Source organism: Pleurodeles waltl, chromosome 2_1 (genome assembly GCF_031143425.1).
Source record: "Pleurodeles waltl isolate 20211129_DDA chromosome 2_1, aPleWal1.hap1.20221129, whole genome shotgun sequence".
Lineage (NCBI taxonomy): Eukaryota > Metazoa > Chordata > Amphibia > Caudata > Salamandridae > Pleurodeles > Pleurodeles waltl.
Genome location: NC_090438.1, coordinates 234,547,201 through 234,835,558, shown reverse-complemented (window position 1 = coordinate 234,835,558; position 288,358 = coordinate 234,547,201).

The following is a 288,358-nucleotide window of genomic DNA, read 5'->3' as shown; positions in this document are numbered from 1 at the left end:
AAGGGTTTCCGGTGCTAAAATCACCAGCTTCCCAGCTTTCAGGAACAGGCAGACTTGAATCAGAAAACCCAATTTTTCAACACAATTTTGGCATTTTACTGGGACATACCCCATTTTTACGATTGTTTTGTGCTTTCAGCCTCCTTCCAGTCAGTGACAGAAATGGGCATGAAACCAATGCTGGATCCCAGAAACCGCAACATTTCTGAAACGTAGATACAATTCTGAATTCAGCAAGGGGTAATTTGTGTAGATCCTACAAGGGTTTCCTACAGAAAATAACAACTGAAAAAAGAAAAAAATTAAATTGAGGTGAAAAAATTTGCAATTTTTCTCTACGTTTTACTCTGTAACTTTTTCCTGCAATGTCAGATTTTTGAAAGCAATATACCATTACGTCTGCTGGACTCTTCTGGTTGCGGAGATATATAGGGCTTGTAGGTTCATCAAGAATTCTAGGTACCCAGAGCCAATAAATGACCTGCACCCTGCAGTGGGTTTTCATTCTATACATGGTATACAGCAATTAATTTGTTGAAATATAAAGAGTAAAAAATAGCTATCAAGAAAACCTTTGTATTTCCAAAATGGGCACAAGATAAGGTGTGGAGGAGCAGTGGTTATTTGCACATTTCTGAATTCCGGGGTGCCCATACTAGCATGTGAATTACAGGGCATTTCTCAAATAGACGTCTTTTTTACACATTCTCTTATATTTGGAAGGAAAAAAATGTAGAGAAAGACAAGGGGCAATAACACTTGTTTTGCGATTCTATGTTCCCCCAAGTCACCCAATAAAAATGATACCTCACTTGTGTGGGTAGGCCTAGCGCCCGCGACAGGAAATGCCCCAAAACGCAACATGGACACATCACATTTTTTTAAAGAAAACAGAGGTGTTTTTTGCAAAGTGCCTACCTGTAGATTTTGGCCTCTAGCTCAGCCGGCACCTAGGGAAACCTACCAAACCTGTGCATTTCAGAAAACTAGAGACCTAGGGGAATCCAAGATGGGGTGATTTGTGGGGCTCTGACCAGGTTCTGTTACCCAGAATCCTTTGCAAACCTCAAAATTTGGCTACAAAAACACATTTTCCTCACATTTCGATGACAGAAAGTTCTGGAATCAGAGAGGAGCCACAAATTTCCTTCCACCCTCGTTCCCCCAAGACTCCCGATAAAAATTATACCTCACTTGTGTGGGTAGGCCTAGCGCCCGCAACAGGAAATGCAGCAAAACACAACGTGGACACATCACATTTTTTTAAAGAAAACAGAGGTGTTTTTTGCAAAGTGCGTACCTGTAGATTTTGCCCTCTAGCTCAGCCGCCCCAGGGGGGGGCAGAAATGGCCTGAAATAAATTTGCCCCCACCCCTCCCTGGGGAGCGACCCTTGCCTACGGGGTCGCTCACCTTGCGTGACGGCGCAAAAGAAAAGATCCCTGGTGCCTAGTGGTTTCTGCCCCCCCTGGGGGCAGATTGACCCAAACCAGGCAGAAATGGCCTAAATACAATTTGCCCCTCCAGGGGAGCGACCCTTGCCTAAGGGGTCGCTCCCCATCTCTAAAAAAAACAAACTAACAAAAAAAAAAAATAATAATAATTTGCCCTGGTGCCTAGAGGTATCTGCCCCCGGGGGGCAGAAATGGGCTAAAATAAATTCCCCCCCAGGGAGCGACCCTTGCCTACAAGGTCGTTCCCCATGCGTGACAGCGCAAAAAAAAAGATCCCTGGTGCCTAGTGGTTTCTGCCCCTCTTGGGGGCAGATTGACCTAAAATCGGCCGATCTGCCCCCAAAGTGGGCAGAAATGGCCTACATACAATTTGCCCCTCCAGGGGAGCGACCCTTGCCTAAGGGGACGCTCCCCATCTGTAAAACAAGAACAACAAAAAAATCCCCAGTGCCTAGTGGTTTCTGCCCCCCTTGGAGGCAGATCGGCCTAATTAAAATAGGCTGATCTGCCCCCATGGGGGGCAGAAATGGCCTAAAATAAATTTGCCCCCCAGGGGAACGACCCTTGTCTAAGGGGTCGCTCCCCTTACGTGTAAAACAAACAACAACAAAAAAACTCCCTGGTGTCTAGTGGTTTCTGACCCCCTGGGGGCAGATTGGCCTCATAAAAATAGGCCGGGGGCAGAAATGGCCTAAATATAATTTGCCCCCTTTGGGAGCGACCCTTCCCTAAGGGGTTGCTCCCCACACCTAAAACAAAAAACAAAACAAAAAACATTTTTTTTTATCCCTGGTGCCTAGAGGTTTCTGCCCCCGTGGGGGGGGGGCAGAAAAGGCCTTAAAAAAAAATGCCCTCCCGGGAGCGACCGTTGCCCAAGGGGTCGCACCCTTATGACAATTTCCACAAAAAAAAGACATCCCTGGTGTCTAGTGGGCGTTTCAAAAGCCGGATTGCAAGCAATCCGGCTTTTGAAACGCTTGGAGGGACTTCAAAGGGAAAGAAATACATTTCCTTCCCTTTGAAGCCTCTACGGGCCTCCCCCACGTGATCGAAAGAGAAATGCAAAGCATTTCTCTTTCGATCGCGCTGGAAGTTGAGCTTCCAGCGCAATGGGGGAGGCTCTGTGACAAACAGCGCGCGCTCGCGCGCTGATGTCACAAGGGGAGGCGGGGGGGCGGGGTGGAAGGGGAAGGGCTTCCCCTTCCATCCCTGCCTTTGGGGGGTTGGCGGGAAGCACACAGAGGGAGCGAGAGCGCTCCCTCTGGGCTGTGTGTCGAGGACGTAATGGTTACGTCCTCGGCACAGCAGCACTGTGCCAAAGGAAGTAACCACTACGTCCTCGGCACAGAACCGGTTAAATGTAGAAAATATGTTCCTTGCGCTAACGTGTTGCCAGGGAACGCGACCTGCCTTTAATGTTTGAAGTGTCCAACCCAACTGCATAATGGACATTAGTTGACTCTGTCCATGGTGTAAAGAAGATATATCACTTTGTATTACGTCTATTGCAGAAGAAACAATGTTGTTTAAGGTATATATCTAGTCAGAGAGGGTATTAATCCCATTATCTACAACAGCTAATGCCTTCTGTAAGTTTTCCTGATCTATTTGCCTTAAACGGGCAACAGCTTCTTTTTGAGAAAGCTTCCAAATGTCATTATATACTGCATTTAAGAAACGCTTTCTGCATTGTTGTCTGGGGCCAAACAGAAAGTCCGGTAAGTCAGTGTTATTAGACAAGAGACTTAGGTGTTCTCTAACAGTATCTAGTGAGAAACTCTTCAACCATTGCTGGCATAGTTTCCCTACACTGTATGTTGTTACTATACCCGTTTGTTCGGATGACACATAGCGAGGGTCCAGCCTACCCCTGTGGAATTTATAAAACGTGACAGTGAAGCATTAAACGTGCCATTCTGGACCCATTCTTTGAGCTGATCTTCAGTTGCATTTATACACTTTTGCCATTAGTAAACATTTGCAGGGCCAGGAATACTGGGCGTAGTCAAATCCTTAATTTTTGCTCAGCCTAAACAAATAGCTTGTTGCACAGTTTAATTTCAAAATATCATTTGAACAGGTATCACACATGCTCTAAATAAAGCTTCCTTCCCCCTTATTTGCCAATTTCTTGTTCTCAACACACTTTTTAAGTCAATCGACTTCAGCCAATATTCATAGCCTTCTATAGTCAACCGGGAATAAATTAATTTCATATCTGTCAATAATATGGGTAGATTTCCATTGATGGCAATTTTAAATAATATGACTCAGCATTTTTAACATTGTGCCAAGAAAAATATGCAAACTTTTCTGAATATGTTTTAGAACTACCTTGTGGTGGAGTTGGACAATGTTCCCATTGTGTGTAATTAAAAGGTCCTTGGGGTACTTGCTCTGTGAATGAAATGGTGCCCATAATAATTATAGCAAAACATATCACCATAGTTCTCTTTGGATTGATAAACATCCTCACTTTCGAATACAGTAAAATAGTGCAATTCAGTCATCATAGAATCAACTGTTTTCACACCCCAGTCATCAGAAACAACTTCAGGTATTATTACATCCTTCATTGAAAGTTTAAACACATATGGTATTTGAATGACCTCTGTTGGGCTGTATATATCAAATGTAACTTTATCCCAAACAATCCCATCAGGAATTGGTATAGCGGAAATGTTCCCGAAAGACAAGTTCTCTGCAGACCTTGTGAGAAGAAAAATTGGCTTTTATGACCTCATCCACCAGTTCAACTGTTGATCTTTCAGGAAGAAAATGCTGATGTATTAATAAAAAGAATGTTATGACAAAGCCTATCCAAGGGAGGAAAGCTAATGCAGTCAAGGAAAGCCACAGATAGTTCCATGGGAATATAAAATAATTTGTTTTAAGCCAGTTTATCAGCTTACGTGTTTTTGGCAGTTCAGATGTAGAAGGGGCAAATGAGTCTGAGAAAGTGTCGTTGACGTTGGCAAAGTATCTAGAAGCAGTTCATGCAAAAGCTGGAGCCATATTTATAGGAATGAGGACTGGTAAGGGTCTCCCTCAGTGGTTCATAGTAAATGACACCATCCGTCTGTGTTGAAGTTGTGTCAAATCGATCAGTACTTTCAATATTCAATATTGTTTGTTGTAACAGATGTTAGTGGAACTAATGCAAGATCATTTTCACCCCTTCTCAAGCTCTGAGAGATGTCAGCATTGCTGCTCAAAACTTATAGAGGGACATCTTGACCAGTAGTGAGAGGGATTCTGGAACTACTCGCTGCTCCTCTTGCTCTGCTGTGCAGGATTGGCCACATGGTGTAACTTGACATTGTCGATAGACACAAAGCGATTTTCTTTAGCACCAGCCAACGGTGGTAGAATGACAGTTCTGGTACCGTGTATTCCTATGAATGGAACCGGTGCACGATAAGAAGGACTGAACTCTTTTATCAAAGCAACTTTTTCACCTACTAGATCCTCAACTTGAGGAATCCAGCCTGTGGGTGTTATTTGTACATCCTTAATTACTGTGGAAAAGCATTGTCATTACGGAACTGTTGTAATTCCTGCAAGATAGAGACACGTTCATTTATGTCAAAAGGTGTTTCTGCTGCCTCCAAGCCAGGACCATCAAGATCTGGAACATACATTTGAGTTCAAAACAGGCCCTTGTATGACATACAACCCCCCAGGAACCTTCTAGGAAGATTGTTAAGTGCTCTCTGGACTGCATACAGGTGATTAAGCCAACTATGATCCATACCTAAGACTCTGGCGATTAAGGACTGCTTTAAATTACAGTTTCCTCCCTCCCCAACACTATTTCCTTCAGGATGAAATGGAGACGAGTAATGGAGTTGGACCCCTAACGAAGCCATGGCATCTCTGAATGCCCTTGAGGGGAAAGCAGGGCCCTGGTCCGAGTGAAAAGCCGCAACTGCATATGCACTGATAAAGACTCGCAAATCTTGAATAGCAGTCCGAGCGTCAGCCAAACGTTGTGGCCACACCCATAGAACTCTGGACCAAGACTCAACAGCGACTAAGATGTACTTGTATGCACTGTCGAGTGTTAGGGGACCCCAATGGTCCAAGTACACGCATTGTAATGGCTTGTTGGAAATTAGGAGGGGTGTCAGTGGTGGGCATTTGACGGTGGAACCCTTAATTTGTTGGCAGATGTCACAACAAAGGACATACTGTTTGGCCTGTTTCTATAGACCTGCCCACCAATAATGTGCTTGCAATAATGCTATTGTAGCTGCCACACCAGCATTGGCAGATGCTACCCCCTCATGCGTTGCTTTAATCAACTCTGATCTTATATCTTTGTTGGGAATTACTTGAACCCCCACGCCTCGTATTTTTACTTTGGCATCTAGGCATCCTACCATTCGGCAGGAATATTTAGCAGGAAATGTTTTTGGGTAGGGCGTGCCTTCAGCCGTGGCTTTCCCGCCAGCCCATATGTCATTGTCTGGTTTCATTCCAGAATGGGTTACTGCCGCAACAGCAGCCGTAGCTACTGCAGATATAGCTGCTTCCTCAGCCAGTGTATTTCCAGCAAAGTGTATTCCAACACGCTGGTTTTCAAGTGTATGTACAACATGGATGGTTGATAGCGTTTCCTTTACGTGTGCTACTTTCCCCCTCAGAAGTCTGTTTTTGATGGTGTTGCCTCTAGAATCTCTGAACCCATTCTGGCGCCAGTAATGCAGGTATTCATTGAAGGGCTGGACACAATAATTAGAATCACAGATAATCAATGTTAACTTTACAAGAACCTTGTGTTCCAGTGCCATCACCAGAGCCTTTAGCTCTGCTAATTGTGCTGTGCAATCCCCTAGGGTTTACATGAATGTATGTTGGGGACAAAGGGCCAGATGTAGGTACAAAAAAATTAGCGACTCACAATTTGCGAGCATGTGCGACTACTAATTTCCGTGTCGCTAAGAGGAATGCAGGTACAATTTGTGGGGACAAATTGCGACTCGCACCCGGAGTCGCACCGCAGATAGCGAGTCCGCTGTCTGCGAGGTCGTTTTTTTCAACCGTGCAAAAAACAGACTCGAGTGGGTGTCGCAAATTGGGATTTTCATGAAAATTGATTGCAGGTGCTGCAGAACACTCCAGAAACCACTCCAGAACACTCTGGAAACACTTCCTGGCCCATGATGATGACATCACAGCCAGGAAGTTTACAAATACACCTGGGAGGAGGGAGGACCACACCCTTTTTAACTGCTGCACAGCTAACAGAGCAACAGCAACCATGGCTGACACTCCCAGAAAGAGGAAACTGAAATTTGCTGAAAAGGAGCTGGAGGTGCTCACAGAGGAATGCTGTCAGCACCATAATGAGCTATTTGGGAAGGCAGCCCTCAATGTGCCAGACTCCGCCCAAAAAATAATTTGGCAGGAAATTCAGGAGAAGGTGAACTCCCTGGGGGTCAGCCACAGGAGTGTTGTTGAGATAAAGAAGAGGTGGTATGACCTCCGCTCCCCGACCAAGAGAGGGTGGCAGAAAGGCTCCGGGAGATGAGAGGCACAGGAGGGGGACCATCGTCCATACCACCACCCACACCCCTGGAGGAAAGGGTGGAGGAGACCCTGGAGCGGGAGGCTGTAACAGGTTTCGGAGATCTGGACACCTCTGAACATCAACCGGTGAGTACCATGTGATATGCCTGTACCCCATCAATGCCATACCCCCACCCACCATGTACACAGGGGCATCCACAAACCAAGATAGCTCCATTTCAGGGTAGCATATACCAGCATGATGCATTATGGGCAATGTAGTCAAGTAGGCAGTTAATAGGCAAATGTTTATTAGGAAGTGTGCAACAGATAGTAGACACGGACAGTCTTTTCCCCATGTCCCACAGGTCTCCCACAAGACCCCACCACCAGCCACAGCAGCCAGGTGCCAACGGTCATCCAGCCCCATGAAGAAACTACAGGAGCAGCCACCACTCCCACCTGCACCGCCAACACCATCCCCTCTATGACCACACCCGCTGCAACAGTGGTTTCGGAGGCTGCACCAGCAACAGCCAGGAGTGCCACAGCACATCTCACAGGGCATCCACCGCTGCGCAGGCGACGCAGGATGAGGAGAGCAGGGCTGCAGGCAGAGTCAGGGCGTCCGTCCACCACACTGACAGAGTCACAGCTGCTACATGGTCAGCGCCTGCAGAATCAAATGTTAGGGCGGATTAGTGGGGTTCTGCACCGCTTCGTAAGGAGCAATGAAAACAGCATGCAGCAGCTTCATGCACAACTGGACGTAATAGGCAACAACACTGGTGACCTAGCCCTGTCCATGCGTGAACTGGTGGCTGGACTGCTGACACAGAGCGAGGGCGTGCGGCGCAGGGACCGCCAGCTGCTCCAAAGGCTGGACAGGATGGCCTTCTCAATTTGCAGACTATCAGTGTACACTACTGGGCTGTCAAGAAGAACAGTCGGCCTCCAGGTGGAAATGGGCCACTTTGCAGGTGATGTGGCAAGGGGCCTGGGCCAGATCACCCATGTGATCGACCTCATGGAGGCACGGCAGGTGTCCAGGGGTACAGGGGACACCCCACAAGACAGTGAGGAGGGCTCCACTGTGAGCAGTGTCTCTGCTGGTGACACCAGGGTGCTCCGGAGTGGGAGTACGAGGCAGAGCACTGCTGAGCAACCTGGGGCCAGCCAGGCTGGCAGAGGCCGCCGTAGGCAATAAACTAAACACTGTCCCTGATGTTGGGGCACATGATGGCAATGTGCCCCATGCCAGGTTGGCTTTTTGAAGTCCCTGAACAGTTTTTCATGTCAATAGTTCGGTTTCTGCACATATTAAATAATTTTTTTGTTCCACTTAACAAATGGAGTGTTTGTTCAATTGGTGAGTATGGTAGAAGTTGGCACGTACCTTCCAAAGTATTGTGTTGCGATGTGTTCCCGTCTCAGTCTGCCTTGATTGGCGATGCTCCTATCCCCATGATGGCGATGTGGTTGCTCTTGATCTTCACCCTCAGAATCAGGGTCTGCAGGGGTGAGAGGTAGCCCACGTCGGGTGGCAATGTTGTGCAGGATAGCGCATGCGACAACTATTTTGAATGCCGTTATGGGGGTATACTGGAGGGCACCTCCACTTCGGTGAAGGCACCTGAACCGTGCTTTCAGCAATCCAAAGGTTCGTTCAATCAGATTCCTGGTCCTCTTATGTGCACTGTTGTATCGCCTCTCACATTCATTGCTGGGTGTTAAGTACGGAGTCATTATCCATGGCCGTAGTGCATATGCACTGTCACCTGTTGGGCACAAAAAGTACACTGTTAGAAAGTCCTGGTTGGTGTGCACATTGATCTGTGTGTATGTCTACAAGGTGTATGCAGCTCTACCTAGGAGGTATCCATCTCCAAACTCCCCACATTCCAGGTGTTGGTGTATCCCACTGTGCCTAAAAATGTAGGAGTCATGAGTACTGCCTGGAAATTTCGCAACAATGTCAGTGATGACATAATGGGCGTCACATACAACCTGAATATTGAGTGAGTGGGTACACGTTCTGTTGCGGAACAGATATTCCAGGTTTGCAGGAGGGCATATTTGAATATGTGTCCCATCTACACACCCTATGACATGGGGAAAGTTGGCAATCCGGTAAAAGTCCAGCTTGGTACTGTTAATTTCTGCCTCATTCCTGGGTAGGTATATGTATTGGGACATGTGTGTGAGTAAGGCATCTAGGAATGCCCTGAGGAACCTTGATAGTGCACTTTGGGATACCCCACCTGCCACAGCAATGACCCCCTGATAGCTCCCCGAGGCCAAGAGGTGCAGTGAGCATAGCACTTGCACATGCGTAGGGATGGTGCAGCCGCGCAGAGTCTGGCCTTCTAGCTGTGGTTTGAGTAATTCAATTAAATCTAGTATAGCTGCGCTGCTAAGTCTGCATTTATCATAGATTTCTTCCTCAGTTTGCTGGAAAAGAGTCTGCCTTGTTCTGTAAATCTTCTCCCCTCTATGGCTCCTCCTCCTCCTCTGCTGGGCTGTGTGGGCTCTCCTCCTCACTGCTATCAGGTATATCTCCGCCATCTTTAGTAACCCAGATGCCTTCTGGGTCTCCTTTTATACTTTGGTAATGGTTACCACCTGCTACCAAATTTGCGAGTTGCAATTGCATAGGGTTTGCGACTCACAAATTGCGACTTCCTATTTGCGGGTCGCAAAATGGGGTCGCACATTTTGGGAGTCGGTAACGGCTCGCATCACTTTTTACGAGTCGGAAATGGGATTTTTACATCCCATTTCCGATTTTGCGGAGTCGCAAATAGCGATTCGGGCCATTTGCGACTCGCAAACGTTTGCTACATCTGGCCCAAAATGTATTATCCTCCATGTAGCCACTTATGACTGCTCAAGGAGCGTAGTATTGATGTTTTGTGTCAATCGCAGGTTGTGCTGAGCCATCGGTGCACATGACTCTTTGATATTGATCAAAAGGGAATGTATTTGCTGTAACTGGGAATTCTAGTTTATATTGAAAAAAATCTTGAGTTTGTAATTTAGGGTCGAAAATGTAGTCAACATCAGTGGCTGTCAAAGACGTTGCCCATTGAGTCCAACATGGATGTAATGCTTTAGCGTTTGGAATGCTTGCTTTGGTTATAGCCTCAAGGGCTGGGATTGGAGAGACGACAATAATGCATTTGCCTTGGGCTAGTGGTCTTTCTTTAATGAAGGCCATCTGAACAGAAGTGAGAGCAAAGCATTGTTCTGCTGCTGGATGAAAATGTAATTTGTATGCAATCGGGATGTCTCACCCTTATTGAAAGTTACGTAGGTGAACCAATGGCACCAGCAATTACTCTGATCAGCAGATGTTTTTTATTGTCCTTTGTGTGTAAAGCATGCCCGTTTGCTAAGCTCTGAGAATGGGTGTGTGTTCGACTGTCAAAAAATTTATTGAAAAGTCAGGACGTATTGAGTCATATAAAGGGTTTATGCGTGATGAATAATCTGGAATGTAAGTTCTGCCAAAATTTAGAAAACCCAATAGGGATTGGAGTTTTTTAATTGTATTTGGAGGTTGTAACTGTGCACATTTTTCCAAGAATTGTGGCGCCAGGCTCTTTCCTTCGCTTGAGTTCATATCCCAGAAACAGGAACCCTAAGGAAGGATATTTCTATTTTTTTAAATTGAATTTGTAGCCGAACTTGGCAAATCCAACAACAATGCGGGCTACCTGTCTTAAATGTTGCAGTAATTCATCATCCGTGAGATAGATATCATCTACCTAGGACAATGCTTCAGGGTCAATGTCATGCAATATTGAAGTCACATGAGCCACAAAAAGTCCTGAGCTGTTTTTGTACCCCTGAGGTAAACAACAGAATTTTTCTGCGAGCCTAGTGCGCTGAAACTTGTTAAGTTTCTACCCTCGGGTGCTATATTTTGACAGAAGAAACCATTAGAAATGTTCAGTGTTGTTTTATATTTTTTGTGCACTAAGGGCCAGATGTAGCAAAGGTTTTTACCCATTCTGTGTCTATGGGAAAAAGTGTTCGTACATATGGCCCTAAGTTCTTCATAAGTGCTGTGCTATGTGAGTTTTGTATAGCGTATGTGTGTATATGACTGTTTAAATATCTGTAGTCTAGGACTATTCTGTATGAATGGTCCGGTTTAGCTACTGATGAAATATGTTTGTGCTCACATCAGCTGCTGGAAATGTGACCCAAGAATAAAAAAGTCTGTTCTATAGGCTGGGTGAGCCTCAAAAACAAATGTGACCGGACCCCACTGGGCTGTTAGGCCATGTGCCTGTAAATGTGCCGTAAGAGGTGGTTGCATATTGACTGCAACTGCTAGCTGTTGTGGATTTGCCATAATGAATGGTAAGTTTCATTCAGTGGTACTCACACCCAATGGGGATTATCCTTTTAGAATTCAAGCTTGAACAACCAACAGCGTTAGTTAGGTACTCCCTAATTAGCTGCAGAGGAAATCCTCAATAGCACAGAAGTCTCCTCTTATAGGACTGATGTGTCTTTATATGTAGTGAGACAGAAATACTCAGGAGGATCCGAAAAATTAGAGCCTGACCAAACGTTGGCGACACCATGTCACATAGGCTCTCATTATTCTAATGAGACTACTGAATTTGATTGGCAGAATCACCTGTGGTGTGGGGGACTGAGTCTAACCTACTACAGGAGACACCTGTCAGCCTAATCCAGGTTTTGCTCCGGCTAACTAGCAATGCCTCATCTCTACCCAAGAGCAGGGATGATTGGGCAACCGAGAGCATGACACAATTAACTCCTCAGGTAAATCGTGGCCACTCAATTGCATCCTTTTCTCTCAGTTACATGAATCTCACATGTGCAAGGACAGTCAGAGGCAGTATATGTTTCAATAAGGTTTTAATGACGCAACTGAATCTTAAGTAATAAAGCATGTACTGCAATAACCAGGATGATGAAGCATGACAGGATTGAAAGTGTGATGAGGAGAGTACAGCATAAAAATACAGCTACCATGTTTTCACTAGAATCATTACATTAATTCCTACCTAGGCTATGCTAAAGCACAGCATGTTAAGCTCTAATTCTGCGCTTCAGGTTCCCCTTGGAAGACATCATCCCTCATACCTGAGCAAGAGGCCCGAAGTCTGCATTAGCAGCTGTAGCAAAGCGTTCAGCATTCAGCATACAGACGTGGTCTGGTCACCTGGCTGGAATCTTCCTCTAATGTGTATAGGACAATGAAGTGTTTTTATAAGAAAACAGCTGATGTTCTGAGAAAATGTCCCTATGAAGGATGTGTATGTTTCTATGAATACCAGCGACAAAGCTTTACCACATTTATCGTCAACCTATCTTACAGCAGCCTTGAAAAAAGCACAGAGTGAAAGAAATGTCCTGTTTAAGAATGCAGTGCTGGCCTAGGCAAAGAACAGCTATATACAGAGAAATAAAACAAGACCGTAAATGTGGCTATTGTTAAATTAATAAACTAAGCTGAATAAAATATGTCTAGGTTAAAGTGCACAGCTGCAGGCCTGGTTTTGCTAAAATAACATGTATGGAGCTATAACTAAAATGGCTACACAATATTAGCGCTCCTCTATTTACTTAAGTTTCAGTGTCAAGACTACTTTCCTATGGTCTTTCCTGGCTTGCTTTATTTTGCCTTGCATGAAGATGGTCTTATTGCTCTTCTGTCCGACTGCAGAGGTTTTTGCTCAATTGGTACTGGCTGGACACCGGGAATGAGTAGGGTTTCCTTCTTTTAGCCCTTATTTGCTGATAACGCAGACCAATGCTGGTTAGAACTTTGTGGAACGTAGTTGTTATAGTGCCCAACTGATTCACTATACGACGTATCCCCTTTACTGCAGTCAGAAAGGCATAAGTAGATTTCCAGCGTGAGTACTTGGTGAGACAGGCCAGAGCCAATTTGGTTCTTTTTGTTAGTGGGCCTAAGTTATCAAGTATGGGATTGCCACTTGCTATATGTGTCTGATGTGTCAGCGCGCTGAGGCTGATCACTATTGCGTTTTGATCATTTTCAGTTCCATGTAAAACCTGGTGGCTCAGGCACCTCTTCAGAAAAGCTGAGTTTACAAATATGTAATACAATGAGGAAATATTTCTAAAGGAGTATAGGTGTGCGAAATGTCAGTTCCTTTAGATTGGTCACTCTTAGGCCAAAATCTTTGAGACAAGTTTCCAGGGATACTCTTGCAGGGTCGCCGAGGTATCACTCAGTCTGTCCCTGTTCTTGAACATTAAAGTCTTCTGCTACCACACACTCATGATTTGGATACTCATAAAGGAAAGCTCTTATCAGAGCCGTAGCTTGCTTATCTTTGGCATTTTTTAGTTTCCATCTAGGATTGATATGCAAGTTTATAATTGAAATCAGGGTGGACTTCCTGCTGAGTACGGGATTGTCTATACTCAAAGCATGCATCTACCAGGATGATCTGTCCTACACCTCTACCCTCACTTGTATGTCTTGTTTCACATAAGTTGCGAGGCCACCTACAGGTCTGCCAAACACATTTTTCTTTTCTGCCGAGGTGTATGTTATTCCGAACCCTGGAACGGATAGTGGGTCCATCTACTAGGTTCACTAAAAACAGCAGACTTTAAATACTCCAGTGTGGCAATATTCACAATAAGGAAGGACAAGCCCGCCATATTCCAACCTACTGTATTAATGGTGGGTATTGTCGATTTTTCCTTTGTCCCATTATGGCTAAAGATTCAGCTGCCCCGTGGTATGCAGGGCTGGGGGGAGCCAAGCCCAATTTGAGGGACCTTGATCTTGACCAATGTGTGCTGTAAGGACCTCTGAACTTTGTGGACCACCTATGTCCCTTGCCAGTTGTATTGTAATTCTTTTGTCCATTGTCAAAGAGCTAATTAGAGGTGTTCCTTATTCAAGCTGTTCCTCTCAAGATGCTTTTTAGTTCTCTGTCTGGCTGCAGAAAATGCAGAGATCTTTCTTTTCCAGGTCGTCTGATTATTATGCCCTGTTCTTTGAATTGCTGAGTGTTTTCAAGGATCCTTTCGACAATGCACTGATCAGACCACTTTGTTATTGTAGATTCTCTCTGGCTGAATCAAAAGTAACAGTTCAAATTCACTTATGAATGATGCCCTGAAGTAAGATTAGAGGGAGATGGGATGTTGTGCCAGAGGGGCAAGATATTCAACCTGTTAAGGGTGTCCCAAGGCCCCTGCATGGTGTATTGCTGTGTAAATGTTAAAGCTGACATTTCAATCGCTCTGTGGCACTCCCTGTTGCCTCTTTTGTCTAGAAGCCATTTAAGTGAGAGCTTTGTTCTTGCGTCTTGCTCATATGGTGGACCCAGTTGCTCATGCTCAGGCATTCCATATTCTCCATACCAGCTGGCAGCCATTTACATGGGAGAAATAATGATTATGCCCTCGGCCCAGGCATTGCTCATTTTGTGAAGTCAAGTGAGTCCTGAAAGGAGTTGCCCACTGCAAGACTATTTGTTGTGTTGGGCCCAGGCATTGAGCTTTCTGTGAAATCACGACTGTCCGGTGAGGAGTTATCTACTGTAAGACTGTTTGGTCTGCCTGGACTGCCTCCTTTTGTCATGTGGTTGGTCAAACAGTGGTGAAGTTGTTATCGCTTTTATGCCTATGTGGTAAGATTTGTAGCGCGCCGGAGCTCCTCATTGTCTGAGCTGCACTAGTTCCCTGGAAATTTGACTGGTGCACCCTGGGCTTTATCAGAAATGGAAATCTCCTCCACACCTGCCATCTGTGGCCCTGACAAATTTTCAACTTCCAAAAAGCATTCAGATTCTGCTGTAATCTCTTTAGTTGTAGAGTGCACAAGCTATGCGTAAGTAGTTTTTTGAACATTTTGCACCGTACTCGGTGTTAACTGGGTGCCATGACTGGTTTCCCTCATGCCGTCTCCAGATGAGTGTGGTATGAGAGGTTTGGGGCTTTCTGAAGCAACCCGTCCTTCTGCAGTTTCATCCACATGATTAAATTGTGAAGTGTAACTGGGCAAGTTGCGTGGCAGGGGTTTTTATTGGAACATCAGGTAAGTTTCTAGTCACAAGGAATTGTCCCCTGTTCAAAGTTCCTCTGCTTTTCAATTGCAGGAGTTGCTGAGTGGAGCTTTGCTTTTGTCCTTTATGGCTCATTTTGTTCTTTCTTCTAGCACTTTTGTGTGTTTTCTTTAGTTTTTTTCTTCTGGCATCATGATAACTGTATTTGGTGATTGTTTTGGACATCTTGACTGCCTGCCATGGAGTTAGGGTCTTCGGAAACGTGCTTTATTAAGCAAACTTGTACAGAGGTCTCTTCCAGAGTGGTCATCATGCTTGATTGTTCTTCAATTTGAGGCAGAATATTGATTTCCATTCCCATTCTCTTTTCTCTAGGCTCTTTTGCTATTGCATTTTTCCCATTTTCAGTTCGCATTGTGACCATTATTGCCCGTGACTTTCTTTCAGTCACTGTACTGCCACTTTTCACGCTCCTTTAATGGGTGGTTTTACAATAGTTTATCAATGTGGCTACTGCTTCTGGCAGAGTAGTTTGTTTGTCTATTATTGCATAGTTTGTGCTATTAACTGCTGTGCTCCCATCATTCCATTTATTAAGCTAATTATTTAGCTTCATACTCAGCAAGTCGATTTTCCTGTCAATTGTAAGCACACTTTGAGCCAGCATGTGCATTAGTTCCACTTTAATCTAAAGCTTTTGTGTTTGGCAGGTGAGGGCTGTGACTGCTGCTGTTTATGATGAAGTCGGGGCTTTCCCCACTTGCTGCCACCGTGCTTGGTGAATGATCTTCTGTGTGTACTGGGCTTCGTGCTGGCCCTGTTCCGGCTTCACTGTGTTAGACTTTATTTCCATAGTCTCATGGGGACGCAGTAGTTGAGTGCCAAATAATCCATCCTAGTTTTTTCTAAGAGAGAAGAGCAAGTCTGACTAGACCCCTCAAATCCTTGTTCAAAAGGTGCATCTAATTGAAAGGGGAGGGGCTGATGTATCATTGCTTCTACTAGTATTTCTTGTTTCCTTAGTGCTGAGACCTGGGTGTCTGTTGACAGGCCACCCTAGTCTTTTCAGAGGGACTTGAGGTTCTATTTGACCTGGGCCCTTTTGTGGAGGCAATAGGTCTAGGCCAGCACTCGTTTTCTCAGCGTTCATTGTTGAGATCTCTATCATCTCTAGATCATCATTCTCCCCACCAGGCCAGTTTGCTGAACAAGGCCTTTTAGGGTAAATGCTTCCACTTTTTTCTAGCACTATCGCCGCAAGCTCTACCATCTCTGCGACAGTTGCTGTGCCCAGGCTAGGGTTTGTGGTGCTGTTTGATGGACTTATTCAAGAGTGAGCTCAGGTGGCCACAGTACCGGTTGGTTTGGTAATATAACTTCAGGGTCTGTTGATATGTCCTACCCTACCGGGGCTTCCCTGTCTTCGCCCTCAACAGCCTTTGCTCTCATGACGTAATTATGCATTAGATTCTTAATTGCCAACTGCTTCAGTGCTTGGGGCTCCTTGCCCTTTTGGCCTACCTTGGCAACCTTGCAGGGTGTTTCCCCCTGTGACAGGTCAGTCTCAAGTCTATTATCAGTCCCCATTCCCTCCGTGCCTTGCATGGCCCTCGTCTTATGTGACACCTGACCCTCTCCTTCTGCTTCTCTCGTTGTTAGTGATGGTGTGCTTCTGGCATCCTCAGTCCATGGGGGTGTTCCGCATTACTGCCTTTAGCATTCTCCTAGTTTTTATACATTCCCTGTGTTCCACAAAGCCTCTACGGGCTGGTTTCCAGTTTATCCCAATTGCTAATGATTCCCTATATACTTTTGTAGCTTCATAGATAGTTTCAATGGCCTTGACAAATGTGGATGTGAATATTTTTTAGAGATCCAAACTAGGTAGGTGGTAGTAACATACCAGACATGGCTGATACAGACACATGCACGGGTCAATGGTCATCGCCAGATGTAGATGTTGGCCTACATTAGATGTGCCCATGCCTTTGATTGTCCAATATTATACAGGGTAGTTTACATGATGCCATTCACACAGTAAGCTCTCCAACATACCAACTGAGTGACATGATGTCACAACTGCCATTTCCAAATCTATGGTTGCATTTCACAGTGGGTGAACATTGTGTACATATGTGCCAGCATTGTGGCCAATTTATGCACACAATACATGGATCATGACGGTTTTTGGGAAGTCCTCTGCAGTCCAGCAACACAACTTCCTGCACTGTATAACGTCTCTGGGAAGGGGAAATGGTACACAATACATGGGGCCTCCTGCACTTTCTGGTTCCTTCAGACTAGACTTAAACTTTACAAGTTGATTTGTGAGTACACATTCACACTTGCATCAAGGGCTATAGGGGTTCTTCTTTGCTTTCAGGATCGTATTTGAGTGTGCGGGAGTACTTTCCAGCCAATGATGCTGCCACAGCCACATGATGAGTAATGAATGTGTGTAGCATTACACATCACATATGTGAGATGGGGTGATTTCCATATTATTTTACATTTGTACAGTTACATGTCACCTGCCCGTGGGCTATGGTTTGTCAGCTTATATCTAGTCCCTGGTGTGCGAGCCATGACACAGCTTATGGCCCATGTGTGTTGCATGCAAACACCCCCAGTGGGAATGGTGCACCTCCCTTGCACACAGAGCTTTTGGGCAGCTTTCCTGCCTGCCGTATATGGCGGTGTGCCTTTACATCATGCAATGTCTGCAAAACTGGCTTGAGATGCATTCACATATATGTCAGGGTGATGTACATTGCATATGTAAACTGAAGCATGGTGTATGTATGTGTAATGGTCCTCATGCTGCCTAACTGTGTAGACAGACAGTGATCTGTATATTGTGTCCTCATATCTATTTGTTCTTGTGTCTGTTTGCTAACCTACAATTAGGCTATTTCCTTATTGTTCATCCTGGAATCGTTGGGTGATAATTGTAGGAAAGTACCATCTTGCCTGGCATGTTACCCCCATTTTTACTTATATGTCAGTTTGTTTTTGCCTGTGTCACTGGGATCCTGCTAGCCAAAACCCCAGTAATCATAATTGTGGCCTGTGCGTGGTCACTGTGTGGTGCCTAACTGTATCACTGAGGCTCTGCTAACCAGATCCTCAGTGTTTTTGCTCTCTCTGCTTTTAAAATTGTCACTGCAGGCGAGTGACTATTTTCTCCAATTTTTATTGACACACTGGAACACCCTTATAATTCCATAGTATATGGTACCTAGGTACCCAGGGTATTGGGGTTCCAGGAGATCCCTATGGGCTGCAGCATTTCTTTTGCCACCCATAGGGAGCTCAGACAATTCTTACACAGGACTGCCACTGCAGCCTGAGTGAAATAACGTCCACGTTATTTCACAGCCATTTTACACTGCACTTAAGTAACTTATAAGTCACCTATATGTCTAACCCTCACTTGGTGAAAGTTAGGTGCAGATTTACTAAGTGTGAGGGCACCCTGGCACTAGCCAAGGTGCCCCCACATTGTTCAGGGCAATTTCCCTGGACTTTGTGAGTGCGGGGACACCATTACAAGCGTAAACTACATATTGGTTAATACCTATGTGTAGCTTCACAATGGTAACTCCGAACATGGCCATGTAACATGTCTAAGATTATGGAATTGTCCCCCCAAGCCAAATCTGATATTGGGGTGCCAATCCTATGCATCCCCATGGCTCCAGCATGGACCCCGGGTACTGCCAAACTAGCTCTCTGGGGTTTTCTCTGCAGCTACCGCTGCTGCCAACCCTCAGACAGGTTTCTGCCCTCCTGGAGTCTGGGCAGCCCAGTCCCAGGAAGGCAGAACAAGGGATTTCCTCTGAGAGAGGGTGTTACACCCTCTCCCTTTGGAAATAGGTGTTAAGGGCTGGGGAGGAGTAGCCTCCCCCACCCTCTGGAAATGCATTGAAGGGCACAGATGGTGCCCTCCTTGCATAAGCCAGTCTACACCGGTTCAGGGAGCCCCTATCCCCTGCTCTGGCACGAAACTGGACAAAGGACAGGGGGGTGACCCCCTTTTGTTGTGTTGAGACGACCGCCGTGCTCAGATTTCTTGAACGCCTGTTCAAGTGCTTCTGCAGGTGCTGCCTGCTTCTGCGTGGGCTCTCTGTATTGCTGAGCATTCCCTCTGTCTCCTCCTCCAAGGGGCGACCTCCTGGTCCTTCCTGGACCCTGGCAGCACCACAACTCTTGCAGCTAGCAAGGCTTATTTGCGGTCTTTCTGCGTGGAAACAACTCTGCATCCTCCAGCATGTCATGCAACATCTTCTGTGCAAAGGAGAAGTTCCTGGAATCTTCCGTTGTTGCAGAATGTTCAGCTTCTTCCACCTGGAGGCAGCAATTTTGCACCTTCATTGGGGTTTGGTGGGCTCCTGCCCCCCCTGGACACTTGCGTGACTCTTGGACTTGGTCCCCTTCCTTTGCAGATCCTAAGGTCCAGGAATCCGTCTTCATTACTTTGCAGTCATTTGTTGTCTTTGCAGAATCCCCTATCTCGTCTTTACTGTCTTTCTGGGGTAGTAGGGTAACTTTACTCCTACTTTTCAGGGTCTTGGGGTGGGGTATCTTGGACACCCTTAGTGTTTTCTTACACTCCCAGCGACCCTCTACACACTACACTATGTCTGGGGTCCATTCGTGGTTCGCATTCCACTTTTGGAGTATATGGTTTGTGTTGCCCCTAGGCCTATTGTCTTCTATTGCATTCTATTGTGTTCTACAGTGTTTGCACTACTTTTCTAAATGTTTTACTTACCTGATTTTGGTTTGTTTGTATATTTTGTGTATTTTACTTACCTCCTAAGGGAGTATTTCCTCTGAGATACTTTTGGCATATTGTCACTAAAATAAAGTACCTTTATTTTTAGTTACTTTGAGTATTGTGTTTCTTATGATATAGTGCTATATGATATAAGTGGTATAGTAGGAGTTTTGCATGTCTCCTAGATTAGCCTAAGCTGCTCTGCTATAGCTACCTCTATCAGCCTAAGCTACTAGAACACTACTAATTTACTAATAAGGGATAACTGGACCTGGCTCAAGGTGTAAGTACCACAAGGTACCCACTATAAGCCAGGCCAGCCTCCTACAATAATGGACAGCCAGAATATGAAGGTATCATGCACACTGCCAGGGCATTTTAACACCACATTTAGAATCAACTCACAATGGTCAACTATGGCCTGTACATTGATGGTATGCTTCCTGTTGCATTATAAGTGGGCAGTTGCACCAGGAGGAATGAGCTGCATATACATGCAGTCCATGGTACCCAGCAAAGTAGAAAGCCAGTGATTGATTTCCTGCTAAAGTTACTGGGTGCACGGGAAGAGCATATGGCAGGGTTTGAGCCTGATAATGGCATCCAAGACAGAGGGGAAGAATGCTGAGAATGATGGCTGTGAAACTCCTGCCACTCGGGCTGCAGTGATCTGGAAGGACCCTGAAGCCAGCATGCGAAGCATGGACACGAGCTTGGTCTGTGTTGGGATATTGGTGACCCTGTCCACCGTTGCCTGCAGTCTAGGCACAATGATGTATAGCAGCTGTAATATGGACTCCCTCCAGAGACAGTAATAGATGATTACCTCTTACTCCCTGAGTCCAATCAGTGGTATATGCTGCTGATATATGCGCTCCCTTCTACTGCCCTGCCTCTATGATGTGGGTGGTGGTGATTGTGGTGGTGATGGCAGAGGTGGTAGTGATATTGGTCATTGTGGTGGTCTTCTTGGTGCTCGAAGACGAAGTAGGAGTAAGTCCTAGAGCTTGCCATGCTGATTGTGGTCTGTTGTCTTTATGTATCTTTGACAATGCATAATTTTTTAGCCTGGTTTGATCATGCATTATGTTTTTGATGCATTGCAGACTTTGAATGACTTTTGCAAAATGATGTGTCATTTTCTGAAAAGCTTGTAAATAAGGCTGTGTCAGTCCTGCTGGATTTTTTAAGGGGGGATACCTACCTTCCATATCATTGTTGGTAACTGAGGCAGCCAGATCTGGTGCTGTGTGAAGAAAAGTGATGCTAGAGGCCTCTAACTTCACTTTGTAGACATGGAGTAGTTCTTGCCCTGCCGCTGCATCACAAAAAAGATCCAGCAGTGGAGCAAGAGCCTTGTAAATGAGGCCCTTAGTCCTAAAATAGAAATCTTCGTGGCCAAAGGTCATCCAATGATGAAGTTCCCTTCTCTGACACCCCCTGAAGCCTTGCCCTGATGAACTTTACCTGCTCATACATTTTTTTCTCAGAATTTTTTTGAAGTCTGAAGGTAAGCGCTGACTGGACCTAATCCACTTCTTATATCTGAACTGTGCTCCATCACAGATGCCCATTGTTGGAAAATGGGTTATTGGTAGGGCAGGTAGGTACCTACACCTAGCAACAAGCCACAAACCTCCACATAGGTACAGTTAGGTCTCAGTAAATTAATCCCAGCTCTACCCTTGGTAGCTTGGCATCGAGCGTCAAGGCTTAACTTAGGAGACAAAGTGTAAAGCATTCAAATATCACAAAACAGTAATTAAATAAAACACAGGAAACAGTTTAAAAATCCAAAACCAATTTATAAAAATAGCTTATATTATTATCTTTAAAATGACACAAAAACGATTAAAATCGGTTCAGGGGAACCAGAGATATGAATTTTTAAAGTATTATTATTTTCTAGCGCATAGAAACAAAAAGCGCCAATCGGGTCATCTGGTTGCACCAGGACCGGGACAAAGTCAAACTTTCAGGCCGACCGCGATGGAGCCCTGCTCGGCTACAGGTCGCGGGAGGCCTCGGTTAAAAAGTTACCTTCTGACTTAGTCTTTATTTTGAAGTTTTTCTTCACCGGGACGAACCTGCCAGTTGGATCCGACCTCCTGGAGCCCTTGTCCGGATACGCGAAGTCGGTTTCCTCGGTGGTGATTTCTACCTTCGGACTTAGTCGTTTTTTCGAGATGAAAATCCTTCGACCGGGGTAAACCTGGATCTTGATCCGACGTCCGTGGAGCCCTTCTCGGATACGATGGCTGGAAGGTCCCGGTCAACTTTTTACGTTCGGACTTAGTCTCTTTTTCGGATGTTTTTCTTGACCGGGACGAACCACGAAGTCAGGCCGGGTCGCGGTTGAGGCAAGCCGGCTAGAATTTCCGCGTCGAGTCGGTCACTTTATGGAGCTTTTTTCTAAAATTTCTCCAATCTTTTCCAAACTTCTGGGGCTTCACCCAGATGTTCTTTTAAGGTTCTTTTGGGGTCCACAGCTCACCCCAAGGGTCCAGAAGTTCTGTGATGGTCCTTGGGAAGTGCGGACTTCAACTCCCAGAGTGCACCTGGCGCAAACTCCTTTTTGGCCACTGGGCAGTGGTCAGCTGGTCACTTTTTCAGGAGTTGGTGCAGGGGACTCTGGTTAGCAATTTTTCACCTGTAGCAAACAGGGAGTCCCTCCTTGAACCAGTGGAAGCCAGGCAAAGTCCTTCTTGTGGTGAAGCCCAAGTGTGCAGCTGGTGCAGTCTTTCTGAGTGCAGGGTCCAGGTGCAGGCCAGGGGTCCAGCAGGGCAGTCCTTCTTCTCCTTGTAGTTCTTTCTTCTTGAAATTTGGTGGGGATCTGAGGCGTGGGTGCAGGTCTGCCAGTTTTATCCTTGCTCCTGGGTGAAAAGCAGGGGGGCCCTGGTCCTCCAATCAGGGACAGGGTCGTCCCCCTGTGATGACCACTTCCTGGGAAGTGTGGCAAAAATCCATCCCAGAAGGCAATAGTCTCTAAAAATCCAAAATGGATGAATCTGATTTTTGGAGGAGAGATCTGGCTGAACCCACCCACTGGTGTGGCTAAAAATCATAAACACACCCCTCTCCTGCCCTCTCCTAATCTAATCAAGGGGGCACCTAGCTGTCTGGGGTTGCAGGATGTGGGGGTGTTGCTGGGTGCTCCAGATGTCCCTCTCTGCCTTTGAAGACCAGTTTGGCAGCCCTCCCCCTTCCTGCTTCCCCATCTGCTGAGGGGAGATTCTCTCCCCCAAGCACATTCCTTTGTGTAAAGCCAGGCCACTTCACACCTCATTAAAGTGGCCTGGCAGAAGCTGCTGCAGGCTGGCCAATCAGAGCACAGCAGCAAAAACAATGCAGAGCTGAAATTGGCAACTTTTTAGGTAAAGTCTAAACTTTTTACCTGCACTAGTTATATTAAATCCAACAACTGGAAGTTGTGGGATTTATTATAACAATCAATTTGATACCAAATTTTTGGTATGTAACATTTAAGGAGACTTTAAAATTTAAAATAAAGTCTGCCCATTCTAGCCTATGAAGGCCATTTACTTCCATGAGGGAAAAACGAATTTGGCTGTTTTTACCTCACCAGGGCTTATAAATCTATTTTTATAAAGTCCCTGCTTATAGTTACATGGCACCCAGCCCTAGGGGCACATAGGGCACACCTTAGGGGTGACTTATATGTAAAAATAAGGTAGTTTAAAACTTTGGAAGTACCTTTAATTCCAAAGTCGAATTTGCATATAACTTTAATTTAAAAGCAGCCAGCAAGGCAGGCTTGCTTTTAAAATGACACTGGGCACCTCAGCAATGCACCTAGGTGTGCACCACCTATGCTGTGGTCCCTAAACCTACATGCCCTACCATATACTAGGGACTTATAGGTAGGTTAACTTAGCCAATTATAATTAGCCTAATTTGCATATCCATTTTACACAGAGCACTGGCCCTGGGACTGGTAAGCAGTACCCAGGGCACAGCCAAGAGTCAGTAACCACCAGTACCTATCCAGAAAGAGTGGGGGTGATCAGGCAAAAAAAAAGGACTTTCCTACACTGCCCCCCCCCAGATGAAAGGTGATGGGTACTAACCTACACCCTGGTAGTCCTCATCAGCTAAGTGGAAAAACCTGGAAAGGCCATCTGCATTGGCATGAGCAGTCCCAGGTCTGTGCTCCACTGTGAAGTCCATCCCCTGTAGGGAAATGGACCACCTTAACAGTTTTGGGTTCTCCCCCCTCATCTGCATCAACCATCTGAGAGGTCTGTGGTCAGTTTGTACACGGAAGTGAGTGCCAAACAAGTAAGGCCTCAACTTCTTCAGGGACCAAACCACAGCAAAGGCCTCCCTCTCAATGGCACTCCATTTTTTCTCTCTGGGGAGTAGTCGCCTGCTGATGAAGGCAACTGGGTGATCATGGCCCTCTTCATTAACTTGTGCTAACACTGCCCCAATCCCTTCCTCTGAAGCATCTGTTTGCACTACAAATTCCTTGCTATAGTCAGGGGCCAGTAACACTGGTGCTGAACACATAGCCTGTTTTAGGGTGTCAAAAGCTTTCTGACACTCTGGGGTCCAAATAACCTTCTTGGGTTGTTTCTTGGAGGTAAGCTCAGTCAGAGGGGCCACTATGGTCCCAAAATTCTGAACAAACCTCCTGTAATACCCAGTCAGGCCAAGAAAGGCCCTGACCTGAGTCTGGGTTTTTGGAGCCTCCCAATCCAGGATAGTCTGGATCTTGGGCTGGAGAGGTTGTACATGGCCTCCACCAACAAGGTGGCCCAGGTACACAACAGAACTTTGCCCTATCTGGCACTTGCTTGCCTTGATAGTCAGGCCTGCTTGAAGCAGGGCCTGAAGCACTTCCTTCAGGTGGACCAGGTGGTCCCTCCAGGTGGAACTAAATACAGCTATATCATCCAGATAAGCTGCACTAAAAGATTCCAACCCAGATAGGACTCTATTCACCAACCGTTGGAAGGTGGCAGGAGCATTTTTCATCCCAAAGGGCATCACCTTGAACTGAAAGTGGCCCTCTGGTGTGGAAAATGCTGACCTCTCCTTAGCTCTTGGACTTAAGGCAATCTGCCAATATCCTGAGGTCAGATCAAATGTGCTCAGGAATTTGGCAGCCCCCAACCTGTCAATGAGCTCATCAGCTCTAGGTATGGGGTGAGCATCAGTCCTAGTGACTGCATTTAGACCTCTGTAGTCCACACAGAATCTTAATTCTTTCTTCCCCCCTTGGGGATTAGCTTTGGGTACCAGTACCACTGGACTGGACCAAGGACTATCAGAGGGCTCAATTACCTTCAGGTCCAACATCTTAGCCACTTCAGCTTTGATGTTGGCCTTGACCTGGTCAGACAGCCTGTACAGCTTGTTCTTGACAGGCAAGCTGTCACCAGTGTCAACATCATGGACACACCAATTGGTGAGTCCAGGGGTCAGGGAGAACAGACTAGCAAACTGTCCCAAGACTTGCTTACAGTCTTGTTGTTGCTGATCTGTCAGTTTGGGAGAGAGTACCACTCCCTCCACTGACCCATCTTTTTCCTTTGAGGATAGGAGGTCTGGCAGAGGTTCACCCTCCTCCTCCTTCCCTTCATCAGTGACCATCAGCATGGTCATGTCTGCCCTGTCCTGGTGGGGTTTCATCCTATTAACATGCAGGACCCTGTGAGGATTCCTGGGGGTGCCAAGGTCCACCAAATAGGTGACCTCACCTTTTTTCTCTAGGATTGGATAGGGCCCAGTCCATTTGGCCTGTAGTGCCCTAGGAGCCATGGGCTCCAAAACCCACACCAGCTGTCCTGGGTGATACTCAGGCATGGTAGCCTTTTGATCATGCCAGAGCTTCATGAGCTCCTGACTGGCCTCCAGGTTCCTGCTTGCTTTCTTCATATACTCAGCCATGCGAGACCGCAGGCCTAGTACATAATCCAGCACATTCTCCTTGGCTTCCTTGAGAGGCTTTTCCCAAGACTCTCTCACCAAGCACAATGGGCCTCTTACAGGGTGCCCAAACAGTAACTCAAAGGGGCTGAATCCAACCCCCTTCTGTGGCACCTCCCTGTAGGCAAACAGCAGGCATGGGAGGAGGACATCCCACCTCCTCCTGAGTTTGTCAGACAAACCCATGATCATGCCCTTCAGGGTCTTATTGAATCTTTCCACTAGACCATTGGTCTGTGGATGGTAGGGTGTGCTGAACTTATAAGTAACACCACACTCCTCCCACATGGCTTTCAGATAGGCTGACATAAAGTTTGTGCCCCTATCTGAGACCACCTCCTTTGGGAATCCCACTCTGGTGAACACACCAAGTAGGGCCCTAGCCACTGTGGGTGCAGTGATTGTCCGGAGGGGTATTGCCTCAGGGTACCTGGTGGCATGGTCCACTACCACCACAATGTACCTGTTACCTGAAGCAGTTGGTGGGTCTAGGGGACCAACAATGTCAATCCCCACCCTCTCAAAGGGAGTCCCAACCACTGGCAGTGGAATTAAGGGAGCCTTTGGCTTGCCCCCTGTCTTGCCACTGGCTTGACAGGTGACACAGGAGCTGCAAAACTCCCTGACTTTTTCTGACATTTCTGGCCAAAAAAAATGGTTGACCAGCCTGTTCCAGGTCTTGGTCTGTCCCAAATGACCAGCTAAGGGGATATCATGGCTTAAGGTAAGGAGGAATTCTCTATACTTTTGGGGGACCACTACTCTCCTAGTAGCCCCTTCTTTAAGGGTCCTAGCCTCAGTGTAGAGAACTCCATCCTCCCAGTAAACCTTGTGGGTACCACTGGTATCCCCTTGTTCTTGCCTGGCAGCAGTCTGCCTCAGGCCCTCAAGAGTGGGACACTCTCTTTGTCCCTGGCACAAATCTTCTCTGGTGGGCCCACCTGCCCCTTGCAGTTCTGCCAAGTCAGGCAGAGTTTGCAGGGAAGGTGTCCCTCCCTCAGAGTTCAGATCCTCCCCCTCAGGGTTGGATTCTTCCTGACCCTCTGTACTTGTTGGGGCTGGTAAGCCAGACCCAGTGCCCTTTCTCTTCTTCTTGGAGGCTTGGCCCATTGTTCCAGGGTCCAAGTGTCCAGCATTTCCCTGTTGTGCTGCCTGTGACCTGGTCACAGCACACACCCATTCAGGGAGGTCCAGCATCTGTGCATGGACCCTTCTCTCCACTTCTGACCATTCAGATGCTTCAAGATCATTTCCCAGCAGACACTCTACTGGGAGGGCAGGAGCTACAGCTACTTTTTTAGGGCCAGTCACACCTCCCCATTCCAGACTCACCATAGCCATGGGATGGAGTTTGGTTCTGCTATCTGCATAAGTCACCTGGTGGAAGACACCAGGTAAGACCTGCTCTGGAGAAACCAGCTTTTCTGTGACCATTGTCACACTGGCTCCTGTATCTCTCAGAGCTTCCACTTCAGTCCCATTGACTTTAGGCCTCTGCCTATACCTCTGCATGATGGGAGGTAAGGTGGCCATAGTTGCAATGTCCACCCAACCCACGGATACTAAGGTGACTTCAGTGTACCCTGATTCCACCCCTGGGCCAACTTCCACCCCCAACCCTACACTAGCAATCCCTTGGGATTGCCCACCAGTGGGGGGCTTCTTGGTGCAGATAGCATCTCCTCTTTTATGTCCTGGCTGATAACAGTCAAAACACTTGCCGGCCTTAGCAAGCTCCTGAAACCTTCCTGCTTTAGCAGGATCAAAATTCTTTCCCTGATACCCTTTCCCTTTAGAAGTGAATTGGCTCGGGGCTCCCCCTCCCTGAGAAGTTTTTGGGGACTCTTGTGAGGACTCTTTGGGTTTTTTGTCATCTTTCCCTTGGTTCTTCCCCTGAGAAGAACCATGTCCTCCCTTTTTCTGATCACCCCCTGGGGGTCTCTGGTTAACTCTAGTTCTTAACCAGTCATCTGCTGCCTCCCCCAGCTCTCTGGGGTTGGTCAACCTAGAGTCTACTAGATACTGGCGGAGCCTCTCTTGGACACAATTAGTTAGAAGGTGCTCCCTCATAATCAAATTGTACAGCCCCTCAAAGGTACTTACCCTGTTGCCCTGTATCCAGCCCTCCAGTGCTTTCACTGAAATGTCCACAAAGTCCACCCAGGACTGGGTGCTTGTCTTTTGGGTGTCCCTAAACTTAAGCCTATACTGCTCTGGGGTTAGACCAAACTTCTTAGTCAAGCAACTCTTCATACTGGGGTATGAGTCTGCATCCTCCCCACTCATGGTTAGGAGCCTATCCCTCCCAGAGTTGGGAACTAACTCCCAAAGGAGTGAACCCCAGTACTGAGGCTTGACTTTCCTCATCTGGAGGGCCCTCTCAAAGGCCCCCAGCCACTTATCGATGTCATCCCCCTCTACATAGGCAGGAACCACCCCTTTGGGTAATCTGGGGGCAAAACCCCCACCCAGGGACACCTCAGTTTCTTTCTCGCTGCTTCCATCTTTTTTTTCTTTGCTTGCCCACTTCTTTTTTTCTAGGGCAAGCTTATCTGCCTCCAAAGCTATGTAGGCTAGCTGGGCTTCCAGCTCTCTCTCCCTGATGGATGGGTTCTCTCCTCCTGAAAGGACCCTCTTCCTACCACTAGCTTTGGGTCTGCCCCTAGTGACTGTGTCCAGTGAGGACCGTTCCTCCTCTTCCTCACTTGGGGTCTGATGCCTTTCCTCCCCTGAGTGGTTAGAGTTAGCATCATCTTCTTTTGGTTCCTCCTCTGGAGCTTCCTCTGTCTCTACCTCTTGGGCCTCAGCCCATGCTGTCAGGGATTTAATCAGGATTTCCTTCCTGAGATTAGTGGTTGCAGGCAACCCCCTCTCAATACACAACCCCCTAAGCTGGACTACTGTCAGTGTGGGTAGGCTAGCCAGATCAAGCTCCATGGTTCCCTAGTTTTGTGTCAACAAAAGCTTTTTGCAAAAATTGGAAACAAGAATTTAGAAAAATTACAAAAATTCAATAATTGAAATTAATCCAAATTAATTTAAAAAAAATTAAAATTAAAAATTAAAAACAATTTTTGCACTAGGACAATTTAAAGGATTTTTAATTTGTTTTATCTAAAACTGTAACGTGATATTGAACACAAGTACAGGATCCCGTCGCTGCTTCCAATTATGTTGGAAAATGGGTTATTGGTAGGGCAGGTAGGTACCTACACCTAGCAACAAGCCACAAACCTCCACATAGGTACAGTTAGGTCTCAGTAAATTAATCCCAGCTCTACCCTTGGTAGCTTGGCATCGAGCGTCAAGGCTTAACTTAGGAGACAAAGTGTAAAGCATTCAAATATCACAAAACAGTAATTAAATAAAACACAGGAAACAGTTTAAAAATCCAAAACCAATTTATAAAAATAGCTTATATTATTATCTTTAAAATGACACAAAAACGATTAAAATCGGTTCAGGGGAACCAGAGATATGAATTTTTAAAGTATTATTATTTTCTAGCGCATAGAAACAAAAAGCGCCAATCGGGTCATCTGGTTGCACCAGGACCGGGACAAAGTCAAACTTTCAGGCCGACCGCAATGGAGCCCTGCTCGGCTACAGGTCGCGGGAGGCCTCGGTTAAAAAGTTACCTTCTGACTTAGTCTTTATTTTGAAGTTTTTCTTCACCGGGACGAACCTGCCAGTTGGATCCGACCTCCTGGAGCCCTTGTCCGGATACGCGAAGTCGGTTTCCTCGGTGGTGATTTCTACCTTCGGACTTAGTCGTTTTTTCGAGATGAAAATCCTTCGACCGGGGTAAACCTGGATCTTGATCCGACGTCCGTGGAGCCCTTCTCGGATACGATGGCTGGAAGGTCCCGGTCAACTTTTTACGTTCGGACTTAGTCTCTTTTTCGGATGTTTTTCTTGACCGGGACGAACCACGAAGTCAGGCCGGGTCGCGGTTGAGGCAAGCCGGCTAGAATTTCCGCGTCGAGTCGGTCACTTTATGGAGCTTTTTTCTAAAATTTCTCCAATCTTTTCCAAACTTCTGGGGCTTCACCCAGATGTTCTTTTAAGGTTCTTTTGGGGTCCACAGCTCACCCCAAGGGTCCAGAAGTTCTGTGATGGTCCTTGGGAAGTGCGGACTTCAACTCCCAGAGTGCACCTGGCGCAAACTCCTTTTTGGCCACTGGGCAGTGGTCAGCTGGTCACTTTTTCAGGAGTTGGTGCAGGGGACTCTGGTTAGCAATTTTTCACCTGTAGCAAACAGGGAGTCCCTCCTTGAACCAGTGGAAGCCAGGCAAAGTCCTTCTTGTGGTGAAGCCCAAGTGTGCAGCTGGTGCAGTCTTTCTGAGTGCAGGGTCCAGGTGCAGGCCAGGGGTCCAGCAGGGCAGTCCTTCTTCTCCTTGTAGTTCTTTCTTCTTGAAATTTGGTGGGGATCTGAGGCGTGGGTGCAGGTCTGCCAGTTTTATCCTTGCTCCTGGGTGAAAAGCAGGGGGGCCCTGGTCCTCCAATCAGGGACAGGGTCGTCCCCCTGTGATGACCACTTCCTGGGAAGTGTGGCAAAAATCCATCCCAGAAGGCAATAGTCTCTAAAAATCCAAAATGGATGAATCTGATTTTTGGAGGAGAGATCTGGCTGAACCCACCCACTGGTGTGGCTAAAAATCATAAACACACCCCTCTCCTGCCCTCTCCTAATCTAATCAAGGGGGCACCTAGCTGTCTGGGGTTGCAGGATGTGGGGGTGTTGCTGGGTGCTCCAGATGTCCCTCTCTGCCTTTGAAGACCAGTTTGGCAGCCCTCCCCCTTCCTGCTTCCCCATCTGCTGAGGGGAGATTCTCTCCCCCAAGCACATTCCTTTGTGTAAAGCCAGGCCACTTCACACCTCATTAAAGTGGCCTGGCAGAAGCTGCTGCAGGCTGGCCAATCAGAGCACAGCAGCAAAAACAATGCAGAGCTGAAATTGGCAACTTTTTAGGTAAAGTCTAAACTTTTTACCTGCACTAGTTATATTAAATCCAACAACTGGAAGTTGTGGGATTTATTATAACAATCAATTTGATACCAAATTTTTGGTATGTAACATTTAAGGAGACTTTAAAATTTAAAATAAAGTCTGCCCATTCTAGCCTATGAAGGCCATTTACTTCCATGAGGGAAAAACGAATTTGGCTGTTTTTACCTCACCAGGGCTTATAAATCTATTTTTATAAAGTCCCTGCTTATAGTTACATGGCACCCAGCCCTAGGGGCACATAGGGCACACCTTAGGGGTGACTTATATGTAAAAATAAGGTAGTTTAAAACTTTGGAAGTACCTTTAATTCCAAAGTCGAATTTGCATATAACTTTAATTTAAAAGCAGCCAGCAAGGCAGGCTTGCTTTTAAAATGACACTGGGCACCTCAGCAATGCACCTAGGTGTGCACCACCTATGCTGTGGTCCCTAAACCTACATGCCCTACCATATACTAGGGACTTATAGGTAGGTTAACTTAGCCAATTATAATTAGCCTAATTTGCAAATCCATTTTACACAGAGCACTGGCCCTGGGACTGGTAAGCAGTACCCAGGGCACAGCCAAGAGTCAGTAACCACCAGTACCTATCCAGAAAGAGTGGGGGTGATCAGGCAAAAAAAAAGGACTTTCCTACACCCATATTGTTTTCACTTTGACCCAGTCTCATGTGATCAAATGTCCACTATTGGTGCTTTGATCTTTTAGTTACTAGTTGGGACTGAACATTTTTAAAATTCATAACTCCGGTACCACCAATAGGATTTTTGATGTTTGGTGTGAAATAAGTAATTAAAATGTACTCTTTTTTCCTGAAATGGTTTGGGATTTTTCTTGTGTTGTGTTTTCTCTTTATTACTGTTTGTGTGCTGCATGAATGCTTTACACATTCTCTCTCGGTTAGGCCTGACTATGTTTTTTACCAAGCTACCCAGGGATAAGAACAGGTTAAGTGACTTTTTGTGGCTCATCCTGCAATAGATTGTGGCTGCTGCTTCACCTGGGCTCACACCCTAGTCAACCAACAACCCGATTTCTCACAAGGACTGTTGGACTTTTTTCCTTCTGCGGGGTCATCTTCTATCTTTTTGCCTCCTGCCTCCTATTTATTCTGACCTGTTTCTGTTGGCTTTAGAACTCTGAGCACTTTACCACTGCTAACCAGTGCTAAAGTGCATATGCTCTCTTTATAAATTGTATTGTTGATTGGATTTCCATGATTGGTATATTTGATTTACTGGCGAGCCCCTAGTGCAGTGCACTAGAGGTGACCAGGGCCTGTAAATCAAATGCTACTAGTGGTCCTGCAGCACTGGTTGTGCCACCCACATTAGTAGCCCTGCAATCATGTCTTAGACCTGCCACTGCAGTGTCTGTGTGTGCAGTTTTAAACTGCCAATTCAACTTGACAAGTGTACCCACTTGCCAGGCCTAAACCTTCCCTTTTCCTATATGTAAGACACCCCTAAGGTAGGCCCTAGATAGCCCCAAGTGCAGGGTGCAGTGTATTTTTAAGGTATGACATATACTAATGTGTTTTATATGTCCTGACAGTGAAATTCAGCCAAATTCGGTTTTCACTGTTGCCTAGCTCTCTCATAGGTTAACATGGGGGATACCTTTAAAAATTATTCAAATTTAGATTTCCTTTGGGAGCAGCTAGACATGTGGAGTTTGGGGTCTCTGAGCTCACATTTTAAAAATACATCTTTTAGTAAAGTTAATTTTAAGATTGTGTGTTTGAAAATGCCACTTTCAGAAAGGAGGCATTGGCTTGCTTAAACCATCCTCGACGTACCCCGCAACAGCCACATCTCCGCACACCTGAGACACCTGCATTGGCTCCCAGTCAGCAAAAGGATCACCTTCCGTCTTCTCACCCACGCACACAAAGCCCTCCACAACAAGGGACCGGAATACCTCAACAGACGCCTCAGCTTCTACGTCCCCACCCGCCCCCTCCGCTCCGCTGGCCTCGCACTTGCTGCCGTCCCTCGCACCCGCCGCTCCACGGCGGGTGGGAGATCTTTCTCCTTCCTGGCGGCCAAGACCTGGAACTCCCTCCCCACCAGCCTCAGGACCACCCAGGACCACTCCGCTTTCCGGAGACTCCTAAAGACTTGGCTGTTCGAGCAGCGAAAACCCCCCCTTTCCCCCCTAGCGCCTTGAGACCCGCACGGGTGAGTAGCGCGCTTTATAAATGTTAATGATTTGATTTGATTTGATTCTGTGACTCTGCCTGTTTGTGGATTCTCAGTCTGGGTCAGTTTGACAGTTGGGCTGTTTGCACCTCTCTCTAGACTGTGACACAAAGGGAGCTGGGGTGTAACCTGCATATCCTGATGAGCCAACTGTGCTAGGAGGGAGAGGAGGAGTGGTCACTTACCCCTGAAAGGGCTGTGCCTGCTCTCAAAGGGTTTTTTCTGTCCTCACACAATGCAGTATCCAACCCCCTGGTGTGTGTCTGGGGCCTGGCCTGGGCAAGGCAGGATTTGACAAACAAGAGAGACTTTCCTTTCAAGTAAGCCTACTTCAAAAGCCAAAATGGGTATAAGAAGGGCACCCAAAACCACAGACTTTAGATCACTTTAGAACATCAAGCTGAACTTCTGCCTGGAGAAGAGCTAGGGAGAAGTGCTGCCCTGCCTGTGACTGTGCTTTGTGGAGCTGTCCTGCAGTTGCCTCTTCTGCCTGGTGAAAGGGGACAAAGACTGGACTTTGTTGTGCATTCCTACTTGTGAAGAAATCTCCAAGGTCTTGTCCTGAGTTTGCCTCCTGTTGTTGAAGTCTCAGGGCCATCAAAGACTTCCCCTGCCAGCACCTGGACTCTCTGCTGAGACTCCTGCCCTGCCAAGTGGTGCCCTATTCAGTTCCTAGGGCTTTGACAGGTGAAGCTGGCAGATCAAGATTGAAAATGCACGCACTGACCGCCGTGCGGGGATATTTCTTACGCAACATCCGAGACGCAGCTGAAGAAACGATGCACCGCTGGCTCCGTGGCTGAAATCGATGCAGTGTTTGCAGCGCGGCTGGAAGATTGACGCTTGCAGCTGGAGAAACGACACTCCGCATTGCTAACAGAGGCTGGTAACGTCGCAACCCACACATCGCAGTTTTGCTATCACCGCACAGCAGGATTTTTGAGGCGAACCTTGCTGGGCGCTGCCCGGATCTGAGTGCTGCTCGGATCGATGCATCGCTCTCCTGCGGAGAGGAAACCGATGCACGCCAACCTGACTGGGGAAGGAGAAACAACGCACGATCTTGCTTGCGGGTGAGAAATCGATGCACAGCTTACCTTTTTCGATGCACACTTGCCGATGCGTGTTATTTTGATGCTACCCAGGTACTTTTCAATGCTAACAGTGTTTTACCTATTCAGAAAAGGATTTAAGACTATTTTTCTTTTAAAATTAATAACTTGACTTGTGTATGTTGGATTTTTGTCATTTTGGTCTTGTTTTGATTAGATAAATATTTCCTATTTTTCTAAACCTGTGTTGTGTAATTTCTTAGTGTTTTCATTAAGTTATTGTGTGTGAAGTTAAGCCTGCCTGCTCATGCCAAGCTACCAAGGGGGTGAGCGGGGGATAGCTGAGGATGATTCTCCTTTACCCAGACTAGAGTGAGGGTACTTGTTTGGACGGGGGTATCCTGACTGCCAACCAAAGACCCCATTTCTCACAAGGACTATGATAAAGCATGCCTTTGGGAATTACGGTGAGTGAGAGTCCTTTAGCACCATAGGGTGACCCCCTGGGCCAGGTATCGAGAGATAAGCAAGCATAGTAGGGAATCTCTCCTTTTGTTTTTGAATGGTTACACATCTGGGAACGTGAGGAACCCCTTTATCACTACTGACTACTTCCTTTTTTAAACAATACTTGTGTTTGTGTCATTGTTTATATTATGATGTTTAAACATGTATTGGTTTGCTTTTTTCTGTTCTCATGTGTTGCTGTGTTGTGTTATGTTCATTTATTTTTTAATATTTTTTGTGTTGCTTTTTAGTTGCATTTGTGGGATGTGTTGTCACTGTTTTATTAGGTTTTGCTGCACTGTTGGGTTGCTGCTGTCACTATAGTCTGTTGTCTTTGTTTTGTTGCTGTTACATAACTCTGTTGTGTTTCTGTGATGTCGATGTTGTTGATATATTGTTTTGATTGTAAAGGGCTGTTGATCCGTTGATGTGTTGATCTTGTTCTGTATGTACATGTGTGTATCATTGTATGTGTGTGAAGCTACTAGCTCCTAAACTCAAGAATATTATCTATGTACTTTGAGACACAGATTAAAAATAGGTCAGATCATGTTACATAGAATGAAGAAATGAGATAGCCAGAAAATCTCAATCTTTTTATTTTGGATAAGATGTCTTGAGTTTTCTTGAATTTTGCAATGAGCAGCATGAATCCATTACAATTGCTACATTTCCTCCAGCAGCAATAGGAATTAAGAGTACATTACTGATCAGCTGGGTCACACAAATTGTGGTAGCGAGCTGCAGCCACATGACAACATATATTGCTAGACAATGTATGCCTGTGTGACTACATGACTATGTCAGGAACAGTGACAAAGTCATGTAGTCTTGTAGGCTCAGGCATGCCTCTCTGGAACAGAGATAGTGATTGCTAGGCCCTTTGCCTCCCCTTACAATACATGATGGTTTTGGCGCATCCAAAAAAAAGTACTGCCACCTTCCCCATAGAAAAAAATGTTATACTAGATTGAGAATCGTGGATGTCTTGACCCTTGACAAAAATAAAAGAACCCTTGTAAATAAAATCATTTAATGAATTACAACATGAAATTAACTACAAAAAGAAAAGGATAAAAAATAAAATAAATTCAGTAGCATGCAGGTGAAAACAAGGGTGATAACTGGGTAGTAACGGTGCAGCAAAGAAAGCACGACGTACTGCATGGGAAATAAAAAAAAGTACCAACGTAGGGCTAGACACTGAGGCCCATATTTATACTTTTTGACGCAAAACTGCGCCAATGCAGTTTTGCGTCAAAAAAATTAGCGCCGGCTAACGCCATTCTGAAGCGACATGCGGGCGCCGTATTTATTGAATGACGTTAGCCGGCGTTAGCCGCCGGCGCCGTCTGGTGTGCGTTAAAAAAAACGACGTACACCAGGCATCGCCGGCGTAGGGGGATATGGAGCTTGGGCGTCAAGAAATGGGGCAAGTCAGGTTGAGGCAATTTTTTCGCCTCAACCCGATTTGCGCCATTTTTTTTCACTCCCAACCCCCATAGAAATGACTCCTGTCTTAGCAAAGACAGGAGTCATGCCCCCTTGCCCAATGGCCATGCCCAGGGGACTTCTGTCCCCTGGGCATGGTCATTGGGCATAGTGGCATGTAGGGGGGCACAAATCAGGCCCCCCATGCCACAATTTTTTTTTTTTAAAAACACTTACCTGAACTTACCTTAATGTCCCTGGGATGGGTCCCTCCAGCCTTGGGAGTCCTCCTGGGGTGGGCATGGGTGACAGGGGGTGTCCCTGGGGGCATGGGGGGGCACCTCTGGGCTCCTTCAGAGCCCACAGGTCCCTTAACGCCTGCCTTTTGCAGGCGCTAAAAAACGGCGCAAAAGCGGCCGTACGTCATTTTTTTAGACCCGCCCACTCCCGGGCGTGATTTTTGCCCGGGAGTATAAATCCCACGCACATGCCTCGGAGTCGATTTTTTAGACGGGAACGCCTACCTTGCATATAATTAACGCAAAGTAGGTGTCCACGCTAAAAAATGACGCTAACTCCATGGACTTTGGCGCTAGACGCGTCTAACGCCAAAGTATAAATATGGAGTTAGTTTTGCGTCGAAATTGCGTAAAAAAAAACTACACAATTCCGGCGCAAACGGAGTATTTATATGCCCCTGAATGTAGGGTAGGAAGGGAGGGCAGCCAGTGCAGGTACACCAGGATGGAAGTGATTTGGTTATGCCTCTTTGGTTCATTAATGCTTTAAAGTGGTAGGTGGAAGAATTCAAGACCTTCCTCAGATGTGTCAGAGTGGATTCAGGAACACATAGATGTATTTTGGTAACATGGTGAGTCTGGAAAGAAAGGCATAGAAGCACAAATAAGGTCAGCTTCTAATATACATGGATTGCTGTGTTTCTTTCAAGCTCATTCTAACAGGAATGAGAAGTAACATTTTTATTATTTTGTATGTGCAGCAGCTGAAGGCATACCTATGAAGAACGCGATATAATGTGTATTGTCCTGTAGAAAGAAGAAAGGAAAGTATAAATAGGCTTTTGCATAAACCATTGATACAAAATATATTGTAGTTTTAGTGAAACACCTGCAAGTTATGAGCTGACACCCTTTTCACTCCATTAAACACCTTGCCAATAAAAGGTGTGTAAAGTATTGGTGCAATTGGTTCAGAATAGATAGAGACTGGCTGCTAGACGGGGCAGTGAAATGTGGAGGTTTGACTTCGAACCTGAAGTCTCCATAAGGTATGAGGGGAGGCATTGACTACCTTGGCATATTAGTGAATAACAAATTACTAAAACACACTCAACCATGGCAATAGAAGAACAATTTACATGAAACTAGTAGTGCCAGGATGGGTGATGAAATATGTTCGAGACATTCAAATTGTGTATAATTATTGATAAGCTGTTAATTATATTATTCATTATTCCAATGGACATGATTTATAAAAAAATAATATATAATACACAATCATGTTGTCACTTGTGAATGCCAGATTCTCTAACAGGTTTGTTTTACTTTGAACACTCAATTCGCGCTTAAGTCAACGAGGGTGGAGTGAGAGATACACACAGCAGATTCCTTTTCCTGAAAAAGTGACATTAATCTTTTTATTTTTAGGTGATCTACTGGCAGTGATTCCAGTGAATTGGGTGAAACATGACGAAGGACTTGCTGGTAAGTTCAGTCTCAGGTTTGCTTGATTGCATAACTGTGAAGCTCCAGAAATGATTGTTGGGTACTAAACAAAGGTGCATTTGCCCAGAAATATAGAGGAAAAAGTACCGAAGAAAGATTCCACTTAAACTCATATTTTCTCATCTTAAAAATTAATTTGACATAGTTTGTGGACACATCATTTGAAAAATCTAAAACTACCCCAGACAGACATATTAGAGATATATGCAAATTTAGCAGCACAATGGAAATGAAGCTAAACTGAAAAGTGCTAAAAATCCAAACTCAAAGAGAAAGCAAACAAGACAGATTTCTCAGCCCAGTCAATTCTGCACATATATTAGCGATATATGAGCAACTGTGATCTCTGCAACTAAAGTTATCAGTCTGTAATGAAAATATATACATTCGGTCTATGTGTATGATGCTATTTTGCTCCCCAGAGCTCCTGTCATACTCAAACAGCTTTTCACAATAGGAGAGTATCCTGTGAAATTCAACATTCTGAAGATACATGATAGAATGCTTGAATTGGAGTTTGGCAGAGAGTACTCCATCACAAACATTATAGATTTATGTTCACCTTATTGCAATACATAAAATGCTACTGCACTTCTGGCGTGGACATCACACCATCACTTTCTCCAGTGTAGCTAAATTTGACGTGGGAATTATAAATGTGACGACCATCACCTCTGAGACTACACTTTTTGCAATATGACTATATTTGTTATGGGGTTAGTAAACTGAACTTCCCAGAGTTCAATGCTTCCACCAGTGTGGCTGTGTTTGGAGTGGCACTAGTAAATATGACCCCTCCTCAGTGTCCAACACATTCCCCAATGTGTAAGTGAGTTTAGGTCTCAAGGTTGATGTGTTTTAACAGCGGAGGGGTATATGTGTGGGCCCAAATGTGCAACTATGTATACAGATACTCTACTTCCATCAATTATACTTTTTATTTCATAGGCCCACACAAGTTGAGAGGCTGTTCTTTTGAAAGTTTGCAAATTAATGTTGTTACATTTCAACAACAAACTCAAATATGTACTAGTGATTGCTTCCACGTGAACAGAGGCAAACTGTAATATCTTAAACTGTGCTAAATACCTTTTGAGAGAACTAGAACTGATTCAGTGCTTTGGGGTTCCAAGACTCCATATATTTCCCATATATCAAAGTACCTGCAAAGAATCTCTACTGCACCCATCATAACTATCGGATGAGGTAGAAATGAGGAAGAATTGTGTGCCACTGCTCTGTCTTCAACATCTGATTCACCATCAACTACAAGACACATCTTACACCTAGATGATTTGGTGTATGCAAAGGACCAAGCCAGACGCTATTGCCTTAAAGTTTTTTGGAAAGGTCTATCCCATGAAATGCCAGCAACTGACATTGCTGAGGTCATCAGTTCATGACTCTCACACAAAGAGAGACATTCTGACAGCAGTTTCATCAGCTTTAAGAAAGTGCTACTTGCATATTTCACTACATCAATAGGATACACTTTAAGGTTGAAAAACCTACTACTTTGCAACCAAACATCACATAAGATTACAAACCTCTGCCTACCAGCACCAAAGACAATGTGGTTAATCTTGTAGTACCATTGACGAACTCTGTGCTTTTACAAAGGAAATGTTTTATGATGAAGGCTATTATAACACAGCAATAAAAAAATAAAATTATTTGATTAGACAGGGAATACCCAGTAGACAAATTCCACTTCATCTACCATCAGAAGGCTACGGCAAGAATACCCGACCCTAGTAGCCTAGTTTGATATTACGCCCAAAAAAAGGACGTAAGAATCCCAGTCCGAGAATAGAACAGTAAATAGTGACATTATTATACATATGATCTGTCCTTTCATTGCTATCTCTCCTGTTGTCATTATGAACAACACCAGCCATATAATGATATTTACATTATATTACAGAAAATTAGAAAAATACCTCAGTGCAGAAACATGTTTACGTTAAATAGCACTTTTAAGGTTGTGTTGACACATTCAAACATTCGAAGGGGAAGTTTGGGCACAGTTCAATACCTTCTCCAGAGGTAGTTGGATGCAAGGGAGTGTTCCTCATATGTAGAAATTCAACTTATTTTCACCTGCATCAAGGAGGAAGATAGTATGGCAGCTGTTACATATCTTTGTTATGTCCAGATTTTATGCTGAGCAATTAGTAGAAAAGAAAATTTCACTTTACAGAAGTTGTTGAGCATGTTCCCCTATGCTATATCCCAGTATATTTCTTTTAATATACAGATCTGTAAGCACAACAGCTAGCAGGGCCATATGTAGAATTTAATTTGATTCAGCAGAACCTACCATCGAGCAGGAAGAAAAAACAATGATGACCCTTGAAATTGATTAAATTACATTATTAAGTGTCAGAGGAGTGGATATGCAAGCAATTTTATCTCAGGTTCCATTTTGTAACACTTAATAATGAGCTTGCCGAATGTCTGAAGGCCTGATGACTCATGCTTAGCTTGCAATGACCCAAGGTCTTGAAAAATAAAGGAAGTCCTGGAATTATGAGTGTACTGCTGATTTGATTTGAATGCAGAACATTTAAAAAAACAATATCCAAATATAGCAAGAAGTCAGTTGTTCATTAATGATTGATTAAATATTTGAACAGTCCCAACTCCAGGTGATGCTCGATTGGCTTTTATTTATACAAAATGTAGCAGAGACATAAAAACCCATGTGAATCATTGTACTTTGGGTAAGCCTCCCATAGAGCTTGTCCTCACGGAACTGTGTAACATAGAAGTCCTACTTTAAACTTGACTGCATTCTTGTACTTATTTTATTTATTTTTTAATAGGCTTCTTCGTTAGTATTTTTTTAGAAATAAATTTAAGGGCCATATTTATGAAATATTCATGCAATATATCAAGCTACCTTGCTGCATTGTGTTGTGTGAAGGGGAGAGGGTAGGAATGTGCTGTATTTAACATTGTGCAGTGCATTCCTGCTCTCTGCCTGTGCTGGTGCAGAAAATGCTGCTGAGCTTAAATGCATTGTAGAAAGGATTGTTTTTGTTGAGGAAGGGACACCTCCCAGCACAAAATGATTATTCTAAGGCTTTTCCTCTTTCTATGTGTGCCACAGATTTCAGTACATGTAGAAAGAGGAAAAACATTATGAAATAAGCTTATTTCTCCACGTTATGCTTTCCCTGGAGAGACCTAGTGGTTTGAAGTCTTCTACTAATGATAAATCTGGGAATGCACCAAAATCCACATGTGGATGCATGGGAACACTCATGCTCCACTCATGCACTAGGGAAGAGTAAGGCAAAGCAGCAACTTGTTTTACCTGGCTGTTGGAAAGTGAATTATTGGTGAGGGCAAGTAAGTACCCATACTTAGCATTAGGCCTCTAACCCACACTAGGTCAGTAGGTCTCAATAAGTTAACCTCAGCTCAACCATTGGTAGCTTAGCAACGAGCAACAAGGCTCAACTTAGGAGCCAAGGGGGCAGATTTATGCCATATTTAACCTCAAAGTAAGCCCACAATCGATTTTTTTTATGTTTGAAAATCAAAACCCTGCACCCATGCTAGATGGAAAGTATGTTGATGCAGTGTATGACTTTCTTTGTGATTTCAGCCTAAAATGTCTTCCAGGCTGTGATATTGGGATTAAACGTCTGTGGTACTCCGATCCCTCTAAAGTTGTAGACTCAGGAAATACACGCATATGTGTTGAATATAGTAATGACCCTCAGTTTTTTGAAGGTCTAATTCTATATTTTCTAATTCACTATTTGTTTTGAATAAGGAAAGAAATAAACCTGAAAAACAAGCTGTCTCTCATAATGAAACAATAGAGGATTTGGCAGATGCCCTGGCTAAAGCATGTTGAAATGTTCAGCTGTGCAAATATTTGGAAAACTACAATGTGGAACTATGTCCGAGATAGAGGTAAGCCAAATAATGGTCACAATTTGAAGCTTGTACAAAGCATTGGACAGAAGTAATCTCATACAATATTTATTTGTAAAAACCTGATAAGGCTTTGGAAATGTGTTTCTGTGAAGGTAACTAATGAGAGGTGAACATGTTTAATTATTGTTGAAAAACAACAGCATGGAGACTGCCAAAAGACATCCAGGGAGGGAAACAGTTCTGACAGGTGATAGTGTTGGATTTTATTTCACATGTGTCTGGAACACTTGGTTCAAAAATAATCTGTGAGACTTGGTAGATCTCAGGTGGCTTGCAAAAGTAGACAGCATTGACATTATTTGTGATGGGTGAGATAGAACTCCATAATGTGACTCGACCTGACGGTCCAGAGTGTGAACACATCTGATGGCTAGCATTTGAGTGAAACACCTGTAGTTCGATATCTCTACCAGCAGGATACCTTGTGTGATCTGACCCTGTGGAGAAGTTACTATATCTGGATCAGCCCCCAAGGTTATGACCTGACTGTTCATCCTCACAGCCTTGATAGTCAATTCCACACAAAGAGAACTTCAGTGAGCTGTGCAGTGGTATCTAGGTTCTGAGGTCCAGATGAAAAAGCAATACTTGTCACATAGATTAATCAGTACCACTGAGACCTCCGTGTATCTCCATGAACTCTCCTGATAGCTATCCCTATCATCACAGTAACTCATCACCCTAATTCTTCAGCTAAATGATAATGCTACTCCTAAAACTGTACCCTAACCTAGAATCTTTTTTACCTATAGTCCTATGACTACCCTCATTTTATAGCAATTTTTCCAACTGATTCAACATCCTTAGCTCAATATTTCTTTATTGTAACCCCAAACACAAACCTTTACTCAAACCATGTCTTCTACCTGAAACTCTCATACTATTTCTCAAAAAAGCAGGTAATCTCAATCTTCCCCTCTTAATCAAACCATAATTGTATACTCCCTGAAATCAGTTTTGACTATTGGTCCTAGACCACTGCATTTTCTGTACCTTTGGATATGTTCAAAGTTGATGTGATAGTTAGGGAAGTCAGTGGATTAAATAGTAGTGAAATACATGCTGAAAGGAAAGGTCATCTTTAGCGTGATTCCCTCCACATTGTTACTGTATCTGTTGGACTTAGAACTCAGTGAACTCTACACATTTTAAACAGCAGTGTCTGCGCTTCCCTTTAAACATAGTTAAATTGGCTGCCCTCTGAATAACATAATTAACTTGCCAACAAGCTCCTAGTATATGGTATAGAAATGCGTCCAGTTCCTCAAAGATAAATGCAACCTGTGGAATGCAGCACCTATTGTGTCTTCCACAAAGTAAGCCTATAAATCATGGCTTCAGGAATACCATGTGTAGCCTGACTACAGTAGTCCAAAATCCTGGTGTCAATCCTGTCAAAATAACTCTTTTTGATGGGTAGAAAATCTGGCTTTCCGATATTAATAAATCATCCCTAAGTACTTCTTGTCAAAAACTATTTTCATTGGCAAGGCTGTAACTGGATCCTAGAAAATGTCAAAGTACAGACTAGAAACTTTAACATGTCATTTGAGACAGGAAACAAATAAAATGGTCATTTACAGTCCGATTTCCATATTAATTTAAAATTCAATTCATTGGTGAAGTCAGATTTGTATTGAAAAGTAACTTTTAGAAAGGTATACCTCTCCCACCAAAGCCTTAGCTAAGCTAATTAGCTTTAGCTTGGTGCAGCTGGACTACCTATGCCTGCCTAATAATGAGTTATGAAAACTGCTCCCATACAAGAGACATTTGACTGGGTTGGGATGGTGTTTTTCTTTCCCTGGAAGGAAGGACAGCTGGGGTGGGCCTAGGAACTTCATTAACCTGTAAAAGACCAAGGTGAGGCTACTCTTTCACAGACAGATGATAAGTATACCTTAAACATGGGAAGCCATTGTTTCTCAGGCCAGCACAAGCCATGCTGGCTCAAAGCCCAGTAGGAAGGAAGCTGCCCACAAATTTGGAATGGAGATACAGGAAGGTTCTGTTTATTTTCCAGCCGGTACATCTGAGTGTACACAAGGGATCTGCACAAGGGAGGAAGGGTTCCCCATATTGAATTTTAGGAGCAACGTGCGTCGTGCCATTGTATGTAGTATGGCAAACAAAATACTGGAAATATGGGTAGGTTTACCCTTGGAAACTGTTACCCCATTGGTTAGGGGAGAGTAAGGAGCTACCCCACCCACTCGCCAGGCCCAACTATTAATTTGGCACCTCAAGGAACCCTTCTAAGAACATTTTCTGGGAGTGCAGAAGATCTGAAGAGGACCAGTCCATGTTTACTGTAACCTGTATCATGAGAGGCACTCTGTAGGCCTAGATATGCTCTGCTTTATATCGTTTATACTGAGTGGAAAGAAATTGACTCCAATGGACAGTGGGCTGAACTCCTGTGTTGCCATGGCACACACTAAGCTGATAAAATACTTTTCCTTGATTTCCATTTGCCAAGGCACAAGTGGACCTGGAAAGGATATTGTTCAAGGCCTGTGCTAGATCAAGCCCTAAAGTCTGATGGACCTTGCTTAAAGCCTGGAAGACACTTCAATGTTTTTAACTTAAAAAAATTGATTTCTAGCCTTCGGAGAACCAGGACCAACCACTAGACCCAACCTTACTTTGCTTGGCTCAAGAAACAGGTCTCTCGCACTTGAATATTCTCTGCAACAACAAATCCAGTTTACCCCCCCCCCCATGAGAAGGTATCCAGCCTCCTGAGCCTTCATCGGGCACAGCCTGCTGCTATGCTCCATTGGAAGAAAAGAGTAAGTATCCATAAGAGAACATTGACCAGTTGAAGGTGCTCAAAGTTCCCTGGTGAAAGCTAATACTCTAGGCTGAAATTCAGATGTTCCCACTGAGAAACCAACAGATTTTGTGGAACACCATTCAGTGACTTTGGTGCTTTAGGAGGACTTTGTAGGCTACAGCCTACAGCTTTGTCTCACTCCAGTATTTTGTCTTGTATTTTGCAAACTAAACCTAGAGGTAAAATCATTGTCTGGGCTCTCCCACTTGGCTTCTCCAAGCTCGGGATCCATCATAGTCTACTTCAAAGTGAGCAGAGGTCCATGTCTACCACAACCGTATACTTTAGCTGGTGCCTAGTGCTGTTTTGGTGCTACTTTCCCTTAATAATGTATTTATTATTAAGATTTATTTATAGATACTCAGTTATTAAAAGCCATTGTATTCAAAATCACTAAAGTAATTAATTCACATAAAATACTAGTCCTATAAAACCACTAGATTTTAAATGTTTACATAAAAACGAAAGATAGTTAATGTAGCGAGGCATATAGCATAAATATTAGGCAGAATGATTATCCAATGGCTGGCTTCAATTGGCTGTCATCCTCACATGCAACATTCTATGGGAGATCAGCTGAGGGAGCATTCCAATTGTATGCCCCACAAGTAAAAAAAAATATGAAACAAGTAGTTAGTCTGTAGTCAGTGACAAGCAGGGACTCGCTGACAGCTCTTCTGCATGTGAAGATCCTTCTTGTTATAAAAATGGGTTTTATCCAATATCTGTGTTACGTCTGCAGGGCAAGGCAGGTGATTCTTATATGTTCAATTGTCTCCCATTCATAACTATATAACCTGCATTGCTTTCTTTTCATATCTCCTGTTCCACTCATTGGATGATGTTGTTTTAGTGTCATTTTATTTACATAATTTTACTCCATTTTCTAGTGCAAGGTTTATTGTTTGCTGTTTTTACTTTATTACTATTTATGTACTCCTTAACTATTTTACACATTGCCCCAGGATAGGCCTGCCTTCTGTATGCCATACATACCAGGGGTTTGAGCTCAGGTTAAGTTTGGGGGGTTCACCTTGACAAGTTAGTGTTATTTTTCTTGGAGGGGGTAATTGCTCAACCCAAATAATAATGATCTTTCTTACACTTGTGGTCAGTCATATTTTAATGAGGTGTGCTTAAAAAATTGGTTATGTGTAAGGACATAACTTGCAAAATGTGGTGTAGTATTATATGAAATTATAACAAAATAATGCCAGATGATGTGGAATTCAGTGAGGATCACAAACCTACACTAGCCCTGTTTAGCATGAAAGTCACCCTAAAAAGTGACCAGAAAATAGTGCTAAATGCAACAGAATAGGAACAGAAGCAGCCAGCTGCAGTTCGCTCTCAGTGCCTGTGCTCTTGTTGAGAAAATGTTTACAGGGTATCCAAACGGGCATAATCACATAATTTTCAGACAGTTGCGTCACAAGAGTAATACAAAATTACATGCATAATTTGATGCAGCATAATTACACATAATTACAGCAAAACTATGCCAGATTACATTGAATTACACAAAGAATATAACTCTGCATTTAAAGCATTTCCTTTAGCACAAAAAAATACCCTTGCATCCAAAATTAGTCTGAGGTTGCACTTTAGGCTAAGAAATAGCCCATAAAGCAAATGAATGTGCTCTTGGGTGGGCATTTATGCCCCAAATTATTTTTAATTATGTGAACATGCAAAAACGTGTAATTGTTGATAATTTTGCATGACAAGAGTAATGCTAACTTAATTTGATTCCTCCACCATAATTAAAATTGTGTCCAGGCCTAGTTTTTTGTTGGGGAGGATGAGAGCCCTCAGCAGATAAATGTAAGCCAGGGTAAAATGTCCTTTTCACTGGCATAATGTAGTGTTGTGTTTGGAATTGTGCATTATGCTTGTTAAATGAAATGCCCAAAATTACATCAGTGTGCCCGGTAATGTAATTATGCCATGCTTGTGGCAACATTTTAGCACAGGAGACCAGGAGCATGGGAAAAATACAAACCACCACATAGCACGGGGCTATTGTTTTCAGCACTTATGTTTTTTTTTTGTTTCTTTTGTTTAGTGTGAAATGCATCCTCACATCCAAAATGGGCATAGCATTATTTTAAGAGAACATACAGTACAAAATCCCAGTTTTGCATTCTGGGCATTTATGCACAATTTTGTGAATTTGTTTCAGAATTTCACTAAACAATAAAGATGCAACTCTCCCCAAGCTCCAATAACCTTATTGACTGTCAATCCTGTAGTAAGCTGGGTCACACACGTTATCTAGGCCATTCTGCGAGTCCAAGGTATTACCTTTGCTCTGTGAGCAGTATTTCAAACCTCTAAAAGGGTGGGCACTGACAGGGACAGCTGCAGGCAGGATATTGCTTCTTAGTTTACTAGAGCATTAGTAAGTTACTGTCTTCATATCTTTATCAAAAATCCATATTCATCATTGAATTGGAGTTTTGTTAAATATAAAAAAGAGCAATTAAATTAACATTGTAGCTGGTACTAAGCAAAAGGTAAACAAACAGTATGTTGATTGTACTTAACAATTGCTTCTTAAGGAAGAAGCCACATGCCTGTACAATGAAACTAGCTTTTAAGGGCTAGTTCCTATAGGACCATTCTAATGATACTTTCTTTCATGTTCCTTGTTAAACACTGTGAACCCTACCTTGTGGGTAGCAAGGCTTACCTCGGGGTCACTTACTTAATGTTACATTTTGGGTACCCTGCTGTTAGAAAGAGTCGTCCGGTCTGCCTGCTGGTTTATCAGCTTTACCAGTCAGGCAACACAGAGTCCTGAAGCCATGTTTTCCTTGCCAGCCTACTGGATGGTAAAATATGTGCTGGAAGTTAACATTCACACCCTTGGTGTATTTTCTGCACCCAGTTCTAGGGCCTTATAGTAAAGTTAAATGTGCCAGTTAGGTTTAGTTCATTCTATTATGTTTTAGGTATCAGGGCACGCACACTGGAGTCTAAGCACAGAGGTTAAATAATACAGGACCATCAGTCCACAAAAATAGGTGTGACCATATGAAAGAGGCATTTTCTAACACTTGATAAACTTTCTGTATAGTCTCCTCTGACTGTGACTATCAGTTTCCTTATTGTTTATTATATTGGTAATTTTTGCAGGGAATATTGCTATCATTACTTCACTACAATAAGACTGCAGTGATGAGAACACTATAAATGTGAGAAAAATAATAGAAATATAATAACAATAATATGAATAACTAAAACATGGACAAGTGTATCCCTTTTTACAGAATTATAGACAATATAAGCCATTTAAAAATGGGATTCAAATTGAATTTACATTGCTATCTGTTGTGACAAATGGTTGTTTCAAATGTCTGAGTTGGGGGTGGTTTCGTTATCGGGGCCATCTTCTCTTACTACCGTCCAAACAGAGCAGCAGCACCAAAAGAAAGGAAGATATTTCCTGCCTGTTTGACAGAAGTCATAGTATTGCCACTCTGCTATACAAGAACATTTTAGCAGAATTTCCACAAATATATGCTATAATCAGGGCAAGGACACCCATTGCATTATGGGATTTCCTGCTTCATTTTCAGTTGGCAACTCAATAAGTATTCAGCTTCTTTTGCCACATTGTATGCAAATTGTGGGGCATATTTTTGAGACACTTGGGCCAGCATTGTACCATAGATTGTGACTTAATGGTGGCACAAGCTGTAAGTCTTATTTATAATATGACACATTTGCAAAAATGCATCATATTTTAAGGGTTAAGTGAGATGTAAGATGCGCTGAAAGCAGCTGCATCATACAACATTTAATATACGTAATTTTGGCGTTTCATCACAAAATCTGACACAACTGTAACACAGTGGAATTTAAGGATTTACAAATACATCACACATCTTTTGGAAGCACAACACATGACCAGAAAGTGCCAGAAAATGGCTTCATATCAGCAAACCAGGAGAAGAAAATGATGCACTTGCTGTGGTATAAAAAGATCAACCCCACAAAACAATTTGGGAAGCTCAACTATACCATGGAGGTTATCATACTGCAACTTGGAGTAGCTAGGAGAACACCACCACCACCATGTAGGCAGCAAAGGAAGAGAGAACATGTATACCGGCAGCACATATCTTTCTTTGAACTCAGGGAGGAGAAGGTCATACAATTTTATAGACTCAAGATGAGGACCATTGTAGAACTGCTGGAGAAGATTAGGCCAAGTCTCCAGCTACCAACAACAAGGCCCACCAACATCCCACCACATGTAAATCTTGTGTCTGTGCTCCAGACGTTGGCATCAGGTTCCTTTAAAGTTACCACAATCAGACTGACAGGACTCTCACAGGGAGAATGTTATGCCTTCCTCTCCTCTGTTTGGGACCCATCATTAAACTAACACTCCACTACCTTTTCTTTCCCCAAAACCCACAGAAACAACTGGCTCCAAACAAGGATTATATACCATAGCTAGATTTCCACATGTTCTTGGTGCAATAAATTGCACACTTGTGCAATTGGTGTCTCCTGCTGCAACATCCCACTTGAACAGAAACCGGATGTACACATAATCCATCAATGTCCAGGCTATTGTGGACCATCAGGGAATGTTCAACAGTGTGCTGGCTAACTAGCCTGGGGTGCACATGATGCCTTCTTCTTCCGTCTCAGCATCGTCAATGAGCGGTTTAAAAATGGGACATATGGGAATGGCCTACTCATTGGTAAGAATACCAAAAATATGCTTAATAGAAAGTAAGACGTTGTTATGTATAACATAAGAGCCATCTTTGTGTTTGTGAAATAATTTTGTGTCATATGTAGATAATGGGAACAGCAAATTACAACATGTAGACAGTGATGTTCTATTGTTTCATTCCCTCACTAACCCTGCAATGGAATTAGGGAAAAGCAACTGTGAAAAGTATTGGGTCACCTCACACTGTGTGAGTGGACAGAAACACATTTCTGCACTGGTTAACTAACCAATGCAATTGTCATGCAGTTCACAAGTGAATTCAATATGAGTAGAAAGGGTACATGTTAGCTAAGTATGAGATGTGTGTATGTTCAGTGGTGTACCTAGCTTTGGTAATTTGTAAAAGATCTAGTAACATAGTGGGTGTTGAACAAATTGTGTGTTCATATGCAAATGTATCACACCTGGCAGTAAATAAGCATGTTCACTAAAATAGCAGGAGCACTATTAGAATAAGTAGTTTTAAGTTCCATTTGTGTCATGCACTGAAAGTGTTTCTACAATTCATGTGGAAATGGCAAATCTAGGTAAATATGTAAAATTAAAAGTTTAAAAGTACAAAGCACACACATATCTCAGCTATTCTTACATTCTAGGTGCAGCAAATTGCCTACATTTCCTGCATCTTATTCCATTAATGTTACACTGGCACATTCAATTAATATGTTGTCAAACAAGTCATACATCAAAAAATAATTTAGCTTTCTGAATAATCTACAGAGCAAAATTACACAATACATGCCAAATCTGAAAATGCAGTGTATTGGTCTGAAGTAGAAAGTTACCTTTATCTACATCAGTTTGTTCAATATAGAAATGGCCTACTTAGCCACACCTATGTGTCAATGTAAGCATACAAAAATCATTAGCTGTTGTTTGACAAACAAAACATAGAACTATTCATGTCACTTGTTGGAAAATCAGTACATGTACTGAGCAAATAGCCATGCTAAATTGGGTGAATACATCAAATGTTGTGCTAGTGTTATGTAGGCAAGGACATTATAGGTGACAAAAGGACAAATGTATGTGTGAGTGTCAATCATGTTGGTACTCTCACAACCTACATAGAGCTGACTATATGCCAGAGACTCTAATCACAAGTTTGCAACTTTGCACATGTAGTGAGTGCAATGGCATGAACATTCCAAAGTATGTATCATAGAAATCTAATCTACTCCCTGAAAAGACAGTGCGCATGTGAAAGTGTTTTATGCCCTAGGACATGGACAAAATGTGTAATGACGCATAGAACTTGAGGATACATGTGTAAAACTACGATCAACAGTGTCTAACACATATGAGTAAAAAGTGTAAGAAATGTGTATGAGCTTGCCTGCATACAAAACACACATGGACAGTTATGTCTAAGTATCAATGTACAAATTAATTTACTGTGTATGTTTGTACTTTACAGGTGACCAAGGATATGGATTGCAGCCATTGGTCATGACACAATTCATCAATCCAATATCAGGCGGAAGACTGTCATACTCCCCCCCACAGTCTGTAAAATAATTCTGGTATGTGCAATATTGCACAATATTTGTGTAAAAACAAATGTCCGGGGGGGTCTATGATCCTTTTCCAGTTCAGGAAAAACTGGAAGAGGATGAATACAAAGATGGAGATGCCCTACACACAAATGCAGGTCAGCAGAGACATTCCCAAATTGTGGCATTTTTCTCTTACTCATTTTCACTTAATGGTAATACTGATGGAAATGTGTAAACTTATCAAACAATAAATCTTTTTTGGAACACACTCATTGTGGTATGTGTCTGTGCATGTCAATCTAAAAATCAATTCTCTCATATTGTCTCAACTAGGTGTGGCCCTCAAAATGTATTAATCATGTTGTCTGAGTTGCTTATCAACATGAGGCCATATCTCCAAATACTACGAAATCAAAGCAGCAAGCCAGTGTGATGTGGTGTACTGCATGAAGGGACAGGGCAGAACTACCATATTCCTACGTAATAATGGTCCATTCCTGGCCTCACACACTTAAGCAGTGCAGTGCATCACAGCAAGCCGTCTTGCTGTGTTCTGCAACAGCAAAATGAGTGTCATATGGTACTCATTGAATGATAGAATGTACATCTCCCAAACAGTAAGGGGCATATTTATACTCTGTCTGCTCCAACCCACATTCAGCGCAAACCGTGCCCCATATTTAAAACTTTGACGCCCGTGGACGTCAAAATCCTGCAGTGTGCGTCATTTTTTGGATGCAGCAACACACCTTGCGTTAATTATATGCAAGATAGGCGTTACCGTCCCAAAAATGACTTAATTGGCCGTGCGTCGTATTTATGTTTTTGGGCAAAAATGCTGCACGCCCGGGAGGCGGAGCCGGAAAATGACGCACAGCCCGATTTGCGTCAAAATGTAACGCCTGGGTCATGGCAGGCGTTAAAATGGGGCAAACACACCTGTACACACAGAAGCAACAGCAGAGCAGCAGAGCAGCAAAAGGGAGACATGGAGGTGCTTCTCATCCAGAGTGCACGCAGATGCAGAGCCCAGCAACAACAACAGCAGCTACCACAACACCAGCAGGGACCCCAAAGGCAGCGCAGAAGGCAGGAGAGGATATTCCGCACCAGAACAACCCTTCATGGCCTCAGGGAACATGACATCATCCAGAGGTACAGGTTGAACTGGCAGGCCATTCAGCAGCTGCTGCGCAACATTGAGCCACAGTTGGCACCCACGTTGTTGACACCTCGCACCATTCCAACAGAAACCAAGTTGCTTGCTGTACTTCACATGCTGGCAAGTGCCTCTTTTCAAACAACTGGTGTCCTGGTTGCCGGAATATCACAGCCATCATTCTCTGCCTTTTTGCCCAAAGTACTGGATGCCATCATTGGACTCACAGCCGCCACATCTGCTTCCCTAACACACTGCAGAAGCAGCAGGAAACAAAACAGGGGTTTTACCTCATTAGTGGCTTCCCACATGCAATTGACTTCACACATGCACTTCTTATGCCACCTGCTGCAACTGAACACCTCTACCGCAACAGGAAGCACACACATTCCATCAATGTGCAGGCCATTGTCGATCACCAAGGATTGATCACCAACATGGTGGCAAAATATCCTGGGAGTGTCCATGACTGTTGGACTTTTTGCTTATGCAGGGTCATCCCCAATCTTTTTGCCTCCTTCCTCCTATTTCTTCTGATCTGTTGCTGTTGGTTTTCTGAGCACTTTACCACTGCTAACCAGTGCTAAAATGCATATGCTCTCTATGTAAATTGTATTGTTGATTGGTTTATCCATGATTGGCATATTTGATTTATTAGTAAGTCCCTAGTAAAGTGCACTAGAGGTGCCAGGGCCTGTAAATCAAATGCTAGTGGGCCTGCAGCACTGGCTGTGCCACCCACATAAGTAGCTCTGTAATCATGTCTCAGACCTGCCACTGCAGTGTCTGTGTGTGCAGTTTTAACTGTAAATTCGACTTGGCAAGTGTACCCACTTGCCAGGCCTAAACCTTCCCTTTTCATACATGTCAGACACCCCTAAGGTAGGCCCTAGGTAGCCCAAGGGCAGGGTGTAGTTTATGGTTAAGGTAGGACATATAGTAATGTGTTTTATATGTCATGAAAGTGAAATATTGTTAAATTGGTTTTTCACTGTTGCAAGGCCTGTCCCTCTCATAGGTTAACATGGGGGTTACCTTTAAATCTGATTAAAGTGTAGATTCCCTTTGGGAGCGGATGGACAAGTGGAGTTTGGGGTCTCTGAGATCACAATGTAAAAAGACATCTTTTGGTAAAGTTGATTTTAAGATTGTGTGTTTGAAAATGCAACTTTTAGAAAGTGAGCATTTTCTTGCTTACACCATTTATGTGACTCTGCCTGTTTGTGTATTCCCTGTCTGGGTCAGTTTGACAGTTGGGCTGGTTGCACCTCACACTAGACAGTGACACAAAGGGAGCTGGGGTGTAGTCTGCATTTCCTGATGAGCCATCTGTGCTAGTTGGGAGGGGAGGAGTGGACACTTACACCTGAAAGGGCTGTGTCTGTCCTCACACAATGCCGTCTCCGACCCCCTGGTGAGTGTCTGGGGCCTGGCCTGGGAAAGGCAGGATTTCACATTCCAAAGAGACTTTACTTTGAAGTAGGCGTACTTCAAAGGAGAAATTGGGTATAAGAAGGGCACCCAAAACCACAGGCTTTAGAAATACTTCTGGAACCAAGAGGAACCTCTGCCTGGAGAAGAGCTGAATAGCTGAGGAAGAAGTGCTGCCCTGCCTGTGACTGTGCTTTGTGGAGCTTTCCTGCAGTGCTGCTTCTGCCAGAGTAAGAGGGCAAAGACTGGATTTTGTGTGCCTTCCATCTTGTGAAGAAATCTCCAAGGGCTTGATTTAGAGCTTGCCTTCTGTTGTTTGAAGTCTCAGGGACAGCAAAGACTTCTCTCTGCCAGCACCTGGAGTCTCTGGAGAGACTCCTGCTCTGACAAGTGGTGCCCTATCCAGTTCCTTGAAAGGAAAGCTGGTGGAAATCCAAGGAAATCGACTTCAGACGACTTCGGACCGACGCCGCTGCTGAATCCGGTGACGCCACCTGCACCCAACACCGTGACCTTCGCTGGAACGCGACGCTCTTCGCAGGCCCGACGTTCATCGCAGCATATGGCACACAACTAAGACACCATCACTCAATAAGAGGAAAACAAGCCTCATACATGAGGCAGTTGATGTGCTATTGCATTGGTAACAGGAATGTATGACCAGACCCTTGACGGCAGTAAAACCAACTGCATCCAATCTTTGCAAGGACTATCTGTGAATAGAGTTTCATATAAGCAGAACATAGACAGCACAAGTGCCACACATATGACAAGCATTGCGCACATGACATTCCATGTACATGTCAGCCCATTTCCTAACTCCTGACACACCCATGCTCCTGATCACAACCCACCTGTCTGAAGAGGTCCCTGGAATAGTAATATGTGTATCCCGATATTCCCTCCTCTACACACACAGACAAACAATAGTAATCCAGTGTGCTACACCCTTTCCTATGGTATACCATTGTCATAGTACATCTGACTGCATGGACGTCAGGTCAATTAATAAACTGGCTTGTAGTTACTAAGCCCTGTTAGCACCTCTAGATTGCTTCCCATGTGAAAGGTACTGTTGGCCATTTGAATGCAAATCTCACATACAGGACTTGTGAGAAACAGATGCAGCACACACCTGTGATTACCTCCATGCACAACACCCATCTGAACATGCACTGACCCTGCTGATGCCTGGAACAGCATAGAAGTTACTATTTTGTCAAATACACCGTTATGCATTGCTAATAATTAGGCCGTGTAACACAGCCCTTGGGTTCATGTGTCACCTTCAAAAACACAGGACATACACAGTTTTCCATGTCAACTGTCTTGTTATTCCTAAGACCAGTCTCAGTCAGACCACTGATTATGTAACTTGTGAAATTGCTGGATCCTGATTGACCCTGCATCCTTTCAGCCTGACTGGCACCTGTCTGTGCATTACCCTAAAGATTCCTTGTGGCTACATATGTACCACACTTGCTGTACCAAACCTCTCATTCCTCAGAGGGTATTTTGTCATGTGCTTCATCAATGCATACCCAAATACATTGTATAGCATCATCTGCCTTTTAATTGTACCATATTTGTTAAATTGTCTTTGAATACCAAAATCATGGCCCATCCCTTGTCTGGGGCTCATGTATGCATGAAGGACAAAGAGTGACAGTGTACCAGGGACATATGAAGGGATTGGGTACAGTGCCTCCAGCAGAACCAGCTACCTCTGAAAATGTCCATGAAAAGTCCACACATGTTAAGACCCTGACAGTTCACACACTGAATCACATTGCTTACAACATATTGATGGGCCGTGCATTGTGAAAAGCTGCGAGAATAATCAGCACAGAGGCTATGATGTTCCCAGATGCATTGGGAATTTTAGAGGCCAACCTGGGTACACATGTTGTCATGACACCTGCCGGAACATGACACCTGAGACATAATCTCACTCAGCACACCAAGGTTGCCCTGTTGACAGTCTCATAACACGTCTTCAGTGACAGGGTGGGACCATCTCCATGTAGGTTCACACGTCCTCATTGATTTTACTCACATTGATCTCCGAAGAATACTCAGTAGATACAGGAATAGCTGCCACTGACTCATGATGAGACCTGGATGTAACTGTGACAACATACACCCCTAAAAATATACAGGATCAACATTGGACCACACACATGAACAAGACACCTCTGTGCAATTGATCACTGGAAAAATGTGGACACGTGCTGCCTCGTCGGCTGGTCCACCACAGCCACTGGAGAGTTGTGGCTCAGTTATATGACCTCAACTGTGGCGTCATATTACATTTGTGGTTCACCTTTGGCTGTCTGAACCAATTACATGGTATCCACTTCATCTATGCATGTGCCTGACTCACTGTGGGATTCGTCAACAAGTGCCTAGGAAGCAGTTACCAAAAATCTAGGACATGGGATGGACAACTTGTGGACCATTGACATGAACAAGCGTCTGCCATCTATCTGGTGCATGCTTTGTCATTTGTGGTGTCTACGTTACCCAAAATCTTGGAAGTGCACACAACGGATGTTGCTACATGTATGACTAACGCATGTCCTCTCTCATTTCCACAATGACTTGCATCTAAGGTTTGGACACATTGACTTCACATTCATACAAGCATATGTGCAATAATGCATCTTGTGATGCACGCACACTGGGTCGACTAATACATTAGTAGCCACTGCACACACATTGAGCCATAGGCATTGAGGTATTGTGCTAATGTGCGTCACCTTGCTATCCTCTCCTGATGCCAAACATTCCCAAATTGTGCAATACATATATGTAGGTCACACATGTGGCCATCTAGTGCGTCAGCCAAGCGTCAAAATCCTGTTAAGGAAGTAGCGGGTCATGGTCCATTGCAGTATGATGTCTCACATGAAAACATACACCATCACCACCAAAGTGGGTGCAATCAGCCTATCTCAGTTGTGTCCCAAATGTAACATAGCATTAAAATGGAAAAAATCCCCAAAACCAGTTCATGCCCTGAAATGTTGACATTGTTATCGTTCTGCGTCAGAATTATTACTATTATTTGGATGCGGCCTAATTTTCACTCCTGTGTGTCGAAAAATATGACGCACAATCTGTATGCGTGAAAAAATATGATGCATAACGATAAAAACGGCGGCCATTTTATGCAGGAAGTGATGTAATAGGATATCCTGTTTACAGAATATGTACAGTGGGTGTACTTTCACTTTCACTTTGCAGTCTGTGAATCTTCTAGACTGTGTGGCTGTGTTCAGAGCGTTGTCCAGTGATTTTGTACTTTTGTGTCCTGTATGCTATCTTACTTGTTACTTTGTGAAATAAATATTGTTGTTGTATACTGTCTGAGTGTGTTTTCTTTACAATTGTCCTGTATTGTATTGTATTTGTTGTTTGTGGGAGTCTGTTGTGGGTAGTGCTAGTCTGGGGATAGTTGGGCTCTATTAGTTGTTAAGTTTACTTATTTTCTGTACCTCTACTTCCCCCCTTTTCTCCTTTCTTCTTCTTTATCCCCTATTCCCCTTTTCTGTGCTGAGATGTTGGGTAGGCCACGTCTTGGCAGGATGGGCGAGGAGGAGCTTGGGGGGTTTATATGGCTGGTGTGTCATTTCCTCCCACTCATGATCGAGGCAGGGGGCAGGGTGATACAGGGGTATCACACTGAGGCGCGACGAATCTGGTGGGAAAGGTGCTGCATCACTTGCAGTGTGTGTATGGGAGCCAGAGGAATGACCACCAGCTGAAGCACTGCTGGGCTGACATCATCACCAGGGAGCAAGATCTGATGGACCACCTGGGAATAGTGATTGGTGGCACTGTTGGTGAGCACAAATCATGTAAATCAGCACAATTAAAAGCTCTGTAGTGACGTCAGATGATTTGTACAATATCTGTCGGCTAAGTTGCTGACTGTGTGGAATGCTGCGGAAACATACAGGGTCATTGATGGACTATGTGAAGGACCACAATTGCTAGCTGTCATGAAGCATGTGTTCTGCAAATTTAGCGAATACTTTTGCTTAATGTAATTTGGTGCCGCCTTTGTGTCAGACAGCATCACAAAATAGGAGCCAATCATGTCTATGTAGGTCACATTTGCCAGTGAAGTATAGATTTACTAAAATATTGGCAACCTTTGTTGACGTAATAGCTAGACTGGCTTTAGAAACACTACTTGATGCACAAAATGAGTGCTGGCTTCACGTCAATTGATGATAGCAATGTGGCCCAGACATATGTCTCATGTGTGTCTAGTGAGTGTGTAAGGAAAGCGTTTTTGGTAGTTCTATGAGTGTTAGGGATTATTGTGGTCCTTCATCTTTTTGGATACATGTCAGATCTGGAGTAGAAAGCATCCGGAAAAGGTGTAAGGTGCCCTCAGCTAACATCTTACACTGGTATTTGGAGTTTGTTGTGCCACATTCCAATTAGGGATGGCAGTCCAAAGGTATGCACATGGGTTCATATCTCTATGTTTGGTGCAAATCACCATTGCTGGGCCACATCAAATGAAGAATCTGTAACAACATGAGGGCTTACAAAAGTCCCTGCCCCTCTGTACATTGTACCTATGTGTCATTAATGTGTCATGGACACATAGGCTGTTTGACTGGTAATGCAGTCCTCAAGTAACCAGGCTTTGGATGTCTCTCTTGGATGCACATGATGAGACAATTACACACCATTATCATTCCTGCTCACTAATGAAGGAGCATGTTTGCCACCACATGATAGTTAGGGCCACTGCATGTGTGCAGATATGTGTGTAATTGTCACAGGAGACCCATGCTATGTACATGTTAGCCGTGCTATATCAGATGCAGTATCATCATGTCTGAATGGCTTTCATTACTTATGTCATCTTACACATTGTTTTTGTCTTTGGAATTGTTGGTGAGTGCACAGATTTTGAGCACATTTCTTCCATCCATGCCTTACAGGTGGACCGGCACCCTACACTGTGGGAGAGGTGGCTTCATTTGAGGACCCCGACCACTCCAGTAAGTGTTGATTTGTCTGTTATGTGTTGTGTTTGCTGGTGATGTGTGGTGGACTCCTGTGTGGTGATCACATAGCAAGGTGTGATGCGCTGGCCACTCATTTTTCTTGCTGCATGAGTGGGATTTCAGTTTTTCACCATTTTTTAGTTGGCCAATGCTTATCCTATTGTATTATCTAGGGATTGTAGGTCATTCCTGTAGGCCCTGCAATGAGAACTGGGGTGGGTCATATGGATAACACTTGTATCAACAAGAGTCGCACTGGAACTCATCTCAGATTTAGTCTGCCTGTCAGACCCACATTCTCTCGGAGTGGGACTGCAAATCGCTTTCCAAGAGACTTCTGCTTCCCTATTGACCAAAGTACTTATTAAAATTCAGGTTCAACTTCCTAGCAGCATGTAGTTCCACATGTAGTGCTACAAGTATGTGGCACTTGAGTGAAAAGGCCTGGGTGTCCATGAAGTTTGGAATTGTTCATTGTTTCTCAACCCCCCCACCCTCAAACACAGGCATGGGTTTGTGAATAGGGTACCTAGGACTGATGCTACCAGTATGTTACACAGACATGTGAATAAGTGAATGTTTGGTCGGAACCTAGTATACACACTCAGGTATGGCACATGAGTACTATACTAGCAAGTCAAATTACAACTTGCAGATTATGTTGCTTTAGATTTCCATCCTGTACACTGACATCTGTAGCCCTGGCATTGGCGGGGGATGTGCAGCATGATTGTTAGCTGACAACTGGCAGAACTCAGATGCCAAAATCATGCCAGTTGTTACCCATCTTGTAGGGTTTGGATGTGCTATGTGTGATATGACCTTTGTAGGCCGCCCTGCCATGTACTTCCTCGAGGGCATTCAATGATCTGTATGATGATATGAGCTGTTACAAGTACAGTAGATGTACGGTCTGACTTACTTCTTGTGCCATTTCACACAATGCAGTTCCTAATGTAAATTGTTTGCCTTTGTCTTCAAAGCTGCGAACATGACACCCATCCAGGTCTGTGAGTTCCAGAGGCGGGCTATGAGGTACCAGCATATCCTGCTGGTAGAGTCGGGGTTCAGACGGATGGCCCGAAGATACCGGAATGAACGGGCCTCTGGAGCATGGAGGGCTTTCCCACAGGGTGGCCCTACATTGCCCACCACAGCTGCCACCAGCACAACCACCACTTCCACCCAGGTGGCACCACCCACAGCTGGGACTGCTGTCCCAATGTCTGCAGTTGCTCCAGGCCCCAGCAGTGGAACACCTTCAGGGCAGCCACAGGCATTGACTCTACATGCCCACACACATCCTCCACCGGTACCCAGACTGCCCCAGCTGCTACAGTTGACCCTGCAGCATTTCAGGCAATGGAAAGAAAAATGGACCGTGTGCTATGGAAAATCAGTCACCTGCAGCGGGATGTTCGACATATGAACAGGTGTGCGCAGTCCATAAAGCGGACCCTCCGGAGGGCCAACCTCTAGTCTTTTAATATGGACATGATTCCCTCCCCTCCCTCCTCTTTCCTTGTTCTTATTCTTAGTGGGCTTAGGAGGCTTAGTGTTAGGTTAGTATAGGCTGTTAGTTTATTTAGTTTTAGTGGGTGGGGGGTCCTGATACTTTCTATTTTTACTTTTTGAGTGTGTGGGTGGGTGGTGGGCTATGTTGGGGTTCTTGTGTGTTTACAATTTTTTTTTTTTTTTTTTAAACACAAAAAAATCTATATTTGTTTAGGATAGTATAGTATGTGTTTAGGTTAGTATCTGTTGTCCTCCATGTGTCCCGTCTCATAAGGGGGTGGGGGGGAGGGGTTTTGATGTTTAGAACATTTTGTTACATGAGATAAGTAAGTTTAGGTTACGTTAGTTAGGGACAGTTGTGGGTAATGAGTAGTTGGGGTAGATTAGGGTAGGTAAGTCTTTTCCCAGAGTTTCCTCTTCTGTGATTTCCGTTTAATAAATATATAGTGAACCCTTTACAGTATGTGTTAAATGCTTTATGATCAGGGCCTTGGCATTAGTGTACATTAATTTTTTTCTATTACATTTGTGTCCTATGCTACGAACAAATCCCAACTGAGCTGTAAGATTGGCAGCTACCCCAGAGCTACCTTGCAAAGATTCCACCATTCATTGCAACCACTAATCACAGTTAATATGGATCCCAAAGTGTTTTTGTCAATAAGTATTTTTTCAAAGTCACAAACAGTGCTTCCAGATTTGGTATTGGGGTTACTGTTTTAGGTGTGACTGCAGTGTGATGTTGAAGGACACCCTTATAAGGTGAGATGTTGTAAGCACTCTTGTAGTATGGTCTTCGTGACTCACAGACATCATTTGTGACACTGTTCAGCATAATTACTTATTTGGATTTAAACTCAGACACCTTAATTCATGCAGTTTTTTGAGTGTTTGCTTAGATTTGTGGGCACTGTTATATGTGTTAGTATTGCATGGTGACAACATTTTGCTGCCACTATTTGATGACTTAGATATCCCTTGAGGAAGCATTATTCTGTCCAACACAGCATGATGGTGTATGGTTTCTCACTTCATCAGATATTATCCTCAGGAAGGGAAGAGTATGATGCAATCCTGGCCAGTGTGCTAATTTATCTGACTTCATAATTTTGGGACAGTTGTATTGTCAAGCTATGTAATTTGACAGGAGTCACATTTCAGTTATCTACTGCACAGTTGATGTGTCACATTACACAGAGACAACGTTGTTTTGTAAGTGCTATTTATTGAAAAGTGCTGTAGTGCTATATGTACATTGTCCATGATTGTGAGTCCATTATAGTGACATCTTCCATTGTGATCCTACACAAGTGGTAAAGGAAAATGCTTTTGGCATGCTGGGGTGATGTGTCAGAAAGTGCAGAGGGACAGGATTTGCCAATGATTAAGTGAGAGACAATCGCTGGGCAGGATGACAACAGTGGTTTGCAGAACAGTCATTGAGTACAGTTGTTGTAAGACTGGCGTGTTACAAAGCGCTGGACCTTGGTAATAGTTGGCCATGTGCCAGGGATTAGTGCTTCCAGTTACTTTTCCGTGTGAAGGTGATCTGTTCCATGTCTTCTTCTTCTGATGTGTGTGTTGCCTACTCTGTCCTTGGTGGTAGTGGTTGTGAAGGGGCAACACAGTGTTAGAAGACATGGAGTCAGACATCCCGGTCACTGCTACCTGTGAAGGTCTTAAGGGCAGTACTGCTGCAAGGAGGATCTGCTGATTCTTAAGAATAGCAGCCACATCACAATGGGAGGCAGCCAGGTCGGCCCTGAGGGGGTCATGATTGCATTCGTGCATGCAGTGGAAGGTTTGGGGTGCGAGGTGTTGTGGCAACTCCCTTACTGCAGTGGTGAATTCCTTGACAGTTTCTTGTAGTCCTTGAAGGATGAATGTTAGGGCTTGCACAGCTGCTGCCTGATCTGCAGATGACATCATGCACGAACGCACCCCCTCTAGGCTTGCTGCCATAGTTTGCATCCCCACCCACACCTCCTTGGCCAGCTCCTGCTGTACTCCAACTACAGGTCTCTCAAAGCTGGTGCCTGTGTCGTCTGAGTCCTCAGCTGTATTGCAGCTGGCAGGTCTTACAATTGGGGTTGTGGGTGGATCCTCTGCAATGGCTGCTTGTTCTGTGCTCCTCCTTGGGACTGAAGGTGGGGTCTGGAGGGTTCCATGGACATCTTGGATGGTCTGCTGGGGAATGTTTGTCAACTCATCATCCATGTCATCAGGGTATTCCGGGACAGGCATATCCGCAGGAGATCCATCGTCCTCTGAAATGAAATGGGGTACAATTACTGTGTGTGTGTTGTGGCATTAGTGATGTGACATGCCTGCCTTGTGATGATTTCACATTTTGATCTTGTTTCCTGTTCATTGCTCCAGTCTTTCAGATGCGCACTCTCCCAGGCCTATGGCCCACCTGCATGTTACATGTATTGTATTAAGTTATTGGACTTGTCAGCATCATCTCCTCTAGTGTTGTTTTAGGCCAAATAACGAATTGCCACCTTCTTGTCATACTCAACCCTCCGTCTACATCCATTCTCATGGTGAGACCTTTCACTGGCTGTGGGTGCTCTGATGGCACTGGCACCACACTTAACAATATGGACCTGCCCCAGCCTCTGATCTTTCACATCCACTTATATGTAGTTGACATGTAGCGTATCCTATGCATAGCATTGTTATGGCACGATATGGATGTTGGCATTGGTAATGTGTACAGCTGATGTTAGGGAATGTGTGTTACATTAGATTGCCCTGATAGTCGTAGCAGTGTCCTATTTCCTCCTCTGACTGTGCAGGTGTATGTCAGTGACCAGTTACATGTGTACTCCCCCTCAATGCTGTTGTCTGAGCAGTATGACATTTGGGATGTTGCATTGTGACCCAGGCACAAGTTGGACCCTGACATATGCAGCATGGGTGTGACCTTATTGCTGTGTAGCTCCTAATGTGGATGACATTGGCTCATGTTTGCGACAACTATGGGCATTCACATTTGACAGGACTGGAGCCTTTGTCTTGTTTCAGGGGATTATTGAAGTTGTCATCCTCAACCCTCTAATTTAGGTGTGTATGATCCATGGGGATGTTACTGTCGTTGGCTACTTGAGCTGCACACAGAGCGCAGGCGGTAGTGGCTACTGTTGTCACTGTTACATTTCAGTTGTTGGTATGACTAGAGGTTGTTAATTGGGCCCTAGTTATTGTAGGGGGTATAGTGGCTGATGTGTGCCAGGATGTCAGTTTGACATTGTGCCCTTCCCTCCTGGCGTGGCTTTACCTTTGCTCCATCATTGGCATGGCAGCATGCCCCCATGGGACTGTTGTTGGTGTAGTGTTATGGTGTGTCCCAGATTCTCTCTGTGCAGGCCATGCCCCCATGCCATACCCCTTTACCCATGCCACTCCATGTATATGATGACTTCCATGCATTTTGTGGTCCGTATCCCCCCCGCTTACAGTTGACATTAGTGCATTATAATTCCCCATGTGACTTACCCTGCATATGTGTTGTCTCCTGGTAGTCTGCGCTGTCCTGTCCTTGAATCCCCGTGATGATCTCCTCAGGGATGACGGCTGCGACCATCTCCTCCATCTCCTCCATGTGGTCCAGGGCCTCCTGGTGTGCTGGACTCCCACCTCCAGTCTGCAGTGCTGCCTTCCTGTTGCTGGCCATCTTTTCCTTGGTCCTGCGCTTGCAGTCATGCTAGCGTTTCTTGCACTCGTTGACTGTTCTGCGTACTTCTGCCACGCTGATTATCTTGTCAACAATTTGTTGCCATATTGCCTCTCTCCTACTGATTGGCAACTTTGAGGTGAGAAACAGTTGGTGCTGGTGTTCTGTCACCTCTTTAACCAGAATGTCCTGCTCCTCTGCACTGAAGCAACACTTTCTTTTCTTCTTAAAAGTGTCCTGGTTCTTGTGTGGGTCCTTCTGACTGGTTCCTGGTCTGTTGTCCTCTTCCTGGGGTCTGTACAGGCATCTTGGCTCTCCTCTGCTGAAATGACTGTGTACGCGGGGAATTTTGCATCAAAAAATGCTGCATATCCGGATTGCGGTGTCATAAATCGACCCACAGTAATTTCCGCCGCGTTAATGTCGTTTTGCTTTACGACTTGACACTGTGGTGTGTGTCAAAAAAAATTACTTACACCTGTGGTTTGCGCCGTCGGGCGTGAAAGTATAAATTTTACACCTGCACGGCACACCTAAATGGCGTTAGCTGGCGGTAATATTTTTGACGCAAAACTGCGCGGCGCACTTTTGCGTCAAAAAGTATAAATATGGGCCTAATTATTTTAGGCAAACTCCTCATTGTAGTGTTTCACAGATTGACTAACATGCAGAATGTCAGAACTGTGCAAGAACAAATCTTGCAGATGCCATCCCCAATCATGAGTTACAGTTGTCATAGACAAAGGCTTAGGCCCTCATTACGACCCTGGCAGTCAGCATTCATTTTGGGAAAGGTACTGCCAACAGGCTGGCGGTACCTTTTCCCAAATTATGACATTGGCGGTTTGGCTTAAGCCAAACCGCCAATGTACCACTCCGTCTGCCAGGGTGGTAATGGCTGCTGGGCTGGAGACTTCGGTCTCCAGCCAGGCGGCGTCACAATCCCACCCTCGGGATTATGACTTTTACTACCGCCATGGTTTTCATGGCAAGCGTACCGCCACGAAAACCATGGCGGTAGGCTCTATCAGTGGCAGGGAACTCCTTCCCTGGCACTGATAGGGGTCTCCCCCACCTTGCTCCCCCTCCCAGAGTCCTCCCCACCCTCCCCCTCCCTCTCCTGCCCCCGCACATTTACACACCCACCCGTGCACACATACACACTCATACACACGCATACCCACATCCACACACGCATACCCACACACGGTAACAAACACCAACATACATTATTGCATACACACATTCACAACACGCAACATACACGTACACTTACATTCAGTCATTCGCGCACTCATTCAACGCGACTCACACCTGCATGCACGCATACAAAAACAGACACACACACACCCACACACACAGCACTCCCAAACACACACACACAACACCCCTCACCCCATCTCCTATTGGAGAACCTAACTTACCTGCTTGCTGGGGGTCCTCCAGTAGGAAACGGGAAACATTGCCAGGCTATATTATAGCTCATGATACGGTCAGCGGTGTTTTGCTGGCGTGGCGCTGCTGCTGACAGTGAGGCCACCCTACTGCCGTCCGCCTCCACGACTGTTGATGGTATTCCGCCAGTCTTCTGGCAGATTTCTGTCTACGGTCATAATGTAGGTTGGCAGCTGGTAGCCACGGCGGTAGGCGGTAGGCGGTCAACACCACCAATGTTGTAATAAGGGCCTTAGTCTCATGTGTAGATGTTAAAATGTCATGTGTAAAGAAGGCATTCATGCATGTGTGGGGATCCACAAAACACTACAGATGTGACACCTTCCATGGGCAGATTGATGTCAATACCACATCTGGCCACAGCTGACAAAATACACATTTACCATTCTTTGCATAGCAATGTATGCATAGCACTTGGGGCAGGCACTCTTTCCGTGTGGCTACCTGGTGCCTGGGATCCTTTCCCACCACGAGTTGCTGGGTACACTACAGGGCCCATGGACTGGGTGGCTGAGGTGCTTGCCTCGGTTTTACACACCCTGGCCAGATATGAAGGACGGGGGTGAGGGGTAGGGAAGAAGTCAATGGTGGAGAGGAAAAGCTTCTTAGGGACATTGGGGTGGGAAGAGGGAGACGGTCTGGGGTGGAGGAAGAGGGAGTGGTTGTAGGAGGAGTCTGTCTTCTGTGTTTGGGTGCAGGTGCATGGGCTGGATGCTGTTGTGAGGTGGATGGCTGTGGGGTGTCTGAGTGCTTGCATTTGTGTACTTTGGGAGGAGGGGCACAGACACAGTGGGAGAGGACACAGGGGACGTGTGCATGGCTACTGGGGTGGTGACTTCCAGTGAAGTGTGTGTTCTGATAGTTCTGCTGGTGATGGAGGTAGTGGATGAGGATGTAGTGCATGTAGGTGTGAATGTAGACGCAACCGTGCAGGAGGTGGAGGATGAGGAGGAGGGGGTCACAGTGGAGGCAGTGGATGTTGGTATGTTTGCTTCTGGATGGTGTTTGTGTGAGTGCCTGTGGGATGGTGTGTGGTGCCTGTATTTGCCTGTGCCACTCTTGTGTGTTGTCTTGTCTGTATGCTCGTCTGCCTGTGTGCTTGGGATAGGCTGGGGTTGAAGGGAATGGGATTATGTAGAGGAGGTTGTAGTGGGGAGGGTTGAAACAGGGACAATGGCTGCCATCCAAGAGGAGGCCATTGTCTGGATTGATCTCTGTTGGGCCGACAAGCCAGTGTGAATGCCCTCTAGAAATGCATTGGACTTTTGCATTTGGAATGCCAGCCCTAGGATGGCATTCATAATGGTTGACTGCCCAAAAGAGATGGATCTCAGTAGGACAATAGCCTCCTCACTCAGGGCAACAGGGCTAACTGGGACAGGGCCTGAGGTGCCTGGGACGAAGGAGATGCCCACCCTCCTGGGTGAGCGAGCACTGGCAACTTGCTGAGGGGCTCCAGGGAGGGCGGTCCCGGTACGGGGGTGGTAGCTGTACCTGTAGAAGGGTTGGGAACACAGGTGTCCGCCACCACAAGGGAGCTTCCATCAGAGGAGGTATCCGTAGCCAAACTGTCCCCTCCAGTCTCTGCCGTGGTGCCCTCTGTCCCACTGGTGCCCTCACCGTTGGTGGACTCTGTCTCCTGGGTCCTGTGGGATGCAGCTCCCTCCGTCGCCAGGGTCTCTGTTGCTCCGACAGATGATGCTAATGCACATAAGGACAGGATGACAGTACAAAAAGGGGAGGAAGAGACAAAGGATACACTGAGTCAATGGCTGCACCAACAACACCATTGATGTACACAACACCATCACGCACAGGGAACAGCCCTACGCACTATGAAATGCACTACCAGTAACATTGCTAGTCACCAGGGCATGGGGAGGGACACATACTGCCCACTGCAGCATACCTGGGACCCACACACCCCTGCCCAGCAGTTGATGCCTACTAGCAGGTTGGGGGAATGTCACATCAGAACCCTGCCTAACATGGGACCTACAATGCAATGTCAGCCCTGGCCTATGGGCACCCACAGGCACACTTCCCCCACCCAGATACCACCCCACCAGGCGGAAGTAGAAATGATGGACACTGTACTCACCCCCTTGTTGCTGCTGTGATGCCCCCAAATGCCCATCTAGCTCCGCATAGGCCACTGCCAGTATGCAGGCCATCTGGGGGTCAGGGTTCAACAGGCACCCATTCCTCAGTGGGAGGCCATCCCCACCGGGGCCTCCGCTGTCTTCCATCCCCAGAGTCTCAGGTCCTCCCAACGTTTCCGACAGTGGGTGCTCCTCCTGCCATAGACCCCCAGGATCCACACGTTCTTGGCGATGACACACCATATACCCTTCTTTTGATGGGAGCTGACCTGCAGATGCAATACACACAGGAAAACAGAATTAGACTAACAGTCCTGCCTGTTACACTTATGGCCCACCATACCCATTCGTATCACCGTTTCCACACACATGGCCCAGAACACAAGCTGTACGCTGCACAGGGGACATCCACCCACCCCCTCTACACGAGGCCTTCACACACACACCACTCCATGCATTCATGCCCCATGCATTGTTCTCACAGTGTACTCACCTGTTGGCCTGGAGGCCCATACAGCAGTCTGTACGGAGGTAGGACACCATCCACCAGTCGCTCCATCTCTGCAGAGGTGAAGGCAGGGGCCCTTTCCCCAGTCACATGGGCCATTGTAGGTTACAGACACAGGTCACAGCAGCACGTGCAGTGTAGGTCCTCTCCCGTTGAAGGTCAGGTATCAAGTGAGTAAACAAATGGCGGTGACGTCCGCAGCAGTGCATACCGTCACCACCGGCGTACATCACCATTGGCCACTGTACCCAATAGGGCCCAATAATAACCAATGAGGAGTTGCACAGCGGTTACCGACAGCCTCCTGCAATGGTGCACAACATCAGCGGAATTACCTCACTTCCACCTGTTCCTCCATACAGGACAGGCGGATGCCATTTCAGGGGGGTAGATCATGGATCATAACTGCATCACAGATCACAATTGTACATTCAAGACATATGCCACTAATACATTAAAATATCACATAATGCATTGAACCGTGATGGCTACAATGTACAGATTATGACCGGCTCCTCACTCTTTTGCCCCATAGATTGCTACTGCTGCAGATGAATAGGAGATGGAAACATCCCCCTATGTACAGACCCCTGGTGGACTTGGCAACAATGGAGGACAGGCACATTATCCTCACCTACAGACTGGACAGGGCCACAATAACAGAGCTGTGTGCCCAACTGGAGCCTGATCTGATATCTGTTATCCGTCATCCCACTGGGATCCCCCTCTTGTGCAAGTGCTATCAGTGCTCCATTTCTTGGCAACTGGTTCTTTCCAAGTGACAGTGGGCTTGGCAGCAGGAATGTCACAGCCAATGTTATCAGTAGTGCTGACCAGAGTGGTGTCTGCCCTGATTAAACACATTTGCAGCTACATTGTTTTCCCCCAGGTGGAGGATTTGGCCCCACTGAAGCATGACTTCTATGCAATGAGACATATCCCCAACATAATTGGGGAGATTGATGGAATACATATTGCATTTATCCTCCCCGGCAAAATTAACAAATCTTTAGAAATCAAAAAAGTTTTCACTCGATGAATGTACAGATGGTGTGCTTGGTGGCCAGTACATCTCCCATGTCAATGCTAAGTATCCCTGGTCGGTGCATGATGCTTTTATCCTGAGGAATAGCAGCATCCCAAATGTGAAGGCTCAACTACAGAGGTACAGGATGTGACTAATAGGTAAGCCCTGGTTCCCACCCAGTGGATGTTGACATTGACTGTCCGGAAGTCCCTGATGGGCCAGGTTGGTCATCCAGATCCAGGTGAGCAGAGTCGCTGTCATCACTGTGGGCCTCTTCTGTGGGGGTACTGGATGTTGCTGGCACCTCTTCTACAGTGACATAGACTGGGATACCTGTGAGGATGTACATGCAGTGTTATTATTTCTGTGTGTGACATATTGTGCATGGGTGGGTTGCCCTCTATGGTTGTTATTGCCCTGATAGCTTTTTCATGTGTGAGTTGTTATGTGATGTGGTGGGCTAGCTGATTCTCTCCAGTGTGCATGCTTTAGTGATAGGTATCCATGCAGGGCTCTGAGGGGTGTCCATGCATTGGTGGTGCATGCTGTGCTTGGCATTGGGATGGGTGGGTTGTGATGGTGGGGTGTGTGGGAAGTGGTGGAGTGATGGGAGAGAGGGTAAGTGTGGGGGTATGTGATGGCATGCAGGAAGAGGGTAGTAGTAGTATAGAGTTGACTTACAGAGTCCAGTCCTCCTGCTACTCCTGCCAGGCCCTCAGGATGCATGATTGCCAAGACTTGTTCCTCCCATGTTGTTAGGAGGTGGGGGTCAACCGCCAGTTCTTTGTACTGCGAGCTGGTATCTTGCTTCAATTGAATGCACCTTCCCCATAGGTCGTTCCACCTCTTCCTGATGTCATTCCTTGTTCTGGGGTGCTGTCCCACGGCGTTGACCCTGTCCACGATCCTCCACCATAGCTCCATCTTCCTAGCAATGGATATCTGCTGCACCTGTGATCCAAATAGCTGTGGCTCTACCCGGATGATTTCCTCCATTATGACCCTCAGCTCCTCCTCAGAGAATCTGGGGAGTCGTTGTGGTGCCATGGGTGTAGTGTGAGTAGTGTGGGTGAGGGTGTGTAGTGTGATGCGTTGGGATATGTGATGTAAGGTACGTGGCTGGTGTGTAGGTGATGGTGATGATGGTGATGTGGCTCTGGTTGTGTGAGTGCTCTTGCTGTCTCTCTCTGTTGGCAATGGTTTGTAGTGGTAAAGGGTTGTGGGTAGTGTGGGTGTGGGTGTGTGTGTTGTATAGTGGTATGGGTGTCAAGTGTGTGTAGTTTGAATTGACCAATGTGGTGTTGTTTTGTATGTGTGTGTGTATTTTGAGCACAGCGGTATGTACCGCCAATGGTTTCCTGCCATTGAATGTCCACCATGGTGATTCATGGGTCATAATGTTGTGGGGATTGTTCTGTTGGTGTAACGCTGTGGGTTTTGATACCACCAGTTTATCACTGACCTTTGGTGTGGCGCAGTTGTGTCTTTGGCTGAATAGTGACGGATTGGTGTGTGTGTCACAATATAGTGAATGGATATCCGCCGTGGCGGTGGTATGTTGGCGGCAGTCAGCATGGCGGTAAGTGGGATTTACCGCCAATGTCATAATGAGGGCCAGAGTTTGAAATGCCGAACAGTATGTACATGGGTAAATTGTTGTGTGCGGTACTGTGTGTTGTATGTGGGGTTGAAAGATAGTGTAGAACTAAACAGTGGTGTAGATTAACACATTTCGTCATGCTGTGCTGCACTGGGTGAGAGGAAAAGAGCAGGAGTGTGATGCATTTAAAATAATTTGGCACATCCCTGCTTTTTCCCTTGTGCGTGTGTCTTTATGCTGCCTAGCGCCAATGCAGACACACTTGCACAACGGTGCAAGGATGCTTGTTTTTATGCAGGATTGTTTTTGTGAATGAGGGGCCACCTTCCAGCAAATAACAAATCCTGAGAGGCATACTCCTCAATCAATGTGAATGCAGCAGACATTGATGGAGGAAGTAATGAGGATACATTTTTTTATCATTCCTTGTTACACCTCCCCTTGGAAGGTGTATCTCACTGGCCTATTGCCAGGCTTATCAAGTCTGTAACTCTAAAACCATGGGAGTAGCATGGGAGCACCCATGTAATGGCCATAGAATGCCTCATAGTTAGAGCAAAGCAATGCAGTGCATTGCTTTACTTGAGATTTAATAAGTCACTCAGGGCTACGCAAGGTGGCCTTGTGCGGCTTCATAAATATCTCATTTTAGTGTGGTTTTGCATGTAACATGTTGTGCAGTTCAAGTACCATGCAACTGGGGTCATACACATACTCCTGAGTGCAGACGTAGCTGGTTCACTACACTGCATGGAGGACCTTGTCTACCTTTGTGCGTAACACATGGCTACCTAGTCAACACATGAGGATTATTGGAATTATACCAGATGGAGTTTGACAGTCAAGCAAAGCTCAGTGGGGTATACACTGGAGCATAGGGGAAACAGTCTGTGTCTGTGCTTCCCTAACTGTGTGTTGCATCAGTGATGCATCACAATGAAGGGGTCTCACCACATGGCAGTGAGAGAGAGACGGGGCTGAATAGGGAATAAAAAAGAGTGGGGCATAGTCCCAGGATCAATCTTTCCATACACATCTGACTGTGGGGGACAGCCAGATGTGTATCATGGTAATGCATGGGAAAATGGTTGTGTGAACATTCCTCTATTGATTCCTGCCTTGCTGTGCTGCCATGCTGCCTGCTGGTCCCCTGGGTGGGTGATAAGAACTGCAAATGCATCACTTCAACCCAGACTGATTCCAAGGCCAATCTGCGTGGAATCCTGTCATGTACTCCCAGGAACATGTAAGACTTCCAACCACCCTTCTTCAGTACCTGGCATCTGTCACTCTTACCTGCCGAGTGGTGCCATCCCAGTCTTGGACCAACGGAAGAGGTCCTAAGATGTTTGATCCAGCAGAAGCTATGCCTCTACCACAGATCCAGTGAATCAGTCCTGTTACATGGTTGAGACCCTGCACATCACCCCTATTGCACAAGTCTGACCCAATGCATTGTACCAGCTGTGCGGGTCAGAACCCACGCATTGCAACAATAGCGTGGACCTGACTGTACTCCACTAGTGCTTCTGCGCAGTGCATCCATCACACAGTGTCCAATTGTGTAACAATGCATCAGAAAAATCAATGCAAATGTCTCAAATGGTCTGGACACACCCAGGAAATGATGTAATGGGTATGGCAAGCTACATACTAGGAAGAGTAAAAGTTAGTTTCACTTTTTCTTATATTCTATTAGATTGTGCTGGTTGTTGGTGGTGCTTTGAGAGTGTCTGGAGAATTTGTGTGAGTTTTGGACTAGTCGGTATGTCCCTGTTTTGTGTCAATGTGTACCTTTTGTGTGTGTTTATAGTAGATTCTATAAGTATTTGTCTTTATTGTATTGTATTGTATTGTAATAGTATTTATATAGCGCTTACTACCCCTGACGAGGCGTCAAAGCGCTTTTTGGTGAGTAGCACGCTACTCTGGAACCCAACAATAATTAGTGATGGATTAGTATCGGGAAATAAAGACTACAGTTTTAGTATTATTATGAGTTAATTTGAGCCGCGGATATGAGAGTTTGTTAGTTAGATTGACTGGAGTAATGGAGGGGTGGAGGAGGAAAGAAATCCAGAAGTGCTAATTGGGAGTATATCCTTCATTTACTCAACCCAAAGGCTTGGGATGAGTAAAGGGGGATGGAGAAGGGAAGAGTCTGTGGAAGGGTTAGGGAGAGCATAGTAGCAGGGTGAGATAAATGAGGGAGAATTTTGTAGGGTTGTGTAGGAGGTAATGGTAGTAGAGTGAGGTTTGGTGAGTTAGATGTGGAAGCGGAGGGAAGAGCTTAGGCAGAGTTATTTAGGAGATGAAAGTAGTAGAAAGGATTTGGGATGAGTCAGAGTGTGAATGGAGGATAGGTTGATAGAGACATGACATATGCTGATGGGTAGATAAGTGTGATAAGATGAGAGCAGGAATTCATAGATATCTAGTATAACAACCCACCCAGGAGCCATGCAATAACCCACGAACATGCCAAGCACAGAAACAACATATATACATACCTACATACATATATATATATACATGCACACATACACACACACATACAAACACACATGAATACACACACATATGCACATACAATACATAATTAGAACCATGGGTAAATATACTTAGTCAAACAGGTTTAAAGCGTGTGGGTGTATTTTATTGTTATAACATAGTAGTGATACATATTTTCTAAACAACTATACATAACTAAAAATATACACATAATCAGAAAAAAAATATTTATCACCATAGGCATATGCAGTCCATAGTTGTTTGAATATGGTGGTTAAGAAGGAAAGAGCCAACTCTTGAGTAGTTTTCTGAAGACAAGAAAGTTGTCTGTGGCTCTTATAATTGGGGGTAATTAATTCCATAGTTTGGCTGCTTGAACGGAGAAGGATCTACCACCTATAGTCTTTTTTTTGTATGGTGGTGTTCTAAGGTGGGGTGGCAATCTTGAGCAGAGGTTTCTTTGTTTGATGTATTTGGTTATTTTGTTTCTGATAAAAAGCAGTCATGTTCCATGTATAGCTTAGTGGGTGATACAAAGCAGCTTGAAAGTGCATCTTCTGGCAACGGGTAACCGGTTCTCTCAAGGCAGGGGAGATGTGGGCTTGCGGCTTTACATGTAATAGTAGCTTGGCTGCGGAATACTGGATACGTTGTAGGTTTTTCATAATAGATAGAGATGATCCATGGTAGAGGCCGTTGGCATAAACCAGTTTGGGTAGTACAAGCGAGATAGTAGCTTGAACCTTGTGTGGAAATTCGAGGTGGGGGAAGATGCGTCGTAAAGTCTTCAAGGTGATGAAGCTTGTTCATGCTAATTTGTCCACTTGGGCATTCATAATTAACTTGGAATCCATGGTGATTCGTAGGTTTTTAACTTCCTTGAATAATTGAGGAGGTGGTCCGAGATCGTCAGGCCAGACGCACAGAGGGTCATAATTGTTCCAGTCACCACATATGAGTATTTCTGTTTTGGAGGTATTTAGTTTGAGATGGCTCAAGGTCATCCACTGATCAACGGCTCTGAGGCAACTGAAGATTTCTGAGTTTTCAATGTTTTTGGGGCATTCTAATTTAAGTAGTATTTGTGTGTCATCTGCATAGTTGTAGCATGTGAGATGGAAATCATTTATCAGTTCTGGTAAAGATATCATGTAGATGTTGAAAAGCAAAGGTGAGATGATTGATTCTTGGGGGACCCCTGCTTTTGTGAGGTAGGGTTTGGACGAGAAGGGGGGCGAGTGGATGATATTATTTTTTGAAGATAGGAAGTAATCCAATCGAGAGCAATCCCTTCCATGCCGTACAAGTCCAGTCCTGATTGTGAGGGCCCTGGCACCAAGTGTGAGTACAAGTCCAATCCTGATTGTGAGGGGGATGAGAAGGGGGGCGAGTGGATGATATTAGATCTTTTTTGAAGATACGAAGTAATCCAGTCGAGAGCAATCCCTTGCATGCCGTACAAGTCCAGTCCTGATTGTGAGGGCCCTGGCACCGAGTGTGAGTACAAGTCCAATCCTGATTGTGAGGGCCCTGGCACTGAGTGTGAGTACAAGTCCATCCCTGAGTGTGAGGGCCCTGGCACCGAGTGTGGGTACAAGCCCACCCTCAACCACCAGTGTGCTCACAGACCACCCTTGACCACCAAAGGTGAAAGGTAAACACCCCTGTACACCCCAGTTTGTTCTGAGACCACACTAAACCACCAATGGTGAGAGGTAACCACCCCGTACACCCTAGTGTGGACACACAGACCACCCTAAACCACCAGTGTGTACACAAACTACCCTAGACCACCAGTGTGTGTACACAAACCACCCTAGACCACTACAAGTGAGAGCTTACCACCCCAGTATGTACCGAGACCACCCTAGACCATCACAGGAGAGAGGCAGCCACCCCTGTGCACCCCAGTGTGTACCGAGACCACCCTAGACCACTACAGGAGAGAGGCAGCCACCCCTGTACACCCCAGTGTGTACCAAGACCACCCTAGACCACTACGGGAGAGAGGCAGCCACCCCTGTAATCCCATTGTGTACGGAGACCACCCTCTGTGCAGTGCGGGGGGTTCAGCCATGGAGGCCACAAGTGCGTCATCAGGGCACACCTGGGTGGCAGGTAACACCCGAGGAGTGAGTGACCCTTGGCGGTGGGGGGGAGGGTTTAGACAGTAATAGAAGGGGACAAAGGTGTGGCCAGAAGGGGTTGGGTGGGTTATAACAAAGGGGGGCTGGGGGGCAGGATGGGTTATAACAGAGGGGGGCTGGGGGCAGGATGGGTTATAACAGAGGGAGGTCTGGGAGGCTTTTGATTAGCGCAGGAACTCCAAGGTTGGGGGTCGAGACATGTTCTTCAAAGGGGGTCCGGAGGGGGGGGTCGGTCCTGTGGTGTAAGTGAGGGGGGCAGGTAGAAGGGGCGAGGACACTATGGAGCTGAAGATATATTGGGGGGCTGCCCCGTGTTCTCAGGGGACACTCACCGTAGCCGGGCACCAGCAGTGCCAGGAGCAGCAGGGCCGTCCTGGGGTCCATGGTGAGGGGTCCCCTCAGCCTGTCGTCTCCGGGGTTCTCTTCTGAGCCCGTCCGACGGCCTGGCTTCTTTGAGAGGGTCTCTTCTGTCTGCCTTGGGGGTCTCCTTGGGAGTCTCTCTCCCTCTCCTCTCGCAGGGAGTCTCCTCGGGCCCTGGTGGTGTCTCTCCCGTCTCAGGTCTCTCTCGTGTACCCTCAGAGGGCCCTCTCCCAGGGTGTCTCTCTCTCCTTTCCCAGGCCCTGGAGGTGTCTCTCCCACCTAAGGTCTCTCTCGTGTACCCTCCGAGGGCCCTCTCCCAAGGTGTCTCTCTCAGGCCCTGGAGGTGTCTCTCCCGCCTCAGGTCTCCCTCGTGTACCCTCCGAGGGCCCTGTCCCAGGGTGTCTCTCTCTCTCTCTCTCTCTCTCTACTCCCTCAGGCCCTGAAGGGGTCTCTCCTGTCACAGGGCATCTCTCTCTTCTCCCAGGCCCTGGAGCTGTCTCTCCTGTATCAGGGGTGCTCTTCCCTCCCCTCAGGTCTCCCTCTTTCTCAGGGTCTCTTCCCTCCTCTCCCAGGGTGTCTCTTCCCTGCACGGTGCCCACCTCAGGTATACAAGATGGCAGAAGCTAGTCTGCCCACCAGCTTTTACAAGAAGCAGGATCACTTCACGTTAGCAAAATCGTCTTCTCGACTCATGAACCAGCTCCTTACCAAGAACACGGAAGCACGAATTGAGAATTTTGGTTTAAGTGTAGATGGCATTCCAGACCTGACGTCTAGCGATCCAAAGCAAAGAACACACGAGGAGCCAGGGATGTCTAGATTATGCACAACAATGAGAGCAGACAGTCAGCTGGCTACACATCATGAGTCACACTTCCCTCTAGTTCCAAGGAAGGCAGGTTCGGAAAACTGCAGTCAGAGTAACCATGATGTGCTTTTGGATGCCATCAACACACTTCTCTTCTGGGATGTCAGGCAGAGTCCCTTGACTCTGGCGAAGCTGTCTGTGAAGACCGAGGATAAACACCTACAGGGCAACGATAGGGGACAACATCTCTGCCCCAACCAGACCTGGAGAAACCTTTTAGCACTATGAACACTAGATGAGCACTGATCAGAGGTGTGGGGCTGCACCAGAAGGGTGAGTGGAGACAAGTAACAGCACATTTATTCCTATTTACTGTTAATTCCACTCTCGCTGCAACAAACGTTTACTGCTCCATAGAACAGTGCATAACCTGGGGTCTTATTAAGGAACTCTGATTTAATCAACCTTGGAAAAATGAGTGCTTTAATCAACCCCAGCAGGGCTCCAACTTATAATAGCAAGACAGCCACAGATGTGTAGTGCAATAATTGATCTCAGTAAGGTGTACTGCCAGCAAGCAGAGACAAATTACACAGCTACTGAAGGGGAGGGGACGCTTAATGGCGCATGCACTGCCCCCAAAGGGGGGAGGTCTCTTAGTGAGAGGTGAAACATGTAGAGAAGACCACAGTAAAACTGCTATCTGACTAAAAAGCAGATACACGGCCAGGCACCCTCACACGGAAACGTGTACTTTCACATTCATCACAACATCCTGCCCCTCACCTTGGAAAGTGCATAAACGGTGCAGTGACTGCAGTTTTAGAAGCACTTTGGTTGGCCCTCCTTGGCACAGGGCAGACTCACCAGCTCATTGGGGTGCACCAGGAGCAGGTAGATGTGGGGGTGCTTGTCAAAGACCTGGAATGAGCACCCAACTCTTTCCATCTTGCACAAGGCCTCCACACACAGCTCACTGATCCATTCATCCAGTTTATATTGTCTGGTGTTAATCAATTTAGGGGGTTTACTTATTAAGAGGAGGCATTTATTTAAGGGATGTTTGTTTGGGGCTAGTGGGTTTAGGATGGTTTGGGTCATGTCGAAAAAAGGTAGGTGTCCAAAAATGTAATGAGGGAGAGGTTGTGGACCTCATATAGTGACTAATGCATTACCTGACCAAAATGGTGGCCTCTGGGGTTAGGTTCAGCCAGGGCTACCCCCAAGTAACAGGAAGGAAAGCTGGGAGAGGGTGCATTGGCACATGCACCAGGTATTCATAGGTGATTGCTGGGCTGATGTTGTAGCCCATGAGGCAGATCTGGTGGACATCCTTGGATAAGAGATCAGAGACCCCATAGGTATGTATGCATATAGTTACTATATAATTTATGCAAAATTTTAATTTAAAGAGGCAGTTTTTTTAGTGGTGGTCTGATTTTGCAACATGCCATTTGCTTAAACTACAATGCAAGTGTTAACATGCAATTATTTAAGCAAAGTAAGGCCATTTTGTGTGTCTTGAAGTGTATACGATGTAATGCAACTCAGGACCAATTGCTGCATTGCTATACCCTGCCCCATGGGGATTGTTCTACGGGTTGTGGGTTGTTGTTTACATTGAACAAGCATGGATATAGGAGCATTCTCTTATTTAACATACAGGATCGACCAGGAAATTATCCAACAATTGGTGCATACACAGGTGACTGGTGAGGCAGAACTATATGTATAATCTCCATGTATGTTAAACTTTTTTGTGTGCTGCACTGTGCAGCACAAGCAGACAGATGAAAATGCCTCCAGAAAATGTTTTTGGACAGGATGGTGGCCCTTCAAGGACACTAAAATACAAACCTGCTCACAAGGCATGCACTATTGCACGATGTTGCAAGGTAGCATGCATTGCCTCTAGTCAGCACTTTGTTCACCAGTGCCATGAAAAGTCCGATGTGGTCCTTACAGTGTTACATACGTATATTTGTGTTTTCGCATTACTACACTATGGTCTACATAGGGCAATAGTTTCACCCTTGTGCCATGGTTCCAGTGGGCCTGAGATGATGATACCCTGCAGTACAGAAAACATCACATGCCTGAGGCATGCTTCAGGCATATGATGTTAGATACCTCTGACCTTCAACATCCAGCCAGTACTGCCATGCAAGGTGACTGGCGGTATCCCCAAATTCATACAATTTATAAAAGAGTGTTGAACATTTGAAATCCCTGGGTTGTGATAGTGTTTATTGTCTTATTTAGACCGTATGTGGCTGCACTATTTACAATGCAATGTTCAACTCTGTCTTGTAGGTGGACATGTCCCCTTAACCAAAAGAGAATTTGACAACTTCTAGGATCCCAACGCAACCAGCAAGTGTAATGAGTGTATGATTGTAACTCTGTAAGGTCTGTGTGTGATCTATGATAGGGACAACATTGTGATGTGCATGTGGATGTATCAGTCACTTGCAACCAAATTACAGTCAGTGTGCCAACACAACTGAACTTGTCAAGAGAAAATGTTGAATTGTCAAGTACGCATGTCAATGTGCATGTAGGGCAGTGTATGCAGGCCCACTGTACCCATGCATCTTTTGCAGCTGTGGTCATGCTTGTATGTCTACAATTTGGATAAATTTTGCACATGACCAATCATCTGGTGCCAAATCTGCAGTTGTTCAACCAACCAACCAATCAAAATTTGTCCTACAACAAATGGCACAAACATTGCAAACAATGTTTTAACAAATGTAGAATCAAAGTGGCCTGAGCTTTGCTAAGTTTTTCTGGTCACTGTTGTGTTGCTTATATACAACTGGTGCTGATGAGGTGGAAAAAAGATGCAGACAGCATTACCAAGTGTAAATATGAAAGTATCATAAAATCTGATTATTAGAAAATGTGTGTCAAAATTACACATATATTACTTCATCTTGTAGCATACTATGCTCATACTTGCTGCATACATTTAACTTCTGCTACAGACTACAGGTATGGGTAAACATTCCTGCCAATCAATACTTGAAATGTTTGGTGACACATAACTGTCCCTGTAGCTGTGTGTCAATTCAAAAGCCAAATTGTTAAATCATGTTGGACAGTGTCACCATAGTAGCCATAACAATCAAACAAGTTTTCCTATGAATGATGCTGTGGATGTTGTTGTGTTGGGGCACTATTTTTCCAAATCATGGATTTTACCCAAGACAGAGAATAAATGACATTGCAACATGTTTCTGTAAGGGTGTTAGTATATTTTAATACAAATTAATAAATCATAATTTGCTTAAACTGAGGTATGGCTGTTCTAATCCAGCGTCAGGGGTACCTGAGCCTTCTGTGGTGTACCCCATGTCCTACCCATGTCCTACCTATGTGAAATGGACTGACAGAACAATTACACTGATTCTCTCAAGGCTCTGGGGATGTAGGCCAGGTACTCTATTTAGCCATGGTGCTGTACAAATCATTACTACAATGCCTGACTGATGCAGATTGTGAGTGTAGATGTCCACATGGCAGGGTTCTGGTCAAGTGGTTAAACTGGATGTCAGGAGTCATATTTCAGTGCAATGTGCATATTTTGGAGCACATTGTGAAAATGTCATTGCTGTGAATCCTATGGAGCACCAGTAGGCATCATTGCATGAATAAAGTGTCACTGGCATGTTATGGCCACCTGAACCAATGCACTAGTCTGCAACTTGATTAGCACTCATAAGCCAAACTCATGCCCTGTATACCCCCAATGTTCCATTTCTGTGAAGCACTCATACAATGCAAGGAATGAAGTCATGTTGCTCTCATGCAGGAATGCACTGTATTACCAGCAAACAGAGCATTTCACTGGTAGAGTAAGTTAGACTGGCTAGCACCAATGTAGGCACCCTTGCATCATGCTGTAAGGGTCCCTGTATTATACCCAACAACGTTCTTGTACTGATGAGTACTCCAGCATGCACACACACACTCCTGAGATGCATTTTCTTATTTAAATTGTGAGCTGACAAATGCAGCACTGGGAGAATGAGTGTACAGAAAATTGTTTATGTAAAGATCATTATAGTTTTGCTATGCCAGAAGTTATCTGGCAGATTTCAATGTATTTGTCTGAGGGTAAATTGATTTGTCAGAGAGTAAATTGATGAAGTGTACTAAAGTTATGTCTTGCAGGAGGGAGCAAGCCATCGTCCATCCACGTATTGGCTATCTGACACTGAGGGTCTCATTATAAGTTTGTCTTTCTTCGGTTAGTGGTAATCCGACCGCTGCATAAGACTCACACAGCGAAGCCCACCAAAATCCAGCCAAGATTCCGAAACTGCCAGGACCCTTAAAGGCGGGAAAGAGGTGGTCCAACCACCAAAATGGCCAGTCCGCCAAAAAATATCCAATCCAATTACGACCCACAAATCACAAGAGCGTTTTTTCCATGGCATAAAACCAATGGCAGTTCAAACTGCGGTGGTCGGCGGTCACATTAGTAATACATCACACCATATTGGATAGTTTGAAAACCCCACACCTGGCACACATTCACATACCCAACACATCTACATACTGCACTATAAAACACACTGCTAGAAAGATGCCGCACAAAAATATTACTAACCATAGAATAGGTACCCCTACACACTTAACATAGCACTCATCCCACAACTGCATCCCACAACACTCAACACATACATTAGTACCCCACACATTTGATACCACCAGCCAAAATTTCACGTCACAGCACCCACACCGCATCAACAATTGTTTTTTCATGTCAATTTTTTTCTTCCTCACTGTCCCATCCACCACTACCATGTCGCCACAAAACCATCCCCATTTCACAGATCTATGAATTGAGGGTCATGGGGATTAAATAATCAGAGTAGAGCCACATCTATTTGAAGCACAAATGCAGCAAACAGCTATTGCCAAGAAAATGGAGCTGTGGCAAAGAATAGTCAACAGGGTAAATTCTGCAGGCAGCTATCCATGCACAAGGGAGGACATCAGGAAGAGGAGGAACAACCTAAGGGGGAAGGTATGATCCATGGCCGCCAGGCACCAGCTGGTGGTCCTCAAGACTGGCTGCGGACCCACCCCACTCTGTTCCCCCAATGTTCACATCATGGGAGGAGAAGGTCTGGACATACTGCATCCTGAGGGCTGGATAGGAATACCTGGGTGAGTTGAGCATGGTAAGTCACTACACCAATAATGTCATTAAGAAGTTTTGTACTGCATAAATGAGGGATTCTCGCGCTCCAATCAAGAATCCCTCAATAGACACACCAACAGAAATGCCTTCTGGTTTACCGCCGACCTCTACGAATCTAAGCAAATCTGCTGAAGACTCCAAAGAAAGTGGCACCAATATCAGACTCTCGACAACCACACAGCCTTCAAAAAAGGCATCCGCAGACACCACTAATTCATCCAAGCCACCAAAAGAACCGCCATCAAAGATCGAATCAACAACAGCGCACACATACACAAGGAGCTCTTCAATGTCGCGAAGGAGCTCTCCAACTCCAGCTCCTACTCCAATGACATCCCGCCATCCCAAGACCTCTGCGACTCCTAGCCTCCTACTTCCACCGCAAGATTGCAGACATCCATGACAGCTTCAGCACCCAGACCCCCCGGCAACCACCAACACCACAGATTCACCTCTGACCAACCTCCTGCTCTCCTAGACCCCCATCACGACAACAACACCATCGAAATCATGAACACCATCCACTCCGGCTCTCCATCTGACTCCTGCCCTCACCACATCCTCAACAAAGCAAGCTCAGTCATCACACCCCAACTACCGAAGATCATCAACAGCTCCTTTATGTCCTCCACCTTCCCGGAGAGCTGGAAACACGCTGAGATCAACACCCTCCTCAAAAAACCTGAGGCAGACCCAAAGGACCTCAAGAACTTCCAGCCTATCTCCCTGCTCTCCTTCCTGGCAAACGTCATAGAGAAGGCCGTCAACAGACAACTAACCTGCTCCCTAGAGGAGAACCGCACCCTGGACCCTTCCCAATCCGGATTCCGCAGCAACCACAGCACCAAAACTGCCCTCATCGCCGCCACAGATGACATCAAAACCATACTGGACAGTGGCAAAAATGTGGCCCTCATCCTCCTGGACCTCTCGGCTGCGTTTGATACGGTCTGCCACCACACTCTACGCTCACGTCTCAGCAATGCTGGAATCCACGACAGAGTCCTGGACTGGGTCATCTCCTTTCTCACCGGCAGAACCCAAAAAGTCTGCCTCCCCCAATACCACTCGGAAGCCACCAAAATCATCTGCGGCATTCCCCAGGGTTCATCCCTCAGCCCAACCCTCTTCAACGTCTACAAGGTCCCGCTCGCTAACATGGCCCGATCCCACAACCTCTACATCATCTCATATGCCGACGACACTCAGGTGATTCTCTCCTTCATCAAGGACTCCGCCAAGACCTACCTCCACGAAGGAATGAAGGCCATCACTGAATGGATGAAGATTAGCTGCCTCAAACTTAATTCCAACAAGACGGAAGTCCTCATCTTCGTCTCCACCCCCTCTGCATGGGATGACTCCTGGTGGCCTGCCATTCTCGGAACCGCTCCGACTCCCACCGACCACGCATGCAACCTAAGATTCATTTTGGACCCCTCACTATCCATGACCCAGCAATTCAATGCCATATCCTCCTCCTGCTTCAACACCCTTTTATGCTCCGAAGGTTCTACAAATGGACACCCACCAAAACCAGAAAAACAGTCACCCAAGCCTTCGTTAGCAGCAGCTGGACTACGGCAGTGCCCTCTATGCAGGAACCAAGGGCAAACTCCAGGAGAGGCTGCAACGCATCCAGATGCCTCCGCACACCTCATTCTGGACATCCCCCGCCACTGCCACATCACAGACCACCCCAAAAACCTGCAGTGGCTCCCAGTCAACAAGAGAATCACCTTCAAACTCCTCACCCACGATCACAAAGCACTGCACAACACTGGACCAGAATACCTCAACAGACTACTCTCCCTCTACACCCCAACCTGGAATCTCTGCTCCATCCACCTCACCCTTGCAACCGTCCCACGCATCCGCAGAACTTCAACCGGCGGTAAATCATTCTCGCACCTCGCCGCCAAAACGTGGAACACCCTTCCCACACACCTGCGCCAGACCGAAGACCTCCTTACCTTTAGGAAACTTCTCAAGACCTGGCTGTTTGAGCAGTAGCGCAATCACGAAAATGAGCAGGCAGGGACAAATCTACTCATTATTTTAAGCAACCAAATATTCACTATTGGTTACAAGGGTGAATTACTTTCCCAAATTTATTAGATTTATTCACAAACTACAGTATACAAATCATCATATTACTTATTCAATCACTATGGCACTAATATATATACATCAAATTTACATCTCACACATTGGTTACATCTACTCATAAAAAATAACACATAACATAAATACCCAAAAGGAGGGTTATGCCCATCAACAGTAGCAGCACCTCCCCCCCCCCACATTCTCCCCTCCTCAGCACTTTGAGACCCTCAGGGGTGAGTTTTGCGCTTTACAAATCCCTGATTGATTGATTACTGATCACTTTTAGACATATTAACAGGCAACACACTCACCACTCCTGTGTCCAAATGTCCACGTCTGCTGGCATACCACAGGTCAACTAAACTCACCTGGGGGTAGTACAGTGACTAACAGCACTGCAACACTCAGCAGGCACTGTGTCACCTGTAAGAAAACCATAACATTGTACTACACGTTAAATAGCCTTGCATGTGACACTAGCAATCAATTCAACCCACCTGACTTCTTCAATATTGTACACTCTACAGCAGTGGCCTCCAAACATTTTAATGCCGCCCCCCCCCCCCCAATTGAAAAATAAAAATCATTGGGCCCCCCTCAGAATTTTTTACAATTATTTTATAAAGATTGTAATGTTTGAATATGTCTAGACTTATTTAAACATTGCAGTTAAGTACTGATACCTTTTTAAAAATGCAATAACATGCTTCTGCTCAAAACAAAGGCCTGTTATCTGTATATTGCTTCTTTTGGCCAGAGACTGGCACCCCCCCCTTGGGATCACTTTCGGCCCCCCTAGGGGGGCCCGCCCCCCGTTTGAAGACCTTTGCTCTACAGCAATGAAATGAATGCTATGGCCATCTGCCAGTACGATTATAAGCATTACATAACTACAGCTGCGTCCCCTACCAAACTGGCATTTAAATCACTATCCATTCAATTTAAGGTACTCACCTGTGATGGCACCAATATAGGAAGCCAGATGTACTTGCAGTACACCCATATAGAGCCCCAGGTATAATGGTTACACCTATACTGTTGGCCAGCTCTGTTGCCATGGTACATTGTGCAGCTGTTAGTTTACTCAATGATGGTATACACCTAAATGGATCTGACTTTACATTGTCAAGTCATTAATCAGATAAGATATGAGTCAATGAATAACCTCCAAGACACTCTAACATCTTGTAGCAAGGTGTATGCAATTGGATATCTGTATGCCCCATATAGATCCAACCCAGATTTGGAAGCAGGTATCATTGTCATATCTGGGGATCATGGAAACGCTTTGTGTGCATGTCACATAGCATGTCTAGCATGTCTGGCATGTCTAGCAATCAAACTTTGATTTCACTTGTTGCATTACTTTCAGCAACTGTGTGTTTCACTTCTCTTGTAGGTAACGTTGCCATTGTCACCATTGAAAGGACACCTGAGACTGCAGCTATCCCTCTGGATGAAGGCCTCAGTGTGGAATACACCCCTGGATATGTGGTCAACAACTGTGAGCCTCCCCCTGCCCTTATTGACTCCTACCAGCCCTGTTGCCACATCACAACCAACCATTTGCCCCCAAAACTGTGTTCCAACGACAATGCCGACCATCTTGTGCCCCCCAGTACTGGTACCTGAATCTCCTGTCATGAACCCAGAAAAGTGGGACTGGGCATACTGTGCCAGGGGCATAGGCTCATGGGGATAGTGTGCCTGGGAGGGTTGGTGTGGGCCAGAACATGAAGGCTCCTAGGGATAGAACTGGCCAGAATACCATCTCATAAGTCTTGGGAGCTTACCAACAATCCAAAGGCGTGATGGGCCAGGTACTTATCATGATAGGGGAGATTAAGCAGCTGCAGAGGGACAACCACCAGGAAGTCATGCAGCAGTGGCAGGCCCAAAATGCCCACTTGGATCCATGACAGGGGTGCTGAGAGACATGAATGATGTAATATTTCCCGGAGTTGATTCTGATGACTGGGACGTGCAAACAGTTGATTCTATGATGACTAAATTGCAGTGTTTTATTGTATTTGAAAATGAGAATGTTTATCAATCCAAAGAAAATGGTGGTGACATGTTTTGCTATAAATATTCCACCATGCCATTCACAGGGCAAGTACCTCCAAACTATTTTTAATTACAGACAATGGGAACATTGACCAACTCCTCCACAAGGAAGTTCTAAAACATATTCTGAAAAATATACATATTTTTCTGGGCACAATGTTAAAAATGCTGAGTCATATTACTTCAAATTGGCATACATGGAAAATGTACATATATTGTTGACGAATACAAAATTCATTTATTTCAGATTCCTTTGCTTCCCTGTTGTCTATAGAAGGCTATGAATATTGGTTGAAGTCGATTGACTTAAAAAGTGGGTGGGAAACAAAACATTGGCAAATAAGGAGAAATTAAGCTTTGTTTGGAGCATGCAAGATACTTGTTCAAATGATGTTTTTAAATGAAACTCTACAACAGACAAGTTGTTTAGGCTGAGCAAAAATTAAGGATTTGATGCACCCAGTATTGCTGCCCCTGCAAAATTTTACAAATAGCAAAAGTATATAAATGCAACTGAAGATCAGCTTGATGAATGGGTTCAAAACGGCATGTTTAATGCTTCACTTTCACATCCTGGTGGGTGGTTATTGTGGCCAACAGATGCCAATGGGTGTCATAAACATTTTGTAAACTCCACAGGGAGTTTTAGAACAAGTAGGCCTGACCCTCGCTATGTGTCATCTGAACACGCAGGTATAGTAACAACATATAGTGCAGGGAAACTATGCCAGCAATGGCTGAAGAGTTCCTCACTAGATGCTGTTAGAGAACACCTCAGTCTCCTGTCTAATAATACTGACTTGTTAGGTCCTGTTAGGTCCCAGAAAACAACACAGAAAACACTTCTTATATGCAGTCTATAATAAAATCTGGAAGCTTTCTCAACAAGAAAGGCAAGTTAAGGCAAACAGATTAGGAAAACTTACAGAAGTAATTAGCTGTTGTAGATAATGGGATTAATACCCTGTCCGACTGAATATACACCTTAACCACTTCTATGCCTTGGACGAGATGATCTCGTCCAAGACTACAGTTCCCCTGTGCCTTGGACGAGATCATCTCGTCCAAGGCACAAGGGAACTTGGGGGAGCGCTAGCGCGCCCCCCCGTGCACCCCCCTACCCCCAAGCCGGGGATGGAAGGGGAACACCTTCCCCTTCCACTCCCGCCCCCCCCCCCCTGTGACGTCAGCGCGCGAGCGCGCGCTGATTTGTCACAGGGGCCTCCCCCATCACGCTGGAAGCTCTGCTTCCAGCGCGATTGAAAGAGAAATGCAAAAGCATTTCTCTTTCAATCACTGGGGGAGGCCCGGAGGGGCTTCAAAGGGAAGGAAAAGTATTTCCTTCCCTTTGAAGTCTCTCCGAGGGTTTCAAAAGCCGGATTGCTTGCAATCCGGCTTTTGAAACCCCACTAGACACCAGGGATTTTTTTTTTTTTTACTGAAATTTACATAAGGGAGCGACCCCTTGGGCAAAAGTCGCTTCCGTGTGGGGCATTTTTTCGGGAAGGCCTTTCTGCCCCCCCTGGGGGCAGATCGGCCTATTATTAGGCCGATCTGCCCCCAGGGGGGGCAGAAACCTCTAGGCACCAGGGACCATTATTTTTTTTTATTTTTTTTTTATGTTTCATTTTATTTTTTTAGGTGGGGAGCGACCCCTTAGGCAAGGGTCGCTCCCCTTGGGGGAAAATTATATTTAGGCCATTTCTGGCCCCCTTGGGGGCAGATTGGCCTATTTTGATGAGGCCAATCTGCCCCCAAGGGGGGCAGAAACCACTAGACACCAGGGAGTTTTTTCTTTGCGTGAATTTCACGCAAGGAGAGCGACCCCTTAAGCAAGGGTCGCTCCCTGGGGGGGCAAATTTATTTTAGGCCATTTCTGCCCCCCTTGGGGGCAGAGTGGCCGATTTTACTTTATTTTAGGGCATTTCTGCACCCCCCCCCCCGGGCCGGCTGAGCTACAGGCCAAACTCCACAGGTAGGCACCTTGCAAAAAACACCTCTGTTTTCTGTACAAAAAAATATGTTGTGTCCACGTTGTGTTTTGGGCCCTTTCCTTTCATGGGCGCTAGTCCTACCCACACAAGTGAGGTATCATTTTTATCGGGAGACTTGGGGGAACGCTGGGTGGAAGGAAATTTGTGGCTCCTCTCAGATTCCAGAACTTTCTGCCACAGAAATGTGAGGAACATGTGTTTTTTTAGCCAAATTTTGAGGTTTGTAAAGGATTCTGGGTAACAGAACCTGGTCCGAGCCCCGCAAGTCACCCCATCTTGGATTCCCCTAGGTCTCTAGTTTTTAGAAATGCACAGGTTTGGTAGGTTTCCCTAGGTGCCTGCTGAGCTAGAGGCCAAAATCTACAGGTAGGCACTTTGCAAAAAACACCTCTGTTTTCTTCCAAAAATTTGGAAGTGTCCATGTTGCGCTTTGGGGCATTTCCTGTCGCGGGCGCTAGACCTACCCACACAAGTGAGGTATCATTTTTATCGGGAGACTTGGGGGAACGCTGGGTGGAAGGAAATTTGTGGCTCCTCTCAGATTCCAGAACTTTCGGCCACAGAAATGTGAGGAACATGTGTTTTTTAAGCCAAATTTTGAGGTTTGCAAAGGATTCTGGGTAACAGAACCTGGTCCAAGCCCCGCAAGTCACCCCATCTTGGATTCCCCTAGGTCTCTAGTTTGCAGAAATGCACAGGTTTGGTAGGTTTCCCTAGGTGCCGGCTGAGCTAGAGGCCAAAATCTACAGGTAGGCACTTCGCAAAACACACCTCTGTTTTCTTCCAAAAATTTGGATGTGTCCACGTTGCGCTTTGGGGCGTTTCCTGTAGCGGGCGCTAGGCCTACCCACACAAGTGAGGTATCATTTTTATCGGGAGACTTGGGGGAACGCTGGGTGGAAAGAAATTTGTGGCTCCTCTCAGATTCCAGAACTTTCTGCCACAGAAATGTGAGGAACATGTGTTTTTTTAGCCAAATTTTGAGGTTCGCAAAGGATTCTGGGTAACAGAACCTGGTCCGAGCCCCGCAAGTCACCCAATCTTGAATTCCCCTACGTCTCTAGTTTTCAGAAATGCACAGGTTTGGTAGGTTTCCCTAGGTGCCGGCTGAGCTAGAGGCCAAAATCTACAGGTAGGCACTTCGCAAAAAACACCTCTGTTTTCTTCCAAAAATGTGGATGTGTCCACGTTGCGCTTTGGGGCGTTTCCTGTCGCGGGCGCTAGGCCTACCCACACAAGTGAGGTATAATTTTTATCGGGAGACTTGGGGGAACGCTGGGTGGAAGGAAATTTGTGGCTCCTCCCAGATTCCAGAACTTTCTGCCACAGAAATGTGAGGAACATGTGTTTTTTTTGCCAAATTTTGAGGTTGGCAAAGGATTCTGGGTAACAGAACCTGGTCTGAGCCCCGCAAGTCACCCCATCTTGGATTCCCCTAGGTCTCTAGTTTTCTGAAATGCAAAGGTTTAGTAGGTTTCCCTAGGTGCCGGCTGAGCTAGAGGGCAAAATCTACAGGTAGGCACTTCGCAAAAAACACCTCTGTTTTCTTCCAAAAATTTGGATGTGTCCACGTTGCGCTTTGGGGCGTTTCCTGTCGCGGGCGCTAGGCCTACCCACACAAGTGAGGTATCATTTTTATCGGGAGACTTGGGGGAACGCTGGGTGGAAGGAAATTTGTGGCTCCTCTCAGATTCCAGAACTTTCTGCCAAAGTAATGTGAGGAACATGTGTTTTTTTAGCCAAATTTTGAGGTTTGCAAAGGATTCTGGGTAACAGAACCTGGTCCGAGCCCCGCAAGTCACCCCTCCTTGGATTCCCCTAGGTCTCTAGATTTCAGAAATGCACAGGTTTGGTAGGTTTCCCTAGGTGCCGGCTGAGCTAAAGGCCAAAATCTACAGGTAGGCACTTTGCAAAAACCACCTCTGTTTTCCTTCAAAAATTTGGATGTGTCCACATTGCGCTTTGGGGCGTTTCCTGTCGCGGGCGCTAGGCCTACCCACACAAGTGAGGTATCATTTTTATCGAGAGACTTGGGGGAACATAGATTAGCAAAACAAGTGTTATTGCCCCTTGTCTTTCTCTACATTTTTTCCTTCCAAATATAGGAGAGTGTGTAAAAAAGACATCTATTTGAGAAATGCCCTGTAATTCACATGCTAGTATGGTCACCCCGGAATTCAGAGATGTGCAAATAACCACTGCTCCTCAACACCTTATCTTGTGCCCTTTTTGGAAATACAAAGGTTTTCTTGATAGCAATTTTTTACTCTTTATATTTCAGCAAATGCATTGCTGTATACCCGGTATAGAATGAAAATGCACTGGAGGGTGCAGCTCATTTATTGGCTCTGGGTTCCTTGGGTTCTTGATGAACCTACAAGCCCTATATATCCCCGCAACCAGAGGAGTCCAGCAGACGTAACGGTATATTGCTTTCGATAATCTGACATTGCAGGGAAAAGTTACAGAGTAAAATGTAGAGAAACATTTATGTTTTTTGCACCTCAATTTCAATATTTTTCTTTTTCAGTTGTTATTTTCTGTAGGAAACCCTCGTAGGATCTACACAAATGACCCCTTGCTGAATTCAGAATGTTGTCTACTTTTCAGAAATGTTTAGTTTTCTGGGATCCAGCATTGGTTTCATGCCCATTTCTGTCACTGACTGGAAGGAGGCTGAAAGCACAAAAAATTGCAAAAATGGGGTATGTCCCAGTAAAATGCCAAAATTGTGTTGAAAAATTGGGTTCTCTGATTCAAGTCTGTCTGTTCCTGAAAGCTGGGAAGCTTCTGAGTTTATCACCGCAAACCGTTTGTTGATGCCATTTTCAGGGGAAAAACCACAAGCCTTCTTCTGCAGCCACTTTTTCCAATTTCTTTGAAAAAAATGAATTTTTCCCTGTATTTTGGCCAATTTCTTGGCCTCCTTCAGGGGAACCCACAAAGTCTGGGTACCTCTAGAATCCCTAGGAAGTTGTAAAAACAGGACGCAAATTTGGCTTGGCTAGCTTATGTGGACAAAAAGTTATGAGGGCCTAAGCGCGAACTGACCCAAATAGGCAAAAAAAGTCCTGGCACAGGAGGGGGAAAAGCCCTGGCAGCGAAGGGGTTAAACAACATTGTTTCCTCTGCAATAGACATAGTACAGAGCAATATGTCCTCTTTACTCCATGGACAGAGTCAACTAAGATCCATTATGCAGTTAGGTTGGACACTACAAACACTGAAAGCAGGTCGCATTCCCTGCCAACACGTCAGGACGAGGGACATATTTTCCACATTTAATGTAACACGACAACAACAACTGATGGCTAAAAAAGAAGTAATTTATTTCATGTTAAATATTGAGAAATTAGGAAAGTTGCCATTTACTGTGGCTGAAATACCATCTGATGAGTTGTTAATACATGGGGTCATCAATCTGCCTATTTCAACACTCTGATTCACGTCCTGCTTAAAACACACTTTTGTGTGCAGATATGAAAGGCTAGGAGATACACAGTTACATCCATAAGGTGTGGGAGCCATCCTTCTTGTACAAATGTCTCAGTGGCATGAAAGAGGTCTTTCTTAGTGGTAGTGAATGTGAGACTTCCGTCAGCCATTTGATGTTTTTTAAACAGCTGTCCTTGCACGGGGCGTGTAACGCTTCGGCAGCAAACTTGGCTTTTTATCTGAAGGGAGTCCCAGTCCCCTTGATTAGACGTGCATTCCAGGTGCTCTCGAATGGCAGCTATGTGCTCCTTAATAGTGAGAGCTGTTGTGGGATGTGAGCCAGAATAGTTCATGTCGTTTCGGTCTCCAAAATTGTTACATGCTGCGGGAGTGTCCTTTTTTCTCCTACACTACAGAGGGAAGTACTTGAAATTTGGCCCTGTATCGCTACTTCAAATGTGAATTTTGACAAGTTGAGCAGACTCAAAGCTTTATTGTTTCAAAAACGTGTGGTGCATACATCTGCATGCAAGACCTATGCGCCTCAGGTAACAAGGTCATCCGCAGGGATACAGTCCCTTTTAAGTACTAATTTTCCGAGACACTTTGGTGAACTTGTGGGATGGATGTTTAATGCGTCCAGTACTATTGAAATTGAAAATTTCTTTAAGGCTCTTGGTTCCGGTTTCATTCACACCTTCTCATCTATATTTGGCTTAATACCATCAGCTATCCACTCAATATTCTCCAGTGTTTTCGGGGGATTTCTGATAACTTTGGCTGTAATAGGTTGTTTCTTGCTATTGCTACTTTTTATGCACAATGGCTGTCTTGTTACAACAAGGAGGACTGAAAGCACTTCCACCAGCGCAGCTGTGTTGTGAACGCATGATGCAGTACTTTGGAGCACCACTTCTGGAGCACAGCTCCTGGAGCAATTGGAGTGCGACTGGTATCTGTCATTCAGACTGGTTTTGCATTGTGTGCAGCCCGTGTTTCGGTGCCACTTGTGCCCTTTCGAATGTGCACTGAAAGTTTGTCTTTCTACGCAGCGCTTGCTTTCATTGGATGCTGATCTGTTGATGTTCTCGCTGAGGGCTCATTACCAGACATGCGTTTGCTATGGGAAGCTGTGAATGAGTTGCCCTTTGTGGATCAAGCAGCTCTAGACTCACTCTTGGGCACACCACTGAATGCTGCTGCCTCTGCTGGTGCTAAGGCTTTGGAACACGAATGTTCCTTGGTTTTCCTTGGTGATGAACTTCCCACTTTACCACCTGTCGAAGTGGAAAGATTTCTATTCTTCAATTATCCTGGATTCAATTGGCAATTTTAAAAATGACTCTGAAAGAGTATAAGCTGTGACAATGTGGTAAATGCAAAGGGCAAAAGATCTCCAAGGAACACATTGATGTCAATTCCCCAACATTGGTACACAGGTGTGCACATACTATTATGCATAGAGACAAATTACTCTCTTATGTTGTCTCCTCTGTACAGAAACATATGATAATGCACATGTTACTGTGTCATCTGTATACCACTATTCAGCTTTTCATACCATGCTGGCTGTTCCATTCTACCAGCAGGTCTATACTCTCAATATCATGATGGTAACGTGTCCAGGTCCCTGCTCTCAGTACATGCCAATGTCCCCTGATGTCTATGTGCAACATAGAGTCTGACAATTTGAAGTCATTCCTACTTCTCCAAAGATTTCTGATGACGGACAACATCATGTGAGGCTGTGATGTCCATCTGGCATTTCACATTCCATACATGCAAAACATATTCTGACTTGTTACAAGGTGAACCCTCTTGGTAAGTAAGGGATGTAAATAGGCCTCTGTAATGTGTCATCTAAATGGACATCCTACTTGTTCCTAACTATGGAGGTATTGCTAGACTCCTATTTAATCGCATTCATTGGTGTATTGGTGAATGTTAGCACCATGTTCATGTTCTGTAGGTTGGAACTAGCTACACAGCTATTTGTTTAGCCATAGTGTTGAACATGATAAACAGGCTAAGACATCTTATTCACAGTTAACATCTTAACTGGTTCTTGTCAACATCAGGTGTCCCTTGAAAGGTTCGGTCATGAATGCACATTGTCATGAGCTATAAACATACTTTCTGTTGCTCCTTTAAATATGTTTTGACTCAACGTTGGATGGAAACCTATTGTTTGCACAGACACCAATGTGGTGCAAGTGTGGGGGTTCACATACACATGTGAGTAGAATGGTACGTGTATTCTGGCATTTGGCTTGCATCATGGTGGGTGTAGCTGTCAGATGTAGTTTGTGTCACTGAGTTTTTCCCAAACAGATGGAAGGCTAGTCATGTCTGATGTGTGGATTGTGAAGTTGCCACTCAGGTATTAGCCTATTGATGGAATAATAGCCTGATACGTTTAACTTTATGTCACCTTCATGCACATGACAGGTGTCCATTGACTTGAACGAATAGATATACTACCTGTGGTTGTGTCTGGGTAAATGCTCTTAGTTTATTAGACCCTTATATGAGCGCTATACTTTGTTTTCAGGAGGACAATGACTTAGATGACTTGGTCCACAAAGTATGTATCATCCTTTCCTACATCGCTATTGGTACATGTGTAGGTGACATACGTTCTGACTCTTTCATCATCTAACATTTGGTTACGTCAATTGGACTAGTTGCATGTTTGGAAATTTCCATTGTGAAGATTGTGAACTCAGTGACATGTAGTGGGTATGGCTTGTATGCAACATGCTGTCTTGTGTTTGCTATACAATACAATGAGTTACCTTGCATGGTACATGACATCAGGGCAAATTGTTAGTATGTTAGTATGTGTCTTGTGTTTGCTATACAATACAATGAGTTACCTTGCATGGTACATGACATCAGGGAAAATTGTTAGTATGTGTTCAGTTTGTGTATGTTTTATGTTGAAATCAATGTCACTCCTATTTCCCATAGCGCTCTGCCACTCTCTTGGTGGTATGACTGCCACCGCCAACCTGGCGTTCCTCAGACCCCTAAACTCATAATGAGGCCCTGAGTAGGTAAAGTCAGCAATGCATGCTGCATTGTGTAAATCTAATGAGTCATGCAATGCAGAAGCACACTACCTGGACGTGCTTACCTTATCCACTTTCACGTATTTTTGTGATCAAGTTTCATCTCACTTGTATTATGCAATGCCAACACCAAAGTGTCCATATCTACCCTATATGTCCAATTTTTTTATCAACACAACATCATGAGTGAATCTGTTTTTTGTGATATGGTTGTAATAATATTTTAACTACATTTCCATATTGTACATCTCCACTGGACTGCTGTTTAGTCATCTTGGCTGGGTTGGGGTTGTTGCCATCCTTCCTAGTAGATGGTGCATTTTTAAAGTTATTGTTGTTCTGCTTAGTCATTTTTAATCTTCCGGCCATGCAATGCACTCCTGTGTGATGCAATGCTGATTTGCAGCACTTAAAAGTGTTTTTCCACACTCAAATAAGCTTTGTGTCACATCGGCGGCAGTTGCGGTACAACGTGCTGCCTCATTAACATGGCACGTCCATATCACAAGAAAATGCTGCAACACAGCACACGTTTTTTTTTGATGCAACGCTGCTTTAAAGCAGCGCGTTGAGCCAAAAGTCATATATATGCCCATATGTGTTTTGAAACGACATGTAACCATAATCAAATTACTTTCTTGAACCACGGACTATATAATGTTACCCACATTGAAGATGTTTTGTAAATTGCAATGACATCTTACAGATGTTTCTAATTTTGATACATAATTTAGAATAATGTAATTCTCCTGTTTTAATGCAGATGGCAAAGGGCATGGATTTTATTTTCTGATCATTTTATGTTGTACGTCACAGAAGCAAGCTCGAGATTTTCAAGGTGAAAAGGAAATCATTCACAAGCTGTTACCTGCCAATTAGAAGTCTGTCGGAGAAAACTGCTTGTGCAATTTCGTTTCTAAAAAACGAGTAGAGTAGTACTTTACCAGCAGAGTTGAGAGAAATGCTTTTTACCGAAGCAGAAAGTGATCCAGTTGTGCTCACACAATGTATTGTTAAGCAATAAATACATATGCTTTGCTTTGCATTTTGAGGTTCTCTGACAATATACAGTTTTATTCTCAAAATAATAAACACCGTGCTGGTTTCTATTACCTTTAAAACGAGAAAGGTTAATTCTTGGAAATCCATATTGCCTATGACAATGGGACATGAGTTAATATTTGAAACTAAAAAGCTGCAGAAACCCTAGAAACACACACAAATGCGTTTCACAATTACAATCGTGCAAGTATATTTCAGAACTATTCACATCAATGAAAGGGAGCCTTTTGGTTTCCTTTTGGGCAAGAGTAATAATTTTTTATTGTGAAAATCAATATATATATTAAAAAAAATATATAATTTATACGTATATAATTTATGCTTTTAAGCTAATATACTTATAAATAATTGTGTATGTCACTTTTATTGGTTATTAAAGCTTTTTAAATATAGTGTTTTCTTTATGGGCAATTTATTATCCGATAATATTAAATAAAACTTTGGAAATATTGTAATTACCTTTTATGTATGCAAATTAATCAAAGAATAATTCAAAATTAAGGAAATAGTGTTTTAACATTTTTTTGTTCTACATTTTCAGATTCAAAATAGGTAGTTAAAATATTTTTAAAATTAAATAATATATATATTTTTCTTATGTTTTTTTAACATTAATTTATTTTCATTTATACGTTTACTATATAAACTAACTTAATTCAATTGAACTTAATTTCCCATGGGGCTTTATTAAAGTCCATATCTCCATAGTTTTTTATGGGATTTTTTTTTTAGTACCAGTGCTTGGCTGTGTGGGTGCTGGGCTTACTACTACTCTCACAGTAGTAACTTAAACTCATAAATCCATATGGGGTATCCAGGGGTAGAGACATGTAAGGTACACATTTTGAGTAACTTTACTGTTGGATTTTAAAAACAGCCAAAAAGTAGTATATTTACTCAAAAGTGGAAATTACTTAAATGTTACCTTTTTGAATCACCCCTATGTAATTAGAATTTGAAATAACATAAATAAATACTTTTCAGGCTACTACAGAAGCTTTTAAATGAACACAAAACTCATTTAATAAATGACAGAAGAACTTTGGGTTGCTTCTTTTACTACACCAGAACTGTTGTCATCTACCGAGCTGCAGAACTCACAAAGCATTTTTCCAGCTATCCTGGCCACACAGGACTCATGCTTCTATCTATTGCCATAGAATGTTGTTGAATGAAATGCCACTGACCTATCCACTATTAAAAGAAATGTTTCTGACGTAAAAAAGAAAACGGACACATTTAAAACTAGTGAGCACCTGTGAACCACTTTGAATTTGCTGAATTTCTTTAAACATATCAGCCAGACCTGGCTTTTTTTTATAAAAACCTAGGCCGATCAGGCCCTGAGGTGGCAGTCGCAACTGCAGTGGGTTATGCTATCTTTAGATTAGACAGCGGTTATTTATTGTGATTCTGTCAGGTATGTTCACCTCAGCCCCTTCCTCAGATTTTGAACATTTTCTGTTCAACTTTGAGCTAACTAAAACTCATTTCTCTTAACATCTCCTTTTCTGTCTTTCACAAGGACCTAGAACGGCGTTCACCAGAGGCCATAGGTTCTCTTTTAGAAGCCTCTCTGTCGACATCAGATTTCACACTAACAGGTGATTTTAATTTTAATCTGTAGAATCTGTCTGACCCTGACACGGAAATTTTTGTCTTCTAGGAAAAGGTTTTGAACAGTTTGTGGCTTGTCCCACCCACTCAGCAGGTCACGCTCTGGATGGCATATTTCTGCCATGTTACATCCAGTCTTACGTCGTGTGACTTGGTCAGATTATAGCATATTATCATGGGAAATCAAGATAATGGGTAGTAATCCTCAAGACAAGGTTTTGGGAAAATCAGCCATATCACATGTGTTACACTTGGTCCAAGCATCAGATCTGCAGGTTATCCCTAGCGAGACACAGCAAGATGAAATTGATGACATCACCTCTTAAAGGTGACCAACTACTCTACTTGGCTAAGTAATGCAGTCAATAAACTGGCACCTGCCAAAATTAAGATTTTCAGGAGATGTAATCCATCAGCCCCCTGGTTTGGAGACTCCATTTGAGAAGTCAAACAAGAGTGCCACAGGCAGGAATGCATTTGGAGAAGAATTTATGATTCCTCTGTAAAAGGTAAATATAAAGCGTTAATCATGCAATACAAAAACTATTTATATCAGAAAAATCTGCCTATTCTATCAAAACAATGTAATCCCTCACTGTTCAAATAAAGCCTTGTTTCAAACTGTGGCCAAACCTTCCTCTCCAGCAACTAGAAACTTGATGGATTTTAATCAGACTTTTTGTGTTACTTTAGCACTGTTGTTTCAGAATAAAGTTGAAGTGATTTTTAATAAATTCTCTCTGAACACAGTGAATAACTTACCCAGCAAGGATGTTTGTGCTGGGACCAAGGATGGAACCTCTTTTACTGAATTTGAGTTATTGTCTGAGGAAAAGGTTAAACAAGCCACCTTAACTACTAAATCAGGATCCCCGTTGACCCGTGTCCTAATATGATCATTCAACTAGTGCCTGATTTAGTAGGCTCCCAGTTAACAAAGATTTTCGAAAAGGCTGGTTTCCTAATCAGTAGAAATCTGCATCAATTCTTCAGTTATTGAAGAAACCCTACATGAAACAGTTAGATGTAAATAATTACCAATCTATCTCAAGAATGGCTTTTCCGGCCAAGCTCATTGAAAAGTTTATGAACATGCAGTTGGCTGCCTTTCTTAACAATAATCATACGTTGGACGATACACAATTGGGTGTCGCAAAAGCCACAGTACATAACCTGCTCTAACAGTGGCCACAAAGGTAATCAATACACCAGTGGCTAAGGGTGGAAATGTTGGACTTATCCTTCTTGATCTATGCAGCATTTGATATGGTCAATCATACTTGGCAGTCTGCTGAGTCTTCACTTGGAAATCCTAGGAATGTCCATCAAGGCCAGGGTGGCCCAAGCTAAAAAGTGTGAGGAATGATACTATTAGCATTCCAGATTTGGAGGTGATGGATTGACGCTATGCAAGAAGATCTATAGATGGCACAATAGAACCCCCAAATGCTATTCTGACCATGGGTGACCATGGTGGAAAGATCACACAGTGCTGTCTTATTTCATGGAATGTTGCATGGTCTGTCACTAAGGCCCTCATTACAACCTGGGTGATAAATGCTGCCTACCGCCGTGCTGACGGCTGCCAACATAATGTGACAGCGGCTGTATACTGCTACCGGTATTATGACCCACACAGAGAAATCCGCCACTATACAGACAACCACACAACTCCGCCAGACCAAAGGTCAGTGATAAACTGGCGGTACCAAAACCCACACCGTTACGCCAACAGGAATATGCCCACAGTATCAGGTCCCACGAATCACTGCGGCGGTCTTTCAACCGCGGTAAACCATTGGCGGTACACACCACCCCCTCATAATACATACCCACCAACAAAACTCCACCACATTGGACAATTCAAACTACACACACCTGACTCACCATACACCCACCACACCCACACACCCACAACACAATAAAACACACACCCACATTACTCACAACCCTTTCAATGATAAAAAAGATAGCAAACAGATAATGGCCAAGTTGCAGGTGATTCAGTGGCTGCAGGAGGAAGAGTACCTGGGGATCATGGAGGACCTTGAACACATCCACACCATCCTGGTCACCATTGAAGGGCTGCTGGATGACATGGTCAACACCATGAGGGAGGCAGTGGCACAACAACGGGCCCCTGACACTAGCCACAGTGATGAACAACCCTACACCTCTGCCGGCGCAAGTAGACAGGAGGCCCGCCACTGGAACAACAGGCCACCAGCCCCACACCCCCTGCAGAAGGCGAACCACCCCACAAACGGTCCCTGAGATCCAGGCAGAAGCCAGAGAACAATGCCAAGACCCCCGCCAGGAAATAAGACTCTCCTGATTGTCATGCTTGTGTCCCACTTTGTCACCCTGTCCACCTTGAACTGTCATTGCTCTCCTTCCTATGGCCCCTTGAACAATGCACCTGTGATACCAAGAGTCTGGACTCTAACTGGGCATACCTCCACCATCACCCCAGCCCATTGCACACCCCCTTCTACTTATTAGCACTTAAATAAACACCCTTGGGAGAAATACAAATCTGGAGTCTATCAATTGATTGAAATATGTATTAATACACAAATCTGAAAACATTTCAATTCATAGGTACAGTTATATATACATTGGTATGACCTGTAGTGGGCAGCAGTAAACACACCAGGAGTCAGAGTGGGGCACAGAGATCTGAAAATAGAGATGCCAAAGGGAACAGTAAGTGGCCATAGACATAGGGAAATCATGCTGCCATGTCCAATGTCCAACAGAAAACGGAAATGATAAGTGAAGTTACAGTGTCTTACCTGTGTGTCACTGGAAGTACTGCTGTATGATAGTACTTCTGTTGCCCACATCATCATCATCTGCCTCCTCTTCCTCACTGTCCACAGGCGCCACCACTGTCACAAGACCATCTCCAGGCTCATCCTCCTGCAGAAAAAGCACCTGGAGTCTCAAGGCCAGGTTGTGCAACATGCAACATACAACGATGATCTGGCACATCTTCTTGGGTGAGTAGTACAGGGATCCACCTGTCAGATGGAGGCATCAGAACCTGGCCTTCAGGAGGCCGAAGGTTCTCTCAACTATCCTTCTTGTTCGCCCATGTGCCTCATTGTAACGTTCCTCTGCCCTTGTCCTGGCATTCCTCACTGGGGTCAGTAGCCATGAGAGGTTGGGCTAACCAGAGTCACCTGCAAATATCGAGGGATACCTGTTAGACCCACACCAACCCTTAGGGCCAACCGCATACCCAGACACCAACATATACTGGGTGGGGACCTTGGGCTCACCTATTAGCCACACCCAGTGCCTCTGGAGTTGTACCATCTCATGTGGGACGCTGCTATTCCTCAAGATAAAGGCATCATGCACAGACCCAGGATGCTTGGCATTCACATGGGAAATGTACTGGTCCCCCAAACACACCATCTGCACATTCAGAGAGTGATAGCTTTCTCTATTCCTGAACACTTGTTCATCTCTCCGGGGGTAGACAAATGCTACATGTGTACCATCAATAGCACCAATGATGCTAAAGATATGTCCCAGGGCATAAAAGTCAGCTTTCACTGTGGCCAAATCCTCCACCTGGGGGAGGCATCCCTGATGCCATGGCCACTGTTGTTTGGAAGGAACCACTTCCCAGGAAATGGAGCACTGAAAGGACCTGCACTAGAGGGAGGATACCTGTGGGCTGGCGGATAGCTGACATCAGGTCTGGACCCAATTGGGCACACAGTTCTTGGATTGTGGCATGATCAAGTCTGTAGGTTAGTATAATGTGTCTGTCCTCCATTGTCGCAAGGTCCACAAGGGGTCGTACACTGGAGGATGTCTCCATCTCATATTCATCCTCAGCGGTTGAAGCCTATGGAGGAAAACGGTGAGCAGAGGGTCATATTCACACATCTATTGCAATAACAATGCATTTCTTCATTTACAGAACCAGTATGTGAATCCTACAGTCAGTTGCTGTGACAGTGTCTGCTGTGACGCAGTTAGGTGCCATGGCCTGTGCCACCTGAAATGACGGCTGCCTGACCTGTGGGGAGGGACAAGTGGAAATGACGTAATTCCGCTGGCGTTGTGCGCCATTGCGGTAGGCGGTTGACAACTGCAGTGCAGCTTCGCATTGGTAATCATTGGGCCCTATGGGTTCCAGGAGCCAATGGCGATGTACGCCTGCGCTGACGGTATGCACCACCTACCTGACCTTCAACAGGAGAGGACCTACACTGCAAGTGCTGCTGTGACCTGTGTCTGGAAGCGACAATGGCTCATGTGTTTGGGGAAAGGGTCCCTGCCTTCAGGAGGAGTTGGAGAGACTGGTGGATGGGTTCCTACCCCAGTACACTTTACTCTACGGTCCTCCAGACAAACAGGTGAGTACACTGTGAGCATGATGCGTGGGCCATGAATGTATGGAGTGCTGTGTGTGTAAGCCACATTTAGGGGGGCTGAGGCGTCCTGGCCAGAGTGCTGCATGTATGGTGGTGAAGGTATGTGCATCAGGGGATGGGAGGCATATGGTGGGCCATGAGTTTGATGGTCTGGACGGGTAACTAATTCCCTTTACTGCTGTCTTTTTCCTTCATGTTAGCGCCCCTCAGAAAAAGGGCATTTGGCGTGCCATCGCCAAGGAGGTGCAGACCCTGGGTGTCTTTGACAGGCGGAGCACACACTGCCGCAAATGGTGGGAGGACATGCGCCACTGGGCAAGGAAGACAGCAGAGGCCTAGGGGTGGGGTGCCCGTTGTACCCTGACCCTCCTGATGTTCTGCATACTGGCGGTGGCCTATCCAGAGTTGGATGGTGTAGGAGGCTGCCTGGCTTATAGTGGGTACCAGATGGTACTTACACCTTGTGCCAGGTCCAGTTATCCCTTATTAGTAGATTGTAAGTGTTCTAGCAGCTTAGGCTGATAGAGGTAGCTATAGCAGAACAGCTTAGGCTGAACTAGGAGACATGCAAAGCTCCTACTATGCCACTTATATCATATAGCACTATATCATAAGAATCACAATACTCAGAGTTACTAAAAGTAAAGGTACTTTATTTTAGTGACAATGTGCAAAAATATCTCAGAGGATATAGGAGGTATGTAAACTACACAAAGTATACACACAAACCAAAATCTGGTAAGTAAACAGTTAGAAAAATAGTGCAAACACTGTAGAATACAACAGGATGCAATAGGTCTAGGGGCAACACAAACCATATACTACAAAAGTGGAATGCGAACAACTTAGGGACTCCAGACCTAGTGGAGTGTGTAGAGGGTCACTGGGAGTGTAAGAAAACACTAAGGGGCATATTTATACTCCGTTTGCGCCAAATTTGCGTTGTTTTATTCTACGCAAATTCGGCGCAAAACTAACGCCATATTTATACTTTGGCGTTAGACGCGTCTAGCGCCAAAGTATGAGTAAAGAGCGTCATTTTTTTGCGTGAACGCCTTCCTTGCGTTAATGAGATGCAAGGTAGGCGTTCCCGTCCAAAAACAGACGCACATAGCGGTGCGTGGTATTTATGCTCCAGGGAAAAAATCACTCACGAGCGGCAGGCGGCGCAAAGCACGAATAGGCGTTAAAATGGGGCAAACACACCTGTACTTAATCAGAACACACAGAACAAACAACAGAGCAGCAGAGCAGCAGAGCAGCAACAGGGAGACATGGAGGTGCTTTTTCTTCAACGTGCACGTAGACGCAGAGCCCTGCAGCAACAACAGCAGCCACAACAACAACAGCAGGGACCCCAAAGACAGCGCAGAAGGCAGGAGAGGATATTCCGCCCAAGAACAACCCTGCATGGCCTCAGGGAACGAGACATCATCCTGAGGTACCGGTTGAACTGGCAGGCCATTCAGCAGCTGCTGACAAATATTGAACAGCAATTGGCCCCCACTTTAGTGACTCCACGCACTATCCCAACCGAAACAAAGCTGCTTGCCGTACTTCACCTGCTGGCAAGTGGCTCGTTTCAGACAACTGGTGCCCTGGTTGGTGGAATCTCACAACCATCTTTCTCCGCATTCCTGCCTAAAGTACTGGATGCCATCATTGGACTGACACCCCGCCACATCTGCTTCCCTAACACAGTGCAGAAGCAGCAGGAAACAAAACAGGGGTTCTATGCCATCAGTGGCTTTCCGCACGTCCTTGGTGCAATCGACTGCACACACGTACGCCTTGTGCCACCTGCTGCGAGTGAACACCTCTACCGCAACAGGAAGCACACACATTCCATCAACGTGCAGGCCATAGTCGATCACCAAGGACTGATCAGCAACATTGTGGCTAAATATCCTGGGAGTGTACATGACGCATTCATCTTCCGTCACTGCACCATCAACCAACACTTCCAGGATGGACGGTATGGCAATGGACTACTTGTTGGTAAGGACAAAAATCTACTTATATACTCACTGCACAGAAACCCTCTAGGATAAACAACACATACACCACAATAGCAACACCTTGACAGGAACACACTGAGGTACTCACATCACTAGCCATGTGTCACAAGTCACCATTGAACCTCTCACACATTTGAATTTACTCCACAGCTTAGTGTGAAGACATTCATGACTGTGGTTGCCTAAATGTCACCTTGCAAATTGGAAGTCACACAATAACCTGTACACTAATACAATGCATAACTTTTAAGGGATGGGATGGCCTGGGTATGTTCATATGAACGTTTCTAATACCCTTTCATGTTTCAACTCTGCATGGAACTATCATCACACCCCCAGTGAGGACACACGGACACCTGTGTCACAAGTCACAATGCAAGGGAGGGCACACTGTACTTGAGAAACCAATACATCCTGCTGACAAACAGTTAAACAACAAACACTTGCTCAGCCAAGGAAAAAAAACAATGCCAAAGTTTCCACCAACAACCATAGGTTGTCACATTAGTACACAAAATAGTCACAGACAACACAACACAACTACTGCCATCAAAGATACGTACAACAGTGCCTCCTACATCTAATTGATACCATTCTGTGTTTCTCTTTCAGCTGATCAGGGGTATGGCATCCAGCCTTGGCTAATGACACCATATGGGAATCCAAATACTGCTGCTGAGCGGGCATACAATGACGCCCACAAGAGGACACGCAGCATTGTGGAGAGGACCTTTGGGATCCTAAAGTCAAGGTTCCGCTGCCTTGACATCACTGGCGGAAGCCTACTATACTCCCCAGAGATGGTCTGCAAGATCATACTCACTTGTGCCATATTACACAATATTTGTGTAAAAAGGAACATTCCCCTCCTTGAACCGGACCCAGACATGCCTGAGGATGATGATGAGGAGGATGCTGGCCTGCAACAGGAGGGGGAACAACCTAACACCGCAGCAGGAGTGCGTAGGCGCCAACAGCTTGTGAACAATTTTTTTACTTAAGTTATTATAATCACTTGTATTCCACACTTGTAAATAAACACAGATAACAAACACCACATCATGCTTTGGCCTATTCATTTCTGACCACCTTTAGTTTGAAATAGCTGAAGATGAATGTCGTCTCATTGATCAAGAATGCCATTAAAATTCATCACACCAAAAATAAACATCACAACTGTATGCACAGAGGGTAGGATGTGACATGTTACATTACCATACACAGAGCCCAACAAGAGTACAAATGTGACAATTACACATGCCGGATCCAAACAACTGAAACAGTCTCTCATCCAGCCCAAAATTGGAGATCATTTGAAAGTCACATTACACGTGTTCAGAGACAGGGTGGGACCATCCATGTGTACGTGAACATGTCATCAATGGCTTCTCTCAAGTGTATGATGTGAGCAATACACAATTGCAACAACATCAGCTGCCACTAACTCAGGAGGAGACCTTGAAGTTACAGTGACAACATACACACAGACAGGTCATACTGGATCCACATTCCCACACACATGTACACATATGTCATACAACCAACCTAATATTTGAAAGTAGACCATCACAGTTGTGTCCCAGTTTGAACCTAGCAAGAAGATTGTAACATGACACTAAACCAGTTTATGCAGAAAGGGACACAGACACGCAAAAAAATATTCGCGTTATCACATCGTGAACGCTGAGAGTCTTGCAAACTTAGTCATATGAAAATGGTATGCAACTTAGCTCCAAATCATCATTACTGCAAACGTCAAATGGGCTAATGAGATGAATGAATGGTCAACAGTCATTCATACCATATGGCCTTACATTAGCCCGCTGCTGCAGGTTTGCCATGATATGATAAATATACTCCATGGATACAGTAGCTATTCTGGATGGTCAAATCCTAGGGTGCTGGGGGCCTAAGTCCACCTCTACCACCCCCAAAACATACAAGAATCATGTACTTGTGAACTAAACACATGCATAAGGCACATGTGTGGCCTCCATGTCACAAGTCCTACACAAATATGAAACACAAAATCATAATGGGACATGGTCAGCCCCATAAAAACTGAAAGTGACTCTCCCACTCCCTGTTAGGACTACAGATAAAAGCATCCCCATCATAAAGGTGGGCACATTTTGGAGACAGAATACATAATGGTATCAAAAACATCATTTCAAAATAGCCATCAGCAATTACACCAAATATGTTGTCAAATATGGTCAATACATTAGTTAACGTGTCCCAAACATAACAGTGTGAAGGCCGTCTATACATAAAAGTACGGACATTTGTCATATACAAACACAAATGTGTCTCACATCGCACCGTTTGACCATGACAAATCACCTTTCCAAAGCTAAACACATGAAGACATTTGGATAAATTTGCTCCATATTCTACGCATACAGCATGGCCGTCATAATTTGTTCACGTACATGAGTGCACACAATGCAGAGTCAGATACAAATGTATCCAAAAGTGTCTTGATATTTCGCCTTCAAAATATTATTTACATCCACAATATTTTTGACTCTGCATCATGTGCACTACTGTACGTGTAAAAAAAAACACGGCCATGATGTATGCGTGGTGAATTTGACGCTACATGGACAATATGTTGGTCATTTCATGTACAGTATTAATTATTAATATTCATATCATATTTTTTCACTCCGCATCATGTGCACCACTCTACGTGTAAAAAAAACGACGCCCATGATGTATGCGTGGTGAAATTGACGCTACATGGACAATATGTTGGTCATTTTATGTACAGTATTAATTATTAATATTCATATCATATTTTTTCACTCCGCATCATGTGCACCACTGTACGTGTAAAAAAAACGACGCCCATGATGTATGCGTGGTGAAATTGACGCTACATGGACAATATGTTGGTCATTTTATGTACAGTATTAATTATTAATATTCATATCATATTTTTTCACTCCGCATCATGTGCACCACTGTACGTGTAAAAAAAACGACGCCCATGATGTATGCGTGGTGAAATTGACGCTACATGGACAATATGTTGGTCATTTCATGTACAGTATTAATTATTAATATTCATATCATATTTTTTCACTCCGCATCATGTGCACCACTGTACGTGTAAAAAAAACTACGCCCATGATGTATGCGTGGTGAAATTGACGCTACATGCACAATATATTGGTCATTTCATGTACAGTATTAATTATTAATATTCATATCATATTTTTTCACTCCGCATCATGTGCACTGTAATGCGTCATAAAAAATTGACGCACAACTGTGTATGCGTGAAAATATGACGCATAACGGGAAAATAAAAACGGCGGCCATTTTATGCAGGAAGTGATGTAATAGGATATCCTGTTTACAAAATCTGTACTGGGAGGTAACTTTCACTTTCACTTTGCAGTCTCAGATTTCTCTAGACTGTGTGGTTGTGTGAAAGGTGTTGTCCTGTGTTTTACTGCTCTAGTGTCCTGTGTGCCTTGTATTTTGTCTTAGTGTCAATCTATTATTGTTGTATCATATTGTCTCAGTCTGTTTAGTGTTATTTTGTCTATACCTGTGATAGTTTGTATTGTCTGTGGGAGTCTGTTGTGGGTAGCATAGTTTGGGGGGTTAGTTGGGCTATTTTTCTACTTCTCCTTTTTCTTTCACACCTCTACCTTTCCCCATTTCCCCCTTTATATTTTATATTTTGTTGGTACATTCTTATCCCTCTCAATATGTCAGACAGGCCTCGCCTGTCCAGGATGGGGGAAGACAAATTGGGGGGGTTCATATGGCTCGTAAGCCATTTCCTCCCACTAATGCTGGAAGCTGGGGGCCGTGTGATACAGGGGTATCACACGGAGGCCAGGAAAATCCGGTGGGAGAAGGTCCGCCATCACCTGGTCCGGGTCTATGGGAGTCTCAGGAATGTACACCAACTCAAGCACCGCTGGGCAGATCTGATCACCAGGGAACAGGACCTGCTGGACCACCTGGGACTCCAGATTGGTGGCCATGTTGGTGAGTAAAAAACAATTACATGGGAATGACAGAAACCGATGTGTGAACATGTGATGATTGTTAGCGAATCTGCAAAATAAGTAGCTTAGTATGTGTAATGCCAGGGAAACCTAGGCCCATGGTTATACACATTAATCCCCATTCTTGCAACACATGTACACGCAATGACAGCTTTATAAATTCAACATCTATTTGTATTATGCTAAGTCGCCCCCTCTCTGCGTCCCAAAATGTTTCAAATGCTGCGCTACAAAGGTATACATATGTGTTCTAATGTGTATTTGTTGCAGAATGTGTATGAAGACCTATGCTACCAGTCCGATGGATCATTTTTGCAACACATACCAGATGCCTGTAGCTGCATGTAATGTAGTGTTGCATTTGTGTCAGAAAAGCAACCCGTGAACGGCTCTATTTGTACTCCACTGGTCATAATGGCCAGTGAGTACGTCATGTAGAAACAACATACCTACATATGCAGACGCCATAGCTAGACAGAAAATCGGAAACACATGATGATGCTATACATGTGTGTTGCCGTCACGTCACATGAAGTTAGTCATGTTGTTCACACATATGTCACATGTGTGTCTGTTTGCTGTCTGTTGACCCTGTCCAAATAGCCTGTTTAATTGTGAGTGGTCATGCAGTCCTCATGGAACCAGTTTTGGAATGTCTCTCGGGGATGCACATGCTGAGATGTATGGATAACATTATTGTTGGGGCATACTAACGGAGGATTAACTTGGACGACACATGACTGTCCTGACCACTGCATGAGGGTAGTAGGGTGTGACACTGGAGCAGGAGACTCATCCAATGTTAATGTTGAATACAAAGTGATCCATGCAGGATGAGCATGTGTGAAAGTCTATCATTACCATGTCATTTTCACACAGTGTCATTGTAACAGAAATCTTTTGTCCGTTCACCCAGTCTGAGTATAATCTTTGTTTCATGCTTTACAGGTGGACCAGCCCCGTACACCGTGGGAGAGGTGGCCCATTTTGACGACCCCGATACCTACAGTGAGTGTCGCCTGAGTGCTATTTACATTGTTTGGTAATGACGCATGATGGATTACTGTGTGTTCAAGAGAATTCATGATTTGATGTGCTGGCCGTTCATTGGCTTTGTTCTTTTAGTGTGATATCAAATTTGAATAATGTTTCTGCAAAGCAATACGTAGTCATCTCTCAGATTGAGGGGCTGTAGCCCATTCAATTATGGCGGCAATTGGGACTGGTATGACTCATTTGGAATAGACTGGTCAATGTTAGACTTGGTCAGGGACTTGCCATGAACTGAGTCTGCATATCAGACTGACAGTCTCCCAGATAGCTTAGGCACATGGCATTGATGACAAGTGCTTCTTCCTAGTTAAGGATGGACTGTGTACACTGTAGGTTGGATCTTCCATGGGCATGTACTTCCACAAGGTGAACTCGAAGTGTGTGTGACTTGAGTGCAATGCCCTAGGTGTTCAGTTGAATCATGTGAATGGGTGTACTACCTCCCCTGTGTGTGTTGTTAAACATGCCTCACTAATAGTATGTTATGTTGGGCTAAGTCATAACATTTTGACATGTGTGGACCTGGGATGTGACAAGGTTGGGCTGACTACAACGTGTTGCTAGCCCTTCATAGGTGTTGTGTGTGAAGGCACATAATTGTTGAACTTTCTGTACACTCCTGGGTGTGCATTGAACATGGGATTGTTGGTTGTTCTTCCCACACCACCCACAAAGACTGGGATGTTACTGTGAAACAGGGTACCTAGGACTGTACAAACCAGTATGTTACACGTACTTAACACCTTTTGTGACTTGAGTTAGTACCTTGGGCCAGAGTGAGAAAAATGTCTACACGTTGCAAATGGCATAAATATCTGTGTGGGATTTGCAAACGTCTGTTTCCTAATCCAAAATGTCTTTGGTGGTCATGTACATATGAGTAAAATGCTTTTCAAAATTGATATAATGAAGTGTTTTACCAGACCTACTTGCAAATCACAGTGGTAGGCAATCCCATTTGCAACCGAGTACGTGGTTGCAAAGTGAGTAGCTGTTATCATCCACTTGAAGTGGATGGTAACCACCTTGCTGACCGGAAGGTGTCCTCATTGTAAAGCTTCAGCCTTTGTGAGTGGACTAAAAAAATCCTGCGCAAAAAAGCCAGTGGTCTAAGGGACCAATAATTACCGTGAAAATTTCCAAGTACAATTGTTGTGATTTAAAAATAATTGCAGCTCATTTTTCTTTCCGGTAAACGGCCTACACTTGGGGAGAAATAACTTGCTTAATTTAAAAACAGTCACGTCTATGGAGTTCTGCTGGTCCCAGCAGGCCACCATCCCCGTGAGTGCCCATGTTGCTAAGGTGGGGCAACTTGGAACCCACATCATTGATGTTCATGAGGTGGGTTTTAGGGACCCCATAGCGACTCGCAGACGGTGTCAGAGACAACGTTCTGCTTTGCAATTTGCTAGTTGATTTTCCTAAATTCCTACATCTGACACCTAGTGTGGACACATGATTCTGGGCCAGGGGTTCAATCTTAGCACACAACTAATTAAAAATGCTATTGAGTGAGGAGTGTGAGTGTAATCACATAGAATGACATATGTACTGAAGTCAGTATGCGGAAGAGCTGGTGCCATAATGTCAAATGCCTTAGGTATGATTTGGATGAGTAGTTTAGGGTGATGTCATCCATCATGTAGAGACATGGATATGCTAGGTGTGATATGACCTTAGGGATGCATGATTCACATGTACTTCCTCTGAGCATTTCCGTGAACTATATTGTAACAATTGCTGCATACAATATATTTCTAGTAATGGACAAATGAGCCATTGTGGGATTCAACCCACTGTAAATTCAATGCTCAATATTTCCCTTTTCTCTTCACAGCTTCAAACCTGAGTGCCGCAGAGCGCAACCATTTTGAGCGCAGGGCAATGAGGTACAGGCACATCCTGCAGGTGCAGTGTGGGTATCGGAGGATGGCCCGCAGATACAATTCCGATCAGGCCTCCGGGGCGTGGTATGCCACACCACAGGCTCCACCAACGGTGCCACCTACAACCACCAGGTCTGCCCAAGGGGACCCAGCGACGGACCAGCCATCTTCCTCAAGACCTGGACCCAGCCGTGTGTTGGGAGCAGGGCTGTCCCGTGGCCACTCCACTCCAGCGACAATCTCCACCTCCACCGGCACGCAGACCAGCAGTGACCCTCCAATTGACCCTGCAGCCTTCCAGGCATTGTCTAGGAAACTGGACAGGTTAATTCGAAAGGTGGACAACCTGACGGAGGACATGGCGGAGGTTACAAAGAAGGTGCGCTCAATCCGGCGCACACTTCAGAGGGCAAATCTTTAGTTATTTTGCCCTCCTGAACTTTTACCCCTCCCCTCTCCCCTCTTTCCTCTTTTCATACTGTTAGTTGGGTTTGGGGGGTTAGTTATAGGATAAGTATAGGTAATTAGCTTAGTTAGTGTTAGGTAAGAGGGTGGGGGGTCCTTATACTTTCTATCTAATATTTTTGTGTGGGTGGGTGGGTGGGGGGCAATGTTGGGATTCCTGTTTAATAAAAGAAAAAAAAGAAAAAATATATAAAAAATAAAAAATACAAAAAAATATATGTTTGTTTAGGATAGTATAGTATGTGTGTAGGTTAGTAAGTGTTGTCCTGCATGTGTCTTGTCTCTTAATGGTGGGTGGGGGGTTGATGTTTAGATAGTTTCGTTACATGTGTAGAGTAAGTTTAGCTTAGGTTAGTTAGGGACAGTTGTGGGTTAGTAGTAGTCAGGTTAGATTAGTGTAGGTTTACCTTTCCCTTAGTTGCCTCTTTTATTACTACTTTTAAATAAAAAATTTGTTAACCCTTTACCTGATGCGTTAGGTGCTACCTTTTCATGGCCTTGACATCAGTGTAGCAGAAATGTTAAGTATGACATTTGTGTTCCATGCTCCCTATCCCCAGGCTTATGAGGTTTAACATGCCAGCTACCCGTGTGCTAACTTGGTAAGTATCCACCATGTTGGAGAGCCACCATTGGTAGTGTGCATTGATCATCAAGGTTTGGGGTTGGTATGTATCCTACTTCACAAAGAGTGCTTCCAGACTTGTTATTGTAGGTAAATAGATAGGTCGGACAGCATTGTGAAGTTCAGGGAGAGCTTTATAGATGATGATTTGTTCACACTCTTGTCTTGTTGCTATCATTGCTGACCTACATCATGTGTGTACTGATTCAGCATGACTTTCCTTCATGGAAGTATACGCCGTAAGGGTGATTGATGCAGTGTAATTTGTTTATCATTCCTTTCATTCTACAGCATAATTTCAAATTTTAGTATTGCATGGTGCCTACATTTCTCAGCCACCATTAGTTGTGTAGAATAGCTATAGATGGTGCATCATTCTGTCCAACACAGCATGATTGTGTGTGCTTAGTCCCTTCATCAGTTATTTTCCTCAGTATAGTAAAGCTATGATGCAATCCTGGCCACTGCACATATGATTCAGTATACATGAAATCAGGACAGTAGTATAGAGAATCTACATGGTTTCCACACAGCCACTTTGGAGTTATCTACTGCACAGTTGACTTTTGAAATGACACAGAGACACAATAGGTGTGCAAGTGATATTTATTTATGAGTGGTGTTGTGCAAAATGTCCATTCACCATGTTTGCTGACTCCTTTCTGGTGCATTATTACATGGTGATCCTACAGAAGGGGTGTGGATGATGCTCCTGACATGCTGGGGTGATGTCACAGACAGTGCAGAGGAACATGAAATGCCAAATGGTAGGAGAGAAACATTCACTGGCAAGGTGGACAAGTCATATAGTGGATTGCCGAACAGTCATTGAGGTTAGTTGTAGTGAGACTGGCATGTGTCAAAACGTAGGACCTTGGTCAGAGTAGGGCATGGTGCAGGGACTAGGGCTTCCGGGTACTCTTGCGTGTGAATGTTATCTGTTCCATGTCTTCTTCTTCTGATGTGTGTGTTGCCTGGAGTGTCCTTGTTGTTGTTGGTTGTGAAGGGGCAACACACATCTCAGTGTTAGAAGACATGGAGGCAGACATCCCGGGGCTGATCCCTGTTGAGTAAGGAAGGGCAGTACTGCAGCAAGGAGGGCCTGCTGGTTTTTCAGAATGGCAGCCACATCCCGATGGTAGGCAGCCAGGTCGGCCCTGAGGGGTTCTATGTTGCATTCGTGCACACGTTGAGTGGCTTGCAGTTTGAGTTGTTGTGTCAACTGGATGACAGCTGTGCCAATTTCCTTCAGTGTTTTTGAAATGTCCTCCAAGAGAAATTTTCTGGCTTGCATTGCAGCTGCCTGATCAGCAGTTGACAACATGCACGAACGCACCCCCTCAAGGCTGGCTGCCATATTTTGCATCCCCACCCGCACCTCCTTGGCCAGCTCCCGCTGGACCCCAACAACAGTTCTTTCGAAGCTGGTGCCAGTGTCGTCAGAGTCCTCAGCTGTGTTGGAGCTGGCAGGTCTTACAATTGGGGTGGTGGGTGGTTCTACTGTGGTGGCTGCTTCTTCTGTGCTCCTCCTTGTGACTGAAGGTGGGGTTTGGAGGCTTTCAAGGACCATGTCAATGGTCTCTTGTGGGAGGTTGATGGTCTTGTCATCCATGTCATCAGGGAACTCATGGACAGGCAGATCAGCAGGAGATCCGTGTTCCTCTGCAATGAAACAGGGTACAATTAGTGTGTCTGTGTTGTGACAATTTTGCAGTAAGATGCAAGCCTTTGGATGCCTTAACATTGTACTCTGTGTTTGTCTAGGTATCTGCTGTCCGTCATAGGGCATTGTTGTAGGCCTATGGCCCACCTGTGTGTCACATGTTTGATATGGATCTTTCAGACATATCTGCCAGGTCGCCTCTAGGTGTTGCTTTGTAATTATTTAGGAATAGGCGTTTTTTTCTCCTACTCCTCACTCAGTGTTTCACTATTGTTATGGAGGGACATTTTGTAGGGTGGGCTCTCATTATCCAACATGTGATTCTTGGCTTTCTAGGCAGCAGGATAGCTAATGGTGTGGGGGACTAAATATGACCCACTTGAAAATAACTCTGTCACCCAGATATTCAATGTAGCTAAGACTAACTAGCAGTGCCTCTGGTCTCCCACATCAAAGGAATGTTTAGACATCCGAGCGCATGACATCTTTGGAACTTCTCAGGGAAGTGGTGGTCACTCAGGTCCTACACATTTGTATCTTTTCCGGTATGTTCCCATACACAAATGACAAAGACAGTATTAGTTTGATATGAAGTTTCATTGTACAACTGACTTGTAGGAATTTAGGTGTGAGCCCCAATTACACAAACAATACACACTGTTAGAATTGAAATAGTCCGCAGGAGAGTAATACATTAGTACACAGCTTTCATGGTGCCTAACTGTTTCTACTCTCCCCCTGCATGTTCTATGTATAGCACAGCTTGTTAAGTTTGGAGGTTGCCTGTCAGAATCACAGGGGAGACATCATCCCTCATATCAGAGGAATGGGCTAGGATCTGGTTGTGCATCAGCAGCAAGGCAGGCAGCATCTAGTTGTTATTTTCTGTTTGGAAACTCCCCCATGCGTGTCTTGGGACAAGGGAGTGAATGTAAAAGACATATGTCATGGTGATGACAACGTTTCCCTACGCAGGAATGCCAAACCTTGACCCCTACCACATCTATCAGCAACGTACCAGACGGTATCCTTGACTGGGGCACAGAGTGAATATGTTCTGGCAAACTCCAGTGCAGAAGTAGGCAAAACAGTGTGATTTGACTAATTGACAACACCTTAGGACTGACTATTTGCTACATTGACTGATAGGAAGGGCAATGAGAATCATTTAGTGCAAATTGCTCTGAGGCAGTTAGATGTGAGCAAATGAGTATAAGTACATTCAGGGTAAGATGCACAAAGGCCTCCAGCCTGAGGCTAATGCGCAAAGTATACGTTTCACTTGCCACACTACACTTTGACTGACTGTGGGTGTTGTGACTGCCCTGGCAGCACACTTGCCTCTCAGGCCCTGCCCCATACACTTTTTATTCACATTGCATGATCTGTACATGTAACGTGGCATTACCTATGCATGTCAATGTTAGGATGTGGTATGGATGTAAACATTCTTGATGTTTTGAGATGATGTTGGGTGATGTGTTTTGAATTGGATTGGCCTGTTTATCGTATGAAGGTCGTATTTGTTTGTCCGACTTTGCAGGTGTGTTTCAGTGACCAGTTGCCTGTGTCCCCTCCTCAATGTTGTTGTCTGAGCAGTATGACATTAGTGATGTAGCCTTGTTAGCCAGGCACATGAGGGACCCTGACGTATGCAGCATGTGTGTATCGTTAGTGCTGTGTGGCTCCTATTGCTGTTTACTTTGGCTTATGTATGTGTCAGTTATGGACATTCGGCATTTGAGTGTACTGGTACCTTTGTCTTATTTCTAGGAGTAATTGCAGATGTCACCCTCACCCCCTAATTTAGGTATGTATGTTCCAGGGTGGGGTTTCTGCCATTTGGTACTATAGCTGCACAGAGATGAGAGGTGTTATTGTCAACTGTGTTTGCAGTTAAGTTACATTTGTTGTATTTGCTACTGCATTACAGATAGGGACCTAGTTGATGTAGAATAGATTTTGCAATACAAGTGCCTGGATGTGGATTTGAGGTAGTGTCCTTCCCACCTGTCACTGCTTTCCCTTGGCTCTCTTGTTGTAATTACAGGATGTCCCCGTGGGACTGTTGTTGTTGCTGTATTTTGTCGTGCCCCAGCTTCGGTCAGTACTGGGCATGCCCCCCTGCCGTGCCCCTTTCCCCATGCCACTTCATATATGTGCTGACTTACATGCATTGTGTAGTAGGTATCCCCCCCCTGCTTACAGTCCCCATTATTGTATCATGATTCCCCATGCGACTTACCCTGCATGTGCGTAGTGTCGTGGTAGTCTGCGCTGTCCAGTCCTTGAATCCCTGTGACGATCTCCTCCGGGATGACGGCTGCAACCATCTCCTCCATGTGGTCCAGGGCCTCCTGTTGTGCTGGACTCCCCCCTCCAGTCTGCATTGCTGCCTTCCTGTTCCTGGCCATTTTCTCTTTGGTCCTACGTTTGCAGTCATGCCAGCGTTTCTTACACTCGGTGACTGTCCGGCGTTCTTCAGCCACACTGTTAATCTTGTCCACAATTTGTTTCCAGATGGCCTCTCTCCTACTGAGTGGCAATTTGGAGGTGATGAAAAGTTGGTGCTGGTGTTCCGTCACCTCTTTCACCAGGATTTCCTGCTCCTCTGCACTGAAGCGACACTTTCTTTTTTTTTTTTAAATGTCCTGGTTCCTGTATGCTTCCTCCTGGCTGGTTCCTGGTTTGCTCTCATCCTCCTGGGGTCTGTTGGGGCATCTAGGATCCATTTTGGGTCTCCTCTCCTGAAAGGGCAGTTTTCGCACAAAAATGTGACGCAATTGCGTGAAAAAAAACGGCGTTTTCACGATTGCGCTGTCGTAAATCGACCCACAGTGATGTGCGTCGCATTTACGTTGGTTTCCTTTACGACAGACCGACGCTGTCTGCGTCACGAAATAATGACTCCCACCTGTTGGTCGCGCTGCCGTACGTCAAAGTATAAATTTGACGCCCGCATGGCGCATCCAAATGGCGTTAGACGGCGCAAATTTTTTTGACGCAAAATTGCGTTCGCGCAATTTTGCGTCAAAAAGTATAAAAATGGCCCCAAGGGGCATATTTATACTCCGTTTGCACCAAATTTGCGTCATTTTATTCGACGCAAATTCGGCAGAAAACTAACGCCATATTTATACTTTGGCGTTAGACGCGTCTAGCGCCAAAGTATGAGTAAAGAGCGTCATTTTTTTGCGTGAACGCCTTCCTTGCGTTAATGAGATGCAAGGTAGGCGTTCCCGTCCAAAAACAGATGCACATAGCGGTGCGTGGTATTTATGCTCCAGGGCAAAAATCACTCCCGCGCGGCAGGCGGCGGAAAAAAATGGCGCAAAGCACGAATATCGTGAAATTTTAACGCCTGGGTCAGGGCAGGCGTTAAAATGGGGCAAACACACCTGTACTTAATCAGAACACACAGAACAAACAACAGAGCAGCAGAGCAGCAGAGCAGCAGAGCAGCAATAGGGAGACATGGAGGTGCTTTTTCTTCAACGTGCACGTAGACGCAGAGCCCTGCAGCAACAACAGCAGCCACAACAACAACAGCAGGGACCCCAAAGACAGCGCAGAAGGCAGGAGAGGATATTCCGCCCAAGAACAACCCTGCATGGCCTCAGGGAACGAGACATCATCCAGAGGTACCGGTTGAACTGGCAGGCCATTCAGCAGCTGCTGACAAATATTGAACAGCAATTGGCCCCCACTTTAGTGACTCCACGCACTATCCCAACCGAAACAAAGCTGCTTGCCGTACTTCACCTGCTGGCAAGTGGCTCGTTTCAGACAACTGGTGCCCTGGTTGGTGGAATCTCACAACCATCTTTCTCCGCATTCCTGCCTAAAGTACTGGATGCCATCATTGGACTGACACCCCGCCACATCTGCTTCCCTAACACAGTGCAGAAGCAGCAGGAAACAAAACAGGCGTTCTACGCCATCAGTGGCTTTCCGCATGTCCTTGGTGCAATCGACTGCACACACGTACGCCTTGTGCCACCTGCTGCGAGTGAACACCTCTACCGCAACAGGAAGCACACACATTCCATCAACGTGCAGGCCATAGTCGATCACCAAGGACTGATCAGCAACATTGTGGCTAAATATCCTGGGAGTGTACATGACGCATTCATCTTCCGTCACTGCACCATCAACCAACACTTCCAGGATGGACGATATGGCAATGGACTACTTGTTGGTAAGGACAAAAATCTACTTATATACTCACTGCACAGAAACCCTCAAGGATAAACAACACATACACCACAATAGCAACACCTAGACAGGAACACACTGAGGTACTCACATCACTAGTCATGTGTCACAAGTCACCATTGAACCTCTCACACATTTGAATTTACTCCACAGCTTAGTGTGAAGACATTCATGACTGTGGTTGCCTAAATGTCACCTTGCAAATTGGAAGTCTCACAATAACCTGTACACTAATACAATGCATAACTTTTAAGGGATGGGATGGCCTGGGTATGTTCATATGAACGTTTCTAATACCCTTTCATGTTTCAACTCTGCATGGAACTATCATCACACCCCCAGTGAGGACACACGGACACCTGTGTCACAAGTCACAATGCAAGGGAGGGCACACTGTACTTGAGAAACCAATACATCCTGCTGACAAACAGTTAGACAACAAACACTTGCTCAGCCAAGGAAAAAAAACAATGCCAAAGTCTCCACCAACAACCATAGGTTGTCACATTAGTACACAAAATAGTCACAGACAACACAACACAACTACTGCCATCAAAGATACGTACAACAGTGCCTCCTACATCTAATTGATACCATTCTGTGTTTCTCTTTCAGCTGATCAGGGGTATGGCATCCAGCCTTGGCTAATGACACCATATGGGAACCCAAATACTGCTGCTGAGCGGGCATACAATGACGCCCACAAGAGGACACGCAGCATTGTGGAGAGGACCTTTGGGATCCTAAAGTCAAGGTTCCGCTGCCTTGACATCACTGGCGGAAGCCTACTATACTCCCCAGAGATGGTCTGCAAGATCATACTCACTTGTGCCATATTACACAATATTTTTGTAAAAAGGAACATTCCCCTCCTTGAACCGGACCCAGACATGCCTGAGGATGATGATGAGGAGGATGCTGGCCTGCAACAGGAGGGGGAACAACCTAACACCGCAGCAGGAGTGCGTAGGCGCCAACAGCTTGTGAACAATTTTTTTACTTAAGTTATTATAATCACTTGTATTCCACACTTGTAAATAAACACAGATAACAAACACCACATCATGCTTTGGCCTATTCATTTCTGACCACCTTTAGTTTGAAATAGCTGAAGATGAATGTCGTCTCATTGATCAAGAATGCCATTAAAATTCATCACACCAAAAATAAACATCACAACTGTATGCACAGAGGGTAGGATGTGACATGTTACATTACCATACACAGAGCCCAACAAGAGTACAAATGTGACAATTACACATGCCGGATCCAAACAACAGAAACAGTCTCTCATCCAGCCCAAAATTGGAGATCATTTGAAAGTCACATCACACGTGTTCAGAGACAGGGTGGGACCATCCATGTGTACGTGAACATGTCATCAATGGCTTCTCTCAAGTGTATGATGTGAGCAATACACAATTGCAACAACATCAGCTGCCACTAACTCAGGAGGAGACCTTGAAGTTACAGTGACAACATACACACAGACAGGTCATACTGGATCCACATTCCCACACACATGTACACATATGTCATACAACCAACCTAATATTTGAAAGTAGACCATCACAGTTGTGTCCCAGTTTGAACCTAGCAGGAAGATTGTAACATGACACTAAACCAGTTTATGCAGAAAGGGACACAGACAAGCAAAAAATTATTCGCATTATCACATCGTGAACGCTGAGAGTCTTGCAAACTTAGTCATATGAAAATGGTATGCAACTTAGCTCCAAATCATCATTACTGCAAACGTCAAATGGGCTAATGAGATGAATGAATGGTCAACAGTCATTCATACCATATGGCCTTACATTAGCCCGCTGCTGCAGGTTTGCCATGATATGATAAAAATACTCCATGGATACAGTAGCTATTCTGGATGGTCAAATCCTAGGGTGCTGGGGGCCTAAGTCCACCTCTACCACCCCCAAAACATACAAGAATCATGTACTTGTGAACTAAACACATGCATAAGGCACATGTGTGGCCTCCATGTCACAAGTCCTACACAAATATAAAACACAAAATCATAATGGGACATGGTCAGCCCCATAAAAACTAAAAGTGACTCTCCCACTCCCTGTTAGGACTACAGATAAAAGCATCCCCATCATAAAGGTGGGCACATTTTGGAGACGGAATACATAATGGTATCAAAAACATCATTTCAAAATAGCCATCAGCAATTACACCAAATATGTTGTCAAATATGGTCAATACATTAGTTAACGTATCCCAAACATCACAGTGTGAAGGCCGTCTATATATAAAAGTACGGACATTTGTCATATACAAACACAAATGTGTCTCACATCGCACCGTTTGACCATGACAAATCACCTTTCCAAAGCTAAACACATGAAGACATTTGGATAAATTTGCTCCATATTCTACGCATACAGCATGGCCGTCATAATTTGTTCACGTACATGAGTGCACACAATTCAGAGTCAGATACAAATGTATCCAAAAGTGTCTTGATATTTCGCCTTAAAAATATTATTTACATCCACAATATTTTTGACTCTGCATCATGTGCACTACTGTACGTGTAAAAAAAAACACGCCCATGATGTATGCGTGGTGAATTTGACGCTACATGGACAATATGTTGGTCATTTCATGTACAGTATTAATTATTAATATTCATATCATATTTTTTCACTCCGCATCATGTGCACCACTGTACGTGTAAAAAAAACGACGCCCATGATGTATGCGTGGTGAAATTGACGCTACATGCACAATATATTGGTCATTTCATGTACAGTATTAATTATTAATATTCATAACATATTTTTTCACTCCGCATCATGTGCACCACTGTACGTGTAAAAAAAACGACGCCCATGATGTATGCGTGGTGAAATTGACGCTACATGCACAATATATTGGTCATTTCATGTACAGTATTAATTATTAATATTCATAACATATTTTTTCACTCCGCATCATGTGCACCACTGTACGTGTAAAAAAAACGACGCCCATGATGTATGCGTGGTGAAATTGACGCTACATGCACAATATATTGCTCATTTCATGTACAGTATTAATTATTAATATTCATATCATATTTTTTCACTCCGCATCATGTGCACTGTAATGCGTCATAAAAATTTGACGCACAACTGAGTATGCGTGAAAATATGACGCATAACGGGAAAATAAAAACGGCGGCCATTTTATGCAGGAAGTGATGTAATAGGATATCCTGTTTACAAAATCTGTACTGGGAGGTAACTTTCACTTTCACTTTGCAGTCTCAGATTTCTCTAGACTATGTGGTTGTGTGAAAGGTGTTGTCCTGTGTTTTACTGCTCTAGTGTCCTGTGTGCCTTGTATTTTGTCTTAGTGTCAATCTATTATTGTTGTATCACATTGTCTCAGTCTGTTTAGTGTTATTTTGTCTATACCTGTGATAGTTTGTATTGTCTGTGGGAGTCTGTTGTGGGTAGCATAGTTTGGGGGGTTAGTTGGGCTATTTTTCTACTTCTCCTTTTTCTTTCACACCTCTACCTTTCCCCATTTCCCCCTTTATATTTTATATTTTGTTGGTACATTCTTATCCCTCTCAATATGTCAGGTAGGCCTCGCCTGTCCAGGATGGGGGAAGACGAATTGGGGGGGTTCATATGGCTCGTAAGCCATTTCCTCCCACTAATGCTGGAAGCTGGGGGCCGTGTGATACAGGGGTATCACACGGAGGCCAGGAAAATCCGGTGGGAGAAGGTGCGCCATCACCTGGTCCGGGTCTATGGGAGTCTCAGGAATGTACACCAACTCAAGCACCGCTGGGCAGATCTGATCACCAGGGAACAGGACCTGCTGGACCACCTGGGACTCCAGATTGGTGGCCATGTTGGTGAGTAAAAAACAATTACATGGGAATGACAGAAATCGGTGTGTGAACATGTGATGATTGTTAGCGAATCTGCAAAATAAGTAGCTGAGTGTGTGTAATGCCAGGGAAACCTAGGCCCATGGTTATACACATTAATCCCCATTCTTGCAACACATGTACACGCAATGACAGCTTTATAAATTCAACATCTATTGTATTATGCTCTCTGCGTCCCAAAATGTTTCAAATGCTGCGCTACAAAGGTATACATATGTGTCCTAATGTGTATTTGTTGCAGAATGTATATGAAGACCTATGCTACCAGTCCGATGGATCATTTTTGCAACACATACCAGATGCCTGTAGCTGCATGTAATGTAGTGTTGCATTTGTGTCAGAAAAGCAACACGTGAACGGCTCTATTTGTACTCCACTGGTCATAATGGCCAGTGAGTACGTCATGTAGAAACAACATACCTACATATGCAGACGCCATAGCTAGACAGAAAATTGGAAACACATGATGATGCTATACATGTGTGTTGCCGTCACGTCACATGAAGTTAGTCATGTTGTTCACACATATGTCACATGTGTGTCTGTTTGCTGTCTGTTGACCCTGTCCAAATAGCCTGTTTAATTGTGAGTGGTCATGCAGTCCTCATGGAACCAGTTTTGGAATGTCTCTCGGGGATGCACATGCTGAGATGTATGGATAACATTATTGTTGGGGCATACTAATGGAGGATTAACTTGGACGACACATGACTGTCCTGACCACTGCATGAGTGTAGTAGGGTGTGACACTGGAGCAGGAGACTCATCCAATGTTAATGTTGAATACAAAGTGATCCATGCAGGATGAGCATGTGTGAAAGTCTATCATTACCATGTCATTTTCACACAGTGTCATTGTAACAGAAATCTTTTGTCCGTTCACCCAGTCTGAGTATAATCTTTGTTTCATGCTTTACAGGTGGACCAGCCCCGTACACCGTGGGAGAGGTGGCCCATTTTGACGACCCCGATACCTACATTGAGTGTCGCCTGAGTGCTATTTACATTGTTTGGTAATGACGCATGATGGATTACTGTGTGTTCAAGAGAATTCATGATTTGATGTGCTGGCCGTTCATTGGCTTTGTTCTTTTAGTGTGATATCAAATTTGAATAATGTTTCTGCAAAGCAATACGTAGTCATCTCTCAGATTGAGGGGCTGTAGCCCATTCAATTATGGCGGCAATTGGGAATGGTATGACTCATTTGGAATAGACTGGTCAATGTTAGACTTGGTCAGGGACTTGCCATGAACTGAGTCTGCATATCAGACTGACAGTCTCCCAGATAGCTTAGGCACATGGCATTGATGACAAGTGCTTCTTCCTAGTTGAGGATGGACTGTGTACACTGTAGGTTGGATCTTCCATGGGCATGTACTTCCACAAGGTGAACTCGAAGTGTGTGTGACTTGAGTGCAATGCCCTAGGTGTTCAGTTGAATCATGTGAATGGGTGTACTACCTCCCCTGTGTGTGTTGTTAAACATGCCTCACTAATAGTATGTTATGTTGGGCTAAGTCATAACATTTTGACATGTGTGGACCTGGGATGTGACAAGGTTGGGCTGACTACAACGTGTTGCTAGCCCTTCATAGGTGTTGTGTGTGAAGGTACATAATTGTTGAACTTTCTGTACACTCCTGGGTGTGCATTGAGCATGGGATTGTTGGTTGTTCTTCCCACACCACCCACAAAGACTGGGATGTTACTGTGAAACAGGGTACCTAGGACTGTAGCAACCAGTATGTTACACGTACTTAACACCTTTTGTGACTTGAGTTAGTACCTTGGGCCAGAGTGAGAAAAATGTCTACACGTTGCAAATGGCATAAATATCTGTGTGGGATTTGCAAACCTCTGTTTCCTAATCCAAAATGTCTTTGGTGGTCATGTACATATGAGTAAAATGCTTTTCAAAATTGATATAATGAAGAGTTTTACCAGACCTACTTGCAAATCACAGTGGTAGGCAATCCCATTTGCAACCGAGTACGTGGTTGCAAAGTGAGTAGCTGTTATCATCCACTTGAAGTGGATGGTAACCACCTTGCTGACTGGAAGGGGTCCTCATTGTAAAGCTTCAGCCTTTGTGAGTGGACTAAAAAAATCCTGCGCAAAAAAGCCAGTGGTCTAAGGGACCAATAATTACCGTGAAAATTTCCAAGTACAATTGTTGTGATTTAAAAATAATTGCAGCTCATTTTTCTTTCCGGTAAACGGCCTACACTTGGGGAGAAATAACTTGCTTAATTTAAAAACAGTCACGTCTATGGAGTTCTGCTGGTCCCAGCAGGCCACCATCCCCGTGAGTGCCCATGTTGCTAAGGTGGGGCAACTTGGAACCCACATCATTGATGTTCATGAGGTGGGTTTTAGGGACCCCATAGCGACTCGCAGACGGTGTCAGAGACACCGTTCTGCTTTGCAATTTGCTAGTGGATTTTCCTAAATTCCTACATCTGACACCTAGTGTGGACACATGATTCTGGGCCAGGGGTTCAATCTTAGCACACAACTAATTAAAAATGCTATTGAGTGAGGAGTGTGAGTGTAATCACATAGAATGACATATGTACTGAAGTCAGTATGCGGAAGAGCTGGTGCCATAATGTCAAATGCCTTAGGTATGATTTGGATGAGTAGTTTAGGGTGATGTCATCCATCATGTAGAGACATGGATATGCTAGGTGTGATATGACCTTAGGGATGCATGATTCACATGTACTTCCTCTGAGCATTTCCGTGAACTATGTTGTAACAATTGCTGCATACAATATATTTCTAGTAATGGACAAATGAGCCATTGTGGGATTCAACCCACTGTAAATTCAATGCTGAATATTTCCCTTTTCTCTTCACAGCTGCAAACCTGAGTGCCGCAGAGCGCAACCATTTTGAGCGCAGGGCAATGAGGTACAGGCACATCCTGCAGGTGCAGTGTGGGTATCGGAGGATGGCCCGCAGATACAATTCCGATCGGGCCTCCGGGGCGTGGTATGCCACACCACAGGCTCCACCAACGGTGCCACCTACAACCACCAGGTCTGCCCAAGGGGACCCAGCGACGGACCAGCCATCTTCCTCAAGACCTGGACCCAGCCGTGTGTTGGGAGCAGGGCTGTCCCGTGGCCACTCCACTCCAGCGACAATCTCCACCTCCACCGGCACGCAGACCAGCAGTGACCCTCCAATTGACCCTGCAGCCTTCCAGGCATTGTCTAGGAAACTAGACAGGTTAATTCGAAAGGTGGACAACCTGACGGAGGACATGGCGGAGGTTACAAAGAAGGTGCGCTCAATCCGGCGCACACTTCAGAGGGCAAATCTTTAGTTATTTTGCCCTCCTGAACTTTTACCCATCCCCTCTCCCCTCTTTCCTCTTTTCATACTGTTAGTTGGGTTTGGGGGGTTAGTTATAGGATAAGTATAGGTAATTAGCTTAGTTAGTGTTAGGTAAGAGGGTGGGGGGGTCCTTATACTTTCTATCTAATATTTTTGTGTGGGTGGGTGGGTGGGGGGCAATGTTGGGATTCCTGTTTAATTAAAAAAAATATATATATATATATAAAAAATAAAAAATACGAAAAAATATATGTTTGTTTAGGATAGTATAGTATGTGTGTAGGTTAGTAAGTGTTGTCCTGCATGTGTCTTGTCTCTTAATGGTGGGTGGGGGGTTGATGTTTAGATCATTTCGTTACATGTGTAGAGTAAGTTTAGCTTAGGTTATTTAGGGACAGTTGTGGGTTAGTAGTAGTCAGGTTAGATTAGTGTAGGTTTACCTTTCCCTTAGTTGCCTCTTTTATTACTACTTTTAAATAAAAAAATTGTTAACCCTTTACCTGATGCGTTAGGTGCTTCCTTTTCATGGCCTTGACATCAGTGTAGCAGAAATGTTAAGTATGACATTTGTGTTCCATGCTCCCTATCCCCAGGCTTATGAGGTTTAACATGCCAGCTACCCATGTGCTAACTTGGTAAGTATCCACCATGTTGGAGAGCCACCATTGGTAGTGTGCATTGATCATCAAGGTTTGGGGTTGGTATGTATCCTACTTCACAAAGAGTGCTTCCAGACTTGTTATTGTAGGTAAATAGATAGGTCGGACAGCATTGTGAAGTTCAGGGAGAGCTTTATAGATGATGATTTGTTCACACTCTTGTCTTGTTGCTATCATTGCTGACCTACATCATGTGTGTACTGATTCAGCATGACTTTCCTTCATGGAAGTATACGCCGTAAGGGTGATTGATGCAGTGTAATTTGTTTATCATTCCTTTCATTCTACAGCATAATTTCAAATTTTAGTATTGCATGGTGCCTACATTTCTCAGCCACCATTAGTTGTGTAGAATAGCTATAGATGGTGCATCATTCTGTCCAACACAGCATGATTGTGTGTGCTTAGTCCCTTCATCAGTTATTTTCCTCAGTATAGTAAAGCTATGATGCAATCCTGGCCACTGCACAGATGATTCAGTATACATGAAATCAGGACAGTAGTATAGAGAATCGACATGGTTTCCACACAGCCACTTTGGAGTTATCTACTGCACAGTTGAATTTTGAAATGACACAGAAACACAATAGGTGTGCAAGTGATATTTATTTATAAGTGGTGTTGTGCAAAATGTCCATTCACCATGTTTGCTGACTCCTTTCTGGTGCATTATTACATGGTGATCCTACAGAAGGGGTGTGGATGATGCTCCTGACATGCTGGGGTGATGTCACAGACAGTGCAGAGGAACATGAAATGCCAAATGGTAGGAGAGAAACATTCACTGGCAAGGTGGACAAGTCATACAGTGGATTGCGAACAGTCATTGAGGTTAGTTGTAGTGAGACTGGCATGTGTCAAAACGTAGGACCTTGGTCAGAGTAGGGCATGGTGCAGGGACTAGGGCTTCCGGGTACTCTTGCGTGTGAATGTTATCTGTTCCATGTCTTCTTCTTCTGATGTGTGTGTTGCCTGGTGTGTCCTTGTTGTTGTTGGTTGTGAAGGGGCAACACACACCTCAGTGTTAGAAGACATGGAGGCAGACATCCCGGGGGCTGATCCCTGTTGAGTAAGGAAGGGCAGTACTGCAGCAAGGAGGGCCTGCTGGTTTTTCAGAATGGCAGCCACATCCCGATGGTAGGCAGCCAGGTCGGCCCTGAGGGGTTCTATGTTGCATTCGTGCACACGTTGAGTGGCTTGCAGTTTGAGTTGTTGTGTCAACTGGATGACAGCTGTGCCAATTTCCTTCAGTGTTTTTGAAATATCTTCCAAGAGAAAATTTCTGGCTTGCATTGCAGCTGCCTGATCAGCAGTTGACAACATGCACGAACGCACCCCCTCAAGGCTGGCTGCCATATTTAGCATCCCCACCCGCACCTCCTTGGCCAGCTCCCGCTGGACCCCAACGACAGTTCTTTCGAAGCTGGTGCCAGTGTCGTCAGAGTCCTCAGCTGTGTTGGAGCTGGCAGGTCTTACAATTGGGGTGGCGGGTGGTTCTACTGTGGTGGCTGCTTCTTCTGTGCTCCTCCTTGTGACTGAAGGTGGGGTTTGGAGGCTTTCAAGGACCATGTCAATGGTCTCTTGTGGGAGGTTGATGGTCTCGTCATCCATGTCATCAGAGAACTCATGGACAGGCAGATCAGCAGGAGATCCGTGTTCCTCTGCAATGAAACAGGGTACAATTAGTGTGTCTGTGTTGTGACAATTTTGCAGTAAGATACAAGCCTTTGAATGCCTTAACATTGTACTCTGTGTTTGTCTAGGTATCTGCTGTCCGTCATAGGGCATTGTTGTAGGCCTATGGCCCACCTGTGTGTCACATGTTTGATATGGATCTTTCAGACATGTCTGCCTGGTCGCCTCTAGGTGTTGCTTTGTAATTATTTAGGAATAGGCGTTTTTTTCTCCTACTCCTCACTCGGTGTTTCACTATTGTTATGGAGGGACATTTTGTAGGGTGGGCTCTCATTATCCAACATGTGATTCTTGGCTTTCTAGGCAGCAGGATAGCTAATGGTGTGGGGGACTAAGTTTGACCCACTTGAAAATAACTCTGTCACCCAGATATTCAATGTAGCTAAGACTAACTAGCAGTGCCTCTGGTCTCCCACATCAAAGGAATGTTTAGACATCCGAGCGCATGACATCTTTGGAACTTCTCAGGGAAGTGGTGGTCACTCAGGTCCTACACATTTGTATCTTTTCCGGTATGTTCCCATACACAAAAGACAAAGACAGTATTAGTTTGATATGAAGTTTCATTGTACAACTGACTTGTAGGAATTTAGGTGTGAGCCCCAATTACACAAACAATACACACTGTTAGAATTGAAATAGTCCGCAGGAGAGTAATACATTAGTACACAGCTTTCATGGTGCCTAACTGTTTCTACTCTCCCCCTGCATGTTCTATGTATAGCACAGCTTGTTAAGTTTGGAGGTTGCCTGTCAGAATCACAGGGGAGACATCATCCCTCATATCAGAGGAATGGGCTAGGATCTGGTTGTGCATCAGCAGCAAGGCAGGCAGCATCTAGTTGTTATTTTCTGTTTGGAAACTCCCCCATGCGTGTCTTGGGACAAGGGAGTGAATGTAAAAGACATATGTCATGGTGATGACAAAGTTTCCCTACGCAGGAATGCCAAACCTTGACCCCTACCACATCTATCAGCAACGTACCAGACGGTATCCTTGACTGGGGCACAGAGTGAATATGTTCTGGCAAACTCCAGTGCAGAAGTAGGCAAAACAGTGTGATTTGACTAATTGACAACACCTTAGGACTGACTATTTGCTACATTAACTGATAGGAAGGGCAATGAGAATCATTTAGTGCAAATTGCTCTGAGGCAGTTAGATGTGAGCAAATGAGTATAAGTACATTCAGGGTAAGATGCACAAAGGCCTCCAGCCTGAGGCTAATGCGCAAAGTATACGTTTCACTTGCCACACTACACTTTGACTGACTGTGGGTGTTGTGACTGCCCTGGCAGCACACTTGCCTCTCAGGCCCTGCCCCATACACTTTTTATTCACATTGCATGATCTGTACATGTAACGTGGCATTACCTATGCATGTCAATGTTAGGATGTGGTATGGATGTAAACATTCTTGATGTTTTGAGATGATGTTGGGTGATGTGTTTTGAATTGGATTGGCCTGTTTATCGTATTAAGGTCGTATTTGTTTGTCCGACTTTGCAGGTGTGTTTCAGTGACCAGTTGCCTGTGTCCCCTCCTCAATGTTGTTGTCTGAGCAGTATGACATTAGTGATGTAGCCTTGTTAGCCAGGCACGTGAGGGACCCTGACGTATGCAGCATGTGTGTATCGTTAGTGCTGTGTGGCTCCTATTGCTGTTTACTTTGGCTTATGTATGTGTCAGTTATGGACATTCGGCATTTGAGTGTACTGGTACCTTTGTCTTATTTCTAGGAGTAATTGCAGATGTCACCCTCACCCCCTAATTTAGGTATGTATGTTCCAGGGTGGGGTTTCTGCCATTTGGTACTATAGCTGCACAGAGATGAGAGGTGTTATTGTCAACTGTGTTTGCAGTTAAGTTACAGTTGTTGTATTTGCTACTGCATTACAGATAGGGACCTAGTTGATGTAGAATAGATTTTGCGATATAAGTGCCTGGATGTGGATTTGAGGTAGTGTCCTTCCCACCTGTCACTGCTTTCCCTTGGCTCTCTTGTTGTAATTACAGGATGTCCCCGTGGGACTGTTGTTGTTGCTGTATTTTGTCGTGCCCCAGCTTCGGTCAGTACTGGGCATGCCCCCCTGCCGTGCCCCTTTCCCATGCCACTTCATATATGTGCTGACTTACATGCATTGTGTAGTAGGTATCCCCCCCCTGCTTACAGTCCCCATTATTGTATCATGATTCCCCATGCGACTTACCCTGCATGTGCGTAGTGTCGTGGTAGTCTGCGCTGTCCAGTCCTTGAATCCCTGTGACGATCTCCTCCGGGATGACGGCTGCGACCATCTCCTCCATGTGGTCCAGGGCCTCCTGTTGTGCTGGACTCCCCCCTCCAGTCTGCATTGCTGCCTTCCTGTTCCTGGCCATTTTCTCTTTGGTCCTACGTTTGCAGTCATGCCAGCGTTTCTTACACTCTGTGACTGTCCGGCATTCTTCAGCCACACTGTTAATCTTGTCCACAATTTGTTTCCAGATGGCCTCTCTCCTACTGAGTGGCAATTTGGAGGTGATGAAAAGTTGGTGCTGGTGTTCCGTCACCTCTTTCACCAGGATTTCCTGCTCCTCTGCACTGAAGCGACACTTTCTTTTTTTTTTTTAAATGTCCTGGTTCCTGTATGCTTCCTCCTGGCTGGTTCCTGGTCTGCTCTCATACTCCTGGGGTCTGTTGGGGCATCTAGGATCCATTTTGGGTCTCCTCTCCTGAAAGGGCAGTTTTCGCGCAAAAATGTGACGCAATTGCGTGAAAAAAAACGGCGTTTTCACGATTGCGCTGTCGTAAATCGACCCACAGTGATGTGCGTCGCATTTACGTTGGTTTCCTTTACGACAGACCGACGCTGTCTGCGTCACGAAATAATGACTCCCACCTGTTGGTTGCGCCGCCGTACGTCAAAGTATAAATTTGACGCCCGCATGGCGCATCCAAATGGCGTTAGACGGCGCAAATTTTTTTGACGCAAAATTGCGTTAGCGCAATTTTGCGTCAAAAAGTATAAATATGGCCCTAAGGGTGTCCAAAATACCCCACCCCAAGACCCTGAAAAGTAGGAGTAAAGTGACCCTACTTCCCCAGAAACACACTAAAGTCGTGATAGGGGATTCTGCAAAGACAACAACTAACTGCAAAGCACTGAAGATGGATTCCTGGACCTGAGGACCTGTAAAGGAAGGGGACCAAGTCCAAGAGTCACGAAAGTGTCCAGATGGGACAGGAACCCACTAAACCCCGGATGAAGGTGCAAAATGGCTGACTCTGGGTGGAAGAAGCTGAAGATTCTGCAACAACAGAAGATGCCAGGAACTTCTCCTTTGCACAGAAGATGTCCCATGGCGTGCTGGAGGATGCAGAGTTGTTTCTACGCAGAAAGACTGCAAACTAGCCTTGCTAGCTGCAAGGGTTGTGGTGAAAGAAAATGGGTGCTGTCCGGGCCCAGGAAGGTCCAGGAGGTCGCCCCTTGGAGGAGGAGACAGAGGGGATGCTCAGCAATGCAGAGAGCCCACACAGAAGCAGGCAGCACCCACAGAAGCACTTGAACAGGGGTTCAAGAAATCTGAGCACAGCAGTTGTCTCAACACTACAAAAGAGGGTCCCACGAAGTCGGTGTTCAACTCAGCGAGTTGAGCAGTGCAGGATGGAGTGTTGGGGACCTGGGACATACTGTGCATGAAGGATTCCTTGCAAAAGTGCACAGAAGCCCTAGCAGCTGCAGTTCACACAGTACACATGATTACTATCTGGCGTGGGGAGGCAAGGACTTACCTCCACGAAATTTGGACAGAAGGGCTACTGGACTGTCGGGGTCACTTGGATCCAGCTCCTGTGTTCCAGGGACCAGGCTCGTCGAGATAAGAAGGGATCGAGATGACCAGTGAAGCAGAAGCTTAGTGCCTGCGTTAGCAGGGGGATGATTCCGTCGGCCCATGGGAGATTTGTTCTTGGCTTCCAGTTCAGGGTGAAGGCAGACAGCCCTCAGAGCATGCACCACCAGGAAACAGTTGAGAAAGCCAGCAGGATTAGGCGCTACAATGTTGCTGGTAGTCGTCTTGCTACTTTGTTGCGGTTTTGCAGGTCACCTGGAGCAGTCAGCGGTCCATCCTTGGCAGAAGTCGAAGAGAGAGATGCAGACGAACTCTGGTGAGCTCTTGCATTCGGTATCTGACGAGAAACCCGCAGGAGAGACCATAAATAGCCCTCAGAGGAGGATTGGCCACCTAATCAGGTAAGCACCTATCAGGAGGGGTCTCTGATGTCACCTGCTGGCACTGGCCACTTAGAGGCCTCCATTGTGCCCTCAAACCTCTGCAGTCAAGATGGCAGAGGTCTGGGACACGCTGGAGGAGCTCTGGGCACCACCCCTGGGGTGGTGATGGACAGGGGAGTGGTCACTCCCCTTTCCTTTGTCCAGTTTCGCGCCAGAACAAGGGTTGGGGGATCCCTGAACCGGTGTAGACTGGCTTATGCAAAGAGGGCACCATCTGTGCCCTTCAAAGCATTTCCAGAGGCTGGGGGAGGCTACTCCTCCCCAGCCCTTAACAGCTATTTCCAAAGGGAGAGGGTGTAACACCCTCTCTCAGAGGAAATTCTTTGTTCTGCCTTCCTGGGACTGGGTTGCCCAGACCCCAGGAGGGCAGAAACCTGTCTGTGGGTTGGCAGCAGCGGTAGCTGCAGTGAAAACCCCAGGGAGCTACTTTTGCAGTACCTGGGGTCCATGCTAGAGCCCTGTGGATGCATGGGATTGGCACCCCAATACCAGATTTGGTATGGGGGGACAATTCCATGATCTTAGACATGTTACATGGCCATATTCGGAGTTACCATTGTGAAGCTACATATAGGTATTGACCTATATGTAGTGCACGCGTCTAATGGTGTCCCCGCACTCACAAAGTCCGGGGAAATTGCCCTGAACTATGTAGGGGCACCTTGGCTAGTGCCAGTGTGCCTTCACACTTAGTAACTTTGCACCTAACCTTCACTAGGTGAGGGTTAGACATATAGGGGACTTATAAGTTACTTAAGTGCAGTGTAAAATGGCTGTGAAATAACGTGGACGTTATTTCACTCAGGCTGCAGTGGCAGTCCTGTGTAAGAATTGTCTGAGCTCCCTATGGGTGGCAAAAGAAATGTTGCAGCCCATAGGGATCTCCTGGAACCCCACTACCCTGGGTACCAGGGTACCATATACTAGGGAATTATGAGGGCGTTCCAGTGAGCCAATCAGAATTGGTGAAAATGGTCACTAGCCTGCAGGGCCAATTTAAAAGAGAGAGCATAAGCACTGAGGTTCTGGTTAGCAGAGCCTCAGTGACACAGTTAGGCACCTCACAGGGAACACATTCAGGCCACAAACTATGAGCACTGGGGTCCTGGCAAGCAGGATCCCAGTGAGACAGGAAAACAAACTGACACACAAGTAAAAATGGGGGTAACATGCCAGGCAAGATGGTACTTTCCTCCAGATGGGCGCTTGACGGCATCACAGCAGCCACAAAGGGGTGAGTACAAATTCAGATTCATGACTTAGCGCACATCAAGGTTTTAGCTGGGTGGGGATGTGGACTGTGGGTGCCCCTAGGCCAGGGTAATAATGGCAGGGTAGGTCCCTCATTGGGCAGGCCCTGAAGCACTCCAACCCCAATAGTGTTAGTGGACATCTACTACTGGTCAGGGCCCTGTTTGTTTCAGATGTGCAGCTGATGGTGTTAGGCATAATACCCCATGGGCTGGTGACTAGCATTGTAACTGGTAGTGCATGGAATCATGCATAGGGCTGTTCCCTGTGAGTTGTGTACACCAATGGTAGACGTCAATTATGAAGACCAATCAAAATGTTATAAATTATCGTGGGGTGACAGTTTGAATTACCTAATGTATAATTTGATAGGTTAAAGATAGTGGGGTATAGCAAATGTCCAATAGAATTTTGGGGGAAGGTATTACGGGAAAGGGATAAAAACCCATGTCACAGAAGGGTCGAGAGAACTAGGTAGGGAATGCAATTGATTTTATCCAGGAACTCTGTCACTCTGTTAGGTGACTTTGAGACTTATTAAACCATCCACACCCATAGACTGTCCCTATACACTTCTCCTCCTTATGAGGGAAGTGTCCCCTGTCCTCAAGACAAAGTTTAGACTGATGGCGTTTTGACTGATGTCCTGAAGATGAAGACTGATCCTGTGTGCTGACCTAATCTTTGGAGGGTAATTATGACAATGCAATTTGTAATTTGTCTGTTTGCTTTTCCTTTGTAGGTACCAACTGCTCATTTTGATAGAGACCATAGTTACACAGTTCTAAATTGGTGTTTTAAATGTTTTTTGCATGAAGCCCAACATGCTGATGCTAATTAGTGGTTAGGACAGGAGTCCATTTCAACTGACGCAAATAGACAAATGACTGACGTTACGCTTTGCTGAACTGAGACATGTATGACATTCACTCTGTTCTGATCTATGTTCACGCCGTGCTATGTTCTTATGTTTATGATTCTTGCATTAATGAAATCTTATCACAGTTGCCATATTGTGACTATGCTCTTATGCTTCCTGGTATTGAGATTAACTCATCTGTTCGTAGATTGTAATCAATAGGGAATAAAATTCATAAAATTCAATCAAAGGTGTGGTTATTCATGGCTGAAAGGTCATGGTTGCGCTGACAATTTGATTAATGTCTTTATCTAAAGTAAAGTGCATTGTGGTGGTAAACATTGATGACATTATTGATTTATTGCTTGACATATTGATTAGTACGGTGTCTCACCACTGGGTCACAAGATTCATTGGCCTAAAACGAGTCTTAATGTGTATAAACTAACATAGAAGGACGAGTTAACACAACAATTGATTATATCTGTGTGTCCCCATCTTTAGGTGGTAGAGAAGCACTTTTAGTGACCATAGCCCCCTCACGGCTTTATTCAATTTCCCTGAGGTTTTATGCAAACCAGGATGGGGAGGGCCAGTTTCGGTGAGGGCAAAAGATCAAGGTAGGAGACTTAGTTGGAAACAAGTAAATATCCAGCAAGTAGTAGGAAGGGTGGTGGGTGACAACTTAAACTTATTTACAGGTATACTTCTGGCAGAAACTCCCAGTCCAGGGGAAGTTATGGATGCTATGCTTAGAGTGCACGTAGCTTTTAAAGATTGCTTGTTTGTAGCTGCTCAGTCCTCCTGTAAGTATAAGGTTGGATGGTTTAGTAAGCCCTGTTATGAGGCTAAGAAATCTCTGAGGAAGGCCTTAAATGAGCACCCTAGAGACAAGGAACATGTTAGAAATTAAAGGGCCCAGTATAAAACTGTCCTGAGGGCAAGAAAGTTAAAGCTCAAGGAGCTACCTTGGTGGGAATTGGAACGTGCAGTAGATCATAAGAATCTTGGCCTGTTTTGGAAGGTTGTAAACAGGGGACTTATTGAATCAGAAACTTCTAAGGGCCTGGGCTGTTATATTGCCCCCCTAGCTTGGTTGAGACATTTCTGTAGAATCTTTCAGGGGAGTTCTTTGGGAGATAAATTGGTTAAACAATACGATGATCATCCCAATTTAGCTATCAGGTTTACACTACAAGAAGTAAGGGAGGCGCTCCATGGCAGCGCCAGTAATACAGCTCCGGGCCTGGATACAATCCCAATGGATCTCTATAAATCTTGTCCCCAGCTATGGGTATCCATCTTGCTCAATGTCCTTAATGCAGCTGTTAGTGTGGGAATTCCTGCCACTTGGAGATTGGCTTATATTGTGTCCTGTGTATAAAAAAGGGGACCGAAATGATCCCAAATCTTATTGCCCAATTTCTCTTCTTGATTATTTGGCCAAAATTTTGGGCCAGATTATCTTAAGACGCATTGAAGTTTGGATGGCTGAAAATGTAATTTTGAGCTGGGTGCAATACGGTTTTAGGGAAGGGCTTGGTACCCTGGAACAGTGTCTAAACCTGCTGATGGTGATAGGGAAATACACACAAGCCAAGAAGGGCATTCTATACCTTGCTTTCATTGATCTTAGTTGTGCCTTTGATAAGGTCAATCAGAGTAAGTTGTAGGAGAGGCTATTCCGGTTGGGTATAGATCCCCAAATTGTGGAGCTGCTTTGGTACCTCCACCTAGGAACCAAGGCAAATGTGAGGGATGGGATAAACGGAGAATGCTCAGACGCTTTTTACCTTAATAGGGGTGTGCGTCAGGGGTGTGTACTGGCTCCTACCCTTTTTCTTCTGTACACAAATGGGTTGTTTGACTTTTTAGTTGAACGATGTAGGGATGCTCCCAAAATTAATGGTAAGAGTGTCCCGGTATTGATTTATGCGGATGATGCAGTGCTCATGGCCCGCACTATGAATGGCCTTCGTGAGCTAGTTAGAGCTTATGAAAGTTTTATGTCAGCTTTAGACCTAGAGATAAACAGCAATAAATCATACTTTATGGTGTATGGGAAACCACTGAGCACAGTGGTGGGGGCTGAAGATAATTGAGCAAGTAATCAGCAAGGTTCAGGAATTCCCCTATTTCGGGGTTAATTTTGATGACAAGGGCACCTGGAAATCTTGTATTTCCAGGAAAGGGGTTCTTTTTAATGCAACAGTTCGTGCTACATTTGAGTTTGCCACAAGGGAGGGGAATAAACCTATTAAGCCCTTGCTTGAAGTTTATAGGCGCAAATGTCTCCTAGTCTTTTTTGTTTGTCCTCATACACCTCTGACTTCCAATCAACTCCATATCACCCTACCCGGATCTCTCGTACATGGAGATGACAAATGCCAGGGAGCCTAGGTCTCTCTCACTCAAGCCTTGGCGCACGTCTGCATCCAAGGTAAGAGAGTGGTCTGGCCACTAATCATAGGACGTAAAGATATTAATACAACGGAATCGTATATTACTCTGCGGTGTCCCTCCATTCCCACAACCGTGCCCATATTTTGACTTTCTTTTCCTTATTTGATTTATTCGCCTCCACATCCAATTTAGATGTAACAACCAGGGCATCAAGCCAATCTATATAGGAAGGGGAATGAACTGATACCCATTTTTGGCAGATTTCCCTCTTGGCCAAAAGTATTGCATAGAACAGCACTGTCCTTATTACTCTACTACTTACTTCACCCTCAAATGCATTGTCGGACAAATGCATTGCTTAAGAATACTTGAGATCGTTTTGCATATTCTTTTCCAAAAACAGAATATCACCGTACATTAAAAAAACATATGGGTATCGGATGCGCTCAGTAAGCCGCATTTTGCACAATTGACTTCCTCCCTCCCTCTCATCTTAGATAGTTTACCAGCAGAGAAAAAAGCCCTATGCAAAGTATAAAGATGATTTCTCCTCAATGATACAGGTTTAATTGCCTTAAATACCATTCACATTGATGATCCTCACCATAGTTGTACCTGATCCGAAGGCATCACTCCCCCAAAGAGAGACAGGCAACTTAAAATCACCATCCAGGGCATCCAAGTTGCCCCAATTCCAACTTGAAACCTTCTGTAATCTCCAATGGTCCTTAATTAATCTATCCTCTAACTGGTTTCCAGACCCCAGACTAACTGTGACCCTTTGTGTCCAATTTCTTAGTTGAATATACTTCAACCTTGAGAAAGTCCCTTTTGTTCGCTCCGTAAGGTCTTCCCAGGATAACAAAGACCCCTCCCTAATTAAATCCCCCCAAAATTCAATCCCCGCATTCTTGAGAGTCAAAGCCAATAAATCCGTTAAACATTTGGGGGTTTCCGGGGAGTCCCAAACCAGAGCCCATTGACTATACCTATTTTTGCCACTTGCCGCAACTTAAACCAAACCTTAGCCTCATCCTGTTGTATCTTCAATCTCACTTTCTTGAAGAATTTAGGGTCGCTGGACTTGGATAAGAAATATTTCACTGTGCCTTTTTCCGTAGCCACCATAGAACTAAACATTTATATGACTGCTGAATGATCCAGGGAGGAAAATAACATTCTAACATTTTTAAGATGTAACGCCCATGCATAATAATGTATGTCTGGGTGAGTAAGACCCCACTTCTGTTTTCTTCTGCGCAGTTTCTTCCATGCAATCATGGGGCACTTTTGCGCCCAAATAAAGGAGTTTATTTTCTGTTGAAACATGGTCAAGAGTTTTTTATCCATGTGTAATGGAATATAGTTGCAGAGAAAGTTCAACTTCAGCAAAATTATCATTTTAACCAAATTGACCCTCCCAATAACTGTAAGTGGAAGCTGTAACCGACCTAACATTAACTTAGTGCACTCTGTTACAATAGACCTTATGTTTACCGCTGGTATGCGTTCCACATTCTGGACAACTGATAGTCCTAAATACCTCATTGAGTTAGTAGAACGTCAATTATCGGCCTTCAAGTTCCACGTCATTATCTCAGTCTTTTCAGGATTAACATTATAACCCAAGATCTTTCCAAATTCCTCTGCAATGTCCAATAGAGTAGGTAAAGCTGTAGATAAGTTCGAAGTATAGACTAAGAGGTCATCAGCAAACAAAGCAACTTTCTTCAACCACCCTTTACTACTAAAGGGGGAAATTCTAGGCTCCTGCCTAATCCTGCTAGCCAAGGGCTCTATATACAAGTCAAACAACAAGGGAGAAAGAGGACAATCCTGTCTAGTACCCCTTGTGATACTGAAGCTGTCAGTTAGCTTCTCATTTACCAGGACTGTGGCCACTGGTGCCTGATAGATGAATCGAATTGCACAGCAAAATTTGGCACCCAGATTATTACATTCAAGAACCATTTTTAGATAATTACAGTTGACTCTATCAAAGCCTTAATTGCGTCCAGAGCTATAATGTCTCCTAGTCTTGATGTATGGGGCTCCACTTTGGGGTTATATGGAAAATAGGGCCCCTGCGATAGAGGAAAATCACTTCTGCAGAAGGCTGTTAGGAGTTGGTCAAAATACCTCTGCCTTTTGTCTGCATGCTGAATTGGATCTAGATTTTATAGAAGATACCATCAAGATTTCTCCTTTCATGCTATGGATCTCTATTTGGACTAATGAGTTTGCCTCATTTAAAAGATATATCCTGCAGGACTGCATGGCATGTGATCATGCGAAGGATATTCCCTGGTTGATGTATATAGGAAAAGTAGCCTTTGCTCTGGGATGGCCAGATATGTTCGAGGCTCCGGGGGGTCTAACGCGTTCTGACAAATGGTGGGCTAAGGAAAATTCTTCAGATTCTTGTGGTCCAAGAAGGAGGAGGAGGAACTAAGGAAAAAATCAGGGAGGGATTTTATATTGTTAAAGATGGGGTTGGGTCTAGAGGCCTAAGGAACATCCAGAGGTTCCTATGTAAGGAACTTCCTAAGTTACTCTAAAGTGCAGTGCTGAGTATTCCATAAAACACATATTCTAACAAAGAAAGGGGGTCATAACTACAGAATTGGGAAATACATTGTTCCGATTTGAGGTATGACATGACAAACCTGGCCTGTTACTTGTCTTGCAGAGCAATATAAAACAGTAAACTCTTTTCCCTTGGGCTGTCCTAAAATCTGCCTAGATGCCATTACGGTAGAATGGGATGATAAATATCTAGTTAAGTTGCATCTCAATTTTATTGTGACTTCTGAAATGGATATGGAGGATCAGAACACCTATGAAAAAACTCATTGATTTAATTCTGACAATCAGTCATTGGTTAAAAGGATTTTCAGACAGCTTTGAAAAGTTGGATTAAGAATATGTGATAAATTGACTAGATATAATTTATAAGTATTAAGAATAATAGGCATGGGGTAATCACTGGGACATTACGTTAAATATAGGGGAGTATGTGCAGCTGCCACAAGTGATAAGGCTCAAATCTTACTTTTACTAGGAACCAAGTATCCCTTTAGAAGATGACTCTCTTAGGGTGGCAAGACAGAAGAGACTAAGGCTCACTCCTGGGGAGGTGGTGTGTGCTAGTGATGCAGTCTTCAAGCATGCATCAAACAACACTTAATAAATCCACTTCTCCTTCAAGAAACCCACAACACACCATCTCCCACAATGGATTCCCCTCCGCAGATGGAACAAAATCACCGAAGACCAGCTGATCCCCTCCCTCTCCCGGAACCCACCCATTGACACTGCCGACACCAACACAAAAGCCCGCAACTTCAGGCAATGGATCAACAACTGTGCCAACACTTTCGCCCGATGAAGAAACCCTCTAACAGACGCACCAACAGAAAGGCCTTTTAGTTCACTGCTGACCTCCAAGAATCCAAGCAAAAATGCCAGAGACTCGAGAAAAAGAGTCACCAAGAACAGACATCAGACAAACACACAGCCTTCAAGAACACCATCCGCAGACACCACCAACTCATCTGAACCGCCAAAAGAACCGCCTTCAAAGAACCCATCGACAACAATGCGCACAGCTACAGGGAGCTCTTCAACATCGTGAAGTAACTCTCCAACCCCGAATCCAACATCAACGACATCCCTCCATCACAAGACCTCTGCGACTCCCTAGACACCTTCTTCTACCGCAAGATTGCAGACATCCATGACAGCTTCAATACCAAGACCCCTCTCAACCACTGACACCCTGACTCACCGCCTACCAGCCTCCTGCTCTTCTGGACCCACATCAAGAATGACAACACCATCAAAACCATGAACTTCATCCACTGTGGCTCACCATCTGACCCCTACCCTCACCACGTCTTCAACAAAGCAAACTCTGTCATCTCACCCCAACTCTAGATCGTCAACAGTTCCTTCGAGACCACCACCTTCCCAGAGAGCTGGAAACACGCCGAGATCAACGCCCTCCTCAAGAAACCCAAGGCCGACCTAAAGGACCTCAAGAACTTCTGGCCCATCTCCCTGCTCCCCTTCGTGGCAAAAGTAATCGAGAACATTGTCAACAAACAACTGACCCGTTTCCTTGAGGAGAAAAACACTCTGGACCCATCTCAATCCAGATTCTGCAGCAACCACAGCACCGAAACCGCCCTCATTGCTGCCACGAACGATATCAGGACCATACTTGACAACGGCGACACCGCGGCCCTCATCCTCCTGGACCTCTCTGCCGCATTCAACACCGTCTGCCACCACACCCTACGCACATTCCTCAATGATGCAGGGATCCGCAACAGAGCCCTGGACTGGATCACCTCCTTCCTCACCAGCAGAACTCAGAGAGTCTGCCTCCCTCCAGTCCACTCTGAAGCCACCAAAATCATCTGCGGCGTACCCCGGGGATCGTCCCTCAGCCTGACCCTCTTTAATATCTACATAGTGCCGCTCGCAAACATTGCCCGATCTCACAACCTCAACGTTGTCTCACACGCCAATGACACCCAGCTGATCCTCTCCCTCACCAAGGATCCCGCCACCACCAAAATCAACCTCCACGAAGGAATGAAAGCCATCGCCGAATGGATGAAGAACAGCTGCCTGAAACTGAATTCTGACACAACTGAGGTGCTCATCCTCCACTCCACCCACTAAGTATGGGACGACTGCTGGTGGCCTGCCACACTGGGAACCGCATCAACACCCACCGACTACACACCTAACCTGGGATTCATCCTGGACTCATCACTATCAATGACCCAGCAAGTCAACGCTGTCTCTTCCTCCTGCCTCGAAACCCTCTGCATGCTTCAGAAGATTTACAAATGGATCCCCACTCAAACCAGGACGGTTACCCAATCCATCGTAGGTAGCAAACTGGACTACGGCAATGCCCTCTACGCAGGTACAATGGCCAAGCTCCAGAAAAGACTGCAATGCATACAGAATGCCTCTGCATGCCTCATCCTGGACATCCCCTGCCACAGCCACATCACAGCCCACCTGAGACACCTGCACTGGCTCTCCATCAACAAGAGAATCACATTCAAACTCCTCACCCATGATCATAAGGCACTACACAACAATGGACCAGAATACCTCAACAGACGGCTCTACTACACCCAGACCTGATGGCTTTGATCCGCTAACCTTGTTCTTGCCACCGTCCCACGCATCCACAGAGCGACCACCAGTCACAGATCGTTCTCCCACCTCGCTGCCAAGACATGGAACACTCTTCCAACTCACCTACGACAGACACAGGACCTACTTACCTTCAGGAGACAGCTCAAGACTTGGCTGTTCGATCAGTAGCAGCCCCTCCCCCCATCAACGCCTTGAGACCCTCAAGGGTGAGTAGTACACTTTACAAATGCTTTGATTGATTGATTGATTGATTGATCACAGAGTGCTTAGGGGTGCAATTGCATCAGCCCAGCCTACTGGAGTTCAAACATCTATAACTGCTTCCTAGAGCAATAAATAATGTGCGCACACCTCTCTTACAATGAGGTAGTTGAGCACAGAAAGCTGCACTTACTATGGTAGGTTTAGGTGTGTGCTGTTCCTGGTTGGCACGAGACTGGCAGGTGGAATCCCTCTGCCATGCTTGTTCTCATCCTAATTCATCTATCTTCTCTGATGGTGTACTCTGATACCCTCTCCACCTGTTCAGTGACTCCCATACTTCCTGGCTCCAGTCCTAAATGTCGACTGGCAGCACTGAGAAAAGTGGGGTAAACCTGGGAGGCACTGAGACACCAAGAGTGACCATCAGCATTCTGGTGTGCCCTGCTAGACACTGCCTGCAGCCACTGGGTTATTTTATTATGGAGAGTACCAACACGACCACTGGCTGGAACTGACATGAAGGGAGGACTGGTGACTTGCTTACCGGTGTTCATCTTGGAATGGAGAGCGTCTCTCAGTGCATGAAGTGGTCACAACATGCTTCTTCAGAATAGGAAGCAGGTACTTGTTTAACCTGACCATACCAAGATCACACCCGCTCATAGGGTAGCACAGGACCAAACCACCCATTTGTAATTTCTTTGTCTCCTTCGCTAGATTCTGTACTCTGCATCCACACAATATGCATATAATTCAATCACCTGCCCTTATGCACATGAGACATTCCCAGGTGACAGCAGTGCAATGGCACATGACCAGTGACTTTGAACTCTCTTGAGTATAACTTGTCTCCATTTTGGACTTCTGGATGGGCGCTACCCCTCCCATGGAGATTTATGCCACAAAATAAACATGTGCAACAGCTTATTTTTTCAGAAAAATTGCCATCCACCCACAGATGATCTCTCAGCCTTTAAGCATCTTGTCTATGCTAAAGTTCATGGATGCAGCTCTTGTCATCCTACGGAAAGACCTTGCGGACTTTAAGATAGCTATTGGTTCAGTGAATATGACTGTAAAAGCTACAACCATGAAAGTACAATCGTTTAGGAGAGAATTCACTGCCTTCAAGGCACAGCTTACCAAAATGGAGGTAGAGGTGCTGGATGGGGGTTGTGTGCTTTTACAACTTTGCAAAAAGGTTGTTGATCTTGAAGACTTCAGCCATAGAGTCAATGTACAGATTTCAGAAGTACCAGAAGAAGCTGGAAAGATGACTTAGAAGCTTTCTTAATTAAGTTCATCCCTACAATATTTAAATTTACCTATGACCCCGCCTTGGAATTTCACCACACCCACCACATGAGGACTTTACTGATCTCCTCCAGTAAAACAAAGATCTCTGACACAGCCCCAGTGACTCATACTGTGTGATGGGGGCACCTCTTCCATAACAAACATTCATAATATTGCATGCCAGGATGTTGTGTTATTTGTTCCAAACCTCAGATATATATGTTTGTAGAGTTGAGGCTCCCTGAGTTGAGGAAGATGGTACAATACCCCAAAAACCCATCTCTCAATGTACAGGAGTAGGGATCAAAGCTGTATTTGCCAATACCTTTGGCAGCAGTTGCTACATTATGCCATTCTTCATTAAATGACAGTGCATCTTATGCCAAGTTGAGATTAGCCATAATCTTGTGCGACTATAGTGTGTTGAGAACTTGATGCAACATGATGAGAAGGAGGAGATTAGGATGATGATGATCAATATGAAAACAAGCAGGCACAGAATCCTGCTCTACAGCCAGTGCAATATAGTGGTGGCTTGTCATATTTGGAAGTAATGGATGATAACTCCTAATTCAAGGGTAGCAAGAAAACTGTACTTATTTGAGTTAGGGTGATTGACTCTGGGAAACATTTGAAAAGCTGGGTTCAAATACTGCATTTTACACCTTAATCTTCACATGAATTTTAAAAAAAGGCCATAGACTCTGGATATCACTGAAAAATCATTCCAGCACTTTCATGGCATTCTAGTGTCACCCCATGTTTCACAGTAGTAAATTTGCCATGGGGTGCCCATATTCGTAAATATTACACCCAGCGTGCCATTGCCAGTTTTTTGCGATGTGTGCTCTGTTTATACTACAAATTACATAAACTATACTAGTAGCAGAATTGTTTCATTTATGCAACTCATATATCATGGTTGCTGTATATGTCAAAAAATGTCTTTAGCATGTCAGGACCCAATTGTTCTCATGGGTGTCTCCCATCCCTCCACATACCATCTTTGCCATCCATTAAACCAAGAATAACTGTTAATATGTGTAGAAAAACAACAGTATTATGTGGTGTGGGGGATTAGTCCTCACTGTGTAATACTCTCACAATCCCCCAAAGATGGTCCATGGATTCATGCTAGTAAATCCTTAGCAAAAACTGCTGGTAGTGCGGCAAAGAGCAGTCAGACTTTTCTTAGAGGAACATGTGTTAAGCATCTCACAGCACCAACATGCATGATAAGTAATTGAAATGACTCAAAAGAAATCCAATTTATAAAAATATAAATATAGCGTTTTATATCTTAATTTAGACACCAAAATTAACAGAACTATAACCAGATTTATAGACTTCAGAAGTCATGTGAAATGTTAGCAGTACTGGTATTTAAATGTTGAATTGAAGTCTATAGGAGAAATATCCCTGGTTGCAAAAATGCCCTTAGAAAGCCAGTTGCTTGTAACCCTTACAGAGGTCAGTTAGTGCAGTCCGTAGGACCAGATCACCTGGCCCATGGTGTCCGGGTGCAGAGTTGTCCTGGCTGTCCATGGTGCCAAATGTATCTTGCATTGAAGACAAGGCAGGGAGCCACTGGTTATAAAGGGCCACTTGGAGGTTGAGCTGCAGGGAACCCTTGCAGAGTCAAAGATGTTGGGGTCCTGGGACTAGAGGACAACAGTCACTTCAATTCTACCTGGTCAGGGGGCCCGGATTCAGAGTTCTCCTGGCTGTCAGTGGTGCTGAATGGGACTCATGCTGATTCTTGCTTTACCACCTACATGGCGGAGCTGGCAAGAGGATACTAAAATGTCAGCTGGGACTGGGATGCAGATGTCAAATGTAGGCTGCATGCTGTGCCCTGCTCTGGCAATGTTGAGTGTGAGGGTTACTTACCGGTCTGGCAGGCAACAAGCCTTGGCATCATTAAGGGGGCAGAGATCCTTTGGGAACTTCCCAGAGTCAGAGGGAGCAGTGTAGTGGTCTACAACATGAAGGCAGGTGGGACAATAACTCCCAGAAGACACAGGACTACCTGGTTTTCAATGATCCCATGCTGGGCCTGATGGTCAGTGAGACTTTGGATCCTGCAAATGTTTTTACCTGCAGTTTGCAGGGGACGGGTGCCACCAGGCCATGAGACTTTGATGGTGCTCCTGGCTTCCACAAGGGTCCCTCTAGTTGGAAATGATGAGCTTCAGGAAAAGAATCAATCATGCAGTTCCCAGTCTGTTGCCTCATGGACAGAGTATCCCTCTTTTGCCTTGGTGCAGTGGGCAGAATCCAGTTGTCTGTGATGCATAGCTTCTTTTTGTCCTTCTTTAAAGTTGGTTTGTCAGAGCTGAGGTAATAGTGTCAGGGGGATCCCTTAAATTCTGGATTTAGAGGAGTTAGATGTGTGGATACTTGTGGCCAATGGGCCGATACCCCTATAGCTAATCCACCCCTGAGGTGACCAATTCCAGTAGGACGGGTAACCTTTAGCTACCCAGAACGTCTATTCTTCACTCCTAAGAGATAGCAGAAACCACATTTTAATGCACAGACTGAGCAGCTCACTCTTCATGTGTAGTCAGCCTACTGAGAGTGTGCACAGTCCTGCACACCTAATTTCCTTCCTCTCCAGGAGCAAATGTGCCTGGGGGTAGGGTGAGGGCTGTTTCCACACTGAGGACAGTGCTGATGGCGATCAGGGGTGATGAAGCATTTGAAGCTCACTGCCCTGATGGCTTTATTCAGTAGCCCCGCTAAGGGGCAGGAGGAGGTGTGCCCTCCTTCCTGCCTCAGCCCCTTGTTCTGACCCTTGGGAATGCCCAGGCAGCATGGCAAGAGGTCATAACTCTGTCTTGGCAGCAGCAAGCATGGGAAAAAACATGGGTTGCTCAGCCAGAGCTCAAAGGAAATGCAAACACATAGACAGCTTCTAGTGTGCCACCTGGGTGCATGCCAGCTGTCCCTTGACACAAGATTCATGTTGGGAAGAGAGGTAAGTTGTTTTACACCAAACTCAACATATCTAGGCGGTACCATAATTGAGCTAGTCTCATCTTATTCTATGGACCGATCTGCCCTTATAGTGCACATTAATAAAAAGGATGCTATAGAGACATAGAAGCTTGTGCGTATATGTCCGTACCTTAAACATAATGCACCCTGCCGCCTGGGTCATAGAGGCCTACATTAGAAGTGTTTGACATATATACATATATATATATATATATATATATATATATATATATATATATATATATATATATATATATATACATATATATATATATATATATATATATATATGTATAGCAGTGCATTGGACTGTGCTGCTCTTGGTGAGGGCACAGATGAACTTGAGCAGCTTGCACGCTCTGGGAGTCTTCAATGGCAGGTCTACCACCAATACTCTGGGAGGGTCACCGAGGGTGGCACAAACTTGTGCTGCAGCCCTGAGGACCCCATTACTACCTATACCCTGGGTACCTTAGGTATCATCTACTAGAAACTTATAAGGGAGTAAAGTCTTGCCAATCAGGTAATCACCAAGTTGACATAGCAATTTGGGGCGAGAAGACAGGCATACAGGCCTGGATGGCAGGCTTCCGGTGTACTAACAGAGACATACATCTCAGCACAGGGGAAAGAAATACAAAAATGGGAACTTCCTACACAGTACACATCAGCCTTCTGAGGTAGATGCGGAGCAGGACGTTGGTGTTGCATCATTAGGGTGCAGAGTTGCTACTTATGAGCCACCAAAATTGACCTTTACCTCTTCTCACTGCTGTTTTATTTAATTTAGTAGTGCTCATGAAAACACAGCTTTCTTGTTTTCATGTTCACTGCCAGAGCAGTCAGCCCTCTCAGCCTATCCATACTCCGAAAGACAAGAGCACTACTAAGGGGTGCAGAGGTGCTGAGCCACAAACCATTTGCAGAATGGCAATCTGTAGGTGGATGTTTGAAGTGCACATGAGTGAGTGGCATAATTCAACTGTAGTTCTCTCTCAAAGGCGCAATCATACATATTTAACTGACATACATTTGGGCAACTGGCAATGTAGTCAGGGGTGGCTCGTCCGCTATGGTGGAGGAGCGTCGACCCCACCAGCAGCAGCAGGAGCTGCAAACCTTTCAAAATGAAACAATAATAAACAGTGTTTATTGCCATTTTACTCTTAAAAGGATGGGCCATGGGGTGACGAGCAGTGAGGGGAGTGCACATAGCACGCCCTTCAGTGGGCATGTATGTTTGGCCTGCTGTCTAGTGACTGCCAAGCACCCATGCGCACAAGGGATCTCTCCAATCCAGCACTGTGCTGCCGAGTTGGAGAGAGCCGTCTCAGGCTCCAGTCTGCGTTGGGGCGCTGAGTGAGGGTGCTCCAGCCAATCAAAACACTGTTCTGAGCGTGTTTCCCCTTCCCCGCCCCACCACTTTGCCCAGTCGCAACTGAGTGCAGCACATGTTTTAATATGTGACCATCAGGGTTCACATCGGTGCTACCCTGTTCCCAAGAAAAATACTCATACAGCAGCAGGAGCAAGGTCCGTAGTCATGTCCAGGATTCTGGTGGGGCTTGGATTCCTGTTAGGCAGAATTTTCCTGGTGCCTCTGCTGCCTTGTTTTGATTTCCATTTTTACCATTTTTACCATGCCTTGTTCTCTGTCCAGTGCAGGATTTTTGCCCTGAAGTCACCAATATAGTCAAGGTAAGTTAAAAAAAAAAAGTAAAATTGTTCTGTCAAGTTGTTAGTATTTAAGATTGAATGTGAGTACGTGAAAGAGAAAGAGAGATTTGGTAAGTGTGAGTATGTTTGTGAGTGATACTGAGTGTGTGCTGCTGAAGTGGAAGTTAATGAAAGTATGCATGAGTGAATATCAGTAAGTGAGATAACTGAAGTCAGTGATGTAGGAGGCTGGCCTGGTTTGTAGTGTGTACCTTGGGTACTTACACCTTACACCAGGTCCAGTTATCCCTTATTAGTGAAATGCATTAGTGTTCTAGCAGATTAGACTGATAGAGGTAGCTATAGCAGAGCAGCTTAGGCTGAATTAAGAGACATGCATAGCTCCTGCAATACCACTTATAGTTACACAGTACTTATACACAAGTAAAGATAATACTCAGTGTTACCAAAAATAAAGGTATTTATTTGGGTGACACAATGCCAAAAATAACTTAGAGGCAATACTCCTTCTGGAGGTAAGTATTATACACAATATATACACTAGACACCAAACTGAGATAAGTAATTTGACATAGGATAGTGCATAAATTAGGAAATGCTATAGAATGCAATGGGAGAAAATAGGTCTAGGGGCAACACAAACTATATACTAAGAAAGTGGAATGCTAATCACGAATTCCCCCCCTAGACAAATGTAATGTGTGCAGAATTGCTGGGAGAGTAAGAATACAGTAAAGGTAAGTAAATTACCCCATCCCAGAGCCCAGAAAAGCAGGAGTAGAGTACTGCAAGTTTCCTTAGGACACACTACAAGTCGTGATTAGAGTTATTGCAAGAACCAACCAAGTCTGCAAACAACAAATGGTGGATTCCTGGACCTGAAGACCTGCAAATGAAGGAGACCAAGTTCAGAAGTCGAAAGAAGTTCCAGGAAGGACAGGAGCCCCTGCCAACCCAGAAAAGGGTGCAAAAGAAGAGTTCCCAGTTGGACGAAGATAGCAGAAATGCACCCTAGGAAGATGTCAGCGGGTTCCTGCGTGATGCAATGGATGACCCACGTCGTAAAGTTGGATGCAGGCTAGTTTTGGTGCTGGATTCCTCCAACAAGCTTTGGGTCCAGCAAAGTTGCATTTTACATCAAGTAGGCACTATCTGGACCCAGGAGGGACCTGGGGGCCTCAACTCTGCATGAGGAGTAAGAGGGGGCTCTCAGCACTTCAGAGAGCCCTCAGAGCACCAGATAGCACCCATGGGAGCCCCAGGACATGGGGACAAAGGAGGTGCAAAATGTGGTTGGTGCAGCACTACAAAGGAAGGTCCCACGCCGCCGGAGAACAACTTAGCAAGTTGAGCGTCGCAGGATCGAGTGCTGGGGACCTGGGCCAGGCTGTGAAGGAATTTTGTAAATAGTGCAGCAAGGCCTCAGGAGGTGAAGAAGACGCAGTGCACAGGGGTACTGTCGTTCTGGGGGAAGGCAAGGTCTTACCTCCTCCAAAATGGGACAGCAGGACCTCAGGACAGTATGTCGATAGGGTCCACCCTCTGTGTCCCAAGGAGCACGCTTGTCACCAGGAGAGGAGTCCAAGAGAACCTGTCGTCCACTGCTTCAGCCCCTGGGGGATTTCTTTGGTGGAAACTCTTGCAGCTGTTTGCTGGAGCTGAAGTTGCAGAGGAAAGTATCCCTTGTGGATACTTTGTTTCTGTTACAGTGGTTCCTGGAGCAGGCTGTGGTTGATCTGAGGTCAGAGGATGAAGTAGTAGTTGCAGAGGATTCCTCCTGGAAACTTGCAAGTAGAATCTGAAGAGAACCCACAGGAGAAACCCTAAATAGCCCTGAGAGGGGGATTGGCTACCTTATCAGATATGGACCTATCAGGAGGGGTCTCTGATGTCACCTGCTGGCACTGGCCACTCAGAGGCCAAAGCAAGATGGCTGAAGTCTGGGACACACTGGAGGAACTCTGGGCACCACCCCTGGGGTGGTGATGGACAAGGGAGCGGTCACTCCCCTTTCCTTTGTCCAGACTGGCTTATGCAAGGGGTGCACCATATTTGCCTCTGTGCCCTTCCAAGCATTTCCAGAGGCTGGTTTAGTCTACCCCTTCCCAGTCTGTAACACCTATTTCCAAAGGGAGAGGGTGTACCACCCTGCTCCCAAAGTGAATGCTTTGTTCTGCCTTCCTGGGACTGAGCTGTTCAGACCCCAGGAGGGCAGAACCCTGTCTGTTAGGTGGCAGCAGCTGTAGCTGCAGTGCAAGCCTCAGCGAGCTGGTTTGGCACTACTGGGGGTCCATAGTGGAGCCCCCAGGATGAATGGAATTGGCTCCCCAATACCAGATTTGGAATGGGGAGACAATTCCATAATCTTAGACAACTTACATGGCCATATTCGGGGTTACCATTGTGAAGCTACATATAGGTATTGACCTATATGTAATATACCCATGTAATGGCGTCTCCGCACTCCCAACGCCCCTGGAAATGGCCCTGAACTATGTGGGGGCACCTTTGCTAGTGCAAGGGTGACCTCATACTTAGTAACTTTGCACCTAACCTTCAGCAAGTGAAGGTAGACATATAGGTGGCTTATAAGTTACTTAAGTGCAGTGAAAATGGCTGTGAAATAATTTCTGCACTATTTCACGCAGGCTGCAATGGCAGTCCTGTGAAAGGGTTTGTCTGAGCTCCTTATGGGTGGCAAAAGAAATACTGCAGCCCATAAGGATCTCCTGGAACCCCAATGCCCTGGGTACCTAGGTACCATATACTAGGGACTTACAAGGAGGGGTCCGGTGTGAAATTGGTAAATGAAGTCACTAGCCTATAGTGACAAATTTAAAAGCAGAGAGAGCATAAGCGTTAAGCACTATACAACCACACATGCATTAGGCCATAAACTATGAGCACTGGGGTCCTGACCAGCAGGATCCCAATGAGACAGGCAAAAACATACTGACATACAGGTAAAAATGGGGGTAACATGCCAAGAAAGATGGCACTTTCCTACAAGTGAATAGTTCTTTATTTTTAGACGTAGTTAATTCATTCCTATTTGGATTTTATTGTTATCTTGGCACCTCTGCTCCTGACACCTGATTCGAATTACTTTCTATTTCCACCTGCACTCTATTAGGAGTTGTGTTTTCTCTGCCCATTTATCTTTCCTTTTCGAGTTTGATATAAACAGGCATCTGCTATCTTGGGAGAAGGCCGATCTTCCTGTGCTTTTCACTCAGGCCGCAGTCTTGTGTCATGACCGCTAAACAATATCAGGATGCTGCTGTCCCTCATTTAGAGTCGGTAGTGTCCCCTATCCTTAGAGCCCTGGGAGCACTTCAATACGCCCAATCTTGTCCCATACGGCAAACCACATTACCATAAATTATTTTGCAAATTCCTTGAATTCCTATAAACTGTTTCAGAAATTTGAAACGGGGAAGCACACAAGAGCACTAGTAAACTGTGTGACTAGGCAACTCACAGCAACACATCAGCAATTCAAAACTACTTTATTTAATGCTAGATCACCAGTGAAGCATTGCTTTTCTATACGTGACATAAACACAGATTCTAATCTTGACTGTCTATTCAGAAACCTGGTCAATAAAGTCTGCACATACAGGGGCATATTTATACTCCGTTTGCGCCGAATTTGCGCCGTTTTTTTCGACGCAAATTCGGCGCAAAACTAACGCCATATTTATACTTTGGCGTTAGACGCGTCTAGCGCCAAAGTATGAGGAAAGTGCGTAATTTTTTTGCGTGAACGCCTTCCTTGCGTTAATGAGATGCAAGGTAGGCGTTCCCGTCTAAAAAAATGACTGCGACGCAAATGCGTCGTATTTATACTCCCGGTCAAAAATCACGCCCGGGAGTGGGTGGGGCAAAAAACCCCGCATTTGCGCCGGATTTTAGCGCCTGGGTCAGGGCAGGCGTTAAGGGACCTGTGGGCTCAAAATGAGCCCACAGCTGCCCTCCCATGCCCCCAGGGACCCCCCCTGCCACCCTTGCCCACCCCAGGAGGACACCCAAGGATGGAGGGACCCATCCCAGGGACATTCAGGTAAGTTCAGGTAAGTATAATTTTTTATTTTTTTTATATTTTTTTGGGCATAGGGGGGCCTGATTTGTGCCCCCCTACATGCCTCAATGCCCAATGACCATGCCCAGGGGACATAAGTCCCCTGGGCATGGCCATTGGGCAAGGGGGCATGACTCCTGTCTTTACTAAGACAGGAGTCATGTAAATGGCGTCTGGGCGTCGTTAAAAATGGCGCAAATCGGGTGGAGGCGATTTTTTGGCGTCAACCTGACTTGCACCATTTTAAGACGCCCTAACGCCATTTTCCCCAACGCCGGCGCTGCCTGGTGTACGTGGTTTTTTTCCACGCACACCAGGCAGCGCCGGTCTGCTAGCGCCGGCTAACGCCATTCAATAAATACGGCGCCCGCATGGCGCTTCAGAATGGCGTTAGCCGGCGCAAAACTTTTTGACGCTAAACTGCGTTTGCGCAGTTTAGCGTCAAAAAGTATAAATACGGGCCACAATCTTTTTAGCTCCTCCCTCGGGCCTAAGCACCTGGCAGAGAACAGGAAAGAGGGGAGGATGGCCTTAGTTTACATGATTTGTTGTGGATTATAGGAATATCATTGTATGCAGATTAGCATCAAAAAGAGACTAGATTTAGCTTTTAAGCTTTCACCGCTCTGCTTTCGAACATATCTTGGTATACAGACTCCTAGGCCCCATGAAAGACTTCACCCATTCATTCTTTTAATTGACTGCGGCATGTCTTCTTAACAATACAAAAATACTATTTTTAGGGGAACTCAATATCTGTCTAGAAAACAAAGCTGGTTCAGACTCCAAAAATCATTGAACCCACTCAGGTTGCAGTTCACTTTTCAGATGCGATTCTGAGCCCCCAGGCCTTTGAATACATCCTTGGTTATTGAAAATGTGAGTCGATGAATCATAGCTTGATGAATGTCAATCTAGCGATCAGCTTGGAAGTCACCCTCTCCAGCGAGGCTCAAAATTAGATCCTGGAAGCAATTCAAAATATAAGTATGGTAAAATGGGTCTAACACATCTTTGCCATGCGTGAGAGAGAACCACCTGTCATATAATTCCAATGCCCTGTGAGAAGGGCCATCTGCTTCCCCAGACCTAGTGATCCCAATGACATATTTTAAACATAAGAGGATCATACCTTTGCTTCAACGAAGATATAAAAGATTAAAAAGGGAAAGAACAGAACTAGAACAAATATGGCAGAAAGACTATACGACCCAAGGCAAACAGGCATATTCACTCCTTCTACGTCAATATTACAAACCCGTAAAAAATATAAAGGCACCTTTTTTCAAAAACACATTGGTGAATCCAAACATCCTAATAATGAAGCCTTCAAATTGTTTAAAAAGATATCTTCCCAGTAGCAGACACCAACATCCTGAAAGAATTTGAGTCGCTTTGTGAGACATACCGAACATTCTTCACACAAAACGTATTGGCCTAGTAGGAAACATTCAGCCTGATTTAGGGAATAAGCAGGGCCGGCTTTACAGTTAGAGGTGCCTTGTATGACAATCTTTTTTGGCATCCCCCAGGACCTCCTTCTCTATATATTCCCTTAATGCCACCTTCCAACCCTGCCACTCATCTCTCCACATCCCCTCTGTCATATGCATTTCTTTTGTTTTAAAAACCTACACAAACCTGTGTAGGGTGTCAGACCTCTTTAAATCACACACACTTTATAGAGATGCAATACATCTTACGTGTGTAAATCAATCTATATGAAATGTTACACAAAAGAAGGCGAGTTACGGTTCTGTGATCTGCATGTATGCCTTCTTTGCAGCAGGCATATTAACCCTCTCTACTACTTTATGATGAGTCAAAACTGCCACTGGACAAAACTCTGATCTTTCTTCAGCAGAAACATTAATCACCGGTGTTAGCTTAACTTTTTTATTGTTGCCTAAAAACTGTTGGACAGACAAGAAAGCAGGTGCTTTTAAAAAAAAAAAGTTATTTCTGAACACAGAGCCTCTCCCATGGTCAGTGTCAGGTGTAGCTCCACTGGTCACACCACCCTAAAGCTAGCCCTAAGAATATGGCCATGAACCCTGCACATGAATTAGCAGAGTAGTGTTCGCTTCTAATAAAATACTTTATGCATCTTCACAAGATATCTGTCCCATCCAACAACTAAACAAAATTACTGACACTCTTTGCCATAGCTTACAAGAACATGCAATTCTTCCTTTTCCTCCGGAAAAATTCAATATAAATTGTAGACAGCAAGGGTGTCCCTCTTGTTAAAAAAAAATAAAAAAAAATTAAAAAAATGTTGCTTGATCCAACTATTTCAGCAAATGTTTGTCCTTTTTCCCTCTTTCCTCTTTTAACCAATATGATAGAAACAGAAGTTCAGTCAGCAATAAAATTATCTAGATTTGCATACATTGTTGCACAACGCACAATCAGCTTTTGGGAAAGGACTCTCATCATAGATGGTGTTAGTGTAAGCTCTTGAGTATCTCAGAACGATTTTGTACAGTGATGGAGTGGCTGGATGGATTCATGGAGTAGAGTGCTGGATCTTTTGGCAGCCTTTGAAACCATCTCCCATATCAACCCACTGTGTAAGCTCATGATGTCAGGTTTTCAGGGACAGTTCTAGATTGGTTCAATTCATTCTTTCATACCTGGAGAAAAACATCACTATGGGAAGTTTAACATTTTTACCCAACCCCATCATGTTAAAGGTCCCTACTGGCTTTCCACCTGAGTCCCACTCTCAATAACCTATGTATGACTACTCTGGCAACTCTCATTGAGTCCCTTGGAACTGTCTTTCACACCTATGCTGAAGACACTCACTTCATTACTAGGGCGGATGAAAGACCGTCTCATCATTGTCACCAAAGGGATGAACTATAATTCATTTGTCCTTAACTTCAATAAAATTTAAATATTTGTCCGTAGTTTCTCAGGTCATTGGACCTGTTGGCCCAATAAATTAGGGAGAGCCCTTTCTCTGTCTTTTCAAATTGATTCTTTAAGGCCACCATTACTAAACTATGCTTGACAGGTTTTGGTTTCTTAAGAATCACCAGAAAGATATTTTCTTTTATCACGACTACAGCCAGACAGGACCTGATTCAAGCCTTGATCCCTTCAAGGATAAATTATTACAACACTTTGCTGGTGGATATTCCCAGATATCTTACCCGAAAGATTCAAGCCTTACAAAATACTCCAGCCAAACTGGTTCAATGATTGGGCAAAACCTCCCCCATCTCACAAAAAAATACACTTATTACAATAGCTCCCATTCCAAAAAAGAGGTATGCTTGAGTCACCCTGCTTCTGCCATAAGTCACTTTACAGCATACATTCATATTTCTTGATGGAATCCCTTTTCTCTCTCTACTAGACAACCAGGACCTTGAGATTTCAAAAGACACATGATTTAAGGGTCACCCCTGACATCAGAACATCAGATCCAATCAACTAACTTCAAAGTTGGCAGGAAGCCATATGCACCTTCAGTTTCCCCTGGACTAATGGCATCAGTCCCCTGCAAACTGCAGGTAAAAGTGACCTCCAAATCCAAAGTTTCACAGGCCATCAGGCCTGCAGTAAAATCATCAAAAACCAATTAGTCCACTGTCTTCTGGGAGTCATAACCTAGCCTGCCTCTCAATTTCAGGCTGATACCTCAATCTCTCTGTGCCTGGTAACTGCCCAAAGGATTCTGGCATTCTTACCGCTGCTGAAGCTTTACGGTTGCCAGCCCAGTAACTAACGCCTTCACTCAACTCTACAGGTGCAGGGCACAGCTTGCAACCTGCATCTTACATCTACAACCCAGCCCCAGCTAAGATTTTGCATCTCTTTGTCAGCATCCTCATGCCAGTGTTAAAATCAGCACCAGTGCAAGTCCCGTTCAGCACCACAGACAGCCAGGACAACTCTGCACCCTGACCCCACGGACCTGGTAGAAATGAACTGACTGTTGTAGCCTGGTCCCAGAGCCTGCAATAGCTTAACCCTGAAAGGGGTCCCCTCACCTCGACCACCTAGTGGTCGTTTTCCACCAGTGGGAATCCTGCCATTGACTTCAATGTGAGTCCTGTTCAGCATCATGGACAGCCAGGACAACTCTGCACCTGGACTCCACTGGCTAGGTAAACCTGCTCTGATGGTTGTGATCTGATCTTAAGGACAGCACTAGCTTAAAGCCCCCAACGGTTCCATGCAACTCGTATCTTAAGTGCATTTTTGCAACATTTGCCATTTTCCCATTGACATCAATGCAATGTTTAAATGTATTTCTGCAGTGATTTTCTATTACTTCTAAAATGGATGTTTCTGGCCCTCTCGAACCTATGCTATTTGTTTTGGTTGTTGTAGGAGGCTGGACTGGCTTGTAGTGAGTACCAAGGGGTACTTACACCTTGCACCAGGCCCAGGTATCCCTTATTAGTGTATAGGGTGTCTAGCAGCTTAGGCTGATAGATAATGGTAGCTTAGCAGAGCAGCTTAGGCTGAACTAGGAGACGAGTGAAGCTCCTACAGTACCACTAGTGTCATATGCACAATATCATAAGAAAACACAATACACAGATATACTAAAAATAAAGGTACTTTATTTTTATGACAATATGCCAAAAGTATCTCAGTGAGTACCCTCAGTATGAGGATAGCAAATATACACAAGATATATGTACACAATACCAAAAATATGCAGTATAGTATTAGAAAACAATGCAAACAATGTATAGTTACAATAGGATGCAATGAGGACACATAGGGATAGGGGCAACACAAACCATATACTCCAAAAGTGGAATGCGAACCACGAATGGACCCCAAACCTATGTGACCTTGTAGAGGGTCGCTGGGACTGTAATAAAACAGTGAGGGTTAGAAAAATAGCCCACCCCAAGACCCTGAAAAGTGAGTGCAAAGTGCACTAAAGTTCCCCAAAGAGCACAGAAGTCGTGATAGGGGAATTCTGCAGGAAAGACACAAATCAGCAATGCAACAACAATGGATTTCCAAACGAGGGTACCTGTGGAACAAGGGGACCAAGTCCAAAAGTCACAAACAAGTCGGAGATGGGCAGATGCCCAGGAAATGCCAGCTGTGGGTGCAAAGAAGCTGCTACTGGACAGTAGAAGCTGAGGATTCTGCAGGAACAACAAAGGCTAGAAACTTCCCCTTTGGAGGATGGATGCCCCACGCCGTGGAGAGTCATGCAGAAGTGTTTTCCTGAAGAAAGACCGCAAACAAGCCTTGCTAGTTGCAAGTTGTGCGGTTAGGATTTTTGGATGCTGCTGTGGCCCAGGAGGGACCAGGATGTTGCCAATTGCATCAGGGGACAGAGGGGGCACCCAGCGAGACAAGGAGCCCTCTTAGAAGCAGGCAGCACAGGCAGAAGTGCCAGAACAGGCACTACAAAGAGGAGGGAAACAGTGCTCACCCGAAGTTACACAAAGGAGTCCCACGCCGCCGGAGGACAACTCAGGAGATCGTGCAATGCAGGTTAGAGTGCCGTGGACCCAGGCTTGGCTGTGCACAAAGGATTTCTGCCAGAAGTGCACAGAGGCCAGAGTAGCTTCAAAAGTCGCAGTTCCCAGCAATGCAGTCTGGCATGGGGAGGCAAGGACTTACCTCCACCAAACTTGGACTGAAGAGTCACTGGACTGTGGGAGTCACTTGGACAGAGTTGCTGGATTCAAGGGACCTCGCTCGTTGTGCTTAGAGGAGACCAAGGGGGCCGGTGATGCAGTTCTTTGGTGCCTGCGGTAGCAGGGGGAAGATTCCGTCGACCCACTGGAGATTTCTTCAGAGCTTCTAGTGCAGAGAGGAGGCAGACTACCCCCACAGCATGCACCACCAGGAAAACAGTCGAGAAGGCGGCAGGATCAGCGTTACAGAGTTGCAGTAGTCGTCTTCGCTACTTTGTTGCAGTTTTGCAGGCTTCCAGCGCAGTCAGCAGTCGATTACTTGGCAGAAGGTGAAGAGAGAGATGCAGAGGAACTCTGATGAGCTCTTGCATTCGTTATCTAAGGAATTCCCCAAAGCAGAGACCCTAAATAGCCAGAAAAGAGGGTTTGGCTACTTAGGAGAGAAGATAGGCTAGCAACACCTGAAGGAGCCTATCAGAAGGAATCTCTGACGTCACCTGCTGGCCCTGGCCACTCAGAGCAGTCCAGTGTGCCAGCAGCACCTCTGTTTCCAAGATGGCAGAGGTCTGGAGCACAATGGAGGAGCTCTGGGCACCTCCCAGGGGAGGTGCAGGTCAGGGGAGTGGTCACTCCCCTTTCCTTTGTTTAGTTTCACGCCAGAGCAGGGCTGAGGGGTCCCTGAACCGGTGTAGACTGGCTTACGCAGAAATGGGCACCATGTGTGCCCATGAAATCATTTCCAGAGGCTGGGGGAGGCTACTCCTCCCCTGCCTTCACACCATTTTCCAAAGGAAGAGGGTGTAACACCCTCTCTCTAAGGAAGTGCTTTGTTCTGCCTTCCTGGGACAAGCCTGTCTGGACCCCAGGAGGGCAGAAACCTGTCTGAGGGGTTGGTAGCAGCAGCAGCTGCAGTGAAACCCCTGAAAGGCAGTTTGGCAGTACCCGGGTCTGTGCTACAGACCCGTGGGATCATTGGATTGTGCCAAAAATGCCAGGATGGCATAGAGGGGGCAATTCCATGATCATAGACATGTTACATGGCCATATTCGGAGTTACCATTGTGAAGCTACACATAGGTAGTGACCTATATGTAGTGCACGCGTGTAATGGTGTCCCCGCACTCACAAAGTCCGGGGAATTGGCCCTGAACAATGTGGGGGCACCTTGGCTAGTGCCAGGGTGCCCACACACTAAGTAACATAGCACCCAACCTTTACCAGGTAAAGGTTAGACATATAGGTGACTTATAAGTTACTTAAGTGCAGTGTAAAAAGGCTGTGAAATAACGTGGACGTTATTTCACTCAGGCTGCAGTGGCAGGCCTGTGTAAGAATCGTCAGAGCTCCCTATGGATGGCAAAAGAAATGCTGCAGCCCATAGGGATCTCCTGGAACCCCAATACCCTGGGTACCTCAGTACCATATACTAGGGAATTATAAGGGTGTTCCAGTATGCCAATGTAAATTGGTAAAATTGGTCACTAGCCTATTAGTGACAATTTGAAAGAAATGAGAGAGCATAACCACTGAGGTTCTGATTAGCAGAGCCTCAGTGAGACAGTTAGTCATAACACAGGTAACACATACAGGGCACACTTATGAGCACTGGGGCCCTGGCTGGCAGGGTCCCAGTGACACATACAACTAAAACAACATATATACAGTGAAATATGGGGGTAACATGCCAGGCAAGATGGTACTTTCCTACAGTTGTTATATATAAAAATAAGCACTATTTTTATAAATTGGTGTTAGATCGTCTTTGAGTTGTGTCAGTTACTTATTGTCCATATTTGTGTTGTTAAATGCTTTACACCAGTGGCGTAACAAAACTGGAAGTCGTCAACCTGCACAGAACATGGAGGTCCCTCCCCCTCTGGACTCACTCAGTGCTATACTCACGGGGCCCCTGGAGCTTAGTCCCCACCCCGCACTGTGGGGGGCTGCTGGGACCTTTGTTATATCCCTGCCTTACACATGTTCTTCTAAGTAATGCCTGACTGCTCTTTGCCACAGTACCAGGACTTAGCTAAGGAATTACTAGTGTGAATCCAAGGACCATCTCTGGGTTATTGTGGGAGTATTACATGGGGAAGTTTAACTCCCACACCACATAGCACTCCACTTTCCTACATATTACATTATTGTGACTGTTACTTGTCTGGAAAATTCAGTTTCATCGGATAGCTCTATTTCTGAGTAATTGGTGTCAGCCATCACTGCAGTGAATGCAGCACTGAGAGACAATGCTTTAGTTTTGGTTTTGGTACACTTGATCTGTGAGTGATCTCAACATCTTCCTGCCCAGAAGAGTGTATTGCAGTTACAATGCATTGCACATGTTGGTAAAAAGAACATTTAACATTAGTGTTCTTTTTAGTGTTGAAATATTTCTCGCTTGCTACATTTTTAGCAGCCCCCCCTTCACAGATGTGTCTCTGTTTCATCCAGAAATAGATATTAAAATGTAAGAAGCGAGGCCGCCGGGAGGAGCATTACAATCCAACACAATCCATATCATCAAAACACAAAAACGTTGTAATGCTGTGAATTATTTGTCCTACCACCACCGCTGCTGTATATGTTAAATCAATGAAGAGGTTTTTTTAAAAACAAAACAAGTCATCAAAAGCAAAACACTAACAAATTAAGCAAACGCTTTAAGTTGGCCACAAACATGGCAAAGGAATATAAATATTATTTTCAATACTAAAATGTGCCATGATACTGATAATTGAGGCAAATAATCTGATGATATACACCTATGACACTCATAAATCCCTAGGCTAAAGAGAAGAGCATGATATCTGGTGTCCATCCTGGCCCATTAAACCCATATGACAGCCCTGTGCCCGCACCCACCAAGAATCACATGCATGAGTGCAGGGCAAGGATCCCACAAGTAAACAACCGCTAAGAACCCCTGCACCAATAGCACTGCAACAATTAGAATGAAGGTAAATTAAAAACATATATATGAATTGTAATATTTCTGTGAGCTCAAGGTCTCCATACGTCTCCCAGAGCAGCACAGGAATACGGAAACTGATTAGAATTAAAAATGCTTCTAAAATGTTACCTCCTAGCCAACTACCCCACAAAAGCATTTTACAGTTTGCAGAAAATATGCATTAATCAACCATCACATTTGACAAAAGATGAGTAGATTGGCAAGCAAGAAATCAGAGAACAAAGAGAAATGGCTGACTATGTATGTATGTAGCTCAACAAACCACTGAGAGGCGCCTAAATATAGAAATACTTCACATTTTTCATGCACTCGAGGTCCTGCACAGGTCTTTAGAAGCACCTCTGTAACAGCAACACTTAGAATGTGAAATAAGTTCCAAAACTAATTGAGAAAATAAATCAGGTTTTGCATTAGAAACAATTCCTCAGGCAGTATTGTGTGCAAAAAAACATCCATTCAAAATTATTCCTCAAATGGTACTTCATACAAAATAAATCCACTTTATATGTTGCTCATAATTTGTCCCAGGCACACAGAAATCAGTAATTACAATGCTCGCATTGTAAATGTTGCTAGAGCATTGTTTCTTCAGGGCTCTCCGAAGTCCTGCGTTATAGGTCACGTAATAGTGTAATAGAAGGAATTTCACATCACAAACATAATGAAGATGATGCACAGGTTTAGAGCCTGATTTATAATTAGGCCTTCTCTGCTAGGGTTATGGAGTAAATCACTGCATCGCCCTGAGGGAGGTTCTGACAATCTCATTTTGAAATGTCTACTGGACAGTGCTTAATATGTAAATAAAAACGTGCCCTCCTTTTAAACAGGGGGCTGCTGCAATTAAATGTGCGAACATGGAATACTGAGGCAGAGTAATCCTGAAGCCATCTCTGGTCTCTTCATGCCATTTACAGCCACTCCCTGCCCCTTCATCTCACTCTTGCGGCTTTCTCTTGCTCTGTCTTTCCCATGCGTATCTTTTGCACACAGTAAATAACTGAGGCAGAAAAATAAGTGCCGGTCCTCAAAAATAAGTGCTCCTCACCAGAAACAACAAGCACAAATTAAGCACTGCTGTTGGACATTGGTCATTGCATGCATTAATAAGAACCACCACAGGGGTGGATCCTGCTAATGTATAGTAGCAATTCCATGTGGTTCCATCAAACGTCATTTGTTTTATCTTTGAAAACAATCCCAAAGCAGGATTTCGATTTAGAAAATGAATGAAATACATTCACCCTCTTGCCATGAGAGTTATCTCTTATAGTGAGTGTAAAATTAATATGCTCTTTTTTGTCAGGGTATGTTTAAAGCTGTTTCATTAAAAACTGGATGAATATGGCTTTTTTGATTCAGTTTAAAAATGGTGACAAACGAATGATTTTAACTTGAAAGCCAAAGTGCAGAAATATTTCGGAACTGGAGGGACTAAACATAAGGTGACTGGTTTATCAATGATTTACACAGTTGCAAAGTTAAAAAGAGAGACACAAACTGGGGCAACGTTTTGAAACTAGTTATTATTCAGGGCAAACAGTGAAGATCTTGATTTGTGCTAGAAGGTATGACTAAACTAATGCAAGGTAGCCCTACTTTGAATCAAGGGGGCTTCCCAGGATGGTATGTGGGTGTTTTCATGCATCCATCCATAGTTTTTCATTAAAGTCCTATTTACTAAAACAGTTTGCAAAAAAAATTATGCTTCCTTGAGACAATCACAATGTTTGACACATAATTATTTTCCCCAAACCTTCCCATCCTTGAATGTGTGCTGTACTGTACAAACTTGAACAAGTACTAAACTAATTCCAAGCATACTATTTTGAACTGGAAAGCTACCTTTCAGTACAAAACATTTGCTAACCATCACACACATTCATTTGCATTATGGTGCAAGGGTGTGTGCATGGTGCAAGTCAGCCAAAATTGCACCAACGCCAAATAAGAGATAAAGAGCACCATATCTTAGTAAATATAGGGTCTGATTACGACCTTGGTGGATGGGATACTCCATCACAAATGTGACAGATGTACCGTCCGTAGTATTACAAGTTCGATTATAAGCTATGAAACTTGTAAAACAGCAGGCGGGATATCCCTTATGCCAAGGTCGTAATCAAGCCCATTATGCTGTTCTGGTCTCTCCCTTTCAATACAAAATTCCTATAGTACATGCACTAAATGTCCATAATTTGGTGCAATTCGGTGCATTGCTGTATTGTGTCAAATCTTAGAAAATCTGCCCCAGCGTTTGACAGAAACACAGGACGTTGTCAGAACAACATTTTGCCATTTTGCACTCCCATAGTCTATGCATGCACTTGCATTTACATAGCCGGATCAGCCTGACATATTGAGCCATATCATGTTGAGTTTGAACTGTAAGTGCTAATTTAAAACTGGCCTGTGTCACAGATTTGGGTTGAATGGTGTCCTGAATAATTGAAGAGCCGAAACAAAGTTATTTCACAACTTTAAACAGTGGTAAACAGTTGTTTGTCACTGTTAGAAATTGGGTCTCTAGTTCGCAGAGGTAAATTGACCTGTGCTCACCCCCTGGTAGCTTGGCACAGAACAGTCAGGCTCGATGTGTAAAGTATTTGTGCAACACTTAAATTAAAGTAAAATAGTGAAAGACAACACAAAAAGACTCAACACAAGGTTAGTAAAATGGAGATTTTATTTCTGATTAAAACAAGGCAAAAACGACATGCAATTTTGAAGATATCGGTGAAAATAGTGTATATGAGCGCAAAGCGCCAACTGGAGATATCTGGTCGCGCTAGACTGGGACAAACTGGCTCACGATTGAGCACGACCCAGTTACAGAAACCCACTTGGGCCCTCTGAACACACTACCTGAAATTCTGGTGCAGGGTCTGCACGGCATTGATTTGCAAGGTTTCGAGTTGTTTGGCGATGATTCCGGTAAGTTGAGCAGCAAGGCTTTGTGGGGCTTGGTATAATTTGCCTTGATCCTGGGGAGCTGCTCAGTGAGTCTTTCAGGGGCTTGGCATAGCTTTGCATTAATCCCAGAAAGTTGTGCAGCAAGGCTTTGCAGAGCTTGACATCACTGTGCGTCGGTTACGATGAGCTGGTAGCTGCGCAGCGAGGCCTTGTGATGCTTCTCGTTGCTTCACAGTGCAGGTCTGATGAAAACCAGAGAAGGCAGAGCATGTTAGGCCCACTTCCAAGAGTCAAGCCCTTGGGTGGTACCACTTGGCATGATAGACTCACGGATGGCAGAGTTGAACCAGTCTTTGATGTCCATGAGACTGAAAAAAGACCAGGAGCAAGCCAACAAACCCTTGGAGATTCTTAGGTTCAAGGGTGTGTAGAGGAAGTCCATTCCCTCTCACTGCAGGATAGAAGCAGCAGGGAGCAGGCTAACACAGAGAGCAAACAGCAAAGTGGCAGTCCCTCCTATAGCAGCAGCAGTAGACCAACACAGAAAAGCAAGAAGAAATGTGGCAGTCCCTCCTACAACAAAAGCAGTAGACCAATGCAGCAATGTAAATGCAGAGTGTCAGTCCCTCCTGGCAGCACAGCAGTCCTTCTTCCTGGCAGAGTCACCAGTAGAATCTGATTTGGTGGGGTTTGGGGGTCTAGTATTTATACTTTGGTGCCCAGGGTCTGGAAGGTTGAAGAAACTTCTAGGCCTTTCTTTGAAGTCCACAAGTTCCCTTTCCTGTCCTCACTGTCTCCAGACCCTCCACAGTGGGTTACGCAGGCCTTTGTGAGAGTAGAGGCACAACCCTTTTCAGAAGTGAAGCAGTGCTAAGCTGCACCCCCATCAAGCCATTTAATGGGCTTTTAAGGTACATTAAGCTCCCCTTTTGTGACTGTCTGAGAATGCACAAAACCCAGCTGTCATCTACCCCAAACTTGTATCCAGAGATAGGGAAAGGCACAGAATGGTTAAAGTATGACAATGCCAACTTTCTAAAAGTGGCGTTTTCAGACTTACCTTAGGGCTGACTTACATGTATTAAAAAAGAAGGTTTTGCCGTTCGAAATGGCAGTTTAAACTGCACAGAAAGGCTCAACAGTGGCAGCCCTGAAACATGTTTGAGAGGTTACTGTAGTGGATGGCACAATCAATGATGAAGGACCACGGGTAGAATTTAATTTACAGGCCCTGTGTACATATAGTGCACTTTACTAGGGACTTAGAAGTAAATTAAATATGCCAAACATTAAATATGCCAATTATACCATGTTTAGAGTAGAGAGCTCATCCACTTTAGCACTTTTTAGCAATGGTAAGGTGGCCAGAGTCCTAAAACCAACAAAAACACGATCAGAAAAATAGGAGGAGGAAGGGAAAAAGTTTGGGTATGACCATGCAGAAGGGGCCATTTCAAAAAGTCATGAAAACTTTTAAAGAGAAATACACAAAACCACGACATTGAACATCGAAAAAGTCAAAGTAGAAAACAACAGCCATAGTATAGCAAAATAACATATAATGTAGTAATTCAGCTCAAAAACCCAACAGCACAAAAACGACAGATCATCTGCTAATGAAAAATACAGAATTACAGTGAACCCTTGCTCCAATCAGAATTAGAACCCCATAATGCATTGCACCATAGAAACGTGTGGAAACACTATTTAATAAAGGAGTCTATTTTAATTATTTGCAATTAAAGGCTTTGCTCTCAAATACAAACAGGTCGTGTGTTATATATTGTATTACACTTTTCTTTTACTGTTCCAGCATGTTATGCTTTGGAGCAGTGAAGTACGGTATTGTGCGAGCAGTTGTTGTACGGAATACATGGGCTGCAAGATATTAACCTTTAGTCCAAGAATAGCTTTATTCTTCGTGCTTTATTGCTCACACTAATTAAAGGTAGGCAGTTAAAACGTTCTGCAGAATTGAAATAGCCATTTGTCTATGCTAATTAGATACTTTAGGACGTTTATCGAGGCATCCGCTTTCACACAAGCTGCTAGCTCATGATGACAGATCTAACTGTTCATATTTACTAGTGCTAGCATACAAGATAGCTCACGCTGAACAATTGACATTTTTGTTAAATGGTGAAAACCTCTATTAGTAATTTTTACTGTCAAGTCCTTGCCTGTGATGTTCATTAAAATATTTTACAGTATCACTGATTAACACTTTATGAGGGGAGCCATCTTCCAGGTTTAATTTGATAGGCCACATTACAGAAGAAAAATATACAAATAAAAATGACATTTGAGTTCTACCTTTTTGTTGTGAACTATTTTCAGCTGTAAAATGTTTGATCATGATTAAGCCAGAGACACGATATTTAATGTTTAATCATAGGCTGTAATCAATTATCTTTAATCATATCCAAGGCTGTTATTCTCAGCATTTTAAAATGCAGCCAATTTTCAGTGGGTGTATTGCTAAAGCAATGTGTCATGATCAATTAAAGCATTTCAAAGTTCTCAGCAGAACAAACATTTCTATTGGTAACAGTGCCCTCTACTGACTCAATATAAAAATAGGTTTGGGGAATAAATTCAGATCTTCGAGTTAATGTATTACTTTTCTTCATCTAACAAACAATGGAATATATGAGCATTTCAGAAGTGTAAAAAAAAGTGCTCACCTCAGTAAGCATTTACAAAACTGAAAAAAACAGTATGTGTCTGTAGGAAAGTACCATCTTGCCTGGCATGTTACCCCCATTTTCACTGTATGTATGTTTGTTTTTGCCCATGTGTCACTGGGATCCTGCCAGGCAGGACCCCAGTGCTCATAATGTATGCCCTGTATGTGTTCCCTGTGTGGTGCCTAACTGTATCACTGAGCCTCTGCTAATCAGAACTTCAGTGTTTATGCTCTCTCTGCTTTTCACAATTGTCACTGCAGGCTAGTGACTATTTTCACCAATTCTCATCAATTCTCATTGGCACACTGGAACATCTTTATAATTCCCTTGTATATGGTACCTAGGTACCCAGGGTATTGGGGTTCCAGGAGATCCCTATGGGCTGCAGCATTTCTTTTGCCACCCTTAGGGAGCTCAGACAATTCTAACACACGTCCACGTTATTCCACAGCCATTTTTCACTGCACATAAGTAACTTATAGGTCACCTATATGTCTAACCCTCACTTGGTGAAGTTTAGGTGCCAAGTTACTTAGTGTGTGGGCACCCTGCACTAGCCAAGGTGCCCCCACATTGTTCAGGGCAAATTCCCCGGACTTTGTGAGTGCAGGGACACCATTACAAGCGTGCACTACATATAGGTCACTACCTATATGTGGCGTCACAATGGTAACTCCGAACATGGCCATGTAACATGTCTAGGATCATGGAATTGTCACCTCAATACCATCCTGGTATTGGGGGGACAATTCCATGCCTCACGGGTCTCTAGCACAGAACCGAGGTACTGCCAAACTGCCTTTCTGGGGTTTCCACAGCAGCTGCTGCTGCTGCCAACCCCTCAGACAGGTTTCTGCCCCCCTGGGGTCTGGGCAGCCCAGTCCCAGGAAGGCAGAACAAAGGATTTCCTCTGAGACAGGGTGTTACACACTCTCCCTTTGGAAATAGGTATGAAGGGCTGGTGAGGAGTAGCCTCCCCCAGTCTCTGGAAATGCTATGATGGGATCCTTCCTTTACAGGTCCTCAGGTCCAGGAATCCATCTTCAGTGTTTTGTTGGTGCTTGTGGTTCTTGCAGAATCCCCTATCACAACTTTTCTGTCTTTTTGGGGTAGTAGGGTAACTTTACTCCTACTTTTTAGGGTCTTGGGGTGGGGTATTTTGGACACCCTTACTGTTTTCTAACTGTCCCAGCAACCCTCTACAATCTCTCATAGGCCTGGGGTCCATTTGTGATTTGCATTCGACTTTTGGAGTATATGGTTTGTGTTGCTCCTAGGCCTATGTCTACCTATTGCATCCTATTGAGATTCTACATTGTTTGCACTACTTTTCTTACTGTTACTTGCCTGTTTTGGGTTTGTGTACATATCATTTGTGTATATTACTTACCTCCTAAGTGATGGTATCCGCTGAGATACTTTTGGCATATTGTCACTAAAATAAAGTACCTTTATTTTTAGTAACTCTGAGTATTGTGTGTTCTTATGATATTGTGCTATATGATATAAGTGGTATAGTAGGAGCTTTGCATGTCTCCTAGTTCAGCCTAAGCTGCTTTGCCATAGCTACCTCTAACGGCCTAAGCTCCTAGAAACACCTCTATTCTACTAATAAGGGATAACTGGACGTGGCACAAGGTGTAAGTACCACAGGGTACCCACTATAAGCCAGGCCAGCCTCCTACAGTGGCCCTATGTCCACACAAGAAGAGATCATGAACTTCATAAGCGTGCATCCTTTAACTGTCTTTTAAACACCATGGGTCATTTTTAAGAAAAGTGGTGCTATACCTAATGCAGCACCACTTTTCTTGTGCCCGTTAGCACCCCCTGCGTGTATTTAAAATATGGCATACCATGGCACAGGGTAAGGGGGCGACAGCTTCATTTTATTTCACAAAATTGATGTACTCTGCAGGAGTAGTGCCAAAATGTCATGGAGCAGTGTTAACATTTTGTTGCTACTCCTGCAGAGTAGGTATGCCCCCTTTTCATGGCTGCTCTGAGCAGGCATTAAAAGTGCTGAAAAAAACTGATGCAAGGAAATCTCTTAGATTTCCTAATGCCATTTTTTTCACCCCCCCTCCAGATGGTGAACGCCTCCTCTGCATACATGATGCCTGGCTCAGGCATAATGTAGCTCAAAGGGTTACAAACTGCCAAATACGTAATTTACGTAACGTGCAAGGGACTGGAATGTGTTTTATATTAAAACAGCTGATGTTCTGAGAAAATGTCCCTACGTAAGGATATGAGTTTTCTATAAATGTCAGAGACTAAACTTGTACCACCGCAACCCATCTTGCTGCAGCCTTGGAAGAAGCACAGAGTGATCAAGAATGTCTTGTTTGATAACAGAGTGCCGACCTAGGCAAGAACAGTTAGATAGAAGGAAACAAAACAAGGCTGTAAAAGTGGCTACTGTAACAATAATAAAGTGAAGCCAAATAAAATATATCTAGGTTAAAGTGCACAGCGGCAGGCCTAGTATGTCAAAATAACATGCATGGAGCTATAACTAAAATGGCTACACAGCAACGTCTTAGCAATGGATATACTTGGATATTATTTTCTGTCAAACCGGATTGCCAAACAGTGAGAACTTTTGAAATGAATGCACATGATATTATTGGGTACAACTTCAGTTTGCTTGCAGATAATGAAGTTAAACCCACAGCGCTATAACAGGTAGAACAGTTTCATTATCTTCAAGCATACAAACAAAGTTTCAGTGTTTTGGAGGAGTCACAGTAATTGCCATAGGCATATGAATTCTGAACCTCATTCTTCATGTGGCAAAACAAATATACTTAAAGGTGCAACACATCCTGACTCTCAGAAACTCTCCACATCTGAGCCATGGAGGACATCGGGGTAAAAACAGCAAAAATTGGTTTTACCACAATTGTGGTTGTTACTCTTTTCTGCTATTTCAATGATTATATCTAGGGAAAGTAATCTCTTCAGGTCAGGCTTTAGCAAAGACCTTTTTTTAATTTGACTAATAATGTATGTATTATATACTTAGTTAAAGGAAGTTTCAGCCACCTCTCTTCATCCATTGGTCTGTTGTGTCCTTCACTTTTTGCATACCCCAACTAAAGCATACCCATGACACAATGAGTCAGCCTACTTCAGCCACTGATTAACTTTGCTTTAACAGATTACATGTCACTCTCTCACAATGATCACAAAGAAGTTCCCTTTAGTGACACTTTTTTGTTTTTTACTTTATGGTTACTTTATTGTCATTTGTATTTAGAGCCTGAGATGGAAGCAGAATGTTTTATATCAGATGTGAGCAGAGGCCACTTTCCACCCTTTATCAGTTCCTGTCTCATGCCGATGCTGTGGATTTCTCCATTTGGATGGTACTTTGGTAATTTGACTACTAGTATTTCACAACCTAAGGGAAACATTTGTAGCACTTGTAACACATTTTCATTTCTTTCTTTCTTTCCTTCTTTCTTGCTTTCTTTCATTTTTCTTTCTTTTATTTATTCTCTCTCTGTTTACTTAGTTTTTTCTTCCTTCTGTCTTTCATTCCTTCATTCTTTCTTTCCTTTCAAGTTTTCTATCCTATTTGTGCTTCTTTCTTTCTTTTTTTCCTATTTCCTCTCGTCCTTTCTTCTTTATTTCCCAGCTCCCTTGCTGCATTGGCTCTGGCAGTTCAAACCAGGGATTGACCTGCTCTATAGTGTACCTATCTGTGGTTGATCAACCCATGATGTGCAGGGCATTTGTCCGTGACCTGAACCAACCCCTTATATTTGTCACCATTGCTGAGGGAGGGGCAGATTTACTGAACCATAACTGGTGCATTTTATTGGTTTTTAGATGTGGTTTGTCAGTGGAATATATATCAACGTCAATGCAAACTTCCAAATAAAAAAAAAGAAGCAGCCTTGGAGGCAACTAAAAGTCCAATTGTGTTACTTCTAATCACATGAAAAACAGCATGCTGCAAAAAGAGTGGGATGCTACAATTAGAGTCTTGCTCATGGCAAACAAGTCTGTCAATATGCTCTACATATGTGCCTCACTCTTTAATTCTTAGTTTCTTTCTTCATTTTTCTCTTACAAACCGAGAATTTAATTCTCTATCTCAACTTGTTAAAATCATGACAATTTTGTGCATATATTCCTTTCTTAAATTGTGTCACAAATCAGCTATTTGTGTTGTTATTTGTATAATGTTTTGCATTAATTTAAGCACACATCTAAGTGAAATAAAACAGAGACATTATTTGTGATAGAAAACAATATGAAAGTGATGATTGCATCCCAGAGAGATCTAATTTGTAAATGTTTGACATTTATGAATGTAATGCATCGTGGGACTGGTAGTCCACTAATTAGTGCCAAATGAAACGCCTTACATGTAACAACCATGTTCAGTATCTTTTTTTGTTTCTGATTAATAGGTTTAAGTTGCTTTCCATTTTAAGTCTCAAATGATAAACTCTGGTTGTTTACATGAGTAAGTAACCTTGACACCGTAGCATTTCATTTAGAGCATATTCATCATGATCCAAAATACAATATGTCATTTTGGATTCAGTTAAAAAACCCTCTCTGTTACTTTGGGACGTATGGAGGCTCCAGCATTCACAAACGCACTATTGGGGTTGTGACTCAAAATAAATAGAAAAGGAAATTCAGTGCTCTACTGATATTTTAAGTCAATGGAAACACATATGAACTGGCCACATGCAGTGGGTTAAAACTGGCTGAAGAAAATTCCCTGCTGCCAAACTCTGCTGCACAAGGCCAAAGGCTATGTGCTATGGGGGTTGGCTGCCCACAGCATAGATGGGGCCCTGTAGTCAATTCCCGCTACGCAGAGCCAAATACCTTCAGAACACTCAGGATGCTCAAGAAGATATTTAAATGATTCCCCACCAACACTCACAGAAGCATCACCCAAGACCTTCTCACCAGCAAGCTGGACTATAGCAATACACTCTGTACTGAAATCAATGTTCAACTGACCAAATAACTCCAGACAATGCAAAAACTCAGTGACTAGACTGACCCTCAGCCCCCCCCCCCCCACAACAACATCACCCTACACCTCAAAGAGCACCACTGGCTCACAATCCACAAACAAGCACTCCTAAAACTCCTCACATACACACATAGAAAGCCTTACACACCATTGACCCCAAATCCCTCATGACCACATAAGCTTCCACAAACCTACAAGGCACCTCCTCTTAGATGAACTCCTACTCGCACCCGACTACATATACACAGAACTAGATTTGATGGCCATGCCAGTTCCTACATTGCTTCTAATACCAAGAATGGCCTTCCCCTAAACATCAGAGCCCCATTTTCAAATCCTGAACTTCACAGGAAACTGAAAACCTGGCTCTTCAGCTACAACAACCCTGGCTAGGGCCATATAGCTCATGTGTTAGGGTCAGAATGCCCTCCTGAGATGAGGTTGTGTATTGTACAAATACACATAACATATTGTTAAATTTGAGTTATTGTTTCCCTGGATGTTGAGAGAGTTTAGAAATATGATCCTAACAATATCCTGCAAATTTCAGTTCTGTTTTTTATTTTAATTCATAAACATAAATGCACTTTAAATGCAGTGTTATAGTTAAATGAAAATATCACTTAAAATAGAATGTTTTAAACAAAAAAAAATACTGAAATTGAGCAGGTATAGTTATTTCAAGTAACTATAACTCGCACCCTCACCATAAACAGTGTTGCTATGTTGATGTCATTAGGGATGTTATCAATACAGTGATGGGAACTTTCATAAGTAATGTAATATGTGAGGGTACAGGGCAAGGACACGTTATTGTTACATGGCTCAGATGGTCAGGATACCCTACCCTGCCCTTATATCTTATTTCAATGTTGTTTCTAGGACTCAGGGACTGAGAGCCTAATTTCAAGTTTGGCAGTCCACGGACCACCAAACTCACAGAGGCGGTCGAACCATCGCAATCCTCACAGTCCAACGACCAGATTATGATGCTGGTACTCAGACACCCAAGAGACCACCGCCTCTACCTCATCCCCGAAAGGTAGGTGGCGGTTTAAGTCCCTGTCAGCCATGGCAGTGCAGAGTTCGGCACTGCCCTGCTGATCACAATTGCCTTTTCTGCCAGCCTTTTCATGGTGGGGGCCCGCCATGAAAAAGCTGGTGGCAAGGCAGTGCTTGGGGCCACAGGGGTGCCCCTGCACTGCCCACAACCATTTCATGGGCATTGGAGTGGCCCCCCCAGCCAGCACCCTTATAATGCACACTGTCTGCTATTGCACATTCTCCCAGAGGAAGCCCAAGCCAATGCCACTGCACTGTTTCCACCGGGCTGACCGGCAGAAATGTTGTAATACAATGTTTCAGGTGGTCATCCTAGAAGAAACATCTTACTAAGGCGATGGTGAGGACGCCAGCTTGACGGCTGCCTCCTCACTGCTGTCCTGGAGTTGTGGCGGTTCAACTGCCTAACTCCTAATCAGGCCCTGAGTCCCTGAGTCTTATGATGGTGACTGCAACTTTTCCTTTGGACGACGACCAGCTATTAAAATGCCTGCTTGAGCTTGAAGTTTTAACTTCTTAAATGTTTCAAGTTTCTGCCAAAATTGGTGTACTTCAGTTAAGCTGTTTTTACTTTAGCTATGTCTAATTTCCCTATGGAAAATTGCAAGGGGAATGCACATTTTGGTATCCACCATTTTAGTGCCCCCTGTGTGACGGAACACTCCAAAACTTTCTAGGAAAAACCTAAGGTAGAAGAGACTTTTCGGGAAAGTCTTGTAATAATGCCAAAGTTATCAGTAAACCAAAAAAAAATATCATTTTCTATGGAAACATGATCCTGACTATAATTACCCAGTGGGTTCTGCTATAGGGTATTATATAAAATAATGTTTTGGTATCCTTATAACTTTAGCATTATTTGAGTCTTCATGAAACTTTCCAAACAAAAGCCTCATTCAACTCTGCACCTTCCTGCAAAATTGCAGGGTGATCCGGTAAGTGAGGGACGAAACAAAGTAGGGGGATTACATGTGATCACATTGGAAAATTAGACACAGCTGCAACACAAATGGCTGAACAGAATTGCACTAAATATGGCAGAAAGCTAGATCATGGTTGAGAGAGTGTGTGTTCTTTGATTTTGTGTAAATGCTACACACTTAAAAGTACCCACTAACCTTATTTTCTAGAGATCCAAATTGTCAAATAAATGGTAATTTCCCTCTGAGAATTAAATAAACTTTTGTTTTTTTATTTTAGGGCCCCCACCCACTCAGTTAATAGCATGCTTCATCATAGGGTTGCATCCTTGTCTCTGAAAACCAAGCGGGCTCAACCATGACCAAGGGAGCATTTATGAGACTGTTGTCTGTTGCGGTCTTCAGGAGAATCAAAAACTGTAAAAACAACAATGTACCTTTTTTAATAGTGTGTGTTTTTGGTTTGCAAAAAAGCCAAGTTTCTATGGAATTATGGCACTACACCTTTGTTTAGGCCAATATGTTTCAACCCCTATTGGAGAATGGACCTTATGCATCATGGGCTTCCATCACAATTCGGCATGTGCCTAGAAAGTATTTGGCCAGTTGCCTATTCTCAGCCATCAGTTGTCCTAGATCAGTAAGTCTAGACATGTGACATATAACATATAACATATAACATGCAGGGGCTACAGGACCTAGTGTTGAGTCTGGCACTCTTCATTCCCAATTCGAGATCCATCTGGTACCACATAGGAAGTAGGTGTCGTAGACTCCTGTTATAGTAACAAGACTTCTGGATTAGGGTTGGCAATACCACTGTTTTGTGGGTGACTGAGTCAGCCCCTCACCGTCTTGGCAACTGTCGGACCAACACTTTCAGCTAGCTAGGAGCACGTCACCAGAACCTGAAAGAAAAGGTGATTTGTGGCAGTCTGAACACAACACTCAGTGACTTCTCAGGGAAAGTTGTGGCCGACAAGTCTTGCCCCTTTCTCTCGTTAGCAAAAGTCTCAGACACTTATAGGCTAAGAAAGAGATTCAGTGTGGTTTTCAAAACATTTATTGAAAGAAGTGCATTCTACGATAACATATGTGTGCTGCAATTAATAGGGCAATGAGGCATAACAATATTAAAATGGTGGTGAACAGTGAGAAGAATATAAACAGTCCCAACATATTGGAATAATATGCATAAGTGACTTCTACCTAGCCCCTAACTCCTAACCGTTAGCCCAGTCTGTCCATAATTAGTTCATGAGAGGAGCACCCACCCCATTACCTGAAGGAAAGGGGTCTGCCTGTCATCTCCTGGGTTGACTGTGGAAGCAGGGCTGAGGTCAGCAATAAAATGTCATGTTGCGTGGAAGGGTTTCTGGCTGAAATGACTAACCTGTTGTCCCTTGGCCTACACAGAGTTTTTATAAGAAAACTGATTTGTGTTCCATGAAGAAGGTCCTCCCATGGGTAGGTGCCATCAGGTTAATTACAAATTCACAAACTTTTATGGTGACAATTGCAAGTTGGATTATCCTGTACTATGGCACGTCAACCTTCGAAAAAGGATACATGGTGAAATGTCATGCACAGAATAATAGTAACAATGCTTTCACAGAATCACAGAGTTACAGCTGACTCGAAAATAAAACATCCCCACTGAAAGCAAGCTAACTAAAAATGAAGCAGACAGTAAAATGGACCCAGGACAGAGGGGGACATGTCCCTCTAGTCAAACAATCAACAAAAGTGACGTATGGCCATTTGACACCGAACTATGCCCCCGTCTCCTCCTGGCTGCTTGCTATTAGGTGACACCTTGAAAGGGCTCAGTCTTCTTCCTTTGGGTCGGGCTGGCACCAAATCCAGTGGAGAGAAAGCTGCCCGCAGAACTGGTTTGAAGTGACAATACAGGAAGGGATTATTCATTATCCTGGCCCCTTCTCTGGGGGCAGACAGGCTTTGAATAAGGGAGATTGTTTTCCAATCTAGTATTTTGAGAGTGAGGGACACTGTGACATTGTTTGTGGTTGGGCTACAAAGGTGTGTAATGTTACGTGCAGGGTTATCCCTGAGAACTTTTACTCCATTGGTTAGGGAGGAGCCACTTTTTGATTCCAGTCATATATTTGGCACCCCAGGCACCCTATTGTGGGACCTTTGGAAGAACAGAAGAGGACTGGAACTGCTGTTTGTGACAGAGAAGTACTCTGAAGGACCAGGCCTGCTACTCTAGCACCAAGGACAAAATAGTATAGTCTAAGGGTCAGTTGGCCAATCTCCTATGTAGCTACATGCCCACACTAAGCTGCAAGAGGTATTTTCTTTCATGAAGGGCCCAGCTGCCCAGTACCATCCGGACATGACCTGGACCCTGCTAGTATCCTCAGCTGGAGTGAACCTGGACTTCCAAGTGCTGTTTAAAAAGACCTAAGATGCTTGGCTGTGTCTATATAGGTTTCTCTTACCACTCCCAAAAAAACTTAGACTTAGAACCTCTGAGGACCAGGAAGATCCACACTAGCCTCTCCACCCAAGACGTGAGCTTGCTGTGCTATGATAACAGGTTTCTCCTGCTCATAGTTTCCCCACAGCATCAAATGTGATTTAGCAGACCCACAGCAGGAATGTCTTTGGCCTCATGGAATTCAGGGATACATCTGTAGTATTAAACTGATGGAGTATTCAGAGCTCCAAAAAAGAGAATAAGTCCAAATGTATATGTACTACAAGAAGACTTCCCCTGAGCAAAATTGGAATTCCTCCCACTCTGTGCTTTTCCCACCAAAACTAACTGCTTCAGTGGTTCCTCATTGAATGCCTGTATGCCTCATCAGATACAGCTTGCTGCCTAGACCCACTGATAAAGTTTGACTTAAAATAAAAGAAACTATATCCCAAGTTAAAATCTCTGACCTGGTTGATCAGTGTTACTGTACCGGACCCAGGATCTATTGTTGTCAGCCTAATATTGCACCTAGGTCCCGGTCTACCAAGACCATTTACTTGGCTCAATGAAATTGTGTACTTGTTTACTTGTTTTCCTTCACAGCATTAAAACACATATTTAGGTATATTTATTGCTTAGTTTTTATTACTTTTTTGGTACTATGTAGACACTTTACTTATTGTCCTAACCAAAGCTTATCTGCCTATGCATTGCCTTAAGTTAAGCCTGCCTGCATTGTGCCATAGCTACCAGGGGACTGATGTGAGGTAAATGTAGTGGCTTTAAGAGCTATAATTATTTTTTGACATGGGCAATTGCCCACCCAAAATAATAATCCAGTTTGTTATTTCATACATATTTGCTGAAAAGACAAAAGGTTGAAGTGATGTTATGGTAATAGGATCTTCCTTTGTCTAAAAAAACAGAAATTCACTGAAAACAGCAATGTTTAAAGTGACATTATTGTTAGTTACATAAAAATACTTGAACTTTCACTGAAAAAACTAAGGTTAAAGTGAAACAATACTAAGGTCTTGAGACAAGATAAAACAAAACACCACTGATGTTTGCCAGTTATAGTTTAGTGATATTACTATGGCTTGCATCTTGTGCTTATGATCTCATACGTTGCATCACTCAAAAAATGTTAAATAATATTATTGATGACATTACCAATGAAGCTGTTCAGCCATTCTACATTGAGTGCATTCAGGCATCCACACAAAGTAAGGTGAACATTTATTAACTACTGCTTAAGAATTAGCTATCTATTTTGAAGCACATATGTGATATTAGAACCCAAATGTTTGAGATCTTTAACATGGTTTAAATACTTTTTTATGAAGACATGTATGATTCAGTTATCATTTCATGAATTTTCCCTTCTTATGTTTTATATGGGTATTGTAGGTACTTAAGATTAAAGTGCAGCTACATATGTACAATTATCAAAGGTGATTACAATGCCTTAAATGGAATTGCCCATTTGGGAAAGATCTTGATTTCCCAAACTGCTTCATGCCTATATTTGGTGATATCTGGACTTCTGATGTATACACGTGCCCACATGGGTTTTACTGCTTTGTACTATCCATAAAATGTAGCCCTTGATAGATTTTCAATTATGCCAAAATCATTAAAATAATTTTGTTAATTTATCATTAATCCATTACAGATAGTTTTGCAATTACTCCCACTTGCATAATTTGGAGAAATATTCTACCACAAGAGGACATTTAGCAAGCACAGCCAGCTGCCTGAGCTCATTGTTCTGCTGCATTTGTCACTATTTCTTAGCACAAAAATGCATACTTGCATCCATTTTGGAAATGAGGTTGCATTTTGTGCGTAGAAATTAGCACTACACCCTAGGTGTTAGTTGGGGAAAAATCCTACCCCGTTCTTAGCATATTTAGCAAATACAAGTGGGTACTCATGCTCGTTACACATGTTCAGTTTGTACTTATTACCATTTCCTAGCACAATCTTTCTCCTCACATCTAGTTTGGACTTGAGGAAGTATGTTTGATCTAAGAAAGAGCGCTTCACTCAGAATTATTATTTTCACAAACCCTACATGAAATTACAGGACCGTAGATACATTTGGTTCTTTTGAGAACAGTCTACTTTCTTACTACCCTTTGACTCAAATATATTTTCTTGATTTGCCATTTAAGTAATATCTTTAGATTCTTTTTTTAGAAAATTCTGGTTTAGTTTAAAATAAATGCCTTCAGCCCTAACACAAAAATCAAGCACTGTAGGAGCCCTGGAGCACCCCAATTTTACGAAGTTAGACAGTGGTAAATGGTTGATTGTAATGGGAATTTTGGAAGCACGTGCTTCTTTTGGCTGTAAATATAAACTTGTAGAAACATGTATTCAAATATCTAAAATAATCTTTAAAACATTAGAGAATACAAAACAAAAAGCAACATAACAACACAACTAAAACATAAAAGGGCACAGCACAACACAGCAATGTAGTCAAAGCAGAATGCAACAAGCAACTAAACTGCCAACTTCTCATTTAAATATTGCAGCACAAAAACACAGACGCAGAAACAACCAAACTCATCACAACTACCGGTTTTCATAATACATGTGTGAAAGCTGTTGCACTGCACACTGCCTTACCTACCACCCAGAACATGAAATAGTACCAGTCAAAAAGGTATTGTGATACAGCTATTGATTTCTAAAATATAGTGTCTGAAATCAACTTAACACAGATTAACCTGTTTTCCAAAGGTGAGAATAACCAAAGGTAAAAGAATGTTTTAGAGTGTTTTTTTCTGATTGGATCCAGTAGGAAATTTGTCTGACAACCTAAATTATTTTGCCATTACTGGGGCCTATTTTGCGTTTCTGGCTTTAGATCTCTATGCACCCTAACCCTTACAAACCATTAATAAAGTGTTTGTGCTTCCTTTTAAATATGGTCAAATTGGCATACTTCTAACTGTCATATGAGTCCCTAGTATAGGGTACAAAGTGTACCCATTGCATGGAGGTTAAATGCTGCAAGTGAACTGCAGCATCTTTTTTGACATCTACAACAGTAGCAGTGTAAACATGGCTTCCAGTCTACCACTGTGGCCAATTGGAGCAGTGCAAAAACTTAAATTGTCCTATTAAAAAACCCTTTATGTCTTCCTTTCATATTGTCAGGATCCTTCATTCCTGACATCAGGTGGGGCTACTTGAAGACCTTTTGTGAACCTGCTGCAATCATTAGTGCTACTTTGGAATCTGTGCTGCACATCAGTGCTCATTCAAAGACTTTGGCCCTCATTACAACCCTGGTGGTTAGTGGTAAAGTGGTGGTAATACCGCCAACAGGCTGGCGGTAACTACTGCCAAAATATGACCATGGCGGTGAGAACTCAGATAGACAGACACTCTACCACACCCACCTCCAGGGCGGAAACAACAGCCACCCAGCGGTAGCCACCTACAGCCAGGCACTAGCCAATGTTCCGCCCACCATATTAAGACACCGGAAACCGCCACCTTTTCCAGGGCAGTACCAACAACATCAAAATCCTGGTGGAAACACTGCACAGAAGGTAAAGGACTCACCTTTGGAGATACAGAGAAGAACCACACCACCATGGAGCCCGAGCTGCATGTCTTCCCAATGATTTTCTACGTCCTGCTCCACCATGAACACCAATGACGGTGAAGACAATGACAGTGAGTACAGCCGCCTAGCACACAGGGGAGGGGGGGGGCGAAAAAGAGAGTGACACACAGACGCACAACACACACCCCCACCCCCAACACCATACACATAATCAGCTTCAGTAATAAAACATATTTACCCCGTGCCCCTGATGAATAATGCAAGGACAACAGGAGTGTACTAAAATGAGTGTCATAAGATCAACACAGTAGAAATAAGAAAATGCAATGTAACTGTTACATACATATGTACAGTTCAAGGGACACTGGCCAGTCCTCATTGTGCATGGGCCAAAGGGCCAAGGCCCCACTTGTCACCTGCATCAACATGGAGCGAACACTGCAGGGGCATCAGATGGGAAATAGGCAGGCACCTCAGGGGGACGGGGAATGGGGGCTCCTCAGCCGGCAGATGAAAGAAGACCACTGGTTCCGGAGGGGGCAATATGCCCTGTGCTTGGTCCTGGGGAGTGCAAGACCACAGTCTCTCAAGTGGGTGACTTGCCCACATGCACTGGAGGGGGCAACATGCCCTGTGCTTGGTCCTGGGGAGTGCAAGGCCACAGTCTCTCAAGTGGGTGACTTGCCCACATGCTCTGGAGGGGCAACATGCCCTGTGCTTGGTCCTGGGGTAGTGATGGGCCACAGTCTGTAGAGTGGGTGTCTTTCCCACTGGTTCTGGAGGGGGCAGCATGCCCTGTGCTCTTGATCCTGGGGAGGCTGTGGTTGATGGGTGACTTACCCACAGGTTCTGGAGGGGGCAGTTTGCCCTTTGCTCTTGATCCCGTGGAGGCTGGGGTTGGTGGGTGTCTTACCCACTGGTTCTGGAAGGGCAGCGTGCTCTGTGCTCTTGATCCTGGTGAGGCTGGGGTTGGGGGGTGTAATACCCACTGGTTCTGGAGGGGGCAGTGTGCCCTGTGCTCTTGATCCTGTAGAGTGCAAGGTCACAGTGCCAATGACCCCAGGTCCCTGATTGTCTTGGGAGTGCCATGGGGTCCCTGTAGAGGTGAACACACTGCTGATTGACGTGTCCTGGGGACAGAGGTATGGGTACGCTGGGTGGGTGCTGTGGTGGTGTTCCCAGATGGGGGGAGGTTCTGTGGTTTTCTGTGACTGGCCTAGGTAACCGACTGTCCGGAGGTCCCTGATTGGCAAGGTTGGTCATCCAGATCCAGGCGACCAGAGTTGCTGTTATCACTGTGGGCCTCTTCAGTTGGGGGACTGGATAGTGCTGGCACCTCTTCTCCACTAACATTGGCTGAGATACCTGTGGGGATGTAAATGCTGTGTTATTGTTTCTGTGTGTGACATATTGTTCATCAGTGGGTTGCCCTCTTTGGTTGTATATGCCCTGGCAGCTTTAACTTGTGTAAGTTGGTATGTGGTGGGCTAGATGATTCTCTCTAGTGTGCATGCTTTGGTGATAGGTATCCACACAGGGCTGTGAGTGATGTCCATGCATTGGTGGTGCATGCAGGGCTTGCCATTTGGATGGGTGGGATATGATGCTGGGGAGTGTGGGAGGTGGTGGAATGATGGGAGTGAAGGTGAGGGTGGGGGTATGTGATAGCATGCAGGTATGGGGCTGATAGTAGTATAGAGTTGACTTACCAGAGTCTAATCCTCCTCCTACTCCAGCCAGACCCTCAGGATGCATGATTGTCTAGACTTGCTCCTCCCATGTTGTTAGTTGTGGGGGAGGAGGTGGGAGTCCACCGCCAGTTCTCTGGATAGCTTGCTGGTGTCTTTCTGCTATGGAACACACCTTCTCTATAGGTCGTTCCACCTCTTCCTAATGCCGTCCCTTGTTCTGGGGTGCTGTCCCGCGGTGTTGACCCTGTCCATGAGCCTCCACAATAGCACCATCTTCCCAGCAATGGATATCTGCTGCTCCTGTGCTCCAAATAGCTGTGGCACTACCCTGATGATTTCGTCCACCATGACGCTTTGCTCCTCCTCTGAGAATCGGGGGTGGCTTTGTGGGGCCTAGGTGTTGTGTGAGTTATGTAGATGAGGGTGTGTAGGGTGATGTGTTGGGGTGTGTGAATGGATATCAGCCGCCGCCACAGTATTTTGGCAGCAGTCAGCATGGCTGTAAGTGGGATTTACCGCCAATGTCATAATGAGGGCCTTTATTTATTGTCTTGGAAATCAGATCTACTCCAGATTCCATTCCAGGGGTTTACTTACCATCTTCTAATGGATGATGTTACTTGTATGCCTTTCCTGAGTTTGGGCACTCCAAAGGAGCTTTTTGGTAAATATTATTATATTTTTAACTCTGTAGAAAGAAGATCTGATCCTTGTTCCACACTGGAGTTTCATTCATGCCACTGGTTGCTTCCTGGAACTACAGTAGATTACTTCAGGCAGTGAGGTGGAAGAGGACTTTACCTGCTTCACCTGCACTAGCTCTCATATGTTCTGAGTTCCAATTTCCCAATATGGCTGTGAACCGGAAGGAGGGATTTAAAACTGACTTCTTGATTTCTGAAGCCCTGTTCGTAATTCATAGTCTTTGTTTTCTCTGTGTATCTTTACTGCCTTGTTTGTCCTGTTTCCTGTGTGTTCTTACCACTCTGGTGTTCTGTTCCATTTGAAATTCAGTCCACTGTCTTTGCAGTACAAACACATTTACAGTGTGACATCTGGCTTGTTCTCCATTCCAATCAGTTAAGGGAAAGATTCCCATTGTTGTGTACGGGTCTTTGGGTGTCTTATTTGTCTCAGTGTTGTCAGTCTCAGATCACCTTGCACTACAACAGCCTCTAAAACAGCAGGACCACTGTCACTTTTCTGCATAACTATTGAATAGGCTGGTATCTCTCCAAAGGCCATTCCCTAAGCTACTAACAGACCTCCTGTCAGCTACTACTACACCTCTTATTTTGGTCAAACAATTTTAAGCTGGGCTCTGTCTTCTGTATTTTGGCTTCCACACTTTTAATTCTTAAATGCTTCTATTTACTTTGCTGTGTCATCTTGCTAAATGTTACTTCTACATCACCCATCTCTGCCTTCGCTCTCTTATAGAAATCTTCCTTTTGAATTCCTAAGTATGCTGTGTAAACCACAAGGCAGGGTACATGGTGTGGGCATACAGAAATGTACTGGGAGGCAACTTTAAATATTATTTCTGCTTGTTAGGCTGTGACCCTTACCTGTCACATTGGTGGCCCCCGCAAGAGTGATGCTTGTCCACCTTATCTCTCCCTGCACAACTCTCATTATCAGACCTCACAATCAGGTGTGTGCCAGACAGTACAAGGGCACACACCCTGCACAATGAAGGGGCTTGGTGCTACTGGGAGTGGGCACACTGTGCAAGGGGCACAGCCACAGGAGGCTAAGGGCAGTAGGAGGGGATCAGTGGACCAATGGTCGGGCAGCCACAACAACTGGCTTCCCAGTATGCCCTCACCCAAATCCTGGGTGCATACCACCAAACCCAGGACACCATGGGCCAGATACTTGCCACAGTGAAGAAGACCCAAAGGCTGCAGAGTGAATACCATCAGAAGACCATGCAGCAGTGGCAGACCCACAATGTCACCATGGCCTCCAATACAATGGTGCTGAAGGAACTCACCACCATCCTGCGTGAGTCCAACTCATGCCAACAGGCTCCTTCTATTAGCCACAACCCATCTGAGCCTTCCACATCAGCGGAAGCTAATAGAATGGAGGTCCTGCCACAGGACCTGCAGGACACCAGCAACCCTACCTCTGTAGCCAACAAGCCCCCAAGCAAGCAAAGACATCCAACCAGACATCCTACCGTTACTGATGCCAAGACCAAGACACCGCAAAGAAGTGGCCCTCTCCTGAACATTCTCCCTTGTGTGTCACTGAGACATCCTGTTGACTGTCACAGTAAACTCTCTGTTCTCCCATGGCAGGCTGGAGAGATGGGTCAAGGGAGGCAACAGGTGAGGCAAGGACCAGAGTGCACCACAACAATGTCCTGGAAGTAAAACACGACAGAGACATCAATGAATATAGCCATCACATATACCAAATCAACACACATGCACTGTAACTACAGGAAGCCAAGGCTGAGATGGTCAAGTCCATAACAAACCCACTTTCCAAAAACATCCCACCCAAATGGTTTCTCCCTCACAGCAAACGGAGCCACGCATTAGGCAGTGCAAGCTGCCACGAACAGTGATGTAGCACTGCATCCCTATCCTGAATCCAAGGACAGAATGCATTACAGAGGAAACCACCGAGTGTAGCACATATAATGCACTGGATCCGGCAGTTCAGGGAACAGTGCTCCTGCACATAGATGTCACATGTGGAGTAACACAACAAATAGAGAGAATAGCACTGACCTGTTCACAGTAAGAGCCCAAATCATGGCCACATGTAACCCCTCCCAGAGTCAGACCACCAACATCTCCTGTTATTACACACAGCAGGTGGTAGCATGGCACAAGGTAGATGGTGTAACAGGACACATATCATACATATGAAACATACCTGTATCACAGTGGAAGGTGTGCTCTGGTGGCAGCTGCATCCTCATCATCTTCCTCATAATCACTCCCCATGTCCCCTTCATCAGCCACTGGTACAGCTGCCACCTCCTCTGCATCCAGCAATGAGATGTGAAGTCTTAGGGCCAGATTGTGTAGCATGCAGCAAGCAACAACGATCTGACTTATTTTCTGTGTGTGTACAGTAAGGCACCTCCGGAGATGTGCAGACACTGGACTCTGGCCTTCAGCAGGCCAAGGATCCACTCAACCACCTGTCTTGTCCTACCGTGGGCATCATTGTTACTGTGTCCTACAGCTGTAGTTGGATGCCTCACGGGTGTCAGTAGCCAGGGAAGGTAGGGATAGCCAGATTCACCTGTGTGCACAGAGGTAAAGCCCATGTCAAGACCAGGAGGGTATAGTACAGGTTGTAAAGAGTGTTCAGAGCAGAGGTGCACACATATGTCGGGATACATAACAATGAGCCATGCCCAGTCCCTCTGTAGCGGTGTCATCATGTGTGGTATGGTGCTGTTCCGCAGAATGTAGGAGTGATGCACAGATCCAGGAACCTGGCCGTCACTTGTATGATATATTGGTCAGCCAGATACACCACCTGTACATTGGTGGAATAGAAGTTCTTATGATTTCTATACACTTGTTCACTCCTCCTGGGCAGCACCATGGCAATGTGGGTGCCATCTATGACTCCCAATCCATGAGGGACATGTGCCAGATCATAGAAAGTATCATTTACAGTGGCCAAATCAGCATGATGTGGAAACCTGATGTAGCTGTGCATATGTGGTAGCAGGGCACATAGGACATCCCTCAGGACGTTGCTGAACATGGGCTGTGACATCCCTGCTGCCAAACCCACTGTCATCTGGAAGGACCCTGAGGCAAGGAAGTATAGGACTGACAACACCTGTACTATTGGAGGCATGGAATTGGGATGACAAATGGCAGGCAATAGTTCCGGCTCCAACTGGGTCACCAGCTCTATGATGGTCTGATAGTTCAGACGATAAGTCTGTATGATGTGTCCCTCTTCCAGGGTGGCAAGGTCGACTAGGGGCCTGTACACCAGAGCATTCCTCATCCTCAACCTTCCACCATACCTGCAAATAGGAGGCAGTAGAAATTATGATGTGGAGCATTGACTGTGTGGACGTAGTTGAGCTGTGCACAGTTCACAAAATCTCACCCATAAAGCACCTTAGATGCACCCTCAATATCTATTGGACATGTAAAATGGCAGCCGCCTGTCCTGCATGAACAGGACAAATGGAAGTGAGGTCATCCAGCAGGCATAATAAGTCATGGCGTTAGGCAGTCTAAACCGCTGTGCAACTCCTCATTGGTTAATATGGTTGCCTATGGGAGACAGGAGCCAATGGTGGTTGCCGTCAGCATTAAATGTGATGTCCGCGGTGGCTGTCACCGCCATTTCATGTGCTCTTGCACACTTGACTCCTGACAGTCGTGCACAGAAGACCTCCACTGTGTGTGCTCCTGTGTCCTGACTCTGGTAGCCACGATGCCACGTGTTGGTGAGGACATTGCATGTCTTAGCATGGCATCAGAAGATGATGTAGTTATTTTGTGTGAGTGTTTGCTGGCATTGACAGACTGCAGCCTGTCTCTTTCTCTCCCACTCACCCTCCCTCCCTATCCTCCTCTGTCTTAGTGTGCATCAGAATCATCTGGCGAAGGAGAAGGGGCACCGGTGAGTGGGGATGCTGCAGCCCACGGGACCCAGGTGGCTGATACTAGCAGAGCCGAGGTGACCAGTTGGACGGAGGGCAAGGGGAGTGCCACGGGGGAGACAGGATCGATGACTACATCTTCGTATTACTCCTCCGATAGATGCTCCCTGAATGTTTTGGACCCATCTGGGACCATCCCAGCTAGATCCTTTTCCTCCACCCGCCTCCTTGACAGCAGCTAGTGTCCCTTCTTCTTCTGTTCCCTCTCCAGCTACCTGTCCCCAAACCCACTTCCCTCTCCCCTTGCCCATCCAAGGCACGCTTACTGACCCACATGCATCCACATCAACAGACATGGTACGCAAGGACAGACACAAGCACCACAGACACCTCTACCACCATGCACACAAACCAAATTCAGATGCAGACATGCCAACATCACTCCCATTACCAACTCCCCACCACCTCCCCCTCACAGTCACAACACCACTCACACCAGCAGTCAGCACCTCATCAGTCCCAGATCCTGCCACATATGCCCTCACTTGCATGTCACCATAATATCAGAATCCCATACATGCACCCCATTCACCATATGCGCACACACCTTGACTATTAACACCCCCACATGCAGCACATCCACCCCAACATTCACTCACACATTCCTTCTGCCATTTCCCTGCATCTCCTCACCTCCTCCTCCCAGTACACCTAAATGTCCACATTCACCCACTCAACAGTCACCCAGCACACACATGGCATCCACACATGCAACTGCACCCAAGGCACCTCCATGTACACACCTCACATCCATATCCTCTTCCTCCACTCCCAAACGCTCCTTCCCTTGACCTACCTTGTGCCCCTAAGAAACATTTCCTGATTGAGTTTTCCCTGTTCGCCACCACTGTCCCAGTCCGTGTTACCCCAAGCACCCTGCAACACATCCCAGACACCACCCCTGTTCATCGCAATGCCCCTTCTCCACCTAAGACTTCGACTCCCACCAAGTCGACAGTTGCCCCTTCCAGACCCAAGGCCAAGCCCACTCCCTCCACTTCCAAAGCCAAGACCACTCCCTCCACTTTCGAACCCAAGCCCAATCCCCCTTCCCAGCTAAACCAGCACCATCCACGGGCAAGCTGAAAGACCTCCCTCCAAGCCCAGCCCAAAAGACCCCCCTCAAAGCCCAAATAACCCCCCACCCTCCACCACTCACCCCTGAGGTGCCTGCATGTCCCATTGATGCCCCTGCTCTGTGGAGGCTAGCACATTGCAGTAGGAGTCAAGTTGGGGCGTGCTACTGTGCCCAGTATGCTCAGGGCAGTACAGAACTTTGGGACTGGCCCTTGGAACCCTTTGTACATAGTTTTAATGCTATTTTTAGTTTAATGATATATATGCACCACCAGCGTTGGTGTAGATGGTAACAACCTTGCTGTGGCTGTCATTCAACGTGTGTGTTTGGTGAATGTTAGATTTTGTCTGTGTGTGTACTAATGTCCTTCCCTCCAGTGTGTGCTAGGCTGTTATACTTATGGTTGGTGTCTTGGTGGGCGTCGCTGGTCCTGGAGGTCAATGGCCAACAGGAGCAATGGGAAGACCTGCAATTTGCCTGCCATGGCGCCTGCAGACATGCCTGTGTTCCAGAAGGTGAATCTTCCCTCTTATGTTGTTTGTTTCCGCTATGTTTTTTGTGGCCTGGAGATGCCTGCCGCAGGCTGTGGCAGTCCATCCACACTGGCGGTTCGAATGGAAACCTGGCTGTTTTCTGCAGTTGCTTTCCCCTATTCGTATTGTGGCAGTGTTCACCACCGGGCCCGCAACAGTGCGACGGATACCTCATCTGAGGCAGTCACAGACCACCATACTCGTAATGAGGGCCTAAGTGTGACTTCTCTCACTCTCTTACCTTGCATGACTAGTTTCCTAATATTGAAGACTGAACTATCTTTCATGTATAATTGTAAGTATTTGCTATAATCCTAGTTTGGAACAAGATAATGTGAATAGGATAGCAGTCTTCCATTTCCTATGAGTCTAGCTCACTATAGCACTCACATCTTTCCCTGCCAGCCTCACAGCAATAGTGAGGAAGTCAAGGGAATAGGTGGAACAAACAACACTCCATCAGACTAATTGAAATGTTTTTTGCAATTTTGCATTACTATTTGACTTGTAATTATTATTGATAAGAATGTGATTATTCCTGCTTGTGTAATTGTATTATGGGGAAGAAATCCTACCCCGGGAGCACATTTAGTGAGCGTGCATGACTGGTCATGCTCGCCATTTATGATCTGCTGCATTTGGCACTGTTTCCTGGTACAACATGCATCCTCTCCTCCATTTTGGATGTGAGGGTGCATTTTGTGCTAAAGAAACTGCCCTAAATATCATGAGTAAGTTGGGGATAAATTCTACCCCATCAGCACATTTAGCGAGTGTGAGCAGCAGCTTGCACTCTCTATTTGTGTTCTATTGCAATTAGCACTATTTCTTAGCATAAAATGTATCTGCACATCCATTTTGGATGTGAGGGAGCCATTTTGCATTAAGAAATAACGCCAAATGCATAATTACTCTTCTCATGCTTAGTTTTGTGCAATTTCAGTGAATTCTTAGTAATTATGCATGATTATGATACACAGGATTACATGACCTATGCCCACCTCTAAAGCCAAGCTCTCTCCATGGAGTTACCGAGCTTCCATCCAAAAAGTGCTGCCCACCTTAACAATAGGCTCTAGACATCCAATATTTTCTCTGTATGCTTTCTATTTCTTGCCATTCCTTGCATTCTTTGCTTTGGGAAGGAGGGCCCGAAAAAATGGCCAGAGTTCGCAGCATCTCTGCTTCCAAAAGAAGGAAAGAACCTGGACAAGAATTCTGTAACAGTCTATGGGACTGCCAATATGGTGGGGGTGAGTCTGCTATCAAGGTGGAGGGATCACGCCCATCGTATTACAATGTTTCCACTGGGCTGACCGGCAGAAATGTCAAAATACAATGTTTCTGCTGGTCAACCACTATGGAAAGTCTGGCAGAAGAAATACTGATTCTACTTAAGAGACAAGATGGTGGCCGCATGAGCGGCTGTAAGAGACGGACGCTCTCCCAGCTCAACGACCTAGATGATTGAAAGGGTGCACTGCCCTCTGTGAAATGAGGGATTTTGTCAGCACCTCCAAGCACCTTCATGGTCTTGGCTTGTGCAATTTGGCAAAGCCAGGTGCATGCAGGTCATTGTGGACCGCAGTCCTGTGGAGGAGTACGGGTTTGCTGGCTCACAGCAGGCAATTGCAGAGGATGAAGATGGCTGTGCAGTGATTGGTCCTGTGGCAGCATCAGGCCAGAGAGCAAACTACAGCTCCTCAGCATGGCTCCAAAAGTTCCTCAGCTCTTAGAGGAGAGCTAGTGCTGCTGCTGGTACAGGCAAGTGGAGGTGGGCTCCTCTGTTAGGGGCTGTCGCTAGCACTGGGCAGCATCAGGCAACCACATCTAGGGGGTCTCGCATAGATGAGGGGCTGTTTCAGGCTGAGGGTACGTGTATGGTGGGTGGAGTTAAGGACACTGTTCAGCACAGAGGAGGACCATTAATAGCTGACATCTTTAAAGTGCCACGGCAAGCGAAATGCTCAGTGGTATTACCAGGGAACGGGGCACCCAAAATGACTTAATCTTTGCTGAAGGACAGACTGTCAGAAACGATCAAAGGTGGCGATTTCAATCTTGCCCCTGGAACTAATGTGGAACAATCAGTCCTGGACTCACGTGTGCAAGAGCAGGGTGGAGAATCACTTAATACATCCGGGGATGTCCCTGGGGAAGCTATTGGAGCAAGAGCATCTAAAGGAGGGGATTTTGGGCAGGCTGAGATAATAGAGAACTTTTTTTCATTATCAGATCAGTCGAGGGACACAGATGACTCTAGCTCATCACCAGAAGAAAATTCCAAAGGGAGCTAATCCACTTCTACTGCAGCCCTAAGTGAATGAAGAGCGCTGGCTCTGGGAAAACTGGCAAGGGGAAAGTGGAGAAGGGAAGAAAGTCCACAAGAGGGACAAGAGGGATGTTATGGGCTTATACAGCGGCTCAATCAATCAATCATTGAATTTATAAAGTAATCTACGTACCCGTGAGGGTTTCAAGGCTCTGGGGGGAGCAGCTGTTACTGATCGAAGAGCAAGGACTTGAGGCGTCTTCTGAAGGTGAGTAGGTCTTGGGTCTGTTGCACGTTGGTGGGGAGGGTGTTCCATGTCTTGGCGGTGAGGTATGAGAAGGATCTGCCGCCGGAGGTCTTTCGTTAGATCCTACGGAGCATGCAGAGTGTGTTGTGGCAGGAGGAGGAAACTGTGTTGACCTGTTTAGACATGGTGAGGGAGGAGTCGAGGATGAAGCCCAGATTGCGTGCGTGGTCGGTCGGTGTCGGTGGGGTTCCTAGTGAGGTAGGCCACCAGGAGTCGTCCCAGGCGGAGGGGGTGGGTCCGAGGATGAAGACCTCTGTCTTGTCTGAATTCAGTTTCAGACGGCTGCTTCTCATCCATTCGGCGATGGATTTCATTCCCTCGTGGAGGTTGGTTTTGGCGGTGAGCGGGTCCTTGGTGAGGGAGAGGATGAGCAGGATGTCGTCGGCGTAGGAGAGAATGTTGAGGTTGTGTTGTCGGGCCACTTGTGTGAGGGGGGCCATGTAGATGTTGAACAGTGTCGGGCTGAGGGATGATCCTTGGGGGACGCCGCAGATGATGTCGGTGGCTTCGGAGCGGAAGGGGGGGAGGCGGACTCTCTGGGTTCTGCCGGAGAGGAATGAGATGAACCAGTCAAGGGCTTTTTCTTGAATTCCGGTTTCATGGAGGCGTTTTTTCAGGGTGTGGTGGCAGACAGTGTAGATGGCGGCCGATAGGTCCAGGAGGATTTGGGCTGATGTTTTGCCGTTGTCCACTTGGCATCTGATGTTGTCTGTGGCGTCGAGAAGGGTAGTCTCAGTGCTGTGGTTTCATCTGAAGCTGGACTGGGAAGGGTCCAGGATGTTCGAGGTGGCTGGTTAGTTGTGTGTTGATGATTTTTTCAATGACCTTCGCTGGGAAAGGGAGTAGGGAGATCGGTCGGAAATTCTTGATGTCGTTGGGGTCTGCTTTGGGCTTCTTGAGGAGGGTGCGGATTTCGGCGTGCTTCCAACTTTCCGGGAATGTCGCTGTTTCGAAGGAGATGTTGATGATATTCCGTAGTTGGGGGGCGATGGTAGAGTTGGCTTTGTTGTATACGTGGTGGGGACAAGGGTCTGATGGAGATCCTGAGTGGATGGAGCTCATGATCTTGCGTGTCTCTGTGTCGTTGACTTTGGTCCAGGAGGTCAGGCGGTTTGCATAGGTGGAACTTTCGGCGGTGGGGTCTGGCGTGGGTGTGGGGTTGAAGCTGTCGTGGATGTCAGTGATCTTCCGGTGGAAAAAGGTGGACAGTGCGTCGCAGAATTCTTGGGATGGTGGGATGTCGTTGATGTTGGCGCTGGGGTTGGAGAGTTCTTTCACAATGCTGAAGAGCTCTTTGCTGTCGTGTGCGTTGTTGTCCAGGCGGTCTTTGAAGTGGGCACGTTTGGCTTGTCTGATGAGTTGGTGATGTCTGTGGGTGGCATCTTTGTCAAGTGTGCGTTCGAGGAGCCATTCCTTTTTTAGTTTCCGGCAGTCGCGCTTGGAGTGTAGGAGCTCGTCGGTGAACCAGGTGGCTTTTCTTCTGGCTTGATTGTCGGTGGGTTTCTTGAGTGGTGCGAGGTTGTTGACACAACCGTTGATCCACAGTGTGAGGTTGTGGGCGGCGGTGTCTGGGTCGGTGGGTTCTGGGCGAGGGTGTTGGTAAGCTGGTCTTCAGTAACTTTGCTCCAGCATCGGCGGGGTGGTTGTTGGGTGCGGTGGTGCTCGGTATGTTTCTTGTAAGTGAAGTGGATACAATGGTGGTCGGTCCAGTGGAGTTCGGTGGTATGGTTGAAGGTGACGTGGGCACTTGAGGAGAAGATAGGATCAAGCGTGTGGCCGGCGATGTGGGTGGGTGTGTTGACGAGTTGCCTGAGGCCGTGGTTGGTGAGGTTGTCGATCATAGTTGTGAAGTTGGTGTTGTTGTTGTTCTCCAGGTGGAAATTTAGGTCCCCAAGGAGGATGTAGTCTGTTGAGGTGAGTGCGTGGGTGCTGGTGAGGTCGTTGATGGATTTGCTGAATTGTGCTTGTGGTCCGGGAGGTCTGTAGATGAGTGTTCCTCTGAGAGTGGTGTTGGGGTCGGTGTGGACACTGAAGTGTAGGTGTTCGGCGGTCTTGAGTGTGTCGTTCTTGTGTGTGTAGACTTTTAGGGTGGTTTTGTGGGCAATGGCTATTCCCCCTCCGATTCCGTTGGTGCGATCCCTTCGGATGATCTTGTAGCCGTCCGGGATGGCGATTGCGATGTCGGGCGCCAAGGAGTCATTCCACCAGGTTTCGGTCAGGAAGCCTACGTCTGGGGCGGTGGAGTCGAGCAGGTCCTAGAACTCAATGGCATGCTTGCGTGCAGAGCAGGTGTTGAGGAGTATACAGTGGAGGTGGCTTGTTCCGGTCTTTGTAGGTTTCCTTGTTCTGTCGCAGGTGAATTTGCAGGCGCGGCAGGAGAAAGGTCCATTGGTGTTCCTCGGTGAAGACTGGAAGCATGCTGTGATGTGGCCAGGATTGAGGGCGTTAAGCTGGTCGGCCGTGTAGCGGCGTCTGGCGGTGCGGGGGTCACGCGGACCGGGGGGGTGGCGCTGGGCCCAGTCCAGATGCGGATCGGCGCAGACGGGCTTGCGTCTGGTGCGCCTCCAGCACGCCAGCGGTGCGGGCGTGCCAGCGGCACGGACGCGCAGCGACCGCCATTAAGTAGGGAGGGGGAGAGGAGCAGCTGGGAGCCGGGAGGGAGCGGCGAATGGGGGTGCAAGGGGGTCAGCCGCAGGGAGGCAGCGGCGGGGAAGCTGCTCAGAGAGAGCCGGCAAGGGGAGCGCACAAGGGGCAAAAGCGGGCAGAAAACCAGAAAAAAGGCACAAAAGGAAAACGGAATAATAAAAGGCACAATAAATCAAGGCACAGAAAAACAATTACGAAACTGCACAATGAACAAGTCTAGCGACGCTTACCAAAGCCCACTAAACACCAGGGATGAGGCGCAGGGGGATGCCTGCGGGTGGAGGAGGGCCTTGAACACGCGAACAGCCGCATGGGCGAGGGTCAAGAACACGGGCACAGCTAGGTGGTGCTGCGGACGTGGAGGAGCGATCTCCTCACCAAGGCAGGTCAGGGGTCACTCACCCTCGACGCGCAGTGACCGCCATTAAGACGGGAGAGGTGATGGAGGAGCAGCTGGGAGGCGGGAGGGAGCAGCGAATGGGGGCGCGAGGGGGGGCGGGCCGCAGGGAGGCATCGTCGAGGAAGCGGCTCAGAGAGAGCCGGCAAGGGGAGCACACAAGGGCAAAAGCGGGCAGAAAACCAGAAAAAGGCACAAAAGGAAAACGGAATAATAAAAGACACAATAAACCAAGGCACAGAAAAACAAATCAAAATTACGAAACGGCACAATGCACAAGTCTAGCGACGCTTACCAAAGCTCACTAGACACCAGGGATGAGGATCAAAGAAGGGGTGGAAGGCGTAGATATGCAAGCTTATGTAATTAAATTATTTAGAGGAACCTTTCCTGAGCTTGAGAACTTAAATTTGGGAGCTTGAGATACAGAAAGCCCACCGATTTCCACTTCTCTTGAAAAAGCAGTGATATGAAACTACCAAAGGTGAGCCCCAACCCAGGGCCATCATTGTATATTTTGGCAACTATTCACCTCGGCAAGCCATGTTCGAGAAGGCAAGTCCTGATTCAAAGAGAAATTTAGAGGTGATCTCCTTCATTTCTCTGCCTGATTATTGTCACATTACAGTGGAGAGAGGTTGGCGGCTGAGACAATTGATTAGCCCCTTTCAAGAGAGAGTGGCGGAAGCATATTTACTGAACCTTGCCCGTTTAAAGATTGTGCACAAATGCTCTGTATGAATGTTCTCATCGGAGATCAAAGCTAAAGAGTACATGGCAAAGCTGACTTCAGTTAGGGATGGCAGAAAAAAATTTGTACATCAGTATTCATCTATTGGGATTTTAGGAGGAAAAGGCCTACTCTTCAGTGACTGTACAGGATGTCAATTGGGATTAGGGACATAAGGGTGGGATATGGGTGTGCTGAGGGGGGCAACTATCATTCTTACAGACCTAGCATTCTGCTTGTCTCACTTGGATGGATTCGGGGGTGGGTTAGGGTGGGAATGGTTTGTCAGGGACTTAGGATAGGGAATGGGTTCAGATTTGAAGGAGAGGATGGGGTTGGCTGGGGGACAGCGGGGAATGGTGGGGTACACAAAAGATCAAAGACTTAGGGGGTCATTTTGACCTCGGCGGTCTTTTGTAAAGACCGCCGAGGGACCGCCGTGTGGAAGACCGCCAGTGGTGGCGGTTTGCCGCTCGGCCTATTATGACCGTTGGCAGCTCTCTGTCCATTTACGGATGGAGAGCCGACAACAGCCATACTGGCGGGAGGCGGGGAAGTGGAGGTTGCTCCACCTCCACCGCAGGCCAACAGAACACCGCCCAGCGAATCACGTCCTATGATTCGCCGTGGCGGTGTTCTGTTGGCGGTGTGGTGTCGGCGGAGCTGCCCCCATGGCTCCTGTCCCCTCCCGGAGGATCGTCAGACCAGGTAAGTCGATCGTCTGTGAGGGGAGGGGGGTGGAGGGGTGTTGTGTGTTGTGTGGGTGCATGGGGGTGTGCATGTGTGTATGTAGAGGGGGTGCGTGCGTGTATGTTTTTTATGTGGGTGTGCGTGTCTGACTGTGTGTGTGGATGTAGGCATGTATGTCGGCGTGTGTGCGTGTAAGTGTGTAGGTGGTGCCTGTGTGCGTGTCATGTGGGTATGGGTGATGTGATGCTGGGAGTCGGGGTGGGGAGGGGGGCCCTGCCACCTTTGGGGGGTGGCAGGGGTGGTGGGGGGGTAGGGGAGGGAGTCGGGGTGGGGGTGAGGGGTGGGGGAGACCCCTATCAGTGCCAGGGAAGGAATTCTCTGGCACTGATAGTGCTTACCACCATGGATTTCCTGGCGGGCGAAACGGAGAACCGGCGGATGACCATGGCGGTAACCGCCATGGTCATAATTCCATAAAGTAAGACCGCCAGCCTGTTAGCGGTCTTACCGCCGATTCTCCGCCTTCCGCCAGGGTCATAATGACCCACATGATCTATATGCAGCAGACACACATTACAGGTTCCAAGAAATATTTGTTGGAATTTCTCAGCTATCAATTATTGGCCTACCCTAAGCATGGGATGCTAACCTAGGGCATAGTGGTAGTAGCACACGATAGATTAATAGAATTAATCAAACAATCTACTGACAAATTAAGCCTTTGGGTGGTTCTAGAATGTATAATCAGCAGAATCAAGTTTACGTTATGCTCAGTTTATGGATCTAACCTGGATGATCCGGATATAATTGATTTTATCAACATTGAATTAGCGGCTTGGCTGATGCCTATCATTGTATGTGGGGATTTGAATATCCATATTAACAGCAATTTGCCTATTCAGAACTATGGCCCTCATTACAACATTGGCGGTAAAAGCCGCTTACCGCCGTGCAGAAGACTGCCAATACACTGCCGCGGCCGCGGAAATCCGCCACAGCTATTATGACCCACAGCACGGAATCCGCCAAAATTCAGACACCAGCACAAGTCCGCCACACCAAAGGTCAGTGATAAACTGGAGAAAACAAAACCTCCACTGTCACGCCAACAGAAATACGCCCACATTATCACGACACACGAATCCACGTCTTTCAACCCCAGTATTCCATTGGCGGTACACACCGCCGCGCTCAAAATACACGCACTTTTACAAAACACAGCCACATTGGACAATTTGAAATACACACACCTGATACACATACACACACCACTCCCACGCACCCAATACAATATAAAACACACCCCCACAAACCCTACAACAAAAACACTGAAAGAAGGCCAGAGAGAGACACAACAAACTACTACCAAGCATCCACAGGCACACCAGACCATCACCCACATAACTTCCACGCACCTCACACAACACACCACTACATATCAGCACACTTATCACCACACACACCACCCACACGTCACCCACACCACCCCAGGGCACGGCAAAGACACCCCAGGTTCTCGGAGGAGGAGCTCAGGGTCATGGTGGAGGAAATCGTCCGGGTAGAGCCACAGCTATTCGGATCACAGGTGCAGCACACCTCCATTGCAAGGAAGATAGAGCTATGGCGAAGAATAGTGGACAGGGTCAATGCAGTGGGACAGCACCCAAGAAATCGGGATGACATCAGGAAGAGGTGGAACGACCTACGGGGGAAGGTGCGTTCCGTGGTCTTAAGACACCACCTTGCGGTTCAGCAGACTGGCAGCGGACCCCCGCCTCCTCCCCCACAACTAACAACATGGGAGGAGCAGGGATCACCCCTCACCATTTTGCAACCCCCTCCAATATTGAGCACTTAAATAAACACCCTTGAAGCACAAAACAATCTGGAGTCAGTCTGTGATTTCGGAATAGTGTATTAGCAATTACTGTGGCAAAAAGCTCTTTCAATTGTAATGTCAACATACCTATGTCACACAGCTCTAGCCCATGAGGAATCAAAGCAGATGTCACACAGTGGGACCCACATCTGTGAAATCGTAAAGGAAAGTGACAACTCAGTGACCATACACTGGGTGAAAACGACAGACAGTAGAGAGGTAGTAGTGTTAAAGTACATGTAGTAGGCAGGTTTGTATTCTTACCTGTGTCTCACTGAAAATATTGCAGGATCACTGAGTTCCTGTTGTCCATGTCCTCTTCTTCTGCTTCCTCCTCTTCACTGTCCACAGGCTCCACAGCTGCCACAACACCTCCATCTGGACCATCCTCCTGCAGAAAAGGCACCTGTCGTCGCAAAGCTAAGTTGTGAAGCATACAGCAGGCCACGATGATCTGGCACACCTTCTTTGGTGAGTAGAATAGGGATCCACCTGTCATATGTAGGCACCTGAACCTGGCCTTCAGGATGCCGAAGGTCTCCTCTATTATCCGCTGTGTTCGCCCATGGGCCTCATTGTAGCGTTCCTCTGCCCTTGTCCTGGGATTCCTCACTGGGGTCAGTAGCCATGACAGGTTGGGGTAACCAGAGTCACCTGCAAATGGCGAGGGATAACTGTTATACACACACTAACATGTAGGGATAACTCTAGACCCAGACAACCATTCCCAATGTCTTGCTTCCAGGTGTTCACCTAATGGCCACACACGGTGCCTCTGTAGTTGACCCATCACATAAGGGATGCTGCTATGCCGCAGGATGTAGGCGTCATGCACTGAGCCAGGGAACTTGGCATTCACATGGGAGATGTACTGGTCTGCCAAACACACCATCTGCACATTCATGGAATGATAACTCTTCTGGTTTCTGTACACGTGTTCACTCCTGCGGGGGGTACCAAAGCCACATGTGTCCCATCAATGGCACCTATGATGTTGGGGATATGTCCCAGGGCATAGAAATCACCTTTCACTGTAGGCAAATCCTCCACCTGAGGGAAAACGATGTAGCTCCGCATGTGTTTCAGCAGGGCAGACAACACTCTGGACAACACGTTGGAAAACTTAGGCTGGGACATCCCTGATGCTATGGCCACTGTTGTTTGAAATGACCCACTTGCAAGGAAATGGAGCACTGACAGCACCTGCACTTGAGGGGGGATTCCTGTGGGATGGCGGATAGCTGACATCAGGTCTGGCTCCAGCTGGGTACACAGTTCCTGGATTGTGGTACGGTCAAGCCTGTATGTGATGATCACATGTCTTTCCTCCATTGTCGACAGGTCCACCAGCGGTCTGTACACCAGAAGATGCCACCATCTCCTCACATGTCCCAGCAGACGGTGCCTATGAAGGACAAAAGCGAGCACAGAGTCAACCAACTCAGAGGTACGTACCCACAGCTTATACAGAACACAAATCCTAATCCGAAAAGTGGCCTGTATGTGTGTTGAGTCTAGGCCTAGGTATGTGCGACGCAGTTAAAAATTAAGCCATGTGGGCCCCTGAAATGGCGGCTGCCTGACCTGTAAAGTGGAACAATGGGATGTAAGGTAACTGCGCTGGCATTGTACACCGTCGCAGTAGGTGGTAGAAGACCGCAGCGCAATGCTGCATTGGTTAACATTGGACCCTATCGGTCCCAGGAGCCAATGACGATGTATGCCGGTGGTGACGGTACGCTCTGCCGCGGACGTGACTGCCATTTTCTATCTGTTTAATCACTCGATACCTGATCTTCGACAGGAGAGGACCTACACTGCAAGTGCTGCTGTGACCTCGGTCTGGAAGAGACAATGGCTCGAGTGTCTGGGGAAAGGGCCCCTGCCTTCACATCGGAGGAGTTGTAGAAACTTATGGATGGGGTCCTCCCCAAGTACACGCTACTCTACGGCCCTCCAGACAAACAGGTAAGTACACTGGGAGCATGCTGTATAGGCTATGCCTGTGTGGAGTGGGGTGGATATAAGATGGGGGGGATCTTGCGGCGTGCATGAAACGACGGTGAGTGCATGTGCCACATGGCAAGGGTAGGGATGGGGGCCAATGACTGTGACAGTGCAGTTGGTAATAGGTTTCTCTTCCCCCTGTACAAATCATGTAGGTCAGCGCCCACCAGAAAAAAGATATTTGGCATGCCATCGCCAAGGACGTCCGGACCCTGGAGGTCTACCACAGACGGAGCACCCACTGCCGGAAAAGATGGGAGGACATTTGCCGCTGGAGCAAGAAGTCGGCGGAGGCTCAGCTGGGGATGGCCTCCCAATGTGGGAGGGGTGCCCGTCGCACCATGAACCCCCTGATGTTCAGGATCCTGGCGGTGGCATACCCGGAGTTGGATGGGCGCTTGAGTGCATTACAGCAGCCTGTGGGTTTCCCTAGGCCAGGGCGAGTTTCGTAGGCAAGGTCTCTCCGTAAGGCAGGCTATGTGGCACCCCACCCCACCTCTGTAGAGTGTCAAGTGCACCTAGTCATGCCCCTGTGTCATCCATGTGTGCAGATGTCGTCAATAACCTTGTAGGCCATTTCCCAGGGATTGAACAGTGGAGCCCAAGAGCGCAGCGTAGTGCAGGGGGATTCTGGGTCTGTCGTGTCCGCCAACGGTAGCGGTAATGCATGCACTGAACATGTTTTTCTTCTGTCGTCCCCCCCCTTTTTGTGGTCTCCCTGTTCTTGTATGCATTAGCATCATCAGGCAGAGGAGCAGTCTCACCGTAGCACGAGGGAGCTGCATCCCACATGGCCCTGGAGGGCGAGACAACGGACTCGGAGTTTACCAGTGGGACGGAGGGCGAGGGGAGCTCCATAGTGGGGACAGGAGCTGACACCAGCGTCACAGACTCATCCTCTGATGGGAGCTCCCTTGTGGTGGCGGCAACATTTGTGCCCCCCGCATCTACAGGTACAGCTGCCACCCCCCCACCAGCACCGCCCTCCCAGCAGCCCCTCAGGCTTTGCCCCGTGCCCGCTCCCCCAGGAGGATGAGCATCACCTTCGCCCCAGGCATCTCAGGCCCTGCCCCAGTCACCCCTGCTGCCCTCAGTGAGGAGGCTATTGACCTCCTCAGGACCCTCACTGTTGGGCAGTCTACCATCTTGAATGCCATCCAGGGTGTCGAAAGGCAGTTGCAACAAACCAATGCATTCCTGGAGGGCCTTCATTCTGGTCAGGCGGCCCTTCAGCAAGCTTTTCAGACTCTGACCTCAGCACTGATGGCAGCCCTTGTCCCTGTCTCTAGCCTCCCCCCTCCAACTTCCTCCCCCCAGACCCAATCCCCTGTACCCCAGCCTATCCCCAGCACACCTTCAGACCAGCATGCACACACGTCAACACACAAGGGAAGCTCAGGCAAACATAAGCACCACACATCCCACAGGCACTCACACAAGCATCACACACATGCAGACACACCAACATCCACTACCTCCACTGTGTCCCCCTCCTCCTCGTCTCCCTCTTCCCTCCCAGTCTCGTCTACACTCACACCTGCATGCACTACATCTACAGCCACTACTGCCATCACCAGCACACACACCACCACACCCCGCTCACGTGCAGTCACCACCCCCACTACCATTCACACGTCCCCTGTGTCCTCTCCCAGTGTGTCTGTGACGCCACCTCCCAAGATACACAAACGCAGGCACACACCCACCCAACAGCCACCCACCTCATGACAGCCTCCAGCCCATGCACCTTCACCCAAAGGCACCAAACGAACACCTCCTACAACCACAACCTCTTCCTCCACTCCCAAACCCCCTCCAGCTACCCGTCCCAGTGTATCCAAAAAACTTTTCCTGTCCAACGTTGACCTCTTTCCCACACCTCCCCCACCCCGTCCGTCTCCTAGGGCCCGACTCTCCAGGTCCCAACCTAGCACCTCAGCCACAACATCTCCGGGACCAGTGGTGCCTGTAGTCACCGGAATCTGGAGTGCACCGGCCACCAGGGCAGCCAGTGTGGCACGGAGCCACAGCACGGACAGTCACCCACATGTCAAGCATCAAAAGTTGGCCATTGCCCGGCGGGAGAGGGGGAAGACTCCAGCTACCAAAGCCGCTCCCAGGGGTCCCGGTGGGAGTGTGGAGTCAGCTGCGACACTTTCCAAGGGGGGAAGGGCCACAAGAAACCCGGCAAGTCTGGTAAGAGCAGCACGGCGGAGGAGACCGCCATCATCCCCGCTGCCCAGGAGGCCACCAACATCATCCTCGCTGCCCAGGAGGCCACCACCATCCTCCCCGCTGCCCAGGAGGCCACCGCAAGCACCTGCCCTGGTGCCCAGGAGGCCATCATCCCCGCTGCCCAGGAGGCCACTGCCAGCACCTGCCCTGCTGCCCACGAGGCCACCGCCAGCACAAGCCCCGCTGGGATAGAAAGGACCGCCAGCACAAGCCCGGCTGGGACAGAGAGAACCGCCAGCACAAGCCCCGCTGGGACAGAGAGGACTGCCAGCACAAGCCCCGCTGGGCTAGAGAGGACCGCCAGCACAAGCCCTGCTGGGGTAGAGAGGACCGCCAGCACAAGCCCCGCTGGGATAGAGAGGACCGCCAGCACAAGTCCCGCTGGGCTAGAGAGGACCGCCAGCACAAGCCCTGCTGGGACAGAGAGGACCGCCAGCACAAGCCCCGCGGGGCTAGAGAGGACCGCCAGCACAAGCCCCGCTGGGCTAGAGAGGACTGCCAGCACAAGCCCCGCTGGGACATAGAGGACCGCCAGCACAAGCCCCGCTGGAACAGAGAGGACCGCCAGCAGCTGAGTCACTGCAAAGGACCCCGCCGCCTCAAGCACCGCTGAACAGGGCACCGCTGCCTCAAGCACCGCTGAACAGGGCACTGCCACCTCAAGCACCGCTGAACAGGGCACCTCCGCTACAAGTACCGCTGAACAGGGCACTGCCTCCACAAGCACCACTGAACAGGGCACCGCCGCCTCAAACACCGCTGAACACGGCACCGCCGCCTCAAGCACCGCTGAACAGGGCACTGCTGAACAGGGCACCGCCGCCACAAGCACCGCTGGCCCATGAGCGCCAAGGGCACTGACGCTACTGAGTCCGTCACGAGCAGGATGAAGCACTCTGTGCACAGAGCCCCCTCTAGAACCAGTGGAGAGATACATCCACTACCTCTGTCCTTAGCAGGATGAAGCACTCTGGGCACCATGCCCCCTCCAGAACCAGTGGAGACTGTCATCCACTACCTCTGTCCTTAGCAGGATGAAGCACTCTGTGCAACATGCCCCCTCCAGAACCAGTGGAGACTGTCATCCACTTGAGAGACTGTGGCTTTGCACTCCCCAGGATTGAACAGTGGGCAAACCACCCACTGTAGAGACTTGAGAGACTGTGGCTTTGCACTCCCCAGGATGGAACAGTGGGCAACCCACCCATTGTATAGACTTGAGAGACTGTGGCTTTGCACTCCCCAGGATTGAGCAGTGGCCATGTGGCCCTCTCGTGGATTTGGCGTCGTGCACTCAACCGGCTGAGGTGCCCCCCCCTTTCCCTCCCCCTGAGGTGCCTGTTTTCTTGCTCTCAGATACCCCTGCAGTGTTCTCTCCGTCATGGTAGGGGATCTTTTGTGGGCCTCGCCCATACCGTGTGGGCCCAGTGTTCCACGGACTTCATTGGAGCACTACCTGGACTACTAAGCTTGGTATATATTTTGTTTATGGTGTATATATATATTTTTGCGTACTTGATTTTAATATATTACGATGGTTACACTCATTTACTTTTGTCTATGCATGCTTCCGGGGGGGTTTGGGGGGTGTAACTATAATGTATAAATATGTATTAGTGTATGTGTTGTAGTAGGTGAGGGTGGGGGTGTTGCGTGTGTGTGTCCCTTTTTTTTCTCTTCCCCCTCCCCTGTGTCGTAGGTGCAGTACTCACCGTTGTCTTCGCTGCCGGCGTTCGTGCTCCTGGTAGAGGAGCAAAAAGATGAGGGCTGGCAGGATGTGCAGCTCGGGTTCCATGGCGTCCAGAATCCTCGTGGGGTGTGTAGAGCCGAGCGTTTTCCCTTCGAAGTCCTGTTTCCGACGTGTTTTTGTCCGAGGTGAATCCGCCCCAGAAAAGGTGGCGGATTGGTAGGTTGTGATACTGTGGACGGTACTTTGTCTTCCACATGTCTGTTGGCGGTGACCGGCAAGCTGTACCGCCGTGGCGGTCGGAGTGTTAAAGTGGCTGTCTTTGTTGCCGGTTTCCGCCACAGTCGTAATTCCAATTTTTTAACCGCCAGCCTGTTGGCGGTATTACCGCCGCTTTAATACCGTCTGACAGGGTTGTAATGACCACCTATGTGTGGTATGAAGGAAGGAAACCCAGAGTATTCCAGGCTGTGCAGACCCTTGTATCAAGTCAAGGTCTGGTAGATGTTTGGCAGCATTGTTAAGCTCCTGACTCAGGATTTACTTTTTTCTCTTTCCCCCACAAGAAACATGTCAGGTTATATTATTTTTTATTTTAGTATCAACTTCACTGCTGGAGGGATTAATGATGGAAAAACATCCAGGAATTATGTCTGACCATAACCCCTTGGTAATAGAAATGAAGTCAGCGTGCAAAGAACAATATCCTAAGACATGGTCATTTGATAGGGGCCTGCAGTTGGTCAGAAATTGGGGGACTGCCTCCAGCAGTGTAGTGTGGGATGCCCTTACGGCAGGAATAAGAGATGAAACACTCAGCTTTTGCTTAAAGAAGGAGAAGGTGCATTCTCAACAAATGATTGTATCACAGAAGGAGATGGTAAGACTGGAGTATCAGATAGTGGAGGCGGTAAGACTTGATTTGCCTGTGATTGAGATTTTAAACAAAATATCAGTGGTGAAGGCTAGACTTGCCCAATCTTATTGGGAGAGGGTCGCGGGAAAGTTTCAGGCACATCGACAGGAGTGTTATGAATTAGGTGAAAGGGTCAGTAAATTATTGGCCTTCAGAACAAGGCAAAATATGATGCATGGTTCCATTAGCGACTTAAATGGACACATAGTGAGAGGTATTTCAGCATCTCTCAAGGTGTTCAGTGAATTTTATCAGAACTTGTATCTGCAAGATGCAATTATAGCAGAATATGAGGTAAATCAATATCTGGACAAAGTCTCTGGTGGGCATTTGCATAAAGATGAAAGGCTGCATCTAGGGGCTCCGGTGACTACTGATGAGATTGCAGTAACACTGAACTCACTAGCCAGTGGAAAGGCCCCAGGACTGGATAATTTCCCCTTAGAATGTTTTTGAGACACGCTTTTTGCACTTTTTAAGGATGTCCAATGTGGTTCTCAGCCCCCGGCTTCAAGGCTGACAACAAATATTATTGTTTTTTAGAAAAAAGAGAAAGATCCTCTTCTACCTTGCTCCCATCGGTCCATCTCTTTAATTAATGGAGACGCTAAACTTTATACGAAGGTTCTTGCCACTAGATTGAGTACGGTGATAGGTGAATTGGAATCTCCTTGGCAGCATGGTTTTATCCCTGGGAGGGAGACTATTGATCACGTTAGGAGCATTATAGATTTATTGGATGCAGCGCAGGTCGCTAGAGCTGCTATGTCACAGATTTTACTGGAAGTTGAAAAAGCTTTTGACTGGGTAAACTGGCCTTTTTTATGGGCAGTGCTTTGCAGAAACAGGGCTGTTCAGGGCTTATATAGGAATCCTACTGCAAGACTATATATAGCGGGGTCAGAATCTGACATCATGTCAATCTCAAGGGGCACAAAGCAGGGGTGCCAGGCAGGGGTGTCCTTGTTCACCTCCGCTTTCTGCACCATACATTGACCCTGTCATAAGAACACTGTTAAAGAATAAGATAATTACTCCAATTGAAATTCCAGTGCGGGGGTGTTGGTACTCACACCTGATCCAGAGATAACAATAGCTGAGATAGAGAAAGAAATGGAAAGATTTGGCAACGTGTCGGGATATTGGTTAATCAAGGCCACGTGTCAGATAATGACCAATGAATGGATAAGCTTGGAGGATGAACAAAAGACTGAGCAAGTTAAATAACTGGGGGTCAAGTTGACAGCTAGGTTGGACACTAAAGTGGATAATAATCTTGTTAGCTAAGACCAAGAGATAATTATGTATTTCAATAGCAGGGCACTGTAATATTATTAAAATGCTCTTCCTTCCTAGGGTTTTGTATTTCTTTAGGACTATTCCACTGGAATTTGGACAAAACTGGTTTAAGTAAATGTAAGAATTAGGCAGTAGTTTCATATGGTCTTTTGTTAAAGCTCGTCGAGCTTTTAAGTATTTAGGGCCGTATTTATACTTTTTGGCGCACAACTGCGCCAACTCAGTTGTGCGTCAAAATATTTAACGCCGGCTAACGCCATTCCAAAGCGCCATGCGGGCGCCTTATTTATGGAATGACGTTAGCCGGCGGACCTGACTGGTGTGCGTCAAAAAAAATGACCCACACCAGGCAGCGCCGGCGTAGGGGAAAATGGAGCTTGGCCTTCAAAGAATGGGGCAAGTCGGTCTGAGGCAAAAAATCTGCCTCAACCCGATTTGCGCCATTTTTTTTTTACTCCCACCCTTCCATTGACATGACTCCTGTCTTAGCAAAGACAGGAGTCATGCCCCCTTGCCCAATGGCCATGCCCAGGGGACTTCTGTCCCCTGGGCATGGTCATTGGGCATAGTGGCATGTAGGGGGGCACAAATCAGGCCCCCCTATGCCACTAAAAAAAAAAAAAAAAAAAAAACTTACCTGAACTTACCTTAAGTTCCCTGGGATGGGTCCCTCCATCCTTGGGCGTCCTCCTGGGGTGGGCAAGGGTGGCAGGGGGTGTCCCTGGGGGCATGGGAGGGCACCTCTGGGCTCCTTCTGAGCCCACAGGTCCCTTAACGCCTGCCCTGACCAGGCGCTAATAAATGACGCTAAATCGGCTGGACGTCATTTTTTTTGACCCGCCCACTCCCGGGCGTCATTTTTGCCCGGGAGTATAAATACGGCACACATGCCTCGGAGTCATTTTTTAGACGGGAACGCCTACCTTCCATATCATTAACGCAAGGAAGGTGTCCACGCTAAAAAATGACGCAAACTCCAAGATCTTTGGCGCTAGACGGGTCTAACGCCAAAGTATAAATATGGAGTTAGTTTTGCGTCGGATTTGCGTAAAAAAAAAAACGACGCAATTCCGGCGCAAACAGAGTATAAATATGCCCCTTAGTGATTCCAAGGGAGAGGAGAGGATGGGCTGTCCCAACTTCAGATTATACTACTGGGATGCCACCTAGCAACGTATTCAAACATTAATCATACCCGATTACTCAAGTAATTTGGTAGGGGAAGCCCTCCTTTATATATAGAATGATCTGCGGAAATGTTGCTGACACTGTTTTTCTGAGAATAGTGGAGTCAAACTATTTTAAAAAGGTTACATTTAAGTAGGGGCTGCATTTAATTTATGGAGCCAGGTTAAGCAACAGTATCAATTGGTCAGTTTAGCTATTGTCCGTCACTATGCAACACCCCAATTCTGCCTGGGATTTTTTGTGACAAATACTCTAAAAAATGGGCACAAGGAAAGGCTAAAAAAAATTGTGATTTTTTCTGGGAATCAAATGAAATCCTTCACTGAACTGAAAGAAGAATCATCTCTCGATAGTAAAAAATTATTTTCATTTTTGCAGATTAGAGATTTCTTGTTAACTGTTTCTAGGGAGAGCTTTTGTGGGGAGAAGGTCAAACTGATGGAGCTGTTTGAGAACTCAGCGAAGTGTATTATCAGAAATATCTATCCGCTTCCACTGGATTCTATGCAAGATGATCTATGCAAGATGATCTGGAGAAGCAAGCAGAGAACTGGAGACAACACTTTGGTTCCTGTAAAACCTCGGCCCGTATTTATACTTTTTTTAGCGCCGCATTTGCGTCGTTTTTTGACGCAAAAACGGCGCAAACTTGCAAAATACCATTGTATTTTGTAGGTTTGCGCCGTTAGCCGTCAAAAAGCGGCGCAAATGCGGCGCTAAAAAAAGTATAAATACGGGCCCTCGTTTTTAGCTTCCTTCGAAATGGGTCAGCGTGTATTAGTTGCTGCGGGGCCACAGGCACAGCATTACACGATGCTATTCAATTTATAATATACAGCCGTCAAAATATCTTAATAGGGAGGGACAGCTGGGTTCACTTGTCCATGGTGTTACAGATCAAAAGCAGACTTATGCCAGGTGTTTTTTAGCTGTGACAGGCTTGTAGTATTTTAACTGATATAATCAAGTTTTTGGAAGCTGTACTGCATCAGGAAGTATGTTTAACCCGACGAAGAGGTAGGCACGGGTCAATCTCAATGCTTCGTGTTCGTAGCTGTAGCTGCAATGAGGAGCTGTATTGCGTCAGATTGGCTAAAGTCTGATCCTCCAAATTAATATCAGTGGTTGGCCTGAATACTTTCAATGTTCTATTTGGAGAGTAGCCTGTATGTGACTAAGAGTAAGGTTGGCAGAAACAGGGGAATGCAAATATGGGCTCCACTGTCACAATGGCTATTGAAATAGTAGTTGGTAGTTTGTTGAAGGTAATGAATTTGAAATCTGTTTATATGTAATGGTTGTTTTTTTATGGACCAAAATTATAAACTTTTTTATGTATCTTATTGTGCGCTATTTCAAATAAAAAGTATTTGAAAACAAACAAACAAACAAAGGCAGAAAGTGGAGTTGTGATCAGACCGTGATTTTGACTGCTAAAAACCCCTTGGGTTCCCAGCAGAGGCGGTGATCTCCTGGAGGTCTGACCACCAGGATCATAATCTGGTGGTCGTCCCACCAGGATTGCAGTTGTCCAGCCACCACCTCAGAAAGGCTGATACCAGAGATAGGAAACATTATGTGTCCCCATTTCAGGCAGCAAAGAACATGCCCTTGCTATGAGGAAAACACTTTGCTGCTGCTACAACCTGAAGAGGAGAAAACGTCTTTCTTTAGCTGAAAGCCTGTATCTATCTATTCAGTGTGTTACTCAGAGAAGCTTTGTAACACAATGACTGCCAAGATCAGAGGTATGTAAGTGATGCATAGTCTGCATAAGATCACAGTGCCTATGTCACATTGCTTTATGGAGAAGATAAGCTGTTTGAGCGACTGCAAAAGGAATGTGTCCTACCTGATTTCTTTTGTCATCTTCTGCTGATCAAGTGTGAGGGACACTGATTCCTCTGGAAAGGCAAATGCGCTTATTGTTCTATCCAAAACACATGCTCCCAAGAACCATGCTCATTAAAATTGCTACCATCACTTTGTATCCCTCAGTGTTGCTGATATTTACACCCACCCACCAAATACCATCATTATCACAAGGTACGTGAGCATTCCTCGTGACAGCCTGACTACTCTATCAGCATTTACAATGTTTTGTAAACTCCATGCAAAAAGTATCTGAACCCTGCCGGAGTTATTAAGAGTTTCCCATGAGGTAATCAGGCAAAAACCTAATATTCCGCCCACCCGCCACACTAGTGGGAAACAGGCTACAGCATTGTGCCCGGCTTGTAATCAAGCCAGGGTCTATGCTGTAGCCCGCAGGGTGCACCACATGTAGGAGGCTAGCGTGGCTTATAGTGGGTATCTTGTGGTACTTACACCTTGTGCCAGGTCCAGTTATCCCTTATTAGTGGGTTAGAGTTGTTCTAGCAGCTTAGGCTGATAGAGGTAGCTATAGCAGAGCAGCTTAGGCTAAACTAGGAGACATGCAAAGCTCCTACTATACCACTTATATCACTTAGCACTACATCATAAGAAAACACAATACTCAGACTTACCAAAAATAAAGGTACTTTAATTTAGTGACAATATGCCAAAAGTATCTCAGAGGATATACTCCCTTAGGAAGTAAGTATTATACACCAAATATACACACAAACCAAAATCAGGTAAGTAAACAGTTAGAAAAGTAGTGCAAACACTGTAGAACACAATATAATGCAATAGGAGACAATAGGCCTAGGGGCAACACAAACCATATACTCCAAAAGTGGAATGCGAACCACAAATGGACCCCAGGCCTAGTGTATTGTGTAGAGGGTTGCTGAGAGTGTAAGAAAACACTAAGGGTGTCCAAGATACCCCACCCCAAGACCCTGAAAAGTAGGAGTAAAGTTACCCTACGACCCCAGAAAGACAGTAAAGTCGAGATAGGGGATTCTGCAAAGACAACAACTGTCTGCAAAGCACTGAAGACGGAATCCTGGACCTGAGGACCTGTAAACGAAGGGAACCAAGTCCAAGAGTCACGCAAGTGTCCAGGGGGGGCAGGAGCCCACTAAACCCCGGATGAAGGTGCAAGAGGGCTGCCTATGAGTGGAAGAAGCCAAAGATTCTGCAACAACAGAAGGTGCCAGGAACTTCTCCTTTGGTCAGAAGATGTCCCACCTGCTTGTTGAAGGACACAGAGTTGTTTCCACACAGAAAGACCACCAACAAGCCTTGCTAGCTGCAAGAGTCGCGGTTGAGGGTTTTGGGTGCTGCCAGGGCCCAGGAAGGACCAAGAGGTCGCCCCTTGGAAGAGGAGACAGAGGGGGTGCTCAGCAACACAGAGAGCCCATGCAGAAGCAGGCAGCACCCACATAAGCACCTGAACAGGCATTCAGAAGATCTGAGCACAATGGTCAACTCAGCACAACAAAAGAGGGTCCCACGAAGTCGGAGTCCAACTCAGTGAGTTGGGCAATGCAGGAAAGAGTGCTGGGCTGTGCACAAAGGAAGTCTTGCAAAAGTGCACAGAAGCCCGAGCAGCTGCAGTTCACGCAGTACACAGGATTACTGTCTGGCGTGGGGAGGCAAGGACTTACCTCCACCAAATTTGTACAGAAGGGCCACTGGACTGTCGGGGACACTTGGATCCAGCTCCTGTGTTCCAGGGACCATGCTCGTTAAGATGAGAGGGGACCCAGAGGACCGGTGATGCAGAAGTTTGGTGCCTGCATTGACAGGGGAAAGATTCCGTCGACCCACAGGAGATTTCTTCTTGGCTTCCAGTGCAGGTTGAAGGCAGACAGCCCTCAGAGCATGCACCACCAGGAAACAGTTGAGAAAGCCGGCAGGATGAGGTGCTACAATGTTGCTGGTAGTCTTCTTGCTACTTTGTTGAGGTTTTGCAGGCATCCTGGAGCAGTCAGAGGTCGATCCCTGGCAGAAGTCGAAGAGGGAAGTGCAGAGGAACTCTGGTGAGCTCTTGCATTCATTATCTGGTGAGATACTCACAGGAGAGACCCTAAATAGCCCTCAGAGGAGGATTGGCTACAGAAAAAGGTAAGCACCTATCAGTAGGGGTCTCTGATGTCACCTGCTGGCACTGGCCACTCAGAGATGTCCATTGTGCCCTCACACCTCTGCATCCAAGATGGCAGAGTTCTGGGACACACTGGAGGAGCTCTGGGCACCTCTCCTGGGAGGTGCTGGTCAGGGGAGAGGTCACTCCCCTTTCCTTTGTCCAGTTTCGCGCCAGAGCAGGGCTGGGGGATCCCTGAACCGGTGTAGACTGGCTTATGAAAGGAGGGCACCATCTGTGCCCTTGAAAGCATTTCCAGAGGCCAGAAGTGGCTACTCCTCTCAGGCTCTTCACACTTATTTCTAAAGGGAGAGGGTGTAACACCCTCTCTCTGAGGAAATCCTTTGTTCTGCTTTCTTGGGACTGGGCTGCCCAGGCCCCAGGGGGGCAGAAATCTGTCTGAGAGTTGGCAGCATCGGTAGCTGCAGAGAAAACCCCGGAAAGTTAGTTTGGCAGTACCTGGGCTCTATGCTGGAGCCCCGGGGATGCATTGAATTGTCCCCCCAATACCAGAATGGTATTGTGGTGACAATTCCATGATCCTAGATATGTTACATGGCCATGTTTGGAGTTACCATGGTGACGCTACATATAGGTATTGACCTATTTGTAGTACACACGTGTAATGGTGTCCCTGCATTCACAAATTCCGGGGAACCCCAATACCCTGGGTACCTAGGTACCATATACTAGGGAATTATAAGGGTGTTCCAGTGTGCCAATCAGAATTTGTAAAATTAGTCACTAGCCTGCAGTGCCAATTTTAAAAGCAGAGAGTGCATAAACACTGAGGTTCTGGATAGCAGAGCCTCAGTGATACAGTTAGGCACCACACAGGGAACACATACAGGGCACACTTTATGAGCACTGGGGTCCTGGCTGGCAGGATCCCTGTGACACAGGCAAAAACAAGCATACATACAGTAAAAATGGGGGTAACATGCCAGGCAAGATGGTACTTTCCTACACCAGAATCCTTGCAATGTTCACTGTCTGCAAAGCAGATAGTGAACATTGCGACGGTGCTGGGGAGGGGTCGTCTGCACTGCCCATGACAGCCTTTTTGTGGCGGACTGCCACACTTGTAACAAGGCCCAGAGTGTTTTGGTTGCCTAACTAGAAGGATTACATCTCATAGAATGCTCCTGGTGTTTCTTGCCACTGACAATTTAGAATAAATTAAAAACTACTTTTTGACTGCTTCTTACACTGATAAATTATATGAAGTAATTTGTTCGAACAACCTGTAAATTGCTAAGCAAATACAATTCTATGGTTTTCATAAAGATAACACCGCCTGACCAATGACTTATTTTGAGTGATGTATACGCTCCTTTAATTTTTCCCCTTCACTGTTTTGCATTGACTTGTAGTTAATCAGTCTTCATTTCCCTGTCTCTACTTTAATTCATGTTACTGTACAGCCATTGTCATTGTCTGTTAAATTTAAAGCTCCTAAATGCCTATAGGTGCCTGTGAACTAAGTAAGTATACCAAATAAACAAATAAATATAAAAAAGTAAGGCCCAGATTTATACTCTATTTGTGCTGAATTTGTGTCATTTTTTTGGACGCAAATTCAGTGCAAACCTAACTGCATAGTTATACTTTGGCGCTAGACCCATCTAGCGCCAAAGTTTTGCAGTTAGCATTATGTTTTGCTTGCGGGAAATTATCTTGCAACAATGAGATGCAAACGTTCCTGTGTAAAAAAATGACAATATGGCCTTAGTGCCATATTTATCCCACTGTGCTAAAATCACAACTGGGGGAAGGGGGCCTTAAATAATGGCGCTAAGCTTGCCTGGGTCAGGGGAGGCGTTAGGGGACCTTTGGGCCTATTTCCATGGTCAGAGGCCATGGAATGGGCCCACAGGTGCCCTTCCCTAGCCCCGGGGACACACCAACCACACCAGACGGAAACCAGTGGATGGGGGAATATGATGCCTGGCCGCCATCTTGGAATGACTCTAGCAGGAGGTAAACCTTTTCATGCAAAAATGCGCTAGCGTAGTTCTGGGTGAAAAAGTATAACTCTGGGCCTCCGTATGCTATGCTCAGAGTTTAAAAGTAATAATTGAATGATTGATCTTGCTATCCTCTAAAACTCAAAGGCCTCTATGGAAGTGATTGGCTATTGATTGAACTCACAATATAATATGGCTTCTGTGAAAACATTAATTAATTATGTGTTAAATAATGTAGAAACCTACAATTAATAAAAACACATTATTTCTCTAGAGGAGAGACCATGATAACTCCCTGTTGAGTGGCTTTGGGGGCTGTTATTATGATGATGAAATCTATGTTTACCAAGGATCTTAATTTCACAAAGACATGTAGGAACCCAAATATATTTCACCTGTCCCTGTAAAATATGTTTTTTATACCTAAATACCGTTGAATAAAAGGTATAGGAAAATGTCTAAGACTGTAAAATGTATCACAGATGAGGGAGGCAAACTGTTCAAATATTATGTTTATACTTAATTAGGTGGTAAGGTCCTAGAGGTGCGTATATATTATGTGTGTGTGTGTGTGGGTGTGTAGGCATGTATAGCCCACTCTGTGAGGACTGGTTTGGTCCTCCTAGCATTGGAAAACACTGTCAGTTCAAGACAAACACTATCCTTGTGAGGACGGTGCATTATGAGGACTGGTCCCCATAGTGTTTTTGAGTACTTTCGAGCAAGTGTTTCAAAAAACTAAAAGTGCAATTATATTTGTCTTGGTCTGCTTTATAACCTTCCCTACTACAGTCAATGAACGGTCCTCATAATTATTGGTATGTCATGTTGTGTGTGTGTTGTGTAAAAACTAAAGGTTAAACGGATGTTATCATTAGGGGAAAATATCAGTTAAGTTAAATTACCTTGTGCTCTGAAGTAACTATCAATTGGTCCCCCTCTATACAAATGTTGTCATCAATTATTTTAATTCAGATGTTGCAGTGATGTTATTAATGATGACATCGTACATGTCATAAGTGATGAAGCAAGGCAGGTAATTAGCAGTGCATGACAAGGGCACAAGTGCATGTGTTGTATTTACCTGAGATAACTATAACTGGTGAACTTTAGAGGTAGTGTTAATTTAAAGTGGTACATTTTAACTGACATTTTCACCTAATTATAGTGTGCCTTTATCCTTTGCTTTTTCAGGGAATGTCTGAGGTTTTTTAAAATGGAAAGTAAAATATTATTACCATACTAAACTAAAGCCCACAAGGTACAAACACTGCATTTTCTTTTTGTTGGGGGAGGGTATCCAGGGCCATTGCAGACCCGCTGACTACCCTGCTAGCACACCTTCTGGGTGCCTGTAGGAGCTGGCAATTATTTTGATTTATTTTTTAATATGGGGAGGGAATCCCTTACCCGGGGCAAATTATATTTTTTTATGGAGAGGGGGACATGCTGCCACACTCCTCAAGTCTCAAAAAGGCCCAGCAGACCCTAACCTCATGGCTGACATCATTAAAATAATCCTATCTAGTACTGTCCCTGGGGACCCCAGCTCCCAGGGTCTAAAGTAGGTGCCACACAAAACTTTGACTGTTGGGAGCTGTGGGGGGGACACAACGGGAGCCAGCTTTCCTTTCTCCCAATGGGAGCTTTTTTTCTATGTTTCCACTGGGAGGAAGTAATAAGGAGCAGATTTGTGGAAAGTGGCAAAGCACCAACTGCAGCGCCACTTTCCCTGCACCCCTTAGCACCCCCTACCACCGCCATATGTGCCCCATATTTAAATTATGGCACACCATGGTGCAGGGTAGGGGGCAATAGCGTCATTTCTCATGACGCTATTGATGTACTCTGCAGGAGTGGCACCAAAATATTAGTGCAACTCCTACATAGTACATAGGGCCACATTCTTAAGAATGGAAGCCCACTGTTAATGCCTGCTCTTGAGCAGGCATTAAAAGTTCAGTAAATAATGTTGCAAGGAAATCTCATAGATTTCTTTACACAATTTTTCTGGCTCCCTTAGTGGGGGAACACCCCATTTGCATACATTAAGCCTGGCGCAGGCATAATGTAGCGCAAAGGGTTACGGAGTGGCATGCATGCATTGCGCCACCGTGTGACTACAGCGTGGGGATTTCGGCCTTGTTGGGCCACATTAACATAAACAAATAATGACATTAATGTGGCACAAGGTGGTGCTAGGGCATTACAAATATGCCCCTAACTCTTTCCCTACCTGCAAGAATGTGGGTAGGGTTAGAAATGTGTGCACCAACCAGACAGGAACATTTCTGCAGTTCTCAGCAGGTGGAGGCATACAAGTATTCTCTGCCCATGCTCACACAGATAGAGACACAGGGGGTCATTCTGACCCTGGACCGCCATGGCGGAGGGCGGCGGAAGCACTGCCAACAGGCTGGCGGTGCTTCCTGGGCGATTCTGACTGCGGCGGTAAAGCCGCGGTCAGAAAAGGGGAGCCGGCGGTTTCCCGCTGGCCCAGGGTATCCGCCATGGCGGTGCTGCTTGCAGCACCCCTATGGGGATTCCGACCGCCTTCCCGCCAGCCTGTTTCTGGCGGTGTCCACCGCCAGAACCAGGATGGCGGGAACGGGTGCCGTGGGGCCCCTGGCGGCCCCTGCACTGGCCATGCCACTGGCATTGGCAGTGCAGGGGCCCCCTAACAGGGCTCCACAAAGATTTTCACTGTCTGTTTTGCAGACAGTGAAAATCGCGACGGGTGCAACTGCACCCGTCGCACCCCTGCAACTCCGCCGGCTCCATTCCGAGCCGGCTTCATTGTTGAAGGGGCTTTCCCGCTGGGCCGGCCGGCGGTCTTCTGGCGGTCGCCCGCCGGCCCCGCGGGAAAGCCAGAATGGCCGGCGCGGTCTTTTGACCGCAGAGCTGTCTTTCGGCGGGAACCGCTTGGCGGGTGGCGACTGCCGACCGCCGCAGTCAGAATGACCGCCACAGTGTACCAGGTTGGGCTATCTGGGACCAAACCAATGAGCGGGCCACAAGGGACTGGATCCTTGGGGCCTTTCTAGCTGCATGCCTCCTTCCCTTAATTTTAATTGCTGCCCCATGGGATGGGATCCCAGACACTCGCATGGCTTGGGGAGATGCACAACCCCCTTTCCTCCCTGGGACATGCCCCACCCTGAGGGTGATGTTTTAAGCATGGGAGCAACTTTTTCACTAAGGTTTACTGCAGACAATGGATCTACCACAATTTCATTGTAAAAATGAAAAAAAGTGTTGTGGGGCCTGGAGAGTCCCTTTGCCCCCCACCCCCAACAGACAAGGTGGCAAGGTATCCACAACAGTTGAATGCCACAAGCTGTATCATGACCTGTGATACAGCCTGGTGCTGTTCTGCTGGTGGGGCGCTGCTGGCGGCAGCAGTGCCCCTTCATGTTCCCTGCTGGTAGACCTCCCTGACCAAGGTAAGTCAGGCTTCTGACAGGGGAGGGGGTAAGGGAGTGGAGGGTATTGTGTGTGTGTGTGTCTGAGTGTATGCATGAATGTGTGAGTGTGTGTGTAAATGCGTCTGAGTGTGTTGTGTTGTTTGCATGGTTGTATGCGTGTGTCAGTATGATCGTTGTAAGAATGTGTGTGAGTGTGTCTGGAAATATGCATGTATGAATATGTGTATGCCAGTGTGAGTATGAATGTGTGTATGCCAGTGTGTGTATGAATGCATGTATGCCAGTGTGAGTGATTGGGTGTATGCGTGGTGCGTGTCTGCGGGTGTGTGCGTGTATGGGGGTGGAGGGAGTGTGAGGATCGGAGGGGGTGGGTGTGTGTTACGATCAGAGGGGGTGGGAGTCTGTGAGGATCGGAGGGGTGAGGTTAGATGGAGGGGGTGTCAGGTATATGTTGGGGGTAGGGGAGCTGCCTACTCACACGGTAGGGCCTTCCGCCATGGTTTCCGTGACATTGCTAATGCCACAAAAACCATGGTGGTAGGCAGGCTCATAGGCGGTCATCATGAACATGGCGGGAACGTCCGCCGTAGCGGCGGTGAACAGAATCCTGCCGGCGGCGGCGAATGGAAACCCACCATATAATAATCGAAAAACCCAACCCGGCCAAAAATTCCAAGACCACCACTCCCAGCCAGGACCCTGTCAGCGGAAATCCTGGCCCACCCCAGTCCGCCACCACAAAGCACACCCATATCCCACCCTCCAAATAATGATGCACAAATCACCTCGGCGGACAGTGGAGGCCGGACGACCATTGGTGGCTGCGACCACCACGGGCAGCAAGTGGGCCCAACAGCAACCAGTGCACACATTGGCTAGGATTAGCACCCACACACCTGACACACATCCAGAACACCATAAAACACCCCCAGACACACCCCCACAATCCCTTGCAACGAAACCAGGACCAGAAGACGGAGAGCACCAGAGCCAGACAGAGAACGCCAGCAGACAGGACACGCATAGCGACCCACACAGGAGCACCCAAACCCCGTCCCCAGTCCCGACACCATCCACCACCCTCACCATGTCCCCCCCAGAAATCCACACTTCACCGAAAGGGAGCTAAGGACCATGGTGGACGAGAGTCTAAAAGTGGAGCCACAAATATTCGGGTCCGAGGTGCAGCACACACCCATCGCCCGGAAAATTGAGCTGTGGCAGACCATTGTGAACAGGGTGAATGCAGTGGGACACCATCCACGCACCAGGGATGACATCCGCAAAAGATGGAACGACCTGCGGGGGAAGGTCTGAGCCATGGCATCCAGGCACCACATCTCAGTGCAGAAGACTGGGGGAGGACTGCCATCCACCCGACTACACAGTCTTGGAGGAGAAAGTACTCACCATTCTGCACCCAGAGGACTCACTGGACTCACTTGAGGAATGGACTCGGGTAAGTCATCTACAATTACCCCATATACACCAGACCTGTAATGCATGCACCACCCCACCCCACCCACACCCACCTAGACCCCACCCCATCCTGCCATTACCCACCACATTCACCACCCTGCATCCCCCACAACTCACTACCAGGCCCACATCACTCCTGCTGTGCATAGCCACCCACCCCTGCATGTACCCACAATAGAATAATTACCCCCACCATAATGTAACCCCACCACTGCCACTAAATGCAATGTCCATGTCACAAAGGCACCCTGGAAGGCCACTGAAAGGCACACCAGCACAAAATTGCACAGTCAGTACACCTCAAACCCTCATGCCTATGTAACATACATTTCTATGTCCCCCAACAGGCACCACCACCCATGCAACCCTAATGGAGGGGACAAGGAGTGCCACAGTACTCCAGGGAGACAGAGGCACATCACAGGGCACTGGTGAAGGATCCCTGGACACTGATGAGCAGGCAGGCCCCTCACACAGCCCTGGATGCTCACCATGCAGCAGTCCCACCCAGGAAAACATTGTCACCCCTAAAACCCAGTCAAGACCAGCAGTCCAGGGGAGGTGTACCCACACCAGTGGACCCAGGGCACAAACAGGTGGAACACAGCTACAGAGGCCACAGTCTCCCACCCCCAACATGCAAGAAGACGAGGTCTCCAGTACAAGTGGCATGTCAAGACCTGCGCAGGGGACACAGGCACAGGGGGCCAGTGCAAGATCAAGTGCCCCAGTGGGTCAGGATAGATGCAGCAGCCCAGGACGTCATTGCAGAGGTATTGGGGGCCTACTAACATACCCAAGACAGGTTGGCACAGATTGTATCCACCCTGGAGCAAAGTCAGAGGATGCAGCTGGAACAACACCAACAGGCCATGGAGCAGTGGAAAGAACACAATGCCACAATGGCCACCATTGCTGGAGCACTGCTGCAGTTGGTAAACAAACACTCAGACACCCCACAACAGCCCTGGACAACCAGCAACAGATGACCCAAGCAGCTGAAACAGCACAGAAAATACCTTCCCAGAAATCACAAGGCCCAACCATGCCACCCCAAGAAGCTCCACTGCAGGCGCCCAAACGTAGTCTCAGGCCAAGATATGGCACTCGAAACCCAGCTAAGAACAAGCCACCCTCCAACAATTGGCACTGCTACTACTGCCAAGCAACCATCCCACCCATTCACCAACTGCACTTTGCTGAGCGCTGAATAAAGTACTAAACTGCAAATAGGACCCACCTATGACATCAAACAGTCCAGCTACCAAGTCGATTTTGAGGACACCCAACCATTAAGACTTCCATCACTGTACATAGCACATTTGAGTGTATTATACCTATAAACAACATATTTCACCTGTAACACTGTCCCCTGTCTTCAATTTTTAACAAAGTGGAGAATGGATGTAACTGGCAGGGAACAACTTTATTGTCAATTTGTGCATGGTGGTGGTAATGTGTGTTTCAAATTAATCAAGAAGGGAATGCATATATTGTCTGTCAGTACCATGCTGAAGAGGTCCATGTCTCGTCTATCATGACCAATTCCCCTTAGATGACATGGCACACTTACACTTTCAGTCACTAACCACATTTACAGGCTGAAGTCCCACAAAGTTATTGGAAGTATTGTTGTATCAGTTGATTCCTGAAATTGACGTCTTCCCCTTCCTCATCCTCACCATCACTCTCCTCACCTCTCTGAGGTAACTGATCAGGGTCTATAGCACCCTCCACTTCCAAAAGGGGGATTGAATGTCTCACTGCCACGTTGTGCAGCATGCAGCAGGCCACAACTATTCTACACACCTTATCAGGCCCATAGGCCAGGGAACCCCCAGAGATATGTAGGCACCGGAATCTAGCCTTCAGGAGACCTATAGTACGCTCTATCACCCTCCTACTACGTCCATGGGCCTCATTGTATTTCCTCTCTGCATCCGTCCTGGGATTCCTCACTGGTGTCAGGAGCCAACGCAAGTTTGGATAGCCAGAATCACCTAGAGAAATGGTCAATACAGAGTCATCATTGTAATGTCCCTAGCCAGACAGGCTGTTTTTCTGCAATGTGTCAGTTAGTGACAGACAAACTTACCTATGATCCACCTTCTGTCCTCTTGCAGTTGTTCTATCTTCTGTGGCACACTACTGTTCCTCAAAACAAATAAATCATGGACAGAACCTGTCATTCACATGGGATATGTACTGGTCTGCAGTACATACCAATTGGATGTTCACAGAGTGAAAGTTTCTGTACACCTGTTCACTCACTCTTGGGGGGATGATGGGTATGTGGGTGCCATCAATGGCACCTATAACATGGGGAATGTTTGCAAAGGCATAGAAGTCAGACTTGATGGCAGGGAAGTCAGCACTCTGGGGAATCACACATAGGATTGCAGATGTTGTACAAGTGCATTCAGAAATCTTGTCAGTACCTGGCTGAACATTGGCTGTGGGAAACCAGATCCCATGCCCACTGTCACTTGAAAAGAGCCTGTGGCCAGGAAATGGAGTGCGGAGAGCACCTGCAACTCAGTTGGAATGGCATGTTTATTACAATTTCCGGGAGTCGTGCAGGATCCAGAAATGCACCTAGGTCCTGAATAGTTGCACGTGTGAGTCTGTAGGTGATTATGATCTGACGCTCCACCATGGTCCCCTAATCCACAAGTGGTCTGTACACTGATGGTGCCCTTCCTCGCCACAAGGATCGGTACCTGTGAGGGCTAAGAAAAAGGAGTCACATGCACACATACACTGGCATATTTGCTACACACATTCACTGCATTCTTCATAGTAGTGTCTACAATAACTGCAACCTGACAGATGTACATGTACATCACTAAGAGGGAACGGAGTAGATCATGTGTGATTATATACTCAATGGATAGAGCCCTAGGTGATTCATATGGCTAGTAGGCCCAGCATTGTGAGTATTATGAATTTCAAGATGCATAGGTGATGACAAAATGTCTGCCCAATGTAGTTCTGCCCCTTCGTTGTGGAAGTGACCTAAGACCGCTAGCGGTTGACGTCACAGGGTACGGCGGTGTTGAACGCTGTTCGCACCCTCACTGGATAACATGGATGCCAATGGGGAATCCTGGCGTGTCATGATCGCCGGCGGCAGTGATGGTGCATACCGCCGTGAAATGTACGTGCATTCGTCATCGTTTGATCACTTGACTCCCTGATCCTGTGCAGACAAGTACTCCACTCTGTGAACTGCTGTGGCCTGCCTCTGGCTATGGATGTTCCACTTGGTGCAGGGGAAAGGGCCCCGGCCTTCACCCAGGAAGAGCTGGAGAAACTGGTGGAAGGGGTTTTGCCCCTGTACAGCAGACTCTACAGCTGGCCAGAGGTACAGGTGAGTCCGGGTTTGGGGGGCACTGCGTGAGTGATGGATGGAGTGGATTGCTCAGATGTGTGCTCCTGTGAGCCAGGATGGGGCTTGGTGCATGGAATGCTGCATGCCACTGTCCTGCATGTCTGGGAGTACTGTCTGTCCTATGTCTGACAATCTGCCAGCTGTTGCCATCGTGCAGGTGCCTGACCTCTGTGTTCCATTTCTGTGTCTCCCTACTAGGTCAGTGCCCACCAAAGGAGGGCACATTGGCATGCCATCGCAAAGGAAGTATGGACCCTGGGGGTCTACAACCGGCGGAGCAACCACTGTCAAAGAGGTGGGAGGACTTGCGGCGCTGGGCGCGGAAGATCACTGAGGCCCAGCTGGGGAAGTCCTCCCAACGTGGAAGGGGTGCCCGTCGGGCACTGACCCACCTCATGCGAAGGATCCTGGCAGTGGAGTACCCGGACCTGGATGGGCACTTGAAGGCTGCACAGCAGTCACAAGGGGGTGAGTACTCACAGCCCATACTTCAGCCTGGAAGGATGAGTGTGTGTGGGATAGGGCTCATGGTGCTTAGAGCAGGGGTTTTGACTTGTGTCCAGCTACTGTCTGTTCTCCAAAGGGTGTAGGGGTGTCCCTGTCAGGTTTCACCTACCTCAGCTCCAATACAATTACAGGATATGGGTGTAGGTCAGTATACTGCTCAGTAGTCAGGGCCATGGTCATGGGCCTAGTGCAGGGTGCTGCCTGTTTGGTGTGTCTGCTGGGTAGGTGTATGTCTGGCCATTGTGTATCACCATTCAGCTACTTACAAGTGTCTCTTCTGTTTTGTCTCCCCATCCCTGTTCTCTTGTGATTATCTGGTACAGCATCAACATCAGGCGAGGGAGCAGAGGCACCGCCAAGTGGGGAGGCAGCGGCCCACGGATCCTCTGATGCAGAGACAACGGACACCCAGTGGACCAGTGGGTGGGAAGGTGAGGGGACTTCCACGGGGGAGGCTAATACTACAGGAGGTAGTGACTCTGAATGCTCCTCCGATGGGGGTCGTCCGGTGGTGGCGGACACTAGTGGACAAACCACCACCGTGAGATCTTCTGCCACCCCGTACCATCAGCGCCCTCCCTTCTGCTCCCCACTGAGTTGCCCGTGCCCACCCTCCCAGAAAGGTGGGCGTCTCCTTCGCCCCAGGCACCTCCTCCCCTGCCCCAGTCAGCCCTGCTGCCCTCACAGAGGAGGCTATTGACCTCCTGAGAACCATCTCTGTAGGGCAGACAACCATTGTCAATGCGATCCAGGGGCTAGCATCAGATGAGGAGCAGACAAATGCCTATCTGGATGTCATTCATGGTGCCGTGTCTGCCCTACAGAGATCTTTTCAGGCTCTAGCCTCCTCTTTGATGGCAGCCAGTTTCCCTGGCCATTCCGTCCCCTCCCAACCTCCTCTACCCCTTCCAGCACCCCACTCATTCACTCATCCAAAGCACACAATCAGACCCGCTTACAGGCACATCAACACACAAGAAGCACACTTCCAAACACAAGCACCACACATCCCACCACAAACATTCACACAGCCAACAGACACCTGCACACAAAACAACGTCCACTTCCCCCAGTGTTTCCCAGCTCTTCCGCCTCCCTGTCTGTCCCCTCTACATCCACACCCTCATGCACTGCACCTTCACTCACTGTTACTGCTCCTCTTCCTGCACTCACCACAATAGCAGACAGCCATACATACACCCCATACACCACACCTGCACTCACCACCTCCACTGTTGTTGACACATGCAGCACACTCACCTGACTTGCAGACAACCACCCAACATACATCCACACTAGCTGTTTGTCTTCTCCCAATGTGTCCACCCCCCCACCTCCCAAAACAATCAAACGCACCAAGACACCCAACCATCAGACATCCACCACACCACAGCATACTGAGCCGTCACCAGCACCCACTACATGCAAACCTACACCCCACACATCACCTCCCTCTGCCTCCACTCCCATGCCCTCATCCACGCCCACCCCAATTGCTCCCAAAAAACTTTTCCTTTCCCTTGCTGACCTGTTCGAACCCACTGGCCCGCCCCGTCTTGTCCCAAAACGTGCCCACCTCCTTGCCCTTTCTGCTCCTTCTACATCGCAGCCCACCCCGGTCCAGCCTTCCCATTCCCGTGCCCCTTCTCCGGTGAAGAAGAAGGCCCGCTCAGAGCCTAAGGCATCCTGCCCCGCCTGAGCCAAACAGCCCCCACCCCTTCAAAGGAGAAGCCCACCCCCCTCCAACCTCCTCACGCAAGTCTAAGTCCCACCCCCATCTAATAAATCACCCCCACCTCCCTCTGCCCCCCTTCCATGAGGTGCCTGGATCGCCTTATGGTGCCCTGTTCAGTGGAGTACCCAGCACTTGTGGGAGTCAGGTGTGGCCAGTTGTGGCCAAGGACAATTGACTTTTGATGGACTGGCCATTGGCCCTGTTGGCACCATTTAGCTCACTGAGCTACATAATAAAGTTTTGATGTGGCCCGTGTTTGGGCTGTACGCAGTTCCATCCTGGTGTTTGTTTAAATTATTTATGGGTATGAGGCTATTTTATGTACTATGGCCAAGTTGCAGTGGCCTCGGTTGGGTATGTTCCTCTTGGTGTGGGGTGTCTGACTTGTGCTGCTTGGAAGGGTTGGGGTTGGGGAGGCGTTGCGGGGTGGGTGGAGTGGGTGGCTATGTAAGTTTGCCCTTTCCTCCCTTGTGTCGTAGGTTGCGGTACTTACCGTCGTCATCTTCATCGGCGGTCTCGGTCATGTAGATTTATGGCAAGGACCAAGGCTGGCATGATCTGCAGCTCTCGGTCCATGGCTACCGCTGCACGTTTTGTGGAACTCCGGTGAGTGTTTCCTTCTATTTGTTTCTTTTCCCCCTGGCTTTGTGTGGCGGTGGTTCCCGCCCCGGAACTGGCGGCGGAATGGTGGTTCATAATTTGGTGGGTGGGTTGGGCCTTTCCGACGGCTTGTGGGCAGACTCTGCCATCGTCAGCGGGACTCCTTTCCTGGCAGTGGGTGGTGCGCGGGATGCGTGAGTTTCGGTTGTTTCATTATTTGGCAGTCCGGACCTCTCCTCTGTTGGCGGTTTCTACCGCCACCACTGACGGTGTGGATTGGACCGCCATGTTCATAATGAGGGCCATAATGCCGTAGACAGTACTATGCCAGCCACCGGACTGGAGATTGAGATCTCTAGCCCGGCTGCTGATACCGCCATGGCGGTATGACTGGAGAAGTGGCGGGTTGGTTGCAGCCAACCTGCCAATGTCATAATTTGTCGTTATGTGCCACCAGCATGTTGGCGGTAGTACCACTACATTTCCACTCACCACTCTGGTCATAATAACCCCCTCAGTGTTTAAAGTAGAGTTGTATTCTGGCCCCCTACGTCTTTAATCAATTCACAGCAGACCTAAAACCAAAACTGGATTATGTCAATTCACATCCCCCACACCTGGCTTCCCTCCAACTGATGCACTTTGCCTACACAGATGACATGGTGTTTTTATGAGCCTAACAAAGGTGGACCTTCAAAGATTGTTTAAGGAGTAAAGGAATTATGCAAAAATAAATACATTAGAAATAAATGTGACAAAAACTAACCATGTCATTGGGTTGAAAGGTGGTCTCTCTTAAAATCTGGCTGGATGTTCATCAATTGAAAGAGGTTAAATCTTACAAATAATTGGGCATTTATATTGCCAGTCGATTTAATTTTCAGCATCATAAACAGTATTTGCTAAAAAAGGGGCAAGCCCTGGTCATAGCCGTCGGCACACTATCAAATAAGCTGGAAGGACTGTCTTGAAACCATTGCTAACCGTAATAGCAGCAAAAATGTTGACTGCACTGTCCTATGCAAGTATTGTATTACAAGGCAAAGATGGTGCCCTACTGAACAAACTTCAGGCTTTTGCCTACAAGAAGTTGTTTCAACTCACCCAAAGTGCATCACCTGCACAGGTGAGTTTGTAATTCAGCTTGATCAATGAAAATCTAGAGAGAATGTATGCATACATAAAAGCTGCTATAAAATCAAACAAAATAAAGACCAATCTAAATTAAGCAGTGCAGTATGGTTGGTGCTAGTCAATTATCATAAGTCAACATATAATCAATATCTCCTAAAGGCACTACTGGACTCAAATGTAACAGAGCTATGGAACATGCGACTCCCTTTGCTTTCCTTCGGAAACTATTAAATAAAGCCGGAAAACAACATTCCCTGCTAGAGGATAAAAAGTACGCTTCGCAACTGTTCGCATGCAGGGATAGTCCTCAAAATAAATAAAGCTTGCAAACAGCAGAGTACTTGACCCTGACCTTCCCAGCATAAATGAAGAGAAAAGTGATGTCTATTCAGTTTGGTCACCTTCCAACATTGGCAGAGCAACCATCATGGAGATATAGTGGTGATGTCTCATGTAGACTTTGAGGTTATAAGTGTGCCCACTTCAATAAGTCCCAGGTAATGCTGTTAAAAAAAGGTTTTAAGACCTGTGGTATTAGGACGTGTAGGGGGGAATTATAAGAAGCTAATCCTTAATGAAATTTCTGCTTTTACATGTGCAAGCAATTTCGAATTCAAGCACCTGCACTTTATAGTTGGGCAGCTACTCTCTGTTTTCTACATTTCAGCCTGATTATGACACTGCATAGATATTGCAAAAGGAATTATGCTGGTTATTTCACGCTATACACAATAGGTCAACGGAGGTATTATGCAGATTATTAAATGCAGCATTTTTATAGCAGGATAAATATTTACATTTGCATAAATTTATGTTGGGGTAGTTATATTATGCGAAAAAAATGATGGCAGTTATTTACCCCTTACTTTTATAGACCAGCACAAACAGCTGATTTTAGTATGTCATATTATAACATTCCTCTGGTGCAGCACATTTGTAATATTTAATGAGTGGTTACCTGTTTAACATCCTGTCCCTTAGGGCCTAGAGTTAGAATTGGTCAGGAACTTACATTTTGTATTTTAGTTCTGTAATCAGAGCCTCAGACTTTCTTGTTTGGGTGTACTTTGATAAGGAGTTTGTCTGATGATTTTGACGATCCTTCAAATTTCCATTGGGGAGGTTGCCGCCACACTAGGTATTACTGCCATGGAAAGGTGGCAGAGAACAAGGTCGTTATCCGCAGGGCAGGGCAGGTTGATTAGGATCTCCACCACCAACAGACCGCCGGGATCCAAGATCCGGGCAGAGCTGGCAGTCGGACTACCAGGGTTGTTATGGGGCTGTCCGATCACACCATAGGCGGAGATCCAGACCGCCACCATGAGTGTGGCGGTCGTAAGACCACCACACAAGCAATGAGGCCCTAAGTGTATGTTGAGCCTTGTTTGTCAGGAAATAAGCCATAAATTATAGGTATTATTGTGTTAACAGAAGATTGCACACAGTATTTTGGGATGAATAGATGGAGAATGGAATTAAAAGTACCATCCATCAGACAAAGTTTACTGCTTATAAGTGTACCTGTGTTATAAATATTTGTTAAAGTTAATATATGTTAATATATGTTTCAGAGCATGATTGGTATAAAAAAGCAGGGAGGGTGTACATTTCAGAGCAGGTTTTAGAAGTTTTAATATGGGGATTCCTCTCCTCTTTCTGTTTTTGTACAATTCTAATTACATTTGGGATTGTTAGCTTTCTACAAGTTACGTTCATATGGGTGCTCAGAATTACATCCCTTAAAACGGAGCCACAGGTTTCATTGCAGGTGACCCCAAGTGGTTTGTACATTTTGTTCAATCTCTAACTATGTGGCAGAGGCAAAGGCATTATACCTTGCAGCCCTCTCATCAATATCAGTAAGTGTAACTGCTCTGTCTTTACATTGGGTTAATCCACCTTTAATTCAAATATATCCACCATATTTTAAAAGGTCGCCCCCAAAGGGGGAGAAACACTTTTGGGCAGATCTGCCTTTTTTTTGGCCCATCTGCCCCTCAAGGGGGCGGAATCCGCTAGGCACCAGGGATTTTCTTTTTGTGTGTTTTTTTTTTTTTGTGTTGGGGGCGGCCCCTTGGTCAAGGGCTGCTCCCCCAAGGGGGAATAATATTTTACGCCATTCTGCAGATAGGCTCATTATTTTTAAGCTGATTTACCCCGGGGGTAGAAGCCAGGATGGCACTAGGGATGTGTTGTTATTTGTTTTCTTTTGTGTGGGTGGCAACCCTTTGGGCAAGGGTAACCCCCAAAGGGGGAGAAACACTTTTAGGCTGTTCTACCCTCCTTAGGGGCAGATCAGCCTTTTTGTTTGGCCCATCTGCCTCCAAAGGGGGCAGAATCCACTAGGAACCAGGGATTTTCTTTGTAAGTGTGTGTTTTTTGCGCGGGGACATTATATTTTCTGCCGTTTCTGCCAGCTCATTATTTTTAAGCTGATCTGCCCCTGGGGGGTGGGGCTAGAAGCCACAATGGCACCAGGGATGTTGTGCAGTTCGTTTTTTTTGTGTTGGGGGCAACCCCTTGTGCAACGGCCTCTCCCAAAGGGGGAGAAACACTATTGGGCAATTCTGTCCCCTATGGGGGCAGATCAGCCTTTTTCTTTAGGCCCATTTGCCCCCAGGGGGGCAGAATCCACTTTGCACTAGGGATCTTGCATGTGTGATTTGTGTTGGGGGGTGACCCCTTGGACAAAGGATTCAACACAGTACTGGTGGCCATTTCTGCCACCTTAGGGGCAGATCAGCTTATTTTTTTTTTCATGCTCATCTGCCCCGGAGACCAATAGACACCAGGGAAAATGTCTAAATGTTTGTTGGCGGGTTTTTTCCCAACTGGCGCAGTATTTTCATTTGTGATTATAACAGTTTATTTCTCTTTTTTGTTCTAGTTCAAAGCTTTTGCTTCTTTTGCTGTGGCTCGTTTTGGCAGTGGTTGACCTGTGGTTTGCGTAGTTGCATGTTTTAGGTAAGTAAATTTACTCCAAAGGAGTATTGTTGCAATGCATGAATGGCATGTTTGTAGGTGGAGTACTAAATGCAGGATTGTGTGTGAAATTGTTTCCTTAGATTTGTGCACAATTATATTTTTGTTCTTGGGTTTGACATTTTTGATGGTGTTGATAAGGAAGATTGTATTGTATTGTATTGTAATCGTATTTATATAGCGCTTACTATCCCTGACGAGGCGTCGAATCGCTTTTCGGTGAGTAGCTTGCTACTCTGGAACCGAACAAGAATTAGTGATGGATTAGTATCAGGAAATAATGAGTACAGTTTTAGTATTATTATGAGTTAATTTGAGCCGCGGATATGAGAGTTTGTTAGTTAGATTGACTGGAGTAATGGAGGGGTGGAGGAGAAAAGAAATCCAGAAGTGTTAATTGGGAGTATATCCTTAATTTACTCAACCCAAAGGCTTGGGATGAGTAAAGGGGGATGGAGGAGGGAAGAGTATGTGGAAGGGTTAGGGAGAGCATAGTAGCAGGGTGAGATTAATGTGGGAGAATTTAGTAGGGTTGTGTGGGAGGTCACGGTAGTAGATTAAGGTTTGGTGAGTTAGATGTGGAAGCGGAGGGAAGAGCTTAGGCAAAGTTATTTAGGAGATGAAAGTAGTAGAAAGGATTTGGGATGAGTCAGAGTGAGAATGGAGGATAGGTTGATAGAGACATGACATATGATGATGGGTAGATAAGTGTGATAAGATGAGAGAAGGAATTCATAGATATCTAGTATAACAACCCACCGAGGAGCCATGCAATGACCCAAGAACATGCCAAGCATAGAAACAACATATACACATACATACCTACATATATATATATGTACATACACACACATATGTATACACACACATATGCACATACAATACATAATTAGAACCATGGTTAAAATATACTTAGTCAAACAGGTTTAAAGAGTGTGTGTGTATTTTATTGTTATGACATTTTACCGATACATATTTTCTAAAGAAACTATACATAACCAGAAATATACACATAATCAGAAAAAAATACTTATCAACATAGGCATATGCAGTCCATAGTTGTTTGAATATGGTGGTTATGAAATAAAGAGCCAACTCTTGAGTAGTTTTCTGAAGACAAGAAAGTTATCTGTGGCTCTTATAGTTGGGGGTAATGAATTCCATATTTTGGCTGCTTGAACGGAGAAGGATATACCACCTATAATCTTTTTCTTGTATGGTGGTGTTCTAAGGCAGGGTGCCAATCTTGATCAGAGGTTTCTTTGTTGGATGTAGTTGGTTATTTCGTTTCTGATAAAAAGCGGTCCTGTTCCATGTATAGCTTTGTGGGTAATACAAAGCAGCTTGAAAGTGCATCTTCTGGCAACGGGTAACCAGTGTAGTGCTCTCAAGGCAGGGGAGATGTGGGTTTGCTGCTTTACATGTAATAGTAGCCTGGCTGCAGAATTCTGCATAAGTTGTAGTTTTTTCATAACAGATAGAGATGATCCATGGTAGAGGCCATTTGCATAATCCAGTTTGGATAGTACAAGCGAGATAGTAGCTTGCACCTTGTGTGGAAATCCGAGGTTGGGGAAGATGCGTTGTCAAGTCTTCAAGGTGATGAAGCTTGTTCGTGCTAATTTGTCCACTTGGGCATTCTTAGTTAACTTGGAATCCATGGTGATTCCTAGGATTTTAACTTCCTTGGATAATTGAGGAGGTGGTCCGAGATCGTCAGGCCAGACGCACAGAGGGTCATACATTTTCCAGTCCAGACATATGAATATTTCTGTTTTGAAGGTATTTAGTTTGAGATGGCTCCAGGTCATCCACTGATCAACGGCTCTGAGGCAACTGAAGATTTGTGAGTTTTCAATGTTTTTGGGGCATTCTAATTTAAGTAGTATTTGTGTGTCATCTGCATAGTTGTAGCATGTGAGATGGAAATCATTGATCAGTTCTGGTAAAGATATCATGTAGATTTTGAAAAGCAAAGGTGAGATGATTGACCCTTGGTGGACCCCTGCTTTTGTGAGGTAGGGTTCGGACGAGAAGGGGGGCAAGTGGATGATATTAGATCTTTTTTGAAGATAGGAAGTAACCCAGTCGAGAGCAATCCCTTGTATGCCAGCTTCGTGGAGTCTTTGAATTAGGGTGTCATGGTTAACCGTATCAAAGGCAGCTGAGAGGTCCAAGAGAAGTAGTGCAGCAACTCCATTTCGGTCCACTGTGTTTTTAAGATCATCCCAGATTGCTATGAGTGCCGATTCAGTGCTTCTTCCTGGGCGGAATCCAGTGTGGAAGTCTGAAAGTACAGAATTGTCTTCAATGAATTGTGACATCTGGGCGAATGCTTCTCTTTCTAACAATTTGCCCAGGAAAAGTCCATTTGTGATTGGTCTGTAGTTGTTGGGGTCTGGCGGGTCTAGGTTTGTTTTCTTTAACAAAGGTCGTATGTATGCCTTTTTCAGGTCTACAGGAAAAGTTCCTAAAGTTATAGAGTTGTTCATGATTCTTCTTACAGGTGTGGCAGCAGAAGTAGATAGAAGAATGTTCTTAAATATTTGTGGTGGGCAAGGGTCAGAAGGGCAACCAGAAGGTCTGCTTGCTTTGACCAAATCCATAAATTCATCCTGGGATATTTGTTTGAAGGCCTGTAGAGGTTGGGTTGGTTTATTCTTAGAGGGTATTTTAGGAAAGGGGTTGGTGCTGATGTTTTTCTTCTGTTTTAAATAGGGGTCCAATGTGTCTGCCTTGGTTGTGTAGTGAGTTGCCAATTTGTTTGTGAAATCTTGAGTAGTGGGATGACTTCCTTCCATGCATGTAGGTTTTCAAAATTCATTGAGAATTTTATAAAATTCCTTGGTTGTAGATTGAGCATTTTGAATTCTGTCTGAGTAGTACCTTTTTTTTAGTTTTTTGATTGATGATTTGTGTATCCTGTTAAGTTTGTGTAGCTGCAGTTTGTCTTGACTGTTGTTTGTTTTGAGCCAGGTCCTCTGCAACTTTCTGATTTGTTGTTGTATCTTTTTAAGTTCTGTGTTTCTCCAAGGTGTTGGTTTTCTTTTGTTGTGTTTAGTTTTTCTGAGTGGTATTAGAATATCAAAGGCTTTCTATAGCCACTCATAACTTTTTGGCACAGAATTAATTGTATCTAGATCTGTGTTGGCTGTTAGTTGTGTTTCTAAGTCATCCAAATTGAGTTGCCACATGGTCGATAGGTCTATGCATGTAAGTAGATGTGGGGTGTGTTGATTTGTGGAGTTGTATGTCGGAAAGTTATCAAATGGTGGTCTGACCAAGTGATTGGCATGATGCTATGAATAGTAACTAGTTCAGGCTTAGCAAAAATGACATCTAGGATGTGACCAGCGAGGTGTGTGGGATTGGGTACAATCTGATGTAGGTTCAATGCGACTAGGCCAGTGGTGATAGCTTTTGGAGGGGGCATATTGGGTTTGTCAAACCAAATGTTTAGATCCCCATGAATGCATAGGTTGGAGTATAGTGTAATAGGGTTTGAGACTATGTCTAGAAAAGTATCTGGGAATGCTGAGTTGTTAGGTGGAGGTCTGTAAAGGAGGAGAAAGTTACAGGAGGAAGTTGGAGTAGGGTGGCATCTGGTAAGGAGGGCTTCACAACCTTGTATGGAGATGTTGTCTGTTTTACTGAGGTTCAATGCCTGTTTGAATATAATGGCTAGTCCACCTCCTCTCTTGCCTATACGGTTTTGTGTGATGGTTTGATAGCCTGGAGGAACGGCTTTGTGCAACACTGGGGCCATGTCATCTCCCAACCAGGATTCAGTTATGAATAGTAAGTCAGGTTGTGTGTCTGTGAGCAGGTCGTAGATGTGGTGCTTGTTTTTTTAGAGTGATCGAGCATTTATGAGCTGGCAGTTTAGAAAAGGTGTGTTAGTGGTAGTGTTGTTTTGTTTAGGAGAAGGGTAAGTAGTATAATGTGAGCTTGAAGCAGGAGTGTTGCTAGTTGTGGCTCACCATAGTCTTGCTTTTCAATATAGTGTTCTTCTTCCAGCAGGTTAAGGAGGCATTTTGTTGGGTCTGTGTGTGTGGGTGGTGGACTTGGTGGCTGAGAGAGCCATGAGGAGTGTACTGCTTTTTGTAGGGTAGTTTTATTATGTAATAGACAAGGGGATGCGAGGTTGCTATGAGTGGCATGTTTTTTATTTTGTTTGCGTTTGTTTAGTGTGGATGGAGTATGGGTTAGGGGTGGTGGAGGAGCATGTGGATCATGATGTAAGGCTCTAAATTGTGCAATGGAGGAGAGGCGAGTGAATGAAAGTGGATGGGTTGGGGTGCTTGTGGTAGGTGTTTGTGAAGAGTGAGAAAGAAGGGGTGGAGATAGGATGGAATTTGTATTATTTGTGTAGTCCTGAGGGTGGGAGTGGGTATGTAAGTTTGTGTTGCTTTGTTGTGCTGATGTTTGTGGTCGGTATTGTTTTTATTGTTTTTGTGGAATAGTGAGAGGGGATATTGGTGTAGTTGTTTTTGGTGAGGGATTTGTATGTTAGTTCTGGTGAGTGGAATTTGAGTGTAAGATGGGGTGTTGATGTGTTTTGGAGATGAATGTACGAGGTGTGTAAGAGGTGATGGATGTTTTTCAGGGGAGTTAGTGTTAGTTGTGATGACTGGAAGAGGTAATATGTGTGGTGGTGTGAAATGTGGGGATTGTATGGTTGAGTGTTATTGGTGAAGAGAGAGGAAGAGTGTTTGTAGATGGTGTGTTTGAAGGCAGGGATGTCACTGGCTTCTTATTGGTCTACTAGTCCCTTGATGGCAACGGCTATATTTCCTGCAATGAAGACTCACAATCGGTATTTGCTTCTTTTTCAGATGCTGCATTTTGTTGACAATGCTTTAGCCTTGCCACAAGATCACCCCGATTGTGATAGTCTTTTTTAAGATTAGGCCTGTCCTTGATCATTTTGTAGATCGGATTTCAGAGGTCTATGTGCCAGGCAAAGAAAGTAGTGTGGACTAGTCTGTGGTCCTGTTCAAGGGTCATTTGGTTTTTAGGCAGCACATTCCTAGCAAGAGGGCCTGGTATGAAATTAAATTGTATTTGCTGTCTGAAAGTAGTAAAGGATATGTTTATAATTTCTGAGTCTACACTGGTAGGGATTTCAGTATTGACCCCCCTGGTTGTCTGCCCACTTTTGGAGTTAGTGAGAAAATTGTGTGGGAACTTGGTGGTTGACTGTTTAACAAAGGTCATAATTTGTATGTAGATAACTTCTACACTGGAGTTCAGTTGTTCAGGGAGTTCTTCAGAGTGGACACTGTTGCTTGTAACACAATCTGCTCTAACCGGAAAGGCTATCCATGGGAGCTTGTCTGTAAAAAACTTGAGAGGGGACATTGCAGTGCCTTGAGGAATGATGAGCTACTAGCTCTGAAATTTGTAGACAGGAGGGATGTTTACATGCTAACTACCATCCGTGATGAGAGTACTTCACCTGTAGCTGTTTGGTGTCAAGTTGCTGAAGTGTGCAAACCTGTGTGTATTTTAGATTACAATAAGCACATTGGTGGTGTTGATAGAGTAGATCAGAGGTTGGAACCCTACACTGATGTTCATAAGTCTTACGCATGGTATAAAAAGTTGGCTATTCATTTGTTCAATATAGCAACTTTTAATGTTTTTTTGTGTGTTTAAGGATTGTTCCCCTGAGTCAAGGATGAAATTTGTTAAATTTCAGGAGTCAGTGGTAAAGAACCCTTGTTATGGTGGAACCATGCAAAAGTTCCTAGAGTAGCAGTTGTGGAGGATGTGGATAGATTGAAAGATCGCCACTTTCCTGATCAGACTCCTCCCACTCCGAAAAAAGACTTTCCTGCTAAGAAATGTAAAGTCTGTGCCCGAAGAGGTATCCGGAGGGAAAACCCGATGTACGGCCCGGACTGTCCTTCAAAGCCTGGGCTGTGTGTGGTAGGCCGTTTAAGGAGTTACCCCACACAGAAGAATTACTGGGAACGACAGTGAGCGTAAACTGCCATTTTATATTTTCATATGTTCAGTTTCACTGTCATGTATTCAGTTAGAGCTTTTATGTTTGTAGTTGTGTACTTTTTTATAATTAGTTTTGGTTTCTTTTTTGTTTAAAAACAAAACAAAAAATTGATGTGCGTGGAGTGGTGCTTGGCTGGCGGTGTGCGGGAAGTGGTGCTTGGCTGGTGGTGTGCGTGGAGTGGCACTTGGCTGGCAGTGTGCGTGGAGTGGCGCTTGGCTGGCAGTGTGTGTGGAGTGGTGCTTGGCTGGTGGTGTGTGTGGAGTGGCACTTGGCTGGTGGTGTGCGTGGAGTGATGTTTGGCTGGAAGTGTGCGTGGAGTGGTGCTTAACTGGTGGTGTGTGTGGAGTGGCGCTTGGCTGGCGGTGTGTGTGGAGTGGCCCTTGGCTGACGGTGTGCATGGAGTGGTGCTTGGCTGGCATTGTGCATGGAGTGGCACTTGGCTGGCGGTGCAAGTCCACACACTCTCATCAGCAGGTGTGATTGCTCTGGACACATCAAAATCATCTATTAGGCATGTGGGCGTATGAAAGTGATGGAGCCTGGAGTGGTGGTGTCTTCCGATACGAGTGTTGTAATGTGCTGCACCCATTTCTGGCGGCGTGAATAGTCTTGTACATGTCATGTATGAAAGGTGTGTGAATGGACTGTAAAGTGGTTGGTGACTTGTTGCGGCTTTTACAGCTCACGAACTGTGAGTCATTGGTTCAGTTTATTGGCCTTTCTGTTATTAACAGTGCATTTCATTTTTGTGAAATCTCTTGTTAATAAAATTTGATCTACTGAACCATCACTCACCCTTGTGCCAAATCCAACCAGTATGTGTGATAAAAATGACAAAACCTGCTCCGCTGTAATCAGGCGTATCAGCACACCTCTGACACGTTAGATGTCTCGGGTGGGACCCCAATGATGAAGCATGCTACCAACTTGGTTGGTGGGTGAGGGGTCCTTTTAAAATAAGCTAAATGTGTTTCTTTTCACAATTTTAGTGTTTGGAACATCACAGACATACGTGGACACATCAAAATCATCTATTACAAAACTACCTGTGTTTTGTGGGGCACTTACATTTTTGGTCCTGTGTGCGGCCTTCATCTAGGAAAACCTACCAAACCCAGACATTTTTTAAAACTAGACACTCTAAGGAGTCCAGTGAGGTGTGGCTTGTGTGGATCCCCCAATAGTTACTGAGACTCCTCTGCAAACCTTAAAATGTTGATAAAAAAGCATATTTTCCTCACTTTTCTTTGTAGGATTACCGCTCTGGCACAAATTTCCTACCACCCAGCATTCCCCCCCACTTTCCCAAGTAAAATGATACCTCACTTGTGTGGGTCCCCAAAGAAAAGTCAGCCTACAAATGTATAAAAGAAATATATGTGGGCGTCAACTTGCTGTCCTATCCCCTCAATCTCTACAGGTCTTTTTCTGTTGCAGGCACTTGGGCCACCCACACAACTGAGGCATAATTTTTATAGAGAGACTTGGATTCCTCTAGGTGTCTAGTTTTAAAACATGCACAGGTTTGGTAGGTTTCCCTAGGTGCTGACTGAGCTAGAGGCCAAAATCCACTGCAAGGCACTTTTAAAAAACAGCTCTGATTTCTTTCGGAAAATATGATGTGTCCATGCTGTGTTTTGGGGCATTTCCTGTTGCGGACACTAGGCCTACCCACACAAGTGAGGTAACATTTTTATCAGGAGACTTGGGTGAACGCTGGGCAGGAGAAAATTTGTGGCTCCTCTCAGATTCCAGACTTTTCTGTCACCGAAATCTGACGAAAAAGTGTTTTTTTGGCCAAATGTTAAGGTTTGCAAAGGATTCTGGGTAACAGAACTGGGTGAGAGCCCCACAAGTCACCCCATCTTGGATTTCCCTAGGTGTCTAGTTTTTAAAAAAATGCACACGTTTTGGAGGTTTCTCTAGGTGCCGGCTGAGCTAGAGGACAAAAACCACTGCTTGGCACTTTGCAAAAACAGCTCTGTTTTCCTTTGGAAAATGTGATGTGTCAATGTTGTGCTTTGGGGCATTTCCTGTCGTGGGCACTAGGCCTACCCACACAAGTGAGGTACCATTCTTATTGGGAGACTTGGGGGAACACTGGGTAGGAGGAAATGTGTGGCTCCTCTCAGATTCCAGAACTCTCTGTCACCAAAATCTGAGGAAAAAGAGTTTTTGGGTGAAATATTGAGGTTTGCAAAATATTCTGGGTAACAGAACTTGGTGAGAGCCCCACAAGTCACCTCATCTTGGATTTCCCTAGGTGTCTAGTTTTAAAAAAAATGCACACGTTTTGGAGGTTTCTCTAGGTGCCGGCTGAGCTAGAGGACACAAACCACTGCTAGGCACTTTGCAAAAACAGCTCTGTTTTCCTTTGGAAAATGTGATGTGTCAATGTTGTGCTTTGGGGCATTTCCTGTCGTGGGCACTAGGCCTACCCACACAAGTGAGGTACCATTCTTATTGGGAGACTTGGGGGAACACTGGGTAGGAGGAAATGTGTGGCTCCTCTCAGATTCCAGAACTCTCTGTCACCAAAATCTGAGGAAAAAGAGTTTTTGGGTGAAATATTGAGGTTTGCAAAATATTCTGGGTAACAGAACTTGGTGAGAGCCCCACAAGTCACCTCATCTTGGATTTTCCTAGGTATCTAGTTTTTAAAAATGCACAGGTTTGGTAGGTTTCTATAAGTGCCGGCTGAGCTAGAGGCCACAATCCACAGATAGGCACTTTGCAAACAACAACTCTGGTTTCCTTGGGAAAATGTGATGTGTCCACGTTGTCTTTTGGGCCATTTCCTGTTGCGGGCACTAGGCCTACCCATACAAGTGAGGTACCATTCTTATTGGGAGACGTGGGGGAACGTTGGGTAGGAGGAAATTTGTGGCTCCTCTCAGATTCCAGAACTTAATGTCACCGAAATCTGAGGAAAAAGTATTTTTTTGGCAACATTTTGAGGTTTGGAAAGGATTCAGGGTAACAGAACTTGGTGAGAGCCCCACACGTCACCCCATCTTGGATTCCCATAGATGTCTAGTTTTTTAAAATGCACAGGTTTTGTAGGTTTCCCTAGGTGCCAAAACCCACAGCTAGGCACTTTGCAAAAAACAGCACTGATTTATTTTGGAAAATGTGATGTGACCATGTTGCGTTTCCTATCGTGGGCATTAGGCCTAACCACGCAACTGAGGTAACATTTTTAGTGTTACTGCCCCCTGAGTTTCTCTACATTTTTTCCTTCCAAATGTAAGACGGTGTGAAAAAAGACATCTATTTGAGAAATTCCCTGTAATTCACATGCTAGTATGGGGTCCTCAGCATTCAGAGATGTGCAAATAACCACTGCTTCTCAACACCATATCTTGTGCCCATTTTGGAAATACAAAGGTTTTCTTGATACCTATTTTCCACTCTTTATATTTCAGCAAATAATTTGCTACATACCCGGTATAGAATGAAAACCCATTGCAAGGTGCATCTCATTTATTGGCTTTGGGGTACCTATGGTTCTTGATGAACGTACACACCTTATATATCCCAGCAACCAGATGAGTCCAGCAGAAGTCACGGTATATTGCTTTAAAAAAATCTGACATCGCAATAAAAAGTTACAGAGTAAAACGTGAAGAAAAATTGCTGTTGTTTACACTTAATTTCAATATTTATTTATTTCAGCTGTTATTTTCTGCAAGAAAACCTTTTGGATCTACACAAATGACTCCGTGGTGAATTCATAATTTTTTCTACTTTTTAGAAATGTTTTGCTTTCTGGGATCAAGCATTGGTTTCACCCCCATTTAAAAAAATAGTGAAAATGGGGTATGTCCCAGTAAAATGCCAAAATTGTGTTGAAAAATGTGTTTTTCTGATTTAAGTCTGCCTATTCCTGAAAGCTGGGAAGCTGGTGATGTTAGCACTGTAAACCCTTTGTTGATGCCATTTTCAGTGAACAAAACCACAAGCCATCTTCTGCAGCCCTTTTTTCCCATTTAAAAAAAATAATAATGTTGCTGTATTTTTGCTAATTCCTTGGTCTCCTTCAGGGGAAACCACAAACTCTGGGTACCTCTAGAATCCCTAGGATGTTGGAAAAAAAAGACGCAAATTTGGCATGAGTAGCCTATGTGGGCAAAAAGTTATAAGGGCTTTATCTGAAACTGCCCCAAATTGCCCAAAAAAGGCCTGCCACCTGTGGGGAAAAGGCCTGGGAGCGAAGGAGTTAAAGAATATAACTGAAGAAAATCGTTACCTTTGGACTGTTACATTGGCTTTTGCAGGAGACAGCTTCACTTTTTCAGAGGTTGATATTTGTTAAAAAAAAAAAAATTAATAGGTTGATTTGTGTTAGGAGAAAGAAAATGGTGTTGTTTGCGGTGCTGGAAAGACTAAAATGTTTTGTTATTATTTCAATGATTCAGAAAATACAAAATGGCTGCCTTCGATATGTCATTTTGGATCGTTAATGGGATTCTTGACTTGTTTTGGAGGCAGTTGATGTTTTTGGGTTGACAATCTGCTTTTAACATCTAAAAATACAAAAACAATGTAATGTGTTTTTGACATCTATTTTAGTCTTCACCAGTCTGTCAATTTTTCTGTGTTTTTTACTTTTTTTAAATGAATGTGGGTTTGCTTCAGGATAACGGGATCTGCAACTACTTTCTTTGAAATTTTACTTGATTTGAAACCTCAAATCTGAAGAAAAAAAAGTATTTTGGTTTTATGTTTAATTAATTTTTTGCCGCATTTAGGGACAGATGTAGGAACCATTTTGCATGTCACAAACTGTGAAAAACGCAGTTTGCGCCATGCAAACCGGCCATTGTGATGCTGATTCACATTTTGCGAGTCGGTACCGACTCGCAAAATTTGAATCCGACTCGCAAATAGGAAGGGGTGTTCCCTTCCTATTTGCGACTCGCACCACGATGCAGAATTGCTTTGTGACCGTGAAAGCGGTCGCAAAGCAAATCACAGTTAACACCCACTTGAGGTGGGTGGTAACTCATTCGCAAACGGGAAGGGGTCGCCATGGGACCCCTTCCCCTTTGTGAATGTCGCTAAAAATAATTTTTCAGGGCAGGCAGTGGTCCAATGGACCACTGCCTACTCTGAAAAAATGAAACCAAATGGTTTCATTATTTTTTTGTATTGCAACTCGTTTTCCTTTAAGGAAAACGGGCTGCAATTCAAAAAAAAAAAACTGCTTTATTACAAAAGCAGTCACAGACATGAAGGTCTGCTGTCTCCAGCAGGCCACCATCCCTGTGAGTGCAGGGACTCGCTATGGGGTTGCAAAATACGACCCACCTCATTAATATTCATGAGGTGAGTCTTTGCGACCCCATAGCGAGTCGCAGAAGGTGCTGAGACACCTTTCTGCATTCAATTTTGCGAGTTGCACATTGCGAGTCGGTCAAATGCCCATAATTCCACTTTTATTTCTTGGTCATTGTCCAGCCCTGTCCTCTGGTTGGTCCTCACTACACTTTAAAATAGTAAAGTACTTAATCTGCCCCACTTTCAGTACCCACCTCCTTCCCTGGGTTAGCTTTCACTGGAGTTTGGAATTGTAATTCTTACCCGGTCATTGTCCAGCGCATTCCTTGATTTGGCTGCCAATGTAGTACAGCATAGTAAATCTGCTCCCTTTCGATTACCAGCACTATACCTGAATTGGCCCTCAGTGGATTTAGAAAAATAAATCTGCCACTCTTTCACTGTCCATTTTATTCCCCAAGTTGGCCAAGTTGAATAGTAAATCTGCTCCTGTTTCAGTGGCCTGCACCTTCCGTGTGTTCACTCTAATTGGAGTTCAGAATAATAAATATATCCCCTGTTCAGTGTCCACCACCTTCTCAAGTTGACCCTGGCTGGAGTTTCAAACAGTAAATTGTTCTGCTTTTTAGTGTCCAGGGATCTTCCATAAGGTAGTGTGTATGGGAGTTGAAATAGCAAAACTGCCTGGTTCAGTGTCCAGTACTTTCCATGAGGTGTCACAGATTGGAGTAGGAACAGTACATTTGCTCCCTCCACTGTTCAGCACCTTTAATTAGGAGGTGTAAATAGTCATTTTTACAACACAATAACATTTGTTTACATTTAAGTATTACATTTTAAATTAGGCTTACTACTTACAAAATCTATTTGACTTCCAGGAGATTAAATATTCTTAGAGGCAATGTTAATTTCTCTGTCACAATGTGTTTGAATGTCTACAAAAATATTTTTGGAGGTAAAAGTTATAATATATCTGGGGAGAATATGTGTGTATTTTTTAGAATTAGATTATCAATGCTCATTTTTTCAGAAAGGTAGCAGTGTATATCTGTTGTAGCTCTTGTAGGCTCTCTTTACTCTAGTGTGTGTGGTCATCTCACAGGTCAGTGTTCGACTGATCACAAGAATGTAGACAGCTCTCTTTTTTGGATAGAATTGAGGACAAATTGTAACATAAACCAATATGTGTTTGTTTCCTTGTACGTTTTTATATAAATATGAGACTGAACCTATAAGTTAAGTGGTCTATGACATTTTACAAGTTTAATCTAAATTCTCAGGTACAGAGGTCATCAATCTTGGTAGCAACATATTTCTAATATTTAATTAAAAAGATCTGTATGAATAATATTGTTAAAGATATCTTACCATTTGCCTTACTCAATAGTTGCTTTACTGGTAACATTATTATATAAAAAGTTGTTTTCAGTAGAAAAACATGTGTGGTAAAGCATGCCCGCTAAATTGGAGGAGCATTGGGGCAGTCCTCATGGATATGGTGATGTTGTTCCAGAACCAGGGTGCTTAGTTTGATTACCTGTGTCATTGAAGAGAGGAAGGCAAGCATTGATTTGAAAAAATGTGATTCTGTTAGTTAAAGGAAAGGAGTCTGGTGCTGTCTAGTCTGTTTAGGAGAAATAGTAAGCAGCAGTCCTTGCACTGAAGGAGAAAATTTTGTCCTTGGATGAAAAGAATGCCATATTGGCCCGTGAGAGGAGCAAGAGGTAGATGGGCCTGAGTCCAGGAGAGCATCAGAGTCCCAAGAAGATGATGACAGCAATACTGAGGTACCCACCAAGCTATGGATTGGGGGGGTGATATAAACATGCAGCATAAAAAAAGAGTTGGAGAGCTAACCTATAGAAGGACATAGAAATTCAAAGCTGGGACTCCCTTTTTAACTTCCTTAAAGGCAACAGAGCAAGTTCAGTACAAACCCATGAAGGACCCATTTTTTTCAAGTTTGGTCGCACAAGAGTATAGTTTAAAGTTTAGCGATGACAAAAGCAGCTGTATCGGTTATTTTGGGTTGGTTGAAGGTCAGCAAGATAACTAAGAACGATGGGTTGTATATTTTGTTTATGTAGGAGCACATTCCTAGTCACTGTTTCACATGGTTGTGCCACTACTTCATTGATTCTAAGCTCACTGATCCCAAGTAAATTGGAAAAGAGGTTGATCTCTGGGTTAGCAGTAGATTACTCAAGAGGTTACGGGAGTGACCACAAGAAGGATGGGTCAGGCCTCCCGAAAAATGTTAAAAAGAAAAGAAAACCCCCTGGGGTCCGACCCTTCTGGCAAGGAGAAAGTATCCCAGTCCATCTCAGTGAAGCAGGGAGCCAATAACCTGTGGGGGAAGAGACATTTGAGAGGCAGGAGTTTTGACCTTTGTCAGGGCACAAAAACTGAGATTACTCATGCCCAGGACGGTAATCACTAGTGGGTACTTTGATGAGGTGGTTAGCATAAAACTAGGGGGAGGTGATACTATCAGGAGATAGTAAAGCATGGGTTTTATGTTTTGCACCCTAAAAATAATCTCATGTTAACTTACATTTTAGTGAATACACATATACAGCAACCCATGTATGTAATTTCTCTGTAGCAAAGAGTGTGGTGCCAATTTACACTCATCTTTATTTTGGAATAGTCCTATTATTAATCTACATCAGTACCTGTCCTAGGGGTATTTTTCATTTTATTTTTGCTCTTTCATTATTATTAGTAATCATTGGAGTGCTTTAAATGAGCACCGGTTACATTACACAAGCTCACATTTGTTTTTCTTTTTGTAGGCACTGGGAGGTTAAGTGATTTGCCCAGAATCACAGGATGTTGAGCCAGATTCAAGATTTGGAGCTGGTTCCTTAGTTCTAATGTTAGCACCTTTGGCTTTAATGCCACATCCTCTCCCTTCATATATAAAATCAAGGTGACAAATCTACTCTCTTAAAAGTCCATACTTCTTTAACAATAACACTTAAAATGCTGTTATCATAGAAAACAATGCATTTTACCAATTCAGATCTTTCCGAATCCTTCTTAGTTTTCTTTTGGTATTATAATCTGTGCATTTGCTGCTGAAATAATGACCTCATTCAGCTAATATCTGAAATGCTAACAATGCAATACATGCATTTATGTTTATTATAGCAGTCATAAGAACAATAATGATTAACTTTCTGAGCCACAATCTGTTTTGGAAAAGAAAGTTAACAATTGGCTTCTGATCAGATATTAGTCTACTGCAATGATGAGAGCAGTATTCAAGACAATGAAGTGGCTCATGGCCTATAATAGCTAGTCCTGACCTTCGTCTCCAATATTCAATTTTCTCCCTTTTTAATTGAGGACACTCTAACCCTAGAGTGTTTAATGTGCTAACAGCATTACAGTTCTTCTGTCTGGGGTTTTATCAATTGTTTAAAACCTCTTTTACCTTATTATTGGCCAGTGACTGCAGGTCAGATTCACAACTGTTACAGCCCTCAGCCCTCAGAAGTAAGCTTTAAATTATTCAATATATGTGAGTCTGCAATCTGTGTATTAGAAACCTGTCTCTAATATCTTTAAAATCGGGGCCTTCTGATGCACTCAGTCACCTGATATCAGGAAATGGCATAGCCACTGAACTGTAATAACTTATTAAATTTGAGTTCTCACAATAAAATGCCTTCTGCCAGAGCCAGCAGCTGTGAATATAGGTAGGTCACATCACAGAGCATAATTACATAACAAAACATTGCTTTTCTTTCTTCTGTTTCTTTCTCCTGTTTTCTACCTGCACAGTGATGATCAGAAAGGAAATATTTATGGCAACATGTTTAATGTTTCACTACTTAGGCAACTATAGAAGACTTAAGGTCTCAATATGAGGTTAGCTGTCCACCGCGGAACTGCAGAAACTCACTCAGAAGAGCTGGATTACAGTAAATGGTACAAGTACATTGATATGTATGCTGATATGCACTATGTTGTCTTTTGAATATACTGCCATAATATCGTATTGTTTTTTACTTTGTATAAGTTAGGGACTAATGGGAAAGTGAGAAGGAATGAGAGAGGAGGCAAACAAACAAAAAGAGGGAGGCATAAAAAATAGAGTGAAAGGAAAAGTGAATTATTAATTGGAATGGAAGAGAACCTATCATATGTATTAAAAATACCATCCAGTTAGGGTTCAGTCATAGATGTCTGTAATTTAGAACTGCGCTCAACCTATGGCACCTGTGGCAGACTTAAGTAAAGAAAATAAGTAAAGCATTTAGAAGTACCAAAACAGTTAAAAAGTCAAAAACACAAAACAATGAAAATCCCATTCCAGTTTAGAAAGTAGACTAACATTTAAAATCTAAAGAAATCAGATGGGTAAAACGGAGATATATGTTTTAGAAGACTGAAGGTAAGAAAGTGCCAACTAAAAGTAAAACACTATTGATAGTCTGTGGACGAGGATGACTTGGACTTTGGCACATTGCAGCTTCAGTCAGCTACATTAAGCAGGTTTGTCTCGTCAGAGATTTTACCTTGGGGCCTATGGCCCGATTTATATATTGACAGTATGTAAACTCTATCGGAATGGCAACAAAGTATACATACCACCAATATGAAGGTCTGCCCGTCTGATTTAAATGCAGTTGGACCTTAAGGGGCATGTTTACAAGCTCCTTGCACCACTGGAGCATCACTTTTAGCAACGCTCCAGTGGTGCTGTGCACAGCTCCATATGAGGCAGTGCTAAACCACTTTTTGTGGCTTAATGCCGCCTTGTCAACATGGGCCCTCAATGCAGTTTTCTGCAGCATAGGGGCATGCAAAGGTGTTGCTCTGGGCGTTCCATAGCAACACCTATTGCTTTTGACAATACACCATGTTTACAAGGAACTGTAAATCTGAGGCAGCGGCAACAATAATGCAACCCCAAGACATTCTTACGCACGTATAAAAGTCCCAAATCACCAATGTAGATTGTTTATGTGCAGGAATGGACACCTTCCTGCACATAACCAATCATTTCCTTCAATGCAGACACCTTTGCTCTATTGTGCAAGGATGCCTGCATTGGCACTGGAAGCTAAATGCTAAACCAGCACTAGGGGAAACACAGGGGTGTGCTGTATTTTTGTAAATATGGCACATCTCAACGTCTCGAACGTTAGGATGTTGCATCCCAACGTTCGAAATGTTGGGATGGCACACGTTTACAAACATACGTTCGAACTGACGCAGCGCGGCACTGTCAACTTTGGTGCAGTACGAGTTCCATGTAAATATGCCCCTAAGTTTGGCCCCGTCAGAGACTACTCTGCCGCTGTCGTGGCCAAACCTCTCTAACAGCCCTAGGGAGTAAGAGCAAATAAACAAATGGCTACATGTCCGGCCGCCCAATTTGAATGGGCAAACATGTTGTCATTTATTACTGTTTCCTATCACCAGGTAAAACCTGGTGGTAAGGAACAGCAAAATAATTATAATGCTCCCCCCAACATGGAAGAAGACTTTCATGGTGAGAGGAGTATTATATTTTTTCATTTTCACAAAGAAAATCTCATTTCAGGAAAATGTTATACTATATGCTACAGGGTGGCACCCTGCTGATGCATCTCTGTATCAGAGTGTAAAATGTATTGATAGATACCACCATCACAGCAGTTCCTGGCAATACTTTTAAAAATTACTTCCTGCCTGGTGGTCATTTACAAATCTGGTGGGCGGTCCTTCCACCAGGGCAACTGAGTAATTCACTTTGTTGCCTTGGTGAACCCACGGGCCACCTGTCAAGATTTAAATCAGGCCCATAGTTTCTGAAATGTAATTCGAAATCCTCTAGCATTCGAGGAAGTCTTCTTAATGCTGTTGGTTTTGGTGGAAAAAGCTCAAAGTGTTAAAAGAAAAATCTCTCAATCAAGAAAGTCTTCTTGTCAGCCTGATACTTTTGGTGCATTCATCCAGCGGCGATTTCTTCATTCTAACTTAGGCACTTTTTTGGAAACTCCTCCAGTGGGTCACAGCTGCAGGCAGTATCCAATGATGCATTTCACAAGGCTAGATAACTTACCAGAGTTGTGCTGTGAGAGAACCTTGTTATTTCAACCCAGCGATGTAACGCCTTGGACAGATCAGCTCAGGTGATTGGTCTTAGAACTCTGGTGGCTGAAAGTAAAAAAAATGTCAAACTCTCAAATCTTTGTTGTTAGGAGACTACCAGTAGCACGGAATGATGGGTCTCAGGACCTCATGAATGTTACTCCAGTGCTCAAATCTAGACCCAGTTGCTAGGGCCAACCGGACACTTTAGGAAAATCACCTCTTGCTTAAAGCCACACAGAAGGTCAGGCAACTGACCCTTGGAATAACGTTTTAACCAGGGTACAAATGGGAGAAGGTCCAATAAGGTAACTATAAATCCCTACATATACCACTTTTAAATACCATGCACTTTAACTTTTAGCTACACGGCCTACATATCAGTGATATTAGTATTTCAAAGTGTGTTTTTTCCCAGTCAAAAAGAGTTATTTTGAAAGGTGGGTTGCATGTTTTAACTGCAGGTATCAGGCTACACTGGGAGGCCTGAAACCATGGAAAGAAGGGGGAAAGATGGGTGTGAAAAGAGAGATCCCACAAAAAAGAAAGAGGGTTAGGTATTGACACAAAGGCAGAAAAAGAGAGGTGGAGAAAAGACGGTAGGTTTTTATAAAGAATGAGCAAAATATAGGAGAAGACCTAGAAAAAAAAGAGAAATTAATTGATTAATATAAGACAATGAACAAAGAGAAACTCTAACATGGACTATTTTTTTATGTTTTACTAAGTCCTTGTGTTGTTACTTAACGTGAGAATGATTTGAACAACATAAACTTTTCCATTAATAGGAATATATTCTTGAAACCAGATTAAGGGGGTCATTCTGACTTCGGCGGGCGGCGGAGGCCGCCCGCCAAAGTTCCCCCGACAGAATACCGCAGCGCGGTCAAAAGACCGCCGCGGTAATTCTGAGTTTCCCACTGGGCCGGCGGGCGACCACCAGAAGGCCGCCCGCCCGCCCAGTGGGAAACCCCCTTCCACGAGGATGCCGGCTCCGGACGGAGCCGGCGGAGTGGAAAGGGTGCGACGGGTGCAGTTGCACCCGTCGCGATTTTCAGTGTCTGCTATGCAGACATTGAAAATCTTTGTGGGGCCCTGTTAGGGGGCCCCTGCAGTGCCCATGCCATTGGCATGGGCACTGCAGGGGCCCCCAGGGGCCCAACAACACCCGTTCCCACCAGCAAGGTTCTGGCGGTCAAAACCGCCAGAACCAAGCTGGCGGAAAGGGGGTCGGAATCCCCATGGCGGCGCTGCCTGCAGCGCCTCCATGGAGGATTCCTCAGGCCAGGGGAAAACCGGCGGGAAACCGCCGGTTTCCCTTTTCTGACCGCGGCTTTACCGCCGCGGTCAGAATTGGCCTGGATGCACCATCAGCCTGTTGGCGGTGCATTAGCTGAACTTTCTCACTGAGCTTCTATTTCCCAAAATGAAGGCAGTCACATAATTTGATCTGTGTGGTAGTTACCTCTTGGCTTCATAAATCATGATATGCTTTCAGTAGCTCTGTTAGGAGTGAATATCTCAGCACCGCTGACGTTAAATGCCGTCACTGTTGTGAAAATATTAGGTGAAGCCCAGGTCACAACTCACCACACTAACCACTAGCAACTTTACCTGTTCATTTGCAACAATGCACTTTTCCGAGCAACCTTTCTACTTTCTCCTAATCACCCTCACACAGTTAGCATTTACATTTTTTCTATCAGCCCTCCTCCAATCAGACATATACTTTTTTGGCCTCCAACTTTTAATGTTTTCCTCTTGCTTATTTTTCACTTCCTGCTAACTAGCTGCTCGTGTGGTTCTCATCTGTTTACCATGGATTCCAAGAATACGTTGGTGTGGTTGTCGGGTACTAATTAAATCTACTGCCTTCAGATGTTTTATAAAAACAGTGATATCGACAATCTTTCAGGCTTTTCTAATGCGGACATTTCTTTAGTTTTTCCCAGCAGGATAAAGTGTTGTAATCACCTAGAAGAGCTCCTGATGCTCTCCTCATTTACTCTAGTGAGAATATTTAATGTCTTTTTACTGGGACAGTAGCATGAAAGATACTCTTAAACAGTTACTGGCTCTTTATCCTTCAACCACCATTATCTACTCTAAGCTCGCCCAGAGGCAAACATGGATGTGGAGCACCCAGTATTGTCTCAGTTCGAAAATAATAAAGCTATTTCTGCTTTTTATATGCCAATTTTCATTCCATCAATCTATCACAACTATTGTTTTGGTATTGTTTGGTATGAGTTGTCCTCAATAATGGCATTGGCTTTACTCATTTGGGTAAGCTCCTATTGCTGACTAACTTTCAAAATTGCTGTCAAGCACTCATTTTATAAACTGCTCAATAGATAATTGAACTAAAATGTCTCTACTTAGAGACAACCTCCTCACCTTATGTTTTTATCTTTGTCACCTTCTTTCGTTTAGTTTTTCATGACTAGTTTATGGGTTGTGATTCATATTCCATTCAAGAATTTAACTTTCATTGTTGGCCTTGAAATGGGATACCCAAACCATTAGTCGTAAACCAGTAGAATCAGTATGAATGGTGACTCATTTTGCTAATGTGTTTTTGTTTTTGCCTACCATTATTACTTTATGTCCTTTCTCTCTCCCTGGCTTTGTTTCATGAATGTCCACTCTTGCCTCATGTGTTTTCAGGATTTTCTTCTCAATGCATAAGCATGGATTTAATATTGATTCACAACCTTTGTCCATGTGCATATCTTTCATTTTATGCCTATCCAACATTGTCACCACCCCAGTGGAAGAGAGTGCTTTGGCTGGTTCACCAAAATTAACAACTCAAACAAAACCAGTGCTACTTATGCAAGATTAATGACATTTGAAGACCCATGTGTATTTTTAAGCTATTCTTTTACTATTATGCTACTGTTCTCTAAAAATGTCTGATAAGTGATATTAAGCATGTGTTTATGAAGTTCTATATTTTGTTCCAATGAGATGTAGCCAGCTACCTTAATGGGATTTTAGTTTTCTGTATTTTCTCTTATTGTATATGTCAGTTATTTAATATGGGAATTATGCGTTATTTGATGAATGAAGTAATGCAACTATGGGCCTCATTTAGATACTGGCAGACGGATTACTCCATCGCAATCGTGACGGATATCCTGTCTACCGAAATCCCATTATCTCCTATGAGATTTAGAATTCAGCAGACAGGATATCTGTCACCATTTTCACAGAGTAATCTGTCCGCCAATACCTAAATCAGGCCCTATGTTTATATGTGCACCTCTCAGTGTCATTTTTCACCTTTGAGTGTGTGAATATATGCATGAGGCAATTAATTTATGCAGGTTTATTTTGTTATCTGCATCTCTGCATTGATGGGTATCTCAGTCTGAGTGAAGGCATTGAGTGATTTATTCGGAGAACAATGTACCCTATACATCAACTCTTTCATATTAATCATATTGCATAACAGTTACTCTCCATTTTTCTTAGTTTACTTCCTTTTTAATTTTTGCATTTTACAATCTTTGTATTGTTGCTTTGCTTCATTTTTTGAATAGTTCCTTTTATGTATTTGTGCATAATTGTGCATCTCTAAGTACCTGAGTGTCCACCTGACTCAATAACAATGAGGCAATCAGTTATACTAATTTGTTTGTGCTATTTTATGTACTGGATTAAATTTATTTAATGTATTGTTTATCTTTGTGTTATTATTGTTTCCTGCTTTACAATATATTTAAAGCATTACTTGCACAAAATAATACTCGATTTACTTTTTTTAGCAATATTTCCTAAAATGTCCTCAGACATATGAACTGGTCAGTCATCTGTGCCTAGTTGAACTCCTTCCTAAGTGGCTGCCAGGCCGACTCTGTTCCTGTTAGAAATGGGGTCTTTGGTTGGCAGTTAGGTTACCCCCTGTCCAAGCAAGGACCCTCACTCCAGTCAGGGTAATTCACACACAATCCAAATTATCCTGTGCCCACCCTCTGGTAGCTTGGCACTGAGCAGTCAGGCTTAACTTAGAAGGCAATGTGTAAAGTATTTCTGCAATAAATCATACAATACCACAATATAGCACCTCAAAAATACACCACACAGTGTTTAAAAAAAAATATAATATTTATCTGGATAAATGTAGGTCAAAACAATCAAAGATGCAATAAGTAAATGCAGCGATATCACTGAAAAAGTGATATAAAGGCAGTCACTCTGACTTTGGCGGGCGGCGGAGACCGCCCGCCAAAGTCCCGCCGTCAGAATACCGCTGCGCGGTCAGAAGACTGCCGCGGTAATTCTGAGTTTCCCGCTGGGCTGGCGGGCGACCGCCAGAAGGCCGCCTGCCAGCCCAGCGGGAAACCCCCTTCCATGAGGATGCCGGCTCCAAATGGAGCCGGCGGAGTGGAAGGGGTGCGACGGGTGCAGTTGCACCCGTCGCGATTTTCAGTGTCTGCTTGGCAGACACTGAAAATATTGGTGGGGCCCTGTTAGGGCCCTCCTGCAGTGCCTATGCCGTTGGCATGGGCACTGCAGGGGCCCCCAGGGGCCCCACAACACCCGTTACCGCCAGCCAGGTTCTGGCGGTCAAAACCGCCAGAACCAGGCTGGCGGTAAGGGGGTCGGAATCCCAAGCAGCGCCGCCATGGAGGATTCCCTTGGGCAGCGGGAAACCGGCGGGACACCGCCAATTTCCCGTTTCTGACCGCGGCTGTACCGCCGCGGTCAGAATGCCCATGGGAGCACCGCCAGCCTGTTGGCGGTGCTCCCGCGGTCGTTGGCCCTGGCGGTCCATGACCGCCAGGGTCAGAATGACCCCCAAAGTGTCTTAATTCTTTGCAAAACAAATAAATGTCTCATAAGAACAATAAAGGGCTCTTACAAGCACAAAGAACGTGGTTCGCATTCAAAATCTCTGCAAGGGACTGCAGAGGAGGTGATGCGTGGAAAACTGGGAGGTGTGTGTCAGTTTCGCCCCTTCGCACACCGAATTGCGTTGTTATTTTCCACGCAGGGGGCGGCTTTGTATCGATTTCCGGTGCGCAAATTTGGTTCCTCTCTGGGTTGCAGGGTTTTCTGGCACCCCGGGGACTGTGCGTGGAATCCTGGGCTTGCGGAGCAAAGTCACAAGTGCTGCATCGATCCTGTGGACATTTAGTGGAAATTTCTCCTGCACAGCAGGTGCTGCGTCGATTCCTCTCTGGAAGTCGGGCTGCGTCATCCCGTGTTGGTTATGCGTCAATCAGGTGGCCCGTGCATCAATGTTCCGGTCACAACGCAGGTGCTGTGTTGATCTTTTCCTTGCAAAGTCGGGCTGCGTCATTTCGGTTCAGCGTGTAGTGAATTTCTCACCACGGGGCAGGCTGTGCGTCATTTTTAGCAGGCTGTGTGTCGAATTTTCACCGCACTAGGAGTCCAGTTGCAGGAGTGAAGTCTTTTTGGTCCTGAGACTTCAGGGAACAGGAGGCAATAGCAAGGCAGCAGTCCTTGTCAGAAAAGCAGTCACAGTGAGTCCTTTGGGCAGCCAGGCAATTCTTCTTGGCAGGCCTGGTTCAGGGATTCTTCACCAGCAAGTTTCTCGTCCAGACGTGTCTGTGAGGTAGAGTGTCTACCCTAAGAAGTATCTAAAGTCTGTGGTTTTGGGTCCTCTTCTTATACCCATTTTGGCCTTTGAAGTAGGCTTACTTCAACGGAGAGTCTCACTTGACTATGAAATCCTGCCTTGCCCAGGCAAGGCCTTACACACACACCAGGGGGTTGAAGTGTGCATTGTGTGAGGGCAGGCATAAAACCAACTTTACTATAAGATGTATTTTTAAATTGTCCCAAACTCAACATGTCTATGTGCTCCCAAAGGGAATCTATGCTATAATCATGTTTAAAGGCAGTTCCCAGGTTAACCTAGGAGAGAGATAGGCCCTGCAACAGTGAACACCGAATTTGGCAGTATTTCACTGTCAGGACATATAAAACACAATAGTATATGTCCTACCTTAACCATACACTGCACCCTGCCCATGGGGCTATCTAGAGCCTACCTTAGGGGTGTCTTACATGTAGGAAAAGGGAAGGGTTAGGCCTGGCAAGTAGGTACACTTGGCAAGCCAAATTTACAGTTGAAAACTGCACACACAGACACTGCAGTGGCAGGTCTGAGACATGATTACATGGCTACTCATGTGGGTGGCACAGCCAGTGCTGCAGGCCCACTAGTAGCAATTGATGCGCAGGCCCTGGGCACCTCTAGTGCACTTTACTAGGAACTTACTAGTAAATCAAATATGCCATTCATGGATAAACCAATTAACAGTACAATTATCACAGAGAGCATATGCACGTTTGCACTGGTTATCAGTGGTAAAGTGCTCAGAGTTCTAAAGCCAACAAAAACAGGTCAGGAAAAATAGGAGGAAGGAGGCAAAATGTTTGGGGATGACTCTGTAAAAAGGGCCAGGTCCAACAGTTCCCATAGCACCCTTTAGTCTGCATGGACACAAATGACAGGTGGAGGTAATTTCTGGAGGGGAGGAGAAAGAATAGGAATAGGCTAGACTGTTTCTCCCACACAGGACAGATTTGATCTTGCATGAGGGCTCATTACATGCTGGCACCCAAAATCAAAGCTTTGCATGCAAGTGAGCACCGCCAGACACATTTGTATAAGTGAGGGTTGGCTAGCAAATATTTATTCCCCTTTTGACTTTGGCCAATAAACTGGTACAAATCCATACAAGTACTGCATCTGCTACCACAAGCCAGTTTATTATTCTAGCAGATATGTCAGTAGTGACACTGTCTTGGAAAAAAAGGTAATGTTACCCCAAGATGTAGTAGTGCACCTGTCTCCAGCCATGCAGAGCACATAGTACAGAGTGATGGAGTTTGTGTCTTCTAGAGAGATATACTTGAAATATAAAATGGCAGTGGTTCCTTCAGTTACATCGACCAGTGCACATTTAGCTGCAGCTCAAGATCTGCTTGCAGTATTGTTAATTTTATAATCCATAGTTTTTTTTTTCAAATATAAGTCATTTAAAAAATATATACACATTGCCTTTCTAATAGATTCTCAATTATTTACATTCTGAGCCTTAATTATACACTGGCGGATGGTCTGCTCTTTGCTGCAGTGGCTGAGGGCATCTCTTTTGCTTCTCCAACCAGAATGCTGCTCACCAAATTGCAGGTTTACAGCTGGCATTGCACTGATCTACATGCCTTCTCACCATGGTTTCTGTGAAGTGTTAACACGTTCAGAGCATGTCCACCATGTTTCTGACAGTTGTTCTCCAAATTATTTTTGTTTTTCTGAGACAAACCCCTAGAGTCTTTATCTTTAAATTAAAAAAAACTAAAGGCCCATAGACCTTGGGACAGTGAGGGGTCATTATTTTATTCCTCTTAGATAGAAAAAAGGAAATTAATTTTTGGTCCTTTGAGTGTTCCCTCTGAGTCCATCCCTAAAACCACAGGAGGTCAAGGTGTTCTTACCTTCACCCCTTATGCTACTTTTTAAAAAACATTTTCTTGACACAGGAACCAAGTGTGAATGTGTAGAAAACCTCATGTGGCCACTCAGAGAGCTCTATTTAGTAGGACTAGGCGTCCAGAAATATGTAACTAGTTAAAACCTTCAAACCAAACTTGAGCATCAATATATAAATACACACACGCACAGACACAATCAAGCATACACACACCCCACGCATTCACACACACACACACAAACACACATACACACCTGTGTATATTAACCAGTTATCACAGAATAGTTAAAGTTAGGATTGCTTTTCCATAGACAAGCCATTATTTGGTTTGCTAGTAACTTTGGCACCATTTGACAACCGTCATTTAAGTAAGTAAAAAATCTATATTTATAATAGTTAATTAAAGCCATTACAAAAAGAGATAAGACCTTTAAAAACAGCTAATTATCTAATACCAGTATGTGGATACAAGTTTACACAACCATAAAAAATAATGAAACAAGTAACTTAGCAAATTATAAGCAGTTAGACATGACCCATTTAGTCATTCAGGTCCCCTGCATCGGTCAAGTGGCATAGTGCTTAAACAAAATGCATGGTTCTATCAAATCTATAAATTGGATAGGGTTAATTTATGCTCTCATCCAGATGGATTTACAGTCCCGTTATTATGAAACAATACATATATTTTGAACTTAGCTATGTCTATGTCTCAGTGGGTAAACCAGCATTCCTAAATATGTCATAAAACAGGTTAGGAGTCTCTTTATTAATTGTTACGTTTATTATTCCAATAATTGATCACTGACGACCTGTACAATAATCATCACCGACCTCTCCTTCAAAGATTTATCGTTCAGTTGCTTGACTGTCAGTGGCATACATTTCGAAAAGCAGGCTCACAGTTGCAGAAATTTACCAGATTGGCAGGTGGCAACTCTATCTTTACATGTCCTCAGATGTAAATTGTAGAACAAATGGTCGCAACCATTAAGGGCTCACATGCAGACTATAAGCAGTAAAGACTGCGCTCCACAAAGTCGGTAAGAGTGTTCTGTTGTGCCCTTTATGCACCCAAAATGATATTCTTTCAGTGGGATCATGCATCTCCTTAGACATAGTAAACTTTGCTTTATAGGCATATTTAGAGGGAAAAACCCTGAAACTCCAGTTTCATTACACCAGGGAACGAGAAATCCTGTTTGTACCAAAACAAAAACAGCTTATGGTCCATGTATCTACATGTCATTTTAGCTTGTTTTGTTTTGAAAAGAGCCCCGACATGAGATATGGTGACATGTCACTATCCCAGATTTCCTCTGCTGCTAAAGTGTTGACCCAAATGTGAAGTATTGGTGACACTTCAAATGTTTGCTTGAAATTGACTGCCAAATCAGATGTTTCATTACACCAATATCAGCATTCATTTACTTTTGAAATAAAACTACAAAGCAAGTTTTTATTATTAAATTGTGTCTAGACAGACTGAATTTCAAGTGCAGGCATCAGTTGCGGCTCGTACTGATTAAAAGGAGCGGGACAGGGCGGTGCGCATGCACGCGGGTGGAAGAAGAATTCATTTCCTCTGCCTCCTCCCATCTCGCTGCAGTCAGGCATAGGCTCCCAGCCTGCCCTGCGCCATTCCTTAGAGCAGCAGTAGGATTGGCTGGGAGCGCCCAGTCAGGACACTCCCAGGCACACTGGGAAACTGTGCATGCTCTCTCCAGCCTGGCAACTGTGAGAGAGCCGAATGGGCATGTATGTTTGGCCGGCCCAAGACGGCCGGCAAAACACACATGCACTCTGAGGTGTGCACTTCCACTCATTGCTCATCACCCCCGTGGCCCGCACCTTTTCCCAAAAAAACAATCATAAACTCAGTTTAGGATCGTTTTTTGGGAAAAGATTTGCAGCTGCTGCTTCTGGCGGAGGAGCAGGAGGGGGACACGCTCCTCCACCCTTATGGAGGAGCCGCCGCAGGCAGGCATTCTGATGATGAATGGTTAGGCAGTGAAAAGACTGAATGGAAACACCATTTCTGGGCATGATTTAGCCAAACCTCTAGATAATCTTTAAAAATGAAAGCCTGGTTCATTAAGGTTTGCATTAATCTTGAATGAAACCAGTGGCTCATTCAATCTGCGGATCAATTTGAAAAACGTGACTGCAGAGCCAGCTTGTTTCTGGTCGATCAGATGATCAATGTGGTTGCCAAGGCCACTGAAATTTACACCCAGATACTTGATGGTTGATGCTATTTCTAATTGTTTTGATGCCCAAATAATATGGCCCCTTTCTGATTTTCCTCCTATTGATTAATAACATTTGAGTTTTTCAATGTTGTTCATATGATGATATGCATTCAGGGCTTTCAAAGAATCCTGTAAGCTAACTTGTGTGTCATCAAAGTTAACTGTATCCTCAGCATACTGAAGAAGGTGTATATTAGCCCATGGTAATTGTTGGTGAAACATCCTCACACTTGCTAGATGGTTATTAATATCTGCAAGGTACAGATTGAAGCGGAAAGAAGACAGGATGCCCCCTTGTTTAACCCCCGTTGGAATCAAGATTTTGTTTGTGTTACCCAAAATGTTCTGATCCGCATTCTTATCCATATTTTGGCACAGAGACTAATAATAGCATTTATTAAAGAATCAAGGATCTGTACACTTACTTAGTTTGAGCCACGGCCCCCTTTCTTCACATAATCAAAAGCTGTTGTGAAATCAATAGAGGCAGTGAACTTCTTCTTTGTCATGTATAAAAGCCATGCCAAGGCCATAAGGTTGTCTTCCATCCTTCATCCACCATGGAAACCTATCTGGTTCAGGGAGATTATTTTTTCTTTTCGATGCCCGTTATTCCAACTTTTGAAGTAGGATCTGGGCATATGCCTCACAGCCTACATCCAACAGTGCTGTTAGAACGTGGTTGGCAGGGTTGTCACAAGATTCCTTTTTATGTATAAGGACCAGGGCCAAACCCTGCCAGCTGTTTGAAAGGCTATTGCACATCAACATTACAAAAACAACAAGTAAATCATTTCAGCCCTTGTTTGCTTGCTGCTTTGAACCTGCTAGCTAGAAGGCTATTTGGTGCTAGAGCTCCTGCCGACCACGTGGACCAAATGCTGTTATGTACTTCTTCAGATGTTGGTATTTGAGAATCAAGAACCGGGGCACTTAACTACCCAGAGAGATTAGAAAGACCTGATGGTTCCACAGGCTGGTTTGCCTCATATAATTTTGCAATTTAGGTAGACTAAGTTGCTGCCGAGATATTACTAAACTATTGTTGATTCTTAGGGTTCATTATTCCATAAGCCAGCACCCAGAAGTATGTGGGATTTGTCTGCTTTATATTATTTTATCAACTGTTTTTTTTTCATGGAGCTCGTCAAATTTCCAACTCTTCTTTCTATCTTTTCACTACGCTAACCTTAATTCTGCCTGCATTGATTAATTAGATCTGTCTCTTGCAATGATCCTGGTCCCGATGTTCACTTTTCTTTTTAATCGAATGATCTCCTTATCATCATTGTTGGAGAACGTGGCTTCCAGCCTGGATTCATCAAAGGGCGTCCCAGTAGTTTGGTACCTTTCTAATATTGCATTTATCGTAATAGTTCAAGTGCTATTGAGACTCCATTTTCCTTGTTCAGATTGTCTAGTGAGCTTTTCATTTTGGCGATGTCTTCCTCCTGAGGCTCTAATGGGCATCTAATTTTACTGATAATTGTTATTTCCATTTGATTACTTAGTTGCTGTATGGGGTCCATCAAACAAGAATTAACCAATAATTTGCATCTTTGCATTGCATGATCACTGTTGCTGGTGTGAAAAAGTTGGAAAATGTTGGTCCTCAAAAAAATGTGCAGCTGTGATCCAAATATATTTCCATATTGAGTCTTTATTTTTCAAAATGCTCGTGTATGAAGCAGACTGATCAGTTTTAAGTGTACCATTCACAGCGCAGAACTCAAAATTGTTCAGTGGTTATCCCTCACTTCCATATAATTGTTCTTAACTATAAGAGGGATTCCAATCGCAGAGTTCTCTACTTCTTGCCAGGGGTTTTTCTATGCTTGTGCCAGCAACTTTGAATTAGACTCCTGGAAGCAACCACAACTCATTAGGTTGGGTCAATGAGTTGTTTTGCACTACCTCCACTAAAGATTTGTGTTGAACTTTTTTCTTTGTAGGGTGTAGGTTTATCTAAACATTGCTGATAATTATTGTTGGTTGTACCAAAAGAAGCTTGGTGTTGGGATATCATTTAATAATGACAGCCAGGGAGCAGCAAGGCAGCAGGGCAACAGCAAAGCAGCAGTCCTTGTCAGAAAAGCAGTCCCAGTGGGTCCCTCTGGGCAGCCAGGCAGTTCTTCTTGGCAGGTCTGATTCAGGGATTCTTCACCAGCAGGTTTCTTGTCCAGAAGTGTCTGTGAGGTAGAGGCCCGTATTTATACTTTTTTTGCGCCGCATTTGCGTAGTTTTTTGACGCAAAAACGGCGCAAACTTGCAAAATACCATTGTATTTTGTAGGTTTGCGCCGTTTTGCGTCAAAAAGCGGCGCAAATGCGGCGCTCAAAAAAGTATAAATACGGGCCAGAGTGTCTACCACAAGACGTGTCTAAAGTCTGTGGTTTTGGGTCCTCTTCTTAAACCCATTTTGGCCTTTGAAGAAGGTTTACTTCAAAGGAGACTCTCACTTGACTCTGAAATCCTGCCTTGCCCAGGCAAGGCCTCAGACACACACCAGGGGGTTGGAGTCTGCATTGTGTGAGGACAGGCACAGCCCTTTCAGGTACAAGAGACTACTCCTCCCCTCCCTCCAGCACAGATGGCTCCTCAGAATATGCAGGCTACACCCCAGTCCTCTTTGGGTCACTGTCTGGAGAGAGGTGCAAACAGCCCAACTGTCAAACTAACCCAGACAGGGAATCCTTTCAGGACATATAAAACACAATAGTATATGTCCTACCTTAACCATACACTGCACCCTGCCCTTGGGGCTACCTAGAGTCTACCTTAGGGGTGTCTTACATGTAGGAAAAGGGGAGGGTTAGGCCTGGCAAGTGGGTACACTTGGCAAGTCAAATTTACAGTTTAAAACTGCATACACAGACACTGCAGCGGCAGGTCTGAGACATGATTACAGGGCTACTCGTGTGGGTGGCACAACCAGTGCTGCAGGCCCACTAATAGCAATTGATGTACAGGCCCTGGGCACCTCTAGTGCACTTTACTAAGGTCTTACTAGTAAATCAAATATGCCATTCATGGATAAACCAATTAACAGTACAATTAACACAGAGAGCATATGCACTTTCGCACTGGTTAGCAGTGGTAAAGTGCTCAGAGTTCTAAAGCCAACAAAAACAGGTCAGGAAAAATAGGAGGAAGGTGGCAAAAGGTTTGGGGATGACCCTGTAAAAAGGGCCAGGTCCAACAGTTCCCATAGCACCCTTTACTCTGCATGGTCACAAACTACAGATGAAGGTAATTTCTGGAGGGGAGGAGAAAGAATAGGAATAGGCTAGACTGCTTCTCCCCTACAGGACAGATTTGATCTTGCATGAGGGCTCATTACATGCTAGCACCCAAAATCAAAGCTTTGCATGCATGGATAATTCAAAGTAAGCACCTCCAGACACATTTGTATAAGTGAGGGTTGGCTAGCAAATATTTATTCCCCATTTGACTTTGGCCAATAAACTGGTACAAATCCATACAAGTACTGCATCTGCCACCACAAGCCAGTTTATTATTCTAGCAGATATGTCAGTAGTGACACTGTCTTGGAAAAAAAGGTCATGTTACCCCAAGATGTAGTAGTGCATCTGTCTCCAGCCACGCAGAGCACATAGTACAGAGTGATGGAGTTTGTGTCTTCTAGAGAGATATACTTGAAATATAAAATGACAGTGGTTCCTGCAGTTACATCGACCAGTGCACATTTAGCTGCAGCTCAAGAACTACTTGCAGTATTGTTCATTTTATAATCCATAGTTTTTTTTCAAATTATAAATCATTTAAAACATATATACACATTGTCTTTCTAATAGGTTCTCATTTATTTAAATTCTGAGCCTTAATTATACACTGGCGGATGGTCTGCTCTTTGCTGCAGTGGCTGATGGCATCTCTTTTGCTTCTCCAACCAGAATGCTGCTCACCAAATTGCAGGTTTACAGCTGGCCTTGCACTGATCTACATCCCTTCTCACCATGGTTTCTGTGAAGTGGTAACACGTTCAGAGCATGTACTCCATATTTCTGACAGTTGTTCTCCAATTTTTATGTTTTTTCAGAGACAAGCCCCTAAAGCCGAAGTCTTTATCTTTAAATAAATAAAAAAAACTAAAGGCCCATAAATCTTGGGACAGTGAGGGGTCATTATTTTTTATTCCTCGGAGATAGAAAAAAGGAAATACATTTTTGGTCCTTTGGGTGGTCCCTCTGAGTCCTTCTCTAAAACCACAGGAGGTCAGGTTGTTCTTACCTTCCCCCCTTATGCTACTTTTTAAAAAATATTTTCAGGACACAGGAACCAAGTGTGAATGTGTAAAAAACCTCCTGTGGCCACTCAGAGAGCTCTATTTAGTAGGACTAGCCGTCCAGAAATATGTAACTATTTAAAACCATCAAACCAAACTTGAGCATCAATATATAAATACACACACGCACAGACACAATCAAGCATACAGACACACTGCGCACGCACACACACACACAAACACCTGTGTATATTAACCAGTTGTCGCAGAATAGTTATAATTAGGATTGCTTTTCCATAGACAAGCCATTATTTGGTTTGCTAATAACTTTGGCACCGTTTGACAATCGTCATTTAAGTAAGTAAAAAATCTTTATTTATAATAGTTAATTAAAGCCGTTACAAAAAGAGATAAGAACTTGAAAAAACAGCAAATTATCTAATACCATTATGTGGATACAAGTTTACCCAAACATAAAAAATAATGAAACAAGTAACTTAGCAAATTATAAGCAGTTAGACATGACCCAATTAATCAGTCAGGTCCCATGCATCGGTCAAGTGGCAAATTGCTTAAACAAAATGGTTCTATCAATTCTATAAATTGGATAGGGTTCATTTATGCTCTCATCCAGATGGATTTACAGTCCCGTTATTATGAAACGATACATATATTTTGAACTTAGCTATGTCTATGTCTCAATGGGTAAACCAGTAGTCCTAAATATGTCATAAAAACAGGTTAGGCGTCTCTTTATTAATTATTACGTTTATTATTCCAATCATAGATCAATGACTACCTGTACAATAATCATCACCGACCTCTCCTTCAAAGATTTATTGTTCAGTTGCTTGACTGTCAGTGGCATACATTTCGAAAAGCAGGCTCATAGTTGCAGAAATGTATCAGATTGGCAGGTGGCAACTGCATCTTTACATGTCCTCAGATTTAAATTGTAGAAAAAATGGTCGCAACCATTAAGGGCTCACATGCAGACTATAAGCAGTAAAGACTGCGCTCCACAAAGTCGGTAAGAGTGTTCTGTTGTGCCCTCTATGCACTCAAAATGATATTCTTTCAGTGGGACCGTGCATCTCCTTAGACAAAGCAAACTTTGCTGTGTAGGCATATTTAGATGGAAAAACCCTGAAACTCCAGTTTTATTACACCAGGGAACGAGAAATCCTGTTTGTACCAAAACAAAAACAGCTTATGGCCCTTTTATCTGCATGCCATTTTAGCTTGTTTTTTTTTAAAAGAGCCTTGACATGAGATTTGGTGACATGTCACTATCCCAGATTTCCTCTGCTGCTAAAGTGTTGACCCAAATGTGAGGTATTGGTGACACTTCAAATGTTTGCTTGAAATTGACTGCCAAATCAGACGTTTCATTGCACCAATTCATTGCCCTTTGAAATTAAACTACAAAGCAAGTTTTTAAAATTAAGGGCCGTATTTATACTCTGGTTGCGCCGAATTTGCGTCGTTTTTTTCGACGCAAATTCGACGCTAAACTAACGCCAACTAACGCCATATTTATACTATGGCGTTAGACGCTTCGGGCGCCAAAGTGCCCGGAGTGTGCGTCATTTTTTAGCGTGAACCCCTTCCTTGCGTTAATGATATGCAAGGGAGGCGTTCCCGTCTTAAAAAATGACTCCCAGGCCTTTACGTGGTATTTATACTCCCGGGCAAAAATTACGCCCGGGAGTGGGCGTGGCCAAAAACGGCGCATTTGCGCCGCTTTTTAACGCCTGGGTCAGGCATGGCGTTAAGGGACAAGTGGGCTCAAAATGAGCCCACTGTGCCCTCCTCTGCCCCCAGGGACCCCCCCTGCCACCCTTGCCCACCCCAGGAGGACACCCAAGGACGGAGGGACCCATCCCATGGACATTAAGGTAAGTTCAGGTAAGTTTTTTTTTTTTTTTTTTTGTGGCATAGGGGGGCCTGATTTGTGCCCCCCTACATGCCACTATGCCCAATGACCATGCCCAGGGGACAGAAGTCCCCTGGGCATGGCCATTGGGCAAGGGGGCATGACTCCTATCTTTACAATGATAGGAGTCATGTTGATGGGGGATGGGCGTCGTTAAAAAATGGCGCAAGTCGGGTTAAGACGATTTTTTCGACGCAACCTGACTTGCCCCATTTTAAGACGCCCATACGCCATTTTCCCCCTACGCCGGCGCTGTCTGGTGTACGTGGTTTTTTTCCACGCACACCAGGCAGCGCCGGTCTGGTAGCGCCGGCTAACGCCATTCAATAAATACGGCGCCCGCATGGCGCTTCAGAATGGCATTAGACGGCGCTAAATTTTTTGATGCTAAACTGCGTTAGCGCAGTTTTGCGTCAAAAAGTATAAATATGGCCCCAAATTGTGTCTAGAAAGACTGAATTTCAAGTGCAGGCATCAGTCGCGGCTCGCCCTAATTAAAAGGAGTGGGACAGGGCGGTGCACATGCACACGGGTGGAGGAAGAATTCATTTCCTCTGCCTCCTCCTATCTCGCTGCAGTCAGGCACAGGCTCCCAGCCTGCCCTGCGCCATTCCTTAGAGCAGCAGTAGGATTGGCTGGGAGCGTCCAGCCAGGCCACTACCAGGCAGACTGGGAACCTGTGCATGCTCTCTCCAGCCCAGCAACTGTGAGAGAGCCCACTGGGCATGTGTGTTTGGCCGGCCCAAGACAGCCGGCTAAACACACATGCGCTCTGAGTTGTGCACTCCCACTCATTGTTCATCATCCCGTGCCCTCACCTTTTCCCAAAAAAACAATCATAAACTCAGTTTATGATCGTTTTTTGGGAAAAGATTTGCAGCTGCTGCTTCTGGCGGGGGAGCTGGGGACACACGCTCCTCCACCCTTATGGAGGAGCTGCCCCTGGCAGGCATGCTGAAGATGAATGGTTAAGCAGCAAAAAGACTGAATGGAAACACCATTTCTGTGCACGATTCAGCCACATCTCTAGATAATCTTTAAAAATGAAAGCCCGGTTCATTAAGGCTTGCATTAATCTTGAGTTTATAACGCAGCATAGGGCTGAAACCAGTGGCTCATTCAATCTGAGGATCAATTTGAAAAACGTGACTGCAGAGCCAGCTTGTTTCTGGTCGATCAGATGACCAATGTGGTTGCCATGGCACTGAAATTTACACCCGGATACTTGATGGTTGATGCTGTTTCCAATTGTTTTGATGCCCAAATAATATGGCCCCTTTCTGATTTTCCCCCTAATGATTAATAACATTTTAGTTTTTCAATGTTGTCCATATGATGATATGCATTCAGGGCTTTCAAAGAATCCTGTAAGCTAACTTGTGTGCCATCAAAGTTAATTGTATCCTCGGCATACTGAAGAAGGTGTATATTAGCCCATGGTAATTGTTGGTGAAACATCCTCACACTTGCTAGATGGTTATGAATATCTGCAAGGTACAGATTGAAGAGGAAAGAAGACAGGATGCACCCTTGTTTAACCCCCGTTGAAATCAAGATTTTGTTTGTGTTACCCAAAATGTTCTGATTCGCATTCTTATCCATCTTTTGGCACAGAGACTAATAATGGCATTTATTAAAGGATCAAGGATCTGTACACTTATTTAGTTTGAGCCACGGCCTCCTCTGTTCACATAATCAAACGCTGTTGTGAAATCAATAGAGGCAGGGAACTTCTTCATTGCCATGTCTAAAAGCCATGCCAAGGCCATAAGGTTGTCTTCCATCCTTCATCCACCATGGAAACCTATCTGGATCAGGGAAATAATTTTTTCTTTTCGATGCCCGTTATCCCAACTTTTGAAGTAGGATCTGGGCATATGCCTCACAGGCTACATCCAACAGTGCTATCAGAACGTGGTTGGCAGGGTTGTCACAAGATTCCTTTTTATGTATAAGGACCAGGGCCAAACCCTGCCAGCTGTTTGAAAGGCTATTGCACATCAACATTACAAAAATAACAAGTAAATCATCTCAGCCCTTGTTTGCTTGCTGCTTTGAACCTGCTAGCTAGAAGGCTATTTGGTGCTAGAGCTCCTGCTGACCACGTGGACCAAATGCTGTTATGTACTTCTTCAGATGTTGGTATTTGAGAATCAAGAACCGGGGCACATAACTACCCAGAGAGATTAGAAAGACCTGGTGGTTCCACAGGCTGGTTTGCCTCATATAATTTTGCAATTTAGGTCGACTAAGTTGCTGCCGAGATATTACTAAACTATTGTTGATTCTTAGGGTTCATTATCCCATAAGCCAGCACCCAGAAGTATGTGGGATTTTTCTGCTTTATATTATTTTATCAACTGTTTTTTTTTTCCATGGAGCTCGTCTAATTTCCAACTCTTCTTTCTATATTCTCACTACGCTAACCTTAATTCTGCCTGCATTGATTAATTAGATCTGTCTCTTGCAATGATCCTGGTCCCGATGTTCACTTTTCTTTTTAATCGAATGATCTCCTTGTCATCATTGTTGGAGAATGTGGCTTCCAGCCTGGATTCATCAAAGGGCGTCCCAGTAGTTTGGTACCTTTCTAATATTGCATTTATCGTAATAGTTCAAGTGCTATTGAGACTCCATTTTCCTTGTTCAGATTGCCTAGTGAGGCTCTAATGGCCATCTAATTTTACTGATAATTGTTATTTCCTTTTGATTACTTAGTTGCTGTATGGGGTCCATCAAACAAGAATTAACCAATAAGTTGCATCTTCTCATTGTATGATCACTGTTGCTGGTGTGTAAAACTTGGAAAATGTTTGTCCTAAAAAAAATGTGCAGCTGTGATCCAAATATATTCCCATATTGAGTCTTTATTTTTCAAAATGCTCATATATGAAGCAGACTGATCAGTTTTAAGTGTACCATTCACAGCGCAGAACTCAAAATTGTTCAGTGGTTATCCCTCACTTCCACATAATTGTTCTTAACTATAAGAGGGATTACAATCGCAGAGTCCTCTACTTCTTGCCAGGGGTTTTTCAATATGTTTATGCCAGCAAATTTGAATTACTCTCCTGGAAGCAACCACAACTCATCAGGTCAATGAGTCATTTTGCACTACCTCCACTAAAGATTTTTGTTGAACCTTTTTCTTTGTAGGGTGTGGGTTTACCTAAACATTGCCGATAGTTATTGTTGGTTGTGCCAATACAAGCGTGGTGTCGGGATATCATTTAATAATGGTAAGATCACCTTCTCCTCTGTGTAGTATGGGGACATCGACTCCCAGGCTCTGTTGTATGTATATTGCCATACCACCGAAGGGAGGCCCCTTTTTCTGGTGGCCTTGCTGGAGTGTAATATTGATCATGATTCCACCACTGGTTCTCTGATAGCTGCCAGATTTTGTGAAAACATGCTATATAATTTTGCGCCAGATTGTTCAATACATTAGGTATTTTAAACAAATTGTTCAAGCCTCTTGTATTCCAATATGTAATAGTTTTAATTTTGATTTCGATCACCAGTTCATAGAGAACTTACTATATTAGAGGTGTTGATCATTATTGAGTTGCAAGGAACTGGTATTAGTATTATGCTTGTGTTCTGAAAGCGTCCCTTAAAAGGGAATGACAATTAATTCAGGACCGTTATCATTCAGGAGAATACATCTATCCTGACTCTTATATTGTAAGGCATTCCTTTGACCCTTTTGCATTGGTAACTTCCCTCTCTGGGCCAGTCATGAGAACTCTTCTGGATATTGAGTGATTGGAAGGGCCCTTATCTGAATGCCCAATGCTTCAAGGGCTGCCTTATAAGATAGGGTTTGGATTTAATCTCACTACTAGATACAGCAAGATTCATATGTTCATTAACTTCTCAGGTTTTTCCCATGCTGGAAGCCACTGAGTCAATATCTGACAAGGAGATTTTCCAGGCCAGAGAACTGATTTAACAAATTCTCTCTATTTAGAGTAGTATGTTTTTCTTGTGATGGATATACAGGGCACAAATTTTGAAGACTAGGCTGTTCTTTCATCAATTAACGCACAATTTCATGATGGCCACTGGAAGAGCAGTATTGGTCCACAGGCAGCTGCACAGGTATTAGTACTTAGAGTGTAAGGCGCGCAGGCCTCTCTGCCAAGCTTGCACCAAAACTTGAAGCGATAACTACAGTCATTGTCCTCTCAATTGTTCATCCAGCCAACCGGGTAAACACACTTACAACAGCTCTTATATCTCTGCACAGCAGTATACTAAATTAACTAGTAACATGTCAAATTTATATGACAGAGCTATGCCTCGGAAGGAGGAGTGTGAATAACAGTAACTTGAATTGCACCCACTTGTTTTTGGGACTACAATTGGTGTTGCTTTCATGGACAGTTTGCGATGTTTTAGCGCCACCTGCTTCCTCATTAATGAAATACTATTAAACGCTGCAGTTTCCCCATAGTCTACTTATGGCACCTCATTAAGTGGTAATTCTCTAAACACCTACTTTCCTCATTGTGCATTTATATATATTTATCATCTGAATATCCATATTTTGAGTTTACTGACAAAAGAGAAGGGCAAAATATTACATGACATTTATCACATCATTTCCAAAATTGAGAATAAACGTCATGAGGATGACCCGGATTAGCACTTCATAGGATGGCCTAGAAGGCTGGATGCATGTGGTGAATGTTTAAATGAAAATGTGCTCCGAGAAATCAAAAGGAGACATCAATAACATAAACAAGCACATTAATTGCCACTTGCACATGAGATTTACTCAATTTAAATGTTTGAGATTTTGCTAGTATGTTAACCAGTAAAACAAATGTACAATCCTCTAGGGTCTGAGCATATAGACTGAGGACTGGACAGTAGCGTCCTGTGTGCAGAGTTAAAAAAAACAGTAGCATCAGTCTAATAAAATTGGGATGATCACCCAAAAAGAGGCACTTTCTGATACACAGTATAGCGTTAACCCCATTCCTTGGTTAAACAAACAGAATTGAATAAACATTTAAACTGCAAAAAAAACTAAACTATCATATCAATGTCTACCTACAAATAATTAAATGCTATTAACTTCAAGTCACACAAAAAAAAATATATATATATTTTAACACAAAAAATAAGTCCATTACTGGTTTTGGGCCACTTTATACAATATCTCCTGGCACCTGTGTAAAATTATACTGATATTGGGGGTATTGAGTGTTCAGGCTTCTATTATGATGCTCAAAGTTTGGAAGTCTTGATGAGTTTTGGTTAAGAAGCCTCTATAACCTCCTTAGTCCTCAATGTCTTGCATAGTATTGTCCATAGTCTGGTGCTAGTGTTGCCATTGGTGGTGCTGGGAGCGTTGGTGTGTTTGAGCAACTACTTTCCCTTGAGAGCTTATACATATTAGAAAATTGCCTAAATTGAAGATCACAAACTGAAGATGTCTTTATGTGCTTTCTTTTATAGTTCTCGATTGCTTTTCATTGGATTTCAATCATGTAAAAATCAGTGGAGTGAGTGAGTTAAAGTCCCTAAAAGAAAGATTTAGGAAAAAGAAATGCCTTTAATTTTTTTCTGACAATCATAAAGATAGACTCCATTCTAAGTCTTATAGTGTTCTAAAGCTTGGGTGGGAGATGGGATAAGGACCGACCTCTGCTCCTAGCTCTTTTGATTCTGGGGACAAAAAGCACTTTGGGATTGCTTGATCTCAAATCCCTATTGGCGCAGTATGGTATAGCTACATGCTGAATAATAGATGGATCCTAGTTGATCTTTGCAAATTTAAGTTGCATAGTGCCTTAAATGTTACTCTGCAGCTCATAGGGAGCCAGTGAACATTTTTTAGCACAACACCTACTGACTGCGTTTTAGAATGCCTAGCAACATTTGGACAGTGTCAGTCTGTATGATTTGAAGCTTTTTTATCACTACCTTTAGACTACCTAAGTAAAGGGCATTGCCATAGGCCAGGCGAGAAAGGGTCAAATGTATAATCACAATCCTATGTGTCCCTGCTGGGTGCCACCTTAGACCCTTTCTCAAAGCTCTCAGAAGGCCAAAGCAGCTTCCAGCCGCCTTTTCGCTTGGGAGGCCATGGTTAGCTGTTTATCCAGTACCATCCATAAGCTCTTTACTCCCGCTTTAGGGAATGGCCATTCTCCCATGGAAGGTGGCCTGATGGCCTGATCCTAGAGTATTGAATTATGCCTTAGAACCAGGACATCAGTTTTTTCCCCGTTTGTAGGAGGCTGGACTGGCTTGTAGTGGGTACCAAGAGGTACTTCCACCTTGCACCAGGCCCAGGTATCCCTTACTAGTGTAGAGGGGTGTCTAGCAGCTTAGGCTGATAGAAAAGGTAGCTTAGCATAGCAGCTTTGGCTGAACTAGGAGACGAGTGAAGCTCCTACAGTACCACTAGTGTCATATGCACAATATCATAAGAAAACACAATACACAGATATACTAAAAATAAAGGTACTTTATTTTTATGACAATATGCCAAAGTATCTCAGTGAGTACCCTCAGTATGAGGATAGCAAATATACACAAGATATATGTACACAATACCAAAATATGCAGTAATAGCAATAGAAAACAGTGCAAACAATGTATAGTCACAATAGAATGCAATGGGGGCACATAGGGATAGGGGCAACACAAACCATATACTCTAGAAGTGGAATGCGAACCACGAATGGACCCCAAACCTATGTGACCTTGTAGAGGGTCGATGGGACTGTAAGAAAACAGTGAGTGTTAGAAAAATAGCCCACCCCAAGACCCTGAAAAGTGGGTGCAAAGTGCACCTAAGTTCCCCAAAGAGCACAGAAATCGTGATAGGGGAATTCTGCAAGGAAGACCAACACCAGCAATGCAACAACGATGGATTTCCTGACGAGAGTACCTGTGGAACAAGGGGACCAAGTCCAAAAGTCACGATCAAGTCGGGAGTGGGCAGATGCCCAGGAAATGCCAGCTGTGGGTGCAAAGAAGCTGCCACCGATGGTAGAAGCTGTGGATTCTGCAAGAACAACAAGGGCTAGAAACTTCCCCTTTGGAGAATGCATGTCCCACGTCGTGAAGAGTCATGCAGAGGTGTTTCCGTGCAGAAAGACCGCAAACAAGCCTTGCTAGCTGCAAGGGTTGCAGTTAGGGTTTTTGGATGCTGCTGTGGCCCAGGAGGGACCAGGATTTCGCCAATTGCGTGAGGAGACAGAAGGGGTGTCCAGCAAGACAAAGAGCCCACTCAGAAGCAAGCAACACCCACAGAAGTGCCAGAACAGGCACTACGAAGTGGAGTGAACCGGAGCTCACCCGAAGTCACAAAGGAGGGTCCCACGACGCCGGAGAAAAACTCAGGAGGTCGTGCACTGCAGGTTAGAGTGCCGGGGACCCAGGCTTGGCTGTGCACAAAGGAATTCCAGGAAGAGTGCACAGGAGCCGGAGCAGCTGCAAAACACGCGGTTCCCAGCAATGCAGTCTAGCGTGGGGAGGCAAGGACTTACCTCCACCAAACTTGGACTGAGGAGTCATTGGACTGTGGGAGTCACTTGGAAAGAGTTGCTAAGTTCAAGGGACCTCACCCGTCGTGCTGAGAGGAGACCCAGAGGACCGGTGATGCAGTTCTTTGGTGCCTGCGGTTGCAGGGGGAAGATTCTGTCGACCCACGGGAGATTTCTTCGGAGCTTCTGGTGCAGAGAGGAGGCAGACTACCCCCACAGCATGCACCACCAGGAAAACAGTCGAGAAGGCGGCAGGATCAGCGTTACAAGGTCGCAGTAGTCGTCTTTGCTACTTTGTTGCAGTTTTGCAGGCTTCCAGCGCGGTCAGCAGTCGATTCCTTGGCAGAAGGTGAAGAGAGAGAAGCAGAGGAACTCTGATGAGCTCTTGCATTCGTTATCTAAGGAATTCCCCAAAGCAGAGACCCTAAATAGCCAGAAAAGGAGGTTTGGTACTTAGGAGAGAGGATAGGCTAGCAACACCTGAAGGAGCCTATCAGAAGGAGTCTCTGACGTCACCTGCTGGCACTGGCCACTCAGAGCAGTCCAGTGTGCCAGCAGCACCTCTGTTTCCAAGATGGCAGAGGTCTGGAGCACACTGGAGGAGCTCTGGGCACCTCCCAGGGGAGGTGCAGGTCAGGGGAGTGGTCACTCCCCTTTCCTTTGTCCAGTTTCGCGCCAGAGCAGGGCTGAGGGATCCCTGAACCGGTGCAGACTGGCTTATGCAGAGATGGGCACCATCTGTGCCCATCAAAGCATTTCCAGAGGCTGGGGGAGGCTACTCCTCCCCAGCCCTGACACCTTTTTCCAAAGGGAGAGGGTGTGACACCCTCTCTCTGAGGAAGTCCTTTGTTCTGCCTTCCTGGGCCAGGCCTGGCTGGACCCCAGGAGGGCAGAAACCTGTCTGAGGGGTTGGCAGCAGCAGCAGCTGCAGTGAAACCCCGGGAAAGGTAGTTTGGCAGTACCCGGGTCTGAGCTAGAGACTCGGGGGATCATGGAATTGTCTTTGGCATTGGGGTGACAATTCCATGATCTTAGACATGTTACATGGCCATGTTCGGAGTTACCATTGTGACGCTATACATATGTCGTGACATATGTATAGTGCATGCGTGTACTGGTGTCCCCGCACTCACAAAGTCCGGGAAATTTGCCCTGAACAATGTGGGGGCACCTTGGCTAGTGCCAGGCGCCCACACACTAAGTAACTTAGCACCCAACCTTTACCAGGTAAAGGTTAGACATATAGGTGACTTATAAGTTACTTAAGTGCAGTGGTAAATGGCTGTGAAATAACGTGGACGTGATTTCACTCAGGCTGCACTGGCAGGCCTGTGTAAGAATTGTCAGATCTCCCTATGGGTGGCACAAGAAATGCTGCAGCCCATAGGGATCTCCTGGAACCCCAATACCCTGTGTACCTCAGTACCATATACTAGGGAATTATAGGGGTGTTCCAGTATGCCAATGTAAATTGGTGAAATTGGTCACTAGCCTGTTAGTGACAATTTGGAAAGAAAATGAGAGAGCATAACCACTGAGGTTCTGGCTAGCAGAGCCTCAGTGAGACAGTTAGTCATAACACAGGTAACACATACAGGGCACACTTATGAGCACTGGGGCCCTGGCTGGCAGTGTCCCAGTGACACATACAACTAAAAAAACATATATACAGTGAAATATGGGGGTAACATGCCAGGCAAGATGGTACTTTCCTACACCGTTCAGCATCAGACAACTGACTTTCAACCACTCAGGCACATTCTCTACACATCTATTTAGACTTAGGGAAGTGGAGACTATGCATGGTGACAGTGTGACAATCAGCTGCATGTTGTCCACATATGATACCATCTTGAAACAAAAGGAGCAGATGTTATCTGCTAGAGGGGGGAATATATATTAAACAGTGTGGAACTTCACACTTCAGTTCGCTAAACTGAAAGCTACAATTTTCCAGAAATGAGGCAAGCCACCTTTGGACATTCTCTGTGATGCCTACATCTTCCAGTCGCTCCAAAAGAATGGGATAGGACGGTGCATTGAAGGCAGCACTTAGGTCTAGGATGATTAGTGCTTCTGATTGCCCTGGTCTATAATCAAGGAAAATAGACATTAGACCTAGATGTAATTTATGCAGCATGGCTATATGTCAAATTACAAATGGTATATTCTACTTATGTGTATGTAGTGAACTAAGTATGTGTGACATAGTGAGTGACAATGCAATGTGAGTGAATAGAAGTATATGTAGCAATGCAAAAGTGGCGATTCATGTATTACATACCTTATTCGTGTACTTACATGTTGTTCTTTAGAGTATGCTGGGCCAGACTTGGATACCAATTCCTCTATGGAGTAGGGACAATCCTGGCCTGTCCCTGACAAGGAGGACACAACGTCACATTGCCTTGCTGCAGTGGATGATGATATTATAGGTGCTGTGGTCCTAGGTTGGTCTAGGGCTCCCACAACATGAATGTCATATGTGTAGACCTATTACTAGTAGAAAAGATGTGCAATACAGACATATTCCAGTTTGTAAAGTGACTCCAGATGGCCAGATTCCTGTTACACAGCCACTGTGTCAGTTATGAGTGGGTATTTACTAGGGAAAACCTACCCTGCATACATTATCATCTGTGTGGCACAGCCAGTTCCAGCGCAGGTATTTTTTTATGCAGGCCGTCAAAAACTGACACAATGTACCTGATGTATTGTTTTGTAAATATGGGGCAATATGGAGCAGAGACTACACCACTGATGTGTGAAAAAATGATGTAACGGCAGAGCAAGCTCCCCTATATCTCTTTCCAACACTGCCAGAGGAAACTTCAAATTATTTTCAGTTTGTGGACTCTGGTCAGAGCCCTGTGTGACAGCCTTTATAATACTATGAGGCATCAGGGAAGAATGTACGAGGCATGGTCTGTGCACTATGTCCCCTATGTGAAACTCAAGGTAAAAGTATCTTTTCACAGATATCACATTCTAAACATTTTTCCATCAAGGCGGCATGTAATACCTTGACAAATGCTCCCCACAAATAAATGAGTAGGGGCTTATCACACGTATCTGGTTGTAAAATTGTCTGCCCCTTTTTGTGGTGAATAAAAAACGCAGATTAAGTTCCAGACTGGGCTATGAAGTAGAATAATGAATATGCATTGATGCACATACTGACGGGGTAGTTCTTGCAGTGTTATGCTTTCTTACTGTAAAAGTAAATAATGAGACGATTATATAATAACATTATGCGTTAGACCTTTAGACATGCAAAAGTAAATGTAACAACTTGGGGTGGAAGGCAGCAACTCATGTTTTTTTGCTGTGTAGCATGAACGCTTGAGAGAAAAACTGCTCCATTTCTACTCAGATATGGGGCCAGATTGACTAAAATGTGTCTCAGTGTGGTGCTGCAACAAAATTTGCAGTGCCAAACTGCTTCACTTTAGAAACATAGGGATGTGCCGTATTCACTGATATACAGCGCACCCCTGTGTTTTCCCTGTGCCAGCGCTAAATTTAGTTGCCAATGCATGCACCCTTGCACCATACTGCAAGGGTGTTCTCATCGAAGGGATTGATTGTTTATGTGCAGGAAGTTGTTCCTTCCTGCACATAAATAATCTACAATGGCGATATGGCATTTCTATGTGTGCTGTAGAACGCAGCACACATGGAAGTAGCAAATCATCATTTTTTAATGATTGTTTATGTGTTGGAAGGGACACCTTCATTCACATAAACAATCATTCATGACTGCTCTTTCGATGCTACAGAATGCAGCACACATGGAAAAAGCAAAAACGAGGAAGAATAATAGTATTCTTCCTCATTGTGCCATGCTAACGGCACCTCTGGGGTGGCGTTAGCTTTGGCGCTGCCACATATTTACACCTTCTTGTAAATATGGGGAAGCTTCAAACATAATGGGTATTGCAGTGGAACACAAAATGTGGCTTAGTGCCACCTTGTAAATGTGGCACTAGGGCCTTGTAAATCTGGTTCATGGTGCTGTTTTTTTGTCATCCTTCACTAGCAGATTTTTGGCTTCCATGCGCCAGTACAGACGTATTGAAATACTTTTACCATACTGCACTGTACGGCATGTGTGTGTGCATTCTCTTAAACAAAGCTTTTGCACTTGAAGGGGACACTGCTAGTACAAACCTTGTGCTTTAATACTCTTCTCACGTGTGTCTTTTCAATGCAGCACATATGCAAAGTATGCAAAGTGGAGAGAATTCAGAACAATTAAACATCACGATGCATGCCTGAAATATGGTAAATAGTTTGCGAATAAGACTTTTAAAAAGATTTTACTGCCAACAGATGTCCAAGAAAATATCGTGGTGGGTGTTCTGGGAAGGCCATGCACCACATACCGATGGGCCCCTTGACGTAAAAGAGAGAAAATTAGTACATAGTGCTAATGTGCATTATTTTAGAAGAGTGTCAAAGGCGAAACATGAATTGGCACTTATGAACGAATGGACAGCAAAACTTCGTGCTCAACTTGTGTCATTTTAATGAGCCAAACCCCGTGATAATCGTTTTAAACTGTGGCTGATTTTTTCACCTGATTTTTGTTTCAATGATTCAAACTTTTACAATAATTGTAAAATGTACACTGCGCTTACGCTTTATCACTGATGCTGCTTATTTCAGTCTCGTCATATGGAGCAGCGATCAATTATAAAATAAACAATATTAGTATATGTTTGACACAAATATTAAAATATATAAAATATTTTTGTAAAGATAAACTATTACATACATATATTCTTAGCCTTATAATAAATATACATTTAACTAACCTAAGCTGAAAATAAAACTTTTTTTAATGATACATTTTTTAGACATACACATACTAACTTCTCCTTTGATTCCTATTCCCAGTTGGTGAAGTAGGTCTCCTTTTGGGACTTGCATTATTGTTCGGTCACCTTTGACACATCTATTTGAAATATCTTTATTGAGATTTTCAGTGAATCTTTAAGATCAATAGTGAACACAAACATCGCATTTTAATGATTTGATCTCCAGGACAGCCTATACATTAATCAGTAACTCATAGAGATTGTGAGGCATCAGGGCACTGAGAACATGATGAATATAGAGTAAATAACAAGGCTTATCAAACGTGTTCACCTCATCTCTGGTTGGGGTGATAACGACATCTTCCTCCAAAATGTCTACATCTTAGTATGTTCTCAACCAACCCCACATCTTCTGGAACTTCCGGGGACAACCCGTACTACGGTATGTCACCTTTTCCGGTGCCATGTAGCGGGCCATCCCCCACTGCCATTCCCGCAGTGAGGGCACTTCTTTCACTACCTAATTCTTAGGTCTGTCCTTCTTGGCTACTACTAGGGCTATGGAGCAGAAAAGGAGTTTGAAGCACAGGATGTCTATTTCGTTTGGGATTATTGACCCTTCCTGAGCGCCATATTTATCCCCCTGTGCTAATCACACATGGGGGAATAAATATGGCGGTATATCTGCTCTGAGACCCTTTGCAATGTCTTCGTCTTTCAGCTCCCAGGCATTGATCTTCCATTTGGCGTTGCACCTGTCGAAGAGTAACTCCATCTGGATCAACAACAGTTATGGTCAGTGTAGGAAAGTAGCCTCTCCCTAGCATGATTACCCTCAATTTTGGCCTGTTTGTCAGTGTGTTTGATTGTGTCTACTGGAATCCTGCTAATCAGGACCCAAGTAGTTATGTTCTCTCCCTTAAATTATGGTTATTACATACTGGTAACCCAGTAATTAACCCAAATTGGCATACTGGTCCCCCCTTGTATGTCCCTAGTATATGGTACCTAGGTACCCAGGGCATTAGTGTTCCAGGCGATCCCTATGGCTGCAGCATTTCTTTTGCCACCCATAGTGAGCCCATACAAAGGCAGGACTGCTATTGCACCCTGTGTGAAAAGGGGCATGCACCCTTTCACTGCCATTTACACTGCACCAGTTCACTCATAAGTCACCCCTATTGCAGGCCTTCCAGCCCTGAAGGCACGGTGCGGAGTACTTGTGTGTGAGGGCACTCCTGCACTAGCAGAGGTGTCCCCACGTTGTCCAGGACCATTATCCCAGACCTCGTGAGTGCGTGGATGCTATTTTATGCGTGTACTGGTCATAGGTTGCTACCTATGTCCAGCTCCACAATGGTAATTACGAATATGACCATGTTTGGTATCAAACATGTTGGAATCATACCCCATGGCTTTTGCAAGCATTGGTTGTATGATTCCATGCACTCTGGGTGCTCCTCAGAGGACCCCCAGTACTGCCATTACAGCCTACTAAGGATTTCCAGGTAGCCCCAGCTGCTGCCACCTCTCAGACAGGTTTCTGCCCTCCTGTTGCTTGAGCATCTCAAGCCCAGGAAGGAAGAACAAAGGATTTCCTTTGGAAGAGGGGTGTTATAACCTCGAGGGGCAGCCTCCCCAAGCCTCTGCAAATGCTTTGAAGGGCACAAATGGTGCCCTCTTTGCATAATGCAGTCTACACCGGTTCAGGGACCCCCAGTCCCTGCTCTGGCGTGAAACTGGACAAAGGAAAGGGGAGGTGCTCAGATCTCCTCCATAGGGTCCCTGGGTTTTGTCATCTTGGATCAATATTGGAAGGGCACTCTGGGAGGATCTGAGTGGCCAGTCCCAGCAGGGTACATCAGAGCATTCCCCTCACAGGTGCTTACTTGTGTAGCTGACCAATCCCCCTTTCAAAGCTATTTAGGGTCTCTCTCTCTCGGGTGGTTCTTCAGATTCAGATTGTAAGACTCCAGCAGGAATCCTCTGCATACTTTACTTCACCTTCTTACCGAAGAAACTGCATCTGGACCCTCCAAGAACTCTACAAACTGCAAGAAAGAAGCAAAGATGACTTCTGCAACATTGTACCTTCAGCTCCGGCCAGCAACTTCATCAGTTTCCAGGTCATGCATCCTCCAAGGACTGTCTGTCTTCAGCCTGCACCAGAGGAACAGAAGGAATCTCCTGTGGAGTGATGGAGTCACTTCCCTGCTTCAGCAGGCACCCCTCTGCAGCAATAACCTGTGATTTGGGTTCCCTCTCCAGATGACAAGTGTAGATCCACCCACATGGGTGGTAGACTAAAGTGACCCCAACAGTCCCAACATCCAGCTGTCCAACTTTGGCGGAGGTAAGAGATTGCCTACCCTAGCAAGACAGTACCCCCATGCACCTCGTGACCTGCAGTTGCCAAGGCTTGTGTGCGACCTTCCACAAAGTTCTTCGTGTACAGCATAGCTTAGATCCCCTGCACTCTCTCATGTGATGCACAGCTTCCTAAGTTGTTCTCTGGCATTGTGGGATCCCTTTGTGTCATGCTGTGTGTGCCTCCATTTGCACGTTCTATGTCCACAGGCTGTGGGACTCCTGTGCATGCTGCCTAGTCTTCTGAGAGCCCCCTCTGTCTCCTCCTCCTGAGCAGAAGCCACCAGGTCTCTCCTGGTCCCAGGCAGAACCATTTTCCTCCATCCACCAGATTTGCGTGTGCCAAGGTTTGTTGGCGGAATCCAATGACACAAACCAGACTGCAGTAATCCATCCTGTATGGGCCATCTTCTTCACTAACCAGGAATGTGCACCTGTCTTTTGGGGTGCATAACTGACTTTGTCTTCTTACCTGTGGTTCTTCTTTTGCAGCTTCATCAGGGGTTAGCATGGGCTCCTGTTCTGCCTGGACTCTTCAGTGCTTATTGGACTTGGTCCCCTTCTTCCACAGGTCTTTAGGTCCAGAAATCCATTGTTGGTGTCTTGCAGTCTCCTCTGATTCTTGCATAATCTTCTATCATGACTTCTTGTGTGTTTCAGGAAACTTACTCCAGTTTTCCTGGGCTCTGGGGTGGGGTCTATTACTTACCTTTGGTATTTTCTTCCACTCCCAGCACCCCTCTACACACTACACTTGTCTAGGTGGGAAAACGACTTTCACATTTCACTGTTTTGGTATATAATTTATGTTCCCACTAAGGCCCATTGCAATCTATTGTGATTTTTACTATTTGCACTGTTTTCTAACTGTTTACTTACCTGTTTTTGGATTCTAGTGTATATAATGTGGATAATACTTACCTTCTAAGGGAGACTAGGGCCAGATGTAGCAATATACGAATCTGTGAATCGGAAATTGCGAGTCAGTGCGACTCGCAATTTCTGATTTGCAAATTCATATGCAGAATGGTGTCCCCTTGGGTTTCCCTGCACTCACAGGGATGGTGGTCTGCCGGAGACAGCAGACCTCCATGTCTGTGACTGCTTTTTCAATAAAGCAATTTTCTTTTTCTGTAATGCAGCCCATTTTCCTTAAAGGAAAACGAGTTGCATTACAAAAGAAAAAATGAATCTATTTGGTTTCATTTTTTCAGAGTAGGCAGTGGTCCATTGGACCACTGCCTGCTCTGAAAAAATATTTTGGGTGATATTCACAAAGGGGAAGGGGTCCCACAGGGACCCCTTACCTTTTGCGAATGAGTTAGCACCCACTTCAAGTGGGTGCTAACTGCGAATTGCTTTGCGACCGCTTTTGCGGTCACAAAGCAATTCTGCATCGCGGTGCGAGTCGCAAATAGGAAGGGAACACCCCTTCTTATTTGTGAGTCGCATTCCCATTTTGCGAGTCAGTACCGAATCTCAAAATCGGAATGTGCATCGCGATGGCCGTTTTGCATGGCACAAACAGCGATTTTCGCAGTTTGCGCCATGCAAAACGGTTCGTACATCTAGCCCATAGTCTCTAAGGTGTTTTTGGCATTTGTGTCACCAAAAAAAGTACCTTTATTTTTGTAACACTGAGTATTTTCCTTCATGTGTGTAAGTACTGTGTGACTACAGTGGTATTGCAAGAGCTTTACATGTCTCCTAGTTCAGCCTTGGCTGATCAGCTACAGCTACCCCTAGACAGCCTGGCTGCTAGACACTTACTACATTTCACTAATAAGGGATAACTGGACCTGGTATAAGGTGTAAGTACCTTTGGTACCCACTACAAACCAGGCCAGCCTCCTACACTGATTGAGGGAAGAAGCAAAGGTAAGATTACTGACCTTTACTGTTGCACGCATCACACACACACACCCAGGAGCAATTTTGTGACTGACTACGCAGGCTAGGGTTTTAGAGTGACAGTTTAGCCAGTAGCAGAGATGCGGTCTCGTTGGATGGCTGCTGCTCAAGCTCTAAATCGGGTTATAGAGGGCAGTTCTGACGTAGGATCAGAGAATGAGACAGTAGATACTGAGACAGTATCTGAGGGATAGGACAATGTCACAGACTCTGGGAATTATTTTTCCGACAACTCTTCTTCCAGTGATTCTGAGGGAGGTGATAAGGACAGTCCTGCTGTTCCTTCACAAGCAAAGTCTGTCCAGCGGGACAATAGCTGGGTAGCACAACCCAGAGAGCAGGTCATGCGGTGGCAAGTACAGAGTGCTCTCTTGGGAGCTCCCCAATTTAGTTTAGCCCCAAATTCCACCGCCCAAGTCCTAATATGGAGACATCAAAATTATCTATCACAAAACATCCTGGTTTTGTAGGGGAGGCACCTGCGTTTTTGGTCCCGGGCTCCATTGCCATATAGGGAACCTACCAAACTCAGATGTTTCTGGGAATTAGGCACCCCAAGGGAAGTCCACTGAGGTGTGACTTGTGTGGATTACCCAAAGTATTCATGTCCAGAATATCCTACAAATATGAAATGTTGAATAAAAACTCTGCTTTGTCTTGCATTTCTGTCACGCAAACTACAGGAATATGCTGGGATCTACAAAATTCCTACCACCCAGTAGTTCACCACCTTTCCTGATAAAAACAACATCCCACTTGAGTGCCTGTAACTAGTGCCTGTGTCAGAAATGAATCACCCCAGGGTCAACATTTGCTCTCATGTAAGGACTAACATTGACCATTGTACAATCCATTCCTGACACAGGCACTAGGCCTACCCACACAAGTGAGATGCCATTTTCATCAAGAGACTTGAGGGTATGGGGGGAAGGACATTTGTGGCTCCTCTCAGATTCCAGAACTTTCTGTCACTGAAATGTGAAGAAAAAGTAGTTTTTTTGGCAAAAGTTTACGGTTTGCAGAGGATTCTGGGTAGGAGAACGTGATGAGAGCCCCACAAGTCACCCCATTCTGAATTCCCGTAGATGTCTAGTTTTAAAAAATGTATGGGTTTGCTAGGTTTCCCTTGGTGCCGGCTGAGCTAGAGGCAAAAGACCACAGCTAGGCACTTTGCAAAAACATGTCCGTTTTTGGGGGGAAAATGTGAGGTGTCCACGTTGTGTTTTGGTGCATTTCCTGTCACGGGCAATAGGCCTACCCACACAAGTGAGGCACCATTTTTATTTGGAGATTTAGGGGAATGTTGGGTGGAAGGAAGTTTGTGGCTCCTTTCAGATTCCAGAACTTTGCAGCACTGAAATCTGAGGGAAACATGTTTTTTTGCCAAATTTTGAGGTTTGAAAGTATTCTGGGCAACAGAACCTTGTGAGAGCCCCACAAGTCACCCCATTCTGGGTCTCCACAGGTGTGTAGTTTCCAAAAATATATAGGTTTGCTAGGTTTCCCAAGGTGCCAGCTGAGTTAGAGGCCAAAATCCACAGCTAGGCACTTTCCAAAAAACACGTCAGAGTTCAATGTAAAAATGTGATGTGTCCATGTTGCCTTTCCTGTTGCGGGCAGTAGGCCTACCCAGACAAGGGAAGTGCAATTTTTATCAGGACACCGGGATGAACACAGAATAGAAGTGTGTAAAAAAGAAGTCTATTTGAGAAATGCCCTGTAATTTACATGTTAGTATGGGGACCCAGGAATTCAGAGATGTGCAAATAACCACTTCTTATCAACAACTTATCTTGTGCCCATTTTGGAAATACAAAGGTTTCCTTGATACCTATTTTTCACTCTTTATATTTCATCAAATGAATTTCCGTCTACACGGTATACAATGAAAATCCATTGCAAGGTGCAGCTCATTTATTGGCTCTAGATATATAGGATTTTTTTGATGAACCTACATGCCCTATATATCCTTGCAACCAGAAGAGTCAAGCAGACATAACAATATATTACTTTAAAAAATCTGCCATATCTGGAAAACATTATAGAAGAAAACGTTAACAGAAATGGCTCTTTTTTTCCACCTCAATTGTTTTATTTTTTTATTTCAGCTTTTACTTTCTGTAGAAAAACCTTGAAGGATCTACACAAATGGCCCCTTGCTGAATTCAGAATTGTATCTACTTTTCAGAAATGTTAGCTGTCTGGGATCAAGCATTGGTTTTACACCCATTTCTGTCACTAACTGGAAGGAGACTGAAAGCACAAAAAATAGTAAAAATGGGGTTGTCCCAGTAAAATGCCAAAAGTGTATTAAATAATGTGGTTTTCTGATTCAAGTCTGCCTTTTCCTGGAAGATGGAAAGATGGTGATTTTAGCACCGCAGACCCTTTGTTGATGCATTTTTCAGAGAAAAAAAACACATGCTTTCTTCTGCAGCCTGTTTTTTTATTTTTCTGAAAAAAACAAAATTTTACCTGTTTTTTTGGCCAATTTCTTGGTCTCCTCTAGGGAAACCCATAAACACTGGGTACCTTTAAAATTCCTATGATGTTGAATAAAAGGATGTAAATTTGGCATGGATAGCTTATGTGGAAAAACAGTTATGAAGGCCTAAGCGCAAACTACCCCAAATAGCCATAAAAGGGCTCCGCACTGGGGGTGGCCCAGCAGCTAAGGGGTTAAACAATTCTGTGACTCTGCCTGTTTGTCGATTCCCTGTCTGGGTTGGACTGATAGTTGGGCTGTTTGTGAATCTCCTCTAGACAGTGACACAAAGGGAGCTGGGGTGTAGCTTGCATATCCTGCTAAGCCATGTGGGCTAGAGTGGAGGGAGAAGTGGTCATTCCTCCCTGTGCCTGCCCTCACATAATACAGTCTCCAATCCCCTGATATGTGTTTGGGCCAGGCCTGGCCAAGGGAGGATCTTGTAAACAACCGAGACTTTTCTTTGAAGTTGGGAAACTTCAAAAGCTGAAAGGGGTATAAGTATTGGACCCAAAACCCGAGACTTTAGATTACTTCAATATCACTTCAAGGATTAAAGGATTCAAGAGGAACTTCTGCCAGGAGAAGAGCTGAAGGAGAGTGCTGCCCCTGCCTATGACTGTTCTTTGTTGGGCTATCCTGCAGTGTATGCTTCTGCCTGAGAAAGGGGTCAAAGATTTGAAAGGATTTTGTGGTATATTCCTCCTTGAGAGGTATCGCCAAGGGCTTGGACTGAGCTTGCCCCCTGTTCTGAAGTCTCAGGGCCATCAAAGGCTTTCTCTGCAAGCACCTGGACTCTCTGCTGAGACTCCTTCCCTGCCAAGTGGTGACCTACTCCGTCCCTGGGCCCTTGAAAGGAGAAGATGGTGGAAAACCAAGAAAAACCAAGTGTACCAAAATGCGACATTGCCTGCACCTTAAGCCATGGTTCTCACTGGAATGCAACAACCCCACAGGCCCATCACCACAGCAGCCCCACCGAAGTCCACGACTCCGTGAGTCCTGTAGTGCCATGTCACCAACGTCTGTGACACCCGTCTTCACCGCACCACACCATGACCACCAGATATTGACGCCTCTGGAAGTGCTCAGATCCAGCACTACGCACCCACGCTGCCTCACCTCCACCACTCCGCAGCCAGGCCCCAACGCCTCTTCGTGACACCTCCACTCCTTCGCTTAACAACACCAGACCCGATGCCGCATCGGATCCAGCCACGCCATGATCCCCGACTGTGCGCCAGCTTGTTCACTCATTTTCACAAGATACTTTCCCTGGGGGTCCGTGTGACTCCGTGACCAGCGCTATTAGTGTCAGATTGTTGGGAATGACTCCGTCATGGAGCTGTGATATCACCAATTTGAAGCATTTGTGTTTCTAAGCATTATACTGAAGTTTAATCTTTTAAAAATCATAACTTTTCTTGGTTATGTTGGATTTTTGTTGTTTTGGTCTTGTTGTGCTCAGATACATATTGGCTATTTTTGAAACCTGGTGCTGAGTCATTTTGTAGTGTTTCCAATGTATTACTGTGTGTGTTGGTAAAAACACTTTACACATTGTCTCTGGGTTATGCCTTTCTGCTTGTATCAGGCTACCAAGTGTGTTTCTCCTTTGCCCTGACTAGAGTGAGGGTCCTTGCTTGGTCAGGAGGTAATCGGACTGCCAACCAAGGACCCCATTTCTAACAGTAACTAGACCTTATGTCCTGATAGTACTTGCAACTCAACAAAAATGAAGTGCATCTTGGGTAAAGGGCAATTAGACTTGGTATTCACTAGTGTCTTTCCCAGCCCATTCACATATAAACATAATAAAAAAGGAGCCAGGATGCACCCTCTATGTCTCATTTTAAAACTATCTGAGTATGGTAGTTCAGTTGAATATATGATCTTGGCCTGAGTGTCTGAGTGGAGATTGCACACAAATAATAATGTTTGGTTCCACGCCCATATCTAACTAAGTTTTCCATAAATTAGCCCTGTTTACCAGGTCAAAAGCAAATGTTAAATCCATAAATACAAGATATAAAGGGACAGATTTAAGAAAACTGGTGCTGCACCTAGTGCCGCACCACTTTCCTCACTACCGCTAGCCCCCCACTACCACCACCATTAGTGCGCCATATTTAAAATACAGCACACCATGGCAAAGGGTAGGGTGCAATAGCATCTGCGTTTTGGACGCTATTAATGTACTGTTCAGGGTTAGATCCAAAATGTTGAGGCTAACCCTAAACAGTATATTTGGCCCCATTTTAAATAATGGTGTGCCCCCTTTTAACGCCTGCTCTGAGAAGGCATTAAAAATGAAGAAAAAAATCATGCAAATCAATATTTAAGGTTTCTTTGCACCTTTTTTGCCCCCCGTCCCTAACCTGGCGCAGGCATAATGTGGCGCAAGGGGTTACAAAGTGGCACAATGCTTGCATTGCACCACTTTGTATATCTGGTGCAGAGTTTTTGCCATAATATTGCCACATTAGCATCAAAAAATGACTCTAATGTGGCGATATTATGGCACCAGGGGCTCTTAAATCTGCCCCATAGTCTCAGACTGGGAAATTGTATATTTGCTAGTTACCAGGAAAGGATTTAAGCACTGATCTATCATTGACTTACACTGCTGAAACCCATGCTGACACCCAAGACTGCATCCTCTCCAGTAGCATCCTCCCGAAAAACCTCTGATTACAGAGACGATAAGGGAGATAGGCCTATAACATTCCGGTCTACTATTGTTCCCTTTCTTGAATACCGGGACAATGGTGGATAAGGAGCAAGAAGATAGAGGACCCATCCTGACAGGCACATTCAGCACCAGTGTTAATATCGGTGCTCAAACCTCAACATACAAAACAAGCAGGTCAGGTAGGATTCCATTGGGTTCTATGGTCCTGGGGTCCTGGGGCCCTGTTCCTAGTTAGACTCTTGATACCCATAACTACCTCATCTAAGTTGAAAACCAAGTTCGACTTCCCGTACTCCACCTCAGCCTTCATTTCAACCTCACCCTGTATAGACCACTTAAATATAGTCTCATAAAAGTCTACCCAGGCCTGGGCTGGTATATGACGACATATAATCGTTCTCCTGAGCAAAACTGGGCTGATTCACTACGCCCCAGAACACAGCACTATGTTTAATTGTACTGACTTGTACCAAGTCTTCCCATGCCCTACTCCTAATGACTTCTTTCCTCCTTTTAAGCTGCTCTTGATAAAAATGACCATGTGTCCTCACCAACTCCAGGTCCCTAGGAGTAGCTTTAAGGGCTAATTTTAGATTATGCAGTGCCTCCGAATAGCTAGACTCAAACAACTTTGGTAAGTTATTAAGTGGCCCACAACATTTAGAGATAAGACAATCCTTAACCTTATCTGTTACAATGGCAATGCACCCAAAAGATCATTGTCTGGAAAAGTGGGCTCCAGGCAAACAGCCAACTGTGGACTAAAGATGTCATAAAGGAGTCTGGGCCCACTATGGACCACCTAACCCTTCTCCCCTGATCCTGAGGTTGTAACCGAATCACCACTTGCTGAGGTGAAACTTAATTTATCGCTGATCTGGGGCCCCTCAACTTCAACTCAAGAGGGTTATGGTCACTATAGAAATGCCTTACAATTTCAAAGCTACTAATTGAGGGAAGTAACGTCACAGAAATAAAAACATAATCAATGATAGAAGCACTACCCTTCCCCTGATAAATTGGCACTAGTACGCCATCAAGAGGAATTGTTAGCTTGCCAAATGCATACACCAAATTAAAATCATTTAGCAGGGTCATAATCTTAATTCCTTCCTGTGTGTGTTCTAAATGAAGCCCCTCCAACAAACAGCAATTCAATGCAATCTTACTAGTGACAACCTGTTTGACACAGTTCAAAGCACCCAGATTCCATACCCCACATGGGTAAATATTAAAATGTCCCCTTCATCTGCCATCTTAATGCACTTAAAAATACAGATAGGTAGTGAACAGAGGAGTAATTCTGAGACCAGGCTTTTGCATTGTAGAAATTTACCAATACCAAATTCCAAGACCCAGTGAATGTAAGCTTAAGGGCCTGTGCTGTTCATGTACTTAATTTCACTATGTATGGACTGATTCTGTTTATAACCAAATCGGACCAGCAAAAACCAGAGCAAAGAAAGGTGGCCCAGCCCAGCCTTTGACAGCCACAGATGGGCACTAACAGGCCCATTCTTGTCCCGGTGTTCGCATGGGTGCATCCAGCATGTGGCCCATGCAGTGGGGCTGGCAAGGTTCTTTTATGCACCTCCGGGTGCAAGCAGTGATGCGGTGCAGCTCCTGCCACGATGCCTAGTGGGATTGGGAGTTTCAGGCTTCCCCAGTCCTGTCTGTCAAGCTTCTGTGCAGACAGTTAAAATTTAGCAGAGGGGGTAGGTGGAAGATCTACTCTGGTGGGGCCGCCGTATGTTGGTTCACCTTTGTCAGACCTTCGTCCTTCAAGTTTCCCCCAGCCATCCGCCATCCCAGGCTCCACACAAAGTCACCAGCAGGGGGTAGAGAATAGGCTTTGTAGTTCCACTAGCCCTCTCTGTCTCAGGGGGAGGAGCCACAGGTCACATCAGACATGGTGGTCAGCGCCAACTACCAGGGTTTGAAGCAGTCAGGCTGCACACCACTGTAGTCTCCTTTTCAACATATCAGGCTGATCTTTGTTTGGACCTATGGTGGCCCAGTGCCACCCATATGATGCATGGTAGCCAGTTGCATTTCTTCCCACATGGGGCTCTCACCGTCTATCCGCTGCCATACTGCACAGGCATCGATCTCAATGGGCTGTCTTGTTGTGGCCCTCGCCTCTGGCAGTAGGCTGGTCTACTGCAGCCACCAAGGAATGTCTGTGACGGGACCTTCCTCAATGGTGCTGGAGAATCAGGAATCATCGTGTTCTCTGTGCTTCAGTATTCAGAGCCCTTTTCCATCCTGTGTCAGAATGGTGACCACCGATGCTGTAGGATTTTGCAGGATAACTAGGAACTTATCGAGGAGCTCATTCAAAGAGTGCCTGCCTTATTGGTCTCCCAGGCCACCCCCTCATCTTTTTCACATCTTAATAAATGGTGGAAGACTCTCTCCATTTTTTCCTGTGCTTTTATAATGTGTTTCCTTGACCCATCTTTTCTCCTGCACCAAGCATTCTTGGTAGGCAATGAACAACAAGCAAAATTCATATTTCAGCTTCCTTTTCCTCAAAATAGGCCAAACACATCCTCTGCCTACCCATACATGCCTCATCTCAAACAATTCTATACCCTATAAAAACCTCAAGTAAACTAAATACACACTAAACAATTAATTAACAGACAGTCAGAAAACAAGAATATACAGTTTCACTATCAAGAAGAAGTTAAGTGAAGTTACCAAGGTAGTCGACAGTACAAATTAGTGCACAATACAAACAAGGAAATCAACACATTCTAAAGACAAATGCTTCAAACTCCACCAAAATCACAATTACAGCCTACTAAGTCATAAAACACCTTAACACACTTTAGCTATTGATGCTCTTTAAAGAAAATGTGGACAACCCCCTTTGCATTATTTTTAGATTTTTAGTAACTGTTTAGAAAAAAGTTATTTTTACAAAGTTACCTCTTACCTGCCTAAACCTCCAGTTGGCTAATTAGCATTAGCAGATCTGCCAGTGCTTGATCTTAAATAGGTGTGAAAACAGGTTCCAAAGAAGGAAAGAATGGCCTGGGTGTGGGGAGATATTTTTTCTTCCTTCAGGAAGATCGATTAGGGTACATCCGAACACTGCATTAACTTGTAAAGGGCGTGCCTTTTCATAAGTAAATGTAATAGGAACTGCACATTTGTTCCCCAAGTTGGATGGACCTCAAACCCAGTAGAAGGTAAGATTAGAAGAAGACTACAACCTGCCTGATGTAACCTAAGAGGAACATTGAATGAGTGAACCTGGTCCTTCTGTGCCCAGGCCAAAATGTGGACTCAAGTGATCAGTAGGTTGACCTCTTGATTGGCTAAGGACACCACAAACTGAAAAAGCATGTTTTCTCAGAAGACCAGTTGCCTAGTCACAACTGGAGGTACACTGTACCCTGCACATGGCCTTTGCTTGACAAAGCCCAAAGTTCTAAGAGTCCCCCTAAAGCATGGAAGACTTAGGTGAAGACCTCAGGAAAAAAGGTGACTTACCACGGCAAAGATGTGGGACTCAAAGAAATACTGACTTCCAGCCTCCAGAGAACTGGGACCATAATCACAAAATAAAATAAAATGATGGACGAAGTGTTGAAACTTTTCAAACACTCACCCCCAGATCTGGGTCTAATCCATTGTTCTTTTGCTCACCACATCACACCTGTTTTGGCTTACCCATATGCAAATCAGTCTCATCCGTGCTCCCTATGGGAACAGGCCAGCCCGAAAGGCCAAGCCAGATCCTCCTTGGACCAGAAAAAAGCATACTGGGACCAAATAATAATCCAGTTTCTTACACAGACCAGTTAGAATATGTATCATTGTTGTGCCAAGGTACACTAATTTACAGAAGGGGGATGTGTAATGGTTGGTACATGTGTGCTCATTTAAAACCACTGATGTGATTAAAAGAACACTATGCAGCTGATTTAGAGTTCAGCAGATTACATCATCACAAAGGTGATGGATATCCCATCCGCTATATTACAAGCACCATTGGATGCAATGCACTTGTAGTGTGGCATACAGGATATCCATAAAGTTTATGATGGAGCAATCCATTCACTGAGCTCTAAATCATGCCCTTAATCAGCAAATGTATACACATGGATTGCCACAGTACATTTACAACTCCTCAAGGTTTAACATTAAAGAGATGCTTCCGTTTCTCTGTGTGTTGTAACCTTTGGACGTGTGTTACATTGTAAAACATACACATAAAGAGGCAAAATGTTCAAGCATAACACTCAGGTGGACAAATGACTGTCTCATCTGATTTGCTTGTTATATTAGAACGTCGATCAAACTTCTGACTTTAATTCCTCTACCTTGACCAGATGTATGAAACAGGAGGTCCCAGAGGCAAGGGGAAAAGAGTTTACTGTGTCTTACCTCCACAATTGATGATCCCACCCCTATTTCTAACCAGATCCAACCCTACCACTTAGTTCAGTGTGGAACTAAAGGGATTAAGAAGGGAATGCAAAAAATAGAAACAAGATTGCTGAAGGACTATGAGCCAAAACACCAATCAAAATATTCAGCCCTTCCCCATTCCTTCCATAAATCTATAAAAAAAAGTCAAAGGCAATGTTTTTGCAGAAGCAGATATTGTGATCCAAACGGGTGCCTATGCGTCCGTAAATGGGCCAGCTGCATTTCAACATCCCGCCTGGGCCGGCGGGCGGAAACAGAGTTTCCGCCTGCCAGCCCAGCGGGGATGTAGGCCGTATCATTGCAGCCGGCTCCTAATAGAGCCGGCGTCAATGTGGCGGTGTGGTGGGTGCAGCAGCACCCGTCACGCTTTAGATAGTGGAAATCGCGATGGGGCTGTGCCTGGGGGCCCCTGCACTGCCCATGCCAAGTCCCCACGAGTCCCCTTACTGCCAACCTTAGACACTGCCATTGAAAGGCTGGTGTTAAGGGGAGTCACAATCCCCAGGGCAGCGCTGCTGGCATCGCTGCCCTGGTGGATTGCGAACACCGGGCCTGCCATGGCGGTAAACCGCCGGTCCCGGCGGTGTGACCGCGGCGGTATCGCCACGGTCAAAATGTGGCATTTCGTACCACCAGCCTGTTGGAGGTATGAATGCCACTTTAACCCTGGTGGTCAGTCACCACCAGGGTTAAAATGAGGACCTTAGTCATTGATATTCCACAGTCAACTGAGGCCAATAATGTCACAACCGGGCGCTCTCTTAAGTCTACATGGTGAATTATTTCACTGATCTCAGAATTGCTTGCTTTAAATATCTTTGGTGCAGTTGTCTTGTTTTGGGAACTAACTTATTCCTAATCTATCAATTCAACAATATTGCCCTTTTTAACCCAAAAGTGCAATGCATCTCTTTTCTCTGCCTCAGTACTGGAGACATATAAGTTATTGTGTTTGCTCAATACACTTTCCCGGGCTCCAAAAACTCAATAACTAGAAACATTTTTACTTTCATCCCAGCCTTTAGAAGAAAAGATCTGTTCTATGCCCTGACGCTCTTTAGGATGGACTATTGTAACACTCTACTTGTGAGAAAACCAATCTGGAACAGTTGTAATAAGATATGGCTGCTAGATTGATTCTGGGCTTAAAGAAAACAACCTCAATCTCAAATGAGCATAAGAAACTACATTGGCTCCTGTTAGAAATGGTGTCTCTGGTTAACAGTCAGGTTACCCCCTGTCAAAGCAAGGACCCTCAATCTAGTCAGGGTAAAGGAGAATCACCCTGAGTTAACCCCCACTCACTCCCTTGGTAGCTTGGCACGAGCAGGCAGGCTTAACTTCAGAAGCAAGGTGTAAAGTATTTGTACCAACACACACAGTAACTCAGTGAAAACACTACAAAATGACACAACACAGGTTTAGAAAAAAAAATTAATACTTATCTAAACAAAACAAGACCCAAACAACAGAAATCCAACATATACAAGTTAAGTTATGTATATAAAAATCCTTTAGAAAACAATGAAAACGTTGTTGGAGTACAAAAGTACCTGAGTAGCGTCAAAATAAAGCCGCACAGGCGAGTGTGTGTCGGAAAAGGCCAGTGATGCTTCGATTTCTCACTCACAAGTAAGAATGTGCATTGTTCCTCCTCCCATTGCGTCGGCGGGCATCGTTTCTTCTCCCCCGCAAGAGAGCGATGTGTCGATCTGCATGGGCACCTCGGGTCCGGGTGAGCTTTGCATTGATTTTCCGTGCCCAATGATGATGCGTTGAAATCTGGTTGCACGGTGTCAAGAGACCGTGTTGCATGGGGGCTTGCTTCATTAACAGCAGCTGCTGCGGGTGTCGTGTGTCATCTCTCCAGCCATGTTACATTGATCTTCCAGCCGCGATGCAGGTGCAGCGTTGATGTTAGCTGACAGGCCAGCGGCACTACGTTTTTCAGCCACAAAGCGGGTGGTGCATTGAAGGTTTCCCCACACAGCGCTCTTTGCATGGATTCTGTCCTTTTCCACCAGTTGCACCTTTCAAGGGCCCAGAGACAGGTTAGGGTACCACTTGGCAGGCAGGACTCTCAGCAGAAGGCCCAAGTGCTGGCAGAGAGAAGTCTTTGATGTCCCTGAGACTTCAACAACAAGCTCAGTTCAAGCCCTTTGAGATTCTTCACCAGCGGGAAGTCACACAAAAGTCAGTCTTTGTCCTCTCTCAGGCAGAAGCAGCTACTGCGGGCCAACCCAGCAAAGCACAGTCACAGGCAAAGGGGCAGTACTCCTCCTCCAGCTTCCAGCTCTTTTCCGTGGCAGAGGTTCCTCTTTGTTCTGAAAGTAATCTGATTTTCAGGGGTTTTAGGTGCTCTTCTTATACCTCTTTCTGCCTTTGAAGTAGGCCTACTTCAAAGGGAAGTCTCTGTTGTTTTCAAGATCCTTGACTAGGTCAGGCCCCAGATATGCACCAGGACGGTTGAAGACTGCATTGTGTGAGGGCAGGCACAGCCCTTTAACCCCTTCGCTGCCAGGCCTTTTCCCCCTCCTGTGCCGAGCCTTTTTTTGCCTATTTGGGGCAGTTCGCGCTTAGGCCCTCATAACTTTTTGTCCACATAAGCTAACCAAGCCAAATTTGCGTCCTTTTTTTCCAACATCCTAGGGATTCTAGAGGTACCCAGACTTTGTGGGTTCCCCTGAAGGAGGCCAAGAAATTGGCTAAAATACAGTGAAAATTTAGTTTTTTTAAAAAAAATTGGAAAAAGTGGCTGCAGAAGAAGGCTTGTGGTTTTTCCCCTGAAAATGGCATCAACAAAGGGTTTGCGGTGCTAAACTCAGCAGCTTCCCAGCTTTCAGGAACAGGCAGACTTGAATCAGAAAACCCAATTTTTCAACACAATTTTGGCATTTTACTGGGGCATACCCCATTTGTGCAATTTTTTGTGCTTTCAGCCTCCTTCCAGTCAGTGACCGGAATGGTCATGAAACCAATGCTGGATCCCAGAAACCTAAACATTTCTGAAAAGTAGACAAAATTCTGAATTCAGCAAGGGGTCATTTGTGTAGATCCTACAAGGGTTTCCTACAGAAAATAACAGCTGAAAAAGAAAAATATTGAAATTGAGGTGAAAAAAACATCAATTTTTCTCTACTTTTTACTCTGTAACTTTTCCCTGCAATGTCAGATTATCGAAAGCAATATACCGTTACGTCTGCTGGACTCCTCTGGTTGCGGGGATATATAGGGTTTGTAGGTTCATCAAGAACCCGAGGAACCCAGAGCCAATAAATGAGCTGCACCCTGCAGTGCGTTTTCATTCTATACCGGGTATACAGTAATTCATTTGCTGAAATATAAGGAGTAAAAAATAGCTATCAAGAAAACCTTTGCATT